Consider the following 288,358-nt stretch of genomic DNA (forward strand, 5'->3'; position numbering starts at 1 on the left):
TACAGCAATACTTTCTCTGCTTCATTCTCAAAAGATGCATAGATGCATTCAGGTAATGAGGGAAATTTGTTACTGAAACACATATATCGCTCTAGTAAGCCTGTTTTAATGATTGAAAAAAATATGTCTCATATAGAAGGATTTAAAAGACAGGTTAGTTGAAATGGTTCTTTGATTATATAAAATCACTGGTGGTTGATTCATTGTGTCAGATGTGAAATGAGATTAAATTGTAAGAGTAAGTTTTAAATTCTGTGCGTTAAACGGAATTAATAAATTGAGCAAAGACATGATTCAAATGGGATTGAAAGGTTCTGCTAAAACCAGACTGTTTAGGTCCATTAGCAACCAGCTAAGAAATAATATCTTATCAGAAAATAGTGTAGGCTGTGGAAAATTAATAGTGCTAGACCCAGTCTTGGTGTAGAATTACATGGAAGGGATTAGGAAGTGAGGGGAAGGTAATTAAGTAGAAAGAACAGCCGGAAAGAACTGAAAAGCCACAGATCAGATGGTCCTCAAGTTGAGCCCCTCACCATCTGTTGGCAATCATCAAAATTTATTTGATATTATTATATATTTACTTTGTGAAAGGAAAAGAATAAAACCTCATTCTAATGAATGAATAGGTGAGAAGCAAGGAGAATACCCATTATAACAGATCTCATTATTATAGCAAGTAAAATCATTCCCATTGCAACATAACAAATACAATTAATATAATCTAATTGTTCCATCTTTGTCCATGTCCCTAATATCAGCTTCATAAAAAGATTCTCATGTTTTCCTGGCCTTTTGTGATTTATTTGCAGCATTGTGTTTATAATTTTACTGTCATTGTTTATTGTATGTTTGTCTATACAATTGCTCTTACAAAATTTCTGAGTGACTGCATGTATCCATCAGGAAAAGTAGATCAATCAGCCACTTAATGTTTCCCCTTCTAATCTGCATTAGCACCTGTGATTTCAGTATCAGTTAAGGGGGTTACTACTATTTACCCAGTTATACAAAACAGAAAATACGATTCTTTCCTCTCCTTTACCTCTGGTTCTCACATTCAATCAACTACCATATCCTCCTAAATGTTTTTCTATAAGTTTACTTCTTTAGCCTTTGTTTTTGGGGCTTCCTCCCTTCTTTTTCAGCTGTACTGCAACTTTTCACTTCAGCCTTTCACCTTAATAAGTTACTACCTGCCTCTTTTCTGGTTCCCCTCAAATCCATCTTCCATTACACAGAGAAAACACAAATCTGACCTTTCAACTCCCTGTTAAAAGATTTCTGTTTCCACAGCACTTGCAGGATAAAGTCCAAAGGCATTTGTGTAGTATAGGAAACCCTTAACCACAGTGTCCCCTGACTATTTCAGCTCTCTAACTCTTTTCTCCCATCTCACAGTTTATGCTGTCCAGCAAAACCAGAGAGGAATTTATAAAGCAACCACTAATAAATAATTGAGCAATTTTTATTATAATCAACTCATGACGTGCCTCAGAGATGAGTATTTCTATTCATTCTTAGGTCTGTGCTTTGCGTTAGTATTTAAAAATTAGGTGCTTGAGTTTTAGACTGTGAGCCTTGCAGTGAAGGCAACCCAAACTATATAGCCAGCTGTCACATGGGAGCCTCTGTGCAAGAGGTCTCCGTACAGCTCAGCAAAACAAGCAGATACATCATCATATCTCTGAATCATATTAGTATTGCCCACCAGTCAAGCAGTACGCAGCTGCACAGGAGAGCTGTATATTTTCCTTTATTAAAAAATGATTGAGACTGTCTTTCTTTGCCTGGTGTCATCTTTCACATACCTAGCAGCACACTTTTAACATGCCAGATATTTGAAAGCTTTATCAGAAAAGGCTGACTGCCTCATATCAAGTGTTTTATTTAATTTAGTTCTGAAGTCACTTGAGAAAAATGAATTGATGTCAGATTTTTAATTTTAAAGTTACATTTGCTTTGCAGATGGACTATTTAACAGTTCACATAATCAATAAATTTACTACTTCAGCACAGGATATGTTAATGAGAGACACTAGGATCTAAATTAGTGGTTTCTTTTGAAAATTCACATGATGCTTTCTTGGTTGCTTGCTTACTTAAATCTGTTAATCATAAGAAATCACCATTTTGTGATGAAAAAATAAACAGCTGAATGTTTCCACAAAGTAGTCAGCTTCTTGGGCATGATATTCATTTCTTTTTAGGGACTAACATATCTTGATAAGTAGGAATATTCTACCCCACTCATCCCTCCCTACCAACCTTGCAAAGAATATGCAGATCCAAACTTCTAAAACCTGTTTAAAATGCTATTTCATTACTGTGCCAAATGCTAGTGAAGAAATATTTTTAAATGTATTGGGTATCGTATTAAAAGTAATTAATGGCAAAAACTGCAATTATTTTTGAACCAACCATACAAATGGGTACTGAGCTAGCAAAAAGTGAACACTTTGTGTTTTAAAATTATTCATGTTTCTTTTTATAAAGAATAGGTAAACTTGTTTTATTGGACAATATTATACATTTTCATCAGCTTTATTGAGATATAATTGACATAAACTGCACATATTTAATGTATATAATTTGATATATATATGATAAATATATGTGTAGGCTTCATGATTTCTAGTTAAAAAGTTAGAAATGAATGAAGAAGAAAACTATCCACTATATTCACAGTACTATAATCACAATTAAAACTTAGAACATGCCCTTCCAAGTTTTTAAAATCTATTCATATACACATATGAATAAAATAGAAATGTGCTTCCACTTCTATCAAATTGTGAGCAAGCTGCATATATTAGGTTGTGTTTTTTTCTGTTTTAACTAAAGTTTTCATAAATGTTTTTTCATATTACTAAGTATCTTTCTAAAGATAATTTTTAATGTATACATATATAACATACATTTTTGTTTATCTGTAGTAAAATAATCACAAAATGAATGATGAAGAAAATAGTCATCTATAGCCACCTGTAACCTATAACCACTACTTAAACCATAAAAACATAACCATATAAGCAACCATGCATATAATCACTATTAAAATTCTAAAATATGTTTTAATCTACTTATATGAATTTTAAAATATATATAAGTATACATGCACATATGCTTTTATTTTTACTAAAATATTAATTAAACTATATGCATTTTATACCCTGATTTTAAAGAACATTTAATAAGCAGTTTATATATTTGCATTTGTTTTTACAAATTTTTAAAAAATACAGAAATGAATGAAACCAATTATCACCAGCAACTCGAGTAATACAGATAATCACTATTTAAACTTTGGAATATATCCTTCTGGACAGATACAGAAAAAAACATTTTATTAAATTCTATTTTTAATTTAAATTTTATGTGAGCATTTTTCCATGTTATTATATATCTTCTTAAGAAACAATTTTAAGCAGCAGAATAGTTTTATAACATGAAGTACTTTTGATAACATTAGATAAAATAGTTTAAATCTTGGCCAATTTTATAGTAAAACTTTTCGTTTTTAAAAAACATACAATCTTTTGATTAGTATTGAAGTTAAATGTGTTTTTCAAATGCTCATAGACCCTTTTAAATGATGTCTTATTTATTTTTTCTGTTCTGTATGCTATAAATAATTTTTCCATTTTATCATTTCCTTTTATGGATGGCAATTTTCATACACATATGTTTTGCTTTATATTTTTTCTTCATAATTTTTTTCTTTGCCTTTTTGCTTAAGCTAAATATTCACTTACATGATTATTTTTTGTTTTTTTGTTTTTGTTTGTTTGGTTGGTTTGTTTTGTTTTGTTTTGTTTTGTTTTTGTAGAGATGGAGTCTTGCTCTGTCGCCCAGACTGGAGTGCAGTGGTGCGATTTCTGCTCACTGCAACTTCCACCTCTCGGGTTCAAGCAATTCTCCTGCCTCAGCCTCCCGAGTAGCTGGGACTACAAAAGTGCACACCACCACACCCGGTTAATTTCTTTTGTATTTTAGTAGAGACAGGGCTTCACCATGTTGCCCAGGCTGGTCTCAAACTCCTGAGCTCAGGCAATCTGCCCACCTTGGCCTCCCAAAGTGCTAGAATTACAGGTGTGAGCCACCAAGTCCGGCCTCACCTATCTGTTTTAAAGTTTACTTAATTTTGAATTTGAATTTTTAACATCTGGGATTTATTTGTTATATAATGTAAGGTGACCAAGCACCTTTGCACATGGATTTGAAATTACATGTTTATCACATAATAAATTCTTGTGTATGCATTTGAATTTAAAATTTGTGCTAGTGAAGTGATGAAAGCTGCAGTTCAATCTCTAAGCTTTTGTTCCTTTTATATCTGTTTAGTTAAATGTGGCATTGATTTAGGGTGATACTTTTTCTTTTTTAACACTCCATAAAGCACCAAAGATACATTTCAATTTATATACATACATATACCTATTTTTCCTCTTTAGGTTTATATTTTCTTTTAAAGTAATACAAGCTTTCTGTAGGAAAAATGTAAGTAAAAGTGTGAGGAAGCAAAAAAATTATTTTGATCTCTTTTAATCGACAATAACCCACTGATAACACTTCGACATATTTAGTTTTACAACTTTTTTCAATTTTCCTTCTTTGTGGAGGCTACAAGAGATGTAAATAAAGGTCTTTAAATGGTTTCATAATGATTGTTTTATGCTTCCAGTAGAGCATTAACTTGATTTGTAATAATGAAATTTTTAATCCTTCTAATGGGATTTGAAACATATTTCTTAAAGAATCTAATACAAACTCATATTCTGAAAACAAAAAACAAATGTTTTTTAAAATTACTCATTAAAATGGAAATTCTCTATTTTCACCAGCGGGTGGCAATCTCAACATATACACTGTTTGGTATTTTCAACAAAACTGTTTATTGCAAAGGGGGAAACTACCTAAAATGTCTGACAACTGTAACTCCAGCAGCTGTTGTTGCCCTTTAGTTGTTGCAATTAAAAAAAGAAAAAGAGAAACCTGCAGGACTAATCACAAGTAAGAACATTACACACCATGGAACAAAATTACCCTGGTTTAAGTGGGCTTGGTGAAAATACAAGTTATGTGTTAAAATACTATTCCTCATGGGCTTCTAAAACATCCAGTGTTTTAAATATTTCTAGAAAGGACTGAAATTTACATCAAAATTCCTACAATTAAGTGAATTTTAACTATTGCAAAAAAAAAAAAAAAAGGTTATGGAGGATATAACTGTGATGTATAAACAGCAAACTTTAATGGTTAGGAAAGCATCCAAAACACATAGCTAAACCAACATTATAGTTAGAGGCATTCAGGTAGTAGAAAGCTTTAAAGAGTAGGTGCATCCACATGGGAAAGACCTGCAAATAGCTGTCTGAAGTTGCATTATCTCCTATTTTGGAAACAAAAACAAACATAAAGCTAAAGTAATTGGTTTTTTTAAGTGCAAAATCCAATAATCCCAAACGTCAGATCATGAAAGAAAGCAATTTAGGGCATTTCACTGATGTTTTGATCTACATATTTATATACTCAGTCCCCCATTTCAAATATAATATAAGCATAGCGATTTTTTTTATTTCACAGATAAACTATATACATTCTTACAGTGGTAATTAAAACCAAATGGCAAAAATCAATTGAGAGAGAGAATCCCCAGAGTGCAGGGCAATCTAAAAAAGAGGGTACAGTTGGCAGTGAAGTTACAGAGTTTATCTTCAAACCAAGAGCATGCTCTCAGACAGTTAAGAGCGTTGAATCCACTCTGTCCAACCCAGTTATCTCCTGGTGATTATGATAACTGGCCTCTTGGCTATCTGCAGTATGTTAGTTTCATTTGTTTCTATTCCATTGCTCTAGAGTCTACTGAGTCTGGGGGACAGGGCGTAAAGTGAGTTTGATTCAGGATTCAGCAATGCTTATGCCCCCCTGGCAAACTGGTAGGAACTCCCTCAAGAAGCTCAGTTAAGTAAAAACTAAGGAGTCTTTAGGGACAACTATTTATGCAAAGAAAATTGCAAGGATGACAAAATTGACTTAGAAAAAAAGTCATAGTAGCTGCAAGAGTAAGGATACTAAGGTGTGGTGACTTTTGTTGGTAATGACCCCTAAACCAACCTCGGGAATACGTATTAAAGACTGACTGTAAATAGAAATCTAAAACCTGCAAACCTCTCCAACAACACCTAACATCAAAGAAAGAGAAATTCTCATCTGCTGCATCATTCAGTTCTTGAAACTATTTCTCATATAATGCAAGTTTCTAGACCCTCCCATTGTAATTATCCTCCCATGATAGCTTCCTGTTATTAGTGCAATTCTTAGGGTATAGATTCCCATAAATAAACCCAATATGCTAGCAATGAGGCACAAAGTAAAGCTTCTATAAGCTGTACACTTATCCGCCATTAATAGAACACAATATTCCTTGAGCTTTTTTAGTAGTGACCTAGAGCTTTGAGTAAATATTTATCAGAGGTCAATTTTATTGTGAACAGCACTAAAATAAGCAGTCTACTCTCTTACACACTGTTTAAGCCACCTTCAGCAATCTGTGGGGGATTAAAATCACCTCAATAAATGGAGATGAAGGAATTAATGCATAATCAAGTACCAAAATGAGCATTTCAGATTCCAAGAGCTTTGATAGTTCAGAGTCAAGGAGTAGTTACAAGACAGACAGGACTTAGCAGCTAACATTCACTGAGTGTTTATTTGGTGCCAGACCTTGTTCCATGTACTCCAGTAGTATGAGCTCATTTAATCCTCACATCAACCTTGTGAGTTAGATACTATTACTATTTCCATTTTACAACGAGGAAACTGAGGCTTAGATATGTTAAATAACTTGTCCAAAAGTACACAGCAAGTAATTGGGAATATCTGGGTCCTGAACCTAGACAGCCTGACTCCAGAGACACACATAACTGCTCTGCTATGCATTCTTCCTACACAGCTGTGGCACCATCAGTCTCAGTCATGCCTGAAAAATCAGAGGTGTCTCATTTAGCCTGGTTCATGGTCACTGCTTTCTGATCTTCAGGGACTGGCACTTCCCAGCTCCTTCTTTAATGTGAAACCAGGCAAACTGACCGAAATGAAACAGTCTGAAGCTTCATCACATCTGTGTCCACTGCATTCATGAGAATCCAGCCCATGGTGGCAGGTGAGGGCTCCATGAAAATGAGCAGCATAAACATAAAATAATCCGTAATAGAAGATTTATGAAAAGAGTTGATATTCCTTCCCATTTTTGATTTGGGGATAGTAACAGATAATTCATAACTATTTACATCTTTTTCACTCAAGTAACAAGCAAAACGATGCAGACTGTCTGCTGGACATTGCAATAGATACCATAACTAGTCAGTACAGGGCTTTAGGAGATATTTATGGCTCTTTAGAAGCAGATACACTTTTTAAGATTTTTCACTGTGACTTAAATTTTGAATTCTAACCACGCAAGGCTATACTGAGAGAGGTGAGTATGAAAAACACAACACAGCAGCAAAAGGAAATACACGAAAAGTCAAAAGGAAGAAAGACTGCCCCCCAAATTAGTTGAAAATATGTATACTAATTGAAAGCCAATAACTGCAGGCCAAATTTGATAATATTCATAACCCCAAAGGAGGATGCTTTGAATAATGATAAATTAGAAGGAATTCATCCTACAGATTTAAAATATTTCTATACTGTTCTTAGGGGGAAAAGCAAAACAAAAAAAATTGTCAGCAAGCATATGAATAACCCCTATTAGACTAATGAAAAGTGAAAAAACTACCAAGAAAAGGTGATCTTATGTCCTTTGTGAAACAACTTAAACATTTATCTAGACAAGTACCGTATTTAAGGAGCCAAATTCTGCCTCAAAGGGAACCAGCTGGCCATGAAATATAATCTCTTTAGCTGGATGGAGGATAAACAAAGTTTAGTCCTTCGTGCAGAACATGCAATGAAGATAGAAAGCACATTGCCCTGGGATTTGTCCTGAGCAGGTGTCAGCAGCCTCTGTGAGATGGCTGCCAAGTTTTTATTTATTCACTCTCTCATGAACTGGAAGAGGGAGGGCTTCTAGTATCTTTAAGTCACACATATGCCTAGAAGTGGATGTACTTTGAGGCAGCGAGGTTACATCTATAAGCCAAAACACTTGAAAAATACCTGGATCGTGTTTGCTACTCCACAGAAAATGTGGGGGGCTCAGGTGTCCCACCTCCCCCCCAGGAACCTCTCCTCCCGCAATCCCAGTTACTGTTCCTGGGGTTTATTTAGGGTCCTCAATTTTTTCCTTTTATAATCCAAGCGCCCTTAAGACAGGTGGCACCCATATTTATTTTGCAAAAGACGTAGAGAAACTGTGAGCCGGGTAACACTCTAGACTAATTATGACCTTAAGGGAAGAACAATTCAGTTCAGTGTGTTTATCCAGTCCTAAGAGTCTGCGTGTTGGGGGCACAGCGACAGGGAAAGGTGGAGAGTATTGTTGGTTAAGAAAGCTAGTGGAGGCTGGGTGCGGTGGCTCATGCCTGTAGTCCCAGCACTTTGGGAGGCTGAGACGGGAGGATCGCTTAAGCTCAGGAGTTTGAGAATAGCCTGGGCAAGATGCAAAACCATGTCTTTACAAAAAATACAAAAATTAGCAAGGTGTGTAGGCCCGTTCTTGTAGTCCCAGGTACTTGGGGGACTTAGGAGGATTGCTTGAGCTCAGGAGGTTTAGGCTGCTGTGAACTATGTTCTCACCACTGTACTCCAGTCTGGATGACAAAGTGAGACAAAAAGAAAGAAGGAAAGAAAAAGAAGAAAGAAAGAAGGAAGGAAGGAAGGAAGGAAGGAAGGAAGGAAGGAAGGAAGGAAGGAAGGAAGGAAGGAAGGAAGGAAGGAAAGAAAGAAGAAAGAAAGAAAGAAAGAAAGAAGAAAGAAAGAAGAAAGAAGAAAGAAAGAAAGAAAGAAAGAGAGAAAGAGAGAAAGAGAGAAAGAGAGAAAGAGAGAAAGAGAGAAAGAGAGAAAGAGAGAAAGAGAGAAAGAGAGAAAGAGAGAAAGAGAGAGAGAGAGAGGAAGAAAGGAAGGAAGGGAGGGAGGGAGGGAGGGAGGGAGGGAGGGAAGAAAAAGCCAGTGGCCGCTTACACTGTTTTTTTAGTTTTCTATTTTTATCTATGTTAAGGCCTCAAAGGAAAGGTGTTATAGATCAATTGTGAGGCTAGAATACTATACTACAGTAATAGTTTACATATATTTATGCTACTGGGTAGGTCTATAAACAAGAATAATTGAGATCTGACCAGAAGCAGAAGCAGTGCACTGTATCTGGGATTTATGGAATAATAAACAATATGTTTGGTTTACCTCTGGTTTGTGAGCAAACAGAATTTTTTACAATTATTTACCTATTCACTAGAGCTAAATGGAGCAATGTAATTAAAGTTTTCCAGGTCATCGTAATAAATAAAAACAGTCTAAAGTGCACTTGAATTAATTAAGGAAACGTTTCCTTTTTCCTTTTTGTATTTTACTTTCTACATATTTTTCTTTTTTTTAGTTTGATTCTAAATAAATGTTCTTTAGTCTATAAATAAATGAACAGAAATATTACGTGAGATTGATGACAGAAAACTAATTACAGACTTTTACGAACCTTTATTATTTTATTAGTTCTGTAATAAAAGAGAACTCAAAGCCACTTTCAGATTCTACGATTGGGAGTTAAAAACCTAGAAGTCTATTCTCTCTGTGTCTTCCATACTCAACCATATCTATGACATTTTGTTGTTCTTAACTTCCCAATATCCATTGCCTCCTTTTTAAAATAAAATTGCACAAACTTCGTTGCAGAACTATTTCTCCACCCTCAACTATCAATCCATCCTAGTTCCTGGCCACTTAGAGCAATAGATCCCCCGAGAGATTGGGTCAGGGACCACATGACCCATGTTGGTCCCATTACAATGGCTCCCAGGATTTTTGTAGAAACTGCTGGAGCAGACACTTTCTCTTTTCCTCTGGACTTGAGCCTTGGAGAAGTCAGGCCTAGAGTTAGCCAGAGAATGAAGCCAACACAGGAAATATGAAACTAGAGAGATGTGGCAAAACTGGTGATATTCTAAGTTCTGTGTCAAACCTTTAACATTTTGTTATGGACAACAATACATTCCTTTTCTTAAGCTGTTTGGATCAGGTTTCCTTTTCCATGCAGCTAAAGGAGACCTATTTCATATAGAAACCAATCTGATTGCTTCTTCTTATTCCATGACTATTGTGTCTATTTTGTTTAGATTCTCTCACTCAGTATTTTACATATTTAACAAAAACACCATGTTTTCTCTTTTTTTTTTAATTATACTTTAAGTTCTGGGGTACATGTGCAGAACATGCAGGTTTGTTTCATAGGCATAATGTGCTGTGCTGGTTTGCTGCACCCATCAGCCCGTCATTTACATTAGGTATTTCTCCTAATACTATCCCTCCCCTAGCCACCCACTCTCCGACAGGCTGGGTATGTGATGTCCCACTCCCTATGTACATGTGTTCTCATCGTTCAACTCCCACTTATGAGTGAGAACATGCGGTGTTTGGTTTTTTGTTCTTGTGTTAGTTTGCTGAGAATGATGGTTTCCAGCTTCATCCATGTCCCTGCAAAGGACATGAACTCATCCTTTTTTTATGGTTGCATAGTGTCCATGGTGTATATGTGCCACATTTTCTTTATCCAGTTCTATCACTGATGCGCATCTGGGTTGGTTCCAAGTCTTTGCTATTGTGAACAGTGAGTGCCACAATAAACATACGTGTGCATCTACCTTTATAGTAGCATGATTTATAATTCTTTGGGTATATACCCAGTAATGGGATTGCTGGGTCAAATGAAAAATACCATGTTTTCTTGACTCTAAAACATACCTTTTCACATGTCATGTCCAAAAATACTTTGATAAGTAAGTAGTGATGTAGCTGGCATTGCCTGCACATTAACAAACTTATTCAAGTAAAGAAGAAATCTTTACTTGGATAGAAGAAATTCAAGTAAAGAAAAACTTCTATTTGCTCTCAAACTAGAGGTAAACAAAATGGCATTGGGTTGTGACCCTGTTATCTGCATTGGTTTCACACACCATATAGTTGCACATTGACTTAAATTCACATTCCAAATTTTCACAATTTTCATTTAACATGCTTTCAGAAGATATTATGAAGTAGCACTGAAATAAAGTGTTATTGCGGTAGTAGAAGCTAAAGATTACCCAGCAGGAGCCAGGTGACACAATTAAAGACAATAGAAATTGCCAAATCTTTTTAATAGATCCTCAAAATTTCAAAACTAGCAGAGATTGGTCCAAATGATACATGCTTATAAAGAATCATAATCAGGCTCCCAAATAGCTGTCAAAAATCTCTGAATGACTTTCAAGAGAAGCTATTTAACTTCCACAAATACTTAATTCAATTAAAGATAAAACAAAAGTGTGAATTTAATCAAACATGATATACAGACAAAATATCAGTGTTCTTCCATGTTATAGTATCAGTGTATTGATCCTAAACATGTTAAACAATTTGGTCTCCCAGGTAATATGTTTTCCATATAGTGCTGTACATGGATGAGAATGATTCAGAAAAGCCTTTAGGCTGCAAACATGAAGAAGAGTTAGAGTCAATCTTTATGAAGCTACAGACATAAAACGTCATTGCTTATATAAATTTATTAACACACAGGTATTAAATTTTATTTATAGATTCTGGTTCTAAGATTTAGATCAAACCTCCCTACCAAACCAAAGGAGAAGAAAAAAGAAGAAAGATAAGGGAAAGGGAAAAGGAAGGGGAAGGAGAAGAGGAAGGGGAGAAAGAAAGAAAGAAAGAAAGAAAGAAAGAAAGAAAGAAAGAAAGAAAGAAAGAAAGAAAGAAAGAAAGAAAGAAAGAAAAGAAGAATAAAGAGAAAAGGACATCGGGAAGGAGGGACGGAAGAAGGAAGAGAGAGGGGAGGGAGGGAGGAAGGAAAGGGAGAGAGGGAAAGAAAAAAAGAAAGAAAGCAGAAAAATAAAAAAGAAAGAAAAACAAAAGAAGAAAGATAGGAAGGAAGGAAATGAATGAAGAAGGAAGGAGGATTAGGAAGGAAGGAAGAAGAAGAAAGGGAGGGATGGGATGGAAGGATTAGGAAGGAAGGAAGGAAAAAAAGAAAGAGGGAGGAGGGATTAGCTAAAAAGGAAGAAAGAAAAGAAAAGAGAAAAGACAAGAAAGAGGAGGGATTTAAAAAAAGATACAGCGGAGGGAGAAAGAAAACGAGAAAGAAAAGAAAGGAAGAAAGAAAGAAAAGAAAAGAGGAAGGAAGGCAGACAGTCAAGAAAGAAGGAAGGAGCCTTAATAAGGGAAGAAACTTAGTGGGCATGAAGCTGTGAGTCGTCGTGAAAAGACTGGCAGACATAGAAGTGAACCTAAACTATAGCCATAGACTTAGAAGGCATCCATTGTGTGGGAAGCCATCATAATTGAAAGTCATTATAAGCAGGAAATGTTGGAGGCCTTTACATCTGGAGCATGTCAGAGCTGCTGTGCTGAGAAGTCAAGACAACCATCCTGAAATAAAATACTACCCTTGCCATAGCCATGTCATGTTCTGTAAGGAGAACTACATTATTCCTATAAGGATTCAAATTGGATCCCGTGTGGGAGAATGTTATAGACCAGCACATATCCAGGAGAATTCTGCTATAAAGATAAACAGCCAAATAAGACTTACCAACCCATGGCAACACTGGGAAAGATTGTCAACACTCAGGCTCTCACCTCACAAGAAAGAACTTACACCTGAGTTCTTACAAGAGTTAGAGTTAATACAAAGGATTTCAAAGAATATTTAATACTATAAGAGAATTAAAGCAGAACATGTAATCAAATAATAAAATAAGAACAAGTGGTTATGAAACAAGAATAAGTAGTAATACAAATAATCAGCTAAAGGTTTTAGAAATTAAAAATATACTTACTAAGGCAGGACGCGGTGGCTCTCACCTGTAATCCCAGGACCTTGGGAGACCAAAACGGGCAGTTCACTTGAACTCAGGAGTTCAAGACCAGCCTGGCCAACATGGTGAAACCCCACTCTACTAAAAGTACAAAAATTAGCTGGGCATGGTGGTACATGCCTATAATCCTAGCTACTCGGGAGGCTGAGGCAGGAGAATCGCTTGAACCTGGGAGGCAGAGGTTGCAGTAAGCTGAGATCGTGCCACAGCACTCCAGTCTGGGTGACAGAATGAGATTCTGTCTCAAAAAAACAAAACAAAACAAAACACACACACATATATATATATATATACACACACACACACACACACAATTTAGTAAACTGACTGAATAACATGGTATTAATATATCTACTAAAGAGTAAATTGGTACCTAGAATATATTGCTGAGAAATTCTTCCAGAGCGTAAAACAGAGGTAATGAGATATAAACAGTGGAGGAAATTGTAAGAGACAGAGCAAATAGATCCAGGAACTCTATCTCGACTTAAGGAATTTTCCTAAGAGGGGACAGAAGACAAAAAGAAATAGCTATGTTTGGAGCAATAGAGGCAAAGAATTTTTAAGAACAAAAAGTGATGGGATTCCTCTGTCGAAAACGTTCCTCACAGGCTACCATAAAGTTAAATTCAATGGGAAAAAAAAAAATCCAAACTAGAAACATTAGAATAAAATTTCAAAACACAAAGGATAAAGAAGAAAACACTTCTATTCCTCTTCATTTTAGTCTACCTAATTGGTTTCCTAACACCTCTTTCTTTGGAGTCAGCATCATGATCAAAGGCAGGCATGGAGGTGAAGGGATTGTGGGGCAATGGGGCCAGAGATGGACTTAAGGCAGAAGCGATGGAGACAAGGGCATAGAGTGGGGAATAAAGGGATCATGAGGAGTAATGAGGGAGCTAATTGCCAAAGAGATACTACTGTGGTCAAGAGATTAGGTACACACAGGAGGCTTGAAGAAAGAAAGAAGTACAGTCGTATCCCTCATAACGAAGTTTCCATCAACGATGAACAGAATATAGGAAGATAATCCCATAAGATTACAACAGAGCTGAAAAATTCCTATTGTACCTTATGATGTCATAGCGGTTGAATTCACATGCTTGTGGTGATGCTGGTATAAGTAAAGCTACTATGCTGCCAGTTATAGAAAAGTGTAGCACATACAGTTATGGACAATACATAATACTTGATAATAATAAATGACTGTGCTACTGGTTTATGTATTTACTACATTATACTTTTTCTTGTTATTTTAGAGTGTACTCCTTCTAATAATTTTTTAAAAGTTAACTGTAAAGCAAGTTTAAGCAGGTCCTTCAGGAGGTATTCCAGAAAAAGGCATTTTATCACAGGAGGTGGCAGCTCCGTGTATGTTACTGCCCCTGAAGACCTTCAAGATGTGGAGGTGGAAGACAGGGATAGTCATAATCCTTCCTCTGGAGTAATTTTTAACTCATTTGACAGCAAAATATAACTTAATCTGAAATTATATAGTAGCTACAGTTGATCTTAATTGACTAGATGTCATATAAAGCCTTTATTTATTCTATACAGTGTGGATATTCATGTTCATGGCAAAAAAAATGTGTTTAACTTAGCAGTGCTGCCCCAGGTGCCTCTGGAAGAAGCTGCATAATAAATCCACATCTGTGATATGAATTTACATTACTATTCTAAAATACAAAAATTTTTGAACTCTAAAATATACATCAGACTTCAAGTGGTTTGGATAAGAGATTCTAGGCTAGTTTAGCATTTCTTCTGTATTTTGAACTAAGAAAATCAAGTAATGAGAACTGCTTTTTAGCTCCAATATTTGTTTTCTACCACCTAAAACTTCCCAATCAAACATTTTTTTTTTTCTGTGGCAAGACACCAGTTTTGAGGCTATTATAATATGCAAACTAAAACTATTTCATTTTTACTTCCTTTCCTTCATGCAGAGAATGATGGAATACAAATATTTTCCCTTGCCTCGAGGCAGGGTTCAGATATTAATAAAAAGAACTAATATTTTGATTGTTAATGATTCAGCCTCTATGGGTAATGAGCCATCAAGGTTTATTGTGAAAAGAACAGGAGAACTGAATCTGAGAAAAGAGACAGTGCCTGTGTTGGAAATCTGAATACAGAGGAATGATTTTCCTTGCCTCTCCCATGCTTGGCTAAAAGGTAGCTAAGAAGAAGTGAATAAAGGAAAGAGGATACCAGAAGGAGCCCCTGGAGCTCATGAGCCCAAACAAGGTAGAAGACGGCTTGCTGCCTGGAAATAAACAAATGGATGGACCTAATTAAGGGCTACTGCCAAGAGCACTACCCAGTGCCCAGGAATTAAGTAGAAGATGAGTAAGCAGGAGTCTTCACTTGTGTGGGAATGTCACTATCCCAGTTGAACCTCTCATTAGCAACAAGAAGGACTCAATTAGAATGCAGTGCTTCATCTATTGATTTTGGGCAGGGACGATGCCTCCTGGTTTATAAGATTTTACCAAGTCCTGTCTGAATACCCTATGGAGAAACTCCCCTTCTAATTATTATACTTCAGAAACTCCTTCAAGCCCAAGATAAGAGAGATAAAATCCTGGATATCTAGTGCAGTAGCAATGATGGGAAAATCACTCTGCATTTTCTCCACAGGGGAAGGGGTACAGAATTGTGCCGAATTTTATTTTGTAAGTGGCCTAGGAAACTGTCCTGCATCTGAATGATTTGCAAATGTATAATTGTTTGTGCTTCTAGCTATTCCACTCCCTCTTTTTTGATAGTCATTATCAGAAATGTGGACAGTTTTAGTCACTAAACCAATCTATAAATTTTGAAATAAAGAGTTAAATAAGGAATCATGTTAAAAATGATTGCAGTGTATGCAACAGTTTTAATACAAAAATAAGCTTTGTATAAGCACTACTAAAACAAACAATAAGAAAATCCGGAGCAATCTTTGTAATTTTGTAGACCTATTTCCTGTGTTGAGTGGATCTGTATTTTAAGCCTAGAGAAGGAAGCAGGCTTTTGTCTTTCCCACTTTCATTGATCATCATTTCACCTTTTGATCAACCTAAATTCCATCTATATCTGAATATATATATGATATGAATTACAATAATTTTCAAAAAAAGTAAAAACTTGACTCTTACAAATGTATGATGAACACATGTCAAAGATGTTATTAATTGATTGAGAGACCTATTCAATAGGTTCAAAAGAGACCCCATAGAAGACAAATTTATGAATCTGAAATACTGAAATGAATTTGCAAAACTGACTTTTCCACAGGAGAAAAGGTGTTTACCCTCATAGATAGAATTTCTTTGCATGTCTATAGGCAAGAATTATTTGCATTGCTACCTGTTTTCTACAAGTTAACTTTACTGTATACAGAGTAGTAAAATGGCTTAGCTAAAGACAAAATCGCATATCCCTACATGTTCAATAACCCCCAAAGGCTCTAGCATTGCGTTGAATGTATATACAGTAATCTCATTTGTGCATCCCAAAGTCTTAAATTTTCCCTTATAAACAACATTTGTATATAATCTTTAAATTTTCATAGCTACTTCTGCAATTCTATAAGTCAAGCTGAAGCTTCTTTCTTAAAGGAAATGTTCATTTTTCATGCAGATAATAATAAAATGTTACATACGCCTCTTGATAATTGTCCAAGTATCAATGATAGTGAATAGGCAAAAATTATTTCCTTTTCTGATATGTAATAGCTATACTTACAGTTTGCAAAATCTTAAACAAGAGTAAGAAAGAGAAAAATAATTAGCCAATTTTTACTTTTGTTGAGACAGGGTCTCACTCTGTTACCCAGGCATGAGTACAGTGGTATGATCTCGGCTCACTGCAACCTCTGCCTCCCTGGCTCAAGTGATCCTCCCACCTCAGCCTCACGAATAGCTGGAATCACAGGCACACGCTGGCTAATTTTTTGTATTTCTGGTAGATATGAGGTTTCACCATGTTGTCCAGGGTGGTCTCAAACTCCTGAGCTAGAGCAATCTGCCAGTCTCAGCCTCCCAAAATCCTGGGATTACAGATGTGAGCCACTGTGCCCAGCCAATCATTACTTTTAAAATAATGTTTATGGTACATCTAGTTCTAGATCCTTGAGGAATTGCCATACTCTTTTCCATAATGGTTGAACTAGTTTACAATCCCACCAACAGTGTAAAAGTGTTCCTATTTCTCCACATCCTCTCCAACACCTGTTGTTTCCTGACTTCTTAATGATTGCCATTCTAACTGGTGTGAGATGGTATCTCATTGTGGTTTTGATTTGCATTTCTCTGATGGCGAGTGATGATGAGCATTTTTTCATGTGTCTGTTGGCTGTATGAATGTCTTCTTTTGAGAAATGTCTGTTCATATCCTTTGCCCACTTTTTGATGGGGTTGTTTGTTTTTTTCTTGTGTATTTGTTTGAGTTCTTTGTAGATTCTGGATATTAGCCCTTTGTCAGATGAGTAGGTTGCAAAAATTTTCTCCCATTCTGTAGGTTGCCTGTTCACTCTGATGGTAGTTTCTTTTGCTGTGCAAAAGCTCTACATGATATAAATGATGAATTGATGGGTGCTGACGAGTTGATGGGTGCAGCACACCAACATGGCATAAGTATACATATATAACAAACCTGCACGTTATGCACATGTACCCTAGAACTTAAAGTATAATAATAAAAAAAAATAATGTTTAGCAGAAGTAGCATCCTGATAGTCATCAACAGCAATATCAATAAATATTTTATGTGCTAATATTTTTGGATAGAAGTAAGATTAATAAAATAATTCAATTCTTAATAAAGGTTATTTAGATAAAATGTAGCAAGTAATTTAACTGTATTAGAGACCTCTTAAAAAGAACTGGGCCACTCAAATTGTCATTCCTTAATTTTATTTTACATTCTAAGATAAAATATAATAAACTAAATGCCAATAGTAGCTGATATTTTAACAATGGAGCACAATATTAGTACAATAAAATTTTTTCTTTAATACATTACACATCACATATGTTGAGGTCCTTTCTATGCTGCACAAAGAAATCCAGCCTGTATTTACAATTTTAAATTATTATATTATTGTATAAATTTTATAGTTGAGTTATAATTTGGGATTTATTTGATGTCAAGTCTTTTGGTCACAAATGAAACTCTAAATTGAAGCACCATAAAAGCATCTGATTAAAAATATATTACCCATTGCTATGACCGAATTATATTGCAGCAAAAAGTAGGGATTTTCTTGTATGTTTTTCCAAAGAATTGGGAAAACTCTGCTTGCAGCTATTTCAGAAGTGCTCATATCAGAGCAATTCTTGCCCAAGTTAACTATAAAATGCATGAAACAATAGTTTGACAACATTCAAGAGCACTTCCAGTGGACAGGACTTGAGAAGCAGCAGTCTGGGAGAGAAGGAAAACACACTGAAGTGAGCTTCTGCCCTGTATTTCCCTTCAAGACACCTGCAAATTTGCACCTGAGAGAAACAAAGATTAAAAAGAAAGACAAATCTGGCTTACAACACTCTCACTGGGCTGAAGAGACAGAGTTTGGGGTTGAGGGCATGTAATAGAGTTAAAATTCGGGGAAGAAAACACATAAAAGTAAGTGTGAAATTCTGCAGGCAATTTCCTTGCAAGGGGTGGCCATCCCCAAAACTGCATATACACAAAGCAAGACTCCTAAAGGTCTAGCAGAAAATACCGGTATGCAAAAGAGCTAAACAAAGGCTTTAGCAGTATGGTAGTACCAAGGGCATAGAGACTATAATTCAGGGCTCACAAAAGTAGAGAGGACCCGGGAAACACCCCCATGATTTCACCTGAGACCATAAAAAGGCTATACCTGAGAAATAAAGAATAAGGAATAAAGGCAAATTAAAACTAGACCAGTTCCATCACAGTATAGAATCCACTCTTGGAATCCACTCTTGACTAGATAAAAGTGATCTTTTATATCTCTATCTACTTGCCAAAATGAAATTAAATTATCTTTGGGGAAAGACATCGTTATCCAAGGCCTGTATAATTTTTCATACAGAATCTCTAGTATTCCATCAAATATTGTTAAGCAAGATAAGAAATTGGAACATATAACAAAAAACTAGGAAAAATTTGAGAATGAAATAGAAGTAAAGATGACCCAAATAGTGGAGCTATCATTACAGACCTTAAAATCACATTATGGCCAGGTGTTGTGGCTCATGCCTGTCATCCCAGTGCTTTGGGAGACTGAGGCAAAAGGATTGCTTGAGCCCAGGAGTTTGAGACCAGCCTGGGCAACACAGTGAACCTTTGTTTCTACAAACAATAATAAACTAATAGTAATGTTTAATATGTTCACAAAAATTGAGAAAAGAATAGAGACTTCATAAGAAAAGAGGAATCTACTAAATAACATAAAGTGGAAATTGTAGAATTGAAAAATATAACTGAAATAAGAATCCAATACTTGGATTTAAAAGCAGATAAGGCAAATAATAAAAACATACATCTACATAAAGACATGTACACAAATGTTGATAACAGACATGTACACAAATGTTGATAACAGCATTACTCAAAATAGCCCCAAACTGGAAGTTATCCAAATGCTCATCAGCTGATGAATGGATGAACACATGAGGTATATGCACACAATAAAGTACTATTCAGCAACAAAAAAGAGCAGACTTCTCATGTATTCAACAACATAGATGAACCTCAAAAAATGTTATGTTAAGTGAAAGAAGACAGACACAAATGGCTATATAGTGTACCATTATATTAATAGTTAATTTCTAGAAAAGGTAAACTTATACACACAGAAGTAGATCCACAGTTGCCTGGGCTAGGGGTGGGATTGGAAATTGACAACAAATGAGTACAAATAAATTTTAGGGGGTCATGGAAATGCTCTAAAACAGAACTGAGGTAATGTTACACAAATATACAAATTTACCAAAATTTATCACATTGTACACTTACGTTTGGTTAATTTATGCTATGTAAAATTGTAAATTATATCTCAATACACATTTTTTAACTTTAGCTGACTCCTAAATGATGCACTTGCCAGACAAAATCCAGATAAAGATTCTTAACAATTAACTGTAATTTTAGCTGCCACACAAGAGACAGAGTGTGATGCTTGAGTCCACCCAAGTTTAATATCTGAAAAGAAAATCAGAACTTTTGGAAGACTATAACAGAATGCACAATATAACCCTGACAGTATCCAGGGTACAGAAATTATTGAAAATATTTTTAAAACAGGAAAGTAGTACTTTTCTCAAGAGAAAAGATACAATATTGGTGTACTAGTGTTGGTAAATATATACACCAACCCTGGATGATACAGAAGTTGGAATTAGTGGGCAAGGATTTTAAAGCAGCTATTATAACTATGGTCAGTGAAATAAGGAAAAATATGTTAGCAATAAATAAAATATTAGGAAACCTCAGTAAAGATAAAGAAAATATGAAATATTTTGAAATATTTATGAAAATAAAGAAGCTAATGAATCCTAAAACTAAAAAATAAGATGTCTGAAATTTTAAAAGAATCATTATATAGGTGTAGCAACAAAATAGAGATGACAAAGCAACTAGTCAGTGAACTTGATAATACAATAGAAATAGTCCAATCTGAAGAATAGACAAAACAAAAATTAAAAAGATTGGAAGAAAATGAGCAGAGCCTCAGAGAACTCTTAAGACGGTATCAAAAGATGTAACATGTGTATAATTGGAATCACAGAATGACAGGAAAGAATGTGGCAGAAAAAATATTTGAAGAATTAGCCAAATTTTTCCAAAATTGGGTAAAAGGCATAAACATACAGATTGAAGAAGTGCGGTGACCCTCAAACATGATAAATGAAGAAGCTATGTATAGATACATCATAGTCTTAACTGCTGAAAACCAGAGAAAAAGAGAAAATCTTGAAAGAAGCCAGAAAAAGAATAACATAATTACATAGTGTTCAAATGAGCCCAGATTTTGCATCTGACACTGTGTAGGCCACAATTCCTTAAAAAAAAAAAAAAAAAAAAAAAAAAAATCTTCAAAGTTCTGGAAAAAAAGTGTCAACTCAGAATTTCATATGCAGCAAATATATCCTATTGGAATGAAAGTGAAATACTATAATATAATTTTCAAATAAAAGAAAACTAGGAAAATGTGTGATCTAGCAAATCTGCTGAAATCCTAAGTAAAATTCTTCAGACTGAAGGGAAATTATACCAGCTGAAAACTCAGATCATCAAGAAGGAATGAAGATGCTTGGAAGTATAATATCTGGATAAATATAAAATACTATTTACTACTTAATCCCTTTAAAATATGTCTAGGTATTTAGGTCAAAAACTGTAAGACTCATTGTGGATTTATAGTGTATGTGGATGTAATCATATAATATATGATAATTGTGCCATATATAATGCACAATACATCATGATATATGATCATATAATATATAAGTATATCACATAAAAGATAGGTGGGGGAATATTAACCCTATATGATAGTAAAGTTTCCACATTTTGTGTAGTCTAAATGTAGCTATTAACTCTAAATTAGGTACCCATTAACTCTAAATTAAGAGTAAAAAGTTATATATATTAACCCCCAGAGCAACCACTTTACCTGGGATTATATATAATCTCCTAAAAAGCAAGAACTTTGCTTTATTCACTTTTCATTCTGAATCGCTCATCACAGAGTGAAACTGAATAGAAATAATGAAACAATATTTGTTTAGGTGTTTTGAATCAACTTTTTAAAACTGGAATTGCTCACAATCGAAGTATAATTCTATTCATAGCACAATGTTTAGCATATAGAAAAGGCCTAATAAATGCAATCATGATAAGTAGTAATGTTCTTAATGATGTCTTTGGAACACAATAATGTCATGAGTCATACTATCTGAATCATCAAAGGATAATCAACTTATATTTAAATATAATCAACTTGTATTTAACAGCATGGGTTTTGAGGGCCCAAACTTGGACTTGAGTTTCACTGATTACCTACATGACTTCTCAATTTATTTACATGTAAAGTGAGATGATGATTTTAAAATCTTACTTTACAGACCTGTTTAGAAAATTAAATGAAATTTCATGTAAGTTGTTTAACATAGCACTTGGTACAAAGGAAGTGTTCAATTAATATTGGTTGCACTTATTGAAGGAAGCTTTAGGATTGATGACACTCAATACAAACTCTTTAAAAATGTGTAATTCAAAGCTAATCATATATAAATCAACTCTGTACTAGTCAGAATATCTGATTAATCAGAATTTTCATTCTCAAACTTTGGTAGATCACCGTGTTATTTAACTCCACCATGTACGAAAGCCTCCACATTTTCAAACCATTAACAAATATAAAACAAGAATGGCTCTACTATCTTATCAGATGAAATAGCAGCAGGTCAACAATTCCTTAGAAATTCTAAGGTCAACAATTCCTTAGAAAACCCCATGGGATCTGATGTCCTTTGGAATTCAGAATGTCTTCGATCTAAGTAAGTTGTGAATATCTCATGTAACAACCCCAAGGGGTATGGCACTGGCTCTTAATCAAACACATTAATACTTCTACCATCATACATACGAATATTCATACAAAGTGGGATAAGTGAAGTTTATAAGTTGTCACAGATCAGTTCTGGTCAGATCTTGCCACTGAATGAGTTTGCTACAAGATGAACCAATTTTTTTTCAGCTTTTCAGTTTTAGAATTGCAAATAAGGGATTGTAGACTTAAGAAAACAAACACTTACATTGCATGAATCATCAGCCAGGCATGTTCTAAATGCTTTGCATATCAACATATTGATCCACAACAAGCCTATCAGGTAGACATTATGATTATCCCCATGTTACAAATGAGAAAACTGAGGCACAAAAAGGTTGAGTAATTTACCCAAAATTGCATACTGAATAAGGTGTATATAGAAGGAGGATTCTGTTTCAGAGCTTATTCCATAATCATCTTGCTATGTTGGTTCTCTGAAATCTAATTTATGTCCTAATTATCTTTAAAATAATGTATTTAAAGGTCATCTTAAATAACAATTTCTAAATTCAGCTGGATATCAGTCAGTGACTGGCCAAACGGACCTGTAAGACTGTAGAAAAATTGTCCTGCTCTGCAGGCACCCTTGCACTATGAACAGAAATAGAAAACCTTACTCAAGTACCAATATGTACAATATTCACCAATATGTACCAATACCACATTTGTTTTTCTCTGCCATACTGGCAGTGAAAGAAATAGCAGGGGTGAGAAATTGGTGGGGGAGGCAAGCAGAATGGAAAATAACATGTGAAAAGCAATAGAATCCCAAGTGGGTAGCTTTGCTCATTCCCATGTGTTCATTTTTACTTTTGGAAGAACAGGGTGGCAGGTTGTCTGGGCTTGACTAGAAGTCACATTGCATCAAGTCTCCTGGACCTCCTCTTGAGGAATTACATAAAAGTCACATTAGAATGCTGGTTATTGATTTAGAACATTTCTCACCTCTGATTCACTCAATGATTTGAATACAACTTGAAAAGTTTTACCAGAGTTTTCTGTATCTTAAATTCAACTACAAACATACAATGGCTTCTCTGATGTCTCCGTAGTGACTGTAACAAATCATCATCTTTTTGAGAACCAAGTGATCAGCACTTTCCAAATGTAATTTCTGTGTAGGTATATAGTAACCATATTCCGTTCCCATATCTACTGTTTAATGATATCACAATATAGGACATTACAGTTGAAGATACTTTTTTAAAATTAGATGTTTTTACTGCTAATCAGAGACACAAAGTATTTATTGTGTCCTGTACCCCAGATATAGTCCAATCTAGACTGTGCCTAAAAAGTTGAACATCATTTTAATTATATATCTATATTCCTGTTGGAAAACAATCTGCTTTATGTTATACTCTTGTTTTAGTATTCTCATTTCATGCCCTGGGTCCCAGGTAATCACAGCCTTAGCTCTTACATTTGAAAAACAAGTTATGTGAGATTAGATTTGATTCTGCTTGGTGAAAATGTTAGTTCACTGTAATATTGTATTTATGGTATCCAGAGATACATACACACAGAAGGTAAAGAAGTCTGAGAATCAGAGGGTACAAGAAACTACTAATTATAAAACAATGTAAAACTAAGTTAGATGGATCCATCTTGAAAGATCTGAAAAACAAATGAGAATATAACAATAAGTGAACCACTTCCAGATCCCGGCTTGGCAAACCATCAAGAAGTATTTAAAAAAAAAAAAGTGCTTAAGATCAAATGGACGAAAGTGGAAAAGGACAAAACTATATAGATGAAACTTTCAAATAACTCAGTAGCCCCTATTATCTCTCCCCCCAAGGGCAGAAGAGCCATTACTGCCGCTGTGGGAGAGTGAAATATTCTCCTCATTGCAGAATTGAACCAATCTCCCCTCATATGGGTGATCACAGCAAGGGTAAGTACACTAAGTGAATCAGGGAAAGAGATTGCCGGCAGGGATGTCTGCAGACAAGGCGTGAAAGAGCTCTTTTCTGGGTTTTATCAGGGCAATCACATTAAGGTAAGAGAAACTTTCAATCAACCAGGAAAAAAAGGTTATTATTGCAGAAGTCCTCCTTTTCACTTGGTACAAGTCAACATTAAGAAGGAAACTAGCACTTGAACACCACAGTGGGCTAGGCACCTTGATGGGTATGTTGTTTATGATCTCATCTGATGTTATAATAAGTTCTGTGATTGGGTATCTTCTCTCATTATACTGATGAGACTAAAGCAAAGAATCCAGGTAACTCATCCACCATCACTCTACTAGTAAGCAAGAAGATGGAATTCAAATACAGATCTGTGTAACTTCATATGCTCTTCCAACTGCTCCTGGAAACTTTTGCCTTCCAGATTCCCTCTTCCTTTTCTTTCTTCTCAAAAATAGACTCAATCACCTCTGTCTAATAAGAATCAGTAATTCTCCAACCTAAGACATCCTTGCTTCCCCTCAAAAAGAGACTTCTCTTCAATCAAATATTTTCCCTTGAACATCTTCAGGAAATGCCACCTACAAAGACACTTTGGATTGGCAAAGAGCAGAGTAAGGGCAAAAAGACAAAACTCTTTAAAGATGTGATTTTCTGAAATGGAGGAAATGGACATTGTTTTTACTTGTAATACAAATGAATCATGCTAGTTTGGGTTTAGGTCCATTCTAGATCACCCCTGAAAGTGGTACCTGTGGACCCAGGGGTCAATCATGGCCAACAATGCCTAGACTATAGGCCTCTGCAGAGGATGCTGCTACATAAGGGTCTGTGGATGCTTCTGGGAATGGGGGATATGGCAGTGGAGGTTGAGCAATCCCCAAGCCCTTTCCTTTACTTTCTTCACTGACCTTCGTCACATACCAAACTTTACTGGAAATGTAAGGAAAAACAAAATTAGTGTGGGGCAAGAAATTTGAAACTACATATTAAATATGACTTTCCCAACAGTCCAGAGGTCAACCAGCTATAAGCCACAACAGAGCTTAATTTCAGCTAAGTTCCAATGTAGTTTGCACAACTCAGGGTATCACCTTTACAGTCACTAAAGCATGTGAGGGCCTGGAATCCAAGGATAAGTGCATGGACAGTGTTTACGCATATTTCATCCAGTTGGTAATGAGGCATGATGAAGTACTCCCATTACCGAATACTTCAGAGACCAGAAATTTTTCAGACCTTCAGATCTAACATCTCTCCTTCTCCTCAACCATATGACCCTTTCTGCCTTCTTTAACAGTAAATAACAGTCAATACATTTTTTTCATAAATTCTGTATGACTCAACTTGGTTAAACTCTCAGCTTTTTGAGAATACGTGTGACTTCTATGTGCTGCCTAAATACACATTTTTAAAATTGTGCTTGTTATCTTAATTTATACCTCATTTTATAAATGACACCTGGCAAGAGCAAAAGTCAATAGTAAACTTCTCCTGCACTCAGTACATAAAGGATTACAGTTTTCCTAAGACTGGGAGATGATGGAAGATGGACCTTTAATGGTTAAACTTAGCACACAGTGACTAATGAAAGGAGATATAAAAGCAATAGATGAAGCTCTCAGGCCAATAAAATTGATTGTATCCTGAGATGGCATTAACTGTTAAAGAATGTTTACTGAACCAGTTCCCTTTGTTGTGATTTTATGTTCATCAAGTAAGCTTCAGGTCATAATTGACATCTCATGTTCACTTACCTACACAGACAGAATGGACTGGTCATAAACTGTAGTTCTCTGGTTAGTGGGACACTTCTATTTCCCATTAAAAATTAATGAATTGGCACTCAATTTTAGACATCAGCCTTGTGAGTTTGGTTTACACGAATCTGTCACTGAGAAATGCATCCATTATCGTGAGTCGACAAAAACTTCAGGGCTTCAAGCCTAGACAAGCTCAGGGCCATATCTTTTGATAAATTCACGAAAATAAAGCCCCCATGCAGGGTTCTGCGGGGTATCTAGAGAGCCAGCTGCTGCCACCTCTCACTGACAGAGTCTGTCTTTGCATTCCTATTGCTTCTGAGCAATGGTGTTAACTATAGCAGCCCATTAATTGTTGGCATCCTACTCAGCCTTATGCACAAGAATTTATCACAAAGAGAACATATTCTTTACCTGTAACTGGGGAGGAAAATGCACTTTTGTTGTTTTCCCAGCCCACCTTGTGTCAGTTGTCACTTTTAATGGGAAAAACTAAATTAAAGATGAGAAAGTCAGTAATCACCACCCTCCCTGAGCTACCAAGCACACCAAGCTAATACATAAAATAAAACACTTTAAAAAATACTCCAGAGTTACAGGCTTTTTCCAATGTATGATACATGTTGAGTTTTGCTAGTTTTGATAAAGAAATACAAGATTATTTTCCTGTGCAATTTTCCTCGGTCTTGAACATCTGAAACCAGACGGATTTACAAATCCATCATCAAGGTAGGATACTGTGAATATATTTTATTCATGTTTACTCATGTTATCTAGAGAAATGTTTGATTTTCCTACTGTTTCTGGGAAAAAGTGAGAGCTCTCCTTTACAGGACTACCACAAACAACAGTAATGTAATTTCATAACAGCCAACATAAAGAAACACTTATCTATCATTTTACAGATTATTTTGAACTGAATGAACTGATATTAACATTTCTTAAGTCCCTAATATGCTCCTAGATCACCCCTCAAAGTGGTGATTGATGTTATAGTAAGTTCTGTGATTGGATATCTTCTTCTCTTACATACTGATGAGACTAAAGCAAAGAATCCAGGTAACTCATCCACCATCACATTTCATCATCAAGAAGATGAAATTCAAATACAGATCTGTGTAACTTCATATGCTTGGGGGGAGGAATCCCAAAGTTTGTATTCATGAAACTGTTACATTTGAAGTAGGTTTTATGTGTTTATTTGAAATTATGTTGAAACAGAGACAGGTGGGGGTCTTCATTGGTTGTCTTATTGCTACCACAAAAAGCCAGCTTATTTTCTATGAAAAATGAAATAAGATTCATAAGCCTCAGTTCTAACTATATGGTGGACAAAAGACAATTAAAATTTAACTCCAACATCTCAGCCACAGAAGTCTTGTGTGGTCCTATTGGTTGTTAATAACCCTTGAAACTTATTAATCGAAGGACAGTATGCTTCTGTTGCTATAAACTATGCAGCATCACCATAAAACCACCCTATTAAATTCATCAATAAAACCTTGGGGGAGGCTGAGGCAGGAGGATCACATTAGGCCAGGAGTGGAGTTCATCCCACAGACTGAATTTAGATGACTTAGATATATTTTCTCTCCCTTTCTTCCTTCCTTCCTTCCTTCCTTCCTTCCTTCCTTCCTTCCTTCCTTCCTTCCTTCCTTCCTTCCTTCCTTCCTTCCTTCCTTTCTCTCTTTCTCTCTTTCTCTCTCTCTCTTTCTCTCTTTCTTTCTTTATTTTTGACAGGATCTCACTCTGTCACCCAAGCTGGAGCTCAGTGTAGATCATGGCTCACTGCAGCCTCAGATTCCTGAATTTACGTGATCCTTTCACCTCAGCCTCCCAAAGTGCTGGGATTACAGGCATGAGCCACCATGCCCGGCCTATATTTTTTTCTTGGTATCTTTGTTACTTTATTTCTTTGGTGTAGCATTTTTAGTCTCCCTTCATGGATCTCATTTCAACTTCTGTTTATCCAGTGTCTTTCATAAAGTCTCTCAATAACTCCAAACTGAACTGTCTTCTCTAGTCTCTGTACTTTCTTCTCTAGTCTCTGTGACTTAATATACAGTAAACACCTGTTGTTAGCCATTCTACTTCTTCATTGCCCTCTAACCTCCTTTTAGGAAGTAATTTCCCCTCTATGTGTATGATCAGAGTTGGAGATCATATTGGGGGTGTCTGCCTTGTGAAGTTCCCATCTCTAAGTATAGCCAGGAGGTGGCCACACAACCTAACCTCAGCCCATTGAATGCTCCTGTCCCACGCAGTAGATATGAGCAAGTGAGGCAAGAACAAAATGAATGGTTGACAGTCACATACAATGATGTCAACAGAACAGCAGAATCAACTTAACAGCAGGCTGTTCCCACCATGCTACGGCAGCTCTATTTCAGCTTTTCTGCTCTTCACAGCTCCCTGGTACAGCTGCCTGGTACAGCTCCCTGGTATTCTCCATATTCCCAAGCCAGGCCCCCTTACTAGCCTGCAACATATTTTCAGAGTGCCTGTTACCTTTCAAATAACCTCAATTTTTGCTTAATTTAGTCAGTCGACTTCTGTTGCTTGCAACTAATATTCCTTACTAATATGCTATATAAATCAGCACTTGCTTATGATTTTTCCCTAATTTTTGTATTTAATTTTTATCTCATTAATAGAATTTTAAGTTACATACTTAATATTTAGTAAATACTGACAATCTTAAGGTAACAGAAAACATAAACTGAAGAGGGATTTAAGAATAAGTTATACTGAAATCAGTGAATTCAGTTAATGAGAACATTTTCTTATTTGTCTTTATACAGATAATCATTTTTTGTTATTTCAAAGGAAAATGTTAGCAGAGAAATCTGTTACCCTGTTCTTTTTCATGACGATGAGCCCGGTATGCTTCCAAATATATTTTGTTCTTGTAGCTAACACCTGACAACTAACTTGCTCCAGTCAGTAAAGCTGTGCCTTGAAGAAAAAGGGAAGAAAAAAGAAAAAAAGTTATAAATGAAGAAACAGACACTATAACTAAAGTAATGTGCCACAGTTCACAGAGTTGGCAGTGGAATCGTGACTAGAACAAGGATTACCTGTTCTGCCGTTTACTGCTCTTTCTGCCAGAACAAGCTTCCTTCTTGTTCATTAAGTGATTTTTTGAAAACATTAACACTAAACTATGAATCATATTCTCAGATAATATTCAAAGAGAATGTAATATGCATTCAAACAAGGAGCCCTAAGAGCAGTTACAGAGCACTCTAACAAAACAATAGAACTGCATCCGTCATTTTAGGACGTCATCTTGCAGAGCTAATGGAACACAGGAAATAATTCCCCAGAATGTGCCAAAGAAAGTAATTTCCCATAAGAACCCAAGGAAATATACTGCTATAGTGATGACTGCAATAACTGACATGCAATTCATAAGCCTTCATTTATCATGAGCTCTATAGAGTTATTTCCATACTGAACAGAATTTTTTTTCTCAGTTTCTTCCATGAGACAGCTGCAATACTTATGTTCCAAGACTAACTAAAAGGTATCATGTTGGATTCAGAGTGACTATTTGCATAAGTGTAGCAGGTAGAAGTTTAAGGATTGTGCTGAGAGGTCAGTAATTAATATTAAAGAAGAAGCCAGAAACATTGCTGCAAGAAAGCTAAGCACATGTCCCTTACAGGCTGCACATTCTTTAACATGTTTTTTGGAAGAACGGTGCTCTAATGAGAGACAATGGGCATACTGCTCCTCGCAGGGACTTATATCTCTGGAGTTTGAACACTTCTATCTCTTTAAGTCCAAGAGGAAAGGTTTCCTGTTCTGGGTTTTAAATCATAAATATCAAAGAGCAGAACTTTTAGCCATCATGCCTTCATTATTTTCTATGCATTTTCAACATGCTACCACATTAATTGTTTCTATACATTTTCTATATGCTAGCAAATTAATACCTTTCTCTTGGCATGATTAACATGGACTATTTATAACAACACTCGGATCTATTATTTCAATCTTTTAAGCAAATAATATCACCCAGACCCTAGATGTTCGTTATAACTACTTAAGTATGTACACATGTTTGATGAACAAGAATTTAGTCCTTGAGTAGGGTGAGCAAAGTGAGATGAAAATTGGAATAGTATAAATGAATTTTTTGTAACTATCTAGGTATAATAGTAGCAATGAGGTTGTAAGGAAACAAATGTGAGATGTCTTAGTATTTTCTTACCCCTGAGACCGGAATTATTTGGCATTATATGAATGTGTGATCCATTAAACAAAATTAAGTTAATAAATCCAGAGTCTTCTACAAGAACATTAGGGCTAAGGAAATGCTTAAAATTTTTTCTGAGGAAAGCAAAATAGCAATCAAAATATTCTATCACGGCACATAGGGTCTTGACCTTTGCCCATTTTGCTGGAGGTATCTTCTGTCATTGCCCGCCTCACCTCACAAACACTGGCTGTTTTTCTTAGTCGTAACCTTCGGGTGTTTTATACTTCTTCTTTTTTTTTTTTTTTTTTGAGACAGAGTCTCTCTCTGTCACCCAGGCTGGAGTGCAGTGGCATAATCTCGGCTCACTGCAACTTCTGCTTCATGGGTTCAAATGATTCTCCTGCCTCAGTCTCCCAAGTAGCTGGGATTACAGGCACGGCACGTGCCACCACGCTCAGCTAATTTTTGTGTTTTTAGTAGAGACAGGGTTTTGCCATGATGGCTAGGCTGGTCTTGAACTCCTGACCTCAAGTGATAAGCCTTCCTCAGCCTCCCAAAGTGCTGGGTTTATAGGCGTGAGCCACCTGGCCCAGCCTACGTGTTTCACACTTTTGCTCCAGAGCTTGGAATGAGTGGTTCTTTCTTATCATGGAAGCTCTCAAATCAAACAGGCCCTCCTGACATCCAGAGCAAATGTAGCCTCCTACTATTCACCTCTTCATAGTTACTTGCTACTATTGCTCTGCTTCATAGCAAACAAAATGATCCCACTTATTTGTACTTTATTTACAGTTGGATCTCTATGGAGGAACAAACAAGAAACAGTTTTATTTTTTTCCAACCATTGCCTTTAGCCTTGCACTGGCAATTTTCCCTTCCTGCCTCTTAACAATAACTCAGGCTGCTCTCAAAGCTGTTGGATCACTTTCAGTTATTAAAAATCCACTCAAGTTCATTTTTCTTTTATTTTTTTCTTGAGACAGGGTCTCAGTCTGTTGCCCAGCCTGGAGTGCAGTGGCATGATCATGGCTTACTGTAGCCTCGACCTCCCAGGCTCAGGTGATCCTCCCACCTCAGCCTCTTGAGTAATGGGGACCACAGACATGCACCACCACACCTGACTAATTTCTGTACTTTCTTTGTAGAGACTGGGTTTTGTCATGTCACCCAGGCTAGTCTCAGACTCCTGAGCTCAACTGATCTGCCTGCCTTGTCTTCCCTAAGTGCTGAAATTACAGGCTAGTTCATCTTTAAAGATGAACTGGTTTTATTCTCTTTCTCAGATGTTTCTTCCTAATATCCCTTAATACACCTCTTCCCCATTCCTTCCAATACTACAGCTTCTGGAAAATAGAGACAATTATGAAAATTAGCTGAGGTCTATATACCTGGCTGCCTGTTGGTGGTTCTCTCTTGGCTATTGAGGCTTCTCTGGCTAAGACGACCTGGCCTTTGGTATTTCTTTGCACTAAGCTCCCAACTGCTGGTACTTCAGAAGACCCTGAGAGATTCCTGATACAGACAATCCCACTCTGGCTTGCTTCTTCTAATCAGTGGTTGCCCTGATGGTACCCACAAAGCACTTGATGTCAAGCTCTTTACCACGTGAGATACCAGGAAAGATCAGACTAATGCTTCTGTAATAAGCTGGTGACCAAACTGAAACTACAATCAGCATGGTGGTGGTGATGGTGGCTTTTCCTTTCCCTCTCTTTCCTTCTCCTCTCTCCTCTTTCATTCTCATCAGTTCTCTCCTCCTCCTCCCCTTTCTTGTCCTCTCTCTCTCTCTCCCTCTCTTCCTTCCATCCCATCATCCCTTGTTCCTCTCTCCCTCCCTTTTTTCTTTCTTCCTCCTTCTTTTCTTCCTTTAAACATAGATCCAAAAAAGTGTACCCCATATTCACATATAGGGTAAACAGAGGAGATTATATTAATTTAAGCTGAAATTTTGAAATGTTGTGATGCCAGAATAGCAAATTAACCAGTTTAAAATAGACCTTTGATGTAAAACTGAGCTTCAAAAATACTTTAAGCTGAGCAAACAGTAATATTGCTATAAATAATCTGGCATTGTTTATATATTTTATATGAAAAGAATGCATGGTCACATAATTGTCTTTTCACCAAAACATTTTAGAAGAGGATAATATTTCCTCAATCCCTTCTTCTACTTTCTTTTCAAACTCAGAGTATTTTCCTACCAAATTCACCCTAGGAAAAGAGATGGGTATGGAACAATGTCTCCCTTGGTTCACTTTAGAATTTTCCTAATTTTCCTTCTGAAATTTTTCTATGGATCCATGAATAATTAATTCCTGATCAAGTGCATCAAAAAAAGATGGTATATTCTAGGTCAATTCTGAAAGGGAAAACAAGAACTTACCTAAGGGCTCCAAGTCAGAGCCGTCACACTATTTTTACTTAGACTGCATTATTATTTGAGACGGCCTTAAAAGGGAGGGGCTAATAATAATGGATAATAAATATTGGATGACAACCCCTGAAAGAGACATTTTTCTTTTTTCTCAGGTATAAACATTTTATTATATGCTTTTTGACATTATAATTAAATGTGTAATTATTATTATCATTTTTCTGAAGCTCATACATTTAAACAAAATATAACCAATAATTCAGAAAATCAGTCTACCTACTTCAAAAGTTCAGGCTAACTTTACCACCTAAAAATGCACTAATAAAAAAAGGCATGTGTACGTTCATTGCAGCACTATTCACAATAGCAAAGACATGGAAAAAATGCACTAATAATTTTTACCAGAGACTGATTTAAAATGTCACCTATTTCTTTCTTGGACCTTGTGTTTCTTTTTTCCTTAATAACCAAGCTTTTAAAGTTAGAACTATACTAGGTTTGCTCCTCACATCTTGTCATTCTAATCGATGCAATCTTACTTCCTCTGCCACAATTTTTTTTTTTTTTTTTTGGTATAAGTTTGTATGGTACAAATGCAATTTTGTTACATGCATAGATTGTGAGTGGTGAAGTCAGTGCTTTTGGGGTATCCATCACTGGAATAACGTATATTGTACCCATTGAATAATTTCTCTTCATCCACACCTTCCTCCACCATCATTCAATCCACTGCCACATTTTTCTGATACTACTCTGATGAATGTCATCATTGTCTTCCTGGTTAACAAACCCAATGGATTGTTTTAGTTCTTATCTAACTTGACCTCTTTCAGGCATAAAATAATGCTGAATCCTTCTCCTTTGTACATCTTATCCCCTGTTTCCCCTTACAATTTCACATTCTTGATTTTGATTTTGCTATAAATTTCTCAGGTTTTTTTTTTTTTTTTTTTTTTTTTTTTTTTTTTGAGATGGAGTTTTGCTCTCTCACCCAGGCTGGAGTACAGTGGTGCAATCTAGGCTCACTGCAACCTCTGCCGCCTGGGTTTAAGCGATTCTCCTCCTTCAGCCTCCCGAGTAGCTGAGACTACAGGCACATGCCACCACACCCAGCTAATTTTTGTATTTTTAGTAGAGATGGGGTTTCACCATGTTAGCCAGTCTGGTCCCTGACCTCAGGTGATCCACCAACTTCAGCCTCCCAAAGTGCTGGAATGGTTCACAGGCGTGAACCACCACACCTGGCCTAATTTCTCCAGTTTCTAAAATGAGTTCTTACCTTCTGATATTCTCAGCCCCGTCCTCTTCTGTATTCCCTTTTCTACTCCTCTCCTATGATTCCGTCTCCTTTTCTCTCATCTTTTTCTTATGTTATCCTCTTTATGGGAAGACTTATCTTTAGCCATACTTTTAACTTATGGCCATGATACCTAAATTTATCATATTTAGCCCAAACCTAGGCTTCTCACCTGAATAACTAGTTCTAGATAGCATCTAGATAGCATCTAGGAGACAACATCCACCTGCTGTTGCCCAAGACAAAAATATCTGAGAAAAATCTGAGTCATCTCTTTCTCTTCTTTGTTCTCCATTTTCAATGATCACCAAGTTCTATCAGTCCATGTCCTAAGTATGTTTCAAAATTTCTTCTTTCCATAGTCATGACCATTGGCCTAGGCTGAGCAATGGGCTAGGTTAGAAACTCTTTCGGTGATCTTTTTGATGTTTATCTTATATAAATCTTCCTGAAAAACCCATCTATTACCCATGCTGCCTTCTAAGATGCCGGTCTTATCAGATTACTTCTCAACAACATTGCTCAGTAGCTTTCCATTATCTACAGAATAAAATTTAAAATTCCTTTGTATGGCTTAGAAAACCCTTTAATTACCGGTCCATTTTTATCTCTTGTAATCCTTATATTTACTTCCTGTGACACCTTATACTTCAGAAATTCTAATATTTTCTAGTTTCTGAATCTCAAGCATAAAATAGAGTTTCATATTTGTTTCTGCCTTTGTTTGTGCATGTTGCATTGCCTCTTTTCTTCTAAATTGCCTGACAAACACCTACAAATCCCCCAAGTGTCCTCTCAAGATCTTTCTCCTCTGTGATGTCACCCTCAACTTCCTTAAATAGGTTTTCTTTCCCTAAAATGCCATTACACCTACTCTATTATAGCAATTTTTCTCTTTGTATTGATTTTTCTGGCTCCCACCTCTTGAGAATTGAAACAATTTTCTTTCTTTTTTTTCTTGTTTTTATTTTTAATTTTTATGGGTACATGGTGCATATATTTATGGGGTACATGAGATATTTTGATGTAAGCATACAATGTGTGATAATCACATCAAGGTAAGTGGGGTATCCATCACCTTAAGTATTTATCATTTCTTTGGATTATGTACATTCTAATTATACTCCTTTAGTTATTTTAAAATGTACAATAAATTATTGTTGACTGTAATCACTCTGTTGTGCATACTGGCTCTTATTCATTCTATCTAACTCTACTTTTGTACCCATTAACCATCCCCAGGTCCCCACCATCACCACCACCCAACTACCCTTCCCAGTCTCTGATAATCATCATTCTACTTTCTATCTCCATGAGTTCAGTTGTTTTAATTTTTAGCTCCCACAGATGGGTGAGAACATAAGAAGTTTGTCTTTCTGTTCCTGGTTTATTTCACTTAACATGTCCTGTTCCATCCATGTTATCTCAAATGACAGGATTTAATTATTTTTAACGGCTGAATATTACTCCATTGTGTGTATGTACTACCTCTTCTTTATTCATTCATCTTTTTTTTTTTCTTTTTTTTTTTGGAGGTGGAGTTTTGCTCTTGTTGCCCAGGCTGGAGTGCAATGGGGCAATCTCGGCTCACTGCAACTTCCAGCTCACTGTAACCTCTGCCTCCCAGGTTCAAGTGATTCTCCTGCCACAGGCTCCCGAGCAGCAGGGATTACAGGTGGCTGTAACCATGCCTGACTAATTTTTTTTTGTATTTTTAATAGAGACAGGGTTTCGCCATGCTGGCCAGGCTGGTCTCAAACACCTGACCTCAGGTTATCCGCCTGCCTCGGCCTCCTCAATTGTTGGGGTTACAGGCATGAGCTACCACGCCCAGCCTTATTCATCTCTTCATGGACACTTAGGTTCCTTCCAAATCTTGGCTATTGTGAATAGTATTGCAAAAAAACATGGGATATCTCAAAAAACATGGAGATAACTCCTTCATATACTGATTTCCTTTCTTTTGGGTATATACCTAGCAGTGGGATTACTGGATCATATGATAGCTCAATTTTTAGTTTTTTGAGGAACCTCCATGCTGTCCTCCATAGTGACTAAACTAATTTACATTCCCACCAATAGTATACAAGGGTTCCCTTTTTTCCACATCCTTGCCAGCATTTGTTATTTTCTGTCTTTTTGGATAAAAGCCATTTTAACTGGGGTATGATGATATCTCATTGCAGTTGTGATTTGCATTTCTTTGATGATCAGTGAAGTTGAGCACCTTTTCATATACCTGTTTGCCATTTGTATATCTTCTTTTGAGAAATATTTATTCAGTTTTTTGCCCATTTTTAACTTAGTTTATTGGATGTTTTTCTACTGAGTTGTTTGAGCTCCTTATATATTCTGGTTACTAATTTCTTGCCAGATGGATAGTGTGCAAATATTCTCTCCCACAAAGTGGGTTGTCTCTTCACTTCATTGATTATTTTGCTGTGCAAGAGCTTTTTAGTGATCTCATTTGTCCATTGTTGCTTGAGTTGCCTGTGCTTTTGGGGAATTAACTCAAGAAACCTTTGCCCAGACCAATTTACCAGAGTTTCTCCAATGTTTTCTTTTAATAATTTTATAGCATGAGGTCTTAGATTTAAGTCTTTAATCCATTTTGATTTTATGCTTGTATATGGTATAGTTTCATATGATATAGGGGACTAGTTTCATTCTTCTGCATGTGGATATCCAGTTTTCTCAGCACAATTTATTGAAGAGACTGTCCTTTCCCCAGTGTACGCCCTTGGCAACTTTGTCAAAAATAGGTTCGCTGTACATGAAAGGAATTATTTCTGGGTTCGCTCTTCTGTGCCATTGGTCTATGGGTCTGTTTTTAGCCAGAACACTGTTGTTTTGGTTACAATAGCTCTGTAGTATAATCTGAAGTCAGGTAATGTGATTCCTCCAATTTTGTTATTTTTGCTCAGGATGGCTTTGGCTGTTCTGGGTTGTGGTTCCATATACATTTTGGGATTATTTTTTCTATTTCTTTGAAGAATGCCATTGGTATTTTGATAAGGATTGCATTGAATCTGTAGATTGCTTTGGATAGTATGGACATTATAACAATATTGATTCTTCCAATCCATGAACATGGAATATCTTTTAATTGTGTCCTCTTCAATTTCTTGCACCAATGTTTTATAGTTTTCATTGGAGAGATCTTTCACTTCTTTAGCTAATTTTATTCATAGGTGTTTTATTTTATTTTTGGCATTGTAAATGGTATTACTTTTTTGATTTCTTTATCAGATTGTTTGCTTTTGGCATACAAAAATGCTACTGAATTTTTTTTTTTTTTTTTTTTTTTTTTTTTTTTTTTTTTTTTTAGATAAAGTCTAGCTCTGTCACCCAGACTGGGATGCAATGGTGCAATCTCAGCTCAGAGCAATCTCCACCTCCCAGCTTCAAGCAATTCTTCTTCCTCAGCCTCACTGGTAGCTGAGATTACAGGTGCCCACCACCACGCTTCGCTAATTTTTTTTTTTTTTTTTTTTTTTTTGAGACAGAGTTTCCCTCTTTTTGCCCAGGCTGGAGTGCAATGGTACGATCTCGGCTCACCATAACCTCTGCCTCCTGGGTTCAAGCGATTCTCCTGCCTCAGCCTCACCGGTAGCTGAGATTACAGGTGCGCACCACCACATCCAGCTAATTTTTTGTATTTTTAGTAGAGACAGGGTTTCACCATGTTGGCCAGGCTGGTCTTGAACTCCTGACCTCAGGTGATCTACCCGCCTCGGCCTCCTAAAGTGCTGGGATTACAGGCGCGAGCCACCACGTCTGGCCCTCATTTTTGTATTTTTAGTAGAGGCGGGGTTTCACCATGTTGACCAGGCTGGTCTTGAACTCCTGACCTCAGGTGATTCACCCACCTTGGCCTCCCAATGTGCTGGGATTACAGGCGTGAGTCACCATGCCTGGCCAACTACTGATTTTGTATGTTGATTTTGTATCCTGCAACTTTACTGAATTTATCAGTCCTAATAGCTTTTTGTAAAGTCTTTCGATTTTTCCAAATATAAGATCATATCATCTGCAAACAAGGATAATTTGACTTTTTCCATTTTATCTAGGACTTCAATGCAATGTTGAATAAAAGGAAACTCTTTTTCAATGTCACAGAACTTGAGTTACCAAAGTGATCACTTTTTAAAATGTTTTATTCCACTTCCCTTTATTGTTCCCGACCCTGTATAAATCATTATCCTAGCTCCCATGAAACAATCCACCCAATAAGTAGGCAATTGCCACACTTGTAACGAATGATCTCTGAATCCTATTTCCTAATCATTTATTACATCCAAGAAAATCCAAGAATTTGTGTCATTTTTTTCCCTAAGGTATTTTCAAATGTGTCTCACTGTTTCCCATCATCAAGCCAGTTGAGGTTATTGTAGGGAAAGAATTGTCCTTCAGTGTAAAAAAGTAGGTATTATTTAGATCATAAACTTCTAGGTATCTGATTCTTGTCCTTCGTTGTGCTTGAGCTATTTACAACTCTGCACATTGTAGATAACTGATAGCAATGTACAATAATTATTGTCTATGAAGCATAAATTCTGTCTGGTGCAGAGTCGACTGGCTTGCCTCCTTTCCCATCTGTCCCCATGAAGCCAGTCTTAATTTCATTAGCACATTTATTTAAATGTTCCTGATTTATAATTTTAAAAAATTCTTCCTTGACTTGGTTGTAACACCTCACCTATTTTCCGAGTTAAACAAAATCTTTAACACATTTATTTTTATATTAATATAAAAGTCATGATTTTATCGTTTATAAAAAATTTATTTTAACATATTAAAAAATGATTTACTGTCACTTCTAAACATTCAAGATCATCAGTAATATGGCACCTTTGACCATCCTACTGTTCATGTAAACTATTTGATACTAAAACAGCCTATATCAGACCAAAAAACATGAAAAAATGCTCAACATCACTAATTATCAGAGAAATGCAAATGAAAACCACTGTGTGATACCACCTTACTCGTGCAAGAATGGTCATAATCAAGCAATAAAAAATAATAGATGTTGGCATCTATTATTATTACTATTTTTTGAGATGGAGTCTCGCTCTGTTGCCAGACTGGAGTGCAGTGGCACTACCTCCGCTCACTGCAACCTCCACTAAAAAGGGAACACTTTTACACTGTTGATGGGAGTGTAAACTAGTAAAACCACTATGGAAAACAGTGTGGAGATTCCTTAAAGAACTAAAAGTAAATCTACCATTGGATCCAGCAATCCCACTTCTGGGTATCTACCCAAAGGAAAAGCAGTCACTACATGAAAAAGATATTTGCACACACATGTTTATAGCAGTACAATCCACAATTGCAAAAATGTGAAGCCAGCCCAAATGCCCATTAATCAATGAGTAGATAAAGAACATGTGGTATATATATATATATACACCATGGAATACTACTCGGCCATAAAAAGGAACAAAATAATGGCATTTGTAGCAACCTGGATGGAATTGGAGACCATTATTCTAAGTGAAATAACCCAGGAATGGAAAACCAAACATTGTATGTTCTCACTCATAAGCGAGAGCTAAGCTATGAGGATGCAAAGGCATAAAAATAATTTAATGGACTTTGGGGATTCAGGGGAAAGAGTGGGAGGGAGGTGAGGGATAAAAGACTACACATTGCATACAGTGTACACTACTTCGGTGTTGGGTGTACCAAAATCTCAGAAGTCATCACCGAAGGACTTATTCACGTAACTAAACACCACCTGTTCCCCAAAAGCCTATTTAAATAAATAATTAATTAATTAAGCCTAAATCATCATTCTCTAAGTATACCATGGGAGTTTTTCTTTCTTTTTTCTGGCTCTTAGTCAACTCTTGATATCTCGTCTAACTCTACAGTCAGACCTGGGGACAAATGGGTACATTAGACCATTGACTTCAGAGTCAATAAAGCATTTCATGTATATCTAAGTCTGATTGTACATAGTCAACAAGTTGCTCTTCATTCATAAGAGTAGTATTTAGGGGACTGGCGTGGTGGCTCATGCCTGTAATCCCAGCACTTTGGGAGGATGAGGCAGCCGGATCACCTGAGTTCAGGAGTTCGATACCAGCCTGGCCAACATGGTCAAAGCCGTCTCTACTTTAAAAAAAAAATACAAAAATTAGTTGAGTGTGGTAGCAGGCACCCGTAATCCCAGCTACTCAGGAGGCTGAGGCAGGAAAATTGCTTGAACCCGGGAGGCGGAGGTTGCAGTGAGCTGAGATTAGGTCATTGCACTCCAGCCTGGGCAACAAGAGCAAAACTCTGTCTCAAAAAAAAGAGTTGTATTTGGGAATCTGGTTTTATGATGTGATCATGTAGTGACCTCTCTCAGGATATAAAGGGGATCGGTTTCTGTTGGATGAGAGACAATAAACAAATCTGGTTTGTTAGCCCTCTTTTTGTTTACTTGTCTGTTTGACTATTTGTGAGCTCAACTCAATCAGGAAAACATGATATGCTCACTAAAAGTAAAATGTCCCTTCAAGATCTGCACTAGTGGTTTTTATGGTTCTGTGTTTACTGTTGACTCATGATTGAGGCTGTAGAACTGAAACTTCAAGTTCTCAGTCTGAGCAAGTCTATCTGTAACTGTGTAAAATCTTTACCTCTCATTGAGTGAGTTTGACATTTTTCCACCTCATGTGTGTAAATAAATTAAATTATAAATTATCTTAATTTAAATAGCTCCTCTCTCATTAGTTCATAGACAAAAATAAGCACTTACATAACTCTGGCATTCGCAAATTTCTCAGGAAATAAAGAAATTGTTCATTTAAAACTAGGCTTAAAAATTATTATGGAAATCTCAAGATCAGAAGCAGGTTTGTATGACAACATGAGTTCATATTATAAAGGTGAATCTTTTGAGTCATATGTTTTATGTCAAAGAAATAAAATAAAGGTGAATCTTTTATAGATTAGGTGTGTTTGATAACTTTTGGTTTGAAAACAGCTATATGACTCTTCCCTAGTTTTATTAATGGGGTTGAACTGATTTTCTATTGCCACATAACAATATTACCACAAATTTCTCAACCTTACACAACAAACATTGATTAACTTACAGTTTCCATTGATCAATCAAAGCTCAGTCTGCTACAACAAGGGAGAATACCACCTTGAGAGATCCTAGTAACATCTCAAAATGGGAACGTAAGAGGAGGATATTTATAAGGCTTAGAGATCTAGGCTTCAGCTGTTTAAGGCAGGTTTATCAAGACAAGAAACTAACTGAACTGGAGGACAGTTCATGACTTATAGTTTAGGATTAGGAGACCCAGAAAGGCCAACATAAGCCTTGATGAGTAATTTTTCTTTTCTTTTCTTTTTTTGACAAACTCTTGCTCTGTTGTCCAGGCTGGAGTACAGTAGTATGATCTCGGCTCACTGCACCCTCCGCCTCCTGGGTTCAAGAAGTAATTTTCCTGCCTCAGCCTCCCAAGTAGCTGAGATAACAGGCACCTGCCACCACACCTGGCTGATTTTTTTTTTTTTTTTTTTTTTGAGTTGGAGTTTTTCTCTTGTTGCCCAGGCTGGAGTGCAATGGCAAGATTTGGGCTCACTGCAACCTCCGCTTCCCCAGTTCAAGCAATTATCCTGCCTCAGCCTCCCTAGTAGCTGGGATTACAGGCACCTGCCACCATGCCCGGCTAGTTTTTTTTTTTTTTTTTTTTGCTTTTTGTTTATGAGTGAGAACATGCGGTGTTTGGTTTTCTGTTCTTGTGACAGTTTGCTGAGAATGATGGTTTCCAGTTTCATCCATGTGCCTGAGAAGGACATGGACTCACCTAAAGGATACATTTTATAAATAAAATGTTACTCACACATTTATTTCTGAGACTGTACACATTACAGAATAAATTGGAAGGCCCTGAATATTTGTTTGTGCTCTCACTGTTCATAGTATTATTTTACTTATATGAAAAACACTGATCAAACTCTTATTAAAAAATTATGTATTGCAGCCGGGTGCGGTGGTTCACGACTGACAGGCCCCAGTGTGTGATGCTCCCCTCCCTATGTTCATGTGTTCTCATTGTTCACGACTGTAATCCCAGCACTTTGGGAGGATAAGCCAGCCGGATCACCTGAGGTCAGGAGTTCGAGACCAGCCTGGCCAACATGGTGAAACCCTGTCTCTAGTAAAAATACAAAATTAGCGAGGCGTGGTGGTGCATGTCTGTAATCCCAGCTACTCGGGAGGCTGAGGCAGTAGAATCACTTGAACCCAGGAGGCGGATGTTGCAGTGAGCCAAGATCATGCCATTGCCCTCCAACCTGGGCAAAAAGAGTGAAACTCAGTCTCAAAAAAAAGAAAAAATATTGTGTATTGCACATCAACAGAGAATTTTACTGTCTTCAATTTTGACCTCATCATACAAAGCCCACCCTGGAGTCACATTTGAGAATAAATTGAGATGGGAAAGTTCTTTGGACCCCTTCTTGGGGGACATGGGTGTGGCTCATTTACTCAGCCACTACATAAACCCCATGCAGGAGGGGGAGCATGCAAGCAAGCGGGTGCCGGGGCCTGGGTGAACGTTTTTGGGTTCCAGCCCCATGGTAGCATCTAGGGGTGTGTTACAATTAATGCTCTTTTGCAGTTGCCATCCACGGATGGCTAAGTGTTAACCAGCTCAGTGAAGAGTTGGGGTGAAGGCTTTTTATAACCTACTCTGTTGGTACCTGGGTCCTTGTCCGGCATCCAGGAAGACAAGGTCACATAGACTTGAATGATGGTGAATGCAGAGGTTTTATTGATTAATGGAGGTGGCTCTCAGTGGTATAGGGAGCTGGAAAGGGGATGGAGTTGGAAGATAATCTTCCTCCAGAATTTGGCCCTCCCCAGCCAAACTCCTCTCTGACCATCCAGCTGCCTCTTTGTTATTCAGATGCTTTTCTTCTCTTCTTCTCTGCTGTGCTGCTCTGCTCCTTGCCAGAGGAGTTTGGGGTTTCTATGAGTACATAGGATGAGGGCACGGTGGGCCAGGGTGGTTTGGAAAAAGCAGTGTTCGGGCAGGAAAACAGCAATAACTATTCTCATTTAGGGTGGCAGTTTCCAGGCTTGAGGGTGGAGCCTTTGCCAGGGAACCACCCTCTTCTACTCAGTATTTCCCTGCCTCCTGTCTGTATCAAAACGACATTTAATCAAACATGGAAAGCTCATCATCAAGGGGCAAGATGTGAAAATAATGACTACAAATTTCATTGCCCACCCCCACTCAAAAAAAAAAAAAAATCAACCTGTTTTATGGTTAAAGCCTCACGAGTGAAGAGCAATATCACTTACTAGCCAGCCAGGGATCTCAAGAGTATTTGGAGACTTCAAGTAGAAAGAAATCCACCAGTAGAAAGTAATAATGACCCTGTAATCTTGGTGGATAGAATTTTGGGGGCTTGGTTTTGTAGTCTTGGGATAGAAGAAAAAAATAACAGGTTTTTAAAGAATTGAATCCTATATTCTCTAATGAAATTACCTGACAGAATTTAATTATTTGGCCTCTGTAGTTGCTCAATACCGAATGTTTAAGGAAGCAGATACAGTTAGTTAATACCTCTTACTGAGCTGTGTGAACTATCATGACAAAACATGAAATTAGCTTTATATGTGAGTAATCAAGAATAATCTCCAGAGGTTATTTATGATCACAAAAAGAGGCTGTTAAATACAATTATTTAAAACTTGGAAATAAGGCAAAAAGGTAACTTGGCAAAAAGGAGGGACCTTCAATGTCATAGTGTTTTTTGTTGTTGTTGTTTTTTTTAAACAGGGTTAACCAAGGATTATATAATTATCTAAGGGAATGTATCTGAATTTAACTTGGCTGTTTTCTGTTAATTAAATATCTGGTCTCTGACACATGTGTTTACTTTTAGATATAGTCAGGAAGAGAACAGATTTAAACAGACTGCTTGTGTATTTACCAGTGACAATGAAGTTTGAAGGAGGAAAGAAATAATTTTTTATTGAGCATCTCCTAGGTGTCAAGATCTATACATTACTCATTGAGTCAGAAAAACAACCTTGAGTGTTAAGTGTGATTATCTTCATTTTACAGAAAGTTGAAGTTCAACAGGTAAAATGATTTGCCACATTATTTAGCTAGTAAATGGTAGAGCCAAATGTCAAATAACAAATGTTCTTCTTTCAAAACCTACACTCTTTTTTACCACATTATTCTACCCCCATAGTAAAAACTTTTTTCTAATGACCACGAAGTTATACCTGCCACTTCTTCAAACTGAAAATGATATCTAAATGTCAACAAAAAGATATACTAGTTAGAAAAGACAGAATTTCATGATGGGAGTATATGTTCTGTGTGCATAGAGTAAAAGATCTATGAGTCATCTCCTACAACCCACGAAGTGTTTAGTTGAAAATGGTTCTTTAACATCTAGCTAGATAGCAATTAGAAGTGTGAGAGACAAAGCATCCCTTAAGAAAAATTGGCTAAAGAATAAATCATTTAAAGTGCTTTACAGACATTACCTAATACGTTTTCATACATCCCTGTGAGCTACACAGCCATACACAAAAAGCAATCCTAATTTGTTTATAGGCATTCAAAGGTGACACAATGTGGAGTGGAAGACCAAGATGTTGCTAACAGCATTAAACTTACCTTAGGCCTACGGCAGTGTTGGTCATTTTAGCTGAAACACCTGTAAGTTAATTAACCTCTATTTTTTCCCTTAACCTGCTTAGTGAAAATGTCAGTACCATTTGGGCCATGAGGCTTTACAACCAGGCAGGTCATTTAGTTTTCTTCTCCACTTCGAACTGCCCCTCTTTGACCTGATCAATGGTTAACACCCTTTATTCTAGTAACAATAGGAGATATTCATATTCACCATCCCTAAGGGACCCCTTCCATGCCTTTAGAAAACCAGTGAACTGAATTTTAGCTAATTTAAACCAACTATTCTATAGAAAGGAAAATTGGTCTTAGTTTTTTTAGAAAGACCCAAGGCAAAATAATTGTTACACTACCATTCCATCCCCCACTCACTCAATTTTTTTAAAACTCATTGGTGAAAACTATTGATTTCGTCTGAAAAAAAAAATGCAACTTGGGAATGGAGTTGGAGATGTACTTTTTGTATTTGTGTCCCAGGAATAAAAGTATTAAGAGTGGTGGGGTAGGGCAGAGTTTCATATATGAAAATTTAATATGTATTGTATTTTCTTAGTTTTAACTTTTAAACATACTATATAATGTAAATAAGAATTAACTGAATAAATATTCTGATAATCATTTCTAAGGTTGTTCCTACTGCAGTCTTTCCCCTGTTAATAAGCAGTCTCTGAAGCCACTGTTTAAGCCAGAAATAGAAATCACCTTTGATTCTCCCTCTCTCTAATCCATCACATACAATCCATCAGCAAGTTATGTCAATTTTACTTCTAAAATCCAATCTGTCCACTTTTCTGTCATTTCCTCTGCTTCCACCTTTGCTCAAACTATTAAAACAAATGAAGCCACCAGGGTAAGGAGTGAAGAGTTTTCTCGGAAGTACAAATATTTAGTAAACACTACAATTGGTGGCAGAAGGAAACGAGATAGAAGAGAAGCTAAAAAGGTGGGAAAAACAGAATATACTTGAGATAGGAAGACAATTTAAACAGAAAGAACCAGAGATCTAAAGTTAAATCTCAAGTGCTTCCAGTCTGAAGACAAAGAGGACATGTGTGAATTTGGAGTGAATTTGGAATGTGTTAATTACACTGAAGACTACTATACCATGTATAAAATTTTTACTTTATACAACTTTCAAATGATTATTGAGAAGATTTCTGTATCATTTTTTTCACTGTGAAAACTTCCGGATTGAAAAAGTACAAACAAAATAATTGAGTAATACTTTAGGACTTCTTTATGTTTATTCTCTTGTATCAGTTTTCAAGTAATTGAATAAATACAAATTGGATCTTTGGGGTTTTTTTGTTTATTTTGGTAGGGGATACTCAACTTGATTGAAGGATCTAAAGGCTGATGTTCAAATTCATCATGCTAAAAATAAGTATTTTTCAAGAAATCCAAATAGGAAAAGAGGGAGTTACCTCTCTTTGCTGAGGATATGATTCTATATCTAGAAAACTCTAATGATTCCACCAAAAAACTCCTGAAACTGAGAAATGACCTCAGTAAAGTTTCAGAATACAAAATCAATGCATACAAAATCAGTAGCATTTCTATATACCAATAACATTCAAACTGAGAACCAAATTAAGAACATAATTCCATTTACAATAGCCACAAAAAGAATAAAATACCTAGGAATACATCTAACCAAGGAGGTGAAAGAACTCTACAATGAGAACTACAAAACATTGCTGAAAGGAAGAATAGATAACACAAACAAATGGAAAAACATTTCACATTCATGATTAGAAGAATGAATATTGCTAAAATGTCCATACTGCCCAAAGCAATCATTGGATTCAATACAATTCCTATCAAATTACCAATGTCATTCTTCACAGAATTAGAAAAAGCTATTCTAAAATTCATATGAAACAAACAAACAAAAAACCAGCCTGAATAGCCAAAGCATTCTAAGCAAAAAGAACAAAGCCAGAGGCATCTCATTACCCAACTTCAAGCTATACCACAAGGCTGTAATAACCAAAACAGCATGGTACTGGTACAAAACCAGACACATAGACAAATGGAACAGAATAGAGAAGTCAGAAATAAAGCCGCACATGTACAACCTACTGATCTTCGACAAAGTCAATGAAAATAAACAATAGGGAAAGAACACCTTATTCAATAAATGTTGCTGGGGAAACTGGTGATCCATATGCAGAAGAAAGAAATTCAAACCCTACTTCTTGCCATATACAAAAATTAGCTCAAGATGTATTGAAGACTTAAATGTAACTCCTCAGCCTATAGAAATCCTAGAAGAAAACCTAGAATATACTCTTCTGGACATTGACCTAGGCACATAATTTATGACTAAGTCCTTAAAAGCAAATGCAACAAAAACAAAAACTAAGTGGTACCTAATTAAAGAGCTTCTGCACAGCAAAAGAAAGTAGCAACAGAGTAAACAAGCAACCTATAGAATGGGAGAAAATATTTGCAAACTATGCATCTGACAAAGGACTAACATCCAGAATCTATAAGGAACTTAAACAGACAAACAAGAAAAAAAAAACCCACTAAAGAGTGGGCAAAGAACTTAAATAGACACTTCTCAAAAGACGTAAAAGTAGCCAACAAATCTATAAAATATGCTCAACATCACTAATTATCAAAGAAATGCAAATCAAAACCACAATGAGATATCTCACACCAGTCAAAATGGCTACTATTAAAAAGTAAAAAAATAACAGATAACTGGTGAGGTTGCAGAGAAAAGGGAACATTCAAGTACTGTTAGTGAGATTGTAAATTAGTCTAGCCCATGTGGAAAGCAGTTTCGAGATTTCTCAAAGAACTAAAAATAGAATTATCATTCAACTCAGTTATTCCATTACTGGGTATATACCCAAAGGAAAGTAAATCATTCTACCAAAAAGACAACTGCACTCACTTATTTATCACAGCACTATTCAAAGACATGGAATTAACATAGGTGTCCATCAATGGTGGATGAACAAAGAAAATGTGAGATGTATATACCATGAAATACTACAGAGCCATGAGAAAGAACAAAATCATGTCCTTTGCAACAACATGGACGCAACTAGAGGCCAATATCCTAAGTGAATTAACACAGAAACAGAAAACGAAATACTACATATTCTCACTTGTAAGTGGGAGCTAAACAGTGGGTATACATAGACGTAACAGTGGGTACAATAGACACTGGGGACTCCAAAAGCCAGGTGGAGGATGGAAAAACTACCCATTGGTTACTATGTTTACTATTTGGGTGATGAGTTCAATCAAAGCCCAAACCTCAGCATCATGCAATATATCCATGTAACAAAATTGAACATGTACCTGCTGAATTTAAACCTTTTTAAATTAAAAAAAATATATTTTTTAATTAAAAATGTCATTTTCAGTCTTTTAGAGGAAGTTGTTCTCTCATCTAGGCAAACAAAAATTTGGCTTGGAAAATATTTCTTTACCTCATAACCTTAAAAACTTTTAAATGAAAAGTGTCTAAATTTCCTCCAATATTCTTCATTAAATGATCTTTAATCTGTATTTAAGAAATATCATGCTAGGTGTGTGGGGAAAAGAAAGAGAGATCAGCATGTTACTGTGTCTATATAGAAAGAAGTAGACATAAGAGACTCCATTTTTTCTGTATTTGAGATGCTGTTAATCTGTGACCCTACCCCCAACCTTGTCCTTGCAAGAGACATGTGATGTAGTGACTCAAGGTTTAATGGATTTTGGGCTGTGCAGGATGCGCCTTTGTTAAACAAGTGCCTGAAGGCACCTTGCTGGTTAAAAATCCTGCCCGTCCCTGGGCAATGGAACATCTCGGTGTAAGACCCGATTGTATGCTCTGTTTACTGAGATAGGAGAAAACCACCTTATGGCATAAGGTGGGACTTGCTGGGGGGACTTGCTGGAGCAATGCTGCTAAAAGGTTTATGGAGATGTTTGCATATGCATCTCAAGGCACAGCATTTTCCTTTAAACTTATTCATGTCACAGGGATTTTTGTTCATATGTCTTACTGCTGATTTCCTCCCTACAATGATCCTATCGTCCAGCCACTCCCTTATCTTTAAGATGGTAAAGATAATTATCAATAAATACTAAGGGAACTCAGAGACCGGTGCCGGCATGGGTCCTCAGTAAGCTGAGCGCCGGTCCCCTGGGCCCACTTTTCTTTCTCTATACTTTGTCTCTGTGTCTCATTTCTTTTCTCAAGTCTCTCGTTCCACCTAATGAGAAACGCCCACAGGTGTGGAGGGGCAGGCCACCCCTTCAAGGTGTTGTGGCTCACACGGGTAATCCCAGCACTTTGGGAAGATGAGGCAGGAGGATTGCTTGAGCCCAGGAGTCCAAGACCAGAGTGGGCAACATGATGAAACCCTGTCACTACAAAAAAAAATACAAAAATTAGCTGGGCATGGTGTCCTGTGTTTATGATCCCAGCTACTGGGGATGCTGAAGTGGGTGGATTACTTGAGTCCGGGAGTTCAAGGCTGCAGTGACCTGTGATCACATCACTGCATTCCAGCCTGTGCAACAGAGCAAGACTCTGTCTCAAAAGAAAAAAAGAAATATTAATATTTACTAAATGTAAGGCATACTTATGTATTAAAACAGTGGTCCCAAACCTTCTTGGCATCAGAGACCAATTTCATAGAAGACAATTTTTCCATGGACCGGATGGGCAGGGTGGACGGTTTCCAGATGAAAATGTTTCACCTCAGATCATCAGGCATTAGTTAGATTCTCATAAGAAGCATGCAACCTAGATCTCTCCCATGCACAGTTCACAATAGGATTCGTGCTCCTATGAAAATCTGATGCCTCCACTGAGATGATAGAAGGCGGAGCTCAGGTGGTAATGCTCCTTCAACAACTTTCACCTCCTGCTGTGCAGCCTGGTTCCTAACAGGTCACAGACTGGTACTGGTCCATGGCCCAGGGGGTGGGACACACATTTTAAAAGACAATTTTTAAAAGAAGATATTATGACTCTCAAATAGATATAAAGTGAACATGTGTCAAAACTTTTATTTATTTAGCTCATTAATTAATGAAGGAACCAATAAGATGTAACAACTGGTTTTAAGAAAAATTCAAAGAGCCACACATATATAGGTCAGCAAAAATTGTGAAATAAATTTGCTTAATAGATGTAAAAACTTAAATCTGTTCAATATCCAGAGGGCAATAATCAACTCTCAAATGAGAGACAATTTGCATTTCTATGGACAAGAATCATTTGCATTACTACAAGTATTAGATAATATAGTATAATTATGTATTATAGTTATTTTACGGCAATGTAAAACAAAGGCAAGATACACAAACCCCCATAGAATCAGATAATGTGGACAATGCCCAATTTTCCACTGATGACAACCATATTTTTTCTCAATTTCTAAGTTTTTCACATTTTCCCTACATATAACAAGGACTAAGTTCCTGTGCCCCAATGTATAAAGTATGGAGGGAGGGGGATGAGGAAAAGGAAAATTAACACAGTAACTGAATAGTTTATAAGGTTCAGTGGGATATATCCCAAAAAACAGAACTGATAATTTCCCAATTACACACAATATGCACAAGTAATGAAAATATCTGTTCTGATTGGATGATGCCTGTGTTGCAGGCGTACTTAAGCATATATAGAAACAAAATGCTATGAGAAATGAAAAAAAGGAAAAGATTTATATTCCCATAAGGAAGTATGGCACAAGTTCATGGAAAAAGGAAAATGTAGCAGGTCTTTAAAACAGATTTTAAATAAGTAGAATATGAGATGTGGAGTGGGGGGGAGTATTTCAACGTAAGGGAATAGTAAGAGAAAAGCCACATACCTAATGTTCTTGACTTGTAGTTTAGCATGGTTTGATGAAATCAGAGCTAAGAGAGGGAGATTTAGGCCAAATTACGAACAATCTTAAACATGTTGACAGTTTGTTGTTCATTTTGTTCCAATAAAGAACCACCAAAGATTTTGAGCAGGTGCATGACAAAATCAAATATAAGTCTTAGACAAAAAATGCTAGTAGCAATTGGAAAAAAGAGATTGAAAAAGTGAGAAACTAGAGGCAAGGAATCCAGTAGAGCCTGTCGCAATGGTCAGGATAGAGCCTAAACCAGAGCATTCTGAAGAGGAAAAGAAAAGCTTTGGGGAAGGCAGAGTGAACAGGATATGTTGATTCATTAGGTAAGTGATTCCAATTTTTGTGACTGTGTGTTCACATTCATTAAAAATTGGAGCATGCACTCCTCCAACTTTTGCATATTTATTTAGTTACAAATTATATACTGCTCTACTAATGTACTAATACAATACATGTACTTTGAAACCTTCAGACATGCTCACAAATTTTTTTTGATCTCAAAGAGTAAAGATTTAATTCATGTTTTGGTGCTTAGTTTCTAAATGTCTTGCTAATGTTGATGGCTTTGTATCAGTAGTAACTCTCAAAGCACTGTACATTTACAGCAAGGTCTACAAATTCTTATTTCAAACAGTTTTGATAATTTTATTTTTTTCTGATATCTTACAGATTTAAGTGACCATGATATATATATCATATGTATGACATATATATACACACACACATACATACATACATACTTTCGTTTTAAGCATATAACGTAACTAATAAAGAGTTGAGTTTTTTGGTTTTTGTTTTTTTTCTGAGACAGAGTCTCACTCTGTCACCCAGGCTGAAGTGTAGTGATGGGATCTTGGCTCACTGCAGCCTTGACCTTCCGTGCTCAGGTGATCCTGCTACCTCAGCCTTCTGAGTAGCTGAGACTACAGGCACGCGCCACTGCGCCACCACACTTGGCTAATTGTAATCTTTTCTGTAGAGACAGGTTTTCACTATGTTGCCCAGGCTGGTCTTGAACTCCTGAGCTCAAGCACTCTGCCCACCTTGGTCTCCCGAAATGCTGGGATTACAGGCAGGGTTTCACTATGTTACCCAGGCTGGTCTTGAACTTCTGAGCTCAAGCACTCTGCCCACCTTGGTCTCCCGAAATGCTGGGATTACAAGTAGGAGCCACCATGCCCGGTGTAAAGGGTTTTTTTTTTTTTTTGAGTTGGAGTCTCTCTCTGTTACACAGGCTGGAGGAGAGTGGCATGATTTTGGCTCACTGCAACCTCTGCCCCCCAGGTTCAAGTGATTCTCATGATTGAACCTCCCAAATAACTGGGACTACAGGTGCCTGGCACCACAGCTGGCTAATTTTTGCATTTTTAGTAGAGACGGGGTTTCACCATGTTGGCCAGGCTGGTCTCGAACTCCTGACCTCAAGTGATTCACCCACCTTGGCCTCCCAAAGTGCTGGGATGCCTGGCCAAAACCCTATACTTTAGATGAGTAGAAGGCAGAGTAGAGAGAAGATGAGTCAAAGATTAGCAGAAATTACTTGAAGGATAGTGTGCCAATGAACTAAAGGGAAAATTTAAAGGATGAACAAGGTTTAGAAGGAAAATAAAACTTGTTTTCCAACACATTGAATCTGAGGTACTATGAGAGTCATTGAAGCTGTCCCTGAGGTATATGAAAATCAGAGGACCATGAGAAGCCAGGTTGCACGTGTGGATCAGGAGTGATAGAACTAAGTCAACTTACAATTTAGTTTTGCTAAGAAGAGAAATAGGCAAATGAGAAACTTGAAAAGCGCTTTTAAAAAGGGGCTTTGAGAAAGCAAGAGGAGTCTTCGGAGATGCATGAGAAAGGTAAGAGGAGAGATCTGAATAAAGCAAATATTTCAAGGAAGCTGCACAGCCAAAAAGGATAAAGCTAAGATAAATATGTTGAATTTGGTAATTTAGGATGTGGCCCTCATTTGAAAGAGTGGTTTAAATAAAGTAGTAGGGACATAAGTTAGTTTTCACGTAAAGAACTGACAAGTAGTTAAAACAAACTTTTTTTTTAATGGGGAAAGTAACCACAAACTGTTCCTTCAGAAGTGTGGTGGTGAAAAAAGAGAGATTGTGTGGTGCATTAAGGAAGATAGGATGCATTTGGCAAACAATGAAGAGAGATAAATTAAAGGTAGAAATAAGAAAGGTGAACTTAGGAGACCAGATTCTCAATGAAATTATATTGATACAATCATAGACACAGGTGAGAGTGACAGTTTTGGGAAAGGGGAGGAGGACCTTTTCTTTGAGTCAGAAGGGAAAGGATAAAGTGTAGCAGTTTGTTTTAAAGTAATACATAGGGCTGGCATTGTGGCTCATGCCTGTAATCCCAGCAGTTTGGGAGGCCGAGGCGGGTGGATCACGTAAGGTCAGGAGTTCGAGACCAGCCTGGCCAGCATGGTAAAACCCCGTCTCTATTAAAAATACAAAAATTAGCCAGGTATGGTGGTGCACACCTGTAGTCTCAGCTACTCAGGAGACAGGCAGGAGAATCGCTTGAACCTGGGAGGCAGAGGTTGCAGTGAGCCAAGATCATACCACTGCACTCTAGCTTGGGTGACAGAGTGAGACTCCATATCAAAAAATAAAAATAAAAGTAATGCACAGGTTGAGAGAGTTTCTGTCAGATGGTTTCTGTCTCTCTCTTTTTAAAATATGATTAAGGTGTGAGGTAACCTGCTGAGCATTAGTAAACATTCTGGATAGCTCAGAGGTAAGGAAATAAACATGGAGCCACTAACTAGTTTTTAGCAGGAAATGACATTATCAGATTTTAATTTGAGAAAGTTCTGTCTGGTAAGAGGTATGGCAGAATATCAGTAGGACTGGATTTTGAGTGACCTGAGAAAGATGAGTAAAAGGATAAGAAGTGCAGGCAAGAAATCATCCCTTAACCAAGGTAACAGCAAGTGGATAGAAAGGGGGCAACACAGTTGAGAGTTATTTAGAAGGAAGCAAGGATGACTCAAACACTTGCTTGGATAGCTGGGTTAATGGCAAAAACTTAGGCATCAAGGTTGAAAGTAGATAAAGGAGAAGGGAGGTGATGAGTTTGTTTAGGAAATGGTATTAGGTACCTGAAGGATATCCTAGTAGAGAGATCCAGTAGGCAGGTGGTTCTTACAGCATGAGGATAAATATGGACTGACATAATCAGGTGTGTGTGTGTGTGCGTGCATGCATGTGTGTGTGTGCGTGCATGCGTGTGTGTGTGTGTGTGTATAAGGAAATTGATCCCATAGCAGTGGTGGGACCACAAATAACGGCTAAGTGATCCTAAGATTACTTAAAAACAGCAAGAAGTGGGCTGAAAACAGAGTCCCTGCTCTGTTTTAGATGGATACCAAATAAGGAAGAATGGTCAACAATGTCAGGTGCCACAGAATGGTCCAGGAAGATAAGGAATATAAAGTGTCCCTTGGATTTAAAAAGTGGTCATACCACACAGTCTTGGTGAAGAACAATGAAGTGGCTGAGGAGAGAATGCTAATTGAGCCAGTGAAGGCAGAGAGTCAACACTGCTCTTTCTAGATGTTTGCCAGAGGAGGAAAGAGTTGACCAGGTAAACACACAGGAACAGTGTCCATGGGTGTTTTTCATATAAAAACAAATTCTTTTGGAGGAAGGCAAACAGCAAGGAGATAGGAAGAACTGGAAGATACTGAAAAAGGATGATTTGCATGGGGATAACTGATGGAGGAATCAACATCCTCAAGAAAGGAGGACAAGAAAAGATTCAGAGCAGAGGTAGAGAGATTGGCCTTAAACTTGAGAGAAGGAAAAGGAGGTTCACAAGCTATTTACAATATTTCAGAAAGCTTTCTGGAAATTGCAATTAATAGAACGTCAAGTTTCTTTACTTTTCGCAGGCATTAACTCAACCCTTTGGGTTAACGCTGGTTACTGCATGCTGATCAGAAATTCTAATTTGCTGTTGATGACATCATAGAAATGTCTAGGATGTGACTGGCAGACCATATATTGTTGGCAGAGTTATCTGTTTTTTACAGTATCCAATTCTTACAGCATGTGATCAACCTCCGATCAGAATGACAGCCAAAATTAAAAGACTATTTGCAGGGAACAGTGCCTAAGTGTTTGTACACTTATTTAACTTTATTGCTTATTAGCATTACATCCATGACAGTGATGTATGTGATTTCATTTAAGTGACAAAATCTTTCAAGATATGAAGTCCATGGATGAAAACACAATAAAGGTCCTCGGATGAAGAGAATGGGAATGAGTAGACAAGATCTCTACAGTCCCTTCATATCTAATATTCTATAATTTTAAGAGGGGCCAAGTTCAGGAATGGCTAAATGGGAAAGTTGTAAAGAATACTTGACAACACCCCAACTAAACAATGACTCACTCTAAACAGGGCAAGGCAAGTAGAATGGCAAGCAATGTAAATAACCATTCCCATCTGGAAGGCAGCACAAGAAAAAACATTTTAAAAAGGGGTGGGATGGGAGCGAGAAGAGAGTAGGGATAACAAGTGCTTTATTAAGGAAATGGAGTGCTGGCTTTATTGAGAATCACAAAACATTAACCAACGTTTAGTAGCGGGGATGATTGCCATAAGCACATAAAAAAATTTTTTTTTTGGCAGGGCATGGTGGCTCACGCCTGTAATCCCAGCACTTTGGGAGGCCGAGACGGGCCGATCATTTGAAGTCAGGAGTTCGAAACCAGCCTGACCCAAAGGGTGAAGCCCCCATCTCTATTAAAATTCAAAAATTAGCCGGTCGTGGTGGCGGGCGCCTGTAATCTCAGCTACTCCGCAGGCTGAGGCAGGAGAATCACTTGAACCCAGGAGGCAGAGGTTGCAGTGAGCCAAGATTGCGCCTCGTGCACTAGAGCCTGGGCTACAGAGACTCCCTCTTGAAAAATAAAAAAATTTTTTTGACACAACGACCTAGCCAACCTTGTGTAAAATACAAGTGAGAGTCAGGCTTTTTTCTCATCAACACCTACACTAAGTTAGGCTCCTTCTGTACCTTCCACTCGGTACTTCGGTGTATCTTTGCCCACCAGAACCGGGCAAACTGAGGACTTTTAAAAAATGGTTTTAAGAGAAACTGGCCAGAGCAGTGAGTTAAGTGTTAAAGACTGGTCTTACTTCCTGGGTTGGATGCCAGCAATCCATCAGCCAGCACCATCAACTGTATCCATCAATCCCATCTGGCCAGCACCCAGGGGCAGCCAGATTGACCAGCCAGACAATAATCGACCTTAGGGTGTCCTTCGCATCCCGCTGGGCGGGTTCTGGGAGTAGAAGGCTGAGAAAGGGGAGTGTTGGGGAAGGCAGGACTGGGACGATGTGTACTTTTCTCCCGGAACTGTAGTTCTATTGTCCCAACCTGGGCTCAGGTAGCAGCCAGTAAACTAGGAGACAGCCCTAAGGCTCGCGTCCGGGCCAGGCGGTATCCCTAGTACCCTCTCCCCACACACCCATGGCTCTGCCTCAGCCGCCGCCGCCCGCCGGGGCCCGTGACCCGGTGACCCCGGAGCACTGGGCATCCGGACCCCCCTCGCAGGCGCAGCCGCTATTAAGGCAGGAGGCTAAAGAGGAGGAGGAAGGGGAGGAGACAGGCGTCCAGGGCGCCTGGGGAACCGGCACGGCGGAGCAGCGGCGGCGGGGCTGGGGGGAGGCCGCCGAGTCGGCCGCGGCCGAGGAGGGGCAGGCGGAGGTCGGGGGCGCCGCGGCCGCGGGGTCAGGTTCCCCGGCGGGAAGCTCGGGTGGCGGCCGCGGGGGCTGGCGGCGGATCCTCGCCTGGCTGCAGCGGCAGCAGCCCCAGTGCTGCCCCTGTGCGGCGCCCCTTCCCCGCTCCGCCGCGCACTGTTGTCATGGAGGAACCAAGATGGCGGCTCTGGCCTACAACCTGGGCAAGCGGGAGATCAACCACTACTTCAGCGTGAGGAGCGCCAAGGTGCTGGCGCTGGTGGCCGTGCTGCTGCTCGCAGCGTGCCACCTCGCCTCCCGCCGCTACCGAGGTGAGCGGGCCCTCCCCCCTGCCCGGGCAGGCCGTGGGGGAGGCGGCGACACGGCGACTGGAGGCCGCCCCCCTCGCCCAACACACGCCCACGCGGCCTCCCGCCCGCCCGGCCCGCGGGGGAGGCGGTTCCCCCACGTGCCCCCAGGTGTCCCCAGCAGCGGGCCGGCGCCCCAGGGCAACTGAGTGGACCCCAGTGGGGGCCACCACAGGACAATGGCTGGTGGTTCTGGGCCCCCGGAGCCTCCCGCGCTGGGGTCGGGGACGCCAACCCTGGGCCTGGCCCAAGGTGTTGCCGGGTCCGGCTCCTGAGCGGTCTGGGCTGGGGGAGACGCGCCAGACCAGGGGCTCGCGTGCAGGAGGTCTGACAGGCGGCCCTTGGGGGCAGCGCGGGGCGCATGTAACCCAAGGCCGCCTTACAAGGGGCCCGCTGCCAGGAGTGGGGTCGCAGGTCCTGCCACTTAAGAGTCCGGCTATTTAGCCTTTGTTTAATTTTGCCTCTGCCCTGTAACACCCAGTCTGGGCTGTTGGACAGCGGCAAGGGCCGCCCCCATGTTCCTTTGCCAAAAGGGCGACAGCTGGCAAAAGATGCCTGTGGCCAAATGGAAGAGGTGCCACCCAGCTTTTGTGATACAGAAACGTTTAAAGACTTCGGAGTGCGCACTTTTTACAAAGTAAAGGCACTGGAGCAGATTCGTGGAAGGAAGTTATGGGTTGACAGGCATAAAGGTGGGCAGTTGAAAGCAAATTGTAAGCAGTTTGAAAGCAGGCCGTGGCCATGGGTTTTGAAATTGGTGTAAAGGGGAAAAGGAAATATGACCTTATTTCAGAACGAATTATCTTTCAGTAATCAAGGGTTATTTACTTGTCCTTGATTGATTGTTTTTTTCCTCTGTAAAAATGCCACTAAGAGAGAGGCTGACAGGCAGAGGGAAATTAATGATGATAGGATCTTTTATTTTTGGCTCTTAATACTATCAGAGCCATTATCTGGACAGCTCTTGGTGACTGTGAGATTAATCAGTCAAGATGTAATGTGTAATGGACAGGTGCAAATTAACGCTGTGCACGTTTAACTTTACACCTACTTTGGCAAAATATCCATAAACGGGGTGCTGGAGTCTGAGCTGTAGTCTCATCCCAGGAGATCTTTCAAGGTGTAGGGCATTTTGGTCAGTTTTGCTGCTTTATTTCTTCCAACTCCTGAGAATGAAAAATCTTATACTCTAGAGCCATACTGGGTGAACAGCTTTTAATATACTAAATTGATAAAAATGTGTAGATTCTTTATAACCTTTTGGCCTCTCTCCAGCTCTCTCCAGATTACAACCATATGACCTGACAAGGCCTTGGTTCATCTACAATCATGTAAAACTAGCAATGTTGATGCATTGATTTGTGGTAGTTTTGAGGAAATACTTCTTTTAACTACTATTAATCATTTTATGCCAATTTGGTGTAAATTAACCATAATTTAATTCAATTTTGTGTATGTGATGGTAGTAGAGAGAAATTTTGTAACTACAGTACTATTGTCCTAAGATAAACTTCTAGTTCCCTGCCTTTTGTTTTTTTGTGCTTTTTATCTTTTGATAAGCTTGGAATACTATGATTTTTAGATTATGGATTTCATCTTGTCAAGATCTGTCATCAGGGAAAATAGAATGTCAGATGGGGACTTATGAGTCAGTGTAGCAATCTAGGATTGTTTGTAAAGCCTTCTCCAGAAGTAAGTCATCAGTTTCCATAGGTACTTCAGTGCCTTGAGTGTGAAGCAGTACACCTAGTGTGTGTACTTGCCCAGAATGAATGTCAATAATTTGAACTGAAGACTTTGGGAAAAATAAACATCTTACCAGGACCATCTTAGCCATCTTCATGCTTTGGCAGTATCAAACTGAGTCAGGTGCAGTGCACTTCACACAAAGATAATCATACATTTGACTCACATTATAACTCTTTAGGACAGAGGTGGCCAATCTTTTGGCTTCCGTGGGCCACACTGGAAGAAGAATTGTCTTTGGGCCACACATAAAATTAACACTAATGATATCTGATGAGCTTAAAAAAATTGCAGAAACATCTTGTATGGTTTTAAGAAAGTTTACGAATTCAGGCTACATTCAAAGCCATCCTGGGCCGCCAGCAGCCCAGGCCATGGCTTGGAAAATCTTGCTGTAGAATGAGAAAGGATCTTACATCAGATGAAGGGGATTAGGCTGTGTATTTGGATTTTGAATGTGAGTGTGCTCAGGCAAAGTAGAGTGAATGCATTTGGATATACATATTCAGTATCTCTTGCTTTACAAACTGCCGAAAGTAAAAAGAATTACCCACTACAGAAAGTAAAGCGTGGCAAATACTGTGTGCTAACATTGAGCGCTTATATGTCAGGGACTGTTCTACTAAAGGTTTTACATGTTTTAACTCATTTTGTCTTTATAACCATTCTATAAGGTAGATACAATTACCATATTTCACTCCACCCTACTATTTTTAACATCTCTGTAATCAGGGCGAGTCTTTAAAACTTTGATTGCATGTCAAAGTTTAATTGGTAACATTTTTTTCTTACTATGACATAAAATAATCATGTGTCTTATAATCAATGGTCTTAGATTCAGTGAATTACAGTATTATTTCCATTTTAAATTTGAAGCATGACAGATTAAATGAATCGCCTAAGGATACACAGTGACTGAGCTAGGATTTAGATCCCAGTTAGTCTGTCTCATGCCTTATTGTCTTTCTCAGAGCTTCTTAGACAGTGGGGAGTATAGAAAATAGAGGGAGAAAGCATTTTCCAGGGAAGCATGGGTTAAACAACTTAGAAACAGTAATTCAGGCTGGGCACAGTGGCTCACGCCTGTAATCCCAGCACTTTGGGAGGCTGAGGCAGGTGGATCACCTGAGGTCAGGAGTTCAAGACCAGCCTGGCCAACATGGTGAAACCCCCTCTCTACTAAAAATACAAAAATTCGCCGGGTGTGGTGGCGGGCACCTGTAATCCCAGCTACTCAGGAGGCTGAGGCAGGAGAATCACTTGAACCCAGGAGGCGGAGGTTGCAGTGAGCCAGGATCGCATTCTAGCGTGGTCAACAGGGCAAGACTCTGTCTCAAAATAATAATAATAATAATAATTCAACTTTGTTGTACCAGCTAAGAGTTTTTCTAAATTTTTTTTTTTTTTCCAGTCAGGAGGTAATTTTCTAAAAGTTGTTTGTGTAAAGCTTCAAAATCTGACCCGAGCCTACTTTTTGTTACCTGTGTTTTTTCGTTATTTTCTCCAAATTTCGGGTTCACAATCTGAATGTGCTTTGCCCATTCACATCTCACAGTTATCTGATTTTCTCTGCCTGCAGTGACTTCTCTCTTGAAAGAAAGTGTACATTTTTCCTTCAAGGCCTGGTTCAAATGTCACCCCCACAGCAGTAGGAATTAGCAGTTCAGTTCTGCCAGCAACTTACACTTACTTATTGTGTTGTATTGTAATAATTGGTATCTGCCTACCCACACAGACTGTTGAGCTTCCAAGAGTATCTTACTCATCTTTAAATCTTTAAATCATCAGAGCCTTACACACAATAGGAAATCCTTAAATAACTGTGCATAAATAGATTTCAAAGTCCTTATTTCCTTTTATGTTCTTTTCTGGCTTTAATTGAATTTCATGTTCTAATCTCAATTTTAGAAAGTAGGCTTTATAAAATTATTAATATTATTTTCACATAATAGAATGACATTTTGAAAATAATTACTGTCTTAACTATACTTTTTCCAAATGTTATCAATTTCCAACATTATGAATCTCAAAATGTCCATTATTAGTTTGATTACAGGTTAAAAACGTCGTTTCTGTGACAAATGGCCAGTATCTGTAGCCTAAAGGATAGTTCCAATCTGGATAAATTTTAATTTTTTAAATTGATAAAGTTAACTTCGAATGCCTTAATTTTTTTGAAATCAATTTTTTTTTTTTTAAATCACTAAGCATGTTAAATGCCAATGCTAAATGATATTTGATGTTCTGGAGAAGAGTAAGTTGAAAGCTTCAGAAATTAAAGCAAGAAAGCAGCAGCTCTGGGTCTCTTAGCTTTTTCTTTCTTTGTGAGAAACATCCTGATCTTTATGATACTACTTGTAATGAGACACTCCTTGGTTGTCTAAAGATAAATTTTAATGGTGATTTTCAGCACAGACTAACGTGTAACTTGCCGTATCTTAGGCAAACAAAATATTCTGTGGACTATACTGTAAACTTCATGATCTGATATTTTAATGGTTAGTAGTAGGAAACACAGTTTTAGCAGGATGATTCAGTCTAAATTTAGGTGCAGTGTGCCAGAGATAATCTCTTCAAAGGAAAACATAAGTTGGGGTTTATATGGGCCATCAGATGTTTTCTTTAGTTGTTACATTTTATTTTTCAGTTTGTTTTTGTTTGCTTGCTTTTAAAAGTATTTTTCTATCACAGAAAAATCATGCATAAAATTCTGAGATTGTAGATTGACAAACTAGAAAGCTTATACTTAAGATAATAGAATAAAGAGGAAGACAGCTATTCATCCAGATAATCTTGGTGTTGGAGGTAGCTGAAGTAGATAATTCTGTCTCTTTAGTTTCTTTGTGTGTGTGTGTTTCTTGCTTGATTTTTCTGAGCGCTTGGCAACATTTATTTCACATTAGTTGTATTAAAATAGCTATCAAAATATTAGACAATTGAAAATAACCGAAGTTTTGTTTTGTTTTGTCTTTGGTAAATTTGGAACGGAAAATATGTGCCAACAGATATTTATATATAGTGTAAATATTTAAAAGGTGGCACATTATATTAAGATCTAGATTTACATTTAGTGATTGGATTTTTAAAAATTTCCTTCCTGAGAAAAGAGAATTTGTTTTAGAGTATGAAATTTTATGGAGTTTTTTCTGGATCACATTAATTTATTTTAATCAGATTATAATAATAGTAGTAATTTATTATTACTACTATTTTTATTTTGCTGACACACAAAAAAGTCATTCTCTTCTTGCTTTTTTTGGTCGTCTACTTAGCAATCCTTTGTATTAGATTCTGTTAAGATAACTGGTACAGTTCCTGTCTTTTGACTGGACCCCAGCTGATATGATACAGACACATATGGATTAATTTCAGATACAAGTCTTGTAAAAAACATCTTTGCATTATGAAATGTGTTAAGTCATCATCAACTAGCATTCATTAGCAAAGTAAGAATTTCTTCCCTGGAAAGCTCAGTATTCTCTAAAATGCTGTGTTTATAATGCCTGTGGGTTAGTGACAACTTCAAATCTTATTTTGCTATGGTTTTTTGTTTTGTTTTGTTTTGTTTTGACACGGGTTCATCAGATTAGAACTATTGTTTTCCATCAGCTCAACAACTGATTAGCAAGATGTGGGTAGTAGTATTGACTGGAGGCAAAAAAAGTTGTTTGCATTTTAGACACGTTTTCTGGGGAGAAAAGACTGGTTGTTTTGAGATACTGGTATGGTGTTTCCATTCTCTATAAAAACATATTGGTAACCCACATAGATGCATAATCCCAGACACTGAAGTTTGATTAAGGTGTGTTTCTGTCTAGGCTTTTACTTAAAAGACAAAAGGCAAGTAACAACACCCCCCCCCCCAAAAAAAAGGAGAGAGGAGAAAGAAAACAGAAAAGGAAAAGAAGAAAACCTTAAAGGATTAACACTTAGTTATTTACAACTTACAACTTTTTTAACAAATAGAAGTGTTGCTAACTTTTAACTTGGTTTAATAGATTTAAAGAGAAATGCTATAAATGTGGAATTTTGGCCTTAATTTTAAACATTTACTAAAGGTTTTAATAAGATTTTACCATGTGGCCATTATAAAAGAATACTACAAAATTGCTATTTGTAGAAAAATAACTTGTGTGTTTCCACAGTTCTGTTTTTACTCATCCTTAGTTATTTATATAGCTTAATTTTGTTTTTTAGAACTAGAATTATTAGTTTTTAATAATGGGGAAAATGAAGAACTAATTATTTGTAGTTTACTTAAAGACAGGTTATTAAAAAAATCTTTGAAATACAAAAAAACCTGCTCAGGCTGCATATATAGTTAACATAAATTTAGTAATTGATATCCTGCTTTCCTTAACCAGTTTCCCATCAATAAGATAGTGCAACATTTTAACTTTTCCTTCCTGTTCTACTTTAGAATTTATGACATAAGAAACAACAACACTTTCAATATTTATTCATACTTGTCTTACATTTGTATCATCTTTTGTCTGTATTTTGGCTAAATAATGAGTAACTAGATTGAGAAAAGAGATGTGTTCTTCTACTTTAAATATCTTTGTATCTTCCTTATCTCTACCCTGAAAAGCTCAATATCCTTTTAGTTCTGCAGTATTCTTCCTCCCAGACTCCTTAGCCTGACCTTAATTAAATGTCAAGTATAACTTGCTATTGACTATTAATAAAGAACTGGAGATTAAATAATATTTTATTATATCCCCATAATTAACCTAAACATCTCATTCTGCCCCCCCACAAACCCCCATCCCACCCCATTCGTTTGACATGTTTGAGCTTAAATGCCTCCAAACTCTCTTTTAACCCCTTTGGTCATGTATATTTAGCTAATGTACAGTAAAATGCAAGACTCCGTCTCAAAAAAAAAAAAAAAAAAGTAAAATGTCTAAAAGTGTAGAGCGACTCTTTGCCTCGGTTTACCTGGGACTGAGGAGTTCCCTAGTTACGGAACTTTCTGTTTAAAACTAGGTCTCCAGGTATGCTGATGCACTATGTATTATAGTAGTTGAGTAGTTGAATAGGAAGTCATTTCCAAAGTCTTGTCTTTTATCCCTTAAACTTTTTTTTTTTTTAATTAAATCAGATAGAGTCTTGCTCTATCACCCAGGCTGGAATGCAGTGACATGATCTTGGCTCACTGCAACCTCTGCCTCCCGGGTTCAAGCAATTCTCATGCCTCAGCCTCCCGAGTAGCTGGGACTACAGACGTGTGCCACCACATCTGGCCAATTTTTGTATTTTTAGTAGAAATGGGGTTTCACCATGTTGGCCAGGCTGGTCTTGAACTCCTGACCTTGAGTGATCTGCCCACCTAGGCCTCCCAAAGTGCTGGGATTACAGGTGTGAGCCACCGCACCTGGCCTCCCTTAAACTTTGCTTTCTCAGCTAGAAGTAGGAGTGATATTCAGATGTAAAGGCTAATTTAAGGTTGAGATGATGTCCCGGGAAAGAAAACCTGAAGCAGAAGGAACTGCCAAAGCAGGGAACGTATCATTTAGGAGTTAGGTGAAGTATAAGCCATCAGTGGCTCTTGTCCTCTTGAATATTAATGTATTAATATTTACCGTGTTTCTCCTGAATGGGAAATATGAACCTGGATGGTATAGTGAAACATAGAAAACTCTACTTTTTGATTTCAAGGAACTTATATAGGGTCAAGATAGCTGATGTGTAAAATTTTAACTATTGTTTACAACACTGTTGTGTTTAACTGTTTTAGGCAATGATTCATGTGAATACCTTCTCTCAAGTGGCAGATTTCTTGGAGAGAAAGTTTGGCAGCCTCACAGCTGTATGATGCATAAATACAAAATCAGGTAACATTTCTTCATTTTGTTGTTTTACTTTTTAGGATGGGTCTTAATATGTAGTGGAGAGGGGTTGATGAAGCAGTACTTTTCTTCTCTATGCTGGGGTAGAGACTTGCTGACTGTGTGTAGGGCTGATTGCAAATGAAGATTTCCCTGCTCCCTAAAGTTTTAGGGAAAGGCTTTGGCCAATGTGCTTTATCTCAGGTGAGAGATAACTAGGCCTAAGGCAATAATCCTTGAGCAAAAGACTCTTGCTGTGGCACCTGGATACTTATCTTAATGGAGTTATTCTAAGGATTAAGAGATAATAGATATAAAGCACCAAATACAGTTAGAATACATCTTAAACATGTAATGAATTGAGCTATTACAGAGAGTTAACTGGTCATAGGTACATGGAGTGGTAAGTTAAACAAACCTGGCCACCGGCTTATAAAGCAATATAATGGTATGTGTAACAATCCAGTACAACTTTCTTCAAAAACCATGTGCTTTGAAATGCCAGTATGGCTGATTTTACTTATTTTAATTAATTTTTCTTTGTTGCTTTCAGTGAAGCAAAGAACTGCCTTGTAGATAAACATATTGCATTTATTGGAGATTCCAGAATTCGTCAATTGTTTTATTCTTTTGTAAAAATAATTAATCCCCAATTCAAAGAAGAAGGAAATAAGGTAAAACTTGTCTATTCCCTTCTGTAGAGTTGTTTTAGAAGTTAACCAACTGAATAGTTATAGGAGGAATGTGTCTCTCCAGATTGAGTAGGAGCTGAAAAACTTTTACTTTGATTTTCAGAAAGGTTGGGGAAAAAGAGGGATGACTTGCTTTAATGAGGAAGATGAGAAAAAGAAGTGGTGGCTAAGACATTGGCAAGCTTTTTATTATAATAACCTAAACTTTTAGTTTTCAGAAGTAATAAATTCTTACCATGGAAAAACTTTTAAATTTCCTTAGAAAGAAGACAAAGAGAAAATATCACCCCTTATTCTCCTGTTAGTATTTTTCCATACTTCTTTTTGCTCATCTCTTTTTAAAAAAAAAATACAGTAATCTTTTAATATGTGCAATTTTATGTCTTCCGTTTTTTCTTCGCCACTTATTCATCATTATATAATCAACTTAAGTATCTTCTTAATGGCAACATATTATTGAGTGGATATAACGTAATTTTATATAATTTCCCACTTTTTAAAGCTTTTTGTAGTTTTCTAATTTTTTGCAGTTAAAAAAGACATTTTAAATTACTTCTTTATGTGAAAACTTTGCTTTTTAAATTATTTCCTTAGGGTAGAATCTCTAAAATTCAAATATTAGGTTAAATAACATGAACATTTAAAAATTATTAATTATGCTGCAAAATTCTTTCAGTTTATACTAATTAGCAATGTATTTTGGGGCCTAATTTTCTGCAAACTTTCTGGCATTGGGTGATCATGCTATAAATTAAAACAGCAATGCAGTAGATTTCTGTTATTGATTTTGTTAGAAAATTTCTCATTTAAAAAATATAACTTTGAAAACTAACAAGGATTAATTTCTTTCTATAAATTAATTAGTTCATTATTTTTTGGTGAATTATCTCATATCCTCTGTTTATACCTTTATAAGTGATCTCAGATTCTAATCATTGTCTTCAAATACCATGTGATTGCGAGAGGGGAATAGCAAAGGGGGAAAAGTAGAGTACAAGAAAGTAGAGTACAAGAGTAGAGGGGAGTAGCTCATGAATTTATGAAAATCTGCCTGTGGTAAAAAGTTGAAAACTTAGAGGCTTCATAGCTAAGTAGTTTTTAACATAGTGATGATGATATCAGGTCCTGAATCTTTAGCAGCTATTCCATGTGAGAATGAGAATAATGGAAACAAACGATACAGTCAACTTTTCATTTTATTTGCGATCTGTGTTTTCCATTTGCATTTATACATATGAAATTGTAGAGAAGACTCAAAACTATTTAACATGAAATTATTACAATTTAAAGTGAAAATGTTTAATAAACTTTTATTTTTAATAGAGATGAGGTCTCACTATGTTGCCCAAGCGTTCTTAAACTTCTGAGCTCAAGCAGTTCTTCCACCTTGACCTCCCAAAGTGCTGGAATTACAGGCGTGAGCCACTGTGCCTGCCCAGCCTTTAGTAAATTTTTGAAAAGTACAGAGATTTCTGATTACTATGAAGGTTTTAATATTTCTTGGTTTAAACTTGCATGACTTTCTAAAAATTCGAATACTCCCTTTGACAACAGGTAGTTGAAAAAAGCTATAATGGTTTAGTCTGCAGCCAAAAGTAGATACAGTATGGTACCTTGTTCCTGAGCCCCAGTTACAACACTTAGGTTTCCAGTTTTTATAGTCTAGGATGCCCAGTTATCCCAAGATTATCAAACTGAGATATCAGACAAGATTAATTTATATGCATTTAAAAAGAAACTATAAAGATAGTGTGTCCCGGTCTTAAAGAGACAGTTTTCAAGAAAATATTTAATTCAAGCTGCTAGTGGAGCATTTGCCAAATTATATGTTACCTTGTCTCTGCACACCTTGAGGACAGAAATTACATATCATCATTATTATTTTTAAATATATTTCTTGTGCCTAGCATAATCTGGCATATTATAAAAGCTTATTAATTTTATTTAAAGCCTGGTATGGGTATGTCTGGGTAGAATAGGAATATTGAAGATAATTCTTTGTTTGAATTTGATTTCTTTTCTGTATCGAGGCAAATTTTTTAAAAAAGAGACCTTAGAGGTGAATTTTTTCAAATTATGCTTTGTGGGAAACTAGTTCTGTGAGAAGCTTTGGTCAAATGAATTTGGGCAGAGCTAGATATCGTATCTCCCTCTTAGATAGTTTTAATTTAGGCTGGGATATTAAAAACTTGAGAAGTCTTATAATAAATCCATTTTGTGTTGCTTCCAGCCATAGGGCTGGCTGGATACTCTGGGGGCTCCTCCTACATCAAACCAAGTGGAGCCTAGGTTTAAAAAAATACTGTCGATGGGCTGGGTGTGGTGGCTCATGCCTGTAATCCCAACACTTTGGGAGGCTGAAGCAGTCGGATCATGAGGTCGAGATGGAGACCATCCTGGCCAACATAGTGAAACCCCGTCTCTCCTAAAAATACAAAAATTAGGCCGGCCGTGGTGGCTCATGCCTGTAATCCCAGCACTTTGGGATGCCGAGGCGGATGGATCAACTGAGGTCAGGAGATCGAGGCCATCCTGGCCAACATGGTGTTACCCCATGTCTACTAAAATGCAAAAAATTAGCTGAGTGTGGTGGCATGTGCCTGCAGTCCCAGCTACTAGGGAGGCTGAGGCAGGAGAGTCACTTGAACCCAGGAGGTGGAGGTTGCAGTGAGCTGAGATCATGCCACTGCACTCCAGCCTGGTGACAGAGTGAGACTCTGTCTCAAAAAGAAAAAAAAAAAATAGTAGCATTAAAGTTCGGAAATAAGTTTTAACCTAGAATTGTATACCTGGAATTAAAATTTCTGCGTTCTTGAGATGTATTATAGGACATTCTCAGATATATGAAAATAATGAGGGTTTACTATAAAATAGACTTAACACTAAAGGAATTTCTGAAGGATAAACATCAGGAATGATGGAAATGTTCAGAAAAAAATTATCTGAAATATAAGAAGCAATGGTTTAAGAAAATAGTAAACATGTATATAAATCTCAACAATGTATAAAATAATAATATCTTTTGCACTTAGTGAAAAGACAGAACTAAAGAACTGGCTAATAGCATATATATCAAGGGTAAATGATCACAAAGTGTTCTAATGTACTCTATGTTCTCTAAAATATTGTGTTTTTTTAAAACTTAAGTTAAAGATGCACAGTAAAACTTCAAGAATAAGGACCGAAAGAATAGAATTAGGCTGTATACATTTCAACCAGAAGAATAAAAAAATTAAGCAAAAACCAAACTCATCTAATGCCAAATATGTATTTATACACATGCATACACATGCATGTACCATACACATACATATGATATACATATACACACATATTTATATGTCTATGTAAAAAGCTGTTTTTACATATATTATACATATATGAAAAAGCTACATATATGTGGCAGGAATAGAAATTAAAAAGTGAGATGGTAAAGCTGGGCGCTGTGGCTCACACCTGTAATTCCAGCACTTTGGGAGGCCGAGGTGGGTGGATCACGAGGGCAGGAGATCAAGACCATCCTGGCTAACACAAAAAATTAGCTTACGTGATGGTGGGCGCCTGTAGTCCCAGCTACTCGGGAGGCTGAGGCAGGAGAATGGCGTGAACCCTGGGAGACAGAGCTTGCAGTGAGCTGAAATCGCTGGAGTGCAGCTTGGGTGACAGAGTGAGACTCCATCTCAAAAAAAAAAAGCAAAAAAGTGAGATGGTAAAAACATTTATAGTCAGAATACATGCAAGTAGCCTAAACTTGTGAGCTAAACACAGATTTTTCAGATTGCTCTTAAAGAGAACTTTCTGCTGGTTAAAAAGACATACTTAAAATAAAAAGGACATGAAAAGGTTTTAATTAAAAATGAAAAAGGATTCACCAGATAAATACTAAAGAAAGTTAAGTCATATTAGTATAAGATAAATAGATTTTAAGGCAAAAGCATTTTCAGAGATACAGAAAGTCACTTTCTAATGACAAAGAATTCAGATAACTAAGATTTTAAACTTGTAGGCATCTAATAAATTAGCCTTAAAATTTATAAAGCAAAACTATAACTGCAAGGAGAAATTGGCAAATTCTTACTCATAGTGGGAGAATTGCATACTGCTCTCAATTAATGATAGAACAAGCAAATAAAACTAGTAAACATACAGTAGACCATTAACATGCTTGATTCTATAACCTTATAGCTCAATAATTTAGAAAATACACTACAATCAGGGAATATGTTTGTTTCAAGCACGCATGGAACTTTTGAATTATTTTTATTTTTATTTTTACTTTTTTTTGAGATGGAGTCTTGCTCTGTTGCCCAGGCTGGAGTGCAGTGGTGCAGTCTCAGCTCACTGCAAGCTCTACCTCCCGGGTTCACGCTGTTCTCCTGCCTCTGCCTCCCCAGTAGCTGGGACTATGGGTGCCCGCCACCACGCCCAGATAATTTTGTTTTTGTGTTTTTAGTAGAGACAGGGTTTCACCGTGTTAGCCAGGATGGTCTTGATCTCCTGACCTTGTGATCTGCCCGCCTCGGCCTCCCAAAGTGCTGGGATTACAGGTGTGAGCCACTGCACCTGGCCAACTTTTTGATTTTTAATGTGTATTACACCATTAAGCAAATTCCAGCAATATCGGAGAATTAGTGTCATTCTTTCTTTAAGTTACTTTATATCAAACTTAATCTGGTAAAAATTCTAGAAGCTTACAGTAAATGTTCTTAATGGTGAAATGTCAGACATATTTCCATTAAAATCAGGAAAAAGACAAGGATGTTCATTACTGCTGCTTCTGTTCAACAATGTATTAGAGATTCTAGCCAAAAAAGATAATCTAAAGATGTAAGGATTGGAAAGAAATAAACTTAGGAGTTCATATGATACAATTCTCTACATAGAAAATCCCAAAGAATTTATAGAAAATTTACTAGAAGTAATAAAGATTTTAACAAGGTAGCTGATTATAAGATGTACATACAAAAATTGTGATACCTCAACAAAGCTGTTAAAAATTAACACATATCTACATGCCAGCAATGTAAAGTTCTAAAGGCTTTTAAAATATATCATGTGCAATGGTAACAACAACAACTATATGTTACATAGGAATAAACAGCAAATGTGGAATATCTGTATGCAGAAAAGCCATAAAAATTTGTTGGAAGACAGTTCCAAATGACATAATTAGATGGAATATAATATACTGTTTCCTTGGATGGGAAGATTCAGTATTGTAAAGATGTCAGTTATTGCCAAACTGATCTGTAGGTTCAGTGTAATTCCAATAAAATCCTAACAGAATTTGTTGTGGAACTTTACTAATGTATTCTAAATTTTTTATAGAAGGGCAGCAGACCAAGAATAACCACAAGAAATCTGAAGAACAAGGTGGAAAGGATTTGTTCTACAATATCAAGATTTAATTTTACCTTGTAGTAATTAAAACTGTGTGGTATTGGTGTAGAGTTAAATGAATAAACCATTAGAATAAAATATAGAGCTCTAAAATAGAAACTTCCATATAAAATGACTTTAAAAGTAACAGAAATGCCATAGAAGATCCCTGGGGAAAGGAAGGTCTATTCAGTTAATGGTGCTAAGGCAATTAGCACATGGAAAAAGTTGAAATTGGATTCCTACCTCACACCAGCGAGTAAAATCGTTTTTAGATGGATGAGTTTAAACTTAAATATGAAAGTAAAAAATTTGAAACCTTTAGAAATAGAAATAAAATGTAGGAGAATATCTTCATTATCTCAAAATCATGCTGCTATAAAGACACATGCACACGTATGTTTATTGCGGCACTATTCACAATAGCAAAGACTTGGAATCAACCCAAATGTCCATCTGTGACAGACTGGATTAAGAAAATGTGGCACATATACACCATGGAATACTATGCAGCCATAAAAAAGGATGAGTTTGCGTCCTTTGTAGGGACATGGATGCAGCTGGAAACCATCATTCTTAGCAAACTATCACAAGAACAGAAAACCAAACACCGCATGTTCTCACTCATAGGTGGGAACTGAACAATGAGATCACTTGGACTCGGGAAGGGGAACATCACACACTGGGGCCTATCATGGGGAGGGGGGAGGGGGGAGGGATTGCATTGGGAGTTATAAATGATATAAATGATGAATTGATGGGTGCTGACGAGTTGATGGGTGCAGCACACCAGCATGGCACAGGTATACATATGTAACAAACCTGCACGTTATGCACATGTACCCTAGAACTTAAAGTATAATAAAAAATAAAAAATACATAAAAAATAAAAAAAGGGAAACATCTCTTACATAAGAAACAAAAAGTGCTAACTAAGAAATAAAAGATAAATTCACATACCTTAAGATAAAGAGTATCTATTCACCAAAAGATACCTTAAAGAAAAAAGATAAGCTACAAATTGAGAAAAGATAATTTACAACATACATTCAAGAAATATCAGAAACTGCAAATTAATGAAAAAGATAACCCAGTGGACAGAAGGTGGGCATCAGGGAGTATGGCCAGGCATTTTACTGAAGTGGAAGTGAGATTTTTTTTTTTTAATACCTACTATAATGGCAGAAATTAAATCTGACAATGGCAAGAAATATGAAAACAGACCAGATGTATTAGGCTGTGTACCAGGAGATGTCTTATAAACTGCTAGTGAGAGTGTAAATTGTTATAAATACTCCAGAAAATAATTTGCATTATCATTTGATGGTGAACATTTTTATGGCTTATGGATCTATGGAACAATTAGGGAAATTCTTACTCTTTTGTTAAGAGACATATCCAAGAAGATAACAATTAGTGCTTTTTATTATCTAGATAGTAATGTATTGTATCAGTTGACCTGTACTCTACAAAAATAGTAAATATGATATTTGATATTTATAAAAATAGTATTGATAAAATAAACTGGTATGTACAAATTTTTAAAGGCTAGGGAATGTTCCAGGTTATATCAGAGTAAGAGATGTGAAAACTAAATGTAACATGATTTTAATGGGATTGTAGATTAAAATATAAGAGCTATAGAAAGGATATTCTTGGGAAATAGGAAAAAATTGAATATGGACTATATATTAAATGAGATAATATTTTTTCAATGTCAAATTCCTTATGTAAGAGAGTGTTCTTAGGGGTATGTACTTAAAGAGAATATGCTTAAGTATTTAAGGGTGAAATGTTATGACTTCAGCAAAGGAGAAAAACTATAGAATATATATGTATAGAGAGGAAGAAAGGTGAAGCTGGTATAGGAAATGTTAACAATTGGTAAAAGGTTTTGGGCATTCATTTAATTCTGTCAGCTTTGCTGTAAGATTGAAAATTTTTAAAATTAAAAGTTGGAGAGAAAAGTGACAAAATTAAACAATATATCATTTAAAGATGCATATTTATGTGACAAAAACTATAGAAAGTTTTTAAAAACAAAGTATAAACACACAATTCAGGAGAGTGGTTTACTTTGGGTGAAGCAGGGAGTTAAGATAGGGAAAGGACCACATAGGTGGTTCAGTGTGTTGGCAATGCTCTGATTTGTATCATGGATTCATGAGTGTTTATTTAGTTCTACTGTGCTTTGTGATTTTCATATATGTGACTTTTTTGTATATATCAAACGTTATATTAAAAAAGGAAAAGAAGAAAGAGATCGAGTTGCATTAACTACTCTATGCAAAGTAAGACAGAGAAAGTTCATGACATTATTTTTCTGAGGACACATTTTTAAAAGTTTGAAGATGCGGTAGAAGGAGGAAAACACCTGTGTGATTTTGTTTGACCCAGTATATCCCAGATTTATTTGACCAAAGAAACTTACCTTAAAGTTTCATTGAATTAATAGTCTCAAGACTCCTTTTGGAAAGTAATGTTTTAGAAGTACCAACAAGAACCTAAAAAGTTAACCTGTTGATAGAACAAATTTTGTTTCATGGAGATTTCAGTATAAATACTATTTGTCTGTTTGAATTAATGAAAACATTTCAATTTTGATTTTAGCAAGAGAATTAGTTTCTTACTGACCACCCTTACCCTTTCCTACCTAGGATTTCTAATTCTGAAAGGAATGCCATTCTTTATGTAGAACATTTGGTTATAAGAAGTTGTAGTGTTCACATTTCATTTTTTTTCTACAAATGGACTATTTATATGCTGTTTTCAGAGTGAAACCTACAATAACCTAGAGTCATGTTCATCCATTCCTGTCAGTCAGGGCCTATACTAGTACACTGGTGAGAATGGACTAGGTGTTGCTACACCAACAAACCGCTCTAATATCTTAACAAAACAGAAGTTCTTACTTAGCGTTGCGTGTCCTAGGTGGGCTGGCGAGAGGCTTTGCTCCACATAGTCATTTAGCCGTTCCTACTATTGGAATTTTTACTGTCTTCTAAAGTACCTTAGAACATTCGGCTTCCCTAGTGTGTGTATCAGTTAAGTTAGAGGCCAGAGAATTGCCTTGCGAAATTCAGCCTGGAAGTGGCGTATGTCACATGTATCCACATTGCATTAGCCAAAACTAGCCTTGTGGCTCTGCCTAACCGGAAGGGACTCAGGAAATGAAGGGAAGCAGTCCATTTCTGAGACAAATAGTAATACAAGTGCTGGGCACAGTGGCATATGCCTTGTAATCCCAGCACTTTGGGAGGCTGATGTGGGGGTGGATCACTTGATCCCAGGAGTTCGAGACCAGCTGGACAACATGGTAAAACCCCGTCGCTACAAAAAATATTTTTAAAAAATTAGGCAAGCATGGTGGCGTGCACCTGTGGTCCTAGCTACTTGGGAGGCTGAGGTGAGAGGATTGCTTGAGCCCGGGAGGCAGAGGTTGCAATGAGCCAAGATCACACCTCTGTACTACATCCCAGGCAACAGAGTGAGACTTTGTCTCAAAATAGCAAACAAAAAACAAATCAAACAAAAAATAGTAATACTGGGGACTAAATTGGAATCCTGGCAATCTTGGCAAAAAGGTAATTTATATAGACATGTTTATGTATTTGCTTGTTTGCTGTTGAAATTTTATCTTTGAACTGTATCTTAGATCTTGAAAATCACATGTAGACAATTTAACTAATGTCACTTATTTTGTTATGTTCTGTCTCGGTTTTTTCCCCTTTGGGTAGAATTTTTAGGTAATTGAGATTTGGTGCTTAAAAATAAATCAACAAAAATATGCATAAAAATAAAGCAGCTAAATGGGGCATTATTTATATAAATTTTATCTATACATTAATGTTTCTCTGTCTCCTTTTATGGCAGCATGAAAATATTCCTTTTGAAGACAAGACTGCATCAGTTAAAGTGGTAAGTTCATGTAATAGTAAGCTAGATGTTACAATGTTGAAACTATATTCTTTGGTTAATTGAACATATTAAGTGTATTTCAGTGTATTCTTGAGAGTAGATAAGAGTATTAGGATAGTGGAGTAAAAGTTTGTGTGAGTTGTTTTATATAATGGTCTCAAAATTTTGTTAGGAACGAATAATCTTGCACATGAATTCAAAACCAGTATGTGTTCTGGATTAATGTCCATAAAAGAATATATGTGAATTTTCTGAATTCCCAATCAGTGAGAATTCAGTGAGGATCAAGACAAAAATGGCCTTGATGTAATGAAGTTTGCAGATTTTTATAGTTCTCTACATGCAAATACAAGTGGGACAAGGATGGCAGAAAAGAAAAAGAGGGGCAATGGGAATGTATAGAGCAAGGAATTGAAAGTTGTTTTCCTCCCTGCAGAAGTGATATTTTGACTGAGCCTTCAAAAATAAGTAAGAGTTAGGCAGGCTCAGTGGAAGAGTTTGTGAGCATTATGGACAGAAGGAATAGTATGTGCAAAATCCTTGAGAAAAAGGAGAACATAGAGCATTCCAGGAGCTGACTGAGTACCAAAAGGGAGAGCAAGGGTACAAGTAGCCGGAGACAAAGGCTGAAGAGACAGGTGGAGATCCTGAACCTTGTTAGCAATTTATAGTATTTTAGATTTTATTCTGAGGGCAGTAGAAAGTCTCTGAATACTTAAGCAGGGGCGTGGCAAGATCAGATTTAAGTTTTTAAAAGATTGCTCTGGCTAAAATGTGGACAGTAGGTTAGAGGAAGACAGAAATGGATTCAAGGAGAACTACTGTAAGACTCTTGCCAAATTAAGATAGGAATTGAAGATGTGTTGGACAAGGTAGTGTTTTTACTTTTAAGTACTCTATAAGAGAATGTTAATGTTTATTCTGAATGGTGGAATTAAGAGTTTCTTTGACTTTGTCTTTACTTCTCACATTTCTCTTTTAGGATTTTCTGTGGCATCCTGAAGTTAATGGTTCTATGAAACAGTGTATCAAAGTGTGGACTGAGGTCTGTATTTAAAAATCCTAGAGCTTTTTTTTTTTTTTTTAAGCAACCAAATTTTAAAAGCCCGCAAGCATATATTTCTTCCCTTTACTCACTTGTCCCACTCTCCTATATTTTATACCTGCCTTCTTGATAGCAACTAAGCTGTGCTGCACTGATTTTAGCACTTTATTGAGAAGAGAACGTGTTGATCCAATATCTCTGCCCCATTATCACCATTCTAACCATAAAGCAGATTATGTATATACCAGACTTTCCATATTTAAAGTCTTCTGTTACTGCTCTAGTTCAGCTGTTTCAAACCCAGGTAATCTTCCCAGCACAGCGTATGTTCTCCTGTGAATTTTTCTGTTTTCTCCTTCAAACTCATGCCCAGATTCTTCAGGAAACTTTTGTTTATTTGTTTTTATAGCCTTTTTTCCCCTTTTATTATTATATTTGTGACCCAGCGGGCAAGACTAATATGTTTTAGCTCATCATGTTTGGAGATAAATTAGATGTAAAGGTAAGCATGCTATTAACCTCAGAAAACTCCTAAGTTCTCACAAGTCCATTTTACAATCTGTGTAGTAGTTTCCATACAGCCTTTTGTCAGTCCTTTAATTAAACCTGTATTCTTTCCCAGAGACATTTGTATTTTAGATGGATAAAACAATATTTAATTTTATTGACCTTGTTTTGTTTAATTAATTTCCCTGCAACAGTTTTTTGGTTTGAGATTTTTTTTCTTCACAATAAATATTTAGTATTACAACCACATCGTACAATAAATAGGCTTTTGTAGAATCTTGTGGGAACCTAGCTACCATTTCTAACCTTGTTTCTTTGAGCAAATGTTTTCCAAAAAACAAACATGTAGACAGCTTCTGGAATTCAAATTTCTGGTAAATTGAGGTCTACAGTGCATTTTGGTTTTTGTCGATATGTTTTTAAATGTCCATAAGTGTAGAATTCTGTTCCGTGTATATTTGAAATGATTTAAGCATATGGTTCATATTTGTGCTGGACTGAAAATATATTTATTAAAGTAGTAGAAATTCACAGTTAAACATTAATACACTACAATTTATAAATCCTGCAAGATCACATAAAACCTTTATAGGTTATTTACTAACCTGGAGATATATTACATATCCAAAATTTCAATTCTCATACATTTGTTAAAGCTAGTTTTTGGAGCCTTAGATTCGGTTGTAAAACTCATTATGGTTGTTGAGAAAAAGGAAATATTTTATTTAGGGTAGATGACCACATGGTCACCTGAGATTGATTAGTTGATGGTTTTCATTCACCGAGGAGTATGTGTGGATGTATCTATTTACTTTTTACTATTTCCATAATAAACTGCTAGATCCTGAGGATTTGGAGACCCACATTTTTGTTGTTAATGTACTATTGCCAGCTTTGTGCTGAGTCATAGTAATGTGGCTGGGAATTAGCTGCAGTCTCAGCCTTCAAGGAATTTGCAGTCTAGTAGATGGTGACTTACTGACAAATAACGACAAAAGAAGGCAAAAACTAACACAGAATTAAGTTCAAAGGATTATGGAAGCACCATGGATAGAGACACTTAGGATAGGAGGTGATGAGAGCATTGGTAATTATCTAAGAACATTTTATAGAGGAGATAATATTTGAGAACTATGAGTTAGGAAGAAGATACACTTATTAACTAGAATAGCCTTGTAGAAGCCTATAGGCGTAAAAGCAAAGTTGAATTGAGAGGACTCTAAGTAGATTGTTATTCCACAGATATTTCTATATTCTAGGCACTAAGCTAGACACTGTTGATATATTGGTTAACATTATAGAGATCTTCCCCTCAAAGAGCTAGATGAATAACACATATACTTAAGCAATGTGACAAGTGCTAAAATAGGAAATGTAAAGGGCACAACAAACAGGATTACAGAGGATAGACCATAAGTGTAATTTTTTTTTAAGTTTTCAAAATTAGTTTTCAGATAAAGTGGTCATGAAGGTGAGTGTGGGGAACGAGAAGTGGGGTTATTTCCTGCAGAGGAAACAGCGTGTGCAGTGATGCTGAAGATGGAGTATAGCCTATTCAGGGACTCTCCAGCAGTTTTAGTGGAGCTGACATACAAAATGCTTCTTTATGTGTGTTGGTTTTGGGTGTTCTTTTCATATGCTTCATTTTACAGGGAGTTGACAAGAGATGAGGAAGCAGGTACTACATTATGAATGATATCCTAAGCCATATTGGGGGAGTGGATTTATTTTATCTGTTTTTTAACTACTTCTAAATACTTCAGGGTGTATTTTCTGAAAATAAGTGCATTGAATTGAATTGAAGTGGAGAACCATTGAAAGTTTTAAACAGGAGAATGATGTGATATAGTGGAAGAGTGGAAGGAAATTAGGCTGACTTGTAAAGAAACTGGCAGTTGAGATGTAATTCTGTAAGTGAATGGAAGTCGTTAAGTCTGAGCTATTGGATGGATTTTGGGAGTCTTGGTATGGATTGAGGTGATATTTGAAGTTATTTGAATGGAAGAAATTGAATAGGCAGAGAATTTAGAGATTCAAGAGGAGAGGGTTTATGAGGAATGGAATTATCAAGGAGATTCCGAGAAGTGGCAGTAAAAGGAGTAGGAAGAAAACCAAGGGAGGAAGGACTGTAAAATCACATACAGGGGAGGTAAGGATTTTAAAAGATGGATAGTCACCAGTGTCACTTTCAACACTTGCTAAGGTGGAATGAAGCTACAGCATTTGGCAATCCAGGGTTCATTAATGGGCTCACAGGAGAGTTTTAATGGATAGTGAAGCCCAAATTCAAAGCATAAGTTGAGGCATAAATGAGAGATTGGCATAGTGAGGGAAGTAATCTTTCAAGTAATCTGTTGGTTACAGGTGTGAGACAGGGTTGAAGGAAAACTTTTTGAGGATAAGGATGATTTAACACTTGTAGGTTGAGGGAAGGAAAGAGAGTGGAGGAGGAGGGCAAGATTGATACTATGAGAGTTGGAGGACATAATTCATGAATCATACTCCAGAAGTGAAAAGGGAGGGAATGTAGACAGAGGAAGGCATTAGCCATTGAGAAGAATAGAGACATACTTTCTTTACTCTCTTGTCAGAGGAAGGTAGCTGCGGGAATATAGAGAAGTTGTAAGAATGAAGGAAGGAAGGCAAGAGCACACTTGTCGGATGAATTTTATTTTCTCTACGAAGTTTGAGAATTAAACTTTATGCTGAGAAGGAGCGCACGAGAGACTGTATGTGGAATGTAAGGTTTGGGATAACCAGTGTAAGTTTTGGGAATGAGAAAGGCACCTAGAGATGAGGAAAAAATATTAAAAATTTTGTATTCACTAAAAATTCTTTAACAGTGTAAAATGAAGCATGCTAAACTGGAAATGGTCATATATCTAAAAGAAAATGGATTTATTTTGTTATTTTTCTCTATTTTTGTAGTATTTTACACAAAGCATGTATTACCTTTATAGTGAAAAAGTAACTCATTTTTTACATCAATCAATTTTTTGTTATTAAATTTCATGCTTGTTTTTAATTGTTTCTTGTGTGTATGATTGCAATATCAGGTCTTTGATGATTCAGAAGTCAGAAGACTTAAGTTCTGACTTACCTGGCAGGCCTCAGCAATATCCTATTAGCCATTCTGAGTCTGTATCTTTGTTTTATAAGAGATGTATAATATCATCTTGCCTGCCCCACAGGGTGGAAGGCAGGAATCTATATTACAATGAGATAAGAGAATGTACTTAGTAAGTTACTAAGTACTATATACTTGTTATGCTATATATAACATATAGTTACCTACAAATATAATTGTACTATAATATACTATTGCTATATATTATAAATAGCATACAGTAGTCCCCATTTATCCATGGTTAGTATGTTCCAAGACGCCAGCATGTGCCGAAACTATAGATGGTACCAAACCCTATGTGTACAATGTTTTTTCCTATACATACAAATGCATGATGAAGTTTAATGTATAAATTAGGCATAGTAAGAGAGGTTAACAGCAATAACTAATAATAAAATAGAACAATTTTAAAAGTATCTCAGCATTACTATTTTTGAGCTTTGGGGTCATTATTGAGTAAAATAGGGGTTACTTTAACACAAAGATTGTGATGCTGTGACAGTTGGTTTGACAACTGAGATGGCTACTAAGTGACTAATGGGCAGGTAGCATACAGTGTGATCCCCTGGACAAAGGGAGCATTCACATCCCAGGAGGGACAGTGCAGGATAGCATGAGACTTTATCATGTTACTCAGAATGGCACATAATTTAAAACTTAGGAATTATTTATTTCTGGAAGTTTCTATTTAATGTTTTTGGACTTCAGTTGACTACGGGTAACTGAAACAGTGGACTCTGAAACCATGTGTAAGGGAGGGAGCTACTCTAATTTGTGTTTGACGAAAGTTTTTAGGGATCTCTACTTGTATTTTTCTGCATGTGGTCTTTAATAATTATCGGTTTATTTTGTTAAATATGCATTGGATTTCACTTTCCCAGAAGATTGTTTTGGCACTGACCTTGTATTTTATTTAACACTTACGCTATGTACCCTTTAGGCTTCCATGATTACCTTTTAATTGACTGACATTATACACTAGTGCTTTACTCTAAGCATTTTACTCAGAGTTCAGAATAGTATTAGGTCGTGTTAGATTTCAATGGTGCTTTTTCTTAAGAACATCAAAGAATTAACCATCCAAATTTCTGTCATCCTGTATGTATATGTAGCATTACAAGATTTTAGGCATTGGATATCTGTCTTGTTATAACAATAATAAGTGATAATAATAACAAGGAATTCTAAAAACCTAGAATGAATTTAGAAGGAAAAACTTACATTTTAAGGAAAAAAAATTAAATGATGTTATTTGTATTAATTCCCTGAACTGGATATAATACTATGATAAAGATTTTTCTTCCTTTAGGATTCCATTGCAAAACCACATGTGATTGTAGCAGGAGCTGCCACAGTAAGTTATTATCTGTATTCTTAATGATTTTGTTTCACATTTAAGACCATGCTAAGAAAAAGTTAATTTGTATTCAGAATTCTTGATTGTACCTGAATTTTTAATTCTTCTATTATGATTAGATTGTTGAATTTTAATGAGATTGGAATGAACTTAGGAAACTTACTGTTACATATCAGCATTTTTTATATCTAAAATTGTATTCTTCTTGAATGTTATGCATTGAAAGTATAGTTTTATAACAGCTTTTTCTAATTGCCTTCATGTATTTCATGAAATAATTTGACTGAATTTTATTATAATATTAAATAAAATGAGAAATAGCTAAAATAATAACACTTGTTACAATAGGTAAATTATATACTTTAATTGTTTATGATAAATGCTACATTAATGGATAATATATACTTCTTTTTAGTGGTCCATCAAGATTCACAATGGTAGCAGTGAAGCACTTTCTCAGTATAAAATGAACATTACCTCCATAGCACCACTTTTAGAAAAATTGGCAAAGACTAGTGATGTTTATTGGGTCTTACAAGGTAAGGAATGAGTAATGAAAAAACGTCATTTTGTGTATATTTTGAAGCATGGGTTTTTATTATCTTCTGTTTCAAGAAGCAGAATTACTGCTTTATGTGAGTTAATTTTGAAACAAGATTTGCAAGATTAGAGTACACTTGAGTTATTTGCTCTCCTTTTTCAAATGTAAGGAACAAATTAATAAATGTAGGTGAAAAATAAGAAATATCCTCCAAGGAACCTTAGCAGAATAGCTATAGAATGTATAACAAAAAGATAAGTCCTAAAGGCAAATGAGATGTGGTCTCTCTGACTTTTTTTCTTACAAAACATATTTATTGTGATTGGGAAATATATAGAAAAAATATGATCTATTTCATAATTTTTTTTTTTTTTTTTTTTTGAGACAGGGTCTCGCTCTCTTTCCCAGGTTGGAGTGCAGTGGCACGATCTTGGCTCACTGCAACCTCCGCCTCCCAGGCTCAAGCGATCCTCCCGCCTCAGCCTCCCGAGTAGCTGGGACTACAGGTGTGCACCACCACACCCAGCTAATTTTTTGTATGTTTGGTAGAGACGGGGTTTTGCCGTGTTTCGTAACATTAAAGTCATTAGAAGTAAATATACTTCACCCTGCTTCATAATATTAAAGTCATTAGAAGTAAATATACTTTTTTAGCAAGCAAAGGGTTTCTGAAAAAATAAAAATAATTAAATAAAATACACTTTTGAATTGACAGACTATGTTTAAATTTACACAATCTAGTTTATGCTTGGTAATGAAATTCTTAGTAGACATTAGGATAACTCATTTTAGGAATTTATTGAATGTTATTTAATGCCTAGCACAATATGAAATATCATGGATATTTTAGCAATTCATGCTTTTTGTCAGGAATTCTTATTATTTCCAAGTTGAATGTCAAAATGAAAGGAGTAAGAAAAATGGTAGTGATGATCTGTTCCATAATTCCTATTTTATTCACAGACTCATTGTTAACCTTTCTCATATTAAAATGAGGAAAAATTAAATTTAAGTTATTTATAGTAAGTGATAAGAGAATAGGCAGACCTTGAGCCTCAATAATGGTATGAACCTCCTAATGGTATGAACAAAGTTTACAAAATTAAGCAGTGACAAGAGAAAAAAAAGATGGGCAGCTATTTTTATTTAAGCAATCTTCTATAACTAATTTTAGATTTCTTGTTACCCATTATATCCCAGCATCCAAAAATGTAAAACTCTTAAGACATGCTAGAGCATAAAAATATTTCCCCAAATCTGTGTACATAGAGATGGGACAACAGTTCCTTAAATTTGAGAGGGATATTGCTTGACTCAAAACTTGAATATAAAATGGGAAATCTGTTTCAAACTTTGGGAAGCTTTATGTAAAAATGAATTATTAGGTACCTGGTATCATCTATACTTCTAAAAACAACATATGAAATGTGGAACAGCTAACGTGCATGATCACGATTTTTACCAATAGGGATTTTTAAAATGTGTTTTTAAAAATGTGTCTCACATGCAGATCCTGTTTATGAAGATCTATTAAGTGAAAATAGGAAGATGATCACTAATGAGAAGATAGATGCTTACAATGAAGCTGCAGTCAGTATTTTGAATAGTAGCACCAGAAATTCTAAATCAAATGTTAAAATGTTCAGTGTTTCCAAATTAATTGCTCAAGAAACCATCATGGAATCTTTGGATGGCTTACATCTTCCTGAATCAAGCAGAGAAACTGTAAGAAATTTTTATATGTATCAGTAGAAGGAGACTATAATATCAATTGTTTTAAGCCATAAGTCATTATAACATGGTTATAAATAATTTATTTTATTGCAATCCTAGTGACTTGTAGTTATTCTGTATAGATACATCTAGAAATACTTTTGTTTTCTGTCATCTAGCTGACAGAAGTTTTGGTACGTTCTAAGAGAGAAAGAAGTTAAGGAAGAAGGGAAATTAAACTTAATTTATTGAGTGCTAATCACTGTTAATATACATTGTCTCCTCAGAAGCATATATGTTCTCAGCACACTCACATTTAAAAACTACTGCTTCTGTGTTCTCCTTACCTTAAACCTTAAGCTTATAAGATTAAGCTTCAATGAAGACTACACTTTTTAATGCTTAAAATAATTTTTATTATTTCCCTATAGCGCTTCTGGCCAGGCGTGGTGGCTCATACCTGTAATCCCAGCACTTTGGGAGGCTGAGGCAGGTGGATCACTTGAGGTCAGGAGTTTGAGACTAGCCTGACTAACTTGGGGAAACCCCATCTCTACTAAAAATACAAAAATTAGCTGGGCGTGGTGGCATATGCTTGTAGTCCCAGCTACTCGGGAGGCTGAGGCAGGAGAATTGCTTGAACCGAGAAGGCAGAGGTTGCAGTGAGTCAGGATCCCACCACTGCACTCCAGCCTGGGTGACAGAGAGAGACTCTGTCTCAAGAAAAGAAAAAAAGAATTCTTATAACTCTTCTATCCTAAGCATTATTCAAGATACAGAGTATATACTGAACAAATCCAAGTTGACCTATGGAAGGGGATTTAGGTTAAGTATGAAAGAGAACTACATAACTATAAATTTTAACAAACAGTGGAACAAATTATGTAGTTTTTTTTCATTAAGCAGTGGTTCTTAACCTTTGTGAGAGTTGCATGAGCCCTTTGAGTATCTGATACAAGACAGTGGTTTTGTTCTTCTCCTGCAGAATAATGTGTATGTTTGCATATACATATGGTTCTCCATATACATAAAAGGGCTTGATGAACCCCCTAAAAGCTGGTTAAGAACCTTGCAGTGGAATTTGCAGGCTAGTATCTGCAAGAGTGCCAGGCATAAAACCACCTGTGGTCTTAGGGCTAAAAGGATGAGATTTCCTCAAATCTTGATTATTTTGAATGTTTAAGCTTAAATAACATAATCATCTAGAGTTCCACAGATGCCTAAACTATGAAGTTTTTATAAAACTAGAGTTTGACTCAACCTTCAACTGGACAGACTCTTGACAACTTTCCCAGAATAATTTTATTATAATTAAACCATGTTGAAGGTTCTAAATTTTATTTAACATTAGATATCTTAAAACTGTAGAATCTTAAATGGCCTATAAACTATAATCCAAATGAAAGACCTATTACAAATATTGCTAGCTAAAAATTAATAATTTTTTAGTGGCAGTTATTTTATGCCTTTTTTTTTTTCCCGCATTTAAACAGTAGACTTTATCTTAAGTGTCCTGGTATCTTCTGTTTTGAAAGTCTTCTAATTAAAATTCTTTGGTCCTTGATGTCTGTCAGCATTTTTTTAACTAAAGGTCACAACCCATTAACAACCATGAAATTGGTATTGGAAAAAAAAAGAATAGAACAATCTTGGAGTGCATTCCAAGTAGTAAGGATAGGTATTGTTTCCTATAAATGTCCTGGGTCACATTATAAAATGAATTTTGTATTTTGGTTCATAGCCCCAGAAGTTTGAAACACCCTGAACTAGCTGTTACAGATGGAAGGAATACCATTATTTGCGTGACTTGGGAAATGGTAGCAAAAGATACAAAAGCATTCTGGTTTCAGTGCTAAAAACTCAGTAGTATTCACTGGAGAAAATTTAATGTGAAATACATCACTGACAAGATAATAACCAAATAACTTGATTTGTTCACAGAATGCAATGATTCTTATGAACGTGTACTGCAATAAGATTTTGAAGCCTGTGGATGGGTCCTGTTGTCAACCTCGGCCTCCTCTTACTCTCATACAGAAGCTAGCTGCTTGTTTTTTCACTTTATCTATTATCGGATATTTAATTTTTTACATAATTCATCGTAATGCTCATCGGAAGAATAAGCCATGTACTGATTTGGAAAGTGGAGAGGAAAAGAAAAATATTATCAATACCCCTGTGTCTTCATTAGAAATACTTTTACAGTCTTTCTGCAAACTTGGCCTGATTATGGCGTATTTCTACATGTGTGACCGTGCAAATCTGTTCATGAAGGAAAACAAATTTTATACACATTCATCTTTCTTTATTCCAATTATCTACATTTTGGTTTTGGGAGTATTTTACAATGAAAATACTAAAGAGGTAAGAGTCATTTTCTTTTTAACTCATGTTACTCTTTTTATCATTACAAACTCTGTTAAAGAACTAGTATCATTTATCGTGACAGAATATACAAACAGGTATATGGATGAAGATGAAGGAATATTGTAGTTACACTTCACTTAGTGGACTCTTAACTATTGCTTTTTCGGAACAGTTTGGAGAAAGGTCAGAGTCACGTGAAAATGTTGAAAAGTTGGGAAATATGACCTGTGAAAAAGATTTCATGACTTAGTGTTATTTTGCCTGCTTGTTGATGGAGAAAGTTGAAGTACTTCTGATTTTATAATGGTCTTCAAGCATGAGATACTATTATCTTTTATAAAGTAAAAGAATATGATTATATTAACAAATGCCTATGCACACAAACATTTTATATTTATATATTTATCAGTCAGACATATATACGTACCAATTAGAACTTAATGATGTGGCCACCACTACTCACAGTATTCTGATTTTCCTGTTTTAGAATTGCTGTCATTGCTCAAAATATTTGTGTAACTTCTTTACAAGGCATGATTTATTTGAATTACTGAATTCTATTGTAAAACATACCTCTCCTGTGAGGATTATTAATTAGTTATTCATCTTCAGTGAGAATATATTGGGGAAAGTAAACTGTAATGATAGAACTTTTTTTCCTGTCAGTGAAGTGTAGGGGAAGTGTAAGATCCTTTTAACTCTGAAATTCTAAAGAAAATTATAGAATGCCATTTTTAGATTTATAAATACATCTGTCATAGTTTAATTTTAGTACATTTAATTTTAATACATTGTCATTTAATACAAAACCAAGGGGATCAACTTAAATATTCAAAATCTCTTTAGTTTATATTTTTCAGATTCATATTATATTTAAAATAGTTTTACACTATCTTTTAGCAAGAAATATAATGACAGTGTTTAACTGTTTCTCACCACCATCAAGGTTCTTTTGACAGAAGCATTAGCTTTATGTCCTGTAAGAAGACTTTTAACATACTTAATTATATACTGTTAAATAATTTCTTCATGATAAATTTTAAAACAGATTTTGGTTCCTTTACACAGACCAAAGTATTAAATAGAGAACAAACAGATGAATGGAAAGGCTGGATGCAACTTGTGATTTTGATTTATCATATTTCTGGAGCAAGTACAGTAAGTATTGGAATTTAAGTTCAGAAAGTATAGGAAATGATGCCATTTTAATGTTTCTTTAAGGGCACCAGCTTTTCTGTGTTTTATATTCTCTACCAGTTATAGACCCTTCTTATTTCCCACTTAATCTTTCTGCCTTTCCATTCTCCTAACTCTTTGAGAAAATGTAATTTTAAAAGCAAATTTTTTTTAAAAAGATAAGGCAATAATTGATTTGTATTTACTTGGCCTTAATTTTTAATGTAATAGAAATAGCTGATATCTAAGGGTATTATTTTATGCCATCTTACTGAACAGCTAATTTGAAGTTATCAGGAAACTTTGAAGAGGCCAGGTGCAGTGGCTCATGCCTGTAATTCGAGCACTTTGGGAGGCCGAGGCGGGTGGATCTCTTGAGGTCAGGAGTTCAAGACCATCCTAGTCAACATGGTGAGACCCTGTCTCTACTAAAAATACAAAAATTAGCCGGGCATGGTGGTGCATGCCTGTAATCCCAGCTACTCGGGAAGCTGAGGCAGGAGAAACGGGACCAGGGAATGGAGGTTGCAGTGAGCCGATATTTCGCCACTGTACTCCGGCCTGGGTTGCAGGGTGAGACTCCGTCTCAATAAAAATAAGAAAAAAAAAACTTTGAAGATGATGATTATAAAGGATATAGAATAGGCAAATTACTACCAGAAGAAATCAAATTTGGTTATTATAGTTTATGTTCTATCCTTCACTGTCTTTTAGGAAGTGTGACTAGCTATTTTTACATTTTTAAAGTTTAAAAAACTTACAACTCTCTTGCCTCAGTGTTCAAAGAATCCAAATACAGGTGAACTACCATTTTAGACTATGTAGGGTGTGCCATAATTCCTAAGTGCTAAGTACTGTTATCTCCTCTGTGCTGTGGAGGACCCTTCCTTTGGTCACCTAGTTAGTGCCTTTTGTACCTGGAAAAAATATTTTTTTCCTTCTCCATAGGTGTCTTGAAAGACAGGATTATTATAATCTCTGGCCACCTTGGATGTGGCAGGGCTAGAAAAAAATGTGTGCTCTGAATTTTAACACCCCAGCCACATTACAGTTAAAACAAACTTCTGTGGCTGAGCCTAACAGCCACTTTTCACACAAACTTTTATAGTGAAGATGCAAACTTTCCATAAAATATGTTTGAAATTTTTAAGAAATTCATAATTTGGGAACTACTGAACTGTTTTTTATTGTTATATTTGCTTACAGAAAGCACACATCTATAAACAGTACGTGCATCAATGATAAGTTGAAGTTAGAGAGGAGTGTTGCCCAGAAAGGAGTATTTTGAAGATTTAAGCAGCATTAAGAACATAAATAACACGGTTACTAGTGTTTTTCAGATATCTCTAACAATTGAAGGATGTCTTTCTTCATTGTCTCTTTATTATTTTCAAAAATTATGATTTTATGAATTATTTGAAGTGTAGAAGTCAGAGAAATGAAGTATAAATTTTACTAAAATTATTTGGCTATGATATGTATATTTGTTGCAACAGTGAAATTCCTGTGATGCTGCAACTGAAGGGAAGCTAGTGAATTTGAGTCATTATGAAAGAGCCAAGATAGTGTAAATGATCCAAGGCAAGGAGAGATGGAGATAGTAAGACATAGTTTATAAGCCCAGCTAAGAATTTGTAGTATAAATCCAGAGATTCTCTAAGAAGTAAGTAGAGATGAAAATTGAATCCTAAGAATATCTCTGATGTGTGAATAAAGACTGGGTAATGGGAATTTGTTTTAAGAAAATACCACTTAGAGACATAATTAATTGCTGACATATTAAAGGATGATACTACTGTTTAAAAAAATCAGGTAGAAAGAATTAATGGCAGATTAAGTTCCTCAATTCAGTGATTCAAGAAAGGATTTATATCATAAAAGGATGAAGGCAATTTGGTATTCTATTAAAATCATTTACCAGCCTAACATTCTAATATATCTTATACTGCATCCTAATATATTCTAATTTACAATTTTAAAAAATCTCTGTTCTGGAAGGACATACTTTTCACTAACACATCATTTATAATGATTAATTAACATATCCCTGTTCTTTTATATAGGATGTTGTGGTTAAAAAATTTGCCTTATCTACATAGGCAAAACATTGTTAGTATACGTTATAGCATATTTGGGGACTTGATTCTTGGATATTTGAGGGATTACTCATGTTAAAAACTTTTTAACATGATTATTTTAATTAATATTTTTTATTTTGAATAAAATCTGTCAAACTTCAGTTGTGTCATGTTTTTATGCTAAAAGATAAGAACTGTTCAAAAATTCTGGAGAATTATGAAAATAATCCTTGTGGTCTGACAGATTCTCATTGTTAGTGTAAATATTATTTTAAAGTATATATATGAAATATAGATTAAATGTGAATTTAATATGAAGAGAATAGTGAGTTTGGTATATACGGTAGATGATTTTGTGTTTCATTGTTTCATATTTTTTTTTTTTTGCCCTTGGAGAGTTTGTAAGTAACTTCCATGGAAAGACCTGAATGAAAGGTCGTGAGAATATATGGGGGACTAAAGAAAGAGCAGAACCGGAAGTCAAACTAGCTCTTAACTGTAAACTTGAAATTTCTTACATATTTTTAATAATAAATTTTTGTTGTAATATAACAAAATAATAATTAGAGAATTTTGAATATGGATCATACAGTAAATACTGTTGTCTTCGTATTAAATTTATTGGGTATGGTAATGATAATGTGGTCATATAAGAAACCATCCTTTTTTCCTGAGATATACGTGGTGAAATAGTTTAGGAGCACTGTCACATGGTCTGCAACATACTTTTAAAAGGTCCAGCATACAGCATATAGGTGTCCATTGTACTAGTACAACTTTTCTGTTTATTTGAAATATCTTAAAACGTTGGAATAAATATTACATGAAATTTGCAATAAGGCCACAATTGGCAAAAACTTGGAAAATTGTTGTTACAGTATTTAATTTTGTTGAAATGAACTATACTTACTGTTTAAATGTAATAACCAACCCAACTTTGTAGTCCCAGCCCCAGTCTTTAAGGGAGTTGAAAGCATGTTTTATGGAGAGTGCTTAAAGTAATTAGGAATGATTAACCTAGGTTCGACATCTGTTTTCAAATATTTATAGAGCCATCAGATGTAAAAGTGAGTTAGCTCTGACAGACTCTATAGCTAGACTTTCTGCTGTGCTAGCCCCATTTGCTGCATGTGGCTGTTGAGCACTTTGTAGCTATTCAGGATTCAGGTGTGCTGTAAGTGTGAAATGTATACCACATTAAATATGATTAATTATGATGAATCAGTAATAAATTTAAAAACTATAATAAAGAATGAAAATATCTCATATGTTGAAATAATATTTTGAATATATTGGGTTAAATAAAATATATTTATTGAAATTAATTTTACCTGTTTCTTTTAACTTTTAAAATGCTCTGGTAGCCTCATTAGAAAATTGCTTATGGCTCACATTTTATTTCTGTTGGACAGCACTGCTCTAGAAGACTGAACTTAGTAGCTTTTACATATAGTTAGGTTTCAACTTTTCATGAAAAGGAATATTATAGCAGTTAGTGACCATCTAAAGGTGGAATGGATTGCATTGGGAATTTGTTTTCTGCTAGTAAAAGATACATAGACAATCTACGAAGGGGATATTTTAGAGTACATTCAAGAATGAGGTAAGGGCACAGATTTGGATTAGATAAATTCTGAGGTTATTTCAGTACATTTCCTGCCTCCATCCTTGTGATTCTAATATGTTACACCCTTCTTGAAAATTTCTGATGTAATAATAAGTCATTTAAAAAAAAATGATGAAGGACAATAAATAAAAACTCTTTGATATGTAGATTATAGGTGCTGTAGGAACTCAGGAAGGAGAAATGACATTCATCTGATAGCAAAAATTGGAGTTTTGAACCAGGCTCTGAAGAAGAGTAGGATTTGAATAAGCAAAACGCTTAGGGGAAGAACATTCCAGGGCAAGAATAAGCAGGTAAATAAAAGAGACTTGACAAAAGAGTATAAGAAGGATCAGTTTAAGAGACAGGGAATCTCTAAGTTTGCTTAGAGTGGAGGCTGTGTAGAAGAACTTACGATCTAAGTTCATGTTTGTTTGTTTTTTTTTCCCCAGAAGAAATATCTGTCAAAAAAGAAACAGGTGAATTCAAGGATGTTTGCAAAAGATGCATATATTTCAGGACTTGTAAAATCTATTTAATGTGTCTGCCCAATTACTTTATTTTATCCTAGGAAGTATCACTTGGGAAAGGCACATTAACCTGAAATGACCACAAGCAGTGTTAATGCTAGGTAACTGCAGGGATGATCAGATGAGTTCGTAAAATAGAAGCCAAAGAAATTTTACATAGATCTAGTAATTATCCCCAAAAGAATGGCCTTATAATTACAAGGATTGCATGTCACTGAACAAGCCTTTTAAATATCACTTTATTTTTGTTGTTTTTTGTGACAGTCTTGTTCTGTCACCCAGGTTGGAGTACAGTGGTGTGAGCTTGGCTCACTGTAAGCTCCACCTCCCAGGTTCAAGCGGTTCTCTTGCCTCAGCCTCCTGAGTAGCTGGGATTACAAGTGCGTGCCACTATGCCTGGCTCATTTTTGTATTTTTAATAGAGATGGGATTTCACCATGTTGTCCAGGCTGGTCTCAAACTCCTGACCTCCGGTGATCCACCTGCCTCAGCCTCCCAAAGTGCTGGGATTACAGGCTTAAAGATCACTTTAAAAAGCAGTGTATGGCCAGGAGCAGTGACTCACGCCTGTAATCTCAGCACTTTGGGAGGCCAAGGCGGGTGGGTCACCCGAGGTCAGGAGTTCTGGCCAACATGGCGAAACCCCGTCTCTACTAAAAATACAAAAAGTTAGCTGGATGTGGTGGTGGGGGCCTTTAGTCCCAGCTACTTGGGAGGCTAAGGCAAGAGAATTGCTTGAATCCGAGAGGTGGAGGTTGCAGTGAGCCAAGATCATGCCACTGCAGTCCAGCCTGGATGACAGAGTGAGACTGTCTCAAAAAAAGAAAAAAAAGCACTGTACAAATTATGCTGTGGAAATTGTGCTTGTACACATAAAGGGCCAGCAGGTGATAGATAGGTGGAATGACAGTGTTCTAAGGTTATGAGAATTAGTGCTAGTAAATGAGATAACATTTTTGGTGCTTTCTATCATATGTCGATTCAAATGTGTTGTATTTCATTCAACGTAGAAGTAAAGATGTGATGCTTTCAAATACCATAATAAATGACACTAAGGGACTTGGTGATGATGAAGATAGTGATGTAGGAGTGTAAAACAAAATTGTTTTGTAAAATAATAGTGGGAGGGAAATAATATTCCTAAATTATGTTTACACTGGGTAAAAGTGCAAATCCATCTTGCATTCAGGATGTATGACAGTTAATAATTATAGCTATCATATATTGAATTTTAATTGGTTTCAAGTTAATGTATAAAGTGCTTCACATTTATTATCTCATTCATCCTTCACAAGAACCCTTCAAGGAAGGAAGGAATAGTCTCATTTTGCAAATCAGAAAACTCAGTCATGTTAGAAAGTAGCAGAATTAGAATTTGAACTTAGGTCTCTCCAATTCCAATTCTACGTTTTTGTAATCCTTGCTATAATGATTAACTTATGAGAATCAACTTTGTGATTGAACTGATGCCAAATGCTAATAATGATTTATTATCTTTGTTAAATGTACTTTTTATGATAATCCAGGGTGTAGTTGATGCCAACATATGTTTTACCTGTTTATCTTTGTCAACAGTTTTTGCCTGTATACATGCACATTCGAGTTCTGGTTGCCGCATACTTATTTCAAACAGGGTATGGTCATTTCTCATACTTCTGGATCAAAGGAGATTTTGGAATCCATAGAGTATGTCAGGTAGGAATGCACTGTTATTTCCTTTTCTTTCAGTTGAACATGCTTTCTTGAGAAATCATTAACTTGAGAAAAAAATATAAATATAGTTGTTATAAGACTATGAATAATTTGAATTTATGAAATAGCACTGTAAAGTTGTATTCTGTGTTCTGTGTTTAGTATTTCAAGATAAATAGTGAAAGAAGGAAAATATAATTTAATATATAATAAAAGCACTGGTACACAGGAGAGAGCATTGCTGATTCACTTTGGTTTTGTAGAAACAGACAGTTACCTGGAATTAGTGTAATGTGCTATATTTTCTTTCTCTGAGAAGAGGATGAATATTAATTAAGTTTCTACCTAGTGCTAAGCAGTTTCTAAACATTATTTCATTTACCCCACATTACAACCTTGAGTTGTTATCCTTATGTTTACAGATGAGGAATGTAAGGCTCAGAGAGCTTAAATAATTTGCCCAAGGTCACATAGTAAGTGGTAGAGCACTAATAAAGCTCTGCCCAAATTCTGTGTTTTTTGAATGACATTAAACTGATATCTGAAATGACTGTTACGAAAGTCTCAAAGACACTTTTAAATTTGAGTTTTGAGTAATACTATTTTGTATGTATGACAGCTCTTAATTTGATCCCAAATGGGGTAAATCAACATTAAACTAGATGAAATGGACAATGCTTTCTTAAGATAATATAATCTATGCTTCTAAACTATAGCCCTCAGAAGGACTGCTTTTTTCTCCTTTCGCAAAATAGCACTTATAGCCAGAGTACAGCCTAGGTTGGTGCTTTGCTGGGATTTAGTTAATGTGATCATGTATGCATATTTTATATTCAACTCTTTACAGTGATTGTAGAAAAAATGTAATTTAAGGGATTAGTAATATGTACTTGTACAGTCATTACTGAGTCTTAGCCATTTATACTCTGTCAGAGAAAATCTGCCTTTGCTGTTTGTGTATACCTAGAATGAAAACCATTACTTAGAATGAAACTATTTTCTTCTCCTTTTCAATAGGTTTTATTTCGTCTCAATTTCCTGGTAGTGGTGTTATGTATAGTAATGGATCGACCTTATCAATTCTATTACTTTGTCCCCTTGGTCACTGTATGGTTCATGGTCATATATGTTACTTTAGCACTATGGCCACAAATAATCCAAAAGAAAGCAAACGGTAAATATACTTTCTTACTAATGTTAGTAAATATATTTTTTCAAAGTGTGAAATTTCTTTTTAGTTGCTAAAGGATATTATTTTTATTAAGTGATTTAGACAGTTTAAATTTATATGTAGTTTTGACATTCTGAAATTCTGTTCATAAACGATATTTCTAAAATGATACAGCTAAGTAGTTAAGGTAATATAACAATGGAGAATAATAGTTTACATTATGTGTGTTTTTTCTTTTTTAAATTTAAATTCTTCAAAACCATTTTACATATTAACTAATGCTACAGTGTCTTATACAGAGGCAGAGTGGAGAGAGCTGAAAGAGAGAAGGGAAAGCCAAATAAGCCTCCGTGCCCCTATGTCTTGCTTCAATCTTGGCAGCTTTACTTTGATTTCTTATGTATATATTGAGATTTTTGAGTAAATATTTCTTTGCAAAATGCTTCTTATGTCAAACACAATTAAAAGCACTAATATAATTTATTTTCTAGACAAGCGTTAAAGCAGTTATTATCAACCTGTTTTACATATAAGGAACCTAAATACCCAAAAGCTTGTTATTTTCAAATTTCACATGGTTAGTTACTAATAATGTTCAAAGTGAGGCCACAGTCATTTATCTTAATGCTTTTTTCACCCTCAAGATCATATAATTAAAATAAAATCTTCCTTTTTTGGAAAAGTAATTTTTTATTTTAAAAAATGTATTTAACTTGACTCAACCAAATATTATATGTCAAAAATATTTTTCTATTGGCTTCCAGTATAATATCAAATAATTTTTCAGGAATGAGTTGAGGTCTAGCCTCTATTAAAGTCCTATAGTGTCTTTGGACAGCCTTTGTCATTTAATTTCTCTATACAAACCCAGCATATTAATCGAATAAACTATCAATATGTATAAACTTTGAACACATAATTTTAAATATGCATATGTTACAATACATTTTATATTTAAACTCTAATCCATTAGGGAGTTTAAGCTTTCTCCTTGGAACTTTAATGTTTAAGCAATATCACCTAAGTCATATTCAACAAGAGTGTTTGTTAGAATTATATTGAACATCTTGTTCCAGATGTTGCTGTAACTTTGAATAATGAATAAGCATAATTGAATCTAGGAGGCATTTTGAAATATATTTCTAATGGATGAACAGCAGGTGTACAGGGTATCAGTTATACTTTATAGCCTCATTCCTAGCAAGAATCCTTTGTTTTTCTTTTTGTCCTACTTGTAATTTATACCAGCTAGGTATATTTTGTGTATTCTTGTAAGCATTCTTATATTCTTTTAAGAATTATTCAGCATGTACATATATCAAATAGAGAGTATTTAATATGTTGTGTAATACAAATTTATTTTTTAGTAAATTAAATATTTTCTCTCTTAGGAAACTGTTTCTGGCATTTTGGCTTACTGTTGAAACTAGGCTTTTTGCTGTTATTCATATGTTTTTTGGCATATTCTCAGGTTTGTACAATCCTTTCAGTTTATATTTTTTAATATTTCATTTTAAAGTTCAAATCTATTAAAGCATGTGAGAAGAGTCAGAGCTTTTTTTTAGCTTCATTTTTTAATGACTGTAATAAAAGTGTCACTCTGTAGTTGACTACTCAGTGTAGTTCTTTTGAGATATATATACTTCGTTACCACTGTTTTTGTTGTAAGAGCAATTTAAAGCTCTTCCTCTGGCAGTTGTTCAAGATCCATTTTACTTGACTTTGATCAATCAAACATTTATTGAATGCTTCTTGTAAGACACTAGTCTAAGCGGAGATCAAAATTTTCTTGACAGAATTTGCAGCTAGTTTGTATATTATTCATTGCATCAAAGTATTACTTGATTTTTCCATAACTACATACAGTAAAATTTTAGCAGTTAGTAAAACCAACTTAGGACCAAAGGGGTTTACGTATATATAGTATGTTTAATTAAATAAAACTTTTTGTCATTTTTTTTAGCTCTAACCTTGTATTTTTCTATTCTGATGATTGAGATATTCTGTTATTTTAACAGGATGGCAATCTGCTGCCTGCTGGTTAAATCCATCAGGCAGATGTATTATTTGGGCAGCATGATATTTATAACAACACATTTTAATTTGAATGCCTATAGTTGTGTCATATTCTGCAGTGTACTCACATCGCCAACACTCTGTTTTGTACCTGGCTGTGTCAGGTGGAAGGAAGTGCCCTATAGGCATTTTGTGTGTATGTATAATCCTATGCTGTTTGGGTTTTTTTTTTTTCTTTTTGTAGACTTTTATATTTGTTTTTATACTTAGAGGTCTTTAAAGCACTGTTATTTCTGCCTGACACTCAAGCTTTTTTATAGAAGATAAATAAGGAAACAACTGACAAATGTATAAAGAAATAGCCGGGTTACGGCAACAACTTCTTGACAGTCATTCATTAAAATTCCCAACACTCTGTGGTTACTGCTGAGGGAAAGAAAGAAAAGCTGACTAGAGATTCAATATAGGGATTAAGAATGTTTCCCTAGCTTTGAGTCAGTGTTGACCACTGGACAAGAACAAAAAGCCCACTGTCTTTCACAAAACAGTGCTTAATAAATACTTGTTTATTGATCACATAATAAGAAATTAATTAGAGATACAATTTTAAATTGTGTATACATCATATATATCATAGGTATGTTACATGTGTATGATCCGTAAGATCATATATTTTATCTAAGAGGTATGTACTTAGTGTATATCTATATTCATGTTGTATATATACACACACACACGTATATATGATCTATAAGCACTTCAGACTTCAGATTGCCACTCTTGGTAAAAATCATCCTTGGCCGGGCGCGGTGGCTCACGCCTGTAATCCCAGCACTTTGGGAAGCTGAGACGGGTGGATCATGAGGTCAGGAGGTCAAGACCATCCTGGCTAACATGGTGAAAACCTGTCTCTACTAAAATACAAAAAAAATTAGCCAGGTGTGGTGGCGGGCGCCTGTAGTCCCAGCTACTCGGGAGGCTGAGGCAGGAGAATGGCGTGAACCCGGGAGGCGGAGCTTGCAGTGAGCCGAGATCGTGCCACGGCACTCCAGCCTGGGCGACAGAGCGAGACTCCGTCTCAAAAAAAAAAAAATCCTAAATTTTCTGAGACATAGATTTTGATATAATCTATTTTTAATATGCTATGTGCATTTTAAATTCTGTGGTTAAATGGAGATGGTTGCATTTTATTAAAATAATATTATAAAGTTCTTCTGACCTAAAGACTCAACATTACCTAAAATACAATATTATTTTCATCTTTTTTCTTTGTTTTTTAATAGCCTCTTTAAAAATCACGATGTTACACTTTTTATGCCGTAGCATTAGGTCTAATAATGGAGCTTTCCTTGATAGAGAGTTCATTGTGATTCTTTATTCTGAAAATTGAGGGTTTTGTTCTCTTCTTTGAAAGACTTCGTTAATGTTCAGGAATGTACCCAAGACTTCTGCCCCTTCATTCCCTGATTTTCCAACCTGTCAGATTCATAAGAGGGTATTATTCACTAACTTTACGAGAGTAAAACTGTAAACTTTGTTTTAAAGGCTGGTAATGGCATTTGAGTATGGTTGATTGAGTAAGGTGACTAATTCAGTGGACTCTTTTAACTCAAATAGTTACTTATAGATTATTGAGGACATTTGGAGAATGATAACTATATTTTAACTTTAACAGTTGTTATTTGGGATATTGATACCATATTGGCTGAAATATTTTGTATTTTTCTGTTTGATTAGTAAATACTATCATTTTGTTTGTGAGATTAAAAACCTTATATAGAATGATTTTCTAATTACCAGGTTTTCTGATTTGGGGGCTCAAGAAAATTTTACACTCTCAGTAGCCTTTCATGTGAAATGAAAATAAGTTTACCAAGTTTTAAGTCATCTTTTTTGGTCATTGAAAGATAAATTTATTTTCAAATTTTAAAAATTTCATTTGAAATACATTTCAAATGAAGTGATATTTTCAAATGAAGTAAAACAGAATTTTAACATTGTGAATTACTCTTATGTAATCCAGACTTTGGAAAACTATAATTTATAATAGAATTGCAAAGCAAATATTGACTTGTACCATCTTAATTTATTTTCTGGATTCCTTTTCTCAGGGTGCATTTGAGAAGATCTTTTCTCTTTGGCCATTGTCCAAGTGTTTTGAACTGAAAGGGAATGTGTATGAATGGTGGTTCAGATGGAGGTTAGACCGTTATGTATGTATTTACTTTGTGATATTTTGTCATTTCAAATCATACTGTTGGAAAATGATGTGGAAATTTTTGATCTATCTATACTTAGTTTCAGAATAAAGATAGATGTTGATTTAGTAAATCAAAGCAGTCCACTACCCCTTGCACTCGTTTCTTTAGAGCAGTGAAAGAGTATGCATGTGTATATATATCTGCTGGGAAATATTATTTTAAAATGTTATCTATAATGTGGTCTTTGTCTGACTTATAATTTTGATTTTTAGGTGACCTGTTGTATATATGCTTCAGCCATTCAAAACAATATTTATTGAGTTTCAATATGTGCCCTAGATGGTGATGCCATGAAGTACACATTAGAGAAAGAAAGAAGACATCCCAGGAGGCTTCTAAGCTTTAAGAATCTAGTTTAGGCCGGGCGCGGTGGCTCAAGCCTGTAATCCCAGCACTTTGGGAGGCCAAGGCGGGCGGATCACGAGGTCAGGAGATTGAGACCATCCTGGCTAACACGGTGAAACCCTGTCTCTACTAAAAAATACAAAAAAACTAGCCAGGCGAGGTGGCGGGCACCTGTAGTCCCAGCTACTCGAGAGGCTGAGGCAGGAGAATGGTGTAAACCCGGGAGGCGGAGCTTGCAGTGAGCTGAGATCCGGCCACTGCACTCCAGCCTGGGCGACAGAGCGAGACTCCGTCTCAAAAAAAAAAGAATCTAGTTTAAAACCCAAGATTACTATTATAAGAGGATACTAAACTATGCAATATAGATTTTGTGGTAGAAGTGTGCAAAGAAGAAAGAGCGGTGTCTTGTATTAGTCTATGAACTTGATCTTGAAGAAGGGTTAAGGTTTAATTGGCCAAGAAAATGTACATCTAGCACAGCATTTGGAAAACGGATACTAAATAACTATTAATTATTTAATTCTTTCCTTTTTTCCTTTCATTTTTGACTCATCTCTTTTTTCCAACAAATGTTTTCTTAGTGCTTATTCTTTGCCTTTCCTAGTTTCCAACACCTATGCACTTTTCCAGTGTACTACGTTGCATTTCAAAACCACATCTGAATAAAATCTTTGCTAAAGTCTCTACATCAAATAATTTTTAAATTTACTCAATGTTCTCATTAGAGCAGTGTATTATGATATGACTGTCCCAGTCTATTTAGGCTGCTGTAATAGAGTACCATAGATTGCGTGGTTTATAAACAACAAAAATTTATTTCTTACAGTTTTGGAAGCTGGGAAGTGTAAAATCACACCAGCAGATTTGGTCTGGTGAGGGCCCACTTGCTATTTGATAGACACTCGACTTCTCACTCTGTCCTCACATGCTGCAAGGGGCAAGGGTGCTCTCTGGGGTCTTTTTTTTTTTTTTAAAGGGCATGAATCCCATTCATGAAGGCTCTGACCTAATGACCAACCAAAGGCTTTACCTCCAAACATGATTCAACTTACGATTTTGAGTGGAAGGAAATGTTCAGTCTGTTGCGATGATAGTTCACATTAAGTCTTTGTTTAAAAAGAGAAAGCTCGTGTACTTTCTGTTCTACCATATTTTTTTCACTTTTTTGAGCATATGCTTTTTTTCGAAATTATGACCTGGTGGTGTTATTCTTTGTTTTATTTGACTGAAAGGACTGATATAAAATGTTTCATCTTTGTTGGGTGCGTTTAAATTTTATCATACGTCTGTAGGAGAGTTTCTTATTATTTTTACATTGTCTTTATTACTTCACTTACCACTGAGGCGGCTCAGAATGAACCAGCGTTATCTCATATTGTTCCAAGAGATGCTTGCTTGTCTATTGCTGATGGTTTCTAACAATCATCGACTTTATTTCATTTCTTGAAGTTTCACTCTTGAAGTTGAAGTCCTTCATAGACACTTCAAACTTTAAGCTTTTAACCTACCTACTTTTATTCATATATTCCTTACTAACCAAATAGTTTTCCTGTTTTTTGAAAACTAACTGTTTAAAACAGATTTTCTGTCTTTACTTTTCAGGTAGTTTTCCATGGAATGCTGTTTGCTTTCATTTATCTGGCTTTGCAGAAGCGTCAAATACTTTCTGAAGGAAAGGGTGAACCTCTTTTTTCAAACAAAATTTCAAATTTTCTATTGTTTATTTCAGTAGTTTCTTTCTTGGTAAGTTTTGAAAACTTTCCAAAATCCTAAATGGTATGGAATATTAATGTTAAGATACGAAAATATAATCAGTTATTTTTAATAATAAATCTTTTATTGTTTTCTCCTTGTTTTTCTTTTTAATATTTAGAAATTTTAATACTTCTCTTCCAGTAATTGATAGGATAGCTAGACAAATTTAGTAAAGCTATAGAATATCTTAAGGACATGATCAATTTGACCTGATGTTAGAATAGTTAGGTGAGCAATAACAGCAGAATACACATTTATCTCAAATGCATGCAAAATGTTTGCGTATTTAAAAAAAAAAAAACATATTTTTATCTATACAAATACTTTCAATAGTTTTTAAAAATTGTTTATTTTTAATTATGAATACATATTAGTTCATATTTATGGGGCACATGTGATATTTTGATATAAGCATGCAATGCATAATGATCAAATCAAGGTAATGTTAAATGCTTGAGGCGATGTATATCTCCTTATTTTTCTAACTGCACTTAAATTCTAAAGAGACTGTATATAAGTTAAAAATGAATAAATGAGAGCTCAATTAAATGGGAATTTTTACAGTTACAGTAAATTTGGGAGAAAATATAATGTAAGGTGTTTCATATGGAGAGCCATCACTGCCTTTTGATCACTATTTCCAGAAAAGCACAGACTTGTGCACCTCCCTCTGTGCTTTCTTATGTTTGGACAGTTGAACATAACAAAACAGGTGATGAGCAAACTTGTAAGCAGTTTTTACTGATAGTTGTTATATAGCATAATGAAGTATAATGTTATAAATGAAGAAAACTGTTAAAAAAAAAAAAAAAACACTGTGAGGCTTATGCCTCTTCCAGACTTGTTTTTGTGAACTTTTCCATACATTTTTTGTTTTAGACCTATTCCATCTGGGCTAGCAGTTGTAAAAACAAAGCAGAATGCAATGAACTCCATCCATCTGTTTCTGTGGTGCAGGTACTTATCTTGATTTAGATAAATTTTTACATCTTAATTCTTGATAAGAAAATGGTTTTTAGAGGCAGAGAGATTTGAGATTGAACTCCAGAAAATGTAGAGAAGTTACTTCATCTTTCTAAGCCCTTCTTTCTCTGTGGTAGTAGGGGTATTAAAATCTCTTTCAAAGGGTTCTTGTATTTAATATGTGAAAATGATGTAGCTCGGTATTTTTCACTTAATCTGCCCTTAGAAAACGTTAATTCCCGGCCACGCATGGTGGCTCACGCCTGTAATCCCAGCACTTTGGGAGGCTAAGGCTGGTGGATCACCTGAGGTTAGGAGTTTGAGACCAGCCTGGACAACATGGTGAAACCCTGTCTCTACTAAAAATACAAAAATTAGCCAGGCATGGTGGTGGGTGTCTGTAATCCCAGCTACTTGAAAGGCTGAGGCAGGAGAATCACTTGAACCCAGGAGGCGGAGGTTGCAGTGATCCAAGATTGCATCATTGCACTCCAACCTGGGCGACGATCAAGATTCCGTCTCAAACAAACAAACAAAAAAACCCAAGAAGTTAATACTACATGCTAGATATTATGCCAAGGGCTGCAGTGGTTACCAAATCAGACATAGTTCCTACTCTCTTGGAGCCTACATTCTTTTTAGTGTTGTACATCTTACACAATACTTTTATTATAATAAACTCATTAAATGGTTTTATGTTTAAAACCTTTGTTTAGGTCTTACCTTCATGATTTTCACTGTTTTGTATATCACCTGTACTATTAATTATTTACAATGTTTAAATGACTCACAACCTGTGCTATAATTAGTACCTTATGTATGTTTTCTCATTTAATGTTCACATCAACCTTTCAAAGTAAAGCTTATCTCTGTTTGTGTGAATTAAGAAAAAGACCCACAAGATTAAGTGCCTTGCCACAAGTCCCAGAACTAACACAAGCAAAAGACGAGATTTAAACTTGAGTCTTTTTGATGCTATTGCCCATGAGAATCGCTCAATTATACCTGAGTGGTTCACTTTGGTTCCTTTTTCCCATATTATCTCCTCCTCCTTCACCTTTTATGCATCCTAGAGACTTCTTAGATCCTTTGACAAAATACCCAAGATGATCAACATTGAATATGAGTTTTTCCCTGAAGTGTGAACAGATTTGTCAATCCTTTTATAAGAGAAAGTTTCTGGAAAGTAGTAGTGAAAGTGGAGATTCTTTTTTTCTTTACAGTTTCTTGCTTTTTTATAAGGAGGGTGGATTCTAAGGAAAGGATTCTTTGCTTGGTAAGCTGGTTATTGGATGTGAGACAATTATTAACAGGGCACATGTGTAGTTATGTAACAAACCTGCATGTTGTGCACATGTATCCTAGAACTTAAAGTATAATAAAAAATAAGAAGAAGAAGAAAAGAAAATGCAAGATTGTTCCACCGAAAATGAAAGATTGTTCCACCCGGTACAGAAGGATAGGGGAGAGGAGTAAAGGCCAGGATCCCAAAAGCTGGAGATTCTTTCGGGAGAGAAAAGATCCAGAGAGGAAAATATCGTACATGTGAATATAGTTCAAGACATCATTTGCGAGGCCATGCAGAGCAAACATGAAGACATGTTAAAAGCCATGCCATTTTCCATACTATCATGGCTGTCAGCCAAAGGAGAATTTTGAAGGGAGTCAAGAGAGGGAGTGACTGTCAACCAAGCAGATACTTTATGAGAGCAGCAAAATTATATTATTTTGTAAAGTGTTGCTACATAAATATGATAGCAACTTTTTCTACACAAAGGGCCCTAGAAAAATTTGTAAGTTTTTCAGTATACATAAAATTGTTCAGTCATGTACTACTAAAAATGTTCATTGGTATGCAGCATACAGACCATGTGTTGAGAAATCCAGTTTGGGTAGGCTCTAGAACAAAAGTAGCTTTCTAATACTTTTAGAATATAAAAAGACCATTGTATATGTGTCAAGTTCACAAACAAAGAATAAGGTTATCATTTAAAAGAAAGCTTTATACAAAATAATTTTCAATAAAGAGATTATTAATATTTGCCTTTGTGCTTTTTCTTTAGATTTTAGCCTTCATCCTAATAAGGAACATCCCTGGATATGCCCGTTCAGTTTACAGTTCATTTTTTGCTTGGTTTGGAAAAATTTCATTAGAGGTTGGTACATTAATATTTTGCTTATCTTACACAGCCAGGTGTTACATGTTTGTGTATGTACATGTGTATGTGTGTAAATATCACACATATATATGTGAGTATGAAAATCAGACATACTTTTTTCTAAACCAAAGCTATTATGGAATTGCAGGGAAAAGACTTAGAACTTTCAACAATACTGAAGTATTTTTTAATGTTTTTAAGCCTTATTTTTAAATTACTAGATATAGATTACTTGCAAAATATTATTTACGTTGTCTTGAGCTTTCAAGCACAACCAAGATGCTGAGATCAAGAGAGAAAAATATTAGACCAAGTATATAAATGAAATCAAGCTGAGGGGATTTTGATTTTTTGTTCATCTCCATAATTAAATATATTACTGGAATTCAGTTTATTGATGCACACCATAATAAAATTTATCCTTATTATGATTGGAAATTGTGGGAGAAAGTATAAACTCATTACATTTTGTGTAAGATACATTATATGAAATTATTTACAAAATCAGTTTGAACAGTAGGTTTTGAAATGTATTCTGAGTAGTTCAAGCCTTATTATTTGAAATAGAATGTTTTAAAACAATTTATATTGTAATCATAACATATATTTTAGAGTTTTTAGAGTATAAGATTTATTAAATTGTCTCTTAAAATAGGGAAAATAAATTCCTCTTTGAGTTCTTGAATAATTGTTCTATTATTTTCTTTGGTCTCATTTATAAGAGAGATTGTATTAGCAGTTGGAGTTCTAAGGAGTAGACTGCAGTGGACTTTTCAGGGCCAATAGTGAGACAGAATAAAATGGTTTTAGGAAAGCCTTCTAATGTTACTATGCGATCAAATGTTTAAATTAGGAAAAACTATAATTTATTCCTGGACCCTCTATAAATATCTGACTTAAATATTTTTTCTCCTAGCTGTTTATTTGCCAGTATCACATATGGCTGGCAGCGGACACAAGGGGTATCTTGGTACTGATACCTGGAAACCCTATGCTCAACATCATTGTCAGCACTTTCATATTTGTTTGTGTGGCACATGAAATTTCTCAGATCACTAATGATCTTGCACAGATTATTATTCCTAAAGATAACTCATCTCTCTTGAAAAGGTTGGCATGTATAGCTGCATTTTTTTGTGGACTCCTCATCTTATCATCCATTCAAGATAAATCAAAACATTAGGTTCCACAAATTCTAAAAAACCTAAACTCTTCAGGCTTACTTTGTGTGTCTCTAGAAGAGAAAAGCATCTATCTGGAGATATAAATGTATATGTAAATATAAACGTTTGTGGCAAGAGGACAGTTCTGTGATATCTGTTGAACATGTGTGGTTGTATATATTAGAAATGTACATATCCAATGTGAAATACTAAACAAACAAACAAACAAAAAACCGGAATGCGTTGTATAGAATTGCATGTGAAGTCTTTTCTACTGAATCTATATTTCCATTTGTAAATGATTTTAAGTTAACACATGAAGGCAGGGGAATGATTACCTTTCCAGTAAAAAGTATAGATAATTTAATTAACTTAGTGACACCACCGAGTGTTTTGATATAACTAAATTTGTGGTAATAAGACTGTCTACACCTATATTCATTGTGGAACTTCCTATTTCATTGGAAACTTTCTTACTCAAGAATGACGGCAGTATTGTTTTCTTATATGTGCAATGAAGTGGAATGATAAACAGTATGCCTTTAATTTATATGTGTTCTTGTTCTGATGTTATGTTTTCTGAAATGATTTTTCTTCCTAACTGTGGTTTTCAGGTATGCAAGCCGAAATCTTTGTACACTTTGTCTCACAGAATAGTTCTGAGGCTCCAGTACAGGGTTTTGTCATTGTTGATGTTACTGTTGCTTCTTTTTATAAAAAGCCAAAATTTTTTTTCCAATCCAAACGTTCACCTGTTTCCTTTCCTCAAGCTATACCAGTGTAATACCAGTTACCCTGTGGATCCATTTGTTATCCCCACTAATTAATTTTCATATATTATTTCCAATATTTGGAAAACTATAGCCATTTGGTATTTCCTATTATCCACCTCCTATTTTAAATATTTATCAGTCTAAACTTGTACAGTGTAGTAAACATGCAAGTAGTTATGATTGGGCCGTATTACCATAAGTAGAATTTTAAGTAAACTGGTGAATTTGGTCAATAAATGTTTTTGCTCCCCGCCCCCGCCACAGGCTGTTAGAGGTATACATTTATTTATCTGTTGTACAGATTTGATTATGATTTTAATGTTTGAAAGATTGCACTTGTTTGCTTTTACTATGTGTGGGGTAAAATATATTTTCTGTTCACAGTATATGAAAATATGGAGTAATTTAAACAGTAAATAAACATTCTGTGGATGCTTATTTTTGTATTGGCAAAGCATCAATTAAACTCTATGTGTTCTTTTTCAAAAATGCTGGATCCATTAATGATTGGTTCAAATATCTAATTTATTTCCTCAACTTAAATTTGCTTTTTAAATTGCTTAGTATGTAGGGGTAGATTACCAAATGGTAGTTGAATAAGGAATCATTTAGTTATCAGAGCTTCAGAGGGTCATCTGCTTTCCACCAAGGAAGTTTAAGCATTATGGTTCATTAGTGATTTTGCTTGAAGATTTTAAAAATGTAATTATTATTTATTTAGCACTGGATTTATGTGCTACTGATATACCTCCATTAATTGAGGAATATTTCTTGGACAGAAATGTGTGTTCTTTCCTTTTCTCCCTTCTTTTGCCCTTACTTAATCTTTTGACATTTCCCAATAGACAATTGTAATGATTCATTGCTCTGCCTCCTAGACTGCAGCCTTATAAGTAGAGAATAGTATAGTTATAAATCAAAAACTTCCAAGTACTGTGATCACATTATTCTTGTTCATGTAGCTTGCCAATGAGTACAGTGCATTTTAATTTAGCTTGTAAGTTTTATCACCTGAAAAAGGTTCTTCTTGATGAAACAATTGAAAAAGAAAGATGACCAGTCTCCCTGTGTATTTTTGGAAGCACTTACGTCTTCAGCAGTGATGCCTAAGTGAATATATGCTTTTCTCTCCTATTTGAACTCAAAACTAAAACTTACCTGGTGAGCCCTGTTTCTTCATCACATGTTCTTATTTAATATAAAGCACTATTTTTGCATATAATTATATATATAATAATTTGTATAATTTAAATATAATGTATTTGTAGTTAAAAATATATTTTATATTTGATTTTCTTAATTAGTCTTAAAAGGTTACTGTGGAAGTTGCTACAATGATAGCACCTGCATATATGGTAAATGTCTTAATATTTTATTTTCTGCATCGACTCAGGTACTGACCAGTTGCATTACTCAGTCATACCATTCTTCAGAATAAGATTTTCAACGGGATGTTTAGATATGCTAAAGTTGAGATAAAACCACAGAGATTCTCTAAATTCAGATTTTCTATAATAGAAATCACAGTCAGAAATCTACCATCTGGCTTTAAAAGGTAGTTGCTTGACTGAATTCCATGTCAAATCGTTCCTCCTTTCCTTTGCCAAAACTTCCCATTTTTGTGCATAGCCAATAGAAGCATTAAAAATTCAGCCCACGTAAATTAATAATGTTTTACAAGGATGTGGAACCCAAGTTCATTCATTATTCTATTCTCGAATGACTTTATACTAAAACCTTAAAAAGAGAATGCATCCTAGATATAGTCATTGATATCATAAACTGGATGTGTTCCGTGGCTTACAGTGCAGACAATTCAGTGTTTTGCGTGATGAATTGGATATACCACATGGGAGTCTGCTGTATGACAGGAGATTAGGTAGTATTGTACTTAGAGATTTTTGGAAGAGTTGAAAGAAATTCCATTCTTCACATCATTCAAGAGAGAAATTACCTTTTTAGCTTAATAGTGGAGACTGAAATAAAGATTGCCAGTTTTGGTTGGCAGTTCAATCCATCTTACCACTTTGAATATTTCTCTGCAAAGACATTCAAAAATGATTGTGTACATTTATGACTTAATTTGTTCATTCTTAGAATAATTGTGATTTGGGGAAACTTATTTGGCAAGGTGAATTCTGACTCATTTTCTTATACTAAAAATGGTTTCCAGAAAAGGAAGTGGTGGTCCAAACTATGTTCCCAAAATTGTGGTGTTTGATGACTGATTTCCAGAGTAGATTTCTGATTTTATTTAATTAATTAATTTTTGAGACAGAGTCTTACTCTGTCACCCAGGCTGGAGTGCAGTGGCACGATCTTGGCTCACTGCAACCTCCACCTCCTGGGTTCAGGCAATTCTCCTGCCTCAGCCTCCTGAGTAGCTGGGATTACAGGTGCCTGCCACCATACCTGGCTAATTTTTGTATTTTTAGTAGAAATGGGGTTTCACCATGTTGGTCAAGCTGGTCTCGAATTCCTGGCCTCAAGTGATCCACCCTCCTCAGCCTCCCAAAGTGCTGGGATTACAGGCATGAGCCACTATACCTGGCCTGATTTTCTGATTTTAGGTCTTACAAAAGTTTAATGGCACTATTTGTTCTGCCTTTCCATATTAATAGTCATAGTAGCTATTTAACTGCCATTCAGTATGGTACCAGAACCTAAATATAACAATATTGGAATACCCAAATTCTGTATATATGTCTATATATATGTATGTGTGTGTATATATATGTATATATATGGAATAATTTCTTTAAAAATTATGCAATATTTATGTTCAAAAGTAACCATTATGAATAATTTGGGGGGAATATGAAATTGAATAAAATACTCTTTGTTTTTCAAGGACTTGGTAAAATTGTCCCGAACATCTGACATTTTACATCTTAGTAAAAAAGTATTAAAATTGTTTTGCTTTTGTTTTGTTTTGAGAGGGAGTCTCGCTGTTACACAGGCTGGAGTGCAGTGGCGTGATCTCGGCTCACTGCGTCCTTTGCCTCCCAGGTTCAAGCAATTCTCCTGCCTCAGCTTCCCGAGGAGCTGCGATTACAGGTGTGCACCCCCACGCCTGGCTAATTTTTATATTTTTAGTAGAGACGGGATTTCACCATGTTGGCCAGGCTGGTCTTGAATTCCTGACCTCAGGTGATCCACCTTCCTTGGTCTCCCAAAGTGCTAGGATATAGGCGTGAGCCACTGCACCCAGCCAAACATTTATTAAAATTATTATTTCAAATTCAAAGTAAAACTAAGAAAAATGTCATAATTAAATGTATTTCCCTTTATTTTCAAATTAAATATCTTCAATGTTATACATGCCTATGTTGTATTAAAAGCTTATACTATCATTCAGTAAAAATAAAGCTTGATTCTATATCTAGCAGTTTTGTTGGTTTGTTTGATTGTTTTAATTCTTAGGCTTTGTCTTTCTCTTTTCTATCCATCCTTAGTACTTGATTTTTGACTGTAGCTCTTTCATAAGTAGGCTAGTATTTGTTTTGTTTTGTTTTGTTTTGTTTTTAACAAGTCACAGGGTCAAAGTCCTGCTGATAGACGGAATGAATATGCCTTCCTTCATGAGACTAGACTAGACAGGTTTTTGAAGATAACTAGTACTGGGAGTGGCATGATGTGTTTTTCTTAGGTTATTCAGGAGAAAATAGTGGCAGTTACTTCTGGTGTTGAGAGAAAACTGGAACTAAGAATTCAGCACTTTCTTTCCTTGACCCCTTCCGTTTCATCCCCACCTCTAGACCCTGTCATTGGGAGAGACAAAGTGGTGGAAAAACATTTAGTAGAAGTCTGAGGAGTCCAGTACTTTCAAAGTACGTAATGCATAAGGCTCATGGAACTGGAGCCCTTTCTCAGAGACTGTAAGATTTAAAATGGGAACTATAAAGAAGTAATACCTGGGCCAGAATATCCAGGAAAAGTTTTAGAGTAATGGGAGAAGTGGGACTTGTAAAGTTGTATATTTGGATATATTATTAAGTTACGCTAATATCAGTGTGGAATGGATGCAAGAATATGTAGATTAATGGATAGAATCAGAAGCATAAAAACATTTTATCAGAAGATACTAGAATAAGGTAATGGTTTGATTTCACATTACTGGAGAAAGGTAGAAAGATTCTTTAAATAGCCCCAGGACTATTGCTTAATTGGGGAGTGAGAGCAATGAATTCCCATTCTCGCTCTGTATACCAAAAGAAGTATAAAATGATTAATAGGTTTAAAGACATGTAAAATAAACAGTAGAAAATGTAGGTGAACATCTCATTCTTAGATGAGAAATGACCTGTTAAGGCTAAAAGGTAAAATCAGAATTGCTACATCTATTACATGAAAATTTAAAATTTCAGTATGCCAGAAAACATTAATAGAAAAAATACAGTGGGAACATTTTAGAACATTAATATTTGATAAAAATTTAATATCCTGGTTCGTGACCAGCCTGGCCAATATGGCAAAACCCCATCTCTACTAAAAATACAAAAAAATTAGCCAGGTGTGGTGGTGGGTGCCTGCAATTCCAGCTACTTGGGAGGCTGAGGCAGGAGAATCGTTTGAACCCAGGAGGCAGAGGTTGCAGTGAGCCAAGATCACGCTATTGCACTCCAGCCTGGGCAACAAGAGCGAAACTCCGCCTCAGAAAAAAAAAATTAAAATCCTGGGTGTATAGAGAGCTCTTACAGTTTAGAAACACCAAGCTGTTTTCCAAATTTCACTTGGTTCCTATTTCTATACAGAAGGTCACTTCATTCAAATACCTCAATGTACATTACATAAATAATTTAACTTGGAAGAACATCAGGAAACCACAGTACTCAAAGTTAGGCTTCCTATGGATGCTTTTTGGGAATTAATGGGTGGGGAAAGATTCTTTAATGGCCACTATATTTAGTTACGCCTTGCTTAAACATATTCCAGACTAAAATTAGTTAAGACTAGGTTATTGAACAGAACATTGGAACCTAAATGGCCCGTCTCTCTCTGTAAGAGCACAGATTCAATTTTTTTTTTTTTTTTTTTCCTAAAGAGAACCTTGGTCAAACTCTAGAGTATTCCCTCAGAAACTGCTGATTATTAAACTCAAGTTTGCCTAAAAGATGTCACTCCTACACCAGCTCAATGTCTCATTAACACTGTTTTTCTTAGAACCCTAGGGTGGCTGAACTCCAGTAATGAGCCCGCAGCTAGCTAATATCTATCTTCTGTGGGTTTGACTATGGTTAACAGTATTTATAAAGGAATATTAGGGATTTGCTTTTTATCACTTCCTCAGATACTTTAGAATGTACCTGAGAATTAAGTCTGGCAAGCACCTAGCAAAGACCACCTGGACAGTAACTTCCTGACTTATCCCTAGTATTTCTCTTGAGTTTGAAGCCATTGGTTAGCATTGCAGGACATTCTATAGACAATTCTATGAAACTCATCATTGTGTCAACTGTAGGAATGTTGATTACATTACACAATGGGCCCTTTTTGTGGAGTCTGAAGTTATTTCATTCTGACCTTACTGTAATATTTGCACCTCTTCTAGACAGCTCATTTTTTCCTGTCTTAGGTACAATGTGAGTTGACTTTTTCTGTTTGCTGATAAGAAGCTAGAGCTAAATTTGTTCTCCATCCCAGAAAACAGGGCACTTTGATATTATTTATATTAGTCTCATTCTTGATCTCTTTTTCCTTCTTACCTACTTCAGATGTTATTTGGCTGTATTTTACCTAGCCGTATAAGCCATCTTACATTCTTTTTTGAAATGAGGCAGTCTGGTAGTCCTAAGTGTTTCTTCAGACCACACCAGTCAGGATGATCAAGAGTCAGAGTATATACAAATAGTAGTATTAATATTTCTGCATTACTGGTTATGTTTGAAAATCCTAGCCTTCCAAGTCATTTATCTCCGCATTAGGGTCCCTGAGTTGCTCATGAAATGTCCCTATAATAAATGTTCACCATTCTCTGCAATTCTCCTTATGAAAATAAGGCCGAAAGTTCTTATCCTATTCACCTCGTGTTTCTTTTCAGCCAATACTGTTTCCTTTTTTTTTCTTTGAGATTACCAAAAATTCCAGTGGTAGCTATGCCATTTCCTTCTCTAACTGCCAATTGCTTCCTCTTTTGAGATTGCTGCTCTGAGGACCAGATGTCAGGCTGCAAACTCAAGATGTTGGTACACACTTGCCCTTATGACATAGCAGTAACCTCTTCTATGGATGCTTCTTACCGCCATGTCATCATGTTGCAGCCTGGGAGTGTTTTCATTTTAGACCAGATGGTCTCCAACTGGGATGTAGTCTCAGCTGACCCCTTTTTCTTTTATGCCAGAGAATGCTGGAGGATTCAGGAAAATTCCTGTATTTTACAGCTTAGTTTTCCTGGCCCTTCAGAAAAATACGAGATGCTGAAACAACCTGATATGATGGTGCCTAGAAGGAGTAAGGTCTTCCTTATGCCCAACCCTATCTTAAATACAAAGGCCTTTGTAGAAACAGCAATATCACCTTTAGGGGGGATCTGCTCTATGAATCTCCGATGATGTATGACAAAGTGAGCAGTGACCAAATTGCTAGAGAAATGAGTAGCAAGAAGGAACATGGAACTTGAAGATGTTGAGTGGACCATGTAAGAAAAGAGGTTATACTACCTCCCTCATTACCCCCTTTTCCAAATATCCTAAATGGGGGCAATATTAAAGATGTGTCTTCCATGCAAGGCTCAGAAAAGGCCTCTGTGAAGATAATAGTTAAACTCTGGAAAACTCTTACACATAGATAAGGAATTTGAGGAAAAACAATTTTTTGGTGGTTTGGCCAGTTAGAGAATGAAGCCATAACTAATTACTTGCAGTTTTCAATTTTTTTTCTTAAAATTCCTGCTTATTTTTTTATCCTTATGCAACTTAAGGGCTTGTCTTTTTCTTGGTAATTTAGAAGTATTCCTTGTATAATAAGGAAGACAACTCTGTCTAATTTTGCACACACTTTCCAGTTTGCCACTTGTCTTCTGTTTTGACTGTTATTTCTTACATTTTTTGTTTTAACAACTCCATACATTTTTCAGTAATAGCACAGCCCTTTTTTATTTAGCACCCCCATCCCTACCCCCCTGCTAAAAGCTGGCTACCATTTTTATCACTTGGTATTGATTTGCTTTAATGCGACCCCCAGAGCAAATGCCAAAGAAAAGGCAAGTAGGCAAGGCAAAAAACTTTATTTACAAACCAATGTGAGGGAGGGGCGAGGTTCACCGGTCTCCGGCGGTGGAGGCCGATGAAGTCGCTCCGGCGTTCTCGGGCGAAGTTCCTGGGTCCCGCGTACGAGGAGGGGCCGAGGAAGTTCGCTCTGGCGTTCTCGGACGAGGTTCCTGGGTCCCGCGTACGAGGAGGGGCCGAGGAAGTTCGCTCCGGTGTTCTCGGACGAGGTTCCTGGGTCCCGCACACGAGGAGGGGCCGAGGAAGTTCGCACCGCGCGCCCGCCGGGAGCAGATTTTATGTCCTGGGCCCGGGAGCAGGAGGGCAGTGGGCAGGACACAGGCGGGTTGGGGGTGGGGCGGTAGGCATGGCTAGGCGGGTTCCGGTTCCTCTCTGTCGGAGGTCGGGTTGTGCCTGCGCAGTTGACCCGCGTCTTTCCCGGGACACGGGAAAGTTGACGGTGAAGAACCCAGAACTGCACCATCTTGCCTCCGTTTGTCCAAACAGTCCAACCTTTTATTGATAATAGTGATAAGGGACGCTGTAGTCTCTCTGGCTACTTCCTGCTGTTAAGGGACGTCGTTAAGGTTGGGGTCTATGGTTGGCATTTGGACGTACGGATGAAGAAGCATCTGGTTGAAGGTGACGCACGTGATCTCTTGAACTTTGGCTCGGAGAAATTTGATTAAAACAGGAGCGAGACATAAGACAAAACAGAGGATTAGTATGGGAATTGGGAATGGGAGCATCTGCTGTATTACGGGCAGCAGTCATACCGGTGGTCCGGGGGTGAAGGGGGTATTGTAGGTTTTTAGTTCTGCTTTAATCCTGTTTAGGGTTTGGATGTTAGTGTCCACTAGGCCTGACTCATTTACGTAATAGCAGCATTCTTCTCCTAAGAAGAGACATGTTCCTCCTTTTTTGGCAGTAAGTAAATCTAATGCTCGCCTATTTTGTGCTGCTACCTGGGCCACTGAGGTAATTTGACACTACAGAGAGGCCAGGCTTTCAGCTGAAGCCTCTATGGCCTCTCGGATTTGAGCTGCTAGAGATGGGGTAGACTGTACCGAGTGGGCAAGTGCCCCAGTTCCAAGCCCTGACACCACTAAGGAGGCGGCCAGGGAGACTCCGATGACTAGGGGAAGGAAGACAGCCCGTTTTTGGAGATCATTAGGAGGAGGGTTAAATTGTATGACAAGTTCAGCTACTTCTGCTTTGCTATATAAGGTTAAACTAGGTACTAGGGACAGTGGGACACAAAGGGATTGACCAATGGATGTGTGATTAAGGACCTTGAAGAGGGTTTTGTTGCACCAGAAATAACCTCCGATGGGAGCCGTCTGGGTCTTAGTGGGTGGCTGGGTATAGTTACACCAGGAGGTGTTTGGGGTAGAGTAGCAGAAAGGAAGGATTGGACTTTCTGGGCTTTGGTATAGTGGGACTTGGAGTAAGAACGGTTTTTGGGAGGTGCCTGTGGAGTTAGTTGTAGCCCTGAAAGCAGTAGGTAAGGGGACTGCCACTAAGGGGGCTCTTTCAAGGGCCGCACAGAGGAAACAGTGGGAGAGATTTATTAGGTCGGCTGCCCATGTTAGGTTTAACCCTTGACGGACTAGTTTTAACCATGAGAGGGGGTCCTTATTGGAGGAGTGTAATTGATCTTGTAAGGCCTGTTCTTGTGCTTGTATGGCTAAGGTTAAATTCTGTAGGGCTTATATGTTTTGAGGAAGGGATTTTTACTGGACAAGTGTTCTTTTTATCAGGAGAGTAGCCATGGGATATGAACTAAGGATTGTGTAGCCTGTGTAGAGTCCACCTTTGACTCCGTCTGCCCATCGGGGGTCCCATGGGTCTTTGATATTTAATTGGTATTGAAGGGGGGTTCGTTGATTTGCAATGGTGAAGAGAGCCGTGGGTTTTGTCTGTCTCAAGGTTGCATAATGGATCTTACAATAAATATAAGGGCATCCTAGGTTCTTTTGTTTCCAGTAAGTCTTACAATTGTAATGTGTCTGATCATGCAGGACGCAGAGAGCCTTAGCTCCAGCCGCACTGCAACACGATAGGGTGAAATTTATAATAAGAGGGGGTTGGCAGCCTGAAGGGGGGCAGTCAGCAGTGCCTTGTAGCTGTGAGTGCTGTTTATTTTTGTGTGACCAAGTTTCAACTATAGAGAATCTCCATATGAAAGTTGGGTTAGTAATAGAGATTGAAATGCAAGAAAAAGATAGTAATATAAGTATGAAATAGTACTTCATCTTCAGTGTAATCACAGGGTACACCTTGTCACTGAAGATGTTCTATAAAGGTAAGTGGGAGAACCACTGTGATGGGCTATTATCTGGAGGCAAGTAGGGATCTGGGGTAAGATATTGGAATTCTGTTATGTTTATATAGAGTATGGCGAGAAATCGGGATAAGCGCAAGGGGTCAGGGAACATGTGGTGGTTGGGAGAGTTTGGTGAATTTGAGACAGGTGGGGTAAGTCTAGTAGATGTCCACTGATTGTCTTCTGTGGGGGCCTTTTTTAATTGTGATATATGGACCCAGTGCGTGTGTCCTAGAAGTTTGGCTGCTGTGTATGTGGATAGGAGGACAGTATAGGGGCCTTTCCACCTAGGCTGAAGATCTTTGGCTTGGATATCTTTTAAGTATACTTGGTCTCCTGGGCTGAGAGAGAGATGTGGGCTATAGGTGTCTGTTGGAGAGGGGTGTGCTAGTTCTGCATGTTGTCTCAGGAGTTGTCTCAAGAGGGTGAGGTATGGGAGATAAGTTGCCAGTGGGGAGGAAAGGGTGGGCAACTGCTGGAGGGTGAGGGGCCGGCCGTAAACTAATTCAAACGGACTGAGGCCTGTTGGACTCCGTGGGGCTGCTCGCAGCCGGGTTAGGGCCAGGGGAAGGAGAGTTACCCACGATTGTCGAGTCTCGAGGGAGAGTTTGGTGAGTTGCTGCTTAATGAGCCCGTTGGCCTTCTCTACTTTACCAGAAGACTGAGGTCTATAAGGGATGTGGAGTTTCCAGGTGATGTGTAGGAGGGCTGCCACCTGTTGGACTACCTTGGAGATGAATGCTGGGCCGTTGTCAGACTGAAGAGTGAGCGGGAGGGCAAACCTAGGAATAATGTGTTCAGTGAGTATGGAGGCAACTATATTGGCGGTTTCTCCTGTAGTAGGATAGGCTTCTATCCATCCTGAAAAAGTATCAACGAGGGTTAAGAGATATTTGAATTTTTTATGCCTTGGCATGTGGGTAAAGTCAATTTGCCAATCTTCGCCTGGTTGGTGCCCTCTGAGTTGATGGCTCGGATGGGAGTTGCGCAATGCGCCTTGAGGGTTTGACTTGAGACATGTGGAACACTGTCGGTTGATTATAATTAGGTGTTTCATGAGTGTGGGGCAGTGAATGAGGGGGCTTAGGAGGTTATATAAAGCTTTGGGTCCTATGTGTAGGGAATTATGTATGTCTTTTAGAATGGTGTGGAGTTGAGTTTCAGGAATAACTAATTTATTATTGAGGTAAATCCAATTGTCTGTGGCTAGTTTGGCTGTTGAATCTTGTAATAGTTTGGTCTTTTCCTCTTGGGTATAAGTAGGGGTATATTGAGGAGAGAGAAAACAAATAGAGGGAAGCGCGGGAGTGGAGAATCCGGCTGCCGACTTGGCAGTGGTGTCGGCAAAGTTATTGCCAGCCGCCACCGAGTTAGATGGAGTCTGATGACCTTTACAGTGTATGATGGCTGCTCTGGAAGGCGCTGATAAAGCGTCTAGCAGTTTGAGTATCTGTTTTTTGTTGACTATAGGGGTACCACTGGTGGTTAGGAACCCTCTCTCTTTCCAGATGACAGAGTGGGTGTGTGCAATCAAGAAGGCATACTTGGAGTCTGTGTATATGTTTACCGTTTTTCCTCTGGATAGGAGGAGAGCCCTAGTTAGTGCAATAAGTTCTGCCTGCTGTGATGTTGTTCCTTGTGGTAAAGGCTTAGCTTCTAGGACAGCAGAAGATGTAACTACCGCGTATCCTGCCTGTCTGTTTCCTAGAGAATTTATAAAAGAACTGCCATCTACAAATAGGGTTAACTGTGAGCCTTCCAATGGCTGGTCATGTAAATGTAAGTGACTAGGTGGTTGGGCCTCTAAAAGTTCTGGACAGGAGTGTTCAGTACTAGGTTGCTTGAGAGGGTCAGGAAGTAGGGTTGCTGGATTCAGAGAGGAACAGACTCCTAGGGCAATGGTGGAGTCTTCTATGAATAAGAGGTGAAAGAGTTGGAGTCTGGACGGGGTTAGATGGCTAATACTTCTGTGGGCAATAAGATCTTGAAGGCAGTGAGTAGAGAAGACTGTTAGGTTACCACCCCTAATGAGTTTCTTTGCTTCTTGGGTTAGACAGGCTGCTGCTGCTAGGGCCCGAAGACAGGGCTGCCACCCTTGTACGGTGTGGTCTAATTGTTTAGATAGATATGCCACGGGGCAGTAGGTGGCACCTATAGATTGGGCTAAAAGACCCACTGCAACTTTTTGTCTTTCATCTGTGAAAAGCTGGAAGGGGCGTTGGAAGTCTGGGAGTGAGAGAGTAGGATGTGAGAGAAGGCAGTTTTTCAGGTGAGTGAAATGTTTATAGATTAACTTTGGGTTAGACAAAGGTTCTTGGGGAGTCTCCTTGACAGCTGCATATAGAGGCTTAGCCAAGATTCCGAAATTAGGAATCCAGTGTCTGAAAAATCCTACTAGGCCTAGGAAGGATTGAATTTCCTTAGTGTCTTGAGGAGGAGAAAGATTTTGTATTAGAGTTAAGCGGTCTGTAGTAAGTGAGCGTATCATAGGAGTGATCTCAATACCTAAATATATGACACATTGTTGTGCGAGTTGAGCTTTGTGTTTGGATATTTGGTAACCTTTGGATCCTAGATGATTAAGGAGGATCGCAGTGTCTAAAAGAGAGTCCTGTCCCGTGGGACTACAGAGTAAAAGGTCATCTACATATTGGGGAATTTTACTATTGGTAAGAGGACAGGAGGCTAAGTCTTTTGCTAGGGCCTGCCCAAAGAAATGGGGGCTGTCTCGGAACCCTTGGGGAAGCACTGTCCATGTCAGTTGGGTGGAGGTATGGGTGTCTGGGTCTTCCCATGTAAAAGCAAAAAGAAACTGACAATCTGGGTGCAGGGGAATAGTGAAAAATGCATCTTTTAGATCCAGTACAGTAAAGTGTGTTGTATTAGGTGGAATGAGAGAAAGAAGGGTATAGGGGTTGGGAATTACCGGATGGGTGGGACAAACAGCTTCGTTGATAAGACGAAGATCCTGCACTAACCAAGAAGTTCCATCTGCCTTCTTTACAGGTAGGATTGGGGTGTTACAGGGAGAATGAATGGGGATGAGGATGTGTTGGCTGAGTAACCTAGTAATGATTGGTTTTAGTCCTCGTAAGTGCTGTGGAGAGAGAGAGAACTGTGGGCGGGTTGGAAACTGAGATGGTTTCTTAAGTTTTATAAGTATTGGTGGATGATGGTCTGCCACGACAGGAGTGGAGGTGTCCCCCACTTGGGGGTCGATAGGAATGGGGAAATCGGGGAAAGGGTTAGTAGGATTGTTGGAGTCATTTGAGTTAGTCAATACTAGAAGCAGATGGCGGGTAGGGTGGGGGGCGCTAGTAGGGATGGAGATACAGGGTTTTAGTTGACTTAAAACATCTCGGCCCAGTAGGGGAGTGGGGCATGAGGGGATAATGAGGAACGAGTGTGCAAAATAGTTGTTGGCCAGGCAGCAATTAAGGGGTGGGGTTTTTTGAGGGCTGGACAGGGGAGCCATAGACTCCTACAACAGAAATATTGGAGGGAAGGCTAGGCCCTTCGAAAGACGGCAAAACAGAGTAGGTAGCCCTGCTGTCGATTAAAAAATTAATTGTCTTACCCGCTACCAGGAGAGTTACCTGCGTCTCGGCGAGGGTGATGGGGGTCCCCGAGTCCCAGCACCTTCAGTCGTCATCCAGATATAAGAGCTGGAAGGAGCTCCCAGGGTCCTGAGAAGGGACATCACGTTGAGGCACCATGCCCGTTTTCAGGGTGGGGCAGTCAGACTTCCAGTGCCCTTCTTCATGGCATGCTAGAGAAGGAGTTGTTGGCAGACGAGGGTTAGGACACTTTTTAGCCCAGTGTCCAGCTACTCCGCACTTGTAGCACAGGCCGCACTGGCTCAGACGGTTGGGGACTCTGGGGACATCTATTAGCCCAATGCCCTGGGTTACCGCATTTATAGCAAGCCCCTTTTATTGTCTTTGAGCCTCCGGGGGTTTTGCTCTCCAGTTTTGGGTTACGGCTAGGCTGCAAAGCAGCAACTAAGGCTTGAGTCTGGAGCTGTACCTTCTGCTTTAGGCGGGCCTGTCGTTGGGCCTCAGCCATTTCCTCCCTTGAATTATAGACCTTGAAGGCCGACTTGACTAGGTCTTGAATAGGAATTTGAGGTCCATCCTCTGCCTTTTGGAGTTTTTTCCGAATATCCGAGGCCGATTGTGAAATAAAATATGATGCTAGAATAGTGGCCCCAGCTGGGGAAGCTGGGTCTAACCGAGTGTATTGAATTAAAGCCTCAGTTAGCCTGTTTAAAAATGTGGCCGGGTTCTCATCTGGACCTTGAATAATTTCTTTTAGTTTATTAAAATTTACTACCTTATTTGAGGCTGCCTGCATACCAGCCAGAAGACATTGAGTCATCATATCTCATCTTCGGCGGCTTGGCTGGCCTACTTGATAGTTCCAGTCTGGGTCTATAGAGGGGACTGCTTGTTCCCCTAGTGGGAACGCAGGGTCTGTTAAGTGTAATTGGTTGGCATGCTGCCTGGCGGCCACTAGGATGCGCTCTTGCTCCTCAGGGTTTAGAGTAGAGGTAAGAATAACCTGGAGATCATGCCAGGTTAAATCGTAGGCCTGGCAAAGATATCTAAATTCTTTGGTATAAATTGTAGGGTTGGCAGAAAAATCTCCTAAGCGTTTTTCAATCTTTGAAAGATCTGCTAGTGAGAAGGGAACATGAACTCGACGCCCTCTGCTCCGGCCACCTCATGCAAGGGTGCCAAGACCACAGGGGGGTTGGAAAGGGTGGGAGTAGGAGCGGGGGCAGTTAGGCAATCTTTAGAGCGGGTGTGGGCAGAGATAGGCGAACTAAGATGACCAGGTGGAAGTGCTGAGGGGTCGGAGGGAAGTGTAGCCTCAACAATGGTGGGAGGGGCTGAGGAGGGAGGCGGAACAACTGCCAGAGCGGGAGGGGAGGTGGAGCCGAAAGAGGAGGTGGGGCTGAAGTGGGAAGGGGAGGTGGAGTATATGGTGGGAGTGGAAGGGAGAGAGGGGACGTAAGGTCTTCGGGCAACTCAGACAGGAAAGATGACTCCTCTTTTTCAGACCCTGTTGGGCCTGCGTCCCTAGCCGACATGACTTGAGCCAAGGAACACCGGCCACACAGGTCCGGACGAGAACGCAAGGCCCGAAATCCTTGTATATAATTAATTTCAGACCACTTGCTTAAGCGTTGACAAAAACTACTGAGGTCGGTCAAAATGTTATGGTCTAGGGTGCCCGCAGGCGGCCATTGAGACTGATTGTCTAATTTATATTGTGGCCACGCCACAGTGGAGAGGAACACCAGTCGCTTTTGCCTGAGATCTTGTTCTAATTGCAAAGTTTTGAGGTTTTTTAGAAGACACCCTAAAGGGGAGTCTCTAGGTATTTTGGATTGGGGGTTTCCCATTGCCTTCCTCTCGCCAATAGGCGGAAACGGAAACCGAACTCTACCTGGCTACAAAGCGTCCTTTGGAGCCACCAGAGACCGGTGAGAGGCTCCTGGAGCCGGAATGGAGATTACCTCCAGGCGGACGTCTCCATCCTGGACGGGTCTCCCACGGAACGGAATGGAGATTACCTCCAGGCGGACATCTCCGTCCTGGACGGGTCTCCCACGGAACAGAATGGAGTTCCTTTGGGCAGACGTCTCTGCCTTTGGGAACTTCCCTGGGTCACCTGGTGACCGGAAAAAAAAAGCCTTGGGCCTGCGCAGGACTTCTGGCCAAGGGATATGAGAGGGAGGTAGAAGGTACTCACCCCTAGGAGACTTGGAGGTGGGGAAAGCCATGTCCAGGTCCTGGTCCGCCTGGGGCGTGGAAGGAGGAGGCTCCTCGGACCTTGGGGGGCCCTGAGGAGGGGTCTCCTCCCGGGTTTCGGCACCAGCTGATTTGCTTTAATGCGACCCCCAGAGCAAATGCCAGAGAAAAGGCAAGTAGGCAAGGCAAAAAAACTTTATTTACAAACCAATGTGAGGGAGGGGCGAGGTTCACCGGTCTCCGGCGGTGGAGGCCGACGAAGTCGCTCCGGCGTTCTCGGGCGAAGTTCCTGGGTCCCGCGTATGAGGAGGGGCCGAGGAAGTTCGCTCCGGCGTTCTCAGACGAGGTTCCTGGGTCCCGTGTACGAGGAGGGGCCGAGGAAGTTCGCTTCGGCGTTCTCGGACGAGGTTCCTGGGTCCCACGCACGAGGAGGGGCCGAGGAAGTTCGCACCGCGCGCCCGCCGGGAGCGGCTTTTATGTCCTGGGCCCGGGAGCGGGAGGGCAGTGGGCGGGACACAGGCGGGTCGGGGGCGGGGCGGTAGGCGTGGCTAGGCGGGTTCCGGTTCCTCTCCATCGGAGGTCAGGTTGTGCCTGTGCAGTCGACCCGCATCTTTCCCGGGCGCGGGAAAGTTGACAGTGAAGAACCCGGAACTGCGCCATCTTGCCTCCGTTTGTCCAAACAGGTATATGTCCAGAGCAGTATCCCTTAGTGTGGAATGTATTGCCCCCAGAACCCAAAGAGCCTACCAGGCACTAGGAGCTTCCTTCTTTGCAGTAGGGAATACAAGATGCAGCAATGTGTTTTTTATTTTGATTGACATGTCTTGTCATAGCCCTGACTGCTGGACTCTTGAAAAGTGTACTTAAGTGGCAAGACTACTAGTCTTTTAATGGCTTATTTCCCATACTCTAGAGTACATGTGTCTCACCAAGACCTCCAGTGTGATAACCACTTTATGAGCATGATGTCCTCAACATAATCAACATAATATCCTATGGGATGTTTAGAGAGTTTAGATCTCTTTGGGCTATTTTATGACACATAGCAAAAGAGTTACCACAGCCAAGAAGCAAATGAACATTTTTGTCTCTTTCATGTGAATGCGGACAATTTCTGATTGGAATGGAAAGAACACATTCGCTAAGCCCGTGGACATGTACCTGAGGCCTTACTACTATGCTCTAACAATGAAACTGTGTCTGGCACAACAATTGCGGTCCAGGCTACTGCTTGGTTGAGCTTGTTGTAGTGTACTGATATTCCTCAAGATCCATCTGGTTTCTGCAGGGCCAGACTAATGAATTAAAGTGATGTGATAGGGACCACTATCCCTGCATTCTTTGGATCTTTAATGGTTGCGCTAATACCTTCCATCACCCCTGGGATAAGAAATTGTAATTTACCATCTTCAGCAGTTAGGGAGGCAGTTTCAAAGTCTTCCACTTGGCCTTGGTCCTCTGTGATAGCTCTTGCCCCACAGGCAAAGGACCCAGTTGAGGCTAACTTCAATTTTCAAGTATGTAAATTCCAATTATACATTCAGGAAATGACCACAGGGTCCTGGCTAAAGTAGTACTAAATGGGGAGCATGGTCCAACAGGGTGGATCCATGGACACAGTGAACCTACTTTGGCCAGGACCCCATTTACTACTTAGTCTTTGTGTGTCCCCACTGAGAAGGCCTTGAAAATACTCGAGTCTCCATGTATCAATGTCAAATAGTTCTCAAAATGGCTGGTTATTCTCCTTTAACAGCAACAATCACATTAGTAAATGTCTGTGAATCTCTATCAGGGAAGAACTGAACAAAGCTTTGCAGTACTGTATGTATTTGTGATTGCGTTGCAGGGTTCTTTCTCTTGGGAAACTGGCCAACTCTTTAGGTGATGGGTTCCAGATCTGAATATAGTCTCAGATCTGGGAAATCAGCAAGGAATTGCAGTGTTTTTTTGGGCTATGGCTCTCAGCCTCCTGCTCCTCGATTCTTGCCTTCTGATTGTATATGTTAAGTAACACAGTAATTCCCTGCCCATGTATCCCATGTATTTTTCCCCTAGAGACACCATATTCTATTATCTGTCTCTACTATTCCTTGCCATGAAGACTGTTTGGCTACCCGTAAGACTCTAATGGTAAAGCAACTCTAACAATTATGTGCCACTACCTGGCCTCTGTTGTTTTGGGGCCTATCAACCCATTGTGAATAACAAGACCAGTTCTGTGTATATTCCCAATCCATGTTTCAGAGTCCCGAGCTTCACATAAGGGTCCTAAATTTAGAGTAATAGACCTGCCTTGTCTGAGCATTTAAACACCTCTGGTGCTCTGTAACCCTAGTTATTAAATCCTGAACTTATTTCCCACTGAAGGTAAAGTTCCTCTTTGTAAGCTTCCTAAAAGGTCCTGTGACTGTAAAACTTAGCTTATGTCTGTTAACTGTCTTCAGCTTCTCATCCTCCATCTACAGGACATTCATACAGCTGAGCAATAACCCATTGACATAACTGTCCCTGTAGGTGCTGTTCCTCCCAAAACCTTCAAATGCCTCAATTGTCACATTAGTAAGGGTGCTTCCCTCCACCAGGACATTTTCCCAGGTCTCCACTAATGAAAATTTCAGCAATTAAGCTATCACCTATGCCAAGGACTCCATGATTCACATTCTGCTTAATAAGGGGCTTCTCGTTGCCTGCTGAGCATGAGTGAGCCAGTCTCCTAACCTCATCTTACCATATACATTCTCAGACCACTCCAGGTACCAACTATGTCACTTTGGTTTCCCTAGAAGCAGACAGAATCATATATGCAATACATTTGCTAAGGAAAATACTTGTGAAGGATAAAGGGGAAAGGTACCGGGGTAGTCAGAGAATTGGGTAAGAAGAGCTTCAGAATGCAATGCAGCTTCAAGAAAGTCTTGGCTAGGATGATGGGGAGCTCCAAAACCAAGATTGCCGTGGGAAATGTCAATCACTGAGCGGGAATGAGCTGGCTCTAGTACTGCTTCCATGCCCAGTCATTGGCTGGGATCAGCGGCCCAGGGAGAACCAGGACTTCCTCACAATAGGTTTTTTGAAGGGAGAGCTGAGCAGCACATTTTCATGTCAACCATGAAGAATGAGGTGAGCATTTATAGTTAATAAATGCAGAAATTTACAATTAAATTCATGGGCTTCATCAAAACACCAGAAGAAAAACTGGGAATAGAATCATATATATGTGAAAAATTCTTATTACAGTGTACATAGAATTTTAAGTAAGCAAAGAAAGGAGGGAAGCAAAATATAATTTAATTTTTATCTAACTTCTGATACAGAAAGAATAGTTCAAGCATATAAACAAAAGAAAGCAAAATGAATGTGATTATAATACTTATAAAAAAGAAATATTTCTTAGTAAAAAGAAATGCTGCAAACAAAATTAAGAGTCAAATTGGAAAAAAAAAACTTGACAAATGGACTACTTTTAACATCCTTACATAAAGAATTCTTACAATTTTTTTTAAACACAGGTTTTCTCCAACTTATGGCTGTTTCATAGTTTATGATTCCATATAGTACTTTTATTCCATTACTTTGGTCTCCATTACATAAATAGTTTAGCTTGGAGGGTGCATCAGGAAGCAACACTGCTTAAAGCTAGGCATTCTAATGGGAGCTTTATTGAATTTTCTCTCTCCTTTTTTCAAATGTGCCATAGTGGGCTTTTGGTTACGCCTTCCTTAAACATTTAACAGAGTAAAATTATTGAGTGTGCTATATGGAGCAGAAATCTGGGCCCTCAATTGACCATTTGTCTGTGATTAAGAGCAAATTCAGTTTCTTCCTGAGGAGAACCTTAGCCAGGTCTTAACTACCCCTCGGCTCATCATGGTGTGGCAGCATGATGGCTCTTCTGGTTAGGCTTTCTGACATGCGGAAATATTTCTCCTAACCCTGGTGGATCCTCTAGCAGTTTATACTTGAATTTGTACCCTGAATCATCCAAACAGAGTAGCTATACTCCAGATATTTACCAGGGGTGTTATACACTTTCACATTTATTCTGTTAACTGTTACAGTTTACTCTTACTGGTTCCATCCTTTTTTTTTTTTTTTTTTTAATCTTTCTGTTAAAGATTTATTTCCTATTGGAACCAAGTCTGTGAGTTCAAACCCACATGTCAGATTTTGCTTCATGATTATCAGAGGCTAGTACTCATCGATCTTGTTTTATATGTGTTTTTTTGTTGACTGCTCTTTATTATAGTGATTTGTTTTTCTCTTTTCTAACATGTTGAAATGGCCTAGTTTTTATTTATTTTCTATTGATTTGAGCCTCCTATACCCTGCTTCTGTCATACCAGTGGTTACCTTATCTTTCTTCAGAACTCTAATATTATCTGAGTAGGGCCATGTAAAAGAAAGACATATTATTGAAACAAAAATGAAAATTGCCATGAGCCCATTTTTTACCTCATGAGGCATGTGTACACTTCATTTTTGGCAAGGTACTGGCCCTGAAAATACCAGTGCAGTAAGGGGATCTCAGAAAGAAGACACCAGAAAGTTTGTAAGCCCCTCTCTCTCAACATTCTGGTCATCTTTAAAATACCAGGGAAGCTATGTGGAGAGAACTGAAATAGGAATGTCTACTGTTGCCAGCCTATGCCTGCTGGCTTCTTTTTTCAAAGGCAAGGTGCTTTATTATTTCCTTGTTATGTATGTATTTTTGAATAGGGAATATATTTAGATGTTTCGAAAATAAAATATTAAGGGCAGATAGTGAAAAGTTTTATTTTTCCTCTACAATTCCTCATCTGCCTAGTTCCCGTGACTACTACTCCCCAACTACACATAACCAGTCTTACTAGCTTTTTATGTATTCTTACAGAGTTCCTTTATACATTATAAGGAAATGGAAATATATATTCCTTTAACATTTATCCTAAATTATAAAGTTCATGTGATTCCAACATGAACATTAATAGTTTTTTAAAGAAACAAGCTGATTCTGAATTATATTTGGAAAAATAAGAATCACAAGAAAACCTCTGATTTAAAAGAAGAGCATTATGGGAGGGTACTTTCACCAGAAATAAAAATGTATTATTTTATAATATTGTATGACATAATATAATAGAAAGCCTGCCGAATTAAAACTGTGTGGAGCTGATGCATGAATAGCTAGTGATACAGAGTAAAAAGTACATAGATCGTCCCATACATGTTTATGAATTTAGTATATGCTATAGGTAGTAACTCAAATCAGTTACAAAAAAGATGGATTGTTTAATAAATAATACTGGCAAGAAGGTTGTCATTTTAAACAAAATTAAGTTGGATCCCTACCATACATCGTAAGAGTATAGAAAAAATACAGATGATATCCTGTATTGCTTTGGAATGATAAAGTACTCTTTATTCAAAAACTATGCAAAATCCAGAAGTCATAAAAGATTGACAAAATCTGCTATGTTAGAAAAAAATGTTTTGCAAAGCACAAACAAGTAAATCCAAAGGTAGACTGAGAAATGACACTTGTATCTTATATTATAGACAAAAGGCTCGTCTCCCCGAAATATAAAGACTTCCTAGGCATTGATGAGAAAAGAACAAACGACAGATAAGTGAAGTGGGTGCTATGGTCTGAATGTGTATGATAGTATGTTGAAACCTAATCACCAGTGTGATGGTATTTGTAGATGGGGCCTTTGGGAGATGATTAGGTCATGAGGGCAAATCCTCATGAATGGGATTATTGCCCTTATAAAAGAAGCCCCAGGGAGTTTCCTTGCCCCTTCCACCATGTGAGGACGTAGAAAATGGCCATCTAGGAATCAGGAAATGGACCCTTTCCAGACATCAACTCTACCAGCACTTTGATCTTGGACTTCCTAGCCTTCCATACTGTGAGAAATAAATTTCTGTTGTTTATAAGCTACCTAGTCTGTGGTACATGTTATAGCAACCCAAATGGACTAAGACAGAGGGGAAGCAGTATAAGCAAACTGTTCACAGAAAGGGAAATATTAATGCCTTTTAAATATATGACAAGATATGAGTTGCTAAGACACTGTGTTGAGTGAAGGTTATGGCAGGACAGCACAGATGCATTACTGTGGGAATATAAATTCCTAGGGTCCCTATGGAAGGCAGTCTAGATACACATATTAAAATAAAAAATGCATATACCACATCTGGTGACTTATATTGGTGGAAAAGGGTATATACATAAGGTCATTCACTGCAGTATTACTTGTAATTGATTGTACAATTGATAATTGTAATTGGAACTAACATCATCAATAAAGGAATAGTGGATTGATGATGTGGTAACCAATACTATATAACACCATGTAGTGGTGATAACGAATGGGGAGATTATGTATTAACAGGGAAAAATCCCAAGGAATATTGCTAAGTGAAAAAAATTTCAGAGATCTGAGTATATTTTATGTTTTTAAGAAGACAGAGTCTTACTCTGTCACCCAGACTGGAGAGCAGTGGTGCAATTTTGGCTCACCGCAGCCTCTACCTCCTGGGCTCAAGTAATCCTCCTGTCTCAGCCTCCCAAGTAGTTTGACACCTCTGCACTTGGCTAGTTTTTAAATTTTTTGTAGGCCGGGCGCAGTGGCTCAGGCCTGTAATCCCAGCACTTTGGGAGGCCGAGGCGGGCAGATCACGAGGTCAGGAGATTGAGACCATCCTGGCTAACATGGTGAAACCCCGTCTCTACTAAAAATACAAAAAAAATTAGCCGGACGTGGTGGCGGGCGCCTGTAGTCACAGCTACTCGGAGGCTGAGGCGGGAGAATGGCATGAAGCCGGGAGGCGGAGCTTGCAGTGAGCTGAGATCGCACCACTGCACTCCGGCCTGGGCGACACAGCGAGACTCCGTCTCAAAAAAAAAAAATTATTTGTATAGATGGGACTCTATCTATGTTCCCCAGACTAGTTTCAAACTCCTGGCCTCAAGGGGTCCTCCCACCTCAGCCTCCCAAAGTATTAGGATTACAGGTGTGAGCCACCACACACCAGGCATGAAGTGTGTCTCTTGTAGACAGCATATAGTTGGATCATTTGAAAAACTCCATTCTACCAATCTCTGACTTTTTGTTTTTTCTTTTTTGAGATGGAGTGTCACTCTGTCACCCAGGCTGGAGTGCAGTGGTGTGATCTCGGCTCACTGCAAGCTCCATCTCCTGGGTTCACACCATTCTTCTGCCTCAGCCTCCTGAGTAGCTGGGACTACCAGTGCCTACCACCATGTCCAGCTAATTTTTTGTATTTTTAGTAGGGACAGGGTTTCACCTTGTTAGCCAGGATGGTTTCGATGTCCTGACCTTGTTATCTGCCTGCCTCGGCCTCCCAAAGTGCTGGGATTACAGGTATAAGCCACCTTGCCTGGCCCAGTCTCTGACTTTTGATTGCAAAGTTTAATCGATTTAAAGTACTGACAAGAATTTACTTCTGCCATTTTATTAATTATTTTCTGCCTGTCTTATTATTTTTTTGTCCCCTATTTCCTCTACTACTGCCTCTTTTCATGTTTAGTTGATTTTTCTGTAGTAAAAGGTTTTGATTCCCCTCTCACTTCTTTTTGTGAACCTTCTAAAATTATTTTCTTTGTGATTACTATGGGGCTCATATTTAACATCCTAAATTTGAATTGATAACTGCAATAGCATGCAAAATCTCTGCTTCTATACAACTCTGTCTCCTTTTATGTTACTGATGTCACAAATTACATTTTTATGCATTGTGTGTCCAATAATATAGATTTATGTTTTACACGTTTCTCTTTTTTTTGGGGCGGGGGGACGGAGTCTCCCTCTGTCACCCAGGCTGGAGTGCAGTGTCATGATCTCGACTCACTGCAACATCCACCTCTCCAGTTCAAATGATTCTCCTGCCCCAGCCTCCTGAGTAGCTGTGACTACAGACATGGACCACTATGCCCAGTTAATCCTTCTACGTTTAGTGGAGACGGGGGTTCACCATGTTGGCAAGGCTGATCTCGAACTCCTGACCTCAGGTGATCCAACTACCTTGGCCTCCCAAAGTGCTGGTATTACAGGAATGAACCACCATGTCCATCCCACATTTGTCTGTTAAATCATGTAGAAAAAGTGGAGCTATATTTATATATATATAAAGCAAAATTACAGTAGTATCAACTTTTTTATTTGCTGGTGTATTTAACTTTACTGAAGATCTTTATTTCTTTATTTGGCTTTGAGTTACTGTTGAGTGTCCTTTACCCTGAAGTACTACCTTAAGCATTTCTTGTAGGACAGGTCTAATGGTAAGAGAATCCTTCAGCTTTTCTTTATCTGGAAATGTCTTAAATTCTCTTTTTTTTTTTTTTTTTTTTTTTTTTTTTTTGAGACAGTGTCTCACTGTGTCACCCAGGCTGGAAAGCGATAGTGCAATCACAGCTCACTGCAGTCTTGACCTCCCAGGCTTAAGTGATCCTCCCACCTCAGCCTCCCAAGTAGCTGGTACCACAGGCACAAGCCACCATGCCTGGCTCATTGTTTAATTTTTGTAAAGACAAGGTCTCCCTATGTTGCCCAGGCTGATCTTGAACTCCTGGGCTCAAGCAATCCTCCTGCTTCAGCCTCCCAAAGTACTGGGATTACAGGCATGATCCACCATGTCCAGCCACACACCTCCTACCCCCATTTTTGAAGGACAGTTTTGCCAGACATAGAATTCTTAGTTGACAGGTTCTCTACTGCCTCCACCCCTGCAGGATGTAATAATTATGAGGAGCTTGATACAGAAAACCTAAACTGCCTTGAACTTATTTTTAGTAGAAAGTTGGATTTTAAGGGTGCTGCCAATGAGGGCTTAAAAGAAAATAAGAAACAGTATTTTAACCTGCATGAAGGGAGATTCTTGTCATGTAGTGGTAGAAAGCTTAGGGAAATTGTTTCCTGGAAAGAGAACTCACAAATGATAAACTTAGATATGTAGCTAAGGATATTTCCAAGCAAGGTATTGAAGATGTGCCTGGTTTGCTTACAGTAAAAAATGAGAGAAAGGAGACAAAAAGTAACCAAGACTGGATGACATTTAAAATTCCAGCTTCTCTATGCGGCAAAATAAGCCTAGAATCAGAAATGGCTGCCAAAAGTGTGGCACAAAAAGATGGTTGAGTGTATGACTGTACAACCTTTTACTAAAACCTCAAAAAAATTTAAAAAAAAATGGTTAGAAGATGAAATCATATAAATGACCCTTGCAAGAGATTAAGGTTGTGCCTTACAGATCTTCCCAAACTAGAGGACTTCTAGGAAACAAAAGTGGTGTCCCTCAGCAGGAGGCCAAAATAGAGAAGGAATTCTCTCAAAAACATCTGGGATTGTGGCTTTTGCCTACTGAAGTTAATATCCATTAAATCCATGGAATGCCCTTAACATTTTTTTCTTTCATTTTGACCTTGGATAATCTGATGATTATGTGCCTTGGGGTTGATCTTCTCCTGCAGTATTTTACTGGGGCTCTCTAGATTTCCTAAATTTGAATGAGATTACAGGCCTGAGCCACCATGCCTGGCTAATAATTTTTATCTTAAAGTTTATTTTTCTGATATCATATTCCAGCTTTCTTTTGGTCAACATTTTCCTGGAGTATCTTTTCTTCTGTAATTTCGCTTTCAACTTATTTGAGTCTCTGAATCTCAAGTGTGCCTCTTGAAGACAACATAGTTGGATTATGTTTTTTTGTTGGCTTGGTTGTTGGTGGTCTATAGGAATGCTGGTGATTTTTGTACATTGATCATTTCTCTAATGATCAGTGATATTGAACTTTTCTTCATATGCTTGGCCACATGTATGTCTTCTTTTGAAAAGTGTCAGTTCATGTCCTTTGCCTTTTTTTTTTTTTTTTTTTTTTTTTTTTGAGGCAGAGTCTCGCTCTGTTGCCCGGACTGGAGTGCAGTGGCCGGATCTCAGCTCACTGCAAGCTCCGCCTCCCGGGTTTATGCCATTCTCCTGCCTCAGCCTCCCGAGTAGCTGCGACTACAGGTGCCCGCCACCTCGCCTGGCTAGTTTTTGTATTTTTAGTAGAGACGGGGTTTCACCGTGTTAGCCAGGATGGTGTCGATCTCCTGACCTCGTGATCTGCCTGTCTTGGCCTCCCAAAGTGCTGGGATTACAGGCTTGAGCCACCGCGCCTGGCCCCTTTGCCCATTTTTTAATGGGGTTGTTTTTCTCTTGTAAATTTGTTTAAGTTCCTTATAGATGCTGGATATTAGACTTTTGTTAGATGCCTAGTTGGCAAATATTTTCTCCCATTCTGTAGGTTGTCTCTTCACTTTGTTGATAGTTTCTTTTGCTGTGCAGAAGTTTTTAAGTTTAATTAGATCCCATTTGTCAATTTTTTGCTCTTGTTTTGATTGCTTTTGGCGTCTTTGTCATGAAATCTTTGCCCATTCCTATGTCCAGGATGCTATTGCCTAGGTTGTTTCAGGGCTTTTATAGTTTTGGGTTTTACATTTAAGCCTTTAACCCATCTTGAGTTGATTCTTGTATATGGTGTAAGGAAGGAGACAAATTCCAATCTTATGCATATGGCTAGCCAGTTATCCTAGCACCATTTATTTGAATAGGGATTCTTTTCCCCATTGCATGTTTTGTCAGTTTTGTTGAAGATCAGATGGTCATAGGAGTGCAGACTTATATCCTCTATTCTGTTCCATTGGTCTATGTTCCTGTTTTTGTACCAGTAACATGCTGTTTTGGTTACTGTAGCACTGTAGTATAGTTTGAGGCATCAGGTAACACAGTGCTTCTAGCACTGTTCTTTGTGCTTAGGATTGCTTTGGCTATTCAGACTCTTTTTTGGTTCCATATGAATTTTAAAATAGTTTTATTTTTCTAGTTCTGTGAAGAGTGTCATTGGTAGTTTGATAGGAATAGCACTGAATCTGTAAATTGCTTTGGACACTATGCCCATTTTAATAATATCAATCCTTCCCATCCTTGAGAATGGGAAGTTTTTCCATTTGTTTGTGTTTTCTCTGATTTCTTCGAGCAGTGTTTTGTAATTCTCATTGTAGGGATATTTCACCTCCCTGATTAGCTGTATCTTCGATATTTTATCCTTTTTCTGGCAAATGTGGATGGAATTGCCTTTCTGATTTAGCTCCTGGGTTGGCTGGCTGTTGGTGTCTAGGAATGCTAGTGATTTTTGTACATTGATTTTGTATCCTGAAACTTTGCTGTAGTTGCTTATTAGTGAAAGGAGCTTTTGGGCTGAGACTATGGGGTTTTTCAGGTTGTAGAATCATGTTTGTTGGCAAACAGAATAGTTTGATAGTTTGATTTCCACTCTTCCTGTTTGGATGCCCTTTATTTCTTTCTCTTGCTTGATTGTTCTGGCTAGGACTTCCAGTGCTATGTTGAATAGGAGTGAAGAGAGAGGGCATTCTTGTCTTGTGATTTTTAAGGAGAATACTTTCAGCTTTTGCCCATTCAGTATAATATTGGCTGTAGGTTTGTCATAGATGGCTCTCATTATTTTGAAGTATGTTCCTTCAATACCTAGTTTATCGGGAGTTTTTAATATGAAGGGGCGTTGAATTTTATTGAATGCCTTTTCTGCATCTATTGAGATAACCATATGGTTTTTGTCTGTACTTTTGTTTATGTGATTAATCACATTTATTGATTTGTGTATGTTGAACCAACTTTGAATCCCAGGATGAAACGTACTTGTTTGTGGTGGATTAGCTTTTTGATGTGCTACTGGATTCAGTTTGCAAGTATTTTGTTGAGGATTTTTGCATCAGTGTTCATCAACGATATTGGCCTGCAGTTTTCTTTTTTGTTTTGTGTCTCTGACAGGTTTTGGTATCAGGATTATGCTGGTCTCATAGAATGAGTTGAGGAGAAGTCCCACCTCCTTAATTTTTTGGAATCATTTCTATAGGAATGGTACCAGCTCTTCTTTGTACATCTGGTAGAATTTGGCTGTGAATCCATCAGGTCCTGGGCTTTTTTTGGTTGGTAGGCTACTTATTTCTGATTCCGTTTTAGAGCTTGTTATTGGTCTGTTCAGGGAATCAATTTCTTCCTTGTTCAGTCTTGGGAGGGTATATGTGTCCAAGAATTTATCTGTCTCTTCTGCATTTTCTAATTTGTGTGCATAGAGGTATTCATAGTGGTTTCTGATGGTTATTTTTATTTCTTTGTGGTCAGTGGTAACATTACCATCATCATTTCTGATTGTTTTATTTGGATCTTCTCTATTTTATCCTTTATTAGTCCAGTTAGCAGTCTATCTATCTTAATGATTAAAAAAAAAAAATTCCTGGGCTGGGTGTGGTGGCTCATGCCTGTAATCCCAGCACTTTGGGAGGCCGAGGCGGGTGGATCACGAGGCCAGGAGATCAAGACTATCCTGGCTAACACGGTGAAACCCCGTCTCTACTAAAAATACAAAAAATTAGCTGGGCATGGTGGCAGGCGCCGGTAGTCTCAGCTACTCGGGAGGCTGAGGCAGGAGAATGGCATGAACCTGGGAGACAGAGCTTGCAGTGAGCCAAAATCATGGCACTGCACTCCAGCCTGGGTGACAGAGGGAGACTCCATTTCAAAAAAAAAAAAAAACCACCAAATCCTGGATTTGTTGATCTTTTGAATGGTTTTTCATGTCTCACTCTCCTTCAGTTCAGCTCTAAGTTTGGTTATTTCTTGTCTTCTGCTAGCTTTGGCCTTGATTGTTTTTGCTTCTTGAGTTCTTTCGGTTGTGATGTTAAGTTGTTAATTTAAGATCTTCCCAACTTTTTGATGTGGGCATTTAGTGCCATGAATTTCCTTCTTAACACTGCCTTAGCTGTGTCCCAGAGATTCTGGTATGTTTTATCTTTGTTTTAATTATTTTCAAATAATTTCTTGATTTCTGCCTTAATTTCATTATTTACCCAAAAGTCATTAAGGAGCATGTTGTTTAATTTCCATGTAATTGAATGGTTTTGAGTGATCCTCTTAGTCTTGACATCTGTTTCTTTGTGCTCTGGTCCCACAGAATGTTTGGTATGATTTCCATTCTTTCGCATTTGCTGAGGATTGTTGTATGTTCAATTAATGGTCAATTTTAGAGTATGTGCCATGTGGTGATGAGAATGTATACTCTGTTTTTTTGGGTGGAGAGTTCTGTAGAGGTCCATCAGATCTATTTGGTCCAAAGTTGAATTCAGGTCCTGAATATCCTTGTTAATTTTCTGCCTCAATGATCTGTCTAATACTGTCAGTAGGACTCCCTTTAATATTTCTGGTAGGGCAGGCTTTCTAGCATTTCTTTACTTTGTGTTTATCTGGGAATGTCTTAAATTCTTCTTCAGTTTTTCAAAATAAGTTTGCTGAATATAAAATCTTTGGTTGATGATTTTTCCCCCAAGGACTTCGGGACCTTGCTACATGGTTTCTGATGAGAAATCCACTGTTAATCTTGTTGAGGAGCCCTTGCACATACTGAATTGCATTTTTCTTGCTGCTTTCAAGAGTCTTTCTTTTTCTTTGTCTTTCAGTAGTTTGATCATGATGTGTCTAAGTGTGTATCTCTGAGTTTGTCCTGCTCAGAGTTCATTGAGCTCTTGAATGTGAATGTTTTTCATCAAATTTTGGAAGTTTTGGCCATTGTTTCTTGATGTATTCTTCCTGTCTGTCTCTTTCTCTGTCTCTTCTCCTTCTAAGATTCCCGTTATGCATATGATGATATGGTTATGGAGTAAGACGGGTCTCTCAAGCTCTATTTAATTACTTTCATTCTTTTTTTGTTTTATTCCTCAGACTGGATAACCTCAATTGTCCCATATTCAAGTTTACTGATTCTTTCTGCTGCCTGCTCAAATCTGCTGTTAAACCCTTGGGCAGGAGGATTGGGTTGCTCAAATCTTATACATTTCAAAGAAATGTTTATCTTCAGGCCTGGCCATTGACTGGCCCCTGGAAGGTAGCCTCTGAGCCCTTGGAACATTCTTCCTGATATGAGTTTCTGTATGCCCGAAGCCCTGAGCCATGCTGTATTTATGGTATTTATTGTAAACATCTGTTTTTATATGATTAAGCCCTTGGCCTACACTGTACCAGTTTGACTGGATAAGTTTATCCTAGAAAAGTGATTTATGATAAATGCCTGGTTTTGCTCTGTGGTGAAGACTGGATGGAATTTGAGTAGCTGAGGCACTCATATGGGCACTGCATGCCTACATGACTGACCCCCAATGAAATCTCTGGATACCAAGGCTTAGGTGAATTTTCCTAGCAACACTTCACTTGTGTGGTCACACATTCCTGCTGGAACAATTAAGGACAAACCCAGAGTAATTTAAAAATGTAAATTGCGTGTTATTTTTCTACTTCAAATGCTTTATTTCCAATGTTTTTAGAATAAAATCCAAACTCCCGATCAAAGTCTATAAGACTAATAGGACTCTGTTTATATCTCCAGAATCATCTTTAATCTCACTTCCCCCTCATCAGTATGTTCCAACAACACAGAGATCCTTCATGTTCTTGAGAGTCAAGTGTTACCCAAACCAACTGTCCCAGTATATAAAGAATTGGTTTCTGACCATTCTGTTGGTCCTCCACTTTTTTTCTGTTGGTCTTATTTTCACCCCAAATTCAAGTATATTGGATAAGAGACCCCCACCCATTTGCCAGTCTCAGTAAAATTAAATTATATCTCACAGGTCCTACTGAGTCCGAGGTCTAAACCCTGACCAGAGAGATGCAGTGTTCTGATTAGCCATACCTGAGATCTGGTGCAAGGTGTGGAGTTACCTTAAATGCAAGTACCTGGCTAGAAATTAGAGCAGAGATGTTTGTGTAGAGAAAAAATGTAAAGTTGCTAGAAGAAGGGTAAATTGATACTGGGCAGAAACCACAACCACCTGTTGTCATTACATTGCCTTTGAGTCTGTGCCCATGCTGTTTCCTGTGACCAGAATACTAAGCATGAGTGGCACATGATTAGTTTTCAAATCATGTCTTAAATATTTTCTCTTTAGATAGCCTATTCTGATCATTTAATCCAGGTAGCTTCCTTTCCTCATTCTCTATTACAACACTCTTTTAAAACTTTATACCTTTTATATTAGACATTAGGTTAATTCTGTCAAGAAATATTTACTTAGCACCAGCTAGTACCAGATAGTATACTAGATTTTGTTCATGATCTTCCATAATACACTATGTTTTATTCACCAGTGCATAGTTCAATGCCTAGAATACAAAAGGTCATAAGTCAATATTCACTCAATGAATGAATGAAAGGGCCCTGATACTCAGTCCAATAAGATATTTTGAAATGTTAAAAAATGAAAAAGGAAAGGGAGTATATAATTCTACTAGACCAGTTTATCTCAATCTTTCTTCATTGTCTTAACACTTAATTTGCTTTAGGCACATCCATGGACTCCCAAATTAAGGTAATAAGAATCTTAATCATGTAAAAATTAAACATAATATGAAAACTACATGATAAACTGCCTAAAATGAACTGCAGCCTATTAATTGAATGCAAAATCCTTGGAGCACATGAACAACCTTTAAAAATGTAAGATTTATTAAGAAAGTAATAAAATTTGTACAAAAATAATAAGTAATGTTATATTTTAATTTTGTGAAATGTCAATAAAATACCATCTCAGACTTTCTCTGATCGTTGGATTCTCGCAAATATCCAACTTCATGTACCTTATCCTTTTTGCTAGCTATTGGAGAAATAATTGCAACACACTTTAGCTGCTGCTTGAATATTCAGATGACAAAATGAGCACCAGTTTTCTCATCAGATCCTATGGTTTCAATGAAAATCCATATCCAGATGACTCACCAATCGTAGCACCAGTCTGAACTTCTACTTTGAGTTTCAAATTCATATATTCATTGCCTACCTATTTTGATTTTCTCAGAGGTACCTCAAGTTCACTTTGCATAAAACTAAGCTCATATCATTTCCTCAATCCTGATTCTCATCCACTATTGTATGTCACAATGGATATTGCCACCATTTGACCAAGAAAACCCACACATCAGAATTGGCTTCTCTCTGTTGCTCAACACTATTTCCAAAGTATCAGTGTACCAACCACTGCTGCCTTTTTACCTCCTAAGTAACTCTTGAATCTCCCACCAGTATCGTAGTCAAAGCTATCATTTCTCCAATTGTATCTACAACAGATTTCTGACTAGTATAACCACACCCATTCTGCCCAACTGCTCTATCTGCTCTCTATATTACTGTTGGATTATTTGTATGTATAAAAAGGTCAAATATGACCACATCACAGTTTTCATTCTTAACATCCTTCAGACTTTATTTTTCTCCTGTAAGTTCATGCATGGTTTTGCCTACCTTGGGTCTCACCTTCCCCTATACTTCACCATCTCTTGCCTAGTCTCCATTACTGTGGCTACACTGGACTTTCTAATAGAACTCTAATGTCACTAGGATCTCTTCTTCCAAAAGGGCTTAGATAATGCTCTTCTATCTGCCTCAAATATTTTTTCTTATTCTTCATCATCTTAGCATTTTCTTTTTTTGACATTTCCTTAAAATTTTATTGAAGATTTTCTAATTACTCAAGTAAGATATGAATACATTCTTCCTTACAAAAAATTATAACATTGCAGATAAATATAAAGTCAGGACATAACTTTCCTAATCTTAGCACCATCACAAGTTCAATTAGATTTGTTTTTCTAAAATCACCTTTGTTCCAACAGATGGCCTTAGAACTCTTGAGTCACTTCTCTTTTCACCTAAGGCTACTCATCTTAGGTTGCAAAGCCATCAATTATTTCACAATGCACATAGTGTTTACTCCTGCCCTACCCTTTTGCTCATACTTGCAATAATTCTTCACATACCAGCACTGAAACATATCATTCTCTTAGTTTCTTTTCAAATAAACTCAATCTATATTTTCTATTGCAGTTTGAATTAACAGGGAGCAGTCAGCCAAGGTGTTGCAAAGGATATCAGTTGTATCATTGTCAAGAGCCCTCTCCAAGGAACACTTATTCCTTCAATTAACCATAGTCCATGGTCTGGCTTTTGGTATTACAGGATCAGGAGCCTGATTTTGCCAGAATCCCATAAAGAAAGCTACCATTCAGGGATAGACTCACACTAGACACATAGATTCATAAGGCCAATTTTTAAATGTATAGTGAAAAATATCACTCTCCTAGTGCCATGACCAGTGCTGTGTCTCCTCAAAAGAGATAAACATGAGAATCCAACTTAAATTAGAAATTGTTTGGTGCATATGAAATGAAGCTTAAAGGCTCTTAGAACATATCGTCAAGTCTCTTCCCAGGTAAGTGGTACCAACTTACGATCTCACTGGCTGTATATCAATGCCCATTTTAATACACTGTCCAACACTAGTTGTCAGGCAGACATCCATTCTCATTCTTTCAGTTGACATCAAATGACATTTTGTTTTTTTCTTATTTATTTATTTATTTATTTATTTATTATACTTTAAGTTCTAGGGTACATGTGCATAACGTGCAGGTTTGTTACATATATATATACTTGTGCCATGTTGGTGTGCTACACCCATCAACTCGTCAGCACCCATCAATTCATCATTTATATCAGGTATAACTCCCAATGCAATCCCTCCCCCCTCCCCCCTCCCCATGATAGGCCCCGGTGTGTGATGTTCCCCTTCCCAAGTCCAAGTGATCTCATTGTTCAGTTCCCACCTATGAGTGAGAACATGCGGTGTTTGGTTTTCTGTTCTTGTGATAGTGTGCTAAGAATGATGGTTTCCAGCTGCATCCATGTCCCTACAAAGGACACAAACTCATCCTTTTTTATGGCTGCATAGTATTCCATGGTGTATATGTGCCACATTTTCTTAATCCAGTCATTCACAATTGCTTCAAAGAGAATAAAATACCTAGGAATCCAACTTACAAGGGATGTAAAGGACCTCTTCAAGGAGAACTACAAACCACTACTCAGTGAAATAAAAGAGGACACAAACAAATGGAAGAACATACCATGCTCATGGTTAGGAAGAATCAATATCATGAAAATGGCCATACTGCCCAAGGTTATTTATAGATTCAATGCCATCCCCATCAAGCTACCAATGAGTTTCTTCACAGAATTGGAAAAAACTGCTTTAAAGTTTATATGGAACCAAAAAAGAGCCCGCATTGCCAAGACAATCCTAAGTCAAAAGGACAAAGCTGGAGGCGTCATGCTACCTGACTTCAAACTATACTACAAGGCTACAGTAACCAAAACAGCATGGTACTGGTACCAAAACAAGAGATATAGACCAATGGAACAGAGCAGAGTCCTCAGAAATAATACCACACATCTACAGCCATCTGATCTTTGACAAACCCGAGAGAAACAAGAAATGGGGGACGGACTCCCTATTTAATAAATGGTGCTGGGAAAATTGGCTAGCCATAAGTAGAAAGCTGAAACTGGATCTTTTCCTTACTCCTTATACGAAGATTAATTCAAGATGGATTAGAGACTTAAATGTTAGACCTAATACCATAAAAACCCTAGAAGAAAACCTAGGTAGTACCATTCAGGACATAGGCATGGGCAAGGACTTCATGTCTAAAACACCAAAAGCAATGGCAGCAAAAGCCAAAATTGACAAATGGGATCTAATTAAACTAAAGAGCTTCTGCACAGCAAAAGAAACTACCATCAGAGTGAACAGGCAACCTACAGAGTGGGAGAAAATTTTTGCAATCTACTCATCTGACAAAGGGCTAATATCCAGAATCTACAAAGAACTCAAACAAATACACAAGAAAAAAACAACCCCATCAAAATTGGGCAAAGGATATGAACAGACATTTCTCAAAAGAAGACATTCATACAGCCAACAGACACATGAAAAAATGCTCATCATCACTCGCCATCAGAGAAATGCAAATCAAAACCACAATGAGATACCACCTCACACCAGTTAGAATGGCAATCATTAAAAAGTCAGGAAACAACAGGTGTTGGAGAGGATGTGGAGAAATAGGATCACTTTTACACTGTTGGTGGGATTGTAAACTAGTTCAACCATTATGGAAAACAGTATGGCAATTCCTCAAGGATCTAGAACTAGATATACCATATGACCCAGCCATCCCACTACTGGGTATATACCCAAAGGATTATAAATTATTCTACTACAAAGACACATACACACGTATGTTTATTGCAGCACTATTCACAATAGCAAAGACTTGGAATCAACCCAAATGTGCATCTGTGAAAGACTGGATTAAGAAAATGTGGCACATATACACCATGGACATTTTTTTTCATTTCATTTCCAACTTTTAAGCTCAGGGGTACATATGCAGGATGTGCAGGTTTGTTACATATGCAGGACGTGCAGGTTTGTTACATGGGTAAATGTGTGCCATATGGTTTGCTGCACAGATCATCCCATCACCCAGGTATTAAGCCCAGCACCTACTAGATATTCTTTCTGATGCTCTCTGTCCTCCCATCTCCTGCCCTCAAACAGGTCCCAGTGTGTGTTGTTACCCCCATGTGTCGTGTATTCTCATTATTTAGCTCTCACTTATGAGGACGTGTGGTATTTTGTTTTCTGTTTCTACATTAGTATGCTAAGGATAATGGCCTCCAGCCCCATCCATGTCCCTGCAAAGGATATGATCTCATTCTTTTTTATGGCTGCATAGTAATCCATGGTGTATATGTACCACATTTTCTTTATGCAGTCTGTCATTGATGGGCATTTAGGTTGATTCTGTGTCTCTGCTGTTGTGAATAGTGCTGCAGTGAACATACATGTGCATGTATCTTTATAATAGAATAATTTATACTCATTTGCATATATACCCAGCAATGGGATTTCTGGGTTGAATGGTATTTCTGTCTTTAGGTCTTTGAGGAACCACCACAGTGTCTTCCACAATGGTTGAACTAATTTATACTCACACCAACAGTGTAAAAGCATTCTTATTTCTCCATAACCTTGCCAGCATCTGTTATTTTTTTACTTTTTTTTTTTTTTTATTAATAGCCATTCTGACTGGTGTGAGATGGTATCTCATTGTGGTTTTGATTTGCATTTCTCTAATGATCAGTGATGTTGAGCTTTTCTTGCTCTGTCTCCCAGACTGGAGTGCAGTGGCATGATCTCGGCTCACTGCAACTTCCACCTCCTGGGTTTAAATGATTCTCTTGCCTCAGCCTCCCACGTAGCTTGAATTACAGGTGCCCGACACCGTGGCCAGCTAATTTTTGTATTTTTAGTAGAGATGGGGTTTTACCATGTTGGCCGGGCTGGTCTTGAGCTCCTGACTACCCCTCAAGTGATCTGCCCGCCTCAGCTTCCCAAATTGCTGCGATTACAGGCATGAGCCACTGCACCTGGCCAGCTTTTTTTCATGTTTGTTGGCTACATGTATGTCATCTTTCGACAATTGTCTATTCATGTCCTTTGCCCACTTTTTAATGTTTTTTTTTTCTAGTAAATTTGTTTAAGTTCCTTATAGATGCTGGATATTAGACCTTTGTCAGATGTATAGATTGCAAAAATTTTCTCCCATTCTGTAGGTTGTCTATTTACTCTGTTGATAGTTTCTTTTCATCTTAGCATTTACTACTCATTCTTTTGGTATCAACCAAACTTTAGGGAAGCTTCTCTGACCTTGCTGACTAGGTCAAGTCCTGCTGTGATAAACTTTTATCACATCAATTACTTTCCCTCATAGCATTTATCACACTATTACAGGTTGACATTTATTTGTATAATGACTTGATTAATATCTGTCTTTTCCAGTAGAATGTAAAATCCTTGAGAACAAGCCTATATATAATATGGCTCACGACTACATCCTTAGAACACTCTCTGACTTATAGTAACATATTAGGCATTCAGTAAGTAAGCAAATGGTAGGGGTGTTTCATAGGAAATTCTGAAATGCAAATTTTTTGAAGCTGCCCTATTTTAGGATGGCTTGCTTAAAGGCTTTTATTCATCCTTAATTGGTATGGTCAAGACGTGAGAATAGCTCAGATCTTGGACTACTGATCCCAAGGGTCACTCACCTCACCTATTTGCTGTGTATGTACTTGGAGGCACTGACCTTGATGTTATTTTCTATTTAATTTTTTCTAAGTATTCTCTTAGCCTCAAATTTAGCCTTAATAGCTTTACTTAGTGCTCTTTTCTGTCATCAGTGTAGACTTACAGATTTGAATTTTTAATGCATATTTTTACCTAAATAAATGTTTAGGGGTTTCAGTTTCATTACTGCTATCGGCACTTGTGTCTAAAGATCAACAATTCCTTATTGCTCACTGCCCAGTACCATTACTGATGTAGCCTCTAAGTAAGTACTGAAGGGGGGTAGAAATAAACACACAAGTTTGGTGGGAGAAGGTCAGTGTTCAAAAGAATCATGGTCCCTTAGTCAATTCTAAAGAACCAGTTTATAGACATGGAAGCTGTGAAATGATGGCAAATCTTGTAACCTCAAGTACACCCATGTGGAAATTGAACCTAGACCTTCCTCAAAGAGAGGCTGTCATATATATGGGTAAATATACCTTGGAGGATGGAAAAGTCACTAACTTTTAGGGGATATTTGGAATCTAAATCTGAGTTTACTTGAACTCCTGAAAATGTAGAGAACTACTCTAGTCAGTATTTTAGGGCAAGGGATTATGCTGGCTAACTGAAAAGGTGTTTTAAGTTTACCATCAGGACACAAAACTTACCATATAGTCTTTTGCCCACTAAGAGAGTATAGTTGGGATAGAAATCCTCAGCATGTGGCAGAATCCTCATTTCGAAAACAAAATAAAACAAAAAAAACCCTTAATAGTCCTTAAGGACTATTAGGGTAGCATCAACCAAGGGGAAATTATTTGTACTCTTTTCCCCACCAGAATATTGTCAGAAGCAAGATCACTTTTTCACGGGGAACTGCAGTGATTAAAGCTATTATTAAATATTTGTAAGATGCTGGCCAATGATTTCTGTCCCCATTCAATACCTCAATATGGTCAGTGTAAAAACCAATTCTAACTCCAACTGCACTTTGCAATCTCCAAATGGCTTCTTTACTAGAATAGATGAATAAAGTTCCTGATTTCTGATCTGTAGTCCATCATATGTTGATCGTGCATTACTTTGTTCCTGTTCACTTGGACTATTAGGAGCAATTTGATTTCACCTGGCAGGAGCAGCAGTTTGTTTACTCTGCGTTCTGTGCCAAAATCTGGTCCTCTGGAGCCTTGACAACACTGCATTCCTCCTAGGCCATGACTCTGTTGCAATACATTTACAACCTCAAGCTGATTACTCCTGTAGAACAGCAAGTGGCAATGCCCTAGTTAACTTAGGAAGAAATTAGAGTAAGAGATACATCTTTAAGAAATAAGAGAACCTACATCCTCTGTCCTAGAAAGAAGAGGGAGGTTCTAATGTCAATGATGTGACAGAGTATTCTCCCTAAGTGGAAAACAAGTTACAGTACCTAACATTAACAGGGAATCTTTCTGGATTTTGGAATTTTTGTGACCTCTGGGCACCTAATAGGTGACATAAAAATTTTCCCAGAGTAGATTAAGAGAAGGTTTCCAGCTAGTCCAGTCTGCAAGGAAAGCTGCCCTGCCAGGTGACATGATAGCCACACTGATCCAATAGTATCCAAGATGCATGAAACTGACCAAAGCTATAGAGACTTGAACATAAAGGAGTTACGCAAAGTACTTTGGGGATTTGGAGCTAACTGATGTCACATTAGCAGTAACTATTCTCTTTTTGTGTAACAGCTCCTGTCTCGCTTCTAGATCCAAATATCCTCCCATTCCAGTAGGTGTAGCTAAAGAAAAAAACCACCACCAAATATCTGATTATGAAGTCAGGTAAGTATGCAACCTGGGCTGCCCTGCATGAATTGGGTGTCATCAGTTTCACAATCCATAAAACTAGGTTTATTCAAAAACACTCCAAGTGGTATATAAAACAACAGGATTTACAGGCCACAAGAGTTAAAGTATTATTTAAATGGGTTGCTCAACTAGAACACTGAGGCACAGGCATTTTATATATTTATAGGAAGCACTAAATAAAGTCTTGTGGAATGAGAATGAACACATAAACCTGTTTCTAGCAATTAAAAGATTTCCATTAAATAGGAAGCAAATACTTTATTGAAGTAAATTTCACCAGTCATTAGGCTTCAATAATAATGTTTATTTTAAAGATCAACTTTTATTGTAACAAATATAAAGTCATCAATGTTTTACAAATTGTCAAAAATGCTTTAAGTACAAAAAAAATACATTAGTAAAATGAAAGTTATGTTGTATTATTTGGTGATACACTTAATACTGCCAACATGCACAATGTATGCCAGAAAAGCTCATGCATTATTGGAAGATAAAAGAAATGTGATATAACTGCCATATTGTCTGATTATAAATTCATTGCTTCAGTGAGTTTTCTTTCTTCAGGGATACCATTTACCTGAAATGTGTAAGAATGAATATGGGCAGGAGTTAGTCAGGGCATGTATACTTTTAGATTTTCAGCAAAGCAAATTATGGCAAGGAGAAAGTTTCCGTCTTCTTAATGCAATGTAAAAATAATTACATTGCATTATTTCTCTGTATTTCGTTTTTTTAAAAAACATAAAGCGAAAGAAAAAATTCTAAATTAGTCTTCTCCTTCTTGGACCAAGGCTATAATATTTTGTATTTCCCAAAAGGAACAGTCTGAAAATTCCTCCCACAATAAACAAAAAGAATGAGGTTGAGGTTGATTGCAGGATATATAACTGTACCTTTTAATCATGGCTTTTAAAAAAATATCATGTGGGCTGGTAGGGCAGAGAAAATGAGAAAACCTGAAGGGGCATCAAACCTAATGGTTTGGGCCTAGTCCAAAAGTTAGTGCGATTGTCAGCTTTTAACTGCTCTATTATCCTGGCTAGTGCTCAAGTCCAGGAGTACAACACCAGCAGCTAGTTCATTTCTTAAAGCTTTGATGGGAATTTAAAAGAAAACAAGTAACTAAATGAAAAAAAAAAACAAACTTCAAGATATACTTTTCCCTGATAAATTCCATATAGGTAGCTACAAATAAAATTACTTGATATCCAAGATGCAAACTCTTGTGCCTAAATTACCTTCATAAAGAAAACTGACACGCGCATAATGTTCTATAGTACCTTGGAAAACTCCAGTTACTGTTTCATGACAATCGCATAAATGTAGCTGCCTCTTTGCAGTATTAGGATAATCAGGGTAAAAGAAAAGAAAAGCTGCTGTACTCAAAAAAATATATAAACAGCACTGAATCCATGCATTTGCAGATAGAATAATTTAGAAATTGAGAAATAAAGTTTTTCATTTAAATGAACAGAATGGAAATAAGGAATGTAAACTGCCCATTAGCCCTTCTCTCCAGGAGGCATGCCTCCATTTAGGTTTTTGTTTGTTTGTTTTTTTAAATCCAGAGTCTGACTCTGTTGCCCAGGCTAGAGTACAATGGTGCGATCCTGGCTCACTGCAACCTCCACCTCCTGGGTTCAAGTGATTTTTCTGCCTCAGCCTCCCAAATAGCTGGGATTGCAGGTGTATGCCAGCATGCCCAGCTAATTTTTGTATTTTTTTAGTAGCGATGGGGCTTCGTCATGTCGGCCAGGCTGGTCTCAAACTCCTGACCTCAGGTGATCATCTGCCTTGGCCTCCCAAAGTGCTGGGATCACAGGCGTGGGCCACCGCACCCAGCCTCCATTTAGCTTTAAATGTACCAGAGGCACAAACACACCAATCTTTCATAATTATTAAAAAATGCTAGGGTGGTCTCTCTCCCTTTGGCACTTAAGATATTTGGGGACTCACTGAAAAAACAACAATAACAACAAAACAACCAAGAGGAGATAGTGTACTTTAGTCAATAGTATGATCCAAATTGCAGAAAAATGTAAGAAAACAAGGCAATAGGCCCTAGTGTTAACTAAAAAGGAGAACAAAACTTTCTTGACTCAAGCAAAATACCTGCTCCCTAAAATCTGTTTTGGAAAAATAATTTCATAAATTGGGTTAAACAACGTTAAAATCCCCTAGGAAAACTCTTTGGCTCTTATATTTGTTTAGGCATAAATTGTCCCTGTATTTGGAAATGCTCTGTATTACTAAAATGTAGCAAGTTAACAAGAGCACTTGGTAAAATATCTATGTGACTACTAAACAAATTGCTCTAATATCATCTACTCAAGTTTCCTAATTCCCCTAGTGGGTAAGTAAAATCTGGAATTTTAAATACTTAAAATAAATATTTACTATTTTTCTAGAAATTGCCTCCTTCCTACTCACTCCCTGCCTGAAATAATTAAGAATCAGAAGATAGACATCTTAGGAGAGATGGAAGCTACAAGGTTAATAACGAAGAAGTTCTATCATTTCTATCGTAGAAGTATTCTTTTAGAAATTTTCCTCTTTAAAAAATAACCATGAAATTAGTAGTAGTAGGGATTCATTTATCTTTTTTCTCTCTTTAGGTTACTCATTTTTATAACAAAGTTTGATCCTTCATCAATCTCCTGAATGCTTACAAAGTAGCACCAACACATCAATATATTGAACAGTCTTGTTGAAACATGTTAGCATTTAATTAAAACAAGTAATCAAAATTGTAGGGAAAATTCTGATAAACATTATCTTGTAATTAAAATCTGATGAACAATTTCATTATACTTGCCTCAAATCTTTGAAAAGTTGTCAAACGAAAATCTCCTTAAATTCACGAAAGCAGTAATAGAGAAGATAATTTCTGAATGAAAACATCCAATACATTTCTGTATGTGCCTGAACTTTTTAAGAGACTTACTTAACAGTTTCCCTACCACAATGCCACTATTCATACTCAGAATTCCACACCCAACTTACATTTTTAAAACTTCTCTTGCTTTTCCAAAAGAGCTACAAAGGCATTAATGGTTGCCTGGCAATTAGAACTAGGAATCAACCACTAATTAGAAGACAATCATGAATAAGTTATCTACTCAGTATAGAGATGAATGAAATAATTGGCTGTGGAAAATTTTTAGGGACACTTGAAAGAAATAAAGAAAGCAAGTCTTAGGGAAATAGAATAGTCCAAGGAGAATTGTCTGCCATCTTGTTGTCACTGGTCATGTTATAACAGCTTTTTAAAGCAGCTTTAAAACCAGGCCAGCCATTTCTCATTTATCCCCCTGAAGCCTCAGTGATTTGTCACAATGGTTTCCTTTTGTAAGAGTCAGTTTCAAGCTGCTCACTTACTGAGACAAATCCTAGATGCATCCAAGCTAAGAATCTTTCATACCAAGGGGAAGAATAGAGAGCTTCAGTGAAGGAAGGGGTTTTATTCAGTCTTCCTTAATTAGACAGGACCTCCATGGATGCTTTTGCTCTAAGATCATTTACCCTGTGTTTATCATTCTGATGCCAATCTATGTAATAATCTAAGCCATTATTCTGAGGTTTTAAGTCTGATTAAGGAATGACACAAGTGTTTTGCCTTATTTGGTGAAGCTAAAGCTTCATAAATTATATAGTTATGCCATAATTATCTTTTAATCTGTAGATTCATTCATAAACATCAATTTATTATTCTTAGCACTCACCTGTAGTCTGCTGTTGGGGAATCTGAGTCTGATGTGGCAAGTTCCTAGAAATGATGAACATTTTTGAGTAAAACTGTTTGTTTAGACACTTGTAAATAGAGAGCAGACATACTAGAATGAAAAACTTTATGGGTAACTGACCCCAGTCATGTAATCCAGCACAATTCCCCTCCCCTTTCATGAGCTTACAGATGAGGAAACTGAGGTCTGAGGAAAATAAAAATTAACAATATTTGATAACATGCATGAAATTTTCACTACAGGCTATACTCTAAAGTACCTCACAACAACCCTAAGAGGTAGGTGTTAATGTTTTTCCCATTTTATGGGTGAAGAAATAGCCTTGGAGATCCGAGGCTACATAGCTAGGACATGTTAGCTAAGATGTGAACACAGTGGCTTGTGCTCTTAACCTATACACTTTCAGATCCAGGCCTAGAAGATATACACATGCTCACATATTTTCATGGAACAACATATATAACCACCTTCATTCACTATCCCAAACATCTGTGCTCTTTTATCTTCATGTCAGGCATGCATCCAGATGCATTGTCAGAATGCAGAAGTCATCCTTGTTCCTTCCCTCTCCTTCAGTCTCCACATCCAACCACTCAGGGACTTCTGACATTTCTTTTTGTCTCATTTGGATCTGCCCCATTCTTCCCCATCTCCATTGCTAACTTGGTTGAAGCCATCATCATTTCTCACTTGGATCCTTGTAAGGGGGTTGACTTGTTTCCTCATTTACATTCTTGTCCCCTTATAATCCACTCTGCACATTGCTGTCAGAATGCTCTTCTAAGACAGGGGTCCCAACCCCTGGGCCATGGAACTGGGCTGCACAGCAGGAGGTGAGTGGCAGGTGAGCCAGCGAAGTCTCATCTGTATTTACAGCTGCTCCCCATCACTCGCATTACCACCTGGGCTCTGCCTCCTGTCAGATCAGCAGCAGTAGTAGACTGTCATAGGAGCGTGAACCCTATTGTGAACTGTGTATGTGAGGGATCTAGGTTGTGCACTCCTTATGAGAATCTAATGCCTGATGATCTGTCACTGTTCCCCATTACCCCCTGATGGTACTGTCTAGTTGCAGGAAAACAAGCTCAGGACTCCCACTGATTCTACATTATGGTGAGTTATATAATATTTCATTATATATTACAATGTAATAATAATAGAAATAAAGTGCATAATAAATGCAATGCACTTAGATCACCCCAAACCATCCCCCACAGCTGGTCTGACATGAAACCAGTTCCTGGTGCCAAAAGTTGGGGACCAGTGTTCTAAGACACAAATCTGTTATGTCATTTAAATAACACACATTTAAGTATTTCCTTGTATCTATCTGCAGATTAAATTTCAGATTTCTTAATGTGGCCTGGAAAGCCACAATATATCTCGCTCCTACATGGAGTGCCCCATATCTGCTTGAAGCCAACAACCAACCACCATGGCTACTACCATATCCTGTACCCAATCAGCTCCCATTTGTCCTTGCAAACTCAACTCAGAACTTGTTACAGCATACAGGTATTACTCTTATAATTTAAAAATTTCCATAAGAAATGTTATTAAAATTTTTAACATATTATTTTTAATTTAAAAAATCTCAAGAACCACCTCCCTATGCATCCTTACTCTCTAAGTAACCCACAATTAGGTTACCATTTAGCATGATTTCATTCACATGCTGATTGTCATTGTATTCTCTGTACATAATATTTAATTGCCCTAAAGTATATTAACAGTAAGAACCATCATATTTTGTTTAGTATCCTCAGCAGTAAACATTATAAAGTATACACATTTATTAACTTACAGATTTAGTTTCACATTTTGATATTAAAATTAGTTTATGAAAATGTACAATTTAGGTTCTGTATAGAAGAAACTCTAGGAGTCAGTCCTTTGTAATAAAGTTTGATCCATGCTGAGGATTTTCAAAGTTTTTTGTTTTCTCTTTAGCGCTGGGATTTCTCTTAATTGAAACCCTAAGCAGAACTGTGATGTACAAAAGAGATAAATGTGAGGTTGCCTGGGTTGAAACAAGGGAGTTAGGAATCCTGTCCGCTTTGTTTTCTTTGTCCCTCATGCTGGCCCCTGCAGCAATTCTAAGAAATCTGTAAGAAACAGTTTGAAAACCATTGATATTATTTCAGCCAGGCAAATACTATGTTCCAAATACAACAATATAAAGTGGAAAACAGTTCATGCTAGTTAAATACTGTTTAAACTCTTAATTTAATCTACAGTTAACACCTTTGAGTGATTTTTTTTCAATGTTTCAGTTCCACTTTAAAGATATTACTAAGGAAATAATAAACTCTAACACAATTTGAAGAAGTTACTTAATAATTCATCCCAATGATTATATTCTTTTTTATTGTTACTTATCAGCCTTATCCTTGTGTAGGCTAAAGGAGTATTTCTTTTTTAGCTTGTTTGTTCTTTCAGAATTTCACACAATGTATTTATATTGATTTTGGTCACAAAAGTAAAAAGATCAATTTATAAACTACGAAGAGGGAATAAGTTCTACATTTAAAGATGGCAAGGCAAACATCTTTACTACAGAAGTCAAAACGCAATTAGATGGGTATCTGGCACAGGGTGGGAGGATGTGTTTTACTTTATCTACTCAGGTATAACTGATCTGGGTCTATTCTACACTCGAAACGAATACAGTGCACCCTCTACACACAGGCACACACCACACTTCCTTCCTTACCATCTGTAGCTCTACCTAGCCTGTTAGCAGATTGAATCAACACATTTTGACAAAATACAAAAATCAAACAGGATAAAGAAAGTATAGAATGTAGGTGTTCTAACATAGGTAGTGGTTAGTAAACAAAGACACATGTTTTCCAAAAGCACTAGATTCAGGACCCTCCAAATTCAAAATCAGCATTTGGGTGAGGTCGTTGGATGCCCCCTACTTTTCTTTTTGGCCCTCCCGACTGGCCTTTCTGTGGAATTTAGCTTGAAAACCACTGATCAAAGTCAACCTATGCCTTGTTGTTTCTTCTCTAGTCTGTTTTTCCCTCTTTTGCTACATTTCTAAACTTTCTAAATCACAATGGGCTGGGCTAGGTGAAAAGAGATGGCTGGTTGAGAAAAATGCCACACACAAACTAGCAAGAAATCTGGAGAAGATGCATAAGAAAGCAAACTGTATGTCTTACATTGATTTAGGGACTGAAAAGTATCCATAGTGCGTGTTCTAAGTGGTTGTGTTTGAACAATGCACATGCACTCCTTGCAATTTCAAAGGAAACTTAGATGAGTTATATTAAAAGTGCTTATGTGTGCAAAAAGGTGCTCAACTAAAAAAATTCTGAGATTCAACTTCCCCTGATTGGGTACACCTATCTCCTGTTTTGAAGGAGACCCTTGAGTCTCCAAGATGTGTGCACATAGCTCTGTTTTTGTGGCTTCGCAAACTTGTAACTACATGCGAACCTGTAAGTATTAAAGTGTGAATACATCTATGATGGGCATATTTAAAACTGTGTGTTCCATTTAAGAGTTGAAGGGACATACTTCATAACAGCACTGCTTCAGGCATACTGGAAAAATGCCTACAATCCCAACTCTGCTAGTTAAGATGCAGAAAATGCAGGAAGAAAGTGGCGAATTCTCATCTTTGGTGAGAGCAGGCTGCTAAAGGCAATTATACAGGAGGGGGAGTCGACTTCAAATAGAGGCCCTATAATCCTTCCAAGGAAGGACCTTAATAAAGTCATAAAACAATTTAATGATTATTAGACTAAGTGAAAAGTTATTATGTATAAACTGTATTATGTAGAAATTTAAGAAAACTGTAACTCTCTAAATTATTAGCATTAATTATTTTCTCATTTTGTTTTCATTAATTTCATGCATTTAAATAGAAAATTGTGTAAATCAGTCATTGCACAAACTTCATTCTTTAAGAATGCAAGAGTAATAACTTGCAAATTAATAAATAAGTGATTTGGGGGAGTACACAATTATTTCTTATTTGTACAACCATTTTAAAGTAATTTGACATTCTTGGATACCCTATACAGTAATTCAGTGAGTAAAGTTGATGATTATCAACTGATTATATTGCTACTTGTTTCAGACTAAAAAGCAAAATGATTTGCATAAAGCCACAGAATCCATGCCAGAGTTGAAAGAAAATGACATTAGTTGTGTGAAATACAAAACATTTCACTTTTCAGTTAGTATGGTGGGATCATTTAACAATAAGAAATAGTTATGTATTTTTGGAAATCAATGGCTCTGAAATATTCTTGGCTGCTTGATACTTCTCAATAAGATACCATAATCTTAGTCCCCTGAAACATTGTCTTCAACTGATATTAACTTTTATTGAAACAATTTTTATTTATGGACTTTTACCATAAAGTTAGTTGTCACTGTGACCAAAAGCAGGACAAATGGAAAAATATTTAAATGATTAGATACTGTCTTCAATTAGAAGACTTAATTCTACTTTTATACTTGTTAATTTTCAAAAGATTAAGTACAACCTATCTCCTGTTTTGAGAGAGACCCAATTATCCTGGATTAGGAATTATGTTTAGAATAATGAATAAGGAAAATTTTTGTGTAGCCAATTAGTATCTTCCTGAAAAATGTGTGGAGTACTGTCCCCAATTATTCATTACCTAAGGGGCCTCATGAAGATGCCTACCACTCCAAAAAAATCAATTGGTATTGATGTTGGCATAAGAAAAGAATAGTGAAGAGGCAAATCTTTCCCCAAAAGACAGCATACCTCACTACAAATTTAATATAATAAGTTATTTTTTAGAAAATCAAATATTTGGGATCCTCCAGTCAATGCCCCTTTCCCCAAGCATAAGACTACAAAATAACATTTTTTTCAATGGATTTTAGCTGTTCCAGGCACTGTTTTCTGATTAGCTCTCATCTCTCATCCTCTCCACACCATTTTCCTCAGGCAGTTTAGGGAGGTGTGGAAGAGTATAGAGGCTGAGAAGTATAAACTCCCAAACAGCTCCAACCTCCTAGACAGTGTGCATGGACTGCTTTTCTTCCAGTTTCACATGGGGAAATTAGGAAAAACTGTTCCCCTTTTAAAACTCCATGTAGAGGAATGTGAATAACAACCCCTTTCTTACTCACGGGCCCGACCAGAAATACCAGAGCTCTGGATTTTCCAATCCTGAAACTTAAGTCCTTTGATTATTAAGCCAGGAATTCTCAACCTTTGTTGAGAAGCTATCTGCAGGAGCTCTACCATACTCGCCCACCAGACTCCAAATTCCCATACTCAGAGCCCCAGAATGTGTACTATAAACGCTCTATGGTGATCCTGACACAACGTGGTTTGGGAACAAGGCTAGACTCTCTTTTGATATTCCTTTGATGACCTAAAATTTTATTACTTGGAATTAAATTTTTTTCATTTAAATATTTACAAAAGGCAGTCATCGAGGTACACCAGTCAAATGTGTAATAGATTTTTGATGTGAAGTCTTTGGTTACAAACATAACCCCAATCACAACAATGATTCTTTGGCAAAGTCAATTTACTTTTAAGAGTTACTTTACAGGGCCGGGCGCGGTGGCTCAAGCCTGTAATCCCAGCACTGAGACAGGTGGATCACGAGGTCAGGAAATCAAGACCATCCTGGCTAACACGGTGAAACCCCGTCTCTACTAAAATACAAAAAAAAAAAACTAGCCGGGCGAGGTGGCGGACGCCTGTAGTCCCAGCTACTCGGGAGGCTGAGGCAAGAGAATGGCGTGAACCCGGGAGGTGGAGCTTGCAGTGAGCTGAGATCCGGCCACTGCACTCCAGCCTGGGCGACAGAGCAAGACTCCATCTCAAAAAAAAAAAAAAAAAGAGTTACTTTACAATGTGATTTCCAGAAATAAATTGTAATAAATAAGACGAATGTCTATAGGGGAAAAATTATTCCTGCTATTAATGGCAACACTTATTCACTAGGCTACAAAGATAACTAAGTACAGATGCAGAAAAACTTACTATATGAGGGCATGAGGGACATACTACACAATACCTGGCTATAGCTCCTCATGACTGTCGAGGTCATGGGATGCAAGAAAGGTCTAAGAAAATGCCCAGAACTGAGGAGACTAAGGAGACACAGTGAATATTGTGTCCTAGATGGATCCTAGAACAGAGAAAGGACATTAGTGGAAAAACTGATGACATCTGAAAAAAGTCTGAAGTCTAGGTAACAGTAACATACTGATACTGGGTTCCTCATTGTGACAAATGTACCATGGTACTATAAGATGTTAACAATGGGAGAAACTGACTGAGGAGTATCTGGGAACTCTATTATCTTTGTAACTTTCCTGTACCTCTACAATCATTCCAAAATAAAAAGTTTGTTAAAGAATAAATACATTAGCCAAGATCAAATTAAATTGACCTTACATTTCTAGACTATGTGATAGTTTTAACAGCCTATTTATATTGTCTCTAATTTGAAAAGCAAAAGAAACACAGTACAAAATGAAACACCTCATTTCTGGGCATGTGCTACGTCTCCAGGTTCTGCTCCAGCTTCCCTTTCCACTGCCTCTTTGTTCATTTTGCTTATAACCTGAATCAGAGATCCCTCTGAGGTCAATGACCGACATTATCTATCCCTGCCTAGATATCAGGATAGGTAAATAATCTAATCTTAGTTCTGACCTAATTTAACTTTGTCTCTTATCAGTGTCTCAAATTTATCATCTGCAAATGATTAAATATTTTTTCTTACTGGCTAATTTATGGTGCCAGTCTGGAGCTCTGTGAAACATTCTACTAAAAAGAAAATATTACTATGTAATTGATAATGGTGGCAGCCATTCATTACATAACGTTGTGAATTCTCTATACTTCTGATGTAAATTGACTCGTTTAAAGGAACAAACTAGTTTTATGCAGTTTTGAAAGAAAGCTTTGAATATTCTTGAGTCTTGCTTAGAAGCCAATATAAACCTTTAGCCATAACCATGTCTGAATATTTCTGGTATCAATCTGAAGAATAAACACAGAATCCTTTGGCTAGCTAAATTGTTTATGAATGATAAATTCAGTACACTTAGTATGAATGTGAAGATGAAATGCATGCCCTTTTAGAAAGGGTAAATTAATAAGTACAAGGCAGCATTATCCAAGCATACACCTGGTTATTGAGTACTGTAATTCCTCCCCAAATATAATATCGCATTTTAATCTTGAGAATTCAGTTCAATCCAAATGACCAAAATATTTGTGTGTGTCTACTCAGTGCTGAAGTAAAACTTTTAAAACATGGCTGTTTTTCTGGTAAAAAGTAAAAGTTGAATTTGCATAAAGGACAGCTATGATGAACCCCATACAATAAATTCCCTATTATCTGGCATGGTTGGAAAATGAGGTTAATCACATATTCTGGCTTATAGGGAGTTACCATAGAGACTGTGCACATATGATCCATTTCTAAGAATAAAAGAAAGATAATATACACTCAACACTGAAACGACACCGAATGTAATTTAATTTTCCTCTGATGAGTCAGATGCACTTGATGATCCTGCAGTGCCTCAGAATAATCATTGTGAACATCATCAATTATCTATGTACCCTATTTATATAGAAGTGCTAGTTAATGGAGCTTTTCCATTAGCAGAAATCTGACTAATGTGAAGGTTTTCTGGACTTAAAAATACGTATGTGTTTAAATTGTCGCAAGTTCAATATAATAGCCTATTGCATTTGCAAATAGAGAGATCTGATCAACATAATGACAGTCTTGATGGGGTTATGGAAGGACCAGAAAGATGCATTTGGTGTAAACTAGATAGAAAATTTTATTTTGCTTGTATATTAGTAGCAACATTGCAAAATTCTAACCACCGGGAATCAAAATACTTTTTAAGGAGCTATTCTTATTTTCAATATATATGGTTAGAAAGGGTTATCTTAAAATGACAGCAACCTTTTTCCTCTCTTGAATTTCACTATCAATAGAGTTTTACTGATTTACAAACATATTCAAGTTCTCCTACTCGTTATAACTAGTTTTCTACTCTAAAATTCTACAGCATTGTTACATTATCAATAGAGGCATTTCTCAAACTGTGTTCTTTGAAGATTTACCTATTCTGACCTTTTCCTATGGATTCACAAAGTATATCAACACACCAAGGGACTGAAGACTATTGTAGCTTAAAAAATGAAATAAAACCTTTACATTACAGTAATCAATAACCAGGTATATGCTTGGATAATGCTGCCTTGTACTTATTAATTAACCCTTCTTAAAAGGGCATGCATTTCATCTTCACATTCATACTAAGTATACTGAATTTATCATTCATAAACAATTTGGTTAGCTACAGGATTTCATGTTTCATGTTAGAATTTTGCAATGTTGCTACTGCTTTTTTCCAAGTGTATTTAACCATTCCATTTTTGAAGGATATCTGTCAACATTTCACTGGCATGCTAGGGTAAACAATATCAGAAATAATAACCTTAAAGAATAAGTACAAATTCTTTTCATTTTGAAAATGAAAGACAAAACCATTTCATAATTTTCATCTAAAAACGGGATAAGAGGTGGTTAAATTCTGAATTATTACAATATTCTTGAAATTTTACCAATTTTTCTCATCAGTATCTAATCCTGGTAAACTGGATTTTATGATGACCCATAATAGGTGGGCTACTGACCACCAGAGAGCACAGAAACCCATCTGTTCCCATATGAAGAGAGTACAACTAAATTTTGTAGACCTTAATATTTCTATCCCTGATGTATTAATGTTTCCAAAATTCAAAATTGTAAACATATGCAATTTCACCCATTTCTTAAATTACCCACTACCCATTACTTACTCTCTCTCACACACATGCACATTAACAGGCACCTTAGTCTGTATGACCCTAAGTGATGTTAGAGAACTTTAGAAAAATATTCATAATACTTTTGGGTTTCTAAAGTATTCTGGATAAACTTATCTAGTCTGTCCATACTACTCATATTATTTAATCTTCAAATTACCACATGCATTCTACCTGGTTACAAAATAAGCACACAATGGGAAAAATGTACCCAGCAGAGTTCCCAGGTAAATGTGTTCACTTTAGTATTATATCCTAAGGGGTTTGTATGTGTCTGTGTGTGTGAGAGAGAGAAAGAGAGAGACTGAGAGAGTAAGAGAGATTTTTCTGTATAGCCATTCCATCTATAAAAGTAAAGTGAAAAAAAGGAGGACCTCAAAAGCCAATTTTGTGACTTCTAGTGCTTGGGGCAATTGAATTTAACTCATTTTAACATATGGTTAAAAAGAAAAAAAAGGCCAGGCACGGTGGCTCACACCTGTAATCATAGTACTTTGGAGGCCAAGGTGGGCAGATCACCTGGGTCAGGATTTCAAGACCAGCCTGGCCAACATGGTGAAACCCTGTCTCTACTAAAAATACAAAAACTAGCTGGGCATGGTGGCAGGTGCCTATAATTCCAGCTACTTGGGAGACTGAGGCAGGAGAATCACTTGAACCTGGGAGGCGGAGGTTGCAGTGAGCCGATATCGTGCCATTGCACTTCAGCCTGGGCAACAGGAGCAAAACTCCGTCTTAAAAAAAAAAAAGGAAAAAGAAAAAAAAGGGACATGTTCTTATAAATAACAGTTTTACCTACCATTCCCTTACATAAAAATGTGGCCACTAGGCTACATTGTATCAGCAGTATAGGATGCAGCATAATGCTGCATTACAGCATTATATAGCATGGTCTCCCAAATACAACTGTACAATTTCCTCACCCCTCACTCTTACCTACTGTTTACAAAGTCCTTCCAGGGTTTCTAACCCTGATCCCTAGAGCACTAGACAAGGTTTGCACTAATAAAATAGGTGTTTATAGCCCAGATTGGAACTGCTTGCTCTGACATACAAGCAGATCATAAAAAACAACCCAAACACCCTTAATTCTGAGGCAAAAATTTAGATTACAAAGGTCCATGGTAATAATATTTTAATAGGTTTAAACCAAATAATTCTAACATCTCTAAAAATAATCAGTTTGAAATGCTTAGGATATGGTTCTTTTTTAATAATTAACTCATCTTTGAGCAAACATGTAATGTTGAGTTTAGTATCAGTGTCAATTTCTTAAATATTAAGGTATATGTAGTCTTGTTTGGATTAGTGGGGAAAAAAAAAAGCACATTTCCTAAAAGTAACTATATTGTATATGTCACGACAGTAGGGGTGGGATTTACATAATTAATGTCCTTTTGGTATTTTCTCTTCCAGTTATAAACAAACAAACACAACACAACAACAGAAAGCTCTGTTCTTTACAGACATTAGTAAAAATATACATGTATATTAATAATTATGGCTCTAAGTGGACACTTACTGCTGCGTTTGCATCAATGGCATGTTTGTGCTATCATAGTTGTCTGTGTGTAAAGGAGGTATGATTTCCCCAGTCACAGGGTGGAACACAGGAAGCGTTGACAGGGGCCATGCTATCTCTCTATTCTTGGACATGTCTCGAAGCTCCTTGGTAGATTTTTGAATAGCACTGTGATGAACCAGTTGGATGCTAGGTCAAAAAGAAATAAAACAACGTATATTTAAAATCATATATTAACCTGACGGGTCATCAATTTGAAAAAGTTATGAAGTATTTCTATCTTTAAAAATAACAAGACATTATTGCACTTTGGGCATTCAATAAACTATTTCAGAAAGTCATACATCTCACATACTTTTAATGTAACAAAACTAAAAATTATAAACTGATTTTAAAATATGTGTTTTATTAAACTAAGCTATGAAGAATGTATTAATATTACTGTCCTAAGTAACAAACTAGTTTTCTATTTATTTTCTATGATTAAGATAAAACTTCCATAGCTTTTATATTTTTGCTTCTGGTGGGGCATTTATAAATACTCACAGAAGTTTCATTTTATGGTAGGTTATTACTGTAGATTCTGGCAAACTTGTATGAAAGGTCTTTTCATCTGTTCTCTGGTTTATAGAAATGCAGATTGGAAACCACATAATATAAATGGTAAGTTAATATTCTGAATCTGAAATATTTTAGGTTTAATTTTTATTTGTTTTATCTATTTTATTAGTTTTCAGTTTATTAGTTTTCAAAAAAACTAAAGTTTTCCTTCCTCTAAAGCAGCAGTCCTTTACACTACCGTGTAAATGTCTTATTTCCTAGTGGCAAAGATCAAGTGCAGATTTTACCAAACCTAAAACTGGCTGAAAACCAGATATGCACGTATGGGTTCTAAGGTTAGCGACAGAGAAAAGTGTGAGGCATCTAGTTTATTAGTTTTCAAACCCTTTCTAGTTTTAGTTTCTACCCCTCCTTAATATCTCTATTTAGAAAGCAGCTTTCACATTTATGAAATAAACTATGAAAGATGACGAATGAAAAAAAGCTTGACACACATGTATGGAGCATGATGGGCAACTGAGAGGTGGGAAAAAATGATGAAGAAAATAACAGGAAAGAAGACACTTACTCTGGTGTTTGCATGTTTCTCTTTTCCCTAAAAACAAAACAAAATTTATGAATTAAATAATAGCATTGATATTTGGAACATTAAGACTATATGCTCATGGGATCTTGCATGATATGGAAATGCTGACATTGTTACTATTAAATGCAACCAGGCAGCATTTGCCACCAGGTTTATGACATTACTTGGATGAGTACACATACAGCGATGGAATACTGATGAGAAACACACAGAAAAATGAAAAAAAATGGAGATTAAGAATCAAGGCCTTGATTGAAATAAATTCTATGACATAATGAAATCAAGCTACATGTAAAAATGAAAGAATCTGTTACTTGCTGCTTTATTAAATTTTTATCCTTTCCTTTGTTGCCCTGACTTCCAGATAATCTTGGGAGATTACCTTAATTGACATAGAGGTTCTGAAAGTACTTCATGAAGTGAAGAGTTGTTACTCAAATTATACCTTATTTTCGTTAAGTTACTCCTTTGTTGGGTTTTAAATATATATTTTATACATTTAGATTGTGTTACCCTGTTTGACAGCAGAATGATTTCAAGAGTTTTGACCATCACTTATGGTCAAACTAACACAATTAATTTTTTTAAGTGCAATTACCATGTCAGTAGATTCTGCAGTCTCTGCTCATACAAGATGGCTTGTATAACCAAAATATCTAGCCTCAATTATTCTTGGGACTGTTTTGCCAGTGTGAATTTACATCTAGCCTTAATAATTTTCAAATAAAGTAATTATATCCCCTAACTTGATTTACTAGACTCAAAACTATTTTAATTCATTTTAAAGGAATAAAGTATTGCAGTTTGGACACAATTTCAATTCATTTACAAAGTGTTTTATGAACTAAAATGAAATTTCACTTTTAATGGAAACTTCTATGTTGTTATCTTAGCAGGATCTCTAATTTTCTTATTAGTTTTAAAGTACTCACACGCCTTCCCGTCGGCAGCACATGATATAAGCAAGTATTAGAAAAAGGACCAGTGCTACTGCCGAGGGCACAGCCAGTGTAATTAGGAAATCCGTGTAATAGTCTCTGCTTTTCAAAGAATCAGAAGGGGGTTTGTATTCCCCACCATCAGGCAAAATCCCCTCTCCACGAATCACTTCCTGATAGGTGGACACTTGCTTTGTTTTATCAACCTGATACAAAAGAAGACAATTACACAGCAAATTAATCATTGCAAACATTATGAGATTTTAAGATCTGGATACACTAAAACATTCTTTGACAAACTGTCTAAAAAGCCATCTTTTCCAATTACTTTATCACCTTGAATTTGCAAGTATTTATTGGAGGTAGGGAATGTAATGAATGAAGGTAATAAAGGCTTTACTTTGGTCTACTTTCCATGTTCTTCCTAAAACACATATACATATATATTTACATGTGTACATATTTAACATGTGTGTACCTATGCGTGTAGTTGTTCTTTTTCAGTTTCCTCCCTCTAAAGCAGCAGTCCTTTACACTACCGTGTAAATGTCTTATTTCCTAGTGGCAAAGATCAAGTGCAGATTTTACCAAACCTAAAACTGGCTGAAAACCAGGTATGCACATATGGGTTCTAAGGTTAGCGACAGAGAAAAGTGTGAGGCAGGCAGGGGCGGGGGGGAAAGAGGGACAATTTCCAATCGTGTTGTCCTTGATCTTTCTGCCTTCCAGCTGACAGAAGTAACTTTTATGGAAGATAGTCTAGGGAATATGGAACCTATCCCAGTCTTACTTAATTCTATCCCAGTATCAAAAAAAAAAAAAAAAACTACAACAGTTGCACTATGTTAATTTACCTCCACATTAATTGTGCTGCTTTCACTGAGTTGCATTTAATTATGCTAAGGTTTTTATTGAAGGACACTAAAAATGTAGCCATGTGAAATTTGCTACTACATTTGCTACTAAAATAAAATGCTGGGGAGAATTAGTTGTAGCATTATTCAGTATCTTCTCCCAAAATGTAAATGACGAGTTGATGGGTGCTGAGGAGTTAATGGGTGCAGCACACCAACATGGCACATGTATAAATATGTAACAAACCTGCACGTTGTTATACTTAAATATACTTAAAGTATAATAATAAAAAAACAAAACAAAATTTTGTTAATAATATAGTGTTAGTGAAAACTTGTTTTCTGCCAAGGAATTGATGTGCCTCCTTTTTAAGAATGAGAACTAAATATGAATTTCATTTTTTTTGTCCTGCACATTAGGCGGCTTGTTGTCCAACACAGCCTTATGCTTATTTTTGGGGGGTGAAATTTAGGTCCTGATTTTCCACTTCTTTTATATTTTATTTATTATGTTTATTGTATGACTCTTGTTTAACCTTCTGAAATCTTTTGTGGCAAGATATGGCATAAAAATAAATACACATAAAATAAAAATTCCCAACCTTTCCACTTATAAAGCCTTAATAGATAAAACAAAAATCTTCAAGGTATATATCATTTTTTAACTTTTAGAGATGGGGTAATAGTCTTAAACATAAACTCATTTTCCAGAACAACCACAAGTAAAATGGCATTGTTAGGGTCTGCTGTCCACTGATGATGCTGGGAGAGGAATCTAAGTTATGGTTGCAGCTGCTCAGTCTCCTGTACCCTTGTATCATTGGCACCATGATTGAAATATTGAGCACATTTGCCTATAACAATGATTTTACTTGATTTAGGAAGGCAAAGAAGGCCATTTTTCTAAAGGCCATGAGACAAGAGGCATGAGAAGAAGAGTTCAAGGCAAAAGGCCACAAGGAGTGCTAAGTGTTGCAGTGTGAGTAATATGTTTTCCAGGATGCAGCTGGCTCTCTAAGACATGAAGTGATAGTTGTGTTTATGTGTTAGTAACTTTGTTCAAATGTCAGCTTTAAACTTAGATCTAATTCATTCACTACCAATCATAAAGAGTTGAAAGAAGTTAAATCTAAAAGGTCACTAAATAATTAAAACATCAGTTGGATACATTAATATGAAAAGTAAAAAGAAAAAACAAAGAATTAAAACAACCCTCCTACCTTTCAGATAACAGGATCAAAATATTATATACAGACATATAATATAAAATATACAAACATATATAAAATATTACACATCTTACATATATTTGAAACCTTACATTTTCCTAAATCTGTTAACATGCAAATTCAAATGTGATTTGGAAAGAAATATTATGTTTATGAATTATGGGTAAGATTCTAACTTCACTCGAAATTGTCTCTTGTTTCTTGGACTTTCCCTATAATTTGAGTTTTCAGAACATTAAATCATAGCACAATATTGCTTTATTTTCAGATTTATTATTGTACTCCATCCTCTCCTTCCAAAGTGGGTTAGTGGCAGAATATTTAAGAAGAATCTTTCTGCACATATCATACTAACTCCATTATCTGTGCTCATTAGCAGCTATATGGATGTCCAGGGGGTTCATTTGGACCACCTGCCAAGCTAAACCAGCCCCAGCAACTAATCAAGGATAGAATAAGTACAAAAGTGGATATATTCTTTCCTAAATGGATGCACTGTCAACGAGCTTTCTAGATCCTTAATCTGAAGGGAAGTCAACTGCAGTTAAAGTAAACCCAGGATTTATTCCTAAAAGCAATTCAGGTTTTAGTCAAATGTTAACTCCAGTCACATCATTTTTAATTAAACTTGCAAAAACAAAATAAAAACTTACCAATGAAATTTTGCACCAGTCAATGTAAAAATGAGTACGAAATTTTTTATCACATGTTATTACAGGCTCCATTTCTTGACTACATCTCAATTGATTCTGTGGATTTTCAACTTCTCGTAAACAAGAAGAAAATGGGACATCTGCACCAACCATGACATAAACGCTGTAAAAATGTGAAACTCTCAGGTTATCCTTTAAGAAAATTGAAAACACTAAAAAACAATCTACCTTGAAAGCAGGATTTAGCCTTTTGAAATGAGAGATTAACTAGACTCATCCCTGAGGTAAGGGCCTAGGCTTTAAAAACAATGATTCATGTAGGGCCTTTCTTTCATTCATTCCTTTATTCAGCCAATATTTACTGAGTACTTTGGTATACCAGATACTCTCTCCATTCTATGTTAATTTCTAAAAACTTTTTTTTCATCCTATTTATTTTCATTCAATATAAACATGCATCATATTCTGATTACTATATTTAGTAATTACTATATTTAGTAGACTACTTACATTAAAAAATTATCCTTAAGGTAAATTAGTTAGAAAAACCCCCACTACTACAATAATAAATAACTAAGTAATACATTTCACTTAATTTTCTTATAATAAAACTCTTAAATTACATCCCTGGAAGTATGGAGCTTTGGGTAGACATCGCTATTTTACCTACCAGTTCAGTCCGTTTTTCTGCTACACAAACCCCTATATGCTTGGTCTCTCATCAGAAGGCCTTGCAATCTTTTATCTAAGACATTAATATAAGAGTAAAACTATTGTTTGGTAAACACAAAGAGGCAAACAAAATCTATTTTGTTAGTGTGGGGGAGTTATGGGGAAAGACCTCTGCTTAACTGAAAAGATTTCACAACAGAAAATAGTGACAATAATATTTAAATAATCTTGGAGCAGCTTGAGAAGATAGGAATCTCATTGGCCTTTCAAAAGGAAAGAGAAAACCAGGAAAATACTCCTAAGTAAATACTATTCCTTTTCATAATGACAATGCTAAGAAAAAAAATGACAATGTAAAATGAAATAAAACCATCAAAATTCCAGCTGCCTTCTTTGCAGAAGTTGACTAACTGATCCTAAAATTTCTAAGGAAGTTCATAGCACCCAGAATAGTCATAAATACACACACACACATTTTGATGAGGAAAAACGCATTTGGAAAACTCACAATTCCCAATTTGAAAATTTACTCAGAGCTACAGTAAGCAAGTCATCTGGTACAGGGCATAGGGACAGACATACAGATCAATGGAATAGAACTAAGAATCCAGAAATAAACTCTTATATTTAATAAACTGATCATTATCACAGGTACCTAGACAACTCAAAAAGGAAAGAATAGTTGTTATAACTAATGGTGCTGGAAAAACTGGATATCCACGTAGCATCCTGTCCTACCTAAAAAGGCAGATGAGAAGCATATGTGAAATTCATGGTCCTGAGGCATAGGCTCACTAAAAGATTGAGAACAAATCATAGAATTACAGAATTCTTCCCCTCCCACAACACCTGACCACCATATTACTAAAGGTCTACTTATAGTCAAATTCCTTTTACTCCATACATTAGTCCGGCTATCAAGAAAAAATTATAAAACATACTATACAGCAAAAAAACACAGTTTGAAAAGACTGAACAAGCATCAAACCAGACGAGATGGCAGAGATGTTGAAATTGTCAGAACAGAAATTTAAAACAACCATGACTAATATGCAGAGGGCTCTAAAGAATAAAGTGAAACTACTTTGCAAGAAATGTTAAAATAACTTCTTTTGAGAGATGGAAAATGATATAGGTCAGAAACTGAGATCTACATAAAGAAAAGTAGAGCATCAGAGAAGGAATAAGTGAAGATAAAACCTTTTATTTTTCTTAATTGATCTAATAGATGATTTGTTTAAAATATCTACAATCTATTCACCCATGTATCCATAAATGTATATATCTCTATGTTTATATACACATATATAAGCAAAATAAATGACAGCAATGATACAAGAGAGATGAGGGAGAGACAGGGATTATTTTGTTATCATAAGATACCTGCAATACCTAGGAAGTATTATAGTGTTATTTGAAAGTGAACTTGGATTGGTTTTATATGTATATTGCAAACTCTAAGACAATCACTGAAAGAAAGTTTAAAAAATACAACTGATAGGTTAAAAAAGAAGAGAAAACAATCATAAAAATTGCTCAATGAAACTATAAAAAGTGGGAAAAGAGTGGACGACAAAATTAGAAACAAAAAACAAAGGCAACAAACAGAAAGCAATAACAAATATGGTAATTTTATTTTATTTTGTTTTGTTATTTTATTTTTGAGGCAGAGTCTCGCCCTGTCACCCAGGCTGGAGTGCAGATCTCGGCTCACTGCAACTTCCGCCTCCTGGGTTCAAGCGATTCTCCTGCCTCGGCCTCCCAAGTAGCTGGGACTACAGGTGCCCACCACCACACCCAGCTAATTTTTGTATTTTCGGTAGAGACGGGTTTTTACCATGTTGGCTAGGCTGGTCTCGAACTCCTGACCTCAGGTGATCTGCCTGCCTCTGCCTCCCAAAGTGCTGGGAGTACAGGCATGAGCTACCATGGCTTGTCTCAATAATCACTTTAATCATCCATGGTCTAAATCTAAATAACCCAATGAAAAGACAGAGACTGTCAGAGTGGATTGAAAAACAAGATCCAACTATACTCTGTTTACAAAAAAATACCTACTTTAAATATGAAGACACATATACATTAAAAGTGAGTGCAGAAAGATATACTATGCTAACAATAACTCTAAAAAGCAGGAGGAGCTATATTAATTTCAGACAGAGCCAACCTCATAGCAAGGAAACTTATCAGAGACAAAGAAAGGCATTACATAATGATAAAGAGGTCAATTCTTTAAGAACATAAATCACTCCTTAATGTGTATGTGCCTAATAACAGTGCATCAAAATACATGAGGCAAGAGCTGATAGAAGTGCAAAGAGAAACAGATGAATCCACTATTATAGTTGGACATTTCAACATCTCTCTATCAGAAATGGACACAACCAGCAGGCAGAAAATTGGTAAAGACATAGTGAAATTCAGTATCATCATTAGTCAACAGGTTTTAATAGACACTTAGAGACTACTTCATCCAAAAATAGCAGAATACACATTCTTCTTAAGTTCACTTGAAACATTTAACAACATTCCAGACCATAAAAAATTAACAAATTTAAAAGAGTGGAAATCATATACTGTCTGCTCTCAGACCACAGTAGAATTAAACTGGAACTCAATATCAAAAGATAACTGAAAAATCCCAAACTATTAGGAGACTAAGCAACATCCTTCAAAAATAGCACATGGATTAAAGGAGAAATCTTGGATGAAACCTGAAAATATTCTGAATTAAATAAAAATGAAACCATAACTTATCAAAATGTTTACAATTCAGCAAAAGCAATACTTAGAAGGAAATTCATAGCATTGAATGCATACATTAGAAAAGAAGAAAGATCTAAAATCAATAATTGAAACCTCCCCCTCAGGAAACTAGAAAAAGAAAAACAAGTCAAATCCAAAATAAGCAGAAGAAAAAAATAATAATAAAAATCAGATAATCTGCACAGGGCCTATATGTAGTAAAGAAATTGAATCAATAATTAATAATCTTCTAAAAAAGAAAGCATCAGGTACAGATGGGTTCACTGTTGAATTCTACCAGACATTTAAAGGAGAAATTATGCCAGCTCTCTACAATCTTTCTCAGAAGCCAAAAGCCAAAAGAATGCTTCCTATCTCATTCTATGAAACCAAAATTACCTTAATACTAAAACCAGAAAACAACATTACATGAAAAGAAACTACACACCATACCAGCATCTCTCATAAACCAGGTGCAAAAATCCTCAACAAAATATTAGCAAATCAGATTCAACAATGTATAAAAGGAATTATACACAATGATCAATTGGGACTTTCCCCAGTTATGCAAGGCTAGTTCAACATCCAAAAATCAGTTAATATCACATCAACAGGCTAAAGAAGAAAAATCACATGACATCATCAACAGATGCAGGAAATGCATTTGACAAAATCCAATGGCAATTTGTGAAAAAAAAAATTCTTAGTAAACTAGGAATAGAGAGGGATTTCCTCAATTTGATACCTACAGCTAACATTACTCTAAATGATGAGAAACTTGAAGTTTTCCCACTAGCATCAGGAAAAAGTTAAGAATGTTGCCTCTCATCACTGTTTTTTAACATCATACTGGAAGTCCTAACTAATGTAATAAAAAATAAAAAGTATACAGATTTGAAAAGATCAAATACTATCTTTGTTTGCAGATGATATGATTCAAAAGAATTGATTAAAAACTCCTAAAACTAGTGATTACAGCAAGGTTGCAGGAATCAGTAAAAACCTTCCAAAACAGAAAGCATCAAAATACATGAGGCAAGAGCTGATACAGCTGATAGTAAGATTAATATGCTAAAGTCAATCACTTTCCTATATACCAGCATGAACAGGTAGAACTTGAAATTAAAAACACAGGCCGAGTGTGGTGGCTAACACCTGTAATCTAGCACTTTTGGAGGCTGAGGCAGGTGGATAACCTGAGGTCAGAAGTTTGAGACCAGCCTGGCCAACGTGGCAAAACCGTCTCTACTAAAAATACAAAAATTAGCTGGGCGTGGTGGCACACGCCTGTAGTCCCAGCTTCTCAGGAGGTTGAGCCAGGGGTTGAATCCGGAAGGCAGAGGTTGCAGTGAGCCGAGATTGTGCCACTGCACTCCAGACTAGGTGCAGAGTACCCTCCAAAATAAAATACTTAAATATAAATATGTCTAATAAAATAGGTACAAGATCTGTATGAGGAAAACTACAAAACTGATTAAAGAAATCAAAGAAGAACTAAATAAATGGAGAGATATTCCATGTTTATGGATAGGAAGACTAAATATTGTCCTTATGCCAGTTCTTTCCAAATTAATTATAGATTCAATGTAATCTCAATCATAATCTCAGCAAGTTATTTTGCAGATATTAACAAACTTATTCTAAAGTTTATATGGAGAAACAGAAGACCCAGAATAGCCAAAACAATATTGAAGGAGAAGAACAAATTTTGAGGACTGACACTACCCAACATCAAGATTTACTATAAAGCTACAGCAATCAAGACAGTGTAGTATTGGGAAACAACTGACCAAACAGATCAATGGAACAGAATACACATTTAGAAATAGACCCACATAAATCTATTCAAGTAATCTGTGGTAAAGGAGCAAAGGCAATACAATGGAGGAAAGACAGTCTTTCGAATAAATGGTGTTGAAGAAACTAGACTTATACATGTAAAAAATGAATCTAGATGCATATGCCCTTCACAAAAATTAACTCAAAATTCATCACAGATCTACATGCAAAATGCAAAACTATGAAACTCCTAGAAGATAATAGAGGAGAAAATCAAGATGACCTTGGATTTAATGATGACTTTTTAGTTACAACACCAAAGGCACAATCCATGAACGAAAGAACTGATGAGATGGACTTAATTAAAATTAAAAATTTCTCTTCTGCAAAAGACACTGCCAGTAATACAAAAAGCCACAGACTAGAAGGAAATATTTGCAAAATGCGTATCTGATAAAGGACTGTTATTCAAAAAACACTTACAACAAAACAACAAACAATCCAATTAAAAATGGGCCAGAGGCCTGATGCAGTGGCTCAAGCCTGTAATCTCAGCACTTTTGGAGGCCAAGGTGGGCAGATCACTTGAGGCCAGGAGTTTGAGACCAGCCTCACCAACATGGCGAAACCCCATCTATACTGAAAATACAAAAATTATCTGTGTTTGGTGGCGTGCTCCTATAGTCCCAGCTACTTGGGAAGCTGAGGCATGAGAATCGCTTGAACCTAGGAGGCAGAGGCTTCAGTGAGCCAAGATCACAACCCTGCACTCCAGCCTGGGCGATACAGTAAGACTCTGTCTCAACAACAACAACAACAACAAAAAGCCAGAGACCTTAACAGACGCCTCACCATAGAAGATATACTCGTGGTAAATATGCACATGAAAAGATGCTCCACTTCACATGTCATCACGGAAAGACAAATGAAAACAGTGAGATATGCAACACACACATTGGCCAAAATCCAGAACAGTGGCAATATCAAATGCTGGCAAGGATGTGAAGCAACAACAACTTTTATTCATTGCTGGTGGGAATGCAAGATAGTGTAGCCAATTTGGAAGACAGCTTGGCAGTTTCTTACAAAATAACATACTTTTACCATATGATCCAGCTATCACTCTCCCTATATTTACCCAAAGGAGTTAAAAACTTACTTCCACACAGAAGCCTGCACATGGATATCTATAGCAGCTTTGTTCATGACTGCCAAAATGTGGGGGCAACCAAGATGTCCTCCAGTAGGTGAATGATAATTAAACTGTGGTACATCCAGAAAATGGAATATTATTCAGTGCTAAAAAGGAATAAGCTATCTAGCCATGAAATGGTATGGAAGAAACTTAAAAGCATATTACTAAGTGAAATAAGCCAATATGGAAAGGCTACAGACTATATGATTCCAATTATATGACATTCTGGAAGAAAAACCACTATAAAGACAGTAAAAACATCAATGATTGCCAGAAGTTGGGGGGAAGGAAGGATAAACAGGTGGAACATAGATGACTTTTAGAGCAGTGAAACTACTCTGTATGATACTATAATGGTGGAAACATGTCATTATACATTTGTCCAAACCCACAGAATGTAAACCACCAAGAGTGACACCTAATGTAAGGTAGGGACTTTGGGTGATAGTGATTTGTCAATGTAGGTTCATCATTTGTAACAAATATACCACTCTGGTGGAGGATGTTGATAATGGGGGAGGCAATGCAAAAGTAATCTCTGCACCTTACGCTTAATTTTCCTATAAACCTAAACATTCTCTAAAAAATAGTATATACACAAAAAATTCAAAGACTTTAAGAGCAAAAACTATTACACTCTGAGAGGAAAACAGGCATAAATATGACCTTGGATTAGGCAGTGATTTTTAAAATATGACACCAAAAGCTCCAGCAGTAACAGAAAAAAAAAAAAGATCAATTGAACTCTATCAAAATAAAAAAAGTTCTGTGCTTCAAAGAACACCATTAAGAAAAGTGAAGACAATCCATGAAATAGGAGAAAATATCTGCAAATCATATATTTAATAAAGGACTTGTATATAGAACATATAAAAGACTCTTACAACTTGATGAAAAGATGAATAATTCAATTAAAAATGGCAAAGGATATGAATAGACCTGTTTCCAAAAATGATATCTAGATATCTAATACACATATGAAGAGATGCGCAGCATCACTGGCCATCAGCAAAATAGAAATAAAAACCACAATGAGATACCACTTCACTTTCACTAGGATGGCTATAATCAAAAAGATAGATAATAGCTAGTGCTGGTGAAGATGTGGAACAGTTGGAACTCTCCTATTTTGCTGATGGAAATGTAAAATACATCTGCTTTGGAAAACAGTCTGGCAATTCTTCCAAATGTTAAATACAGAGTTACCATATGACCCAGCAACTCGATTCCTAGGGATATACTTACTTAAGAAAAGTGAAAATATATGTCTACACAAAGACTTGTACATGAATGTTCACAATGACATCATTCATAATAGTCAACAAGTGAAAACAACCCAAATGCTCATCAGCTTATAAACGGATAAACAAAAGGTGGCATATCCATAAAACAGAATATTATTCCATGATTAAAAATGAAATACTAATTTATTCTACAACATAGATGAAACTTGAAAATGTTATACAAAGTGAAAGAAGCCAGTCACAGAAGACCACGTATTATATAATTCCATTTATACAAAATGTCCAGAATAGGCACTTTATAGAGACAGCAAGTACCTTAGTGGCTGCCTAGGGGTGGGGGTGGTGGCGACTGCTAATGGGTACAAGGGTGGGTGTTGGGATAATAACAACTTTCTAAAATTGGTTATAATAATGATTGCATGACTTTGTGAATTTACTAAAAATCACGATTTAAAATTGTACATTTTAGATAGGTGCATTGTATAATATGTGAATTATATCTCAATAAAGCTGTTATTTTTAAAAAATGAAATAAAAGTACAGCACAAAAGTTCACAGCTATGTAAATGTAAATATGAAGTCACGACTAAGCCTGAGATGACAACTGTGTTCGAGAGTATGTTCACACAAATTCATTTGCTCTTCACATCAAATTTGTATTAGGATTTAAGACTAATTTGAAAGATTATTTTTTTAAAAACCTATTGTACCTTTGGGAAACAAATAGTAAATAATTGACTAAAATTAAAGATCAAATTAAAAATTCAGAACAAAAGTAGATATGAGAAACCATTGGTATTTAGATGATCAGTGGATATAAACATATTCAATTTAAAACAAGTTATTACTTTTAAGCCTTGCATACATTCAGTTTCTATCCTCTTAATAACTACCAAGCCAACACCGTATTTTTCCTTGGTAATTGTGAAATATATTTGTAAGGACAGAGATAAAATGAATTTTTCTTACAACTGTTAATGGCCCTCTTGCTTAGACAAGACATTGATTTGTATTTGCAATTAGTAAGATTTTTAATTAATTCCTTTCAAGGTAACATGAATGGGCATAAGAGATTTTCATGCTTTGAAATGTTTCTTTCCTTAAATTATAAAAGCAATATAAAAACATTACAGAAAACCTGAGGTATAAAAACAAAACTCATTTATATTGCCAAGAGAACTATTTTCATTTTCCAATGTACCTTGCAGAATATTTTTCAAATGCATATATTTTAATCTAATTGCAATAATCTCTAAAATATAATTGTGTGGCCTGCTTTTTCACTTACTACATCATAAGCATATTCCACATTGTAATCTTTGTAATTATAGCTTTATGGCAATATAATTTTTTAAGTACATATGATTTATTTCGCAATTATTTCAGAGCTGGACAACCAAGTTGCTTCCAATTTTTTGAAGTTATAAATAATATTACAAAGACTATTGCTGCATATTCTTTAATGTGACTATCCTAAAAGAGAGGTTCTAGAAGTGGAAACATTTTTATGACAGTTGACACAAATTGCCAAATTACTTTCATCTCTACTTGGATGATCCATAAGCTTTTCAACTTAATATGTTCCAAACTGAGCTCATCATTACCCCACCCCACCTCCACCTGTTCCTCCTTCTATCTTCTCTCTCGGTGATTGACATCCCCAAATGCTCAAGTCATGAACTCAAGCACCATCTCTTTGACTCCTCTCCTTCTCTCCACATATTCAATCCATCATCAGTCTCTGACATTTGCCCTGAAATAACTCTCATACACACCTGTCCACTTTGTTTTGTCCCACTGGTAGAGCTATAGTTCTAGTCACCATCACCTTCCAAAGGGAGTGAAGGAACAGCCCCTTAATAGTGCTCCTTGAACCCAGTCTTTGCCACTGTCCTCAAGTAGCCTACTGGCTAAATGAATGCATGAATGAAAAGCATTATACCAGTTTAAAAACAAATGGAACACAAATGTCATGCTCAACAGCAGTAGATATTGGATTTGTCTCATTAAGTTTTTCTAAAAAGTATATTTATGGCTTCTTTTATAGAATCACTAAGTTTGAACATGCTAGCTTTTTAAAATATGTAATTTTGTCTGAGTCCATGTGTAATAATAACTATGCTACACATGCTCAAATTATGTTTTTTGTAATTTGTTTTCCTTTCACCTAGTTTTTGATATATCAAAATTTTAAATTTGTATGAAGTAAAATGAGAATGATCTTTACCTTTATGACCCTACCACATGTTTTCAAAATTTCAAATGTGTATAAACAGATGAGACAGGAGGCTATTATCAAGTATAAGACTCTCAATGAATGCTAACAAAATCTGGTACTTCAAAATATTAGAGACTGGAGTACACTAGATAGAGTTATTTCTTGTGAAGAATTTTTTTCTTCCAATTTGAACAATTCAATTTCTCTTCTTTGAGGTAAAATGCATTTATTGAGGCCTTTAGATTTATAATGTGAAGAAACAAGTAATGGTAAATAATTTAAGTCAAAACTCCACCTTTTACAGCAATAACCAAATAAATGGATCCAATGATTGTATTTTTTCCTAATTGTCCAATTAATGAACACACTTTGTTATTTTATGTATATAGAAGATAAAAGACAGTTTAGAGAAGAATATGTCCATATATGTTACATGTTGCCTGGGAAATGTTGAGCTCTCAAAAGCAGCAGCACCAAACTTCCTGCCTTTTCCTCCACCCCACTTCTTTATAATGTACATATCTACAATTAATCAATAAAATTAAGATGAAAAATAAAGAATGAAAGATGTATGAGATTATAGCGAAACACATATAATAAAATAAACAAGTGAAAAAGTCACCAGAAATTAGGAAAACATTGAAAACTCGACAGGACTAATAATTATCTTGCAAGCCAGAGCACTGCATTTAGCACTGGATTTTCTTGTACCCAAATTGAAATTAAAAAACAAAACACAGTAAATGTCACAGTTCTCATCATTAGAGAGAGGAAAGCATGACTATTCCTTAGAGACCTAAATGTTTTATTGGCACTGAATTCTAAGAATTTTTTCATGTGTTCATGTTCCTCTTGTTCATGTATCCTCTGGCAGGGGAAAATGGATGCTATTAGGTCCCCTAAAATCCCAGCACCTATATCCACACAGCATTTCCTCCATTCAATCTTCCCTATTCTACAATTGTGATCTCTCTAAAACAAAAACTTTAGTATCAACCATTTTCTGCACAGGTCCTAACGCTTCAGGATGAAATCCAAATAACTTTTCCCAGAAGACAAGGTCTCACATGATCTGGTCTTTGCCCCTTCTGGATCTTTCTCCATTTCCACACTAAGTAGATTTCTGAATCCACTATGCTCTCTCCCACCTAAGGGACTTGCCCAAGCCTTTACCCCTGTGTAGCGTTCCTGTTTCTCATTTTCTCAGCACGCTAATTTGTACTTATATTTTCAACTCAGTCAGCCTTCAGTTCCTCTATAAACCTTTTCCAGGTGTAGAACTATAATGAGAGAGGAGCCCTCTCTGTGATGCCTCAATTGTGGTACTTAAAACACTGATTTTAATTATCTGATTATTTGCCTACTCCCTAGTAGACTGCAAGCCTAGATTGTGTTTTTAAAATCGCTCTACTCCAAAGACTAATAAAATATTATCCCATTTAAAAAATACTGAATAAACCTTAAACTATGAAAGAAAAAATGATAGAATTCAGAAGAGTAGATACTAAACATATAGTTGCATTGAATTCATTTGTTTTTTGATATAAAAATTGATACAGGTTTCCAATTTTATATTAAAGGCATTTGCAAATATTTCTATATCACCACTATTCCATAAAAGAAAGGATATTTGAACCAAAATTATAGGAGGGACATCATTTAAGAATAAAGGGTAATTCGTCCAGGCACGGTGGCTCACGCCTGTAATCCCAGCACTCTGGGAGTCCGAGGCAGGTAGATCATGTGGTCAGGAGTTCCAGACCAGCCTGGCCAACATGGTGAAACTCCATCTCTACTAAAAATATAAAAATTAGCCGGGCACGGTGGCAGGAGCTTGTAATGTCAGCTACTCAGGAGGCTGAGATAGAGAATCACTTGAACCCAGGAGGCAGAGGTTCCAGTGAGTCCAGATCCCACCACTGCATTGTAGCCCGTGTGACAAAAAAAAAAAAAAAAAAAAAAAAAAAAAAAAAGGATAAAGGGCAATTCTGTAAGTTACAATAAATAGAGACAATTTCAGAACCCTACTGAAATTGGCCCAGGATCATGACTTTCCATCAGACCAATATTGGGCAGCCATTGATTTCCATTCTTTTCCTCAAGTATAACTTCTCACTGAGGCCTCTGACGTACAGCAAAAAGCAGACAATCAGCGGGAGTACTTTGTGAGATGGTCTAGAGAATAAATTAGGATTCTCTGTTGCTGACTGAAACTGGATCCACATGCTTTGGTAACCAGAGGAAATAGTGGTAGGTTTGACAATCTCTTAGGAAAAGTGAGTATATTCTTTAATCCTCACACCCCATCATTCCCTTCATAGCCACCATTTACACTACATCACTGGCCTGTGGTTGGCAGCCATGATATGCCTGGAATGAAATATGAACCTGCTCTTCTTCCCCCAGCTTTATCCCAGGCTAAATACATCCATGAGGCCTTAGCCTCTAGCTCAGCATCAGGAGCAAAAGTAGCACCAAGACCATGCCCAGAGACAGCACAGTTGCCTTGGGGTTATGGGTCTGGCAAGGGAAAATGAATCTTTTCAGAGGGCTCAGCCTTCCTTTGCAGGAGCTCATTCACTTTGAAGTAAATATTTATAATCATTTTCTGTTTGATTTAGGAGAAGTTTGAAAGCTGTCAGTGAGTTCTGCCAGATTAAAAAAAATGCTCATCAAGAAGGATGAGGAGCTGAGATGCTGCAGGTTGGGCTCTTGGGGACTGACATTTAATTACACTTTAGGCAGTAGAAGGTTAGTAGATTTACTCTGAGGGTCTACTACTGAGGGCTACTCTTGGTCATCTGCTGTTTAACTGACTATACATATCAAATATGAAAAAATTTGCACGTAGTAATTGTGGCTGACATGTGTAATAGGAAATAATTTCATGGAGATCTTTTTCTTAAATCTGGGACTAAGACTTATGCTAAGTATTACACAGAATACATTTATTAGGTGCTTAATTAATACTTCTGAAGTGTATGAATATATTTTTAAACAAAAATTTTTTAAAAGATATAATTCCTTTGCTAGCTCTGACCCTATTTCTTGATCTTTTCAATATTTCATTTTTAAAGGATTTATAGCCCCTGATATTTTCAAAAGAAAACACAAAGGCAGAAAGTATATTAAGTGAATTAAAAATCATAATATACACAGGTAAAAAGGAAAGAAAGTACTAGTTAAGCATTGAATTTTTTTTTTTTCTAAATTTAAGGCAACAGGGCTAAAAAACTTTCTATTATCATGATGTTATATAACAACTCAAGAAAACATGCAAAATCATTTGCAGCAACAAACTTTTCTTTTTGAATTATAACTCAAGTAGGATTTTATTTTATGAGTGTTTGTATACGGACACTGGAGTAATAGAGTTGACATTGTGTACAATTTATAGAAATGCTATTTTAAAAGACTCCATATGAATATTTTGTAAAGGTTAAGGCTTAACATTAAATTAAAACTCATGGAAAGCATTTCAAGTTGGGAAGGGATCTGAGACAAGAGTCCAAATAAATGCCACGGGACTGATTCTCTCAAATATCTGACAGCATGTGCCACCCTCTAGCAGGTGTTGGGGGTCAGTCAGTTAGTGATTGAATTCTCAAACAAGTACTTGTAGGACAAAAATTCTGTTCTTAATATAGAGTCACATGCTCAGGCCCAGCCCTAGGCTCAAAGAATCAGTCTCTAGGGGGAACAAAGGCCAGGAACCTATCTATATTTTTAGTAATGTTCTATTGGCAATTTTCAGGCTAGACATAGTTGGAAAGCAGTGCTTTAGGTCACAGTTTGGTTTAGGGAGTTGCTTTAGTTTAGTTCAGGCTCTAAAAGTACCTCGACAGGTGGGACCTGCACTACTAACTGGAGAAAAAGTGAGACCAGAATAAAGCACAACAATGAAAAACTCTACCAATGCCTTGTTTTTGTGCTGTTTCCTCCAACACTATTTGGTCATTGTTTTAACAATTGTGGAACACATTACCTTAAGAAAAGTGTTTTAAAACCTCCATATTTGGAGAATGCCTTCAGGGAAGATAGCCCCATTCATATCATTCTATGGTTCTGCTTTAATTACTTCATAGGAAAGAGAACCATGTTGTAACTATGAAGTAAAAATTTAAGCTCTAGAATTATGTTTTCATATAGAAAGCCAATCAGCACATAGACAAAAAAAAAAAAGCAACCATTTTCCTCAAAGGACTTCTATGTATGCTTGACTGACTTCAAAATCCATTGCTATAAAATAGAAGATAAAATTGAATTCTGAAATTTTCAGGTTGGACTTTACAGCTCACTGCTTTTCCCAATCTGCCTTCTACCTACTCCCACAGACCGCATCCATGTGTACATAGTTCTCCTTTAAAGCTACACTTAAATTTAATTCTTACTAATCCACGTATTCTAGCTAATTCTAGATATCACCTGTATAAAAGTGTTTCCAGGATTATGGGTGAAGGAGAAGTTGAAAGGGGAATATGCTATGCAAAATATGATTTATTCCACAGACTATACTTTTATAGGATTGAGGGAGGAAAAGCAAATCTGCCTCAACCTACAGATTAAAAATTAAAGATCGAAGTTTGTCTTGATAATAACTTTACCCAGGCAGGATTGTTTCTTGACCTCCACAAGGTCAGAAGTCATGCTTTCTATCTGCACGGCTTGAGAATTGACAAATACCTTTCAAATGCATTATCTCACTTAATCTTTATAACAATTCTGAGGGAGAACATCCGTTCCCCACAGGAACAGATGAGGAAGTTGAGGCACAGAGGAGTTCAGGGTTTGCCCAGTGTCACCCAGCTTGTGAGTGACAAGGTCAGGCTTTAGGCCTTTGTGTCACAGGAATGGGTTTCAAATCCACCCCAGCCATCAGTCACCGACACATGGTGGAAAGAATGTTAAAGACGAAGAAATAGTTTCCTAGAATAAAGTTACAGCAGTCTGCACATCCTTCTGCAGCTAATAACTGGGGCGTCAATTTCCTTTGAAATTCATGGCCCTAAATAATCAGCTTCTTTATGGAAGGTACAAAAGACTTAGTGCTGTAATTTATGATGCTGACCCACATCTACAATTAGATTTCACAGACCAGGAACTTGAGATATAAAAGACCATTAACACGATATCTTTGTCAATATAGAAAATTACTAGTATGTTCATATCTTTACAATATCTATTTATTAAAAAGAAAAATGCAATAGACCATCTTCCATCTATAATAAGTTTGAAAAGATCACCATATTTAAAAAATCTATATTTAAGGCAATAAGATAAAGGTCTGCTTACCCCTCCTTCAGGTCATTAATGGGAAGTGGCACCCTGCCACCCCTGTCTAGGGCTGATGTGATGTTTATGGCATTCAGGCGCTCTGGCTGCCACACATTTTTCACTGCCCCAAGAAAGTCTCCAAGAACCTCACTGGCCAACATTTCTTCTACATTCATATTCTTAATGAAGAATTCTGCTTGATATGGCAACGGGAAGTCTAATTTTGGTGAAAAAGGGCATGCATATCTTTAATGAAGTAGTCTTTTAAAAAGGAAACAAAAGAACAATTTGCGATTTGTTGAGTTCTGTCATAATCCTGGCAGCAGGAAGCAATATTAATACTGACTTTAAAGGCTTTCTGTATAACAGAGGATGTATCTAAAAACATAACCGACACTAGAAACAGAACTTTATCTACAATATAATAAAATCCAAGGCTCACCAGAGACATCAGGGCAATTTATAATCATAGGATTTGGCAAAACAACTAAGAAAAGATAAATCTGCATTTTAAATTTATAATATTACTCATCTTTTGGGAGCATGCTAAAATATTAGTTTTTCTGAAATAAAAATCAATTATATGTCCAACAGGAATTCTAAAAACCAGAACAATTCCACAGTTTTTAATCGCACTATAATTAAATATTCTAGAAAAATTATAAAGTTCTCATGGAATTCCACTTCACATTGTTGGAGATTTGGTGTTTTTTCCTCCATAATGTGTCATCAAAATTTCTCTCTAAATATTTCATGATTCACATATTAAAACAACCCCATGTCAAACTCAGCCTTTCGATATAAGAAACTGTAAATATATATAAAGATAATTTGTTACTCAAATGCTACTCTTCAATTACAAATCATCACTCTCTATATTCTAATTGTTCTCTTATGATAAATAATAGCTTTCTGTTTATTTAATAATATTTCTGTAAGAATAAAGGTTAATTTTTTAAATGTATTTACTATGAGGCAGGCCAAGCTAGGGGACTTAAGTGAATTAGAACATTTAATTCTCACAAGAGGGTGAGTAGCTGTTTGTATTTTTCATTATACTTTCCTATGAGAAAGCTTATTTTTAGAGAGGTCCAGAAGCTTATCTCATAATGTGAACTCACCTCATATGATTTTTATTTATGCTAAAAGAGACTGCATATATAAGGTGCTCAGCAGAGCTCCCAACACATAGTAGGAGCCTATAAAATATTAGATGTTAGCTTAATTATAATAATATGAAAAGGTTGATTATCTGAATGTGTACTTTAAGAGGACAAGAAAATGCTTCTAGGTGCTACACAGATTTAAAGTCCCCAGTAGTAATTACACTATGTATATCCTCTCATTTATGTCCATAAAATTCATGTATCTGTAAGATATTCCACTTTTATTTAATGAACAAAAAATAAAAATTACATTAAGTACCTGAAATCTTGGTTAACTTATTTCTTATGAAGCATCCTATGAAAGGTCATTTGATGCCTGAGATGAAGTCAGAGAAGAAACTATGGCTTCAGAATTTTCAAGAGTTTTCTAGAGTTTGGTCATCACTTTTCAAAGATTTAGTTTTTCAAAGCCCTAATCATACAAAGTTCTTTGCTTATCTCCTATATTGTCACTTGTTCTGCTTACAATTTTGTTAGATTTGCTTAATGTATAGCCCATCTGCAATCTAAAATATATTTCTTCTCATTTATGCAAATAAATTTCCTGTTTTATACAGATAAATAGCTTAATCATGCTACATTTATCTGCATACCTAGAAATAGTCATGCAGAAATGTGTTATGAAAAAGTTTCTTGGCAATAAATAATAAAATATTTATAAATAATATCAAATACAGCTTTTGAATATGCCAGAAGTCTAATATCTATTAATTTCATTCAATGTTTTTACATCCAGTTTTCTTAAAAAGTATCTAAAACTTTTTTCTTATGATCAGTGCTACTTTCTGGAGAATTATTATCTGGCTTTTCCTGTTCCATGTGATCCCGCTTCATGGCTCCTTTTCTGAGACCTGCTGCAAAGCCTGTGGTTGCCACCACACCCCTCAGAGGCTCTGAGCTGGGCAGCTGCCTGCTATCTACCCATCCAAGAGCTGCTGCCAGGCCTCCCAGAGATGAGTCACAGCAGCTTTCTAACTCTGGGGAAATCCCATGCCTGCTATATTTGGAAATCACAGAGGCCAAGAGAACAGTAGGCCAACAGATTGGTGGCAGGCCTCTGAGGCACTAAACCCAATTTAGAGAATCACTTTATGTACTCTCCTTGAGCTTCATGCTGTGTGAGTCTACATGACTAATTTCCCATTAGGTCTCTCAGAACAGGAGACAGCTGGGCAGGGAGTTGGACAGAGCATGATTACCCTGATATACAACTTTTGTTATTTCTTTTCCTAAATCTAATCTGGGATAAATAACATGAGTGTAGGCCATGCTCAAAGATGTACATCCCACTGCACATATACATTTCTTTCTAGACCAGCAAGGACAAATGTATGGACTTTAGTGCATGTGGTTCAAATAGGTTTGGGCCACTAACCCTACATAAAGAGCAAAGGAACAAGCACCGCCTGGAGTAATGGTGGAGGCTTCTAAAACCTGTCTACTACTCCTTCTCACTAGCACACCTTCCAAACCCCTTATTTAGACAAAGAGCCCTGCTGCCAATTTTCAGTCCTACAGTTGTCTAGCAGTCTTCCATTAGTATCTACTTGACCATGGGTCCCCATATGTCAACAACAACATCTATTGAGATGCCTTGAGTAATCTGTATCTACAGCACTGAGACTAGATTTGAGAAGGAAGAAGTTCAAATTATAGACCAAGCTTTCAGTTTGTAGGGACTCTCACACCTGACAGAGTTTCAAGTCCCTTTGAGAGCATAATGGTGAGGTGAGATGGTCCAAGGCCACTGTAGTATAACTTTATAACTATAACGATGAATTCCCAAGGAGGAAGGAAACTTTTCAATTATTCTGTTCATTAAGTGTATTCCAATTCTACAGGGCCAGCTTAGACAGCATGCAAGCATCCAATCACCACTGTAGTCAAGAACAAAAGTCTCCCTGATCCAAACATAAATACCTACCAAAAGCCTTTGGAAAGTGGGAGAGTGAACAGGGAGTCTTCTGTCCAGGCCTAGAGAACTGGCACTTGGACTTACTTTTCATATATGAAGGTCATTTTAAATTTTAAACTTGCATATTTGTTGTCTACAATTGATACTGGTAAACACCTGGGGGAAAACATTCACTTAAGGGGGTTTAAGTCTTCAAGCAATCTCTCCATACATATGTTTAATTTTACAGAAATTCCTTCTTTCATATAGTGTAAAAGTAATTTTTAAAACAGCCTTGAATGCATTATCATTAATTCTAAATTAGTAGGTTCTGATAAAATGTTTGGTGTTTGCTCATTTGTTTTTAGTTGCACTAGTAAATAGAAACAAAAATTCTCCTATCAAGAATGCACAATTGTTTTCTTGTTTTTACAGGGAAAAAATTCTGGATCTGCTTCCCTCCTGTCATCCTCATAAATGATATCTAATATAGGGAGGATTATTCCATGATTTATACATTTCAACTACAGGCCAGGTGTGGTGGTTCGCACCTGTAATCCCAGCACTTTGGAAGGCCAAGGCAGGTGGATCACATGAAGTCAGGCATTTGAGACCAGCCTGGCCAACAGGGTGAAACCCCATCTCTACTAAAAATATAAAAAATTAGCCAAGCGTGGTGGCAGGTGCCTGTAATCGCACCTACTTGGGAGGCTGAGGCAGGAGAATCACCTGAACCCAGGAGGCGGAGGTTGCAGTTAGCTGAGATGGCGCCACTGCACTCCAACCTGGGTGACAAGAGCAAGACTCCATCTCAAAAAAAAAAAAAAAATTAACTACAAAGTATTTGGTGGTATTTTCCCAGTCAATTGATTTTTACAAGGTCAAAATATTTGAGAGTGTAATTCTGAGAATAATTCCTTATCCCTAACCTTCAAAATTCTTAGGAAATCACTTACAATTTGAGCATATGAAACTTTAAATTGCTGAAAGACTCTACAAATTACTAATACACTATTAATTATTTAGGAAGGAAATTGTGCCCTAAGTTATGGTTTATTTGTTTTCCAGAAACCCTATATTATCACATACACTTATACTACTACCTACAGTAAATTTTTAAATAAATAATAAAAGTAGTTAGTAATTTTTTTTTTTGAGACAGGGTCTCACCCTGTCAGCTAGGCTGGAGTGCAGTACTTCAGCCTTAACTTGTAGACTCCTTACTCCATACTTATAAGAGAAATGCTATTGTTAGTCCCATTTTAAGGTGATGAAAAAGGATTAGAGAAATAAGAAGACTATCTGTTTGGCTTCCTATCTGAGCTTTTCATCATCATAACACACCATAATATTTTATAACACATTAGATATTGCTTAGTTTTCTACATCTTATTATTTCATCAGTTATATTAGGTATGTGGCATTTTAAAACTCTTAACTGTATTTTATGTAGTTATAAAACAATGAAATACTTCTTGTAAATAAGGAAATGATCATCAACATATTTTCATACATACCTTCTGCAGACATTATATTAATTATCAAATTATGCCTTGCAGTCTCAAAGGTGCGCCTATTGTAGGCAGTTATCTATTATAAAAGGAAAACCATATTAAAGAAGTGAAATGTTCTTTGTAAAATGAAATTCATTAAGGATTAAAATGAAAAAAATTGTCGTTCTTTCCATTTTCATTATTTGTTGATACACTTACAAAATAATCCTTTTCTAGGCAATGAGAACTCAGAGCTTTTAGCAATATTATGGGAAAATAAATAATTAGTCAGGTCTATTTAATGTACTGAAACAAAAAGTTAAAGTCAGAAAGACTCTTTCATAGAAGGCCATTAAGCACTGGTAGCAATGCAGATGCATCATTAGTAAATGGATTAACCATTAAGAATTACTTACCGGTGATGTTCTAAGATTTCAAAAAAACAAACAATAATTTTTGTACTTTTAAATGGAGTTTAAGAATTATAATGAAAAGTACACTTTAAAACAAGCACATCTTTGTGTTTTTTGCATTTAGTTCTAAACTGCACCCCAATCAGTAAAAAAATGTCATAAATCACCCTTTGGAAATCATATCTCACTTATGATGGGAGTAAAGTAGTAAGGATCAGAGTCCATAAAGCTTATGGAACATGCTCAAAAACACAAATCAATCCCTTCATACGGTCAAATATTAGTAAACATTTGCAGAGCCAATAGACTTACATCAAAGTCAATTCAGAAACAGCCAGTGCAAACAACACACAAAGCAAAGGCCAAAAACAGGATATGGTTTCAAAACTTAAGGCCTATTTAACTTTATAACAGATATTAAATCATTCGGACACGTCTGCAGTACCTCAAAAAGAAAAAAAAGAACAAATGATTGTGTCAAAATCTTAGAATCCCAGCACTAACCTTCTGGCAATGATTGCAGCTGGAGGTGACACTGAGACAAAAAAGTAGGATAAAACTGACTTCAACTAAAAATAAATATCTTGTGCATTTTAAAACAAATATCAAAGATTTTTATACATTACATGAGTGTCAAAAAAATAAGTTGCAGTCATTGAAAATACTGAGTTAGAATAGTAAGAATTTTGAAATAAATAATTCCAAACCTTTAACACTGTTTAAAAGGTACGTATTTTGAAAGGCATATTACTCCATAAAATTAAAAGAAACTCTCTCTCCATGATTTGTCAAATTTCCATCATATTTAATTATTTCCTTGCTGCTATCTGTTGGGACACATGATCAATTAATTTCACACCAAACATTAAAATTAAGACTAGCCATTAAACAAACTAGGAATTTTTGCTCAAATGAAACATACAAAAAATGTTAACTAACTTTTGTTGAGAAACTTCATCATTTGAAAAGTTTACCCTGCAAAACATTTAATCACATTTTCAATAAAAAGTATAATCCTCTAGTATTTGTTACAATATCATGAAGCTTCAGCTCAGAAAAAGATAGATTTTTTCAAATTAATAGCAACATTTTTATGGGTAGCCTTCCCTTAATCATCACAAATTTCCTTATTATAAGTTTCATAAATTCCAATAAATGTCTCTATTTTTAAATAATGCAGACTATTGAAGGGAGTGAAAAGTATTTCATATCAGGAGGAAGAATTTTATTATCTGATTTTATAGTTGATGCTTAATTTTAACAGCTGTATCAGAATGTAGTCCTTCTATCACTTCCAATGAGACATTTAATTGCTGTAATATCCTCAGATTTTACTTATTATGATGATGTGAAGACCTTCAAAGCAGAAGAGTATGTGTGTGTCTATATGTGCATGCTTTATTTTTTATTCCCCAATTTCTAAAATAGAGCTGATCTATTTTAGATACTTAAAATTTGAATATTTCAGATAAACATCTACTGAATGAAGGAAATAGTAGACTTATACGATTAAATATTATATATTTAAGATACAAAAATTCTTGACTAACTTAATAGAATATTTTAAAATACCATACCTGTACTATAAATGAATGTAAAAATGAGCTATTTACAGATAAATCACTATGTTATATGAAAGATATGGTAAACTTTCATTTTTATCTTTTTAATATATTTTTATACATTTTCATAACACTGTATGTTAGTCATAAAGTATATAATGAATGCACTCACAACAAACTCTTATGAAACCATCTCAGTACATGTGTTGCTCTCCTAGCCTAAGCCCTTGTCTCCCCACAACCAGAAGTAGTCATTCTGGATTTGGTGTTTAACAATCCATTCATATAAAATACAATTTCATTATAATTGCATGAATGCTTAAAGCATATGGTTTAGTTTGCTTGTTTTTGAGCTCTACCAAAATGGCAAACTATTATATGTAGTCTTCTAGTACTTTTTTAAAAATTGAACATTGTGTTTAAAACACTTATTCATATTGCTGGGCAAGCTTAAGTTCACTGTTGCTCTGAACATTCACTGTGTGAATACACCAAGATTAATATATTCTCTTGCTGATAGACTTTTGGGTCTCTATTGTTCTGTGGCTTTCCAGTGTTGTGCTATACAAATGTTGCTTGATGAGCATGAGTGTACATGTCTCCAGGAGGGCATCTGCAAGTGCTTCTTTGGGGCATATTGCTATAAGTAGGACTGCCATATCATAAGGTACAGGAATACTCAATGATATGAGATATTCAGTACTGCTTTCCAAAGTAGTGAAGCCAACTCCCACATCCACCTGTAGTGCATTTTACTGATGGCAAAATTTTCATTGTGATCTCCATCTGAATATTCCTCATTACCCATATGAGTAAGCTACTTAAGTTTATTGGCGTTTTAGTGAAATATCTGTTTCTTATTAAATTACAGGATTTCTTTATTATTTTTGATGCTCTTAGTCAGCTACATGTATTGAAAATACCTTCTCCCAGTTTGTGGTTTGTCTTTTTAAATCATACTCTGGTTTAATCGTTGATGAACAGACATTCACAAATTTCATATAGTGAAATTGATAATTTTTTTCTCTTAAAAATATTTAGGTCTTACTTAAATCCTTCCCTATCCATAGGTCAAAAAGAGATTTTTCTACATTTTAATATGATTGTTTAAAAATTTGCATTTTACATGTAATCCCTAATCTACCTAGACTTGAGACCTGGCATATATTCTGTTAGATATATTCCTAGTACCTCAACATTTTTGTTGCTATTAAAAATGGTATTTTTAAAAATGTGTGTTTTCTCAATACTTGCTATTCATGTATAGAAATGCCACAATAATTTATACTGATCTCACAGTTCACTGCTAGCCTTTAAGATTCTTAATGGTCTACAGACCATTTATATCATTGATAGTTTCCATTTCTTCTTTTTAAATCCTTATGGATTTAATTTCTTTTTCTTTCTTTACTGTACTGGCTGGGACCTCCAATACATTCTGTAATAGATTTATCAGACAGAGTCATTCTTGTTTTGTTCCTGAATTTAGATGAAATTTCTCTAACATTTTACTATGAAGAATGATGTTCGCTCTTACTTTTGGTAAAAACTGGCAAATTAAAGAACTTCACTTCTATTCCTAGTTTGCCAAGAGCTATTTTTTCTTATCAAGAATAGGTAGTAAATTTTAATAAACACTTTTTTCATAACTATCGTGACAATTATGCTGTTTTTCCTTCTTTAATCTGATAATGGGGTGAATTACATTTATATATTTCTTTTATAATTTTTACTGAATATTTTAAAAAGTTAATTTGACAATAGCTCAAACTAACTTGCTTCTTCTAAGTACCTGTCTATCTTATAGCTACACTGCCTTAAGGAATACGATTTATAGATAGAAATCACTGAACGGTTAATACAAACTTCAATTCCAAATGAATTGGCCACTGTGGAAGCTCACATCCACAGTACACATCTGACTAAAACTTTGGAGAAAGATTCATAGTATGTAATCCTCTGAAAGGAGGTACACTTTTAGTTTATACATCCATTCATTTTTTAGAAGTATTGTATTAATTCCCACTAAATATTCAATGTAACAACTGTTTTGTTGTTGTTAATTTCTAACATCTCCCAGCTAAGATGCTAGGTGCTGGTGAGGACCTGATGAATGGTAACACCACCATCACTTCTAGAATAAAGGCTAAACACATCAGGATGGCTTACAGAGCCCTCAAAGATCTGCCCCTACCAGCATCAACACCTCCCATTCCCATCATTTGCCTACTGGGGTACATCCTCTTCCAGCCACACTTATCGTTCTCTGAGACCATGTGACTTTCCTTATACCTCCAAGATTTTGATGTGTTGTTTCCTCTGCCCAAGACAGTCTTCCTTCTACTTCGTGAAGTAAATTCTTTACTTTGCATCAAACAGCACCTTCTTACTATAGCAGTTATTACAGTGTGGGCTAAGTATTTGTTTGCATCCCAGTCCTCCAACCCCTGAATTGTAAGACATGGCAAGACTCACTTGTTATTTATCATTCTATCCCTAAGCACCTATCACATGCTTGGCACATAGTAGGGGTATATAAGATGTCTGTTGAATGGCTATATTTCAATGAACATAAAACCTGAATTCAAAATACAGAACAAATAAGTCTATCAAGTCTACAATTATTTTTTCAAATAGAATTCATATTATAATAATCTATTTCTTTTAAATGTCATGACTTTTTTCACAAATTTAGACTGTCATTCTAATATAAAAGCTGAGACAAAACTTTATAAACAGAAAAGAATGGCACATTTCCAAATGTTATCTACTGTGTTTCCATGCACAAAATATTAAAAACCACATCAGGTAACTACAGTTTCAACACTTAAAACTCAAATTACAATATTATATATATACACACACATACATATATATATATATATAGTTTTGCTCTTTCTAGGGGTAAATTACCTCAATGATTGTTGGCTTCCCCACATTTTCAGCTGTTGGGGACCCATATAGGACTCCATCACTATATGGTGTCCTTTGGATATATCGAAGCCATCCAGGTCGGTCTGGGTAACCCATTAAATTTGTATTAAATGTTATGGGATCATTACTAATCTCTCCTAGATAAGAAACAGAGAAGACATAAGACAGTTATTTTCACACATGTTGCTTTGGTAGTTTCAATCAAAACATTCTGTCTAAAATTTTTTTCCTATATTTGTAGCCAACTAAATACACACATACAAAACCCATCTGGGTATTTAAATTAGGGCTCCATGTTAAAAAAAAATCCTTTTGGTTGTTTAATTTGTCTCAAAATCTGATGCAACAAAGAAAGCAGATTCATACAGTTTTCTTGGAAATATATTTTTGGTCACCGAACAGTGAGATAGTTCTGCCAGTGAGACAATTATCTTTCAGGAAAATTCCCTAATCATGCTGATGTACTCATTCTTTTCCGAAATATTCCATTTCCATTCATGAAACTCTGGACACTATCATATGAGTATGAAAGATATTCCAAAATTGTAAAAGTCTCATCAAAAAAATATGTAATTTTAAAACACTGGAGGATAGGATGAAAAAGACGTTACAAATCCATAACAACTGTACTAATGACAGCATATATTAATCACAAGCAATAATAACAGCATCATTTATTAGCACATTCCCTGGCCCTGAGTTAAATGCTTTACCAAGCCATATTTCATCTATTTTCACACATACCTATGAACCTACTACTAGTATTAGCCCTGATTTTATTGATGGAATATGTAATTTTCCACATTAAGTTACTTCTCCATGGTCATATTAAGTGATGAAACTATAATAGCATTTAATCCTGGCTGATTCCAGAAACTATGCTCTTAACTACATGTTTTTCTTCTCAAATGTTATGGCTGCTGCTCAAAAGTTTGAGCCATATAGTTTTGCAAACATGGAATGCCTCATAAGAAAACATTAAAAAAAAATTGATGAAAAGACTATTTCTTCTTGAATGCTATTAGGAACATGGTTAACTATATTGTGGGAGAGTTTTCAGGTACAGTATTCATCATATAATCTTCAAAAAGAATAGTTATATCAATTCTGATGCTAAAGATATTCTTATACAATATAATTTTTATAAAATTTGCTTTTATTTGCTGCTTAAGGAAGAGTTATAACGATATGTTTTCTCTTGCTATTCTTTGTATATCTTCATTAATTTGATGGCATTTATGATCATTCAAAATAACATATTTAAACCAGTAGTGAATTAAATAAGACTTCATAATTGGTATCACTTAAAAGGAAAAATTAATCTCCATAATATTATTAAGGAGTTATATGAAATTATATCCTATTGTAAAAGCTTTTTAAAAGCTCTTACCTAATGCCATTTTTTCATTCTCCTCTACAACATATGTATAGTTTTCCGAAAATGAAAGTACTATGTGAGAATCTAGGTCTTAATATAGAAAATCGTAAGTTTACAGCTATAATTATTTCCATGTGAATATAGGTAGATCACTTGTCAGAGACATAAAACTCAAGACTGAGAATCCAGAAATATGGTTTCTTTAACATTCAAAAATAAATTATTTTTGTCTGTAATTAAATTTCTAATCTGAAAATGAGGAATGTCCTACAACAATTTATCACATTTAGACCATTTGAATTAATGTTAATGATATTCTATCATATATGTCTAGATTATGCAAATTAAACAAAAAATTTAGTACATTAACTACTTTTTTTCTCCTCACAAAGAACATACCAGGTTTTGGGTAAGGTGGAAATTCCCCCTTAAAATATTCTCTTTCCAAAACATGAACAAAGAGGACACCTGCTGATGGGTATACATTCCGATCGGAGTGTACCTTGGAGAAAATAGTGTACACTGAAAACAAAGAGGAAAGATAAGTAACAGAAAGACAAATAATGAGACATGCCCTTGATAATTCAGCTTACACTCTTTATAAAGAGGGGTCTCACTATGTAGACATTTCTGGAAAAATTGAAGCAACATGCAAGGAAACTGTTAATAACAATTTGTTTTAAATGGAAGTGATTTCAGGACAAAACGGGAAAAAATTCTTTTGATTTGTGTTTACAGCCTTTTCAAACACTACATAGACAAAATTATGCACATTTGATATTTTAGACCGTTATTAAATAATGAAGCTATCCAAAATATCTTTTCGGTAATTTCTTTTTATTTGAGGTTATTACCAACAAAATACATCATAAGAACTGACCAGCTACAAAATTGCTACAGATGTTTTTCTTCTTTCCTTTTTTTTAAAGCAAAGTACACAGAGTAATTTTTAAGTGGTAAGAATCCACACTATACTAATTGTTTTCTAGGCAAAGCATGTCAGACTACATAACACTATCAATAGGTATAATGTGGTTTTTATGTATACTTATAAAAATGCATTGGATACTTTTTCTGGGAATTCATTCCTCACATCCTTCATAGACATGATTTATTCAATTTTCCCTAATCTTGATATTTAGTAATTCAAACAATATAATCTATTATATTATGCTGCATCCTAAATAAGGAATAAAAATTACATAATAAAATTCAGGCCAAATAATTCATTGAAGTGAAATATGTAAATTTCATGATTTACCAGTTACTTAAGACATAGGATGTGAGTACATTAAAATGGCCAATTGTTTTGATTAGTTTCCACCTATTGTTTTTGCTCTGATAGCATCTTCTCCACTAACACATTATTGCCGTTACTCTCATCATGTCTACAATCTCTTTTGGGTTTCTATTTTCCTGATTGGCTAGTGGCTGCAATTTTTAGATAGATTAACCCTATCAGGCCAGTTCTTTCTTTTAAGTCATTGATGGATTTGTAAATATGGTAATTAACCTTAAGAACCCCAAGGCTGCTCACTCCAAGCTCACAACTTACTAAAAGCCTTGGATAGCAAGATCACTGAACTACATTTTTCAGCACAAAAATAAAAACTCCCACAAAATGTTTCTTTATCTGTGAAAACTTGTCCCTGCAGTTCAGTGGATGGCTGCCAGAAAAGGGGGAACTGAGCTAAAATATTTGGCTTGTAGCTTCATGTATCTACAGCTTTACTACTAAAAACATAACTTCAAAGGCTGTGTAACAGAGGGAAGGAAGCTACAAGTTATGTTTAAACTAGGTATGTAGAGAGATCTATTCTTTCCTGATTTGTTTTCTACTAGTATTCATAAGTGATCTTCCCCCGTGGCATATACAGTACCCAACTTCTACTCAAGAACAATGTACTTACCAGCAGGAATAATCCCAATCCCCAAAACAAGAATGAATGAATCACAGAAAAATAGTAAAGATGAGAATTCTATACTTTTTTTTTTTTTAACCAGTTTGATACCACAATGTACCCTGAATGTGAGGTGCTATGGGGAATATGAAGATGAAAGAGACCCTGCCTGCCACTGCTTTCCAGGAGTTCACCATCTGGTTTGAGAGACCAACATCTACCTAACTAGGTATTATCCCAGAGGTAAAACTGCTTTGGCAACACCTGGAAATACGGGAGGAGCAATTAAGGTTGGACAGATTCGGAAAAGATTTATGGAAGAAGTGGAATTCAATATGGCTCCTAAAGTACTACAGTAGTAGGATTCTGAAGCTCAGAGATGTGGAATTTCAGCAATTCAGCAGTGAACATATGTGCAACATACAATACTGGATACTGTGGGGGCCTTTCAGGGAAGGGAATTAAGCCAGTAATGCTTGATCCTGGGGTAAATTTAAGGTAGGGGGAGGCAAAACTGGGAAGAAAAGAAGAGTCAAAATAGGGAGTTTTGAACTCCTGCTAAGAAGTCATTTCACTCTATATATCAAAGTATTTAAATTCAGGATCACAACCCTACATCCCAAGCAGAGAACACTTCAAATAATCTAAAGGAATCTCTTTGGAGTTTATCTAATTATCTAATTTATTCTTTCTAGAGATTAAAAATACCTTGAAGTACAGCACTAAGTTTTATTTACCTTGCTATTTTCTCGGCAGCTAGAAGAGAGTCTAGTGTATTTGAATAATTGTATCAATGCCTATGGAATGGATAAGTACGTTCTAATACAAAGTACGGCAGAGGCAAACATAAGTTTCCTATTAGTAAACTAAATATATATAATACTTACAGAGGTAGCATTCTGTAGATTATCATCCTTCATTGACATTATAAACTAATAGTCTCCCTTAGTATTTGCTGCTATAAGGTGGCAAAAGCTAGCTTACAAAGCAAAATGAAAGGTTGTTCATATTAAGTAATACTGAAATGATTCCATTTTCTACATTGCCCTCCACAGGTAGTGAAGTGGAACCATTAAAGAAAGGGTACCTGCCACTCCATATCATCTCACTTCAAGAACTTGCATAGAACATCTCAGTTTCTGCTTTTATAAAAAACATTTCTGCGATCTACAGAGCCAAGACACAATCTACCATGGCCCTCCTGGGTTTGAAGATGACAAGCACATTTCTTTATTCATGTGTACTCAATTGCCTTTCAGCAATCTGCTGAACTGCATACTTGCTGGTCAGTTACCTTGGCAACTCCACAGTAAAGGCTGCTTCACTTTAAGTATAGTATGCCATTCACTTTGAGAAAAACATGATACAGATGTATGACACATTCGTCATCTAGAAATGGAAAATGACTAAGCCACTATGTTTTGTTTGTAAAAGTAATACTTCCTTTCTGTAGCATCAGTTTAAATCACAGGCACCCACACAACATTTTAGAGCAGTGCCCTTTGCCTTTCCCTTTCGCATTTGTTACTTGCAAAACAAATAGCTCTTCAACAGAGGCAATTTGGGCAGTATTTACACCTATGCTTCCTTTCAAAAACAACAAATGACACAGAGAATTCGAAGCTATAGGTTCTTGTTCTAAACATGAGCCATATAAATAAAGCTGATGGGGTCTGCTCCAACACCCACAGAGGCTATTACTAACAGTTAACACATATTGCATTCACATATGCCTAGGCAGTACTCACAAACCATAAGCTTAACGCATGTTGTTTTCCTTAAGAGCAAGTCTTGAAAAATCAAATTTAAACACTCTAAGAATCCACAACACTAAGATCTAATCTCTGAAATATACATGTGTACAGTGCCATGCTAATCAAGCCAAGGTAACAGGGTCTGTTATCTATCTGAGATACAGGTCTCCGTGTATCGCATGGTTTTGCAGTCTTCTACGGCTGCAAATCCATTACCTCTGCAAACATGCCACTAGATATAAATGAAACTGGAAACCTATGGCTGGTTAAATCCATGCAATTCTATCACCAGTAATGGGAAAAACAATGAAACCAAAAGTCCAACCCACAAGAGGTCAAAAACACCACTCCAAATAGCAAGGATAGCTAGATTTACAAAGATTAAAAACTTCTGAAGACAGGTAGTCATAAGGAACAGAATTTTAAAAGTAATAATTACATATCTGAGTAGAGACAGCCAAAAGGGTATGTAAACAAGTAGCTAGGATCATTATCTCGCTCTCCCTAAACATAGCCCCAATGTCTCTCATCACCGTGTTACCAAACCTTGTTCACAAAACTGTTATCTGTATGTTTCATTCACAGGTATAGAATCTGCAGCTATTTCAACAACTGTATATTATGTGACAGCACAGAGTCCAGAATCAAATAACAGACCATGATAGCAATAGCAAAAAAAATTGGGACCTCATGCTAGCTAAACAATGTCTTGTTTTCCTTTACTAATAGTCCAGTGGAAACTTTCTCTCTCCATAATGAAAATATTAGGGTGTGCATGCGTGCTTATTACAATTACCTTCAAAGCAAGTTTGAATGTATTTAGTAAACATTAAATTTTGAAAGTATTATGATGGTACGTTGCTAATGAATCCACAGCACATAACTTCACAGTTCTCACAATGATTATTCTTAATGGCATATGCATAAGCACAGGCACACACACAGCCCCTTCACTACAAAAATGTCCAGAGAACACTTGCCAGCCCTTTTTCTGCATCACCAAGAACAATTACATGGCTATAAAGATAAAATAACCACTGAGTATAAGACCCTGCAAGTTTGAGCTAGTTTTAAATCTTAAAGCCATCTCTGTTGTGAACTCTTTGAGAAGAAAGTCATAAAGTATTGTCGATATTTATGTCCAGGTGACTTTAGTAGGTACCCAGTATGTTTAGGTCTCTCTTACAGATGCTTTATTAATAAATTAATCACTTTAAAATGTCCATTTATAACATCATTTTCTAATTTTTAAGGTTTACAAGGATCTAGTAAAATCTCAGTTTCCCAGAACCCCATGAAATGAATTGTTCCATGGAGCTGATTTTTCTGAAGTACTCTGCAGTTGATTCTTTTTCATGACGGTACAAGATCATCATTTTGTACATCAATTGTTGCACTCTGCTCTATTATACGGTGATACTCGTGTGGACTGTCTGGTTGCCTTGTCATTTACTGATCATACTGTGGGTCCCAGTCTGCTAATGCTTTTTAAGGCTGTGTGTTTTACAGATTTTGTTTTATCTTTTGTAGACAAGTTGTCAGCTGTCATTTCTCATTGCTATCAGTATGTTTCCTGTAGCAGCTTCTCTATCCCCTCTAATTTGCTGTTATTAATCAACTACAGGTTTAGAAACCAGACCACCAAATGAGGCAGGGTTGCGCATTAAAGTAAAAGCAAATGCGTACTGTTTAACGCACATAGGGCTCTGCTAGATGTAAAAGACAGGAGCCTGCATTCGCAGCATCTATTTTGGCTGCTGAAAGGCTCTTTTGTGGCGTATTTCCTGGTTCTTAGTTGACGCAGTACACTTCTGAATAGATGATCTTACTATACTTGAGAGAGAGCCATTACTTAAGGCGATGGCAGCAGAAACTGTTATAAAATACATTCACAAATAAATAGGTGTACAATTGAAAGTCTTAATTCAACCCATATATTACATAACCATGAACTGTCAAATAAAAAATGGATTGAATGCGTTTTATAAAATAATTACTTACATATTCGATGTGTGGGGAATACACTGCATAATTTAAACAAACAGATCTATGAATTAAATGATATATTGCCCTTAGTTATAGCAAAATCAGCCTAAGATACTATAACACAATTAATAAGTAACTTATTAATAAGCAATTAAAGTCTATTTCTAAAAGCATTTCAATTTTATCAATTTGTTTCTCACATGAAGAGTTTGAAGATGGAAGCTATTCGGTGGGGGCAAGCATCACAAAGGTATTTTAACTGAGTTCAAATTACTTAAATATGATAGTATATATTTCACAGCTGGGAAATTAGTTAAGTAATTTGAACTTAGTTTAAGTATTGCCTTAACAGTAAGTATTATCTAAAAAAAAAATTTTGGATAAGAATAATTAAGAAGGTTTTAAGGTATGTTGAGGATATAAAGAGAGTACTAAATAGCCACTGATCTGCTGTACCTTTTAAATAAATTGTTGCCTAAGAAACTAGGTATGGTCATCCCTGATAATTAAAAATGTTAAGTACTGACAAAAAATAATACTTCTTGTCTCATATTTTATAGTTTTAACATCTAAAAACTCTTTATGAGATTCACAGTCCCTGTATACACAGAAATTGATTACAAGAGGCAAATCTCACTTGCTGTCTCTGCATCAAAAGAACTCATTTCAAGGTTTGCATAGCCTGATACATTTATGGATTCCTTTCTAATTTATTTTTTAACATGTTACTACAGTCAAATTGAAATTTAATTATTAAACCAGATAATTGCTGCAGAGAAATATTTTAAGAGATATCAATATCCAGCCAGTTACACAACCTGTTTTTGTTTTTGTTTTTCTCACTAAGATTTACCTTGTGTTTTATCAATACAACTTTATGAATCTTGGCTTTGAATCAAAAGCTTTTCTCAGCAGTCTGCCCTTCACCTTTGAATTCACTCAACATCAAAGTACTGCAGGCCATTCATCTGGCATTGGCTAGCTATTTTTTTTTTCAGTCATAGATAGTCCATGCATTGGCTGTGGAATGCATCACTGGGAAGGCATTACAGTGTCTTTGTAAACTTCATTTCTCTAAGAGATATGGCCACTTTGCTTTACATGAAGTAGGAGAGGAAACTATTACTTGAATCTTCTTCTACAAAAAAGCAGAAGAGTTTCTTCATGATATTTTTTTCCCAACTAAAACCACTGACTTTTAATCTTTCCAAACTGGAACTAAACATCTTGATTATTATGTGATTTCATGTGTGTGTGTTTTTTAAATGTCAGTTGGAAAGAAGTTGCATACCATTGTTAATTGGTGATCAATAAGCTTAGTGTCATAGTATGCTACATTGAAAAGAGCTTTATATGTCATCATGTCTGGGCATGCCAAATATATTTCTTTATTAAGAGACAGATCATAACATTATTTCCTACCTGCATATGGCCTCTGCCTCCTACTCAACCCAGGATTCCTGACAGTTACTAACAATCAGAGTTTGCATGCATTTGCTCTCCTGGAGAGTTCAGTCTCTCTATTATCTATTTTATAGATAACAAAATTGAACCTAGAGGGACTAAGTGACTGCTTCAAGCCTATGGGACCCATAACGAGAAAACAGAAAAAAGGAAGGGTGTGTTGAAGAAGCTGATGGCCCTCAGCTTGCTCAAGTAGGTCCCTTACTCCCATTCCAGAGAAAAAAAGAAGAGATTCCATAGTCCATATCTGGAGTAGTCTTCATTACTTTTGTAACCACTTACTGGGTGCTGAGGTAGAATGATGTCAAAAGTGTTATTCTAAGGCATTCAAATTCCTTGGAATCCTATTTACAGAAGAAGTACCATCCTACCACTTTAGCTAAGAATTGGAATATTCTTTGCTGGGCCCAGTGGCTCACGCCTGTAATCCCAACACATTGGGAGGCTGAGGCGGGCAGATCACCTGAGGTCAGGAGTTCAAGACCAGCCTGGCTAACATGGTGAAACCCTGTCACTACTAAAAATACAAAAAACAATTAGCGGGGCATGGTGGTGGGTGCCTATAATCCCGGCTACTCAGGAGGCAGGAGAATCCCTTGAACCCGGGAGAAGGAGGATGCAGTGAGCTGAGATCACACCATTGCACTCCAGCCTGGGCAACAAGAGCTAAACTCCGTCTCAAAAAAAAAAAAAAAAAACCACTACACAAAACATACATTTGTTAAAGTTATTTTATATATAAACGATCCTATCATCTTTTGTGCTCTCTTGAAATTTTCAAAAAGACATGACTGAGATTCATGGTCAAGAACATCTCAAAGAACATTATATATCTGAGACAGCATTTAAAATGGCCCTGCCATACAAGCTACTAGTATTTGTTATTATAATTTTAAAAGTGATGAAACAATTCTCCTCATACAGTTGACAAAACTTACTCTCTGTATAAAGTATCTTGATAATTCAGAACTACAATGATAGGATATAAATAAGATGAGAAGAAAGGAAAATAATCTAAAGGATGAGATCAAGCTAAACTGAAGCAATAAGAGAATGTGATAACCTAAACTCGTTACCTCAGTAGATTCAAGATGGAGTGATCATTTCTATTCTGAAAACTCTAGTTATCTCTAGGGTTCCAAGGAGAAAATCAGTGTGAGGTTCAATGACAGTCTGAAGTTTGAAACAGGAAGAGACTGGCATCTCTCAGAGATTCTAGATGACACTATATGTCAAGGTCTTGAAATGCATTTCCCTGAGAACAGCACCATAATAGATGACTCTGCTGAGTATAGCAGCTGTTGAGTTTTTTTTTTTTTTTTTTTTGGGGGGGGGCAAATCAAACAGTGAGAGAGAGGCATGCTCAGAGAGGATAGAAGTTCCAGGGATCAAAGCTAAAGAGAAAAGACTGAAGAAAAGGGATGATTGCAATCTAGTAAAAAATGATGTGAAGTCCAGAGGAAGAATCTTCAGAGATTCTAGGTGAGGCACAAGGAACCAGGGCATGTCCCAAGTCCTTTGGAGATGACAGAGCAGAAGCTCAGTGCAGACTGCAACAGTGAAGGACACCGGGGACCCATATCCAGAAAATAGATTAGAAAAAAGGAAGAGTGACTGTGTCAAAGAAGCCGATGGCTCTCAGCTTGCTCAAGAAACCAGCCAGATAAGGGTGTAATCAGGGGTGATCCCCTTGAAGGAACGTGGGAGAATCTTATGGCAATATCTAAAGCAAATATGGGGAAAAGAACTGTGAGATCATGGGCCTGTGTCCAGGAACAAGTGCGTCTAGTACTTTTTAAAACAAATTTTTGTGATCTTTTCATGAGAAGTTATTTGTATGAAACTCTGTGTATGCTTTCTTACAGATTTTAGCAATGAAAATTCCTTAAAAATACACAGGTATTTGTGGGTTTGTTTCAAAGTCGCTTGAGAAAAAATATGCTGGGAAACTTTGTCCCATTGTGAAAGAGATCTGGGGCAAAAAGACTCCAGCTGAAGAATAATTTGGTTCCAGCTATAAAAAAGTTAGTGACACCCAACTTCAGAGATGTATGAAGAAAATGAAGTAAGCCAGGAATCAATCCTACAAGTACCCAGCAGGTTTCATCTGGCATTATCATCTTATCACATAAAATTACTGTTTTTTTGAAAACATTTAAACATTACTCTTATTTTTATACACATTTTGGTTGCTCCAAAGTTAGATAAACTACTATTCTGCTAATGTTCATGAACACATGTAGTTAATATTTTGTGTGAAGGATCATAAAGCCAAAAAATATAAAGAAATATTAAGTGCAAGTTCATAATCGTAATTGATATTTTGAAAACAACTAATATTTTGACTGTTCAGTAATGCCTTTTCTCCCTAATGAAATACATTATTTCAAAAGTCCTGGAATATTGCTGATGGTCACATTTATAGATACAGAAGAAAAACTTATAAGGATCAATCAGTCATTTACAGGTCAAGTCATCTTTCCAATAGAAAACAAGTGCCAACTAAGTAATAGCAAAACATATCAATTTGGTTTTGCAACAAGAATCATCCAAAATTAGCCAAAATATTTTATGATTATTTTTCCAAGGTTACATACATACTGTTTTAAATGATACATGTTAAATACACGTTTTTCAATATTATAAATAACTTGTTATAGTAACTACAGTAGGACAATTTTTATAAGTGGCAAGCTAGTGACTGGATAAAAGGTAGGTTAAAAACATAGGAATGGTTTTTAGTTTTTCCTTGAAAAGGGCAAAGCTATAGCCAAGGAAAAGGACTTGAAAAATAATGGATTAAGAACATAGAGGATCAGAAGTTTTAGCAGATTAGGAAAACAAAATTTTATTTTTCCAGACTAACAACAACAACAACAAAAAGTCACACATGACTAAAAAAGCGAAGAGACTATTGGAAGCAGACATTTAATTGGATCCCGCAAAGGGATTTAGATTTACAACCTAAACTCACCATCTTTCATCCCAGCAGCCATTTTTCTGCTGATAATAAAACTGTTGGCCTGTCTGGTCTTCCAGTTAACTGTTCCATTTATGCCATCAGCACAGCTTAATAAAAAAGCTTTTCAGAATAAAAAAACGTACAAAAAAATGAAATTAATGTCATGTTAAAATGACTATCACAGATCACCTACAATTAACTGGGATCAGATTCCTTCCAGCCCAGCTAACTGTTTAATTCTACTTAGCAAATATTTGTTGTACGCTGACACGAGGAATATGTGGGGATACAAGACAACCAAGGCATAGTTCCTGCCCCTGAAGAAGCTTACAATCTATGGGGATTGGCAATTCATGTACATATACATATATATATATATGTGTGTGTATATATACATACACACACACACATATATAAAATAAATCATAGTAATTATACACACAAATGGTAGAAAGCATAAGTGCTATAAGCACACTGATGGGGCAGCAATTATCTCTGGCTAGGAATGTTGTGTTAAGTTTAAAGTACCTTTTAAATTCACAGCTGAATTTTCCTCACACTGACAGCAATGACTAGAATAGGGGTTAAGGAATACTAAATAGGGGCTACCGCAAGAGTGTCAGATAGCAGTCAGGGTAAAGCACAAGGAAACAAAAAGTGGTGCCAATTACAAGACAACATGGAGATAATACAATACTTTTTCAAATTGCTAGGTGTAGGGATAAAAGGAGAATCAAAGATGCCTTTGAAGTTTTTATCTAGAATGACACAGAATAGCAATACATTAGGAACCTCAGAAAAGTCAGTTTCAAGAGAAAGATGATTAATTTGATTCAGGATATGTTAAACTTAGGGTACTAGTTGGACATCTAGGTGAAACGACTTGAGAAGAAGATAATGTAATGGGGCTTCACATACAGATTTAAAGTTCTTCTCCAAAGAAATGATCATTGAAGCTAAAGCCCTAGTGTGATTCCCTGGTAACACATACATCAGGCTCTTACATAGAAAGTGATCTGGAGCAAATATATGTTCCTGTTCTTGACCCATTCATCGATCCTATTTTTCATCATCCAAACTGCCAATCTGCTGTCTACTCTCTGATTTTTCACCCTTACATTTTAGACATGATAGATTTGGGCACCATTTTTTTCTGATTACAATATTGGCTCTCTATCCTGTTCTCCATTGGGCTACTTTAGGTAAGTTCCTTGTGGATTCAGTTCAGCCCAAGAATTGCCCAGGGGATTTGTCCTAGCTTCTGTGTGTTTGTTTCGTTTTGTTTTTGTTTTTTTTTTTTGTTGTTGTTGTTGTTTTTGAGATGGAGTCTCACTCTGTTGCCCAGGCTGGTGTACAGTGGTGCAATCTTGGCTCACTGCAACCACCACCTCCTGGGTTCAAGAGATTCTCCGGTCTCAACCTCTGGAGTAGCTGGGACTACAGGCGTGCACCACCATGCCTGGCTAATTTTTGTATTTTTGGTAGAGATGGAGTTTCACCATGTTGGGCAGGCTGGTCTCAAACTCCAGGCTTCAGGTGATCCACCCACCTCGGCCTCCCAAAGTGCTGGGATTACAGGTGTGGGCCACCGCACCCAGCCTGTCCTAGCTTCTGGACCTGGTATGCAGTAAGGAAGAATGCTCAAAAGGAAGAGGGACAGCAAAAGCAAAACAACATATTAATAAATACATTAACATATCAAAAGCAGAGGATGATTCAGCAAAGAAAGAAGAAAGAAGCAGTCACAGAGGTTGAAAAATGAAGTCTAAAGAGTCACATAAGCCAACGGAAGAGACATGTCAAGAAGGAGAGTGTGATCAACATCCTCACTTACTGCAAAAAGGTCAAAGAGGATGAGAGCTTAGAAAAGACTGCGAGATTTGAAAAGTGAGAAGTTACTGGTGACTCCTTGAAAGTGGAGTTCCGATAAAGTGGTGAGAATAGAAGCCAAACTGCAAAAGGTCAAGACATAGATGCAGAAATTACAGTTAATCTTTCAAGAACACTGGTCAGAATAGGGAAGCAAAAAGATCAAATGATAGACTGTAGAGTGGCAAGGTGGACAGAAGGTTGGTTATTTTAGTAGGGATGACATATTTTGTATCTAAATAGAGGAAAAGATGTAAGCGGGGAGAAAGAGATTAAGGATAAAGAACAGGAGCATAACTGATAAGATACAATCCAAGAAAAGGTAGAATGGGTAGGACAAAGCATATGGAAGTAAGGAAAATGCTTTGGGCATGAGAAAGGGAAAGGAAAGTGGAGATAGCAACAGTTAGTGGGGTATAGCAAACTTAACTTTAAAGGAGCTCCCCACCTTACTAAATCAGAGATAAAAGGCGTATTTTCTTTTCAAACTAAATTTCCAGTAAAAATCTGAACTTTATGAAAAATCCAACCCTTTAAAATGAGAAAAGAATACAATTCAAAACCCAGATTATTATTATTAGTAGTAGTGGTAGTGTTTTTAGAGATGGGGTCCACTATGTTGCCCAGGCTGGACTAGAATTCCTGGGCTCAAGCAATCATCCTACCTCAGCTTCCCAAGTAGCTAGGACTACAACCACTGCTCAGACCACTGCAACCAGCTAAAACCGAGGTTACTAATTTAATCATTACACATTGGATGATTGTATCAAAATGTCACAGGTGCCCTTTATGTATGTACAATTATTACATAACCATAATTAAAATTTTAAAAAGTTGTTAAACCCAGGTTATTAAAAACAAACAAAACCTCAGGTGATCATGTCAGTGCTACCTAGGAGTACAAATCAAAATCCACAGCACCCCCCAAAATAAGCTACTTAATTTGTATTCAATTTTAAAAATACATCAAATTAAGAATATTAATTTTATCTACTAAATGACCAATGTTATGCATTTCTCTAATAAATGGTTAATTTAATAACTGAAGTTATGTATTTTTAAATCTAGATGAACAATACAGGAGGCATTTCTCAATAATTTAAGCTAAAACAGGATCAGAAATACTAATAGTCTCTTGTGGCAAAATACTCCACCCCCAGTGTCTTCCTGATGGCTATGTTCCAAAAGCAACATGCTAGTTACATAGGAATCACATAGGCAGCTCCCCCAAAATACATACTCACATGTACCCCCCAAAATATACATAGTAAAAAAATTCTGAAACACATATCCATGACTTCACCATGGAGAGTCTAGGTAGGTGGGTTACACAGTTCTGTCAGGTAACTCACATACAAAACTGTGAACTCTAGAAGACAGAAGAGCCATTACAGAACCCAAAGAAATATAAACTATTACCTGAGTTACATATGCAACAAATGTAGGGCTAACCTTAGAACTAAAAACCCTACCCATTCCAACCTCCAACTGATTTATAGATACAGCCAATCTGCAAAAACATACAAGACCTTGCTGGATAGTGGAATATCCCAACTAGAAGGACAAGAAACAGGTGGCCAAATTCTTCTCTACAATGTTCCAAAGAACAATGTATGTGTGGATATGACAAGCAACATTTAGATTTAACTGCTTCCCATCACCACCTCCTGAGCAAGGTGCTTTCACATATACTGTCTAATTCAATCCTTACAAAACCAAATCAATCTATTAATGTGTCTGAAGATTATAAGGGCTTAATCTTAAAGCATAATGAAGTAAATCCTGCAGGCGAGCAGACACTCTATAGAACTCTCCATTTCTCTATGAACTGGGTAGTTACCATAAAGAAAAAACGGGCTGAGTGCCCAGACAGTTTCTCTTTTGTTCCTTCCTTTAGTCTAGCTCAGTGGTTCTCAGACTATGTTGTGCATAGGAATTATTGTTCAGAGTTGTATACACAAAACTACACATATTATACCTTATGGGTGATTTAAAGGATTAACTAGGATAACTGTAGGTCTATGGAATTTTTTCTTACACCCTTGCTTTTAGAATCCGACTAACCCAGCATAAGAATTAACACCACTACATGTCCTTGGCTAGTGAATCAATGCATCATTGCTCATACTTTCCAGATCCTGTATAAGGGCAGCCTAGTCGGCTTTTACAGGATTCAAAAAGCAAACTGAATTGGTGTCTCAACTGTTTAAACAGAGAGGCAGGGTAGAATAGTTTAAACACAACACACAGACGTTGCCCTATTTCAAGGCCAGCACTGCTTTTGAGCACATTCATTTTTTAAAAGTTTGTATTGATCCATATGAAGTCCTACTTTGACCACAGAAGACTGAAGTCCAATAAATCTCAATAAAAGGATAATGTTTTATGGCTCTACTCCCCAAGCAGTATCACTAAAGGCAAGACACGATGCCTCGAATGATGTGCTTAAACCAAGTCCCACATATTGAGGGAGAAACTTTAAAAATAGGGAAATAACTATTTATTTTTAATTGTGTGTCCAATATCATGGATCCACTTGACTAACTTCTTGTATAGAAAAGTATTGTATTCCGTACATTGACAAGTACAGAGTACTCATTGAAAAAGGCTAGTATTTTAAAGTTTAATTTTCATTAGAAAAGGACCAATGCATTTCTTAATGTGAGAATGAATTTCTCTAGGATGGAAAAATATGACTCAATATTTAAAATATTTATCCTACCTACAACTTTTCAAGATTAAATCTAATGTGTAAAGATGTGTCAGACTTGTACAGACCAGTTCTTGAACTTCCTCTAAAGACACTGGACTATCCTCAGGAATCCTAAAAGGAAGAGAACACCACTGTGCTCACCAGGTTCATGGTAATCTACATTACAATTACATCTGGGTGTGAGTTTTACTCTGGTTCATAAACACAGAAACAAAGAATCATATGTATCTTGCATTTACAAAGCCCAAGCTAAGAAGGCATTCACACAATTAGCCAGGATATCACTGTACATAATTTAATCATATTTTCAATGTTCCCCCTTTGAAATCATCAAAGCCTAAATTAATCCAAAGGTGGCTGGCATGCCTTCACCTTCCTTAGAAACCATATGACAGTTAAAGTTTGTCTTAAGATTCCATGATTCATTTTGAGTCTTCTAGCAGCATGACTACATTTCATCTGGCCTGGGGCAAACAATCTCTGAAGAGATATTACTGTTACCCAAACCTGAATAATTTGCTGACTGGGGGAGGAGAGGATTGCTATTTAATAAAAGTAATTGAAGAGCTGTGAATAGTGACTGATTGCTAATGAGCTAATCAGAATATCAAGGAATGGAAATAATAAATAATAACTTATTCAGACATCACTGTCCAAGTAAACAGCAGGATATGCCAAATGAAATTTAATCTGATTATCATACTCACCTTAAAACCAAACTGTCAAGTCTTTCTCTGTCCACTACTTCATCTGTCTCTTTCATATTCCACTGTAAGGGGGATGGAAGACTTTGTTTTCAGAAGTTAGTTATATAGCTCACGTGTCCTGCATCCCTTTCCTTCTCTTACCATCCCCATCCAAGTTGCTATGTTGCTCCCTGACCCTCTACATTTTTCTCTTCCCTTCTTTTATGTAATTCTCCTTATTTCTTTTAAAGTTGTTTCTTACATCGAAACATTGTTTTTATATTTTTCTCTCTAAAAAGTGTAAGTTCACTATTACTTCTCTTCTTTAGCTACAATGTCTTAAATACTAAGTGCTGGATACTACACTAACGGTTGTATATATATTAACTAATGTAATCCTTACAATGACTATGTGAAGTAGGTAGCATTCACTCTATTTTACAATGAGACTACCAAGTTTAAGAAAATTATGTTAACTTACCCCAGGTCTTATGTTTACTAAGTGGCAGAGTTGAATTTTGAACCCATTTCGTGGCTGACTGCAAAGTCTATGTCATGAACACATCAATACTATCCCCAAATACAGTCATGCATTGCTTAATAATGGGGATACTTTTTGAGAAATGGTGATTTTGTTGTTGTGCAATCATAGAATGTACTTACACAAAATGATATATACATTTTTATTTATATATTTTTTTCATATAGAAAACCAAAGTTCCCATCACCATTACTATGCTATTGCTGTGCAGTGGAAATTAATCTCATGTACTATGGGCAGCAAAACAAGAACAAAAACAATCTGTTGAAAGAAGAAAGCTTTAAGTTTTGGAACCTATGAGGAAAAAAATGGCTTTACTGAGGAGGACTGTCTACCCCAACCTCTGAAAGGAGCTGGGAAAAGATAATCCTAAAAGAAATGTCACAGCAAGGCTTTAAATGAAGAATGCCAAAAGCAGCTAAAAAATTAGATATAAGAGACTTTAGAGTGAAATAAAAAAGAAATGTTACAGCAAGGTTTTAAATGAAGAATGCCAGAAGAAGCTAAAAAATTAGATATAAGAGACTTTAGAGTGAAATAAAACTGTAGTGCAGAAAGGTCATGTTTAACATCAGTCTTTACAGACAGAGTATCTGGGTTCAAATCCTAATTTTTGTCCATTGGGCAAGTTACTCAATGTCTCTGCGCCTCATCTGGAATAGAATAGTACCCATATCAGCGACAAACTGTTGAGTATTAAATGACATAATATATTTAAGAACTTTAGAAGAATGTCTAGCATATAATGATGTCCCCCCAAAATAAAAACTATTATTACATTTACTCTTCATCTAATTTGAAGAAAATGTTGGACTTCCTTAAATACAATTATTTTAAAAAATACATCTTCAAATGAAAAAAAAAACTATCATCACTACAGGTGGCATTATATAGTAATACAGCACTCTCACTTTTTCCACAATCATGACACATGTGAAAAATGATATTCTATAGAAATATATTATAGAGTCAACAGTAGAGGCTACTCAGAAGAGGCAATAGTCATACCAAACTCTACTACATGGTTGCCCAAGGGCTAAAAGGATGGCAACTCAGCCAGTCCTCATTCTCTGCACTCAGCCAAGTTGAGGGCTGCAGTTTAACCCTTTTGAGGGAAGCCTGATGTAATAAGATATGAATTACATTGATATTTATATTCTGACTCTCATAAGCTTTTAGATATTTATTTAGAGGAAACAATGCAACAAAAGCAAAAAGTTATGTGTGAGCAAGACTCAACTGCATTAACCACAATATCAAAATTGAGTGGAAAGTTAAACGTTCAATAAAAGAAGTGTTGGTTTGACAGAATAGTTAATGGAGAAGGGAAAGTTCTTCACTTCTCTTGGTATTTTCTGCTCCTTTGCTCAACTAGCCAGAGAAGATAAGTTTGGGTTTCCACTCATGGGAACAGTACTATATCTCAGATGAAACAGGAACACCAGTGGGAACTTTAACAAAAACAATGCATATAAGCAACAGTTACATGCACCATTACAATTTAATGTCCTTATTTGCACAATGTTGGACTATTGTGAAAATAATACAATTAGTGAAAAGCAGAATAAAAAACAGTATAAAGGCAATGTAAAATCTAGTGTAATAGTGCAATCTAGTGGAAGAGGATTAAAAAGCCAAGTGCAGGAGCTGTTGGGTTAGGGATATAAAGCTGCGGGAAAAATTTCTGTTCACAATAAAAAATACAACAACACTCACATGATCTTTCCAACTAAGTAACCTCTAAAGAAGAAATATTCTCATATTGGATGTTTGCTTTAAATTGTTATTAATTTTCTTAATTATAAAAATCCATACATTCTCATTGTACTATGATACATTCCAATAGTATAACCAGGAAGATACAAAATATAAACGTTCTCTCTCATATCCCTGTTGCCATCCCACCAACGTCACTGCCTAGCGTATCTACTCTTAATCGTCTTGGCATCTTTCTATATTCTATGTGTGTACACACAAAACACATACCATGCTCTTTTTTGCATAATATGATCACATTTTTTCACTTAGAATATATCTTGAACATGTTTACATGATAGCACATTTTAAGGCTACATTGTTTTCTGCTATGTGTCTCAATCATAATTTATTTATCATCACCTCAAACTAAGCTTGTCCAAACTAGGACCCATAATCTTTCCCTTAAAAACTGATCCTATTCGAGCCTTCTTCATCCTGTGTGTGGAACCACCATCTGTCCTCACGTAGATGACAGAAATCTAGAAATCATCCTTGCAATCTTCTCCTGACAAACTTAGCACCAAATTCAATGCAACACTCACTCCTGTTGTTTTTTACCCCCTAAAATATCTCTCCTATCTTCATCTCCCCATCACCACCCTAGCCCACAAGGTCATCATCTCTATCTTCAATTACTAAAGCAGCCTAACTAGTCTACAACTAGCTCTTCTGACCCCTCCAACCTTTTCCTCACAAACAGCTAAAGTGCTCTTTTTGAAATGCAGATCTGATCATGTCCTGGTTAAATCCCTGCAAAGATTTTCCCATTGCTCTTAGTATAAAGATTAAACCCTTTAAGGCTGTCTACCAGGTTCTGCAAAATTTGTTCCTTGATCTCCTCACTAGCCTCATTTAACATTGTGCTCAACCTTCTCTTTCTGTTCCAACTCCACTGGACGTCTTTTAGCACTTTCTGTTTACCATATTAAACCTGCCCCAGGGCCTCTACAGAGGTCTTCCTTTTACCTCAAATATACTGTCTTTCCTTACTAATATTTACTCATCCTTAAGATCTGAGTGCTTCCTTGGAAAAGCCTTCCTTAAACCCCTTATCTGGCCAAATCCTCTACTTACAAGTTCTAGTCATGTTTGTAGCACTTACCATAGTTTTAAGGGCACATTTATATGTGTAAATGTTTGATTAATCAAATAATCTTGAAAAAAAAAAATCCCTGTTCTTTGTCAACCCCACTAGTGTAAAAAGTTCCACGATGGCTGAGCTGTGTATTCCCCAGCATCCAGCATGGGGTCTCAAAACTAGTCAACACTCAAAAAAATTAATGAATAAAGGAATTACTGGCCAGGTGTGGTGGCTCACAACTGTAATCCCAACACTTTGGGAGGCCAAGGTGGGAGGATCACCTGAGGTCAGGAGTTCAAGACCAGCCTGGCCAACATGGTGAAACCCTGTCTCTACTAAAAATACAAAAAGTTAGCTGGACCTGGTGGCGGGTGCCTGTAATCCCAGCTACTTGAAAGGCTGAGGCAGGAGAATCGCTTGAACCCGGGAGGCGGAGGTTGCAGTGAGCCAAGACCACATCATTGTACTCCAGCCTGGGTAACAATAACAAAACTCTGTCTCAAAAAAAAAAAAAAAAAAAAAAAATTACGAATTAGTAAAGATAACCAGGATTTTTTCTAGTTTTTTTCATTATGATTATCAATACTATAATAAAAATCCTTATCTGTATCTTTGAGCACCTTCACCATTATAACTGTAAGCTAGACTTCTAGCAGTAAAACGGTTAGACAAAAAATAATGTACATTTGAAATTCTGATAAGCACGTGTAGTAATCTGTTCTGTTTCTACTTCTGCAGTACTGGTATTTCATGAGAATCAATCCTATAACTACAGAAAATGAAAGATGTTAAAAGTGCTACACTGATTAACTATTTCGTAGAAGAGAAAAGCCAATGTCATTTTACTGCACAGCAAGAAACATGAATTTGCTAAGAAGGAGAAATAAAAAACCTCATTGCTATTTTTTCTCTTATTTTGCTTTCCAGGGTAAAAGAGCACCTATCCTTCTATGCATACTGCTGAAGAAATAGGTAACAAATATTCCACTTTAACTGCTGTAAGAAAATTACTGTGATCTCTTCTTTCAAATTTGCACTGAACCCCAAATCTCCATAATAATCCAAGTGGTGACCAGACAAATGAGTGAAAAGCTAAAGAATGGGAAAGAATTTATACCAGACTGCCTAACTCCTATACATTTTTTAAATGAGCGGCTTCATTTATCAGAAAAGAAAGTCTGCGTACATGTCACAACAGATGCCGTGGCGGTTCCCGTGGTACAGGATGCCAAAGATCCATTCCAAAAAATTGATTAGTCTAAGACAATCAAATACAAAGTGAAATGTGCTAAACACGAGAGGTTTTTAAATAATAAAATGCACTTAAACTGCTATTGCATAAACATTGCATAAAAATTCTTAGATGAAGATACAAAAAAAGAAAAAATTCTACCAAAGAGTGACCAAAGAAGAAAACAGTACTGTAGCTTTTACTAACATATTGTTTCCAAGAATATAACAATAATCATGCCAGCAACTAATGTTTCGAGGCTACCTATTTATTTCCTAAGGTAACGTCTTTAAGTTTTAAAATGTAAACACGGGATTATTACTTCCAAAGCAGGGGAGCCGGAGCCAGAGCAAGCAAGCACTGCATTCAAGGAATTACAAGTAGCCGCCTGTAGACCAGCTGAGCGTTGACAAGCCAGAAACTCATCTTTGAGCTTTTCTGTCTTGGAAATATGAGCTCAGCCCAAGAACGCCTGTGGCATCTTCAACAACAGGGATGCAAGCCATCGCAAATTGCTGTTTGCATTATTACAATCCCACAAAAGTGCACAAGGCCCTTTTATAAAAGAGAGAATAAGGAAAAGAGAAAGTTGTTCAACATTAGAAATATACTTCATACAGTCAGAGTGAAAGTGACTGCATTTCTGACCTAACAACTGGAGTGGAGGAGAAAGTTCTAAGTGTGAGGCAGAAGTGAAAGCTGCAGGGAAAAGTTAAAAAATATGACAGAAGAATTTTTCTATCATTCCTTCACCTCTCTCATTGGACTTCTTAATTTGCAAGAACTAGAAACTCCAGGGTATAAAAATAGCTTCTGTGAATCCAAAACTACTCACAAAAGGGGTCCTGTAAGGAAGTCTTATGTACTCCACAAATTCATTTTAAGAAATCGTATTTTCAAAGTTTGATATAGTAACCAAAATAAACAATCAATAGGCAGATCACCATACAGGAAAGAAAAATCTGCCTCAAGACATGTTTGAGATACTAAGAATGTGCCCTTAAGCCAGGCAGAAACCAGGCTAACCTGAAACGGACAGAAGTTAAAAATGTTTGATAAAAATATTTTATTTTGCTATGTAAAAGCTAAAAATTTTAACTGTTAAGTTTTGTAGGGAGATATATCACAAGGGAGGGGAGGTTGCAGAACGGACCCGATTTCCCTCTGGAGAAGTGGCAGCTGAGCCCCAGCAGCCAGCCTGCCCCCTCTAGCCCTAGGTACCCTCAGCCCCAGTAGCCTGCTCGGACAGAGCAAGAAATTCCAGGAAAGAGTAATTCTAGGAAGCAAATTAAGCAAGTTAAGACACTTTGCAGGGGGAAAAGGAATCTTTCATTTTCTTCTCAGGTTTTCATGTTTGAAATAGAATGGGAGAGATAGCAGAGTGTGTGTTAAATTACCCTGTTGCAGCTATTTTCAAGCTGTAAGAAATGAACTTGCAACACACAGGGCTATTTAGACAGTTTATCAGAAAAAATAAAATGTTCTCATCACAAATATCTTTCAGGTCTACACTAAAATGTTAACATGGCCTTCAAGTTAAATATTCATTGCAAGAAAGGTGAATATTTCTGATATTTAAAGAACAGAATAAATAAAGTTGATTGTTTTGTTGAGCTGCAATGTTAGGAAGGCCTCATGTTGAAATCTATCTGTACCTTTAACCCACCAATGCTAGTTCTACTTTCCGAAGCAAACATCAGAGAGTTCATGTTGACTGTTTCGTCTTATCAAGTTAAACACTTCCAGATCCTGTGAAGATACCTCCCATGACAGGATTGCCAGACCCTTCAACATCCCCATCGACTGCTCTGGAAGTGGTCTAATTTGTCAAAATCTCTCTTTAAATGTGACAGCCAGAAATGGACACAGTACTACAGGTGTGGTTGATTAGAGCAGGGTACTATTAATGTTTGTGACATATGGACACTATACTACTACCAGAAGCTAACTAATTCTTTTTCTTTTGCAACCACATCATGCCACTGGTTCATATTAACCTTCATTTTCCTAAAGAACTGTCACCATACAAAGTCATTTCCATACTTTCATACCAATGAATTATGATGTATTTACTACTATAAAATATTCTTTGCTTTCAGCACAGCATTGCAGCCAACTTAAAAACCATGTTACCTCTAAATTGTTACCAATTTCTAACAGCTATCCCTTTTCAATTCATCCTTGGATTTTAAAGCAAGCCTCCTAGATCTTCATCAAACTCATTCATACAAACGCTGAGGAAGAGAAAACTCAGGGCAAAGGCTTATGATCCTTAACCAGGGATAATACCCTGACCCAAACCCAAGAACACATACACCTCGCCGGTGCTGGTTCAGTCTGCCTCCCGCTCACACGGCAATACTGCTAATTAATCTGCACACCACCTCATACACAAGAACATCCTGTATCCTTGACAAATGCTTTGCAGAAAGCAGGATTAACTTACCTTTCAAAACAAAGTGTAAGAAATCTATACATATTAAAATTGTAATTATATAAAAATATTTATGTATACGGAACAAAGACTAGAAGGGATACAACATCAATGGAAATGGTTGTTCCAGTGTCAGGCTGTGGAAACTGGAGGTTTGTTTTTTACTTAATACTGTCTTTAATATGGTTACATTGTGTACAAAATTTAAAACACTGGGAATTATGAAGAGAGAATTTGGCTTAGAAGCAATCCATGTGAAACAGCATTTAAGAGCATTGAGACTCTATCTGATCCTACCAACATGAAAACTTGAATCAGAAACATTCATTGGAAAAGACTTGTTGATACCTAGAAACATTGCTTCATTTTTTGTTTGTTTGTTTGTTTGTTTCTTGTACTGCTACTTTAGGCTTAATATTTCTGGAAATCAGGGAGATAACAGACTGGAGAACTGGATTCCGAAGTTTAGAAAAAGCCTAAATGGAGTGTGTGTTAATCTATGTATGCCCCTCACATATGTCTGTCTGTCTGTCTGTCTGTCTCTGCTGGGGAGGTTGAGAGGGATAGAAAGAAAACAGTCATCATATTGACATTTCTGTGAAGCTCTGGACTAAAATGGAGTGAAGTGTAAAAGCGATCTCCCCTCCAGCCCAAGAATTTCTAACGAACACATAAACCCACATCATCAATTGCCCTAGAGTCATTTCTTTACACCGAGGGTAGGAAATAAGTGTTAGAATATGCATTTAGGTGTTTAGAGAATATGGAAGGGTGAATTTTAAGGAAAGGATTCGGGTAGAGTATGGAAAATTAGCAAAAAAGAAAAAGGAAGAAGGCGGGTGGGTATTTTGGAGACAATGTGATCTATAAATACTGCACTTACTAGAATAAAAAACAATCTGAATATTTGACTTGGGAATTTGTTTTAACAAGTCAGGATTTCTTCATTGCTTCCATATTTTGTGTACTGCATGATTTTCACCAGTGGAAAACTAGTGTTGGAAACTGGATACATGTTATCTTTATTTCTTTGAAGTTGTCTCTAACCAGTTTTTTCTGGTGCTATCCCTTATTTTCAATGTCTGTGAGACAAGTGAAAATGCCACTTTGCTTAGAAATGCAATTTGTCCACCATACTATAGGTTAAGTAAAATACAAGAAGCAAATCAACAGCTTTTAGATTTATGGCAAACTGTTGTAAAAATGGATAAAATGTTCAATACAAAGTCCACTTACTCTTTGACAACTGGAAATTCTACTTTGCTTAGAAATAAATTTTCCCTACCATACTAGAACTTAAGCCAAATACAGGTGGTAAGTCAGCAGGTTCGTAAATCCATAGCAATTGTCATTAAAAATGAATAAGTTGTCCAAATAGAAAGTCCAGTTATTATTTGACAACTGAAAATTTAACTTCGCTTAGAAATATATTTTCTCTATCATATTAGAAATTAAGCCAAATACATGTGATAAGTCAGCAGATTCATAGATCTATAGCAAATTGTCATTAAAAAGGGGTAAAATGTCCAAATAGAAAAAGTGCAATTACTCTTTCACGAGTGAAAATTCCAGTTGGTTTTGAAATAGTTTTTCTAAAACCCTAGAACTTAAGCTAAATACATAAGGTAAATTCAACAGCTTTATAAATACATGGCAAATTTTCATTAAATGGGTAAAATATCCAAAGAGAAAGTCTAGTTATTATCTAACAAGTGAAAATCCCACTTTGTTTTGAAATACAATTTTCTTACCCTACTAGAAGTTAAATATAGGTGTTAAATCAACAGCTTCGTAGATCTACAGCAAACTCTCATAAAAATAGATAAAATGTCTAAATACAAAGCCCAGGTATTATTTGATAAAATAAATAATATGCATTAACTCCTCTTTGCTGTATATGCAACCCTGTGCAAAATGGGCAGAAATAGTCAACACCAGGAATAAATATCTGAGAAAATCCAAAATTCACGTAGATATTAAATATCCAAAATATGTTTAAAGTTCTTATCTATTAATTTTATTTTATTTTTGGTTTTGAAAGTTTTTGTTGTTCTAGACAACACAAAAATGTTGCCTAAAGTATTGCTCTATTAATGTTATCTTTCTGTTTTATTTTTAATATTTTTTTTTTGGATACCAAAAAGATTTTATCTAAATCACTTATTTATTGATGCTGTTTTTTCCCTTAGAAAATTCTATTTCTAAGCAAAGTGAAAATATTTTCATATGTAGAAGAATAAAAAAAGATAATATGTTAGAAACAGTGAGACCAGAGAAAATTCTTCTCAGTTTTCTGGTTTTAAATATTTATGTACTAACGTTGTTCATTTAAAATTTTAATTAAAAAATTAATTAATATTTTTCCTTGAAAGAAAGCTCTGCAAACTTAATGTTATTTAACATTTAAAGGCTCTTTGGAAAGAAAATAATCGAAAAGAATTAATTTGATCTTGTTTTTAACATTTAGAAAGTATCTGCAATCCTATGAAAAATATTTACGGTATAGATACCTATATATGCATAGAGAACGTCTGAAAAAGCAGACTCTATAATGTTTACTGGTGTTATTGCAGGGTGAAGAGGTTACAGGTGACCTTTTCTTCTTTAGAGTTTTCTAAGGTTTTCTCTCCTGAATTTTGTACAATGACCTGAAATTACTTTTATTAGAGTAAAGTACTAATTACGTTTTTTTAAAAAGTCCTGGTTAACATTTTGAAAAGAAAAAAATCAAATTGGTTCGAACTTGTTCAAACTTTTAAAGTCTTAAGATGGAGTTTTGAACTTTAATTTTTCCTACTTTTCATCTATACTGGTTTTAAATCTCAATTTTTAGAAAAATAATGTCTCAGTTAACTAGGTGAAGTAACTTTCGAATTTAAACAAATAAAACTGCTAAGAATTTGACAGCGGTCATCAGAACAGTACTCTACCAAGCATAAGAAATCCTGGAATTATTCTATCTTGCAGAAGAGAGTGAACATCCTAAAGATTAAATTAAAAGGCACTTCTAAAAAGTGTAATTGTGTTCACCCAACTTCCTACGAAAATGTCTTTGTTAAAAAGCTGCATTTCATTCATTCATATTCCGGATAGTGGATATTTTATCTCTAATGAAAAGTAAAATCTCAGGAAATGGGCTACAGTTTTGTTTATTCCTAGAAAGGCTCGCTTTTAAAGTGCGGTGTCTGCAACGTTGTTACGACAATAAGTCAAATTCTTATTGATCCTCCAAGTATAAAATAATCCGTAGCAATGTTACTAAAATGTGCTCAATTTTGCTCTTCAAATACGAAAGAGTTTCATCTGTGTGTCAGAAACCTAACTCAGCTGTAGACAATTTGGTTTTCCCTTTTAACTTAAATTTGTTTTACTAAGCTCATCAACAGATTGTCAGTTTCCCAAGCGCCTAACACTGAGGCGCTTAGATGGGAACCTGCGTTAAGGTTTTATTTAGCATCCTTCCTCATCAGTACTTTAGCGTCTTATCAGCCACTGCAATTTTCCTTGACATAAAATATATATGTTGATAGTACAAATGCACGCAAATATTTGTGGCCGAATCTCGGCAACCCGCTGGAAAGGATTAAACGTGCTGTTGCCGTGACTAAACGCATTCATTCACCCTACAAGATTTAGGAAAATGTAACCTTGCAGGGGAAGCAAGATCTCTGTGTAAACCTCGTAATCGCCACCAAAAGTCCGTAGCTGGGAGCCTCCGAAGCCCGCCAAACACATTGGAAGCATCCACAGCTGTTTTAAATTGGTTTTGGTTTCTGGAAATAGCGCACTTGGTGCCGCAGCATCTCTGGCCTCCAGCCGGGGTTAACCCTGACCTGAACGCCCTGTGTAGTTCCCAGCATTTCAGGATTCCGCTTCCCTGCTCCGTAAAACCGAAGAAAACCGAGATTTCCGCCACCGAGAAATGGACTTAGCAAGAGGGGGAAATTCGGTGTTTTAAATGTCAAATTTTTGTGTTCTCTATCACGATCAAGAAAAGGAGAAAAGATGTGTTTGTGTAGCGGGGACGCAGCTTGATACCCATTTCCTTTGGCTCGCATCCCGGCCGCAGAGCCCAATCGCGGGGAAACGCCCCCCCCCCCCCCCCCAGAAAAACAGGCAACGACCCCCAGCTCTTTGCTGCAGGGATCGGGAGAGGACTACCCTGGGGCTGGGCGGGGAGGGGGATGTTGGGAACAGGAATTGGAGATGGAATTTCTGCGCCCGCAGAGCAGGGAGGGGCCCGCGGGGGCGCGGAGAGGAAAAAAGGCCAGGGGTCAAGCCTGGGAAGAGAGAAGCTGGGCCGGGAAAGTGGGGTACAGGGTGTACTGAAGGAGGGGTACGGTGGGGTCCGGGACCGAAAGAGAGGCTGGTGCCCAAAGGGCGCGCCCAGGCGCCCGGAACCCGAGCGGGGGAGGGGGAGGCGGCGGCCTGTTGGCCCCGGGACCTCCACGTCGCGCGCAGGCCACTAACCTGTCAGCAAGAATGTGCCAGTGGTCGCGGGGCTCATCCTTCGTGTCCCCCGACCCTGTCCCGTCCAAGCACAGGGGTCTCCCAGCTCCCACCACCGGGGCAACTGCATTCTTGGCCTGGCTAGGCCGTCCGTCCTCGATTCTCCCCTCCCCTCCCTTTCTTCTTCCCTCCCAGCTTGGCCAGTTCAGCATCAGCATCCCGCACCCCCTCGGTAATCCCGTACTCCCTCTAGCGGCGGGCCACTGTAGTGTGGCCACCGCCCCCACCCCCATCCCCCATCCCCCGCACCCCCCTCCACCCCCTAGCCCGCGGAGCACGCTGGGATTTGGCGCCCCCCTCCTCGGTGCAACCTATATAAGGCTCGCAGTCTGCGCTCTTGGTACACGCGCTTCAACTTCGGTTGGTGTGTGTCGAAGAAACCTGACTGCGCCCTGAGGAGAACAGCGGAGAAGGTCCACCAAGCCTGGCGAAAGGTCCACTGAGCGGGCTGTTGTCCGGAGCCACTCCGGGCTGCGGAGCACCCAGTGGAGACCGCGCCTGGCTCAGGTGTGGGACCCCATCCTTCCTGCCTTCGCAGAGGAGTCCTCGCGTGGTGAGTATGCGGTGAGGATGTTTTTTTTTAAAGATCACGTTCATTCCCCGTGCTTATCGGGAGCTGCGGGAGATGGAGTAGCACCCCAGAATGTCTCCACGCAAACCTTGTCACGCCTTCACTGGCTGTACCCCAAAACAAATGGGGAAAACAAGCCTTCAAGGCTTGGGTTTCCAGGACCAAGTCCAGATATGGGCTGTAGAGAGAGATGAGCTGCGGACAGTGATGAGCTGCAGACGGTCAGGAGCTACAGATCGATTTGCAATTTGCTCTTCAAATGCGCTACCAAGTGCCATGCTTTACAAACTGATAAGCGCTTCAAATGCGCTACAAAACTGGCGCTTCAGATGCGCTACAAGCACGCTTCACGCGGGCGACAAACTGATGGGCGCTACAACTGGCACTTCATTGCGCTAGGAACTGATGGGCGCTTTATGTGCCACAAACTGATGGATGGGCGCTTCAGTGGCGCTACAATCCCGAACGAGGAGCAGCAATATAGGAGCTGCAGACAGAAAACTGAATTGCGCTTTACACGCGCTGCAAAATCTGAGCTGCAGAAGAGTAGCACTACAAAAATGCTGCAAAAACGATGCGATTAGCCAGCCCGACGATAGCGCTTCATTGCGCTCCGAGGCACATGAACTGCAGAGGTACATGAGCTGCGGAACAATTCAAACCTAAAATGCACTACAAAGTGGTAAGAGCTACAGAGGTATGGGAGCTGCAGACTGTTTGCGCTACAAATAAAGCAGCCGTAGTGGGACATGAGATGCGAAGTAAAATTCCTCTGTTTTCTTGGAGCAGGACCCCACCCTTTCACCTTTTGGAATGGCTCCCAGTCTATTTTTCTGCAGGACGGTTCTCTGCATGATGGTGCTGGTAGACAAAATGGAGCCCTGGGCAAAAATTAGTGTTTAACATTCTGCCCATACCATTCCCGCTATAGCAGTGGAGTGGAGGGGCGCTGATTCGAGTGGAAACAGGAATCTTTTGGTGAAGGCAGAGCAGGCTGCCTGCCTGGTTGTGCTTGATTGAAGTGGCGGTGTAGTTGTGGTGGCGCGAATCAGCGTCCAGCAACAGTTTGTGGAAACTGTGGGTTTGCTGAGTATGGCGGGGGGATTGGATCTGTGGATTGCTCTTGCTGCATGAAATGAATCTGGCTTTGGTGGCTGGTGGGAGGAGTTTGGGAGGGGGGATTCGGGGGGGGGGGGCGTGCAGATACTCTGCAGCCCTGTAGCAGCCAGTCTCAGGCCTGCCCCGCCCATCCTAGCGTGCCTTCTCTGCGGTACTTAGCGCCTCCTCCCACAGCGCCTCCTCTGAGCGCGCCTCCCCTGCAGCGCGCCTTCCCAGAGCGCGCCTTCTAGATGCGGCGTCCTCAGGCCCCTCCTCCCAGCTCCTTAGTGCCTGCCTGCCCAGGCTCCACCTCTCCTTGGCCACCTCATTCTGAGGTGAGCTGCCCAGGCCCCGCCTCTCCCGGCCCGCCTCCTCTGAGGTGAACTGCCCAGGCCCCGCCTCTCCTGGGCCCACCTCCTCTGAGGTGAACTGCCCAGGCCCCGCCTCTCCCGGGCACGCCTCCTCTGAGATAAACCGCCCAGGCCCCGCCTCTCCTGGGCCCGCCTCCTCTGAGGTAAGCTCACCCTCCTCTGAGGTGAGCTCACCCACATCCCGCCTCCCCCAGGCCCGCCTTCTCTGAGGTGGCCTGCTCAGGCCCCGCCTCTCCAAGGCTTGGCCCCTCCCTAAGCCTGCCTCTGCCGGGCTGGCCTAGAGTTCCGCCTCCCTCAGAGCCAACTAGTGCACATGCGCAGTGTGAGCCCTCAGCCCCTCCCTTCAGGCCCCGGTCCTCTGCACCTGCGCACCTTCCTAGCCTGAGCCTGGCTGTACAGCCCCGCCCCCCTGCGGTTTCTCTGCTGTGTCGGTTTTGCTCTTTGGCTACTAGTGTCTACTAGAATAATAAAACAATTAATAATTATAACTGGAATTTATGAGCACTTTTAATATGTGCTTTGCATATATTCAATAACACAATCCCACAATTTAAACTCCTGATAATGGCTTATGAAGGGACCTTGTAAACTGGCATGGCTGGTGCCTCTAACGGCAATTTAGTCAAAAGTTTTTACTGCAGATGAAAACCAAAACTTAACAACTTATTTTAAAAAACTTTAAAAATATTTTCACATTCAAGGTTTTTTTAGAGACACTAGTGGACCTTTTGGAATCCGATGTTTTGGTGGATACAAAATTGGTGCTGTTGGTTTGGCCTCTGTGTGAGGATAAGGCTTTTTTATTTGTGTGCCTATGAAGCTGGGTTTTTTTTCTTGAATCTCTAGGTGATTAACCCTAGCCTATTTGCCTATGTATAATAAATTGTGCCTGCACATGGTAGGCATTCATTAAATATGTGTTAAATGATCAGAGTAAATTGGTTTATTCAGCATCTTGCTTGATGTCTGTAGGTCTCTTCTGATTTGCTCCTTTCCTATGGTGGTTTGCTGTCCTGAGTTGCCTCGTTTGCGTTGTCTCTCACATTTAACAGAATTTTTAAAAGTGTATGTGTTTTTAAACTCCAATTAAGCTGTAATTATAATACAAAACAACTAAATTAATTTTAATTATTCCAAATAATTAGCTTTTTTCATAAAAAGCTAGTTATTCCAAATATTAGCTTTTTTCATGAAAAGCTACTTATTCCAAATAATTAGCTTTTTTCATAAAAAGCTAGTTATTCCAAATAATTAGCTTTTTTCATAAAAAGCTAATTTAAATTTGGGGCAAGTGGATTGTTAATGGTACATATTGGTATTAAAGTTTGTGTAATGTTACATAAAGTGGTTACATTACAAAATATAGATTGTTTAAGCTTGCATAAACATCTGTATAAAACAAATTTATAACTGATTATAAGAATTGTGTTTCTAGCTGAATGAAGAAATTTTAAAACCTGGTTCCATATATTACAAATCATGAGCCAGGACTTTGATAGGGGAGGAACCGGGGGCTTTGGCTCCCAAAAATCTGTCACATACCCCCTTCCCACAACAAGTACACAATCTATGGAAAATTTGTGCTTATCATAATTACAGCTTTAAGTAATTCCCCCTCCTCTTTGGATATTGTATATTGGCATACTACAGAGGTTCAAAACAACTGTAATAACATGCATATTAAGAGAATTTGCATTTTATAAATAGTACAAGATAGTAGTAAAAAATTGGACATTTAACAATATGAAGCAACTAAGAGTTGCTTAATGAAGTGTCATTTCCGAATGGGATGTTTATTTATGGTTTTTGGCTACTATTGCTCTTTGGTGTGTTTGTGGAATAGAAATTTTTCCAAGCTATTATGAAGAATCAATAATTAACCAAATGTATTTAATTCCTAAAAAGACTAAAACTGAAATTATTATCATGTAAAGATGGCATCTGTCCTAGGCAGCTTGGTTTTATGCAGTTTGTCCTTTTAATTTTCAGGAATGAGACCTCTTGAACCCTCCCCTCCAATGCAGCCCCTACTAAGGAGGAGTTTAAGGAGCCATACATAGTTCTATAATTCAAATCAAGTAAACATGCTCCTTGTCCCAGGTTAACTTGTGCTGCCTCAGTCGCTGTTTAAATATTTTTATATGCACTGTTAACCTGCCTGCCCATTACCCTATTACTTTTAATGGATAAACTACTGTTCCCTGGGCAGTTGTCTCTTAACATCCCACCCTAAACTTGCCAACCCTCATATGAAGGCCTCAGGCTTGTTACTGGCAAAGGTCAGAAGTCTTAAGCTAGTGACCTTGCAGGCTAAAGTAGGCCTTGAATTTGTTTGACCAGCACTACATTAAAAAATAAAAAAGAACGAAATGTCTGGTAGGGGGGAGGGCATGCACCTCCAAGTTTCATTGTTGCAGCCCCTCCCATCTTAACTCTGGTCTCTTTTTACTTTTAAAGTACCATCCTTATATACCAAAAGTATTTGAATTTTTAACACTTATTGATCTTTTATTTCCCTAAACCATGTAGTAATTATTTGCTGATTTCCTAATGTATTATTATTTCTGTCACATCATTGTTTTTTACAGATAATAAAACTATCAGACCTGGGCTTCAATAAAGCCCCCCTTAGTGGCCGTGATTGACAAGTGGTCAGGCTGCACCAGGCCATGCTGTGAATGCTCTTTAGGAAGTCTTTTCTCAAGGTTTTGAAGATGTTAATGTCTGAATGACAAAAGTGGTACCTGAGTCACCTTACTTATGCTTATTAGTTGTTTCTTAATGGGACATGAAAACTCCTAATTTAATAAGTAAAAGTTGCATTATGTTGTGATGTTATATTGTCAGGGTCATCAATAGAATTGTCTTTAAGGAGTTGGAAATGATACTGGATGTCACAGGTTATGATGTGTTTATTGTGTTTTCTAATTTTTTCTAAACTTGAATATTTTATCTTGAATGTCAATTACTTGTTTTTGTAGACTAAGTTACTAAAGTAATTAAGTAGTGGGGTTAAAACTATTAAAATGTCACACTACTCCCTGTCTCTTAAAGACCCTGTTTGCTGTATAGCCACTCCTTGGAGTGGCTATACACCAACTGCAAAGGACACAGGGAAAGTATCTGTGGGTGGTGACACTGGGGCATGGGAGGTACCTAAAGGGTTAGGAGTTGGGGAAGAAGAAGCATTTCTTTACAGCCAGGGGCTGGGCATCATATTTAATTACCACTTTCTTTTTTTTTTTTTTCTTGTACTCTATTGGTTGAAAATAGTAACTATTTTCCACCTAACTTCTCTAATTACCAACTGTGTATCTTTCTGGCCTTATTCTATGTAATTTATTTGGTGTCCGTTTTTGCAGGTAAATCACATAGTGAGTATCCAGAGAGGACCAAGTTATGTTTTTAAACTTTTCTTTATTTAAAAGTTTTATAAACTTTTTAAACTTTCTTTAAAAGTTTTATAAACTTTTCAAACTTTCTTAAAAGTTTTATAAGCTTTTCAAACTTTCTTTAAAAGTTTTATAAACTCTTTAAACTTTCTTTAAAAGTTTTAAACTTTTGAAATTAAAGTTTTTTAAACTTTTTTAGACTTTTACATATTATGTTTTAAACTTTTTATATATTTAAATTTTCCAAATATGGGACTTGAGATTATTAATAAAATTTAAAATAATTAAATCATTCTAAATGCATGTAACTATTTTCAGCAAGTACACAGGCAGACACTGTGTTGGGAATTTTTATGTGTGTGATTTATTGTCATTGCACTCATAATTAGAATGCTTAAACACACACCCTACCCCCACCTCCCCACACACATCCACTCACCTGCAGGAATGCAGCCCTGTTCCACCTTAACATTACAAACCTTCACTTGGGGCTATGCTGACAAATCTTGGTTAAAAACTATGGATTGCAAACTGGTGACCTGCAAGACAAATAAGGCCTTGGATTTGACCAACACAGTGTTTTTAAAAAAGTAAACATCTTTAGGTGGGAAATGCATGCCCATGTTGCTATAGTTGCAGCCCCTCCCTCTTTTAATCCCACTCTCTTTACACAGATAATCACCTTTCTATTTTCTAATTAATAACTTTGTTAATATCAGCTAACCATTATTGAATACTCAGTACATAATTTACCTGCACTATTTAATTAAGTCCTCACAATTAGTTTGAGGTATACTATTATTGGGCTTCTTTGAATGCCCCATTTTATAGCTTTTCCTAGGAGGCATCAATTAGTATTTCTTGAATGACTGCATAAATGACAAGGGAAACTGACATACACATATTGCTGCTTAGTGCCATTTCTGTCCCATAGAGAATTTTCTTTGGGGATTTAAATTATGGTCAGAAAAGTAATTTAGGCAGTCCTGTGGTTTTTGTGGTGGTGGTTGTTTGATTTGATAACCAGTTACCTTCTCTGTGGCAGTGAAAGAGGGTTGTGACAGTTGGCCAGAGTACCCTCCCACCCACAGGGCTGATGAATACATGCATTGTGATTGTAATACTCCCCTCTTTTTTAATTAGCTTCTATTAGTTGTAGTATTAACTATTTTTGGCGAGCTTCTTTAATAACAAAAGTTATTATTTGGGCTTTAATTTGCATAATTGATTTGGTATCCATGTTTGCCTTGAAGTTTCTTCCTCTGTTTCAATACAAAACTACTTGTTTAGAGGGTTTCAACATTTTTTTATAGTTTATAAAGGTAAGCATACTGTTGATAATGTATTGTTGAATCATAATGAACAGGTGGCCTTTGAGGAAGACAAGGTCATTTGAACATCAAAAAGTAGTTTCCTTTTTGTTATCCATGGTGCTGATTGATACCTTTCTCTTCAAAGTTTGTTTTCTTTGTTCGCTAATTATTAATATAAGTGTATGGAGCAAGGGATAATTTAAATACCAAATCCTTTGTGTCTGCATTTTGCTGCTTTGAATGTATAAGTTGGATTTATGCATTTATCTTTATTTACAGAAATAAGCGGATTTTGAAAACAAAAAAAAGAAGGAGTGGAAGAGGGGGCCAGGATCCAGGCCTCCATCCCCACAGAAGTGAAGCTACAGCTGGGAGGTCTCCTCCCACCCCAACCGTCACCCTGGGTCCCGACTGCCCACCTCCTCCCCCTCCCCCTCCCCCCAACAACAACAACAACAACAACTCCAAGCACACCGGCCATAAGAGCGCGTGTGTCCCCAACATGACCGAACGAAGGAGGGATGAGCTCTCTGAAGAGATCAACAACCTAAGAGAGAAGGTCATGAAGCAGTCCGAGGAGAACAACAACCTGCAGAACCAGGTGCAGAAGCTCACAGAGGAGAACACCACCCTTCGAGAGCAAGTGGAACCCACCCCTGAGGATGAGGATGATGACATCGAGCTCCGCGGTGCTGCAGCAGCTGCTGCCCCACCCCCTCCAATAGAGGAAGAGTGCCCAGAAGACCTTCCAGAGAAGTTCGATGGCAACCCAGACATGCTGGCTCCTTTCATGGCCCAGTGCCAGATCTTCATGGAAAAGAGCACCAGGGATTTCTCAGTTGATCGTGTCCGTGTCTGTTTCGTGACAAGCATGATGACCGGCCGTGCTGCCCGCTGGGCCTCAGCAAAGCTGGAGCGCTCCCACTACCTGATGCACAACTACCCAGCTTTCATGATGGAAATGAAGCATGTCTTTGAAGACCCTCAGAGGCGAGAGGCTGCCAAACGCAAGATCAGACGCCTGCGCCAAGGCATGGGGTCTGTCATCGACTATTCCAATGCTTTCCAGATGATTGCCCAGGACCTGGATTGGAACGAGCCTGCGCTGATCGACCAGTACCACGAGGGCCTCAGCGACCACATTCAGGAGGAGCTCTCCCACCTCGAGGTCGCCAAGTCGCTGTCTGCTCTGATTGGGCAGTGCATTCACATTGAGAGAAGGCTGGCCAGGGCTGCTGCAGCTCGCAAGCCACGCTCACCACCTCGGGCGCTGGTGTTGCCTCACATTGCAAGCCACCACCAGGTAGATCCAACCGAGCCGGTGGGAGGTGCCCGCATGCGCCTGACCCAGGAGGAAAAAGAAAGACGCAGAAAGCTGAACCTGTGCCTCTACTGTGGAACAGGAGGTCACTACGCTGACAACTGTCCTGCCAAGGCCTCGAAGGCTTCGCCGGCGGGAAACTCCCCGGCCCCGCTGTAGAGGGACCTTCAGCGACCGGGCCAGAAATAATAAGGTCCCCACAAGATGACGCCTCATCTCCACACTTGCAAGTGATGCTCCAGATTCATCTTCCGGGCAGACACACCCTGTTCGTCCGAGCCATGATCGATTCTGGTGCTTCTGGCAACTTCATTGATCACGAATACGTTGCTCAAAATGGAATTCCTCTAAGAATCAAGGACTGGCCAATACTTGTGGAAGCAATTGATGGGCGCCCCATAGCATCGGGCCCAGTTGTCCACGAAACTCACGACCTGATAGTTGACCTGGGAGATCACCGTGAGGTGCTGTCATTTGATGTGACTCAGTCTCCATTCTTCCCTGTCGTCCTAGGGGTTCGCTGGCTGAGCACACATGATCCCAACATCACATGGAGCACTCGATCTATTGTCTTTGATTCTGAATACTGCCGCTACCACTGCCGGATGTATTCTCCAATACCACCATCGCTCCCACCACCAGCACCACAACCGCCACTCTATTATCCAGTAGATGGATACAGAGTTTACCAACCAGTGAGGTATTACTATGTCCAGAATGTGTACACTCCAGTAGATGAGCACGTCTACCCAGATCACCGCCTGGTTGACCCTCACATAGAAATGATACCTGGAGCACACAGTATTCCCAGCGGACATGTGTACTCACTGTCTGAACCTGAAATGGCAGCTCTGCGAGATTTTGTGGCAAGAAATGTGAAAGATGGGCTGATTACTCCAACGATTGCACCTAATGGAGCCCAAGTTCTCCAGGTGAAGAGGGGGTGGAAACTGCAAGTTTCTTATGATTGCCGAGCTCCAAACAATTTTACTATCCAGAATCAGTATCCTCGCCTATCTATTCCAAATTTAGAAGACCAAGCGCACCTGGCAACGTACACTGAATTCGTACCTCAAATACCTGGATACCAAACGTACCCCACATATGCCGCATACCCGACCTACCCAGTAGGATTCGCCTGGTACCCAGTGGGACGAGACGGACAAGGAAGATCACTATATGTACCTGTTATGATCACCTGGAATCCACACTGGTACCGCCAGCCTCCGGTACCACAGTACCCGCCGCCACAGCCACCGCCTCCACCACCACCGCCGCCGCCGCCTCCATCTTACAGTACCCTGTAAATACTTGTCACGTCCTTCAGGATCTCTACCCTCAAAATTTATTCCTGTTCAGCTTCTCAATCAGTGACTGTGTGCTAAGTTTTAGGCTGCTGTATCGTCAGGCCACCTGAGGCACATCCTCTCTGAAACGGCTATAGAAGGTCAGGGCCACCCTGGACTGGCACACATTCTAAAACACCAAAAGACCTTCAACATTTTCTGAGAGCAACAGAGTATTTGCCAATAAATTATCTCTCATTTTTCCACCTTGACTGCCAATCTAACTAAAATAATTAATAAGTTTACTTTCCAGCCAGTCCTGGAAGTCTGGGTTTTACCTGCCAAAACCTCTGTCACCATCTAAATTATAGGCTGCCAAATTTGTTCTTTAACATTTACAGAGAAGCTGATGCAAATGCAGGAAATGCTGATTTCTTTATGGAGGGGGAGACAAGGAGGAGGAGGACATGACTTTTCTTGCAGTTTCGGTACCCTCTTTAAATCACTGGAGGACCGAGACCTTACTAAGGAAGCCAAAATTATCGGTGCAGTATGGAAAGGCTTCCGTGATCCTCTCGCTGCACCCTTAGAAACTTCACCATCTTCAAACTCCACTGCCATGGTTCTGTTAATTCTCAAGGAGCAGCAACTCGACTGGTTCTCCCAGGAGCAGGCAAAACCCTTGTAACATGAAACATCTCAGGCTTGAAAAGAAAGTGCTCTCTCAGATGGACTCTTGCATGTTAAGAGTGTGCCTTCACATCGTGGTGCAAATCACATGTACCCAAGGACTCTGGCTTTGACATAACACCTTACCATCATCATGCCATAGTGGCTTCCACGAAGCATTAAACCTGGTAACCAGAGATTACTGGTGGCTCCAGGGGTGTTAGATGTTCGTGAAATGTGACCACATCTCAATTACCTTCGAGGGCTAAAGAATAGCAGATCAAAAGGACTCCAAAATCCCGTACCCAACTCTTAAAAGATTTGTCCTGGTACTTCAGAAAGAATTTTCATGAGTGTTGTTAATTGGCTGGAAAAGCACCAGCTGACGTTTTGGAAGCATCTATCCATGTGTCTGTCTCCATGTGCATCTGGGCATTCCATCTTCAGTCCCCTCATTAGACTGTAGCGTGTTAGGATGTGTGGAGAGAAGAGAAATGATTTAGCACCCAGATTCACACTCCTATGCCTGGAAAGGACATCTTTGAAGAAGAGGAATTAGGGCTGTGGACACTGTCTTGAGGATATGGACTTCCTTAGTGAACTCCATATTACTTGACGGTAACCACTTCAGAAGGATCAGAATCCATATAATGAAAAGGGTCCATCTAGAGGATGGAGCTGATGTGAAGCTGCCAATGGATGAAAAGCCTCAGAAAGCAACTCAAAGAACTCAAAGCAACGAACAACACAAGAGTTGTCTTCAGCCAAGTGACACCTCTGGTGTCCCCTGGATGCTTTGTGCTAACCTGGGACTGCCTGACTTTCTTTAGCCTGGTCCCTTGCTACTACCTTGAACTGTTTTATCTAACCCTAACCTCTCTTTTTCTGTTTAATTCTTTACTACTGCCATTGACCCTGCTGCAGGATTTGTATCATTTTCTTGCCTGGTTGCTGAGACTCCATTTTGCTGCCACACACAGAGATGTAACAGGAGGCTTTAATTGCCAAAACACAGTTTGAGCGGTAGAAAACAACATTGTGTATATCTCAAATTGCCTGACGTGAAGAGGAGTCTTAACGGTGAAGTTTCACTTTTCATCAGCATCATCTTTCACATGTTCATTATCAACCACCCTTATTCTTGCATGTTTAAATACTTAAAATTTTTAGTGTAATTTTTAGTGTAAGTGTTTTGAAGTGGTGACTAGGCTTTCAAAAATTTCCATTGAATTACAAAGTACTATCCAATTCTTACTGTTAGAGTTAAACTAAGTAAAAATGATAAGTAACATAGTGTAAAATATTTCTTTACTGTGAAGTTCTTACAACGCTGTGAATGAGAGGCTCCTCAGAACTGGAGTATTTGTATAACAGTTCATCCTGTTCATCTTCAATTTTAACATCATATATAATTTCAATTCTATTAATTGGGCCTTTAAAAATCATATAAAAGGATATAAAATTTCAAAAGAGAAACCTAATTGACTATTTAATCCAAAACAACTTTTTTTCCTTCAATGGAATCAGAAAGCTTGTCAACCACTCATGTGTTTTAGAGTAATTACTTTTAAAATGGTGCATTTGTGCTTCTGAACTATTTTGAAGCGTCACTTCTGTTTACCTCAAGTATCAATTCATCCTCCATACCTTTGAATTCAAGTTGTTTTGTGTCAAATTTACGGTTGTCAATTGATCTTCAAGCTGCAGGGTGCCTAGAAATGGGTCATTGTCTGTAGCCCTGGCATGTGCACACGGACATTTGCCACCACTGCAAGCAAAAGTCTGGAGGAGTTCCCCAACGACAAGAATGATCAGGGAGAATATGCTGCTGTGGGTTAACAACTCAGAAAGTCCCTGATCCACATTTGGCTGCTTACTAAAGCTTGTGATTAACTTTTTGGCAGTGTGTACTATGCTCTATTGCTATATATGCTATCTATAAATGTAGATGTTAAGGATAAGTAATTCTAAATTTATTATTCTATAGTATTGAAGTTTGGTTAAGTTTCCTTTCACCCAATTGATTTCTTTTGTTGTTAATCAAATTTATGTTAATTGGATCCTTTAATTTTTTTGGCATTTTCCAACAAAAATGGCTTTATTCATAAGAAAGGAAAAAATCAATGGAATTTGATATCTAAAGAAGTTAGAAAGGGAGCAAAATAAAAAACATGAAGGAGATAGATTATTAAGCAAAATCAATAGCTGAGTTTTTGAAACAAACTGGCAAAATTAATTAATTGACTTTTGGCCCAAATTTACATTGTTAATTAAATCAAGAAGGAAGAAGATCTAAGAGCTCCCATTGATAGGCAAGCCTAGAGAGAACTAGCTAAATTTATCATGTTAGGATATTGAAACAGAGAAAGTTTACATACATTATGAAGGGTCAATTTAGTTTGGACAGTGAGGTATTTGTCCTAGATAGTGGAAAAAAGGAGAATTAGTCTGATGGAATCATGAAGTAATACAGTGAACTTGCAGGTGCACAGAATAAGAGGGCCACATCTATATGGTGCAGTCTGGAATTCTGTTTAAGTTTGCAGGTACCTCTTGGACTTCTGAATTGATCCAGTTGTCATCCACCACAGACATCTCACATCAGATACAGACAGTTCCAAGATTGACAACAGAGAACACCCTGCTGGAAAGACCTGGGCAGAAATGGAGAGCCCTGCGGGAGCCATGTTACATTTTCATCTAAAGAGAGAAGACACATCTGATGAGACTGAAAGTTCTTTGTTGTTTTAGATTGTAGAATGGTATTGAATTGATCTGCGGAAAATTGCATTGCTTTTATTTCTTTGTGTAATCAAGTTTAAGTAATAGGGGATATATAATCATAAGCATTTTAGGGTGGGAGGGACTATTAAGTAATTTTAAGTGGGTGGGGTTATTTAGAATGTTAGAATAATATTGTGTATTAGATATCGCTATAAGTGGGCATGTGTACTTACTTGTGACCCTTTACCCTGTGATTGCTATCCTTAAAGATTTCAAATAAACTCAGAGGGAACTGCAGGGAGACCAACTTATTTAGAGTGAATTCGACATGGATAAAAAACCTAGTGGGAGAAAGTTCAAAGGTGATTAGATTAATAGTTTAATAGAGGATGAGTGCCCTTTGATAAATTACTGCTGGAATGAAATTGTCAATGATGGATGGTAAATTTTCATGGAAGTTATAAAAGTGATAAATAAAAACCCTTGCTTTTACCCCTGTCAGTAGCCCTCCTCCTACCACTGAACCCCATTACCCCTACCCCCTCCTTCTAACTTTATTGCTGTATTCTCTTCACTCTATATTGCTCTCTATTTGCTAATATTGCATTGCTGTTACAATAAAAATTCAATAAAGATTTAGTGGTTAAGTGCAAACTGTGTCCTGATCATTTCAGCATCGAGGGAATGGGGTGGGGTAGGGTGGGGAAGGCTGAGAGAGTAGGGAGGGTGGGGGAGGCTACGAGTAGGGATAGTAGAGTAGGGTGGGGCTGTGGGGAGGGTGGGATTGTGGGAAGGGTGGGGAGGTAGGGAGGTGGGAGGCAGGAGGGTGGGTAGGATAGGGGTGGAATTGAGTTTGAGATAGTGGGGTGGTGGTATAAAGAACATTGTCTATTACAACCCAGTATGAATTATATAGCCAGAATACTCCAGGAAATCAGTTATTCCAGCTGCAAAAGTTTAACATATAAAATGAAGGTACACAATTAATAACAACTCTGGTGATATAGTATCACACACTTTAACATCAGTTTTACTTTAAATACTTGAGATTCATTAATAGAAAATTATGAAGTATTAGGACATAGAAGAAGACATAAATGCAGTATAGATGTGTGGGAAATTAACACACAGATTTATACCAATTAACACTAAAACAATATAATGAGAGCAATAGTGAAATTCATCTAAGGAAAAAGTGGCAACTGGTGTTCACAAGGCACTCATCCTATCAGATTTTAAAACACGGTGACCCCACTCAGGGTTGTAGAATAACAGACCGCATATAGGAAGCCTGAAAAAGGGTTTCAAAGGGCTGCTGTGTTCATATGACATGATAGTCACATAAATATGACTGTTTATTGGGAAGATAGTGACTAAAAGGAAAAATCTAGAACTAATGAAAACACACAACTAAAAACTGTCTACCCTTAGAAGCAAGCTACCAGAGTAGCTCTCCATCAAGCAGAGCTCACAAACTCCAACTGTGTGCAGGGTGGTGGGTGGATTTGAAGAAATTGGGAGTGAGGGTCCTCGGCCAAGAACTACTGAGTTATTAAGTACTTGCCCTGGGAGTTCCTTAAAATTGAACCTGATGCAAAAGTGAATAGCCAAATCATGTTGAAAGAAAATGGAAATATCTTATTCATTCCTATTTGTTACACCTAGACTCCTCCCCATCTGGGCCCCACTTCTTTCCATAATCCACGTGATTAAACAAAAACAGAAAAAGGTGCTCAGCCTCAAGATATTAAGTTATGCAGCTGTATGACAAAGCTAGTCCAGAACAATAAACTTATTTTACATAACAATTGCAATATTTTTTGAAGCCTTTTATGAAATGAATAAAGACTCCCTCTTATCTAGTGTAGTAGATGCTAGCAATTAATCAAAACAACTAATTACAATCAAAACAACTACAATCAAAACAATTGTTTAGAATGATTACCACACTATGTTAACTTAAAAAACAAATATACATTCATTTGGTCAGTCTTAATAGAGGTGCGTGTTCCACTGATTGGAGCTCTGAGTTGCCCTTTTGAATAATTTAAATCATCGGCACAAAATATTACACAGCAATGGGAAAATAACTTTTAAAAACATAAAGGCAATTAAATATTCATGAGGATAAGAATCACTCTTGAGCCACACCTCAAAAAATTGCATAAATCAAGGACTACAAGAAGGAAGAATAACTTATTGGTATGAGGAGGGTAAACTAATAAATCTAAGATGAATTAAATTAATAAAGATAACACGCACAACTGAATGGAAACATATTTGGTACATACCTATAAAAGATTTGATAACTAATTCACTACGCAAACCACCTCATATTTTTGCTAGAAAAATTAAACACACAATCCCCACCCTTTACTCCTTATCCTCGGGTTCGACATCTACATTCAACCAATCTCAAATGGAAAATACTCAGAAAAAAAAAAGTAAAAAAAAATACAAAGATAAAAATAAAAATCAACAATACAACTATTTACATAGAATTTACATTGTATTAGGTATGCATACAGGAGGGTGTGCATAAGTTATATGCAAATACTATGGATTTACATGAGGGACTTGAGCATCTTCAGATTTTACTATCAGCAGGGTGGGAGGTACTGGAACCTATTACCTTCGTACACCAAGCGACAACTGTATTTGAAGAAGAATCTGGAAGGATGGATAAATAACAAAAAGAGAGAGTATGTGTGTGTGGTATGTTCAATAACAATTTATTAATTTTTTTCAATGTTCAAGGCAGTAGGCTAGGTCTAAGGGAATGCAACTCAGGGCACAGACTTTGGACTACGACACCTAATGCAGTTGAAAGGTGAGCACCCAAGGGTTCTCTAGCTAGGTGTCTTAGTCCATTTTCGTTGTTATAAAAGAATACCTGAGACTGAGTAATCAACAAAGAAAAGTAGTTTATTAAACTCACAGTTCTGCAGGCTGCGAAGTTCAAGGACATGGTCCTGGCTTCTGGCAAGGACTTTCAAGCTTTGTCACAACCTGGCTGAGAAGGTCAAAGGGGAAGAAGACATATGCAAATGGAAAAACCTGAGGGGCATCCTGGCTTTATATCAACCCACTCTTAAGGAAACTAATCCAGTCACTACCTCAAGAACAGCACCAAGCCATTCATGAGGCACTTGCCCCCATATCCCAGACACCTCCTACTAGCTCCATGCCTGCCAACACTGCCACAGTGGGGATCAAATTTCAACATGAGTTTTGGTAAGGACAAACAAACCATATCCATATGATAAGACCCGAGTACTCCAACTGTTCTTAGGCACCATAGTTGCCCAAGTCATTTGTGAGTAGGCAGCATTTAATTTTCATTTAGTGCAGACAAAGGATATTTGACATTTAAGATTTTTTCTAGAATACACTAAACTTCTTAAATATTTATTTTTACTAATATTTTTTCAATTGAGGATTAGAAAGAATGAACAAGAGAAATGATTCCTTCCTCCCAAATTGACCTCCCAAGCAACCCTTTTAGCATATAATAAAATTCCCTTATTCTATTCCCAGATAATCCCTAGAGGTAGTTGACAGCTGTATATCTAGAATCCCAGTTCCTGGAAACTCGGGATAATTTACAGAATAACATTTTGATCCAAGACAGTCAAAAAATAGAGCAAGTGAATCTTTGGAATATCATTAAATCATTAATTGCTATTTTCTATTTAGCCTTATAGTCCTTACATAAGAAAATCCATGAATTAAAATGAATTATAACTTATATAACTTTAAATCATTGGCTAGTTATTCTCAATCAGTCCATGTTACACAAAAAGAAATAGGTGGAATTTAGACTCAGAGATAGCACCTTATAAAAATTTATTATAGATAAAATTCTTTTTAAAATACAAATATTTTTTCCTATTTTATTTCTAAGAGGTTTCAACATTACTTAAATCTCATATATATCAGCCTGATGTTAGAATAAATATAATAAAATAACACAGCATCCTACTTTCTAGGTATAAGTTGATGTGAAGACTACACATGCTCATTTCTACTTTAAGTCTCTTGAGTAATACCCTAAGTTTCATCACTGCCTGCAGTTCTTAAGGTTAAAGTAGGGTGAATGATATTTTGCTAGCTTTTGAACCACAACATTGGTACAGCAAATTACCATATCAGTCCAAGTCTGAAATACTACCCAATTGTGACAACTGGGCTTAAGTCTTCTTACTAAGCACTAAACCTCATCAAAATCCATGTTGAGGTTGGAAGAGTGTTCACTAATGACCTCTCTTTTCTTTTGTACCTACTTGAGAATGAACACAGGTAGTTAGATGTGGATTAAAATGCATCTTTATTATGGTCAAGCTAAGTTGTAGAATGCAATTTGGACCTTAGGTTAAAATTATCCATCCTATTCCTTTCCTCCTCCCCAATTCTGGATCCGAGGATGAGATGTGCTCAGAGTAAATACACTACACACCCACCTCAAGGAGGCACATGAGCTGCCTCACACCCATCAAGAACTTGGGAGAGGAACAAAAGCAAGGCAGATATGCCTACAAGCCTATCTTTTTAAGACAAGGTCTATGTAGATTGCATATAAGTATAGAGTATACAACTGAAGCCCCAGTTTGTTCTCAGGACATTGTCAACACCGATATGTAAGGTTTCTCCGGTCCAGTGATAACTCTTATCAGGAGATACATATCAGATTGGACTTATTTGCACATATGTAAAATTTACAACCAGAGGGCTAGGGGTTGCATGTATGTCTAGTGCAGCATATTAGGGTTCACTAAGCATAAAAATCCTGATTAAGAACTTGATGACACTTGTTCCTACTTCAGGGGACCTGCTGTCCTTTGTTCCCCTAATATTGAAAGATCAAATCTCTGACCTAATACCCTGGACTTCACTGTGATGAGAGTCCTCACAGTGATTCCAATCCACAGTGATAGCCTAAAGGACCACTTTGAAGAAGACACATTCCTACCTAGGAGATGATTAATGAACCATCACAGACACCCACCTAGAGATTAAAAGGTGGTGTTCTATACCTACTCCAAAGAAATCTGTGAGATATTTTTATTATAAACAGGAAAGTGTAGTTTAGACAGTTTAGTTTTACATAGGAATTTTTTTTTAGGTGAAGTCTCACTCTTTCACCCAGGCTGGAGTGTGGTGTTGTGATCTTGGCTCACTGCAAGCTCTGTTTCCCAGGTTCAAGTGATTCTCCTGCCTCAGCCTCCCAAGTAGCTAGGATTACAGGCACCTGCCACAATGCTCAGCTAATTTTTCCCAAAGTGCTGGGATTACAGTTATGAGCCACTGTGCCTGGCCAGGTGCTTATTTTATTATTATAAATAATGCTGCATTGAACTAGTAATTCTGAAGGATTAAATCTTAAAGTAGCAATCAAGGGGTGGGTTGAGCGAGTGACAATGCGCAGTCAACCCTAAGAGAAGTGTTTTATTACTGAAATTGCTTAGAATTGCTGGCGCATAGTGATAATACAAAGAATAACTTTTGGTTGGTTTTCTTCTTTTTTTTTTTTTAACTCTCTCCAAACCCCTTGATTACCTATATCCTGGGCAAATCTTCCCACTGACCTGCCTCTGGTAGGCCACTGGGTTCTTAAAATGGGTATTAATTCTTTCAAAAAGAACACACATTTGAAATTGATGATACCTTTTCCTTAGTCCTCTCACCCTCCAGAGGTCATAAAAATTTGTAATCCCAACAATAGTATGAGAAAGTGGCAGATTTATTACACCTTAAAAAATGCTGGATATTATTGCAGCCATCAAAAGGAAAGAGATCGTGTCCTTTGCAGGGACATGATGGAGCTGGAAGCCATTATCCTCATCAAGCCAACACAAGAACAGAAAACCAAACACTGCATGTTCTCACTTATAGGTGGAAGCTGAATAATGAGAACACACGGACACAGGAACACACACTGAGGCCTATTGAGGGGGCAGAGGGAGGGACAGTATCTGGATAAATAGCTAATGCATGTGAGGCTTAATACCTAGTCGATATGTTGATACATGCCACAAACTACCATGGCACATGTTTACCTATGTAAAAAAACTGCATGTCCTGCACATGTAGCAGGAGCTTAAAATAAAGAATTTTTTTTTTTTAAAAGACAAACTTTTGCTTAAAAATGCTGGATATTATCAGTGTGATTTATTTTTACCAATTCAGTAGACAAAAATATAATATAATAGCTGTTTTAATTTTTTTTAAGTATTGGAGAGTTTGAGCTGCTCACATCATTGGGCTTTTGTATTTCTTCTTTGAATAGCTTATTTTATGGTCACACATTTTTCCAGTTATTGATGGTCTCTATGCTATAAAGCAAGCTCAGAAAAGTTCTATCCCATTCCAAAATTAAAATATATTTCAACATGTTTCTCTATTTCTTTTGCAATTTTTAAAAATGTTGATACTTTTGACCCTTCTAGAACCTTTTAAAATTATGGTGTTACTTAAGAATCATTTATTTTATATTGTTAACCATTTTTCTATCATAATTTACTAAGCAGACCAGTAGCATCCATGGGTCCCCCAAGAGATCCATAGATTCAGGGCAAATCTGTGAATCTGAATGGAAAAATATTCCCTTTTGTTTTCACTAACATCTAATTGATATGTATACTTTCCTTCAATGATGAGCATAGGAAACAAACTACAGTAGTAATATCTGTATCCCTGACTTGCCTACCAATAGAAATTAGAGATTTTTATATCAAATTGCAATTACAGATATCTAAAAATAATGTTTTTAGTCATTATTACTTAGAAATTGCTGCAGTTAGTAAACTTAGCACATCATATTTTGGCCAAAGTAATTCTATCAGGAAGTAAGGTTTATATTCTTTGCTTAGATGGAGCTCCCATAATGTTTGATAATGTCTCCAGTTTTTCCTACTTTTAGGGAAAAGAAAGCGCTTTGCATCATCATTTAACACATTCGTGTACTCACAACAAAACTCTTCCTACAGTCTTAAAATAAGTTTTGTCAACAGACATAAAACTAATTAACTTTATCAGAAAAAGTTATGTGAATCATTTCATTTAAAAATTTTTGTCAAGGAATGGGCAAAGGATGTGATCACCAGCAGAGAAGTTTGCTGGCTTTTAAGAGAATAAATCTTCCTATGCTTATTGAGCACAGGTTGTACATTTTATGAAACAATAATAACAAAAAATACTTTTTGAACATTGTCTTTGTCCAGTTTGAGCTGCTGTAACAAAATACCTTAGACTGGGTAATTTATACACAACATACATTTGTTGGTTACAGTTCTGGATGCTGTAGTTCAAGATAAAACCAGAAGATTTCAAGTTTAAAATAAATACAAGATAAAGTAAGCAGATTTGGTATCTGGTTTTATCTAGTCTCTGCTTCAAAGATGGCACTTTCTAGCTGTGTCCTCAGATGGCAGAAGGGCAAACAAGCTCCCTCAAGCCTTTATAAAAGCACTAATCTAATTTATGAGGTCTCCACTATCCCAAAGGCCTCCGGTTTGCCTCCTGAATACCTCATCTCTCAATACCTGTTGCACTGGGGGTTAGATTTCAACCTGTGAATTTTGGTAGTAAAACCATATTCAGATCACAGCATTTCACCCTGATCCCCCAAATTCATGTTCTTGTCACATGCAAAATGCATTGATTCCATTCTAATAGCCCCCAAAATCTTAACTTGTTCCAGCACCAACTCAAAAGCCTGAAGTTCAGAGTCGCATCTAAATGTCATCAAGATAAAAAATTGTTGAGACTCAAATGTGTGATTCATCCTGAGGCAAATTTCTCTCCAGCTGTGAGCCTATGAAAACAAACAAGTCATGTCCTTCCAAAGCACGACATTGGGGTAGGCATAAAATTGACATTCTCATTCCAAAACAGAGAACTAGAAAGGAAGAAAAGAGTAATAGATTCAAAGTCCAAAACCCAACAGGGCTAATAACATTAAATCTTAAGTCTTGAGAATAATATCCTTTAACTTGATGTCCTGCCTTCTGTACACACTGGGGCACAACCAAGCCTTGGGAGTGGGCCTTCGAGGATGCAGGCAGCCCCACCCCCAAGGCTTGGCTGGGTGCATGCCACACAGTACCTCTCATACATTGGAATCACGTGCCTACAGCTCTCCCAGGCTGGAGTTGCATCATTCTGGAGTCTCAGAGCCTACTCCCACAACACTAAATGTTGTGATGCTCTCTCTGATGACCCCAACCTATGCCTGTGCTGGGCATTGCCCTTATGGGGGTTCTCTGCAGTGGCCCCACCTCTGTGGCAGTTCTCTGTCTGGATACAGAGGCTCTCCAGAGCATCTTTTGAAATCTAGCTGGAGATAGCCATGGCCACACAGTTCATGTACTCTGTGGACCTGTGGAGGTGGCACTGTGCAGACACTGCCACATGGTTTACCACCTGTGCCTTCTGGAGGGCCCGCCAAAGTCACACCTGGGCCTGGTTAAGCCGCAGCTGGGATGACCAAGGACCACTTCACATGAATGAAATGAATGGAGCCTTAAAATTGTTCTCTCCTCGAGCTTCTGACATTCTGGGCCTATGATAAGTGGGACAGCCCTGAAGATCTCCACAATGACTTTGGTGTCATTCTTCCATTGTTTTAATGAATAGCACCTGGCTTCTAATCATACTAATCTTCTTATTTAACAATCACTTGGCCACAACATTGGTGTTCTCTCCAAAACTTGCTTTTTCATTCTTTACATCCATGCTTAGAATTTTTCAAATCTTGATAAATGGAATTTCTGCTTCCATTTTTATTATAAATTCTATCTTGAACTCATTTCTCTCTTCCTACTCTTTACTGTAAGCAGTTAAGAAAGGATATGCTACACCTTCAACACTTGGCTTAGGTATTTCTTTCACCAAATATCTTATTTCATTACTCACAAATTGTACCTTTCACAAAACACTAGGACCCTAGGACATGAACACAGTTCAGCCAAATTACCACTTTATAACAAGGATTGCCTTTCCTCCAGTTTTCAATGACATGTTCCTCATTTGTGTCTGAGACCTCATTAGAATGGCCTTTACTGTTTGTATTCCTACCAACATTCTAATGGCTACCACTTAGGCAATCACTAGAAGGCTGAGGCTTCCCTACAGCTCTTCTCTTTTTCCCAGTTCTCACAAGAATTACATTTTATGGTCCATTCATGAGAATGCACTTCAAAGCCCTTCTAGCTGCTACCCATCACCCAATTCCAAACCTGCTTCCACATTTTCAGGTATTTGTTAAAACAGCCCCCACTCTCATTACCAATTTTTATCTTAGATTGTTTGAGCTACTATAACAAAATACCTTAGACTGGGTAATTTATAACCACCATAAATTTATTGCTTACAGTTCCAGAGGCTAGGAAGTCCAAGATCCAGGTACCAGCAGATTCAGAGTCTGGTGAGTGCTCATTCCTTTCTTCAAATTTAGCATCTTCTAGATGCGTCCTTATATAGCGGAAAGGCAAACAGGCTCCCTCAATCTTCCTTTTTAAGAATATTAATCCTATTCATGAAAGCAGAGCCCTCATGACCTAATCACTTCCTAAAGGTCCTGCCTTTCAATACCATTGCTTTCGGGGTATATTTTTCAATGCATGAATTTGGGGGAGACACCAACATTTAGACTATAACAAAGAAATTATTTTATGAGACTATGAAAGAAATTATTTTATGACAGTGTGAGTTCTGCTTGCACATATTTTAAAACATATGAAAATAATTAAGTCTTTCAATGACAGATCCTAAACAATTAACATGATTGCTACAGAAAAATCACACATTTTCTTGGATAAGCTGCTAATATGGAAGAAGAGATTTGAGGTACATCCTGGCAAATTTTTAAGTTCTGGAAGATGAACTCTACCAAGATACAATATTATTGGTAAATGTTCTCAAAAAAATTCTGAATATACCTGGAAACACTTTAAAAATCCTCCAAAGTTAGTCTATCTTGATGACATTAAGGCTTATTAATTATATTTTCATAAATTATGCTTTTGATGATATATCTACAAGCTCATTGCCATCAGAAGATTGCCTATACTTTTTTCTAGAAGTTTTATAGTTTTCTTTTTATTTTTAGATCTGTGATCTATTTTGAATTTTTGAAAACTCAGAAACATTTTGTAAAAGATCAAAGTCTAGATTCATTTTTTTTGCGTGTGAATGTCCAGTTGTTCAATCAACATTTATTGAAAAAACTACTCTTTCTACATTGTATTGCCTTTGCTCCCTTGCAACTTTGTCAAACCAATTGACAATATTTTCTGGATCTATTTCTGAATTCCCTACTCTGTTTCACTGAACTATATGTCTATTATTTTACCAACATCACACTATTCTGATCACTGAAATTTATACTAAGTCCTAAAATCAAACAGTGTTAGACCTCTAACTCTGTTCTTTTTCTTCAGAATTGTGTTGGCTGTTGAAGGTCTGTTGCCTTTTGACAAAAACTTCAGGATCAGTTTGTCAATACCTACAAAGTGACTTGCTACCATTAGGTTGGGATTGTGTTAAATCATAGATCAAGTTGGGAAGAATAGAAATCTTAACAATATTAAATCTTTTAATTCATGAACTTGGAATATCTCATTCATTTAGATATTCTTTGATCTCATTCATCAGAATTTTTCTGCATATAGATCTTGTACAAAATTTGTTAGATTTATACCCAAGTATTTCATTTGGGGGGTGCTACTTTAAGTTGTATCATTTTAAATTTCAATTGTAATTATTTATTGCTGGTTAAATGTATAAGATTAATTAAATTTATAAGATATATTGTATATTAATCTTGTATCCTATAGTCTTGCTATATATGCTTATTAGTTTCAAGTGTTTTATGTTGATTCTTTGAATTTTCTATATAGCCAATGAAGTCATCTTCAAACAGAGAGGTATTTTTCTTCCTTCCCAGTCTGTATACTGCTTATTTCCTTTTTTGTTTTCTTATCGATACAAAATAGCTGTACATTTTTCATGGGATATATGTGGTATTTTATTACATGCATAGACTGTGTAATGATCAGGTCATGGTATTTGAGGTGTCCATTACCTCAAGCATTTATTTCTATGTGTTAGGAATGTTTCAAGGCCTCTCTTACAGCTATTTTAAATATACAACACATTGCTGTCAACTATAATCACCCTACTCTACTATCGAACATTGAAACTTATTCTATCTGTGTAACTGTATGTTTGTATCCATTAAGCAAGCTCTCTTTATTCCAACCTCCAACCCAGGAAACCTTCCCAGCCTTTGGTATCTATCATTCTACGGTCTACCTCCATGAGATCAACATTTTTAGCTCCCACATATGATAAAGAATATGCAATATTTATCTATTTGTGCCTGACTTATTTCGTTAATGTAATAAACTTCAGTTTCATCCATGTTGCTGCAAATGGCAGGATTTTATTCTTTACAGCCAAATAACATTCTATTGTGTATATATACCATATTTTCCTCACCCATTCATCTGTTGATGGGCACTTAGATTGATTCCATATTTTCACTATTGTGAATAATGGTGTAATAAACATGAGAGTGCAGGTATCCCTTTGATATACTGATAGCCTTTCCTTTGGATAAATACCTAGTAGTGGGATTACTGGATTATATGATACTTCTATTTTATAGTTTTTTGAGAAATCTCAATACTGTTTTCCATAGTGGCTGTACTAATTTACATTTCTATCAACAGCGTTTAAAAGATCCCTTTTCTCTGCCTCCTCTCCAGCATCTGTACTTTCTTTGTCTTTTTACTAATCGCCATTCTAACTGGGATAAGATGATGTTTCATTGTGGTTATGATTTGCATCTCCCTGATAATTACTGATGTTGAGCTTTTTTTCATATACTTATTGGCCATTTCTTTGCCTTCTTTTGAGAAATGTCTATTCGTGTTCTTTGCCCACTTTTTAATGGAATTGTTTCTTTTCCTGTTGAGTTGTCTGAATTCCGTGTATTTTCTGGGCATTAGTCCCTTGTCAGATGAATAGTTTGAAAATATGTTCTCCCATTCAACAGGTTATCTCTCCACTCTGTTAATTGTTTCCCTTGCTGTGCAGAAACTTTGAATATTAATATAATCTCATTCGCTTACTTTTGTTTCTGTTGCCTTTGTTTTTGAGGTCTTAGCTATAAAATCTTTGCCTAGATTAATGTCCTGAAGTGTTTCACCTATGTTTTCTTCTGGTAGTTTTATAGTTTCTCATCTTACATTTACATATTTAATCCATCTTGAGTTAATTTTTGTTTATGGCGAGTGACAGGGGTCCAGTTTCTTTTTTCTGCATATGGCTAATTTTCTCAGCACCATTTATTGAATAAGGTGTCCTTTCCCCAGTGTATATTTTTGTTGGCTGTGTCAAAGATCAGTTAATTGTAGGTATGTGACTTTAATTCTGGGTTCCCTATTCTGTTCCATTGATCTACATGTCCATGTTTATACCAGTACCATGCTGTTTGGTTACTATAACCTTGCAGTGTAATTTGAAATCAGGTAATGTAATGTCTCTAGCTTTGTTCTTTTTGTTTAGAATTGTTTTGGCTGATCAGGCTTCCTTTTGTTTCCATATGAAATTTAGGATTGTTTTTTCTAATTACGTGAAAAGTGATGTTGATAATATTATAGGAATTGCACTGAATCTGAAGATTTCCTTGTAGTATTAATACTACTACTAATTAGTATTATTAATTAACACTAATATGATACATTAGTATTATGTATTATTCTATTAATTCAAATATTAATTAATATCTTTTTTTTTTTTTTTGAGACGGAGTCTCGCTCTGTCGCCCAGGCTGGAGTGCAGTGGCCAGATCTCAGCTCACTGCAAGCTCCGCCTCCCGGGTTCACGCCATTCTCCTGCCTCAGCCTCCCGAGTAGCTGGGACTACAGGCGCCCGCCAGGTCGCCCGGCTAGTTTTTTTTTTTTTTTGTATTTTTAGTAGAGACGGGGTTTCACCATGTTAGCCAGGATGGTCTTGATCTCCTGACCTCGTGATCCGCCCGTCTCGGCCTCCCAAAGTGCTGAGATTACAGGCTTGAGCCACCGCGCCCGGCCAATTAATATCATTTTAACACTATTAATTCATCCAGTCAATGAGCATGGGATATCTTTCTATTTGTTTGTGTCCTCTTCAATTTCTTCCATCAGTGTTTCGCAGTTTTCCTTGTAGAGGTATTTTACCTCATTGATTAAATTTATTTCTAGGTTTTTCTTTTTTTAGCTACTGCATATAGGATTGCCTTCTTAATTTCATTTCTGCTAGCTCATTATTGGTATATAGAAACAGTACTGATTTTTATATGTTGATTTTGTACTCTGCAACTTCATTATATTTATTGATCGTATCTAAGAGTTTTTTGGCAGAGTCTACAGGTTTTTCTAAATATAAGATTATGTCATCTGCAAGGAGGGACAACCTGCCTTCCTCTTTTCCAATTTGGATGTCTTTTATTTCATTCACTTTCCTGATTTCTTTGGCTAGAATTTCCAGTATTATGTTGAATAGGAGTGGTAAAAGTGGACATTTTCATCTTGTTCCAGTTCTTAGGAGTAAAGCTTTCCAGCTTTCCCCCACTCAGTATGATGTTGGCTACAATTCTGTCATATATGGCTTTTATTATGTTGAGGTATATTTCTTCTATGCCTAGTTTGTTGAAAGTTTTTATCATGAAGAGATGTTTAATTTTTATTGCATCCTAATTTCCTTCTATTAATTTGAGGTTTGGTTTGTTCTTGCTTTCCAAGTCCTTGAGGTGCATCGTTAGATTGTTGATTTGGAATCTTTCTGCTTTTTTAATGTAAGCATTTAATGCTATAAGTGTCCTCCTTCATACTGCTTTTGCTGTGTCCCATAGGTTTTGGTATGTTTTTATTTACATTAGTTTCAGGAAATGTTTTTATTTCCACCTGAATATTTTCCTTGACCCAGTGGACATCCCAGAGTATGTTGTTTAATTTCTATGTATTTGTACCGTCTCCAAAATTTCTCCTGTTATTGATATGTAGTTTTATTCTATTGTGTTCTGCCAAGATGCTTAATATAATTTTTATTTTTACAAATTTGTTAATAATACTGGTTTTGTGTACTAATACATGGTTTATTCTGGAGAATGTTCCATGCACTGATGAAAATAATGTGTTTTATTTAACTGTTAGATGAAATATTCTGTAAATAACTGTTAAGGCCCCTTTAGTCTAATGTGTAGTTTAAATCCAATGTTTCTCTGTTAATTTTCTGTCTAGATCATGTCTAATGTTGAGAATGGGGTGTTTAAGTCCCCAACCATTATTATGTTGAAGTCTATCTCTCCCTTTAGAGCTAATAATATTTGCTTTATATATCTGGGTGTTCTGATATTGGGTTCATATATGTTTAGAATTGTTTTATCCTCTGCTGAATTGATCCCTTTGTCATTATGTAATGACATTCCTTATCTCTTTTTACTGTTTTTGCTTATAGTCTCTTTTATTTGATAGAAGTATAGCTGCTCCTGCTCACTTGTGGGTTTGGTTTGCATGGACTGTCTTTTTCATCCCTTTACTTTCAGACTATATGTGTCTGTACAGATGAGATCAATTTCCTATGGGCAACACATATTTACGCCATGTTTTTATATTTATTCAGCTCGTATGTATCTTTTAAGTAAAACATTTACTCTGTTAATGTTACTATTGATATGTGAGGGCTTGTTCCTGTCATTTTATTGATTTCTGATTATTTTGTATATTCCTTGCTCCTTTCTTCCTCTCTAATTGTTTATCATTGTGGTTTGTTGGTTTTCTGTAGTGGTAACATTTGATTTGTTTCTCTTATTTGTATATTCATTTCTAGGTTTTTCTTTTTTTAGTTATTGCAAATAGGATTGCCTTCTTAATTTCATTTCTGCTAGCTCATTATTGATATATAGAAACAGTACTGATTTTTATATGTTGATTTTGTACTCTGCAACTTCATTATATTTATTGATCATATCTAAGAGTTTTTTGACAGAGTCTATGGGTTTTTCTAAATATAAGATCATGTCATCTGCAAAGAGGGACAACCTTCCTTCCTCATTTCCAATTTGGATATCATTTATTTCATTCACTTTCCTGATTTCTTTGGCTAGAATTTCTACCAGTGGGTTTTATATTTCTGTGTGTTTTCATGTTGGTAGATATCAGCCTTTCACTTCCAGGTATAGAATTTCCTTAAGCATTTCTTATAGGGCTGATCTAGTAGTGATGAATTCCCTTAACTTTTGCTTGTCTGGGAAAGACGTTATTTCTTCTTATTTATGAGGATAAATTTGCTCAGTATAGTATTCTTGGCCGACGGTTTCTTAATTTTTTTTTTTTTTTTTTTCATTTTGAATGCATTGTCCCATTCTCTCCTGGCCTGAGACGTTTCTACTGATAAATCTGCTGTCTGATAGGGATTCCCTTATAAGTTACTAGACACTTTTCTCTTGCTGTTTTTAGAATTCTCTCTGTCTTTGATATTTTACCATTTGACTATTATGTGCTATGGGGAAGATATTTTTGAATTGTGTATGTTTGAGCTTTCTCTGAGCTTCTTGTGTCTGGATGCCTAAATCTGTTGCTAGATTTGGGAAGTTTTCAGCTATTATTTCATTAAATAGGTGTCCCGTCCCTTTCGTTTTCTCCTCACCCCCTGAGACAACAGCAATTCAATGATGAGGTTGCTTTAAGGTGTCCCATATGTCATGTAGGTTTCTTTTTCCTTTGTCTACTTTATTACTTTGAAAGACCTGTCTTCAAGTTTTGAAGTTCTTTCTTCTGCTTGATCTAGTCTATTGTTAAAATTATTGAATGTATTTTGTATTTCATTCATTAAATTCTGTTCAAAATTTCTGTTTGGTTCTTTTTTATGAGATCTCTTTGGTGAGTTTCTCAATCATATATTGAATTGTGTTTCTGATTTCCTTGCATTGTTTTTCTGTATTCTCTTGCACCTCATTATTTTGAATTCTTTTTCTGGAATTTCATAAATCTCTTTGTGATTGGAATCTGTTGCTGGAGAAAATTGTGTTACTGTGGAGACATCATATTTCCTTGCTTTTTCGTGCTTCCTTTTTTTTTTTTTTTTTTTTTTTTGAGACACGGTCTCACTCTGTCACCCAGGCTGGAGTGCAGTGGCATGATCTCTGCTCACTGAACCCTCTACCTCCTGGGTTCAAGTGATTCTCATGCCTCACCCTCCTGAGTAGCTGGGACTACAGGTGCACACTACCATGCCTGGCTAATTTTGTGTATTTTTAGTAGAGATGGGGTTTTACCATGTTGGCCAGGTTGGTCTCAAACTCCTGGTCTCATGTGATCTGAACATCTTGGCCTCCCAAAGTGCTAGCATTACAGCTGTGGGCCACCATACCCAGTCGTGTTTGTTGTATCCTTATGTTGATTTCTGTGCATCTGGTGTAATAATCACTTCTCCCATTTTTTTGAATTTGCTTTCATAGCAGAGGACATTTTCTTGAAGGTGTATCTATGGTGTGGGTTGAGTAGGGCTTTGATTCTGGATGTGTGTGGTAGTGTAGTCTCAGCATTTCTTTGACTGTAAATAACATCAATGGTATTTGTGATTTCTTCAGTGGCTTAGGGTGCAGTTGTTTGTGGTGGTGGTGAAGTTTTGCTGAGGATAAGGATATCAGGTGGGCCTATCCGTGGGCTCTGGTGGTGGCAGCATTGGGCCAAGTGTACCTATCCTTGATCCTCCGGGCAGTATATGCTGGCACCAGTGTTAGCGGGTTCAGGTGGACCAGTTATTGGGCCTCCATGTAACTTTTTCAGGTGCTGGTAGTGGCAGCAGTGGGGCAGGCCAATGGGAAGGCTCTTGGGCCCAAAGCAGTGTACTTATGGCACACATGATGCAGTAGCAGTGGCATGACATTCTTCTAGCTCCCAAGCAGCCTATCTTGATATTACTTGTGACTATGAAGGGCTGGGCAGGACAGTTTCCAGGCCCTCAGGTGGCATCTGCAGGTGGCTGCGGCTGTGGTGATAAGGGCAGGTTGAGTGGACCTGACCTCAGGCTCCCGGGATAAGTGCTCAGGTGCCAGCAGTGGTGTGCTGGGCTGGGCAATCTCAGGACTTTGGATGGTATGCGTTGGTACTGGTGGGTTGCAGCTGGGTGATGTGGACGTGTCATCAGGCCCTCCAGTGGTGCATGTAGGCAGGGGCAGGGTGATTTCTAGGCCCTTTGCAGAATGTTCAGGTGGATTGGCAGTGGTTGTGCTACAGCTCTGCTATTAGGGAAGCTGTGGTTGTTTTCAGTGGCAGCAACCATATGCAAGTAACCAGGAGTGTGCACTTCAGACTGCATATATGGTGGTTGTATGTGTGTGTTGGGGGAGGTAATTTGTCCTCAGGGTGCATGAAAATGCATGACAGCTTTGTCGCTTGGAGCAGTGGGGTCATTGCTAATAGTTCGCACTTTTGCCCTAACGGCAGTGGCTGTGGGTGGTGAATGTCAATGGGGCTCCAAGGATGTAGACATAGAGGGGCTATTGGGCCTCCAGGCAGGATACAGCCTGGTGGGGGTTTGGCTCTCAAAATGGCACCTTGTGAGACCCAGCATGAGCTCCTACTCTGGAGAAATACCTTTGCACAGTCTCCGGGCAGTTCCCTGTTAGTCTTGGGGCCCTTGAGGGTCTAGGGGTTCTCCTTAAAGGGCCCTATTAGGATTGTAGGAGTCTGTGATGGAAATGTGCACCATTAAGGGTCTCTCACTTACCCTTTCTGTGTGTTAGGGAGCCTCTCCGGGCTCCCAGATGATCCTGGCCAAACAGACTGCTTCACTTCCCTCTCTTCTTGTGTTGGATGTTTCCTGTCACTTCTCTGTAGATTATCTACTCAAAGCGTGATTATCTACTCACTATTTTTGTTCTTCTTTGTGGAGGAAGCAAGTACCAGATGCCTCCAGTAATCCACTCTTGAAGTCCTCCTTTTCTTGTCTTATTTCACCACTAAGACTTACAGTATGACATTGAATAGGACTGGTGAGAGGAAACATTCTTTCTTGTTCTGGATCTTTGTAGGAAAGCACCCAGTGTCTCACCATTAAGTACGATGTTAGCTGTAGGTTTTTGTAGATATTCTTTATTAAATATAGGAAGTTCCCCCTCTATTCCTACTTTGCTGACAGATTTTATCATGAATAGGTAATAAATTTTGTCAAGTGATTTTTCTGCCTCAATTGACATGACCAAGAATTTTTTCTTCTTTAGCTACTAATGGCTGATTATATTAATCAGTTTTTGAATGTTGAATTGGTGTGCAGAACTGGAATAAATCCTACTTGGTTGTGTTTTATAATTATTCTCATAGATTTTTTTTTTCAATTTGCTAATTTATTTTTGAGAATTTGTTATCTCTGTACTGAGAGATTGTGATTTGTAGTTTTTTACTGGAAGCTATCTTTTATAATATCTTTATTTGGTTTAGGTATTAGGATAATGCTGGCCTCATACAATGAGTTAGAATGTGTTCCTCTGGTTCCATTTTCTGGAAGAGATTGTAGAGAATTCATGTAATTTCTTCTTTAATTGCTTGATAAGATTCACTGGTGAAATCATCTGGAACTGATGTGTTCTTTTTTGGAAGTTTATTAAGATTAATTAATTTTCTTAATAGATGTACACTCATTTATTTCTTTCTCCTTGTGTGAGTTTTGGGAGTTTGTATCTTTCAGGGAATTGGCCCAGTACTGATAATAATCAGTAGTGATGGCCCTGTTTTAATGTCTGATATTGGTAACTCGCGTCTTTTTTTTTGGTTATCTTGGTTAGAAGTTTATCAAATTTACCGATTTTTTTTTTTTTAAAGAGCTTTTGGCTTTCCTGATTTTTTCTATTACTTTATTCTGTTCAATGTCATTACTTTCTGTTTTCAATTTTAGTATTTATTTTCTTCTGATTTCTTTAGGTATAAATTGCTCTCCTTTGTCTAGTTTCCTGAGCTTGGATTATTGATTTTAGGTTTTCTTCTTTTCTAATAAAGGCATTTAATTTTAAATTTCCTTCGAAACACGGCTTTTTCTGCATTCCACAAACTTGAAAATTTTTCATTTTCATTTAGTTCTAAATAATGTTATAATTTTTATTGAAGTTTCTTTGTTATTCATTTGTTATTTATTTATTTATTTATTTAGAGATGGAGTCTCGCTCCATCGCCAAGGCTGGAGTGCAGTGGCACGATCTCAGCTCACTGCAACATCTGCCTCCCAGGTTCAAGGGATTCTCCTGCCTCAGCCTCCTGAGTAGCTGGGACTACAGGTGTGTGCCACCACGACTGGCTAATTTTTTGTATTTTTAGTAGAGACAGGGTTTCACTATGTTAGCAAGGATAGTCTCAATCTCCTGACCTCGTGATCCACCCTCCTTGGCTTCCCAATCGTGTGTTATTTAGATAGGTGTTGTTTAATCTCCAAACATTTGGGAATTTTCCAGATATTTTTCTTTTATTGATCTAGTTGAATTCTATCACGGTCTGAGAGCATATTTTGTATGATTTCTATTCTTTACAAGTTTTTAAGGTGGTGTTTTATGACCCAGATTGTGGTCCACCTTGGCAAATGTTCTAAGTGAACTTGAGAAGAATGTATATTTAGCTGTTATTGGATAGAGTATCCTGTAATTGTCAGTTAGATCACATTGATTGATAGTGCTGTTCTGGTCAATTATAGTCTTACTAGTTTTCAACATGCTTGATGTATGCATTATTAACCACTGCTAACAGATGAATTCTCCACATCTAATAGTGGATCTATTTCTTTTTACCGTTCCATTGGTTTTTGCCTAATGTACTTTGATGGTCTGTTCTTAGCTGCACACACACCGATTGTTATGTCTTTTTAGAGAATTGATACCTTTACCATTGTGTAATGCATGCCTTTATTCCTAATAATTTTTTCTGAAGTCTACTTTTTTCCTGAAATTAAAATAACTACTCTAGCTTTTTCCTTCTTTCTTTCTTTCTTTTTCTTTTTCTTTCTTTCTTTTCTTTTCTTTTCTTTTTTTTTTTTTGACCGAGTCTTGCTGTCTGCAGTGCAGTGACACAATCATGGCTCATGGTAGCCTCAACCTTCTAAGCTTAAGTGATCCTCCCATTTCTGCCTCCCAAGTAGCTGGGACCAGAGGAACACACCAATATGCCTGGCTGATTTTTAAATATTTTACAGAGACATGATCTCCCTATGTTCCCTAAGCTGGTCTTGCACTTCTGGGCTCAAGGAATCCTCCCACTTTGGCCCTCCTAAAGCACAGCTTTCTTTTCATTAGTGTGAGCATAGTCCATCTTTCTTATTATTTTAGTTTTACTCTATCTGTGTCTTTATATTTAAGGTGGCTTTCTGGTAAGCAGTGTTTAGTTGGGTTTTGATATTTTATCCACTCTGACATATCTGTCTTTTAATTGGTGTATTTAGACCATTCACATTTAAAATGGTTACTGATATAGTTTGGCTAACATCTACCTTGTTTATAATTGTTTTCTGTTTGTTCCACTTATTTTTTGTTCCTTTCGCTTCCCTCTTTTTCTGTCTTGCCTGGGTTTAATTGAGCATTTTATAATTCTCCATTATCTCATTCTTTAGCATATTAATTATACTTCTTTGTAAAAATAATTTAGTAGAGACTGCCCTAGAGTTTTCAATATTAATTTTTAACTAATCAAATTTACCTTTAAATAACAAGAGAGATGGGAAAGACAACTTTCTCGCCTCTATCTTGGTGAGATTCATAAGATAAGAACTTTTTCAAACATAGAAAGGATGTTCAAAATTGCTGAGCAGCCACAAAGAACACAAAATCTACTACATATTTTTCTTAACTAATTTTTATCCTGTTTTTCACCTCTTTGCTTAGTTCCTAAAATGGTTAATTTCTTTCTACTTTGTCTTTTAGTCATTAAGTCATTCTACAAACACGTCATTTATCTTCAGTCCAACAATTGAGTTCTTTTTCAAAAATACCCTTGTGTCATGTTTTTTATTTCTAAGAATGCTCTCTTTTTCTGATAATTCCATTTTTCATATGCAATAACCTTTCAAATCTATTTGAAGGTATTAATTACAAATTATTTAAGGGATATGTTTCTTTTACCTCTGTATTTTTGTATTCATTTTAGCGTCCCTCACTAAAATGTGCTCTTGCTTTTCCTCAAAATGCCTGGCAAATTTTGTATTCACATTTATAAATGAAAGACTTGCCTCACCATTGTGGGTGTCATGGGGCTCCCTGGCCATTTTCAAGCCTTCTTTGCTATAGAGAACTACCCCTCAAAAGGGAGTTGTAATTTTAGGGCTCCATAAGTGTGACAGGGAAAAACTTACAAGAATGCTTCTTGCCAGGAGAAAAAAGGGCAGCTGTTTTTGAAAGGCCCATAGACAAAAAGCAAAGAGATAATCTACTGACTTTCCTCAAATGGTGAAACAAGAAAAGTATGAGTGTAGCCCAACTCTTAGCATGGAGCCGCAATGTCCTTGTCATTTTCTTTAAGTCCATTCTAAGGGTCAAATTTTACCTTTTTGCCTTACTGCAGTTCAGGAGTTCATGCTAAGGCTTCATTTAAAATTCTACTTTATTTAATTCTTGTAACATGATTTAGCCTGCAGGCTAAAGAATATTCAAGTTGGGACTGGCTCAACTGTTGCACAATTCTTCAGTGAACTGGCTCACTACCTGACCCATGACCAGATCCCATTACTAACCCTGCTGACTCAATGCTTTGCATTTCACTATGGTTTCTAGCACTAATCCTGCTAACTACTGTATGTTTTTAAGAAATTCCTCAAATTTTAAGTATGATAATGACACTCTGCTTTGTCTCCAGTGCTGCTATAGATTTTTTTTATTCATGAATCACTTCTGTTTTTCAAGGTGATTTTATGAATAAAAGGAAATACTGTATCATCTTGTTTGGTGACAACATTTGTCTTTTTCTACCACACAATGGGTGAATAATCCACTGGGTAACATGGTAATTTTCAGGCTAGCTGAGACTAAATAAAATAAACAATGATGCATGGCTGTGATCAAAAACTCAGCTTTTTCATTGGTATATTTGGAATCTGGGTTTGTGCAAATGAATCCTTAGGCACAGGATTTTTACCATGATACTTTAAAAATGCAAATTGTTATGTGATATTTGTAATTCATTTCAGTACTTTTGCTTAGAAATTGTTTTCTTAGCCCTTTTCTGAGTAAGATGTATGTTCATTAACATTAAAACATACATTAACATAAATATATATTTTCATATGAAGATAAAAATATTAATGTGGTTATTCCAGAAGGTAGAATTTAGAGCGATGTTGATATTTTTTGCTTTTAGATTGTGTTTTCTCAATTTTCTACAATAAACATGTGTGTAACTTGAAGGGGGACTTTTAAAAATAAATGTATTTGCTTTTTTTTTTTTCAGTTTGCTAGATAAATGTTATACCATGCCCATGGCTACCAAGAAAAGTAGTCACAAAGAACAGCAAATTTAAGAAGCAAAAAATAAAAAAGCATAAACAGCCTTATGTATATAGACTGCATAAAGATTTCCGTGTATATACCATAGTATAGAATGCTAAACTATACAAGTTTAAAACTGCATGTGTTATTTCTTCTGTGCTGTTTCCTGCCAGCTGTTGACCTTCAAAACAACATATTATTGAGTTGACTCATGAGAACCAGTGTGAAATAGGACGTTTTACTGCTAGAAGTTCTCCTTCTCCTCAGACTGTAGTTTGGCAGTACTATATAAAGGCAGAACAAAGTTATAAAAACTGAGATTAGAAATTAGTCCCATTAGTACACCTTAAAAGAACCATAATTTCGTTAGGATGTGCAACAAAAGATCAATGTTAACTGTTTACTTAACAGTAACATATATTATGCAGAAGAAATATGTGTTCACAGACTTATGAAATGTCTTCTAAGTCTTCCAAAGCCAACAAGGCAAATATAGAGTTTAGTGGACTCCATTATAATTGGCTTATAACCCACATCTCTCGCATTTCCCCATAAATTGTATGAAAATTATATGCATAAAGATTATTTTATGAAAATGTAACATTAGCATTTTCCTTTTAAAATATCTGCGATTCATCCAATAAAAGTTCCTGTGATGTCAGGGACAGAAGATGACCCTAAATGTAGAAGTGACATTATGAGGCATTTGCAAAATTTGGGGAAAATCAAGAGTATAAAATATTAACATTTTTACTTGCTATGAAAAAATTAGGCAAAATTTGAAAGTGTGGCAAAAAGTTGGGTACCATATCCCTTCAATGTCATACTAGGGTGACAACAACCTAATTATTATCTAGAGAAGTAGGTCTCAAACTTCAGTGTGCATTCAAAATCATCTAAATAACTTACTAAATTATAGGCTGTTGGGTCCCACTCAGAGCTCCTGGTTCCATAAATCTGGCAAAGGAGACTGAGAATATTCATTTCTAACAAATTTCCAGGTGAGATAGATCCAGGAATTTCCAATCCAGGAATTATAATTTCAGAATCATTGATACAGAAGAAGATACCTACCTAGACTTACTGTACATTATTCATCTGCGTTTCTAGGTATCAGTTTATAGACTTCTGTTCAGTAGAAATGGAAATAATTTCTGTCCAGAGTAACAGATAATACTAAATATTATTGCCTTATAAGACATTACCAGTTTTGTATCTTACCCAACTATCTTAACTGAATATGTCTCTGTGTGTTTGTGCACACAGGTGCATACATGCATGCATAATAGTGTCTCAACTGCTTCTTGAACTGGTTTTAATACCTTACTGGTTCCCATGCAAATGTGAGTTCAATAGCATTTTTTACACTTGTTTATATTATATTTGTATGAGAGTAGTAATTTTTCTTTTGTGAAAACTATACTTTAACACATTTGAATGAATGGTTTTTCACTGAATTTTGGTGCTTTTGGATTTTATTATATAATTGTAACCAAGTGTTGTACACAGAGCATCAAGGTAATATCTTTTAAATACAAAGGTACATCTTTTGTGAAATTCATGAAATTACTTCGAAATTTCTTACAATATTTCAATAGATTTCCTTTTCTTGCCTCAGATTTATGTGCTTCAATGTTTTCTTGAGACTATCAAGACGTTGTGTCATATGATGATGACTTTTAATCAGAAATGATTTTCTCTTTATTTTTATTTTTATTAAAGCAGCTTGCAGAGTCCTTTTTATGTTAACATGCAGAAATATACCACATGACTATGTTCTTTATCAAAATTGGGTGGCATCCATATTAGGCAGTATAAAAAACATATTTTAGCATAGAGAAATAATAACAGAACATGGAAGTCAGAAGTATATCTGTGCTTCCAGGGATTACATAAATGGCGGGGGGCTTCAGAGCTACAAGTTTAACTCCCAATTTATTACTAATTTCCCATGAGTCTTGGAGAATCACTAAGCTTTTTCATTCTTTTGCATCATTGTTTGCCAAGTATTATAATATTTGCAGGGATATAATTTAGTTAGATTGTAAGCAATTTTTATAAATTAGATGGTCTAGTAAAAGATGTAGTATTAATATAAATATTCAAAACCACAATGAAATATTATTTCACATACATTAGGATGGCTACCACCAAAACGAAAACAAAATGACAAGTGTTAGAAGGGATGTGGATGTGGAGAAATTGGAATCTTTGTACACGGCTGATGGGAATGCAAAATCACACAACCACTATGGAAAACAGTATGGCAGTTTCTCAAAAAATAAAAAAAATAGAATTACCATGTGATCCAGCAATCCCTTGTCTGTGTATATATACAAAAGAATTGAAAGCAAGATCTCAAAGAGGTATTTGAACACCCATGTTTATAGCAGCTTCCACTAACAGGTGGGAGCAACTCAAATGTCCATCAGTGAATGAAGGGATAAACAAAATGTGGTATATCCATATGATGGAATATTATTCAGTCTTAAAAAGGAAGGAAATCATGTCACATGCTACAACATGGATGAACCTTGAGGACATTATGCTAAGTGAAATAAACTAGTCACAAAAAGACCATGCCACATGGTTTTACTTGTATGAGATATCTAAAGCAGTTGAGCTCATAGAGACAGGCTGGGTGGAGCGGCTCACACCTGTAATCCCAGCACTTTGGGAGGCCAAGGTGAAAAGATAACTTGAGCCCAGGAGTTCAACATCAGCCTGGGCAATAGAGAGACCCTGTCTCTATTAAAAAAAAAATTCATAGAGACGAACAATAGATCATGGTTACCAGGGACTGGGAGAACCAGGAAATGGGGGGGGGGTTTGTTTCATGGATATAGAATTTCAGTTTTGCAAGATGAAAACATTCTGGAGATCCATTGCACAACAATGTGAATATAATGAACACTATTGAACTCTATACCTAAAAATAGTTAAGACTGTAACTGTTACGTTGGATTTTTTTTTAATCACAATTAAAAATAGAAAAAAAGTATTTCTGGATAGGATTAACTTTATGACTTTAAGAGAAGGCAGCTTTAGGAGCCTAATTTCAGGCTCACCACAGGATTCCCTTTACCCTGCTATCTCCTTTACTAACCTGTTTTATGCCTTAAGTGTTACCTGTGGAGCGCCCTTCCTTGTGGTTATGAGCATATTCCCCATTGTGAATAAATACCTAAAGTAACAACCTGTAATCAAGCATTTATATTTCTAAGGACATTTATGACAGATTGTTACAAGTAAGCGTTGACCGAATACACAAAGCAAAGAGCAGGAGGGCAGAGTGTCCTTGGTGAAGGGAGATTAAGAGTCTGGTGAAGCCTGGTTATTTACCAAAAACTTCATCTACTTAACTCCATGTCAGGCCTGCAAAAATATTTTCCCTTCCTATTTCCTGTTGCCCTGGGGAAAGTTGCTGTTACCACAGAAAAGGGAATCTATGTGTGTAACCTATGCATTCCTTTCTAGGGGCAGACAAAAGACACTTTGTGAGTGAATGACTTTCACAGCTCTTCAGCTCTAGTCCATTAGTATGCTCAGTTTTAAGCTCTATGTTTCCCTTTTTGAAGTAGTTAAATCCATTATTGACTGTTTCTTCTCATTTCCACATCACCTTTTAGTTCGGTGGAGGAACATTATATTATGATTCTTACAAAGGGGCCAGAAGCGTCAATCCATTTTAAGGTCTGTTCAAACATAGACCGCTTACCTCTCAGCCCTATGCTGTGGAACTTCTGGAAGAAACCCCATTCTTAATTTTATGATGTTTTTACACACATACCCCCCCGCAAAAAAAATGGTTACCATAGAAACTGGGGAGCAAGTAACTTGGTAACTTTAACAGAAGTGCATACTTGCTATTGCCAAAGCTGGAATAACAATTGTGCATTTACCAGGGCAATACAAGACTTTCTATTGTAAAGTTGACTACTTCTTTTTTACCAGGTGCTCCATAATTCTTCAAGTGTATTCCCAATATGGGAACAATGTTTTCTGTATTAATGACTTAGAGAAATATCTGGTTTTTTTTTTTTTGACATAGCAGTGTGATAGTGAAAAAAATTAAATTGACATGATTTATATTACCTTATGTGTCTACATCATTCCTTTTGCATCTAAGGCTTTAAAAGGACATCCTTGAAGATTTTGTGAGGGGTTGGCTCCCTTTATTTTTAATTAAACATTGATATAATTCATTGTACAGAATTTGGGGAGCACAGTGAACTATAAAGAAGATTTAAAAAACCCATAAAGATAGCATTAGGAGATATACCTAATGTAAATGATGAGTTAATGGGTGCAGCACACCAGCATGGCACATGTATACATATGTAACAAACCTGCACATTGTGCACATGTACCCTAGAACTTAAAGTGTAATAAAAAATTTTAAAAAAATAAAACAAAACATAAAGCCTTTATCTCTCGCTCCAGTCAGAGCTTGGGGTTAGTTCTTCACTGCCCTGTGTCCTCCACTCCAGGAGGTCTCGGTGATTCTGCCACAGCCTCAGCCTCCACCGCTCTGTGACCTGCTGGTATTGGAACATTCATAGCTAAGACACTCCTGAAGCCGAGAAATGGTGTCACTATCTTGAAGCCAGACCTGCTCACCTGTCTGCAGGAAAGGAAATAGCCTCGTAATGTGAAGAGACATGAGACAGTAGCCAAACTCCCAAAAGACAGGAGAAGACAGAACACCTCCTAAATCTTTATATGAGGCCAGCATTAACCTACATCAAACCAGACAAAGATATTACAAGAAAATAAAACCACAGACCAATATCTCTTATAAATATACATGCAAAAACCTCAACAAAATACTAGCAATTCAAATTCAATGAGATACAAAAACAATTACACACTATGACCAACTTGGATTTATTTCAGATAATGCAAATAAATCTAGTAATCTAGTTTAACACTTAAAACCCAATTAATGCAATCCATTCCATGGAGACTAAAGAACAAAAATAACATGAGCATATAAATGGAGAGAAAAACATTTGAAAACATCCCGTACCTTCTCATGGTTAAAAGACTGGGCAAAGAAGGAACAGAAGGGAACTTCCTCAAGTTCATACAACATATATTTTTTAAAAACTCCAACACCTGGCCAGGCACGGTGGCTCACGACTGTAATCCCAGAACTTTGGGAGGCTGAGGTGGGTGGATCACCTGAGGTCAGGAGTTCAAGACCAGCCTGACCAACATGGTGAAATCCCATCTCTACTAAAAATAAAAAACTAACCAGGTGTGGCGGCGGGCACCTGTAGTCTCAGCTACTCGGGAGGCTGAGACAGGAGAATCACTTGAACCCGGGAGGCAGAGGTAGCAGTGAGCCAAGATCATGCCACTGCACTCCAGCCTGGGTGAAAGAGAGAGACTCCATCTCAAACAACAACAACAAGAAGAAGAAAAAAAAAAAAAGCCAACAGCTACCATCATAACCTAGATGGTGAGAAACTAGAAGTTATCCTGCCAAGATCAGGATCCAGTTAGTGATGTCCTCTATCAGCACTCCATCTCAACATTTTACTGAAAATCTGAATAATATAATATAGGGGAAAGTGTATACTGTTTGGGAAGGATAAAATAAAACTGCCATTTTTTGCAGATGACTAAATTGTCTATGTAGTAAATCGAAAATTATCAACCTAAAAAAATCTGGAGCTAATAAGCAATTATAATAAGGGTACAGAACACAAGATTAATATACAGAAGTAAATTGTTTCCTGTATAGCAGGTATGAACAAGTCAAATTTGAAATTTTAAATGCATTAACATTTAAATTAGCACTTTCCAAAATGAAACATGTAAATCTAACAAAATATATTCAAGATCATTTTGATAAAAACTATATAATTCTGATGAAAAAAATCAATAACCATATACAGTATTATAGGTATTTTGAAAGTATTTTTTTTCCAGTCTGTGCCTTGTCTTCTTATTCAAATGAGAAGCAGTGTATTTCACAGAGTATAGTTTGTATTTCACAGAATAAATATTTCCTTCTCATATATAAGAAAACTCAGTATTGTCAAGATGTCATTTCTCAGCTTCATCAATTGATGAACACAATCCCAACTTAAACCCAAAGAAATTATGTTGTGGATTTTGAGAATACTTTCTAAAATTTATATGAAGAGAAAAAAATCAAAACAACACAATATTGAAAAAGAACAAAGACTGTTATTACTCAACTTCAATACTTATTATAAATCTGTGGTAATCATGAAATGCTGTATTTGCAAAATAATCCACAAATTGATTAACAAATACAAATCTCAAATATCTACTAAAATACAGTTAACTGATTTTCACAAAGAATAAAAGGCGAATGTAACACATGGGTGGTACCCAAGATGGCTGAATAGGAACAGCTCCAGCCTGCAACTCCCAGTGTGAGCAACACAGAAGACGGGTGATTTCTGCATTTTCAACTGAGGTACCGGGTTCATCTCACTGGGGCGTGTCGGACAATTGATGTTGGTCCGCGGGTGCAGCTGGACCAGTGAGAGCTGAAGCAGGGCAAGGCATCACCTCACCTGGGAAGCGCAAGGGGGAAGGGAATTCCTTTTCCTAGCCAAGGAAAATTGAGACACACAACACCTGGAAAATCGGGTAACTCCCACCCTAATACTGCGCTTTACCAAGGGTCTTAGCAAACGGCACACCAGGAGGATTATATCCCACACCTGGCCCAGAGGGTCCCATGCCCATGGAGCCTCCTTCATTGCTAGCACAGCAGTGGAGATCTAACTGCAAGGTGGCAGTGAGGCTGGGGGAGGGGCGCCTGCCATTTCTGAGGCTTAAGTAGGTAAACAAAGCCACCAGGAAGCTCCAATTGGGTGGACCCCACAACAGCTCAAGGAGGCCTGCCTGCCTCTGTACACTCCACCTCTGGGGACAGGGCATAGTTAAACAAAAAGCAGCAGAAACCTCTGCAGATGTAAAAGTCCCTGTCTGACAGCTTTGAAGAGAGCAGTGGTTCTCCCAGCACGGAGGTTGAAATCTGAGAATGGACAGTCCCTGACCCCTGAGTAGCCTAACTGGGAGACATCCCCCACTAGGTGCAGACCGACATATCACACCTCACATGGCTGGGTACACCCTGAGACGAAGCTTTCAGAGCAAGAAATCAGACAGCAACACTCACTGTTCAACAATATTCTATCTTCTACAGCCTCCACTGCTGATACCCAGGCAAACAGAGTCTAGAGTGAACCTCAAGCAAACTCCAACAGACCTGCAGCTGAGGGTCCTGACTGTTAGAAGGAAAACTAACAAACAGAAAGGACACCCACACCAAAACCCCATCAGTACATCACCATCATCAAAGACCAAAGGCAGATAAAACCACAAAGATGGAGAAAATGCAGTACAGAAAATCTGGAAATACAAAAAATCAGAGTGCACCTCCCCCTCCAAGGGAATGCAGCTCATCACCAACAATGGAACAAAGCCGGACAGAGAATGACTTTGACGAGTTGAGAGAAGAAGGCTTCAGTTGATCAAACTTCTCAGAGTCAAAGGAGGAACTACGTACCCAGCATAAAGAAACAAAAACCTTGAAAAAAGAATGGATGAATGGATAACTAGAATAATCAATGCAGAGAAGACCTTAAAAGAACTGATAGAGAAGAAAACCATGACAAGAGAACTACATGACAAATGCACAAGCTTCAGTAACTGATTCGATCAACTGGAAGAAAGATTATCAGTGATTGAAGATCAAATGAATGAAATGAAGTGAGAAGAGAAACGTAGAGAAAAAAGAGTAAAAAGAAATGAACAAAGCCTCCAAGAAATATGGGATTATGCGAAAAGACTAAATCTACGTCTGATTGGTGTGCCTGAAAGTGACGGGGAAAATGGAACCAAGTTGGAAAACACTCTGCAGGATATCATCCGGGAGAACTTCGCCAACCTTGTAAGGCAGGCCAACATTCAAATTCAGGAAATACATAGAACACCACAAAGATACTCCTCAAGAAGAGCAACTCCAAGACATATAATTGTCAGATTCACCAAAGTTGAAATGAAGGAAAAAATGTTAAGGGCAGCCAGAGAGAAAGGTTGGGTTACCCACAAAGGGAAGTCCATCAGACTAACAGCAGATGTCTTGGCAGAAACTCTACAAGCCAGAAGAGAGTGGGGGCCAATATTCAACACTCTTAAAGAAAAGAATTTTCAACCCAGAATTTCATATCCAGCCAAACTAAGTTTCAAAACACCTACCTGGAAAGAGATATTATCCAAGATATGTAACAAACACTTAAAATTCAACAAAAAGAAATGAAGTCCTAACATACCCAAATTATAATTTCTGAGCCCTCTTTCAGTAAGATATGTAAAGGCACAGGAAAAGCTGAAAGACTTTTTTGTATTCCTGGTCTACCTCTTTAAAATGGAATCTTCGGCCAGGCCCGGTGGCTCACGCCTGTAATCCCAGCACTTTGAGAGGTCGAGGCAGGCAGATCATCTGAGGTCAGGAGTTCTAGACCAGCCTGGCTAACATGATAAAACCCCATCTCTACTAAAAATAGAAAAAAATTAGCTGACCATGGTGTAGCTGTAGTCCAGCTACTCGTGAGGCTGAGGCAGGAGAATCGCTTGAACCTGTGAGGCGGAGCTTGCAGTGAGCTGAGATTGCGCCACTGCACTCCAGCCTGGGTGACAGAGCAAGACTCCATCTCATAAATAAATAAATAAATAAATAAATAAATAAATAAATAAAATGTAATCTTAGAAGGTGTTGTAGCCAGCTCTCCAGGCTCCTAAGATTATGAGGAATGCATAGCTTCCTTCCAGGGCAAAGAGCAGCATTGAAAAATAACAAAATAGCTGTAACATGGATTTTTCAAGCATGGCTTCAGTTTGACAGGTCAGAACATTTGAGATTCTAAATCACTGCTCCAGACTCTTTTACATCGCTCCACCAACTACAGGAAGTTTTTACTGAAATCAAGGTTTAACTAAATAACTTACTGATAAAGTCTATCAAGAGGAAAGAAAATTAGCCAGAGATAATAAATTCTTCCTGAAAAACACTCTTTTCTCATTAAATTTTTTCTGAAGTTACTTTACTGATTTCAGGTTGAATTTTAAATTCTCCTTAAAAACAGAAACAAACAAAAGGACTAACTGATAAAAACTAATAAAAGTGTGCTCAAATTAAAAAAAGAAAACATAAACCCACTATCTGGAGTTAATTTTACTTAACAATTTGATCTAAGTTCTCCAAGTATTTTTTCAAACATAGCTGAGATAGTTGGGGGCTTTCATTGCAACTGTAAAAGGAATTGCAGGTGCCTGCTGAAATGAATGACTGCGATACACATATTAAACTGCCTTGTCTAGTATTTCTTTACCTTTATTCCTTAACAATAGAATCTAGCCAAGCCAGCTATCATTCAGCATAACTTGTTAGTAATATGCTTTCATTTTTGCCTTAAAATATTTATTTTCTCTGTTTGACATGTAGGGTTTATGTAATTTTGGAATTTATTTCATGGAGAAATACTAGCTAGAGGGAAGAAATACCTTTGGTACCACAGTGTCAGAGGATGGATCTATCTGGAAAACACTCCCTGTTGACAAGGTGAAGGTTGTGGGACTTAAGATGCCAAAAGGGTGTATGGTGATGATGAAAGATGAAACTGTCATGGCTAAAATTGAGCAATGGCTGCTCCTTCTGTAGGGGAGAAAGTTTTCTTTTCCTTTCTCTACCCCTCTTAGAATCATTGGCAGGGGCCCTGGAAATTAGACTGACAGAAGACACATTAATAAGAGAAGAACAAACAGAAGTTTGTTAACATGTATAGTATGCGTACACAGAAGAGCACTCAAAGGGATGGTTAGTATTTCGGCTTACATAGCATCTCAATAAATTTTAGAGCAATAAATTTTAGAGATGTGACAAGATGAAGGAAAAGGACTTTGAGTTTCTAGGGCAGCAAATTATGGGAAGGCAAATATATGGGGGGATGAATGAAAGATAAGCGTTAATTAATAAGATTTGTTACATAGATTCCTCTGGTGCAGTCTCCAGGCAGATAAGTGTCTAGAGCTGTCTCCAGTAATTACCTCTGTCCTTCCTGGTGGAGAGAAGAGAGAGGCACATTTACAAATTTACATTCTGCTTTTAATCAAATGAGGGAGGGAAGAGTTTTTCTTATGTCTGTTTCTTCTTAATTGTCTTCAGCTCAAAATAATCAATATGCTAAAATGACATATTTTGGGGTGCATCTTTTGCATCTCTTCACTTCCATTTCTCTTGGTAGCTGCTTGTAAGATTGGCTTTGAAAGTAATGGGGCTAAGGATGTTTGCGACTGAAAATTACAGACAACTGGGCAATGCTGTAATCAGAAAAAGGATCACTGACTTACATAAAGCGCCCATCAAAATACATTCTATATAAGAAGATTTGCAATATCAATAGCCTTTCTCTCAAGGTATACTAGAAAGCATTCAGTGAGTCTTACTGTATGTCACATACATGGCATTTATTATCTTATGAAATCCTCTCAACAGTTTTGTAAATTAAATGCTGTTATTTTTCTCATTTTAGCAATGTAGAAACTGAGTTACAAAGAAAGTAAATTAACTTGCCCAAAGTCAATTACTAGTTAGTAAGGAAGTCAGAATTGCAATTTCCGCAATCTGACTTGAGAGTCCATGTTCTTACCCAAGTTTTACTGTGTCCTATCTAGTAGAATTAGATCCATAAACCCTCTTAAGACTCTATGAGTCTTGTTCTCAGTCTTTTCTGGGAAAAAAAATAGAATTATCAGATGTCAAATACAAAGAACATTTATCAGTATTTATTCTAAAAATCTCTGAGAAAACAAATTAAAATTTTTTTTATAAATTAAGCTCATGTTTTCTCTTCTTTGTAATGAATCAGAAGGATTACAGGGTGTCTTTAGTGGGAAACTAGGCAGTTGTCTAAGTACATTATTACTGTCATCTGATCTATAGGTTCTCTGTATTTTTCCTTGTCTTTGAGTTATTTTATAATTCTTGTAAGTTGTAAGTAACTGATAGCAATGCAGGTAATTACTCTCCAGAATCACACAAATGAATTCTGTCTTAGGGAAATTAAACTGATTTCTCTCTACTTCCCATGGATTAAGACCGTTTTACACCAATTTGTAAATAAATTCCAACATACTTACTGCTTATATATGTGCATATTCTTTAATACTCATTTGGATCAATTGTAACATTTATGAGTCCCTCATTAGTTAATGAGCTAAATAAAATCATTTTGTATTTGTATGTCAGTCACAATTATACCCCATTTTAAGCTTCCAAATCTACTTTTCTTTTTTTATTCCAAGCAGTACCCATATTCTATACATCCTACCTTAGATATATTTTAAACTTACCTTTTCTGTTCCTTTTGCCTTATCTTGTCCCTCATTATCCCATCAGGAGTACAGCAACAATCTAACTGGTATATAAGTGATGAATAAGTTCACGAACTCCCAGGTTTAGGATCAGGATTATAACAGTTATTGTCAATAATGGAAACAGCTGAATTTAAAATAGAAGATACCAGGGCTCTAGGAAGGTTACTCTTCTAAAAATGTTTCTGAAATACAGTTTCACTGTATTTCTTTCTCTGATAAAGCATGTTAGTGCAATATGCACATTCCTTACTTCCACAAAAATGTCATTGCTTTTGCACCCAAAATTCAACTGGCTTTGCAGTGGCTTGAAGCCTAGTAACATCTCCTCCATTTCTTTAGGCATTGCTGAATGACACCATTTGTTCATCACTTAAATATAAACTATTGGAATATTTAAATTAACAGTAATCAACTTAATTGGTTTAAAAAAATTGTAAGCTTAATAACAGGATAGATTTGATTGGTTGTAGCAGGGGGTGGGGAAGTTGGCATCAGCAACATTAACTTCAAGAATGATCCTTGCCCACGGTTGTTTTGTTGTTGTTCTGCAAACATTTCTTCTGGTAATTACTAAACTTAATGTCCATGTATATTCTTGTAGTATCATAAGAATAGCATAAACTCTAGCTCAAAATGCTTAAACATGATCTGAATATACTAATTTAAGATAGAGAATATAGTAAACTAAAATACGCCTTGTAGGCCGGGCGCAGCGGCTCACGCCTGTAATCCCAGCACTTTGGGAGGCTGAGGCAGGCAGATCACGAGGTCAGGAGATTGAGACCATTCTGGCTAACACTGTGAAACCCCATCTCTACTAAAAATACAAAAAATCAGTCAGGCCTGGTGGCGGGCACCTGTAGTCCCAGTTACTTGGGAGGCTGAGGCAGGAGAATGGTGGGAACCTGGGAGGTGGAGCTTGCCGTGAGCCGAGATCACGCCACTGCACTCGACTGGGTGACAGAGCGAGACTCCATCTCAAAAAAAAAAAAAAAGTATGCCTTGTATAAATTCTTGGACCTCAGAATGACACTTCAATCCACTTTTTGGAATCTAGAGGTCACATGCAGGGGCAGTTGAATAAACACGAGGTTTCCACAGTACATTCTGAAGCTGGAAGGATGCTCAGCAATTACCCAAGAAATACGGAAAATATCCTCAAACAACCTTGTTTCCTGAAGTTTCTTTGACTGTACATACAAGTTATTAAAAACAATACACTTAGAAAGGCTCAGAAGCCATGCAGTACTGCCTAAGTGTAAAAAATAGGAAGACTAACTTTCTTGAAATCCTCAGGCATACTGAATTTGTCATTAACAAAACATTTGAATTCATGAAGAGCAAAAGCTGGAGAAAAAGGGAGGCTATCCTGTCCCTACTTAAGTTGAAACTACAAAGGCTATATATGTTTCCATTTTCTGGTGCCAAATTACAATAAGGTTAACAGTGTTAAGAATGTCAGTTTGATCTGCATTATACAATGAATAAGATATAAAAATACTCTTCTGAAACAAAAATTTTAAAATTCAGGTTTTTCTGAAGTAGCTTAGCTCGGCATTTTAAAAATGATATTTTGCCACAGATATGAACTTTATGAAAGCCTAGACACAATTAGAATTTATGTATATATGTATTACAAAACGTACACTTTTTATTGATAGTTATTTTACTACAAAAATTGTTGGAGTTTTTCTTTAAATAACATAAACCTATTATTAGCTTTCATTAAGAGAATTATCCAGCACATGGTGAAAGGGGCAATAAAGTGAAAAGAAAAGAAAATTATCCATAAACATTACATAATTACACCACCTAACACTTTTCAATCTATTTGATTTATAAAGTCTCCTTCAGGGGGTGGTTCCAAGATGGCTGAATAGGAACAGCTCCAGCCTCCAGCTCGCAGTGTGAGCGACACAGAAGATGGATGATTTCTGCATTTTCAACTGAGGTACTGGGTTCATCTCACTGGGGCATGTCAGACAGTGGATGCAGGACAGTGAGTGCAGCCCAGCGAGTGAGAGCCGAAGCAGGGTGAGGCATCACCTCACCTGGGAAGCACAAGGGGCAAGATAATTCCATTTCTTAGCCAAGGGAAACCGTGACACACAACACCTGGAAAATCGGGGCACTCCACCCTAATACTGCACTCTACCAAGTGTCTTAGCAAACAGCACACCAGGAGGTTATATCCCACACCTGACTTGGAGGGTCCCACGCCCACGGAGCCTCCCTCATTGCTAGCACAGCAATCTGATATCTAACTGCAAGGTGGCAGCAAGGCTGGGGAAGGGGTGACCACCATTGCTAAGGCATAAGAAGGTAAACAAAGTGGCTAGGAAGTTCAAACTGCATGGAGCCCACCGCAGCTCAAGGAGGCCTGCCTGCCTCTGTAGACTCCACCTCTGGGGACAGGGCATAGCCAAACAAAAGGCAGCAGAAACCTCTGCAGATTTAAATGTCCTGTCTGACAGCTTTGAAGAGAGTAGTGGTTCTCCCAGCACAGAGTTTGAGATCTGAGAATGGACAGACTGCCTGCTCAAGTGGGTCCCTGACCCCCCAAGCAGCCTATCTGGGAGATACCCCCTACTAGGGGCAGACTGACACCTCACACCTCACATGACCGGGTACCCCTCTGAGACGAAGCTTCCAGAGGAACGATCAGACAGCAACATTTGCTGTTCAGCAATATTCACTCTTCTGCAGCCTCTGCTGCTGATACCTAGGCAAACAGGGTCTGGAGTGGACCTTGAGCAAACTCTAAAAGACCTGCAGCTGAGGGTCCTGACTGTTAGAAGGAAAACTAACAAACAGAAAGGACATCCACACCAAAAGCCCATCTATACATCACCATCATTGAAGACCAAAGGTAGATGAAACCACAAAGACAGGGTAAAAGCAGTGCAGAAAAGCTGAAAATTCTAAAAATCAGAGCACCTTTCTCCCTCCAAAGGAACACAGCTCCTTGCCAGCAAAGGAACAAAGCTGGATGCAGAATGACTTTGACGAATTGAGAGAAGGCTTCAGACGATCAAACACCTCCGAGCTAAAGGAGGAAGTTCGAACCAGTTGCAAAGAAGGTAAAAACCTTGAAAAAAGATCTGATGAATGGCTAACTAGAATAACCAATGTAGAGAAGTCCTTAAATGACCTGATAGAGCTGAAAACCATGACACGAGAACTATGTGACAAATGCACAAGCTTCAGTAACTGACTCTATCAAGTGAAGAAAGGTTATCAGTGATTGAAGATCAAATGAATGAAATGAAGCAAGAGGAGAAACTGAGAGAAAAAAACAGTAAAAGGAAATGAACAAAGTCTCCAGGAAATATGGGACTATGTGAAAAGACCAAATCTATGTCTGATTGGTGTACCTGAAAATGATGGGGAGAATGGAACCAAGTTGGAAAACACTGCAGGATATTATCCAGGAGAACTTCCCCAACATAGCAAAGCAGGCTAACATTCAAATTCAGGAAATACAGAGAAAGTCACAAAGATACTCCTTGAGAAGAGCAACACCAAGACACATAATTGTCAGATTCACCAAAGTTGAAATGAAGGAAAAAATGTTAAGGGCAGCCAGAGAGAAAGGTTGGATTACCCACAAAGGGAAGCCCATTAGACTAACAGTGGATCTCTCGGCAGAAACTCTGCAAGCCAGAAGAGAGTGGGGGCCAATATTCAACATTCTTAAAGAAAAGGCCGGGTGCGGTGGCTCAAGCCTGTAATCCCAGCACTTTGAGAGGCCGAGACGGGCAGATCACGAGGTCAGAAGATCGAGACCATCCTGGCTAACATGGTGAAACCCCGTCTCTACTAAAAAATACAAAAAACTAGCTGGGCGAGGCGGCGGGCGCCTGTAGTCCCAGCTACTTGGGAGGCTGAGGCAGGAGAATGGCGTAAACCTGGGAGGCGGAGCTTGCAGTGAGCTGAGATCCGGCCACTGCACTCCAGCCCGGGCGACAGAGCGAGACACCATCTCAATAAAAAAAAAAAAATAAAGAAAAGAATTTTCAACCCAGAATTTTATATCCAGCCAAACTAAGTTGCATAAGTGAAGGAGAAATAAAATCCTTTCCAGAGAAGCAAATGCTGAGAGATTTTGTCACCACCAGGCCTGCCCTACAAGAGATCCTGAAGGAAGCACTAAACATGGAAAGGAACAACTAGTACCAGCCACTGAAAAAACATGCCAAATTCTAAAGACCATTGATGCTAGGAATCAACTGCATCAACTAACGAGCAAAATAACCAGCTAACATCATAATGACAAGATCAAGTTCACACATAACAATATTAATCTTAAATGTAAATAGGATACATGATCCAATTAAAAGACACAGACTGGCAAATTGGATAAAGAGTCAAGACTTATCAGCTTGCTGTATTCAGGAGACCCATCTCACATGCAGAGACACACATAGGCTCAAAATAAAGGGATGGAAAACAAAAAATGGCAGGGGTTGCAATCCTAGTCTCTGATAAAACAGACATTAAACCAACAAAGATCAAAAGAGACAAAGAAGGCCATTACATAATGATAAAGGCATCAATTCAACAAGAAGAGCAAACTATCCTAAATTTATATGCACCCAATACATGAGCACCCAGATTCATAAAACAAGTCCTTAGAGACTTACAAAGAGACTTAGACTCCCATACAATAATAATGGGAGACTTTAACACCCCACAGTCAACAGTAGACAGATCAAGGAGACAGAAAATTAACAAGGATATCCAGGAATGAACTCAACTCAGCACCAAGCAGACCTAATAGACATCTATAGAACTCTCCACCCCAAATCAACAGAATATACATTCTTCTCAGCACCACATCACACTTATTCCAAAACTGACCACATAGTTGGAAGTAAAGCCCTCCTCAGCAAATGTAAAAGAACAGAAATTATAACAAACTGTCTCTCAGACCACAGTGCAATCAAACTAGAACTCAGGACTAAGAAACTCAATCAAAACCGCTCAACTATATGGAAACTGAACAACCTACTCCTGAATGACTACTGGGTACATAACAAAATGAAAGTAGGAATAAAGATGTTCTTTGAAACCAATGAGAACAAAGATACAACATACCAGAATCTCTGGGACACATTTAAGGCAGTGTGTAGAGGGAAATTTATAGCACTAAATGCCCACAAAAGAAAGCAGGAAAGATCTAGAATTGACACCCTAACACCACAATTAAATGAACTAGAGAAGCAAGAGCAAACACATTCAAAATCTAGCAGAAGGCAAGAAATAACTAATATCAGAGCAGAACTGAAGGAGATAGAGACACAAAAAAACGCTAAAAAAAAAAAAAAAAAAAAAAATCAATGAATCCAGGAGCTGGTTTTTTGAAAAGATCAACAAAATTGATAGACTGCTAGCAAGACTAATAAAGAAGAAAAGAGAGAAGAATCAAATAGACACAAGAAATAACGATAAAGGGAATATCACCACCAACCCCACAGAAATACAAATTACCATCAGAGAATACTACGAACACCTCTATGCAAATAAACTAGAAAACCTAGAAGAAATGGATAAATTCCTGGATACATACACTCTCCCAAGACTAAACCAGGAAGAAGTTGAATCCCTGAATAGACCAATAACAGGCTTTGAAATTGAGGCAATACTTAATAGCCTACCAACCAAAAAAGGTCCAGGACCAGATGGATTCACAGCTGAATTCTACCAGAGGTACAAGGAGGAGCTGGTACCATTCCTTCTGAAACTATTCCAATCAACAGAAAAAGAGGGAATCCTCCCTAACTCATTTTATGAGGCCAGCATCATCCTGATACCAAAGCCTGGCAGAGACACAACAACAAAAAAAGAGAATTTTAGACCAATATCCCTGATGAACATAGATGCAAAAATCCTCAATAAAATACCAGCAAACTGAATCCAGCAGCACATCAAAAAGCTTATCTACCACAATCAAGTGGGCTTCATCTCTGGGATGCAAGGCTGGTTCAACATATGCAAATCAATAAATGTAATCCAGCATATAAACAGAACCAAAGACAAAAACCACATAATCATCTCAATAGATGCAGAAAAGGCCTTTGACAAAATTCAACAGTCCTTCATGCTAAAAACTCTCAATAAATTCGGTATTGATGGAATGTATCTCAAACTAATAAGAGTTATTTATGACAAACCCACAGCCAATATCATACTGAATGGGCAAAAACTGGAAGCATTCCCTGTGAAAACTGGCACAAGACAGGAATGCACTCTCTCATCACTCTTATTCAACATAGTGTTGGAAGTTCTGGCCAGGGCTATCAGGCAAGAGAAAGAAATAAAGGGTATTCAATTAGGAAAAGAGGAAGTCAAATTGTCCCTGTTTGCAGATGACATGATTGTATATTTAGAAAATCCCATCATCTCAGCCCAAAATCTCCTTAAGCTGATAAGCAACTTCAGCAAAGTCTCAGGATACAAAATCAATGTGCAAAAATCACATTCTTACACACCAAAAACAGACAAACAGAGAGCCAAATCATGAATGAACTCCCATTCACAATTGTTTCAAAGAGAATAAAATACCTAGGAAACCGATTTACAAGGGATGTGAAGGACCTCTTCAAGGAGAACTACAAACCACTGCTCAGTGAAATAAAAGAGGACACAAACAAATGGAGGAACATTCCGTGTTCATGGACAGGAAGAATTAATATCATGAAAATGGCCATACTGCCCAAGGTAATTTATAGATTCAATGCCATCCCCATTAAGCTACCAATGACCTTTCTTCACAGAATTGGAAAAAACTACTTTAAAGTTCATATGGAACCAAAAAAGAGCCCACATTGCCAAGAAAATTCTAAGCCAAAAGAACAAAGTTGGAGGCATCACGCTACCTGACTTCAAACAAGGCTACAGTAACCCAAACAGCATGGTACTGGTACCAAAACAGAGATAGAGACAAATGGAACGGAACACAGCCCTCAGAAATAATACCACACATCTACAACCATCTGATCTTTGACAAACCTCACAAAAACAAAAAATGGGGAAAGGATTCCCTATTTAATAAATGGTGCTGGGAAAACTGGCTAGCCATAAGTAGAAAGTTGAAACTGGATCCCTTCCTTACACCTTATACAAAAATTAATTCAAGATGGATTAAACACTTAAATGTTAGACCTAAAACCATAAAAACCCTAGAAGAAAACCTAGGCAATACCATTCAGGACATAGGCATGGGCAAGGACTTCATGTCTAAAACACCAAAAGCAATGGCAACAGAAGCCAAAATTGACAAATGGGATCTAATTAAACTAAAGAGCTTCTGCACACCAAAATAAACTCCCATCAGAGTGAATAGGTAACCTACAGAATGGGAGAACATCTTTGCAATCTACTCATCTGACAAAGGGCTAATATCCAGAACCTACAAAGAACTCAAACAAATTTACAAGAAAAAAGCAAACAACCTCATCAAAAAGTGGGCAAAGGATATGAACAGACACTTCTCAAGAGAAGACATTTATGCAGCCAAGAGACACATGAAAAAACGCTCATCATCACTCGCCATCAGAGAAATGCAAATCAAAACTACAATGAGATACCATCTCACACCAGTTAGAATGGCAATCATTAAAAAGTCAGGAAACAATAGTTGCTAGAGAGAATGTGGAGAAAGAGGAACACTTTTACACTGTTGGTGAGACTGTAAACTATTTCAACCATTGTGGAAGACAGTGTGGTGATTCCTCAGTGATCTAGAACTAGAACTACCATTTGACCCAGCCATCCCATTACTGGTATATACCCAAAGGATTATAAATCATGCTGCTATAAAGACACATGCACACGTATGTTTATTGTGGCACTATTCACAATAGCAAAGACTTGGAACCAACCCAATCGAAAATGCAAATTTGGGGAGGCAGAAAGATCACACACAAGGCTGCCGCTTCACACCTGGAGCGTTGCACTGGGGTGGTGCAGAGGCACTCCACACTTCCCAGACTGTGGTGGGTTGGACAGAGGCGCTCAGCATTTCCTAGATGGTGTGGGGGTGGGGCAGAGGCGCTCCTCACTTCTCAGATGGTGCTGCCGCCTGTCTGAGACGCTCCTCACTTCCCAGAAGGTTCCGCAGATAGAAGATTAGCACACGTATGATTATTGCAGCATTATTCACAATAGCAAAGACATTGAACTAAATGCCCATCAATGACAGACTGGATTAAAATAATGTGGTACATATACACCGTGGAATGCTATGCAGCCATAAAAAGGAATGAGATCATGTCCTTGCAGGACATGAATAAACCTGGAAGCCATCATCCTCAGCAAACTAACACAGGAGCAGAAAACCAAACACCACATGTTCTCACTTATAAGTGGGATTTGAACAATGAGAACACGTGGACACCAGGAGGGAACAACACATACTGCTGAGCAGGACCTGTGGTGGGGGGGAAAGGGGACGGAGAGCATCAGGACAAATAGCTAATGCATGTGGGGCTTAAACCTAGGTAACAGGTTGATAGGTGCAGCAAACCATCATGACACAACGTATACCTATATAACAAACCTGCACGTTCTGCACATGTATCTTGGAAAGTAAAGTTAAAAAAAGAAAAAAAAAGGGAAATTCAGTAAATTAAGGAAAAATCAAATCACACAAATAGAGAAAGAAAGCAACCCTTGACAACCAGAGGGCAGCCAGGTATGGTTTTCAAGTAAAAACAGAATAGTGTTTTCGGCAAGGTAGTCTTCTCTCTCTGATATTCTTTCTTCCACTTGATCAATTTGGTTATTGTGTATGCTTCACAAAGTTCTTGTGCTGCATTTATGTTCCTCTCTGAACTGGTTATTCTAGTTAGCAGTTCCTCTAACCTTTTATCAAGGTTCTTAGCTTCTTTGCATTGGGTTAGCACACGCTCCTTTACTTCAGCGAAGTTTGTTATTAACTACCTTCTGAAGCCTACTTCTGTCAATTTGTCCATCTCATCTTCCATCCAGTTCTGTGCCCTTGCTGGAGAGGTGTTGTGATCATTTGGAGAAGAGGAACTCTGGCCTTTTGGTTTTTTAGTGTTTTTTCATTGATTTTTTCTCATCTTCATGAGTTTGTCTAGTTTCAATCTTTGAGGCTGCTGACTGTCGGATGAGGTTTTTGTGGGGACTTTTCTTGTTGATGCTGTTGTTGCTTTCTCTGTTTTTCTTTCAATGGTCAGGTCCCTCTTCTGTAGGACTGCTATGGTTTGCTAGGGGTTTACTTCAGGCCCTATTCATTTAGTTCATTCCTGCACCTAGAGATGTCACTCGAGGAGACTGGAGAACAGCAAAGATGGGTGCCTGCTCCTTCCTCTGGGATCTCTGACCTCAAGAGGTACCAACCTGATGCCAGTAAGAATGCTCCTGTATGGGATATCTGACAACTCCTGTTGAGGGGTCTCACCCAGTTGGGTGGCATGGGAAACAGGACCCATTTAATGAAGCATTTTGACTGTCCTTTGGTTGAGGGGGTGTGCTGTGCTGGGGGAAACCCACTTGTCTGGGCTGCCCGGATTCCTCAGAGCTGGCAGGAGGAAAGATTAACTCTGCTGGTCTGTGGAGACAATGACCACTCCTCCCCCTGGGGGTTGAGACCCAGGGAGATCAGAGTTCTGTCCCTGAGCCCCTGGCTGGAGTTGAAGTTCCTGCAGGGAGGCCCTGCAGTGGCAGAGTTGGCTGCCACCCCTCCCCCAAGGAGCTCAGACAGCTTAGGCAGCAGGTAGCTACAGCAGTGGTGATGGCTATCCCTTTCCCTGTGAACTCCACAGGCTTAGGCAGATTCTAACTGAGTGGCTCTTGAGAATCTGCATGGCTCTATGGTTGGAACCCAAGGCACCAGTGGCATGGGCTCACAAGTGGGATCTTCCTATCCATGCATTGCACAGTTCCGTGGAAAAAGCATGTTTTCCCAGGCTGGGTAGCATGCTTACTCACCACCTCCCTTAGCTGGCAGTGGGGGCTTCCTGCCCTGTGTGGCTCTCAAATGAGCCTCAGCACCACACTACTACTCTTCCTTCTTCTCCGTGAGTCACACCCACCAGCCATCTATTCAGTCCTAATGACAGAACCAGGATACCTTGGTTGCTGATGCAGCATTCACACAGTTTTGGATCTTTTCAGTGGGAGTTTCTGATCGCTGTTGCTTCTAGTTGACCACCTTGGCCCTGTCCCCTGAAATTTTTTATATGACCCATGATAGGGTCTATTTGAACTATGTTCCATGTCCATTGACTCATCTTCCTATAATATCTCGCTTTATCTCAGATATTATTTTTTGATGTCTACATTATGTATTATAGCCACTACAAATTTCTTTGGACTATTGTTTACATAGTATATTTTTAAAATTATTTTAAACTGTCTATGGTGGAGAACATGATGAATTGCAAAGGAGCATGAGGAAATTTGGGAGATGATGATATTCAGTATCTTGATTGGCAGTTCTGTCACAAGAGTTGTGTATCTGTTTAAACTTGTATACACAAATTGAGCACAGTTTTTTTTTTTTTTTTTTTTTTTTGGTACAAGGTTATACCTCAAAATGGTTGATTACATGTGAAAAAATGGTTGATTAAAGATAGAAAATAGTAACAAAATCTAGAAAATTCTCAAGTATTTGGATATTAATACTCTTCTAAATAAACCATTGCAATCATTGTAGGTTTAAAGAAAAATCATAAAATAGAAACAGAAAATAGAAAAGATCATGAAATCTAAAATATTTTGAACTGAAAAATAATGAAAATTCTTCATATCAAAATATGCAGTATGGAACTATAGCAATGGTTAAAGAAGAATCTATAGTTTTAAATGTTCATATTATATACAAAACATTTAACAACATGGACCTAACTTTGTACCTTAGAAACCTAAAAGCAAAACTTAAATATATAGGAAATCAAAAGAAAGAAACTATAAAGATAAGAGCAGAAATCAATAAAATTGAAAATGACAAATAGAGAAAATTAACAAAGCAAAAAGTTTGTTTCTATAAAGTATTAATACAGTTAGTAAATCTCTGGATAGGAGGCATGTTATTTGTTTTCATCTGGGACATGAACAAACATACCAAAGAAAATTGGATATGTCAGTGTTCTTGATTATGTTATTTTTGTACTTGAGTATTGCCATGATCACTATGGATATTTATCTTTGTTAACAGCTGTAGGTAAAATTTGAAGGATACATAGAAGTTTACTGTATAGCGGGGGCGGAGCAAGATGGCCGAATAGGAACAGCTCCAGTCTCCAACTCCCAGCGCGAGCAACACAGAAGACCGGTGATTTCTGCATTTTCAACTGAGGTACTGGGGTCATCTCACTAGGGAGTGCCGGACAATCGGTGCTGGTCAGCTGCTGCAGCCTGACCAGCGAGAGCTGAAGCAGGGCGAGGCATCGCCTCACCTGGAAGCGCAAGGGGGAAGGGGATCCGTTTTCCTAGCCAGGGGAACTGAGACACACAACACCTGGAAAATCGGGTAACTCCCACCCCAATACTGCGCTGTAAGCATACAGGCACACCAGAATATATCCCACACCTGGCCGGGAGGGTCCCACGCCCACGAAGCCTCCCTCACTGCTAACACAGCAGTCTGCCGCGATCTATCCGCAAGGCAGCAGCGAGGCTGGGGGAGGGGCGCCCGCCATTGCTGAGGCTTAAGTAGGTAAACAAAGCCGCTGGGAAGCTCGAACTGGGTGGAGCTCACAGCAGCTCAAGGAAGCCTGCCTGTCTCTGTAGTCTCCACCTCTGGGGACAGCGCACAGCTGAAGACCAACAGGGGAAGTAGCAGGAGCCGGTGCAGACGCGAACGACTCTGTCTGACAGCTTTGGGGAGAGCCGTGGATCTCCCAACGCGGAGGTTGAGATCTGAGAACGGACAGACTGCCTGCTCAGGTGTGTCCCTGACCCCTGAGTAGCCTAGCTGGGAGAAATCCCCCACTAGGGGCAGTCTGACACCCCACACCTCACAGGGTGGAGTACACCCCTGAGAGGAAACTTCCAAAGGAAGAATCAGACAGGTACACTCGCTGTTCAGCAATATTCTATCTTCGGCAACCTCTGCTGCTGATACCCAGGCAAACAGGGTCTGGAGTGGACCTCAAGCAATCTCCAACAGACCAACAGACAGTCCTTCTGACTGTCAGAAGGAAAACTATCAAACAGGAAGGACACCTATACCAAAACCGCATCAGTACGTCACCACCATCAAAGACCAGAGACAGATAAAACCACAAAGATGGGGAAGAAGCAGGGCAGAAAAGCTGGAAATTCAAAAAATAAGAGCGCATCTCCCCCTGCAAAGGAGCGCAGCCCATAGCCAGCAACGGATCAAAGCTGGTCAGAGAATGACTTGGACGAGAGGAGAGAAGAAGACTTCAGTCCATCAAACTTCTCAGAGCTAAAGGAGGAATTACGTACCCAGCGCAAAGAAACTAAAAATCTTGAAAAAAGAGTGGAAGAATTGACAGCTAGACTAATTAATGCAGAGAAGATCATAAACGAAATGACAGAGATGAAAACCATGACACGAGAAATACGTGACAAATGCACAAGCTTCAGTAACCGACTCGATCAACTGGAAGAAAGAGTATCAGCGATTGAAGATCAAATGAATGAAATGAAGCGAGAAGAGAAACCAAAAGAAAAAAGAAGAAAAAGAAATGAGCAAAGCCTGCAAGAAGTATGGGATTACGTAAAAAGACCAAATCTACGCCTGATTGGGGTGCCTGAAAGTGAGGGGGAAAATGGAACCAAGTTGGAAAACACTCTTCAGGAAATCATCCAGGAGAACTTCCCCAACCTAGTAGGGCAGGCCAACATTCAAATTCAGGAAATACAGAGAACGCCACAAAGATACTCCTCCAGAAGAGCAACTCCAAGACACATAATTGCCAGATTCACCAAAGTTGAAATGAAGGAAAAAATCTTAAGGGCAGCCAGAGAGAAAGGTCGGGTTACCCACAAAGGGAAGCCCATCAGACTAACAGCAGATCTCTCGGCAGAAACTCTACAAGCCAGAAGAGAGTGGGGGCCAATATTCAACATTCTTAAAGAAAAGAATTTTCAACCCAGAATTTCATATCCAGCCAAACTAAGTTTCATAAGTGAAGGAGAAATAAAATCCTTTACAGATAAGCAAATGCTTAGAGATTTTGTCACCACCAGGCCTGCCTTACAAGAGACCCTGAAGGAAGCCCTAAACATGGAAAGGAACAACCGGTACCAGCCATCGCAAAAACATGCCAAAATGTAAAGACCATCGAGGCTAGGAAGAAACTGCATCAACTAACGAGCAAAATAACCAGTTAATATCTAATGGCAGGATCAAGTTCACACATAACAATATTAACCTTAAATGTTAATGGACTAAATGCTCCAATTAAAAGACACAGACTGGCAAACTGGATAAAGAGTCAAGACCCATCAGTCTGCTGTATTCAGGAGACCCATCTCACATGCAGAGACATACATAGGCTCAAAATAAAGGGATGGAGGAAGATCTACCAAGCAAATGGAGAACACAAAAAAGCAGGGGTTGCAATCCTTGTCTCTGATAAAACAGATTTTAAACCATCAAAGATCAAAAGAGACAAAGAAGGCCATTACATAATGGTAAAGGGATCAATTCAACAGGAAGAGCTAACGCTCCTAAATATATATGCACCCAATACAGGAGCACCCAGATTCATAAAGCAAGTCCTTAGGGACTTACAAAGAGACTTAGACTCCCATACAATAATAATGGGAGACTTCAACACTCCGCTGTCAACATTAGACAGATCAACGAGACAGAAAGTTAACAAGGATATCCAGGAATTGAACTCATCTCTGCACCAAGCGGACCTAATAGACATCTATAGAACTCTCCACCCCAAATCAACAGAATATACATTCTTCTCAGCACCACATCGCACTTATTCCAAAATTGACCACATAATTGGAAGTAAAGCACTCCTCAGCAAATGTAAAAGAACAGAAATTATAACAAACTGTCTCTCAGACCACAGTGCAATCAAACTAGAACTCAGGACTAAGAAACTCAATCAAAACCGCTCAACTACATGGAAACTGAACAACCTGCTCCTGAATGACTACTGGGTACATAACGAAATGAAAGCGGAAATAAAGATGTTCTTTGAAACCAATGAGAACAAAGATACAACATACCAGAATCTCTGGGACACATTTAAAGCAGTGTGTAGAGGGAAATTTATAGCACTAAATGCCCACAAGAGAAAGCAGGAAAGATCTAAAATTGACACTCTAACATCACAATTAAAAGAACTAGAGAGGCAAGAGCAAACACATTCAAAAGCTAGCAGAAGGCAAGAAATAACTAAGATCAGAGCCGAACTGAAGGAGATAGAGACACAAAAAACCCTCCAAAAAATCAGTGAATCCAGGAGTTGGTTTTTTGAAAAGATCAACAAAATTGACAGACCGCTAGCAAGGCTAATAAAGAAGAAAAGAGAGAGGAATCAAATAGATGCAATAAAAAATGATAAAGGGGATATCACCACTGACCCCACAGAAATACAAACTACCATCAGAGAATACTATAAACGCCTCTACGCAAATCAACTAGAAAATCTAGAAGAAATGGATAATTTCCTGGACACTTACACTCTCCCAAGGCTAAACCAGGAAGAAGTTGAATCCCTGAATAGACCAATAGCAGGCTCTGAAATTGAGGCAACAATTAATAGCCTACCCACCAAAAAAAGTCCAGGACCAGATGGATTCACAGCTGAATTCGACCAGAGGTACAAGGAGGAGCTGGTACCATTCCTTCTGAAACTATTCCAATCAATAGAAAAAGAGGGAATCCTCCCTAACTCATTTTATGAGGCCAACATCATCCTGATACCAAAGCCTGGCAGAGACACAACAAAAAAAGAGAATTTTAGACCAATATCCCTGATGAACATTGATGCAAAAATTCTCAATAAAATACTGGCAAACCGGATTCAGCAGCACATCAAAAAGCTTATCCACCATGATCAAGTGGGCTTCATCCCTGGGATGCAAGGCTGGTTCAACATTCGCAAATCAATAAACGTAATCCAGCATATAAACAGAACCAAAGACAAGAACCACATGATTGTCTCAATAGATGCAGAAAAGGCTTTTGACAAAATTCAACAGCCCTTCATGCTAAAAACGCTCAATAAATTCGGTATTGATGGAACGTATCTCAAAATAATAAGAGCCATTTATGACAAACCCACAGCTAATATCATACTGAATGGGCAAAAACTGGAAAAATTCCCTTTGAAAACTGGCACAAGACAGGGATGCCCTCTCTCACCACTCCTATTCAACATAGTGTTGGAAGTTCTGGCTAGGGCAATCAGGCAAGAGAAAGAAATCAAGGGTATCCAGTTAGGAAAAGAAGAAGTCAAATTGTCCCTGTTTGCAGATGACATGATTGTATATTTAGAAAACCCCATTGTCTCAGCCCAAAATCTCCTTAAGCTGATAAGCAACTTCAGCAAAGTCTCAGGATACAAAATTAATGTGCAAAAATCACAAGCATTCTTATACACCAGTAACAGACAAGCAGAGAGCCAAATCAGGAATGAACTTCCATTCACAATTGCTTCAAAGAGAATAAAATACCTAGGAATCCAGCTTACAAGGGATGTAAAGGACCTCTTCAAGGAGAACTACAAACCACTGCTCAGTGAAATCAAAGAGGACACAAACAAATGGAAGAACATACCATGCTCATGGATAGGAAGAATCAATATCGTGAAAATGGCCATACTGCCCAAGGTTATTTATAGATTCAATGCCATCCCCATCAAGCTACCAATGACTTTCTTCACAGAATTGGAAAAAACTGCTTTAAAGTTCATATGGAACCAAAAAAGAGCCCGCATTGCCAAGACAATCCTAAGTCAAAAGGACAAAGCTGGAGGCGTCACGCTACCTGACTTCAAACTATACTACAAGGCTACAGTAACCAAAACAGCATGGTACTGGTACCAAAACAGAGATATAGACCAATGGAACAGAACAGAGTCCTCAGAAATAATACCACACATCTACAGCCATCTGATCTTTGACAAACCTGAGAGAAACAAGAAATGGGGAAAGGATTCCCTATTTAATAAATGGTGCTGGGAAAATTGGCTAGCCATAAGTAGAAAGCTGAAACTGGATCCTTTCCTTACCCCTTATACGAAGATTAATTCAAGATGGATTAGAGACTTAAATGTTAGACCTAATACCATAAAAACCCTAGAAGAAAATCTAGGTAGTACCATTCAGGACATAGGCATGGGCAAGGACTTCATGTCTAAAACACCAAAAGCAACGGCAGCAAAAGCCAAAATTGACAAATGGGATCTAATTAAACTAAAGAGCTTTTGCACAGCAAAAGAAACTACCATCAGAGTGAACAGGCAACCTACAGAATGGGAGAAAATTTTTGCAACCTACTCATCTGACAAAGGGCTAATATCCAGAATCTACAAAGAACTCAAACAAATATACGAGAAAAAAACAAACAACCCCATCAAAAAGTGGGGAAAGGATATGAACAGACATTTCTCAAAAGAAGATATTCATACAGCCAACAGACACATGAAAAAATGCTCATCGTCACTCGCCATCAGAGAAATGCAAATCAAAACCACAATGAGATACCATCTCACACCAGTTAGAATGGCAATCATTAAGAAGTCAGGAAACAACAGGTGTTGGAGAGGATGTGGAGAAATAGGAACACTTTTACACTGTTGGTGGGATTGTAAACTAGTTCAACCATTATGGAAAACAGTATGGCAATTCCTCAAGGATCTAGAACTAGATGTACCATATGACCCAGCCATCCCACTACTGGGTATATACCCAAAGGATTATAAATTATTCTACTACAAAGACACATGCACACGTATGTTTATTGCGGCACTATTCACAATAGCAAAGACTTGGAATCAACCCAAATGTCCATCTGTGACAGACTGGATTAAGAAAATGTGGCACATATACACCATGGAATACTATGCAGCCATAAAAAAGGATGAGTTTGCGTCCTTTGTAGGGACATGGATGCAGCTGGAAACCATCATTCTTAGCAAACTATCACAAGAACAGAAAACCAAACACCGCATGTTCTCACTCATAGGTGGGAACTGAACAATGAGATCACTTGGACTAGGGAAGGGGAACATCACGCACTGGGGCCTATCATGGGGAGGGGGGAGGGGGGAGGAGGGAGGGATTGCATTGGGAGTTATACCTGATATAAATGATGAATTGATGGGTGCTGAGGAGTTGATGGGTGCAGCACACCAACATGGCATAAGTATACATATGTAACAAACCTGCACGTTATGCACATGTACCCTAGAACTTAAAGTATAATAAAAAAAAAAAAAAAAAAAAAATGTTGATGTGAAAATAAATAAAATCTAGGTGAGTTGTGTTATAAATATGTAGTGATAAGATTGTATAAGGAGCTGGAATGAGCAGAAAGGAAAGATCAGGAAGCTGAGATTGACAAAGTAAATTACTGTAATAAATGTGATGGATATTTGGAGAAGCAAAGAAGAAAATGGAAGAAGAAAAAAGGTCCTTTGTGCATATTGTATTTCATCAGCTTATTTCAAACATATATAAAAATAAATAAAACAAAGTAAATGGCAAAAAAAAAAAAAAAAAAAAAAAAAAAGAAGTTTACTGTATAATAGTGAAAGTAAGGCAAGGACACTAACAGCATCCATGCAATGATATCAAATTATGAACAAGCATGTTGTGGTCACACTTTATGAAAAAACATTTAAAACTTGGAAATAAAGTCAAAAGAATGTAGTCTCTCAATGTCATACTCTATCATTATTTAATACATATCTATGATATTTCTTTCAGAAAATTAAACTAGCACATTTACTTGTGTTTTATCTTGCTCTTTACTATTTGATTAGAGCCTAAACACTACAAAATTCATGTTATCTTACAGATTTCTGTGTGACAGAAAAGATAACTTCCACAATTATGTCAGGTCTTGTTTGTTTTCTAACTGTGAAGTAACCAGTTTTACATATAACCTAGCAATCTAATTCTAATATTACTTTACTCAAGTGCCTTTAAATAGATGCTTCCACAAAATGCTTTTTGAATTATCTCTGCCATTTCACTTGCTGATGTTGAAAGCCAGTTCTCCGTGGGTCTCTCACATTTTTGTATGTCTTATAAGCAGAGATACTGGCTACCTTTGTTCAGAATTATCTTTTCAAAAATGTTTGTATAGCAAACAGCCTTAAAAGATACAGCATTTATTTCCAGAGCAAAGTGCAAGTTTGCTTATAGCCTTTGGAAGATATAAATAAGTCTCCCTCCAGATCAAGGGTAAGTCATTCTTAGTGTGTATTATAAGAGATATGAATAATATAAGCTCAGAGTTCTCCTAGTCTCCTAGAATGCAACCCACTGCATGTGCAGGTGTCTCCTAGCCTTATTCATACTACTGTGTGGAAACTGATTTGGAAAACTAGTACTAAATATTCTTATGCACATGCTGCTTGCTATACCATGAGTAATAAACTTCCTTTTGCTTCTGACCCAGGGGTCTTGTGATTTCTGCTAGCACTTATGAGTCCTTGATAGGCAACTTTTTACCTTACAAGTAGAGTAAAATCACAAACCCTTCAGGGTTCTTCATAGGTTGCTCATTAGTTAAAAAATAGACAAAATATTTGACTTGTGTTCATTCTAATCTGTTTACGAGTTTTGTTTCAATTATTTGAAAGTCATACTGTAACACACTGATAAGTCATCCACAAAGATACTCGAATGGACTTACCTGCTGAATTCGATAAAACTGCATTGTCCATGAAGTTAACTTAATGGGCTACTTACTTATGCCTTAGCATGTCTTTTCTTGACTCCTGTAGTGATTCCTCATCAATCATGGCACTATACTTTTGCTGATACACTGTTTCTCTAGTTGGTTTTTTTCCCCTTTGTTTTTGCTTTCTCATTTTGTTTTCTCTTCTGGTAGTTGGCCTATGTCTCACGTAGTTTGGTTTTTGGGCTAAGTCACTTTCTATATCTAGGAGCAGGGACAAGTGGTCTTGTAAGCTGGTCTTGACTGCATAGTCAGATGAGCACCTTGTATGCACATGAATCTCATTTGTGTGTGGACAATAAATTTTTTCTTGTTGATTACAATAATGATTGGTAATCTGTTTTTATGATATTACATTTAGTAATCTCTGCAAGAGCAATGGGGATGAATTCCTTTTCAGGTGAGAGATAACAGAGAACATGACTTGTTTTTCTGTTTGACTATTGTGTCCATTAGAAAGAATAGGCTTTTGGTATCAGGACTATAGAGTTTTTGGTTCTGTATTTACTTTCTCCTGTGGCTGAAGTTGCTAAACTAAATCTGCAAACTCTTTCTGTGTGTTTTTGTGATTGAGGAAGACCCTTATCTCTTGGTGGGTGATTTTGAATATTCTCCTACTTCCAGATGGTATCAATAAATTAGATTATAAAGTTTTAGAAAAGAAGTCTTTTGTTTTTTACAATCTATGTTATTACATAAATCTAATATTCTGAGAATTTCTAAAAATTAACAAAATTTTAATGTTATATATAATAGTCTATTAAAAATTACTTTCTTGCGAAGTTTAGTTCAAAAGAATTTTACATAAGAATTCAAATCCACATAATTATGGTGAAACCTTAGACAAGTCAAACTGGGTTCATCATCATTTAGGTTTAAATCATCATTTCTCCACTTTGGCACATGTTGGTGTAGATAATAAGAACTCAAAATTTTACGGTATTTCAAAAGATATCTCTCATTACATTTTTAGTTAAACACTTTTTATCTAAAAAAAATTGTGGAAACAAAAATGAATTACTGGGCTCATGAAACAAAGGTAAGAAAACTTAAACATTTAAATCATGAAAAATTAGACTTTTACTAACAAAAATATTTTGCTAAAAATTTCCACATACTGATAAAATTAGAAAGAAGACAGTGTTCATTGTAAAATTAAATTACTCTTAAACTGAAGAATGCATCAGAGACTTGCAACAGCAGAATTGATCAAGCAGAGGAAATGGTTAGTGAGCTTGAAGATAGGCTATTTGAAAATACACAGAGGAGATAAAAGAAAAAAGAATTTAAAAGACTACCTTAAGATTTGGAAAATAATCTCAAAAGGGCAAATCTAAGAGTTACTGGCTTTAATGAAGATGCCAAGAACAACTCAGCCAGGGAGACCCTAACCCAGTGGTGCTAGAGAAATCAAAGACACACACACAAATACAGTGGGTGGAGTGGGAAATCAGGGGACTTATAGCCTTCAGAGCTGAAAGCCCTGAACAGAGATATACCCACATATTTATTGACAGCAAGCCAGTGATAAACATTGTTTCTATAGATTATAGATTAACTAAAAGTATTCCTTACGGGAAACAAAGGGATGGGCTGAAAAAAAGGGATGGGCTCTGGCTAGTTATCTGCAGCAGGAACATGTCCTTAAGGCACAGATAGCTTATGCTACTGTTTGTGGTTCAGGAATGCCTTTAAGTAGTTTTCTGCCCTGGGTGGGCCAGGTGTTCCTTGCCTTCATTCTAGTAAACCCACAACCTTCAGCGTGGGCGTCATGGCCATCACAAACATGTCACAGTGCTGCAGAGATTTTGTTTATGGCCAGTTTTAGGGCCAGTTTATGGCCAGATTTGAGGGCCTATCCCCAGCATGTTCCCCTTCTTGTTTTTGCATGGCAGTAAAAACAAAGGCAGCTTTATCACAGTGAGCTACTACTCGCAGGAGTCAGGATCCACATCTGCAGACTACACAAAGACAACACAGATTAATAACACAATCATCATTGAAATCACAGGTCCTTCAAGTGTTTTTATCTATTTAATGGGTTACTAGCTGCTAATCTGTCTGCATCTCTTTTAAGCACTCCAGTTCCTGGCATTAAGGTTAGGTGTGCCTGGGATGCTTTAAATATTTGTTCTTTTAATTTTGCAATATCCAAAGACAAGTTTGTAGAGCGTCCTTCTAGATGCTTTTTTATTCTTTCCCAAATTTTGATCTTATTAAGAGTCATTAATAGTTTCCATAAATCCTTATGTTTAGCTCCTACGGCGGGCCATATCATTTGAGGTTGAGGTGCCGCTACACCATCATGTTTCCAGGTAACAGGAACTCTTACCATATTTCTTACTATTTCTACCATCTGACCATTTTGTTTAGCCCAGCTGAACCTAGTATGGCCTTGGCATGCAGGCGGAGAGGGGCAATTTTAAGCTAAACATCCCCTTGGGGATCAATCAATAATGATTCCATAGGAATCATTGTGCAGCACCTCTGCCTGTTCTGCAATGCAAACTTCCCAAACGAGTACATTCATTATTTCTGACCAGATCCAATTCTGTTTACAAATAGGTTTTTGAGGGCAGTATGCCTCAATTATAGTAGCAGATTTATTATGGTAAATAATGAGATCAGAAAGCATGTGTAACTGTGTCATACAGTGATTACATCCATACATTATTAACAGCCAAGATTGATAAATATGCCCAATAAGTATAATTACTCCCTGTGTCAGCCCTTGTTGAAGGAAGACTCATGGCAGTGGTGATCACCGCTATCATAGTTGTCATTAAATTACTTATTGTGACTGATTGTCCCGCTTTCCTCATTTTTCCTTCTGCCATCTGTGACAGCTTTTTCATCTGTCCCCAGGTATGTGGCTGTGTTCAATGGATGTTGCTCATAACAGTTGGGGTCCTCCTCAGCATCAGCCTCAACATGGCTGCAACTGGGGGGTCCTTGGCATCCTCCCGGAATCTCTTCTTCAGCATCTGGCTCATGATAAGGTTTCAGGTGTCTTGATGGTATCCAAATTGGCTGCTGGTTTTGGCCTGGAGAAACACAAGCATAACCTCTACCTCAAGTTATTATTTTACCTATTTCCCAACTTTTTGTTATCGGATCTCTCCTCCAAACCAGTTGTTCTGCTTCTGTCTTTGCAGTTGGTTTCTGTAGATGCTGTTCAGCTGCTGATAGCATCTGGCCTTTAGGCAGGCTCAAAAAATTTGAGGTAAATAATGCTAGATTCAATTGCATATGGGCTGTTCTGTAATCCCTGTTTCCTCCTTTCTGCTTTTGCAATTGTTGTTTTAGGGAGAGATTCATTTGTTCTACAATGGCTTGTCCTTGAGAATTATATGGGATACCAGTAATGTGTTTAATATTCCATATAGAGAAAGATGTAGCTAGAGCTTGGCTAGTATAGCCTGGGGCATTATCTCTTTTAATAGAAGCTGAAATGCCCATCACTGCAAAACACTGCAAAAGGTGACATTTAACACAGGCAGAAGACTCTCCTGATTGGCCCAGACAAAGTGAGAAAAGGTGTCCACACATACATGTACATAAGCTAGTCTCCCAAATGAGGGAACATGCGTGACATCCATTTGCCAAAGAGAATTATGTACCGGTCCTTGAGGATTAACTCCTCCTGTAAAAGATGAGGAATGTACCATTTGGCAAGTTGGGCACTGCTGGATAATAGCTTTAACTTTTTTCCAGGTAATGGTGTATCTGCATTTGAGACCAGAGGCATTAATATGGGTTAAATTGTGAAAGTGTCTAGCATTAGATATTGCAGTAGCAAGAAAGTGTCTAGCATTAGATATTGCAGTAGCAACTAGGTGATCAGCTATTTGATTCCCTGCAGTCAAAGGTCCTGGAAGAGGTATGTGAGCCCTAAAAAGGGTACATTCTATTCCTGACTGCTGTTTGCAATTGGGTAAATAAAGTCAGCAGTTTTTCATCTGTGTGAAATCATAACTGAGCATTTTCAATTAATTGTGTGGAATGAACCACGTATGAAGAATCAGAAATCACATTAATAGGCATATTAAAAACAGTCAATACTGCAATTACAGCTACAAGTTCTCCTTTTTGAGCTGAAGTATAGGGCATCTGAAGAACTTTATTTACCTTTTGAGCCAGAATAAATTTTACCATTACTAGACCCATCCATAAAAACATCCTCAGCACCTTCTATTGGTTTAAATTTAGTTTTTTTTTTTAGGGAGAATCCAATTGTTAATTTCAAAAATTGAAACAGTTTCATTTTAGGAAAATGATTATCAAGAATACCCACAAAGTCAGCTAAATGGGTTTGCCAAGTAAGACTATTTATAAAAGCTTGCTGTATTTGTGACTCCGTGAGAGGGACAATGATTTTTCCAGGATCACATCCAAGTAATTTAACAATCCAAGTTCTTCCATTTCCTATCATAGTAGCAATTTGATCCAAATAAGGAGTTAGAGTCTGTGAATTAGTATGTGGAAGAAAAAGCCGCTCTACAAGATCTTGCTCTTGAACAATAACACCAGTAGGTGAATGCTGAGTTCAAAAAATTAGCAAATCTAGAGTCTTCTCTGGATCTATTCTATTTATTTGAGCTTTATGGACTTGCTTTTCAATCAGCTGTAACTCTGCCTCAGCTTCTTTTGTTAATTGCTGAGGGCTAGTGAGAATAGGCTTTCCTCTCAGGAGAGAAAATAGATTAACCATGGCATAGGTAGGAATGCCCAGAGCAGGTCATATCCAATTAATGTCCCCTAGTAATTTTTGAAAGTCATTTACTGTTTTCAATTGATCCCTATGTATGGCTACTTCCTGTGGCACAATGGTAGTGTCATTTACTAAGGTCCCCAAGTAGGAGTAAGGAGTAGTAGTCTGAATTTTGTCAGGAGTTATAATTAAACCAGTGCAAGAAATCAAATTTTGCAAGTGATCATAACATTGGAGTGATATTTCTTGAGTGGGGGCAGCACAAAGTATATCATCCATATAATGAATAATGTAACACTCTGAAAATTTTTTACAAGTAGATTCAATTGCTTGCCCTACATATGTCTGGCAAATTGTTGGGCTGTTTAACATGCCTCGTGGCAACACTTTCCAATGAAAATGCTTAGTAGACTGCAGGTTGTTTACTGCAGGAATTGTAAATGCAAACCATTCACAGTCTTGCTCAGCTAAGGGGACAGTAAAGAAACAGTCTTTTAAATCTATGACTATTAAAGGCCAATTTTTTGGAATCATAGCAGGAGAAGGCAGTCCTGGCTGCAATGTCCCCATAGGTTGTATAACTGAATTAATGGCTCTGAAGTCAGTTAACATTCTCCATTTACCCGATTTTTTCTCAGTTACGAAAACTGGAGAATTCCAAGGGGAAAATGTTGGAGCTATGTGTTCTTTTTCTAATTGTTCAGTAACTAAGTCCTCTAAAACCTCCAGTTTCTCCTTACTGAGTGGCCATTGTTCTACCCAAATTGGCTTATCTGTTAACCATTTTAAAGGTATAGGTTCTGGAGGCTTAACAATGGCTGCCATCAAAAATGATATCCCAAATGTTGGTGGGAACTTTGTCTTTCTGCTTGAAGCAGTTCCTTCAAACCTTGCAAATTTTTTCCTAGTCCCATACCAGGGACATACCCATTTCACACATCATATGTTGACTTCAAGGGCTATATAATTGTTCTGGAATTAGAACTTGTGCTCCCATTGTTGTAATAAATCTCTCCCCCATAAATTTATATGTACAGAAGTTACAATTGGTTGAATAGTCCCAGGTTGTCCATCGGGTCCTTCACAATGCAAAATGTAACTACTTTTATATACTTCAGGGGCTTTACTAACTCCAACTATGTTAAACTGAGTGGGTTGAATTGGCCACACGGATGGTCAGTGCTACAGAGAAATGATTGAAATGTCTGCTCCTGTATCTACCAAACCTTTAAATTTCTTTCCCTGAATAGTTATTTAACAGGTAGGATGTTTATCAGTAATTTGATTCACCCAATAAGCTGCTTTGCCTTATTTGTGCTTCCAAATCCTCCTGTTCGTTTGATTTCACTTTTTCCCATTTCCACATACGGCACAATCAGGAGCTGTGCTATACACTCTCCCGACTCTGCTTTCCAGGGAACAGGAGTAGATATAACAATTTGAATTTCCCCATTGTAATCTGAATCAATGACTCCTGTATGTACTTGCACTCCTTTTAACTTTAAACTAGATCTACCTGGAAGTAATCCTATCATCTCTGCTGGCAAGGGTCCACAGACCCCTGTTGGAACTTTTTGTGGGGGTTACCCAGGCAGAAGGCTCACAGCTTTTGTGTAGCATTAATCTACTGAGGCACTGCCAGCTGTGGCAGGGAACAGACATTGTAAAGGGGTGAGGGAATGGCCAGAGCCAGAAATGCCCCGGTTTGGAATGGAGCCTGGGACAGGCCCCTCATGGCATTTCTCGAAATTGGGTTCCCATCTTTATCAAATTTAGAATGACACTGGCCCAGTGCTTTCCTTTTTTGCATTTTGGACATATTTCAGGCTCAACAGTTTTCTTTTTTCCCCCATCTGGTGGCCTGACTCACTGATTTTTTTCTACATTCTTTTTTAGTATGACCATGCTTCCTACAGTTAAAACAAGCTCCAGGAAATGGAGTATTTCCTTTACCCACTCTCAGTCCTAACATTGCCTGGACTAGCAGAGTAGTCTTATGCAGATTACCTCCCATACTGTCACAGGCCTTGATATAATCAACTGAATGTGCTTTCCCTCAAATAGGTCACAGAGCAGCCTGGCACTCGGGATTATCATTGTCAAAAGCTAATAACTGCAACACTATATCCCCAGCAGCCGAATCTGCAATCACCTTTTTAAGAGACTCCTGTAACCGAGCTATAATATCTGCATACGGTTCTTTTGGTCCCTGTTTTACAGCACTAAAGGAAGGGTATTGCTCTCCTCTGAAGCGATTTTTTCCCAAGCTCTAATGCACACTCCTCTAAGCTGTTCTATGGCATCATCCTGCATGACCACTTGTGCATCTAAACCAGCCCAGCTGCTGACCCCCAAAAGTTGGTCTGCAGTTATATTAATTTGAGGTTGGACCTGGGCATTGTGAGTACCCTGAATGGAAGTTTCATCTGCCCACCAAGTTTGAAATTGTAGGAACTGAGCAGGAGTCAGACGAGCTCAAGTAAGAGCATCCCAGTCAGTAGGAATAATCCGACTGGAAACAGCAACATTGTTTAACAGTCCCATTACAAAAGGAGAACCTGGTCCATACTGATTAATAGCTTATTTAAATTCTTTGAGTAATTTAAAAGGAAAAGGCTCAAATGTAGCTATAGTATTTCCTGGTTGATCTGGGTAGTGTATCCTAACAGGGAACTGCCAAGCCTCTATATCACCCTCATGTCTAGCTTGCTGGATTCCTGCCTGAATAGAACTGAGAGCGGTAGCTCAAGGCACTGCTCAAACAGTCACTGGGGCAACTACTTTTCACCCAGTGTCCTCTGGAAAAGAAAGATCTGGAGGGTCAGGCCACTCTTTTTCTTCAAAATAATGAGGTGGTGCAGAAGGATAGGGACAAACCTCTTCCTCCTTTGCCGCTGTAGCTTTAGATGGCAAACAAACCTCTCTGTCACCTCTTCTGTTATTTCAGTTTTACTTTCCTTCTTCCTCATCATTAGTATGAAGGTTCCAAGGTGGAATGAACCAGAGCCCACACTTGTTCCATTGTTACCCTGATGCTTCCAAGCTCCCCTTCTTACTCACCATGGGGATTACTTAAAAGTACTTGTGTGTCCTCCAGCTTCATTCCACATTTTCCAATCATCACTCTGGTGACCCTTCAACCTGGGTTCGAGCACCTGTATAGGCACCACTTGCCAAGACAAGCTCAGTCGGGGAGACCCTTACTCAGCGGCGCTAGAAGAATTAAATACACACACACAAATACAGCATGTGGAGTGGGAAATCAGGGGACTCGTAGCCTTCAGAGCTGAGAGCCCTGAAGAGAGATTTACCCACATATTTATTGACAGCAGCCAGTGATAAACATTGTTTCTGTAGATTATAGATTAACTCAAAGTATTCCTTATAGGAAACAAAGGATGGGCTCTGGTTAGTTATCTGCAGCAAGATCATGTCCTTAAGGC

At 37.2% G+C, this 288,358-nt stretch overlaps 3 protein-coding genes across 14 annotated transcripts; 2 read left to right on the forward strand and 1 right to left on the reverse strand.

The window, feature by feature from the left end:
• The first annotated feature begins 56,122 nt into the window (after positions 1–56,122).
• Positions 56,123–145,594, forward strand: CASD1 (CAS1 domain containing 1). 7 transcript variants are annotated; one of them, XR_004058003.1, is made up of 19 exons: positions 56,123–56,713; positions 64,236–64,332; positions 64,880–65,000; positions 74,271–74,315; positions 75,298–75,360; positions 80,304–80,348; positions 80,767–80,890; positions 82,403–82,617; positions 84,547–84,969; positions 86,041–86,130; positions 91,938–92,057; positions 93,072–93,228; positions 94,617–94,696; positions 97,353–97,454; positions 99,450–99,590; positions 100,482–100,559; positions 102,629–102,721; positions 142,742–142,834; positions 145,477–145,594. XR_004058003.1 is itself a non-coding variant. In XM_030932635.1 (18 exons), the coding sequence occupies exons 1-18, from the start codon at positions 56,173–56,175 to the stop codon at positions 142,757–142,759; spliced, it is 2,553 nt and encodes an 850-aa protein (XP_030788495.1). In that variant the 5' UTR covers positions 56,123–56,172; the 3' UTR covers positions 142,760–143,021. The 7 variants fall into 7 exon arrangements, 5 of the variants coding, with proteins under 5 accessions (XP_030788495.1, XP_010387822.2, XP_030788494.1 ...); XR_004058004.1 differs by lacking the exon at positions 145,477–145,594 and adding an exon at positions 145,270–145,424; XM_030932635.1 differs by lacking the exon at positions 145,477–145,594 and having other exon boundaries at positions 142,742–143,021.
• Positions 143,145–214,835, reverse strand: SGCE (sarcoglycan epsilon). Of its 6 annotated transcripts, XM_010389514.2 has the most exons (12): positions 214,616–214,812; positions 197,845–197,952; positions 188,165–188,287; positions 186,367–186,524; positions 181,503–181,575; positions 176,944–177,142; positions 161,799–161,961; positions 159,057–159,268; positions 158,107–158,133; positions 156,978–157,166; positions 146,584–146,627; positions 143,145–143,438 (listed from the first exon to the last, which is right to left on the reverse strand). In XM_010389514.2, the coding sequence occupies exons 1-12, from the start codon at positions 214,722–214,724 to the stop codon at positions 143,422–143,424; spliced, it is 1,422 nt and encodes a 473-aa protein (XP_010387816.1). In that variant the 5' UTR covers positions 214,725–214,812; the 3' UTR covers positions 143,145–143,421. The 6 variants fall into 6 exon arrangements, with proteins under 6 accessions (XP_010387816.1, XP_010387818.1, XP_010387817.1 ...); XM_010389516.1 differs by lacking the exon at positions 197,845–197,952 and having other exon boundaries at positions 214,616–214,835; XM_010389515.2 differs by lacking the exon at positions 158,107–158,133.
• Positions 214,836–214,996: 161 nt separating this feature from the next.
• PEG10 (paternally expressed 10) lies at positions 214,997–228,053 on the forward strand. Its single transcript, XM_010389513.2, is given in 3 exon segments — positions 214,997–215,207; positions 221,679–222,850; positions 222,853–228,053. Coding segments are annotated over 2 exon segments (2,124 nt in total). The 5' UTR covers positions 214,997–215,207; positions 221,679–221,901; the 3' UTR covers positions 224,028–228,053.
• Positions 228,054–288,358: the final 60,305 nt, after the last annotated feature.

Source organism: Rhinopithecus roxellana, chromosome 6, assembly GCF_007565055.1.
Source record: "Rhinopithecus roxellana isolate Shanxi Qingling chromosome 6, ASM756505v1, whole genome shotgun sequence".
Classification (NCBI taxonomy): Eukaryota; Metazoa; Chordata; class Mammalia; order Primates; family Cercopithecidae; genus Rhinopithecus; species Rhinopithecus roxellana.

Excerpts from the sequence above, each read along its gene's own strand:
- CASD1 (XM_010389520.2), top strand. The coding sequence starts at position 56,173 with ATGGCTCTGCCTCAGCCGCCGCCGCCCGCCGGGGCCCGTGACCCGGTG. Across the intron at positions 80,891-82,402 it reads TGTTTATTGGGTCTTACAAG|ATCCTGTTTATGAAGATCTA; the intron begins GTAAGGAATGAG and ends TCTCACATGCAG. Across the intron at positions 86,131-91,937 it reads ATATTTCTGGAGCAAGTACA|TTTTTGCCTGTATACATGCA; the intron begins GTAAGTATTGGA and ends CTTTGTCAACAG.
- SGCE (XM_010389514.2), bottom strand. The coding sequence starts at position 214,724 with ATGCAGTTGCCCCGGTGGTGGGAGCTGGGAGACCCCTGTGCTTGGACG. Across the intron at positions 181,576-186,366 it reads GGAAGCCAACAATCATTGAG|ATAACTGCCTACAATAGGCG; the intron begins GTAATTTACCCC and ends CTTTTATAATAG. Across the intron at positions 159,269-161,798 it reads ACTGGTGCAAAATTTCATTG|GTTGATAAAACAAAGCAAGT; the intron begins GTAAGTTTTTAT and ends CTTTTGTATCAG.